The 284,926-nt window shown below is 55.0% G+C and overlaps 1 protein-coding gene across 1 annotated transcript; it reads right to left on the bottom strand.

The window, feature by feature from the left end:
* Positions 1-52,718: 52,718 nt before the first annotated feature.
* Positions 52,719-260,541, bottom strand: IGSF21 (immunoglobin superfamily member 21). The gene is made up of 10 exons (XM_036350791.1): positions 260,098-260,541; positions 170,490-170,602; positions 122,038-122,159; positions 81,524-81,642; positions 61,097-61,212; positions 58,126-58,597; positions 55,287-55,372; positions 54,699-54,891; positions 54,297-54,335; positions 52,719-52,956 (listed from the first exon to the last, which is right to left on the bottom strand). The coding sequence occupies exons 1-10, from the start codon at positions 260,165-260,167 to the stop codon at positions 52,883-52,885; spliced, it is 1,404 nt and encodes a 467-aa protein (XP_036206684.1). The 5' UTR covers positions 260,168-260,541; the 3' UTR covers positions 52,719-52,882.
* Positions 260,542-284,926: the final 24,385 nt, after the last annotated feature.

Raw genomic sequence — 284,926 nt, 5'->3', positions numbered from 1 at the left:
TTCACACCAATCCTGCAGGGGAGGTAAGACCCATTCTACAGATGGGGAAACTGAGGCTTAGGCTCTTCCCCAAGGCCCAGTCCGTTTTACTCCCGAGCCATTCCCCAGAAACCCTTGCTACCTAAAGAAGTGTCACCCGGGGGTTTGTTAGCACGCAGGATCTCCCAGCCTCAACAAAGCAGAATCCCCGTGTTAAGCAGATGCCTACACAAAGCCCTATAAACACCTGGGTCAGGACCCCACCCACCCAAGAATCAATCTGCTGTGTGACCTTGAACATCGGCCGGAGCATGCATGTTCTCTCACCCTGGGTCAGAGAGAGGTCACGCTTTTGTCTCTGACCCTCTGGCATCTGACTTCCCGCGACAACCTCCCTGCTGATGCTGGTTCTGAAAACAGCCACTGTGCCTCGCTTCCTTATCTCTCCAATAGGCGTGATGCCATCCGCCTGTGGGGCTATTGTCAGAAAGCACATTAGGATGCCTCGGAGAGCCCTCGGCGCGGGTACATAACGGGGACTGGTAAGTGTTTACGGAATGAATTGGTGGTCCTGAGAGAAGCCATCATTGCCGAGGGCTGGCCGTGTGCTTCAGAGGCAGTTTCTCACTTAAGGGAATTTTCACGACTTTACCAAGCAGGCACGGTGATCCCTGTTTTAAGAGGAAGAAACGAGGAGGGTTAAATTATCCTCCCAAAGCCTCACAGCCAGGATATGGCAGGCCTGAGACTCAAACGAGGCACCTCTAGGTCTAAAGACCTTGCTCACAGCCGGCTGTCTCCTCCTCCTGCAGCCCTCAGCCCTGAGTGCCCTTCCAGGGGCAGCACCCCCCGCCCCCTACCATCCCCCATCCAGCTCCAGGATCCAGGGAGCCCCATCCAGGCCACTCCCCTCTCCCCTCCCCTCTCGCCTTCTCTTCCTTAAAGCGGTTCCCGAGCCCCACTGCGGGCTCCAGCCTGTGCTGGGGCTCCCCTCGGCCTCTCCCAGCCCATCTAAACGCCAGCCTGTTCTCCAAGGTCCCTTCCACACCCCGACCTCATTTGTCAGTGTTCCCAAACTCTCGTTCTGCTCCAGCCAAGCTCGTCCGTTTACTGTCCCCTCGTCCCCGCTGCTGCACGGGCTATTTCTCCCCTCATGCTGCTCTTCACCACGTCTCTGCTTGAAAAGCCCAGATTAAAACTGCGCCTTCTCTACGGGGACTCAAGCCAGGGGAGGGCTTCTTCACTCATTCTGGGTCCCGGGCTCCTCTGAGGATCTATTGGGAGTTACAAACCCTTTCTATCTAGAAAAATGCCCACACATCCCATTTCACATGCAAATTCTGGAAGGCCCCAAGCCCTTGGATCCTGGTTAAGAACTGGCTAGAGCAGTGGTCGGCAAACTGCGGCCCCTTGAGTGTGGCTCTTCCACAAAATACCACGTGCGGGCACGCACGTCCAGTGCGATTGAAACTTCGTGGCCACACTCAAGGGGCCAAAGAGCCGCATGTGGCTTGTGAGCCGCAGTTTGCCGACCACTGGGCTAGGGGAAGGCGCACACTGAGCTTTTGGAAGTGTGTGTCAGATCGGCCATGGGGTAAGAAATAGGCCAGCTGAGGGTGACATGCTTTGAAGTGTGTGCCTGGCTTACTCCATGCAAAAAAGGTTTCCTGGCAGTTAAGTTTAGAAAATACTGCTTTGTGACTTCCGAGCCTCAATTTCTTTTTTTTATTCCCCCCTCCAATTTCTTTTATTTATAAAATGGGGCCAATAAAACCTGCTTCTGTATAAGTTGTCATGGTGATAGGATGAGCTAAGGTGAGGACCATCCTGTCTTTGGGCCCCTCATCTTGTTCTCTTTTCAGGGGACTACCAGGAGGGAGACCCTCTCCCACGACCCTAATGGAGAGTGGGCAGGGCTGTGGCTCCCAGCTGCTCCCCAAACCAGCTGGGAAGGCTGTGTGAGGGAGTGAGCGTGGGCCTTGCTGGGAGAGGCCAGACCTGACTCTTGTTTCTCCCAGAGACTGGAGAGATGTCCGGCTCCAGGGGGGCAGGGCAGGTTTGCGTTCCACAGCCCTGCGCCTCTAATGGAGCAAACGCAGCGCAGCCCGCCTCACTGGCCCATTACAGCCGCTCTGGCCGAGAGCAAATCTGTGCTCTGAAGAGACAGGTGCCCAGGTGCAGACGGTGGAGGAAGAAAGCAGCCCCAGGTAAGCTGCAGAGAGAGGAGGAGGGAGGAGAGAGGAGGGAAGAAGGAGGAGACAGAAGGAAGGAGGGAGGAGGAAAGGGAGGCTGGAGGGAGAGCAGCCAGGGAAGCCTGGCTGGGGGCCCGAGGGTCTGCACCGAGCACTGAGCACCGAGCACTGGCGACCTCTGCTAGGAGCCTGACCCAGGCTGGTTCTGGGGAAACAATGGAGAATGAGCAGCTTCCTTGAGCACCTACTGTGTGCCAGAGACTGGGGTAGGAACTCCGCATTATTTGTCATTTAATCTTCATGACAACCCTGTGGCAGAGACAAGGCTGTGGTTCAACCAAATCCTGGTTCAGTTTCCTCTTCTGGGCACCCGGGAAAACGGCATTGCCCAGACGCCCTGCAGTGTGTGCACGTATGTGCGTGTGCATGTGTGTGTGTGTGTGCGGGCATGTGTGTGTGTGTGTGTGTGTGTGTGTGTGTGTGCGCGCGCGCGCGCATGTGTGTCCTAGGAAGGGCAAGCAGAAGTGACTCGAGTGGCACTTGGGATGAGGCGGTGAAGGGGCAGTGTGTGGCCTGCTCCCTCGCTCTCCACGCCGTGGTGACCCCAGAGGCCACATGTCCCAGATGGATGAGGGACCCTCCAGCCACATAAGACTGTGATAATACACTGGTGTTGGGTGAAGCCACTGAGAGTTCAGGGTTTGCGGGTTGCCAAAGCCGGCGTAATTTCCTGGGCTGTAACGGTTCATGGTGGAAGGGATTGCTCCCATTGTGCAGATGGGAGGCTCATGTCACCCAGCGAGCAGGGCAGCCCAGGCGTGGTGCCCTGTGAGACCCACCCCAGCCCTCCAGAAACTCATGGGCGGGACCGCATCAGACCCAATCATGATGACACATGACAGGGGCCCATGGGGTGCCATGGAAACAAGAAGGACACAGCCAGGGCTTTGGGGGGGCTTCCCAGAGCTGAGTCTTGAGGGATTTGGCAGGTGGACCAGGTAGGGAGAGGGCAGCTGAAGTAGAGGGCGCACTGGGTGCCAAGGCCCTCGGGCTTGGATAGGTCTCAGCAGTTGAAAGCATATAGGACGGTGGTTCTCAACCTTGGCTGCACATTAGAATCACCTGGGAATCTTTTTAAAATCCTGATTTCTGGGCCTCATTCTCCGGAAATTCTGTTTCTTTGTTGTGGGGTGGGGCCACAACATTAGTAACAAAGAAATAGAATTTCCGGAGGATGAGGCCCAGAAATCAGGATTTTGAAAAGATTCCCAGGTGATTCTAATGTGCAGCCAAGGTTGAGAACCACTGGTATAGGATGTCAAAGTGGCCAGAATGAGTCTCCACTGGGTGGAAATGACATGGAGACCAAATAAGCTCTAGGACTTAAAGCAAGACAGACTGAGATAAGAACTTCCCTTGATTGGAACATTCCAACTAATGCCAGGTGTGGGGCTCCCCCATCAGCAGTCACCCCAAGCTGGCAGGAGACAGGAGGGGTGACAGTTCCAAGTGGGAGAGGGGGCAGCTTAAACTGTGTCTGTGCCCCCCAGTGTGACCCCATTCTTCCTGTCCCCCACGCCCCAGGAGCACGGTTCTTTTCTGTGTTCTGTGTTCCGAGTTCTAATTTCCCGAGTTCCACCTGCTCAGGCCTGAGTCCGTCCTGTGCTCTGGGCCCGGTGATGTGAGGGGGTGGGGCGCTTTGCCTGATGGTTTTGGTTCACATCCCTTGCGCTGGCAAAGGCTGAATGCTGCTTATTTTGTCCTCCATCTTCAGAGGTGTTGTGTTTCCATCTTCATCGCTGTCTGAGAGCCTGAGGCAGGGGCCAGGGGTTGGGGGGGTGAGGGTCGGGGGGAGCAGGGCCCACGCAAAGGAAGCACACGCCTCTCAGGGCAGAGTCTCATGGCCTCTGTGTCCAGGCAGCCGGCTCGCTTTCCCAGTAATCTGAGCTGAAAGGCCTTGAGGGTCTCGCAGTCCAATCCTCTTGTACCGCAGGTGGAGACAAACGGAGGAGACCCCCCCCCCCAAATCCCTATGAAGGAGAGCAGCCTGCCAGTGCCTTTGCTTTGGGCACGAAAAGCTCAGCTCAGGGCCCCACAGCCTCCCACGGTCCTCACCCTCACCCCATGTGCTGGAGGCCGCTGCCCTGTCCCACAGCACGCCCCGGAGCTCTTTCACAAACGAGAAACAGAGGCCCAGAGGGAAGTGAGCTGCCAAGTCCCTGGCTCAGAGGGGGCAGAGCTGGGTGGCTGCCCACAGGAACCCTGAGGCCGCCAGGGGGATGCAGGCTGGTTCAGAAGCCTCCAGAGCCAACTCCAGGCAGCGTCTGAGAGCATGGGCGGGACCCTTGCCTACCCGGCCAGGTTCCTGACGGGACAGCTCCTGAGACAATGGCAGAGCCCCAGGGACACCCAGCACCCGACAGCTGCCATGGGGTGCCCTCCCCACAAGAAGGAGGGCTGTGTACTCGGTGAGTGTCTGCTCGGAGTTGGTGCTCAGAAAACATTTGTTGAAGAAACAAATGAATGAATGAGAACAGATGGATCCATGTTAACGAGAGTAAATGAATAGAGCACAGACAGAGCCTTCGACTCCTTTAAATGCCGAGGGGCAGGGCCAGTGACCCGGTGCTGGTGTCCGCAGGGCCAAGAACCATCAGGGCGGCTGGAAGGTGCTCGCATGGACGGGGGGTGTGGTTTGCAGAGGTCACTGGGAGAGCATTTGGGGGCAGGGACAGGTGTGCAGAGGCTCAAGGTGGGAGGAGCTGTGTTGGATGGAGATAAGTGATGGTGGCTGGAGCAGGGGACTGCGTCGCCCTGATTTGCGGTGACATGCGGGACACGGGAGTGGAGCTGGCTGCAGTCCCCGAGCTCAGCAATCCATTGCTAGTGGGGACGTGCAGAGGGCAGTGGGTGGAGAATTCAAGATTCTGTCAGCCTTGGGGCCCCACCAGAGGCCTCCCCGAGGTCCTGGAGGCCATGGCGGGGACCTCCAGTCAGGGCCCCGTCTCCCTGGCCTCGGCGCCTGCCCCTGTGCCATTCCCCCGAGGGGCTGGGCTGGTCCTTTGCCAGCCCGGCAGTTCCTCTTGCCTTTAGGATCCAGCTCAAGCACCGCTCCTCCAGGTACTGCCATTAAGTCTCATCGCATTATTAGAACAATGAGTATCGTAACATGTTCTGTGCTTTTTTCAACACGTGCCATGCACTGAGCTAAGCACCTCATTTAACCCCGAGCAACAAGCATCCTGAGGTACTATTGCGATTCTCAGGTGGGAAAGCTGAGGCTCAGGTGTCTGGGAGGGGGGCTGCCACGCCGTAGCTCCGAGCCTGACCCCAGGCTCACCCTGTGCCCCTCGCCTGGGCACCGACCCCTGCCTTCCCCGCGGAGTTAAAGCTGGGCAGGAAGGTGGCCTTGAGCGGCCGGCGGCCTCCTAGAACTGGTTTTTCTTGCTCTGACTCTGAGCTGGAGGCAGCACCGTGCCACGTCTGGACGCTGAGGATTTGGAAACTGCTTTTTCAGAACCTTACAGGCCCGCAACCTTATTTTACCTCCAGGCGCCGGGCAAGGGCAAAGGGATGCCGCTCAGCGGGCTGGCGCCTGATGTCTGTGATCAGCTGCAGAGCACACGTGTGGGTAAGCGGCAGCGGGCAGAGAGCCCAGGAGCGTGAGTCAGAGAACTGGGCTGGCATGCTGGCTCCTCTGGTAACTGCTGAATGGCTTTGGGTCTGGCACTTCCTGTTCCAGCCTCAGTTTTCCCATCTGTGAAATGAGTGCGTTGTGTAGATCCTAATCAGCTCAGACATAAGGAACAGTCAATGCAGTAGTGGCCAAGGTTTATATTGACATTGTATGCAGAAAGAGAAGGAGAGGCGTGTGTGTGTGTGTGTGTGTGTGTGTGTGTGTGTGTGTGTGCGTTGCACATGCATGTGTGCTGGGTGGGGAGGAGCTGGGTTCTTTCTCAGGTCAGAGGCGCTGGCACATGAAAGAAGGGGGTGGGAAAGAGTCCCAGATGGACAATCAGGACACAAGGTCCTCATCCGGGCGACAGCACTAACTTGCTGTGTGTCCCTGAGAATGCTGCACCCCCTCTCTGGGCACATGGGCCCCCATCCTACAAAACAAGAACCTGAGTCCAAATAATCTGTAGTGTCCGACGGCTCTGAGTCTGGTTCTGCAGAGAGTAGTTGGGTGGTAAGAGAGCGGCAGGGTGATGGCGGCCTGAGCATGTCCCAGAGTCCAGGGGTGCGGGGATGGCCCCTGGCTCTGCCTCTTGCTGGCTGTGTGACCCTGGGTGGGCCCTTTGCCGGTCCCCAGGGTCTACTTGTCAATCAGGCATAGGGGTCACAGGAGAGCCCGGGACACTTGGAGAGGCCCATGAAATGATTTCACTTCTTTTTAAAACCAGAAATAAAAAATGAATAGTATCCACCCAAGGAAGTCGTACAACATACTTTTAAATATTTGTTCATGAAAGAAGGCAAAGTGCCCCAGGCCCCGAAAGTCAGGTGTGGCCCAACTCTCCCAGGATTTCATCCACAGGAAGTGCCCCCCCCAAATAGTGAGGATCTGGGGTGAGTGCTGTGATAGCTGAGCAGTGACCCCCCCCAACAATGTCCACATCTTAACCCTTGGAACTTGTGACCATTAGGTCACTGAGCAAAAGGGAATAACGGTTGTTCAGCTGCCCTTAGAGTAGCGATGACCTGGGACGAGCAGGGTGGGCCCAAGGTGATCCCAAGGGTCCTTCCAAGTGGACGAGGGAGGCAGGAGTCAGTGCCAGAGTGAAGCAATGGGAGAAAGACCGACTGGCCACTGGGGCCGCTGAAGGAATGTGGCTGAGGATGGGGCCGCCAGCCAAGGAATGTGGGCAGCCTCGAAAATCTAGAAAAGTGGAAGGACATGGTTTCCCCCTCGGGCCTGCGCGAAGGAAGACAGCCCTGCTGACACTGGGCCTTCGCCCATGAGACCCGTGTCAGACCCCGGTCTCCAGGGCTGTGAGATCAGACATCTGTGTGGTTTAGAGCCACTTTGTCTTCGGTAACTGGGACAGCAGCAGGGGGAAACCAGCAGAGGAGGTGCAGAGAAACAGCCATGCTGGAAGGAGCTGGGCCCTAGCGAGGCCCCCGCCTCTCTGTGATCAGCTCCCACCTTGCAAAGGCACCCACTCCCCCCCGCCCCCCTAGGTCTGACACAGAAGGTAGAAGGAGGTCATGCAGGGTCTGAGGGTCAAGGGCAGGCCAGGCTGGGCTGCTCATGTTCTGTTCTCCTGGTTTGCTCTGTCCCTTCACCCCAGGCTCATTTCTTCTAGGAGAGCAGAGACTCCTGTTCTCATTTCGCTCCCCAAGCCAGATCCCAGCAGCAACCCCCTCCTCTGCCACCCATTCAACAGAAAAGGCAGATTCCCCTGAGGCTGACTAGACTCTGAAATCCAGCTCCAGGCCTCAGCCCTCCCTGGCTGGGCCTGTAGATCACCCAGGGCAGGTGCTGGCAGACTTGGCGCCCCCGGGAGGATAGAATGTGACCCGCAGCCTGGCTCCGCTGTGAGTACCTCTCCTGCCCTTTGGGCTCCAATTCCTTGCCTAAGAACAGGCTTCTCATCTGTATTACTCTCAACAATAACAACAACAACAATAAAAAACAGTAGGCTTCTCCCAGGAATGCTATTGCCACAAAGGCGGGCTTTGGTGCCAGCTACTGGGAGGAAACAGGCCTTCCTCAGATATTTATACACCCTAGAGGGGAGAAGAGAAGAGGGAGCCATGATATAGTGGTTTAGTGTTCCGTCTCTGGGGCCAGAGGGCCTGGGTTCGAACCTTAGCTCGACCCCTGGAAACCTCTTACTCTTGGACACAGAGTTTCTGACTTGGAGGGATGTGCAAAGGCCCTGAGGCAGGAGTCCAACTTATGTAGACCGAAAAGCCAGAGTGGCTGGGCAGTAGAAAGACACAGGATGTATGGTTAAAGCTGAGGCCCTAAAGCAAAACACACTTTAAATAGGTCCTGGGAAGCTTCATAGCAGAATGATGGCGACAGGCAGACATGAACACAAACTGGGAGGTTTTTTTGGTCTGGTTTGCATAGAGGTGGGGGGAGGTTTTGTCAGGATCAGCCATGGAAAGAGTTCATCAGGGTAACAGTGATAGGATCTAGCGCTCACAGCGTACGTGCCAGGCACCAATCCAAACATTTAATTCTCTCAAGAGTCCTTTGTACTAGGTGTTCCTACGGCCAGCAGTCTGCAGATGAAGAAATGGAGGCTTATGGCATTACCCTTCTTGCCCAATGGTACACAGCTAGTAAGTGGGTAAGCTGGGGTTTGAACTTGGGACTCCTGGTTCGAGGGCCCTTACCTAGCAGAGAGAACCACCAGGCAGAAGTGGGAGCCTGGGAAGGATTTATGCACACCGCCAACCACGTTTACTGTACATCTCCAGTGGCAAGGCACCCAACGAGGCGTGTGAGGAAGGGGTCCCCTGTGATCCCCAAAGCCCCACTGTTCCCCAGTGCTCGTGGAAACACTGCAGCCCCGCCAGGGGCTGGGAGAGGAGCTCTCACTGTGCAGAAGGCAGTGCTGATGGACAGTGCAGTGTCTTTGAAGACGGGAGAGCTGTGGTTATTTCAGCCTGACATGCCAACCCCCTGCTGTGCTCGCACATAATGTGAGATGAAGCAGCAGCGGAAGGAAGAGGCTGGGATGGTGTCTATGTGTGTGTGCCTGTGTGCAAGTGTGTGTGTGCAGGCATGTGGGTGTGTGACTGTGCATGCATATGCATGCACATCTGTATGCACGCACATGTATCTGTATGTGTGCATGTGTCGGTGTTGCATGTGTGTGCATGCATGTGTATGTGTGTGTAGCAGAGGCTGGAGGGACATGGGAAGACCGGAGCCAGAGCAGGCAGCAGCACAGTGATCTAATCAGTGCCTGCCCGGCCTGGCGGGGGACACGGGCCCCATGGAGCTTGGTTTAATAAGTAAGAGCTTTAGCCTTAGAATCAGCCCCACATCCTGCATCCACCACTCACAGGCTGTGCTGCTGTGGGCATCGCCTCCCAGGCGCTGGCTCAGTCTTTTCATCTAAAACATGAGGGAGCCGTGTCTACTTTATGAGATGGACCGAGGGCCTGGCACATCGTATGGGTTTTGTTCTACCAAATGGGAATGCATGTGAGTAGGTTTGGAGCAGAGAGGGGTGTGGTCTGACTTTTGAATTCTGTGGTGTTATCACTGTTGGTCAGTCAGACCTCTATGAGAATAAATGGTTGGTCAGAAAAATAAGAGTCGTCCCGGATTCCTCTTCTACCTGCATATTCCACACCCAGCCCGTCTCCACAAGTCCTGTCACCTTGTCAACTCTCCCTCCAAAGTATACCCCATGCTGACCCCGTTCGCCTTCACCAGAGTCCGAGCTCTCGCCCGAGTGATCTTTGTGAAATGAGATCATGCAGATGTGTCATTCCTGGACAAGGCGGTCAGCCACTGTAGATGTGATAGAGGAGGGAGGCCTGTGATCCAGAGAACACAGAGCCACAATGTGGAAGGAGTCTGGGTGCCTGGCTGACCCTGAAGAACAGAGCCACCAAACCAGGTGATGAGTGAGAACAACAGAACTTTTCCTTTGTTTAAGCCACTGTTATGCTGGACCATGGGTGTATTCAGACAAACCTGTATTCTAACTGATAACCTCCTTATCCAAGAAGGCTCCTGGCCATACTTTGTCTCTTCACCTTGCGTTATATTTCACTTATCACTCCCTGACGTGTACATTGGCTTTGTTGTTCATTGCCTGCTTTCTGTCTAGAATGTGAGCTCCATGAGGGCAAGACTTGCCTGTTTGCCTCGACCCCTGGTTGACCCCTGGTCCTAGCAACAGGGCTCAGCACAGAGTGGGGTTCAACAAATATTTGTGAGTAAACAGAAGATGAGCCCCTACGATGTGCTGCTGTTTCGTTTGCATTATTGCACCTGATGGTCACCTTTCAGATGCTTTTGAAAGTGGCAGAGCCAAGATTTAAACTCAGGACTGTTTTCCCACCAAATGAACTCCTCTCTTCTTCTCCCCGAAGCAATTGCTATACGAGAATGTGGCTTTAGGAGAACAAAACTGACTCTCACAACTCAACAAAAGACAAATAACCCAATTAAAATGGGCCCAACAGATTTTAATTAATATTTCACCAAAGAAGATACACAAATGGCCAATAAGCACATGAAAAGATGCTCAACATCATTAGTTATTCAAGACAAATTAAAACCACAGTGAGAAACCACATCATGCCCAGTGCATTGGCTAAAATCACAAAAAAATAGACACTAGCAAGTGTTGGTGAGGATGTGGAGGAATTGGAGTCCTCCCACCCTCGCCCCCCACTGCTGCTGGGAATGGAAAAAGGTTTGTCAGTTTTTTAGAAAGTTAAGCGTAACTTTACCATATAACCTAGAAATTTCATGAGAAATGAAAAGTAAGAATTTCACTCAAGGATCTCTATGTGGGTCACTCAGAGATTCATGGTCGCATCATTAGTCATAATAGCCCCAACCTGGAAACAGCCCAAGAGTCCATCAAGGGGTTAATGGGTTAGCGAAACATGGTATAGCCATAGGATGACAGCCTACTTGTCAATAAAAAGGCGCACAGGACTCATGCACACCACAGCGTGGAGGGACCTCAAACACACTACGTGAGAAGCCAGCTACAAAAGACTCGATGTTGTAGGATTCCATTTATACGAAATGTCCCAAAAAGCAAATCTATAGTCACAGGAAGCAGATGAGTGACTGCCTAGGGCTGGGCGTGGGAAGGATAGCGACTGCTAATGGGCATGCGGTTTCCTTTTAGAATGATGGGAATGTTCTAAAATTAGATTGTGGTGATCATTGAACAACTCTATCAAATTTACTAGAAATCACCGAATTCTACACTTAAAATGGGCGAGCTTTGTAATGTGCCACTTATACTTCAATAAAGTTGTTAAAAATAGATGTATTTTTAGCCTGTAGCATGTCTTCAAAGGGAAGTAGTTAAATTCCTGGATAGCGTCTCTAGCCTTCTGACAGGGAGGGGACCGAGAGGAGGGCTGCAGGCCCCAATCTCGGGACCACAGCCCCAGGCTGGGTCTTGCCACTTGCTTGGCGAGTCACTTAAGCTCTCCCAGCCTCAGCGTCCTCATCTGTAAAGTGGGAGCAACAACACCCACCTCCTAAGGTACTTTGGGGAATGCAAAGGGGGTAATGAAAGGTTTAGCAGGTGCCTAACACAGAGATTGGTTCTTGTTATACATCCTGGCCCCTTCTAGGGGTGCCACAGGCAGCCTCAGCCCCACTGGTGAGATCCTAGGGGGAGAGGGGACGATGTGATTAACGAATTCAATGAACTAATTCATCAATCATCTCTCCAGCACCTGCCCCGTGCCAGGTCCCACCAAGACGAACAAGATCCAGTCTGCGCCCCCCAGGGACTCGGGGTCTAAGAGGGTGACAGTCACTTGCAAAGCCCTTATACTACTGAGGATGCAGAATAGACTGAGGGAGAGGGCACCAGCCCCGTCTGAAGGAGAGCGGTGAGGGTTGGGGAGGCCTCAGAGGGGGTGCTGGGGGCGTGGAGCCTCAGAGGACAGCCAGGAGGGGGAGACGCAAAGGAGAGGTGTGGCCTACCCCCTCTACCCCCCACCCCACCCCCCGACTGTGGCACAGCGAGAGCTCACACCAGCCCAGCTCAGCCCACGTCAGCTCTCAGTGGACACGAAGAAAGTGCAGAAAAGAATCTCAGGCCCTCGGGTTGGAAGTGATCTCCAAGGTCAGCTCCTCCAACCCCCCTGCTTGCTGGGCCCTGGACTTCAAAGGCTTCCAGCAAAGGAAGCCGCTGCTCCTTAAGTCAGCCTCTCTTTGAAGACGAAGCTGGCAACAGCAACGCAAGGGCAACGGCAACGGCAACTCCGTGACTTGCAAAGAGAGCTGCAATCAAGTTGCAGGAGTCCAAGGGCCTTGGGGGAATCACTCAGGATGCAGGGACTGGGTCCATGTTGGCTGAAGTAAAGGAAATCCTGCCCATCTGTCCTGTGTCCTGGGCCAGGGCCTCCGCAGCAGTCGCCAGTGTCCAAATCCGGGTGGTGGGGAGCCTCCACACCCCAGAAATACCCACAGAGTATAAAGAAGGAAAAGCATTCGTCAATGACTTTGCTAGGGAGCTTCTGTAGGTCCCAGGGGAGGGGGAGCTCTGAGAATTTAAGTGACTCGCCCCAGGTCACACAACTAGAAAGGTCAAGTTCAGCTCTGCTTGCCCTGACTTGCTTGCAGCTTCCCACTCTGTGCCTTGCATGTCCTGCTCATATTCAACACCCAAGAGCCAGGTCCCTGACATACTGGCACCGATGGGAATTCCACATTTATTATACTTGGTTATATTTTAAAATATGACATTCAAGGCAAGAAAAATTAAAATTGCAACATAAACTAAACATGAAACGAAACACAATTTAAAGAAAAGAAAAAGCCTAAGGAATCATCCATCCGACGACCCATGCCGCATTTGGGGGGATCCCACCCTTCTAGACCTTTTCCTCGGACACAGAACTCCTTGTGCTTGCAGAGTTGGTACCATCTTGCATATACCATATTGTGCCCTATTTTTTTCCTTCTCAAAATTGGCTCATAAACACTCCCCGTGCTACTTCAAGTTCCTTGCAAACATTTGGCGGCGCCATCTTCATCAATCTGAATGAGAGTGTTTAACCAGTCTCCTGTACTTGGGTATTTAACTCGTTTCCACTTTATTTCTCAATACAGCGCTTTAAACACCCCGTGACAGGTGAAGGTGGGAGCAGCAGCTCCCTCTGGGTCTATAATGAGACACACTGGCACATCTGTCTGCCGCTACACATCCGTCAAGCAGGGAAGGGGAAGGCGGAGGCGACGGCCCAGCGCGTGCCAGGAGCTTCCTGGCCTTTTCCCACTTCGTCTCTTACAGATCTTGGGAGGTGGGCACGGCTCTCCCAGGTTCACGGTGGGGAAACCAAGGCTCAGGAGGTGCGTGGGCTGGAGCTCATCTCGGAGCTGAGGGAGCCAGGATTCTCACATCAGCCCGACCCCCGGTCCAGGCTCCTCTGAGCCCCGGGCTGCTCTCTCCCGAGTGTGGCCCGCGGACCGCGGTTCTATCCAATGAGGTGACTGTTGCCGCTTCCCTCAGATGGTGGCATAAAAACTCTGCCTCTCAGTAGGGGACAGTAGACTAGAAAACTCAGCTGCTAAAAGCAGTGGTTCCCAGCCTTTTGTCTGGGAGCGGGCAAATCATGGGTGTTTGCCCCTCCTGTTTGCACCCTCCCCGAGACTGTTGCCATTCTAGGGTAAACCTTGAACTTACTCTAATTCCGTGGTCGGCAAACTGTGGCTCAAGAGTCACATGTGGCTCTTTGGCCCCTTGAGTGTGGCTCTTCCTAAGCCTTAGGAGTACCCTAATTAAGTTAATAACAATGTACCTACCTATATAGTTTAAGTTTAAAAAATCTGGCTCTCAAAGGAAATTTCAATCATTGTACTGTTGATATTTGGCTCTGTTGACTAATGAGTTTGCCCACCACTGCTCTAATTCATATGTTTTTTGTAACAAAGCAAATAATTTGCAATTTTTTACACCCTACCCTTTGTGAAGAGACACCGTTTGGGGAACCCTCCTAGTATGTCGCAGTACCCAGATTGAGAACGGCTAGTCCAGAACACAGATGGGAACCAGGAGATTACAGAAGACCCTTGAAAATCCCGACACTACAGTGCCTGCCTGTGGCTCAAAGGAGAGGGCCTCAATCTCCTAATCTGTAGACCAGGCATATCTCTTGCGAGTATTGCTGTGAGGGTGAAGTATGGTATTAGGTAATAATAATAATAGGTTAAAATGGACCCTGATAGAGAGGACTAATGCTCTTGAAATAGTTCTCTTGTCCTTCCTGGGCATACAGAGACTACATTTCCCAGCACCCCTTGCAGCTAGGTAGGGTCATGTGACTAGTTCTAGCCAATTGAGTGTGAGGAGATATATAGCTCCTCATTTCCAGGCCAAGGCATTTAAAAATACATGTGAATTCTCCACAAGGTCACTTACCCTACCATGGAGACTCTGGAAGCCACATGTCGGGATAGCAGCATCAAAAAGTGGCGCCTCCATCCACCTGCCTCTCGGTGCGGTTCTAGAGCGCAGCCACCTGCTACCTGCATCGTGCGTATAACATCAGAGAGAAATAAACCTTTGTTATGTCGAGTCCCTGAGATTCCAGGGCTGTATTTGTCACTGCAGCATAACCTACACCATTCCTGACTGATGCAACTCCCAGCACGGGGCCTGGCCCAGGGCAGATGCTCCCTCCCTTAGGGACTCAGGTAGGCAGAAGCCACATGCCGATACAGAAAGGGCGGGCGTCAGGGAGAAAGAGTTCACTGACCTGGAAATGGTTTTGGCCCTGAGACAGAGCCTTCTGAAAATCCCAGAGGCTGTGCATTCCCAAGTTCTGGGTTAAACAAGAAGAAAGGTTTCTTGGTTGATAATCGATAACAGATTGTTGTAACAAAACATCCCCAGAGGGTTCTTTGCAGGTGATTGTCTAAATTGTCCTCTCAGAAATACTCCTTCCTGACTGCTCTGTAGAGACTTAACGGGAACTCTTTGATTGCTTAATCCACTGTCGGCTGAATGTGCTCTGCCGAGAACCGCACAGAATCAAAGCTTTGGGTCCTGGGCTGTCGGCTCTGAGTGTTTGCTTCGGGATTATTCCTCCCAGTGGGTTACAGGGTTTGTGATGGTTAATTTGATGAGTCAACCAGGCCAGGCCATGGTGCCGGCTGTTGGGTCAAACAGGAGTCTACGCATGACTGTGAAGGTATTTCATAGACGTGATTACCAGCTACAATCAGTTATCTTTAAGTACAAGAGATTGCCTTCAATAACGGGGTGATTGCATCATCCAATCAGAGGAAGCTTTAACAGCAAAACCTGACATTTCTTGGAGAAGTCATTCTGCCTCAAGATTATAACATGCACACCGCGCCCGAGTTCCCAGCCTGCCAGGTCCCCCCACAAGTTTCACCCTCGCCAGCCCCACAATTGCACAAGCCAATTCCTTAAAATAAACCCATATCACTAGCTATCTAGACATCTATATGTCTTACTGGTTCTGTTTTCCTGGGGAACCCTGCCTGACACAGAATCCATCTCTCATGCTAATCTGATCAGTTAGCGGCTGCTTTGAAAACTGTGTTAAGAAGGATTCTGAGACCCCAGCTAAGCTCAATGAGTGAGAGTAAAATGAGTGCAAGTTCCACAGAGCAGAGAACTTCTCTGTCTTGTAAATTATTGTACCGCCAGTATCTAGGACATCACCCACTTACTACGTAGGTGGTACCCTGTGAGCATAAGCACATTCGTTGAATGAATGAATGAATGAATGACCCTTTAGCAATGTCTTCCAAGGGCACAGCAACGGGAGAAGTATACCACTGCTGACCCATTTCACAGAAGAGGAAACCAAGGCCCTGCAAGGACTTGGCTCAATGTCACACAGCTAATGAACAGGTGGCGTATTCAAATGTGAAACACACCTTCTGGCTTTCTTGCCCCAAACTTTCCATTATCCCGCCTGACTAGGGAGTTGAAGAGGAACAGGGAGTTCTCAGGAGAGGAGACCCATCTGCTGACTTTGTGGGTAGAGTGTGGGCCTGCGGACTGAAGGGTCACAGGTTCGATTCCGGTCAAGGGCCCATATCTTGGTTTCAAGCTGCAATCCCCGGCCCTGGTTGGGGTGTGTGCCAGAAGCAACCAATGGATGTGTCTCTTTCACATCGATGTTCTCTCTCTCTGTCTCTCCCCCTCCCTTCCACCCTCTCTAAGAATCAATGGAAGAATTATCCTCTGCTGAGGATCAACAACAGCCAAAAAGAATGACTTTGAAGAGCGCCTTCTAGGGGTCCCAGGGAGACAGGCTTTTCTCCTCCTGCCTCTGCGCGGGGAACCCTCTGCATTCCAGGAGGGCTTCCTGGCTACGCCCTGCTGGTCAGTCTCACTCCCTCACCTGCTGCGAGTTCCTTCCTAGGAGGACACCACAGAGTGGCAGCAACGGTTACCCACTGAGGGTCACGATGCCTGTCCCCCCTACCTCCAGCTTTGCCCAAAGTGGGGCCTGGGTCAGGGAAACCCAGCAGGCCCCTTTGGGCGTATTGGTTACTGACGTGGGGGTTTTCTGGTTGCAGGATGGAGAGGGCACAGGTGATTTTCAGGGGAGGCTCACAGTGCCCAGGGCTCACCTTAGGGCCTGGCACACAGCCTGACTCTGATGGAGGTTTGTTCAATGACTGAAGCAAGGTCCAAGGCAGATGGAGGTAGAACCAAGGGGAGATAGAGCTGCCCAGTGCCCATCCAGTCAGCACGGTTCCTGCTCCTGTCCAGGCCTGGGCACCGGGGTCCCTGTGTTCATTCTGGATCTCACTGCCGGCCTGAGCATTCAGGCTGTTTTCATTCCCTAAGTGCAGGACTGGCTTCTTGCTAGCAGATGGCTCCTTGTCCTGCTCTTTTTATACCTGGGTTCCTGCTGCATTGTGGGCCCGAGAATGGCTGTGTCCAGGCCCTGACATGGGCTCAAATTCTGGCCCTGGGGGACCTGGGCATGCTCATACGTGTTTGAAGGCTCCATGTCTGCATGAAGGAGGGGGAGAGTAATAATACTTGCTTTGGAGGCTGCTTAAGGAGCCAGTGAGTTAGTGTACGCAAAGCTCTACAAATTATAGAGCTTTGTATAAAGCTGGTATATAGTAAGTGCTCAACTAACGTTCGCTACCATTATGGTGGTGGGGTGATGAAGACGATGCCCACAGGTAACTTCAGATCACCACCGCCATCTACGGTTTCCCCACAACCACCTGAGGAGGTAAGCAGACCAGGTACTGAAACCCAGTTTTCAGAAACATTGAGGCTCAGAGAGGTGAAGTGCCTTTCCCAGATAAGCCAACTAAAATGGATGAACTTTTGCCTCCGAATCCACATTTTCTACCCAGAAGGAGGGATTGTTCCTGTAGGCCTGGGAGAAGGGATGAGAGGTGAGGCTGGAAGCTCCCATTCCTTGGGAAGTGCTAGGAATTCTAGGGTCTGAGGAGTTCCTCCAGGGACATGAGAAGTGAATTCGCTTGTTGTTGTTTTTGAGAAAAGGTGGTCCTGCATGTGTGTGTGTGTGTTTGCATGTGCGTGTGCATGTGTGCACGTGTGCGATAGCAGAAGGAGCTGCTCTGTTTCTCTGGAGGCAGGGTACTCATCCGAGGGAGGGCTGGAGCGGCCGGCGGCAGGCAGGGGCCCTGCTGACCCGACCACCACTGCAGGCCTTTTCAGGGCCTGGCTGTGAGGTTGCTGCTCTGCTGGGGCCCCGGGAGCCTCAGGGCCAGGCTCTTTGCATTGGTCACTTCCAACCTGAAGCGGCTCCTTGTGACCCTTAGATGCGTCCTGGAGTCTCCCCCAGGGTGTGCACGCGGCAGGCCATCTCATTTCGATATCAGCTGCAGTACAAGAGGATTAAGGAATGAAACCTGTGGCGGGGAAAAGAATCAGCTCATCGAATGCGCGTCAAAGCCGAAGAGAAATGACTTGTGGGTCCTCCGCTGGTTTGGGATTGTCTTTGCCTGGATTCCCACCCGCCCACGTGGATTAACTACATCCCCGTGAATGAATGGTGCACGCGGTTCTGGAAGGACTGGGGTGGGGGCTGTGACGTCCAGGCTGGGCCCGGGGGTGAGGAAAGGTCAGGCCCCATTGGCAGCCAAAATGTGCCGGCTGGGTTTGAGCTGTGGGGGGGACATTAGAGTCCTTTGACGGGGCTCCAGGTGTGGCAGGGGAGGGGCTGATTGGGAGGGACAAGGCCACTGCTCTGAAAGGCAGGCGGGAGAGAAGAGACGGTGTAATCCCGCCACGAATGCTGAACTCCAGGCTGGGGTGCACCAGGAGGCGGTGGGGGGGGGGGAGGGTCCTAGTGGGGGAGGGGGAAGTTCTCAGAGCAGAAGAAAACCCTCCCCACCCCGCCGGGGACTCCACTGGCTTCTCAGTGACTCAGGTGGTGCGAAGAGCTAGAAGCGCTTTTTCTATCGTTTATTCACTCTCTTTCTCACAGGTGCCTATGTATTTGTGACAATGCGGCAGGCTGTGTGTTAGGCACTGAAGATACAAGAGTAAACAAGAGAGAAATTGTCATCTCTGTTGTCAGGGATGAGTAAATAGTTACTTAAGTGTTGTTACACTTGATGGGTTTTCACCCTAAACATGATGTGTGGGGGCACAGAACAGGGCAAGTAACTGATCTGGGCAGAGGTAGTCAGAGAGGGCTTCCTGGAGGAAGTGATGTGTAAACTCAGACCTAAAGGATGATATGGATAATAATCATCATATAGCAAATTTTCTATGAGCCCTTACTATATGTCCCCGTGTTCCTGCTGCACTGTGGGCCTGAGAATGGCTGTGTGCAGGCCCTGACACAGGCTCAAATTCTGGCTCTCAGGGACCTGGGCATGCTCAGTCCGTGTTCTAAGGCTCCATCCATGAATTTCCTCATTTCACTTCCACAAAAATTCTAATGTTGCCTTTGCTTCTCAGACAAGAAAATCAAAGCAGATGGAGGTAGCTTGCCAGGTTCACAAACTAGGAAGCGGGGAATGCAGAAGAAGTGAAGGTTGGGGAGAGAGGGAGGAAAAGCAGGGACATGGTGCTTCAAGTAGAGGGAATGGCTTGCGCAAAACCGGGGAGGTGACGGGAACAGGCTCCCGTTTCAAGGGTGGGAGGCCCACTCACTGCTGACCTATGCACATCACCCAGTGCTGCTGTGGGCTGTGTCCTGTCGCTGGAGAAACACAAAGAACTTGAATTGTTTAAAAATTGCTTTTCGGTTGCTGAGCTGGGGCCCTGTGGTCATGACATCGCTGAGCCTGGACCGCGGAGGCGTCTGTCTTATCAGGGTCATGTACCTCAGCCAGCAGCGCTGCCTTCCCAACTTCGGATTGGGAACACGCTGGAAACAAATTCCCTGGAGGCTGCCCACCCTGTCCCTGTGGTGGGTGGCGTTCTGACAGCTCCAGGGGGAGTCCTTATTGGTCTGCAACACCCTGATCCCCCCACACCCCCAAACACACACATGCAAAGCCTGGCCCCAGCTTTCCATGTGTACTAAGAGGCTGTCCCCAGGAGCCCATCCCTTCCTCTGAGGGTTGGTTAAGATGAGGACCCCAGGCCGATGTTGGGGGCAGGGCTGGGGGAGGTCGGAAACCTTGGTGAGCACGTTTGACGGGAGGGCTGGGACTCAGGTGAGGCCAGCAAGGCATCTCGGGCCTCACCTTGAAGCAGGCACCTGAGCCCGGGAGTGATGCCTCCCCACGTTTTGCACCCGGGGCATCTCCGCCTGACCCAGGCCCTGGCCCTGTCAGTGGAGAAGAGAGACGGTGAAACAGGCTTGCGCCCTGGCTCTGCGGCTCCTCTCCACCTGGGGAAGACGCGTGCCTCTCAGAGCTCCTCATCTGCAGAGCGGGGGTGCCGACGCCTGCCTAGCAGGGTCCTCATCAGAGGTTCTAGCCCAGGTTGCTTCCCTTCCTCCTTCCTCCTTCCTAAGGGACCCGCAGCAATGAGGAGAAATATGAGGTTGGGGTCATTTTCCCGATTCACAGACGGGGACACTGTGCTCAGCCTGCACGTGGCACAGCTAGGCCTGGAGCCCAAATTCTCAGCAAACTCTCTTGAGAAACTTCTCCCAGGAGTCAGAGACGAGGAGGGCCAAGTCGGAGGAGGTATACCAGGAAGAAGGGGGGCCTCGGAGGCAGTGGGGGAGGGCGCCCCTCGTGAGCAATCCCTGACATTGTAGGTGCCCTCTGACTAGGCCATCCGTTCCCTAAGACGGGCTGGTGATTTTAAGTGTCGGTTTTATTATTATTCAGGCCTGGCGAGGCCAGCAGACCAGGAAATGACTGCCATGGAAAGAAGACAGCTATTCACAGCTCCCCGGAGGAGGGAGGAGGGGCGCACCTGCAGGGCCAGCCGGGGTGCAGAAAGGACCAGGGGACACGTGGACAAGGAGAGAGCCTGTATTGTGGTTTTTGCAGGAAGGAGTGAGGCAGGAAGAACAGGCTAAGCAGGTTTAGGACTGGCTGCTTTGAATAATCTCCCAGGGCACTGGAGTCCAGGCAATGCCCCTGGTGGCCTGGCACCTGGCCCGGGGGCGGTCAGGGGAGGGTTGACATGGGACGGCTCCCTAGGGAGGGGCAGGGGGTAGGGCCCTGGGTTGGTCGGTCTGCATGTGAGAGGCGCCCTTGAAGAAGGGCAGCTGTTGGCTCTCTCTAGGAACCAGCTGGCCGTGGGAGGACCTCTCTCCCCTGCCAGCAAGGCTCCCGGATGTCAAAGCATCATGCACATAATAAACCGAAGAAAGTAGTAAACGTGGCTAGTGCACTTTCTGAGCCGGGCAGCGCTTGGCTTGTCTAGAGAGGCGGAGGAGGCAGAAATGTCTGTGCTCTAGAAACACCTGTCATGCAAGGCACTTAGCGGTCCCCAAGCACGCATTAGGCTGAGTGCCGCTGGCGGGGACGGAGGCAAGCGGCGGCCCCAGAGGGGAAACCGAGGCACCGAGTGGTCTCAGGCTGCTGTTTCCGGCTGGTTGCGGCTTGGCCGCCCCCTCACAGTGTGACCCTGGCTGACAGCCTGTGCTTCCTAAACCCGAGACTCAGGGCAGTTCCGGGGCCCTGGTTCTGGGGTCTGGACCAGACCACTCAGGTCCAATTTTTATCTCAGTCACTTGTTAGCTCAGGGACCTTGAGCAAGTCACTCACCCTCTCTGTGCAGCAGTTTCCTCATCTGTAAAGCGGGGTAATGACAGTGTCAAGCGAACAGGTAGCTGTAATGACCACATTACACCTCGGCATTTAATGCATATACAATTCTTAGCCACGCCAGTGATTACAACTGAACTGGCAGCCATGCCTGCACCGCCTGACCAGGGGTTGGTGAGAGTTCAGTGTGGTCACCAGGCGCAGAGCAAGCAGTCAGTGCGTGTTAACTAATGTGATTGTTATCACAGTTAGATTTTACAGTTATCGTTGCTGTAGCAACAATGGACATAGTCGGTTCCCCTCCCTCAGTCATCCACCATGCTGGAGACCATGGGTGCTGCCGTTTGCCCTCTAACGAGGAAGACAAAGTAGGTGGGGGACAAGCTCAGTGGGCAATGCCCTGGCCTTTTCCACAGCAGGAACCACCGCAAGATCAGCGCTTACCCCTTTGCTCGCCCCGCACCCCCTGGCCTGCCACACCCTCGGGGAGGAGGGAGGGAGACAGGTGGCGGTGGCAGGCAGAAAGGTCAGGCCGGGACACGTGCGCAGGTCCAGCCCTTCGTGAACAGACACAGGGCTGGCGGCCTTGGCCTTGGCACGTCGCCTCTCCCTTCTCTGTCCTCTTCCTCTTCCTTTCCAAAATGTCTCTTTTAAGTGTCTTTACTTTATCTGTTTGCAAAGTGTATATTTCTCAATTTTAAAATCCAAGTAAGATATAAGAAAGAAAAACAATTTTCTGGCGTCTCATCACCCAGAAAAAGGGACCAGTCCAGACTTTCTGCTTTGTCTGCAAACACACACACACACACACACACACACACACACACACACACACACACTTTCTCTTTTGCCTACACGTGCACACACACACATGCACACACACTTTACTTAGGTGTCAATTACATGCCCTTTTAAAGCTACCATTTACGGCATAGCGGGCTCTGATCTCTGCGAGGCAGGTGCTATGACGATCCCGGTTTTACAGATGAGGAAACCAAGGCCCAGGGCTGCATGGCCGGACGGTGCTGGGCAGGGACTGGAACCCAGGGCTCTCGGTCTCTGGAGTTTAAAGACCAAACCACTTGGTGAAGAACCTCTCCCCTCGCTGCACTGCTGCCTGCGCGTCCCTAGTTCTTTTCCAATCAACTGCTATGCATGCCCCTCATTTTCTTATTGATGTAGAACCTCCCGGGCCCTCCCAATTCTCATCAGTAAATGAGGATAACAGTGTCCACCTGGCCTGCGAACAAACGCGGGGTCTGGAGGGAGATGGCAGAGGGAACGCGCAGCCCAGCACCAGGCACGTAAGGGCCTCAACACATGTTCTTTGGAGAAAGAAAAAGACAGACAATGCATCGAAAGTGCTCCGTAAGCAAGTGTCTGTGCCCGCGGGGGGATTACCGCTCAGCCGGGGGAGAGGGGCCTCGGAGGCCTTCCTGGGAGGCAGGTGTGGAAGCTTTGGCTCGGGTTCTGCCCGTGGGCTGGGCTGCTGGAGTTGGGCCACCCATGGGGCAGAAACTGTTTCTTTGCTGATCCAACCTTGAAAGTCACATGGCATATCGGCCTCCTGAAGAGGCAAGGCCTCAGCCAGGTAGCTGAGAGGGCTCCGGGCGAAGATCCCAATGCCCAGGACCTAGGCGTCAGGGTAGCATTGGGGCCGAGGCAGTTCTGCATCTATAGATGGGGCACGGGAGAGCTAGGGGCTCCAGGAATGGGGACCGAGACCTCACCGTGACAGGGCTGCTGAGACAGGGACTCGGAGTGGGGACCAGAGCTGGGTGCAGCCACAGCTCCATGACTTACTTACAGGTGCCGGGAAGATGCCAGTGAACAGACAGATGGGGCCCGATTGCCCGAAGGCAGACCCTCTGCTTGCTCCCTCCATGGAGGATGAGCGGAGAGAGGAGAGACGAGGGGCTGGGAGACCAGCCAGAGAGCTAAGGCCCAGACGATGGGGAGAAGAGGCTGGAAGAGAGAGTTTCAAGGCGTAGAACCAATGGGAGTTGTGATGGAGGAGGAGAGGGAAGATGCCCAGGTTCAGGCCTTGGGCACAGAGGGAAGGTGAGGTAAGCTGAGGTAGGGGGCCCAGGGCATTGGGGAGGACAGGAGAGACTGTAGTGGGAGAAGCCACAGGGCTGTTGCTTGGATGTGGCCGTGAGGAAGTGAGGCCCAGAATGACTCTCAGCGGCTGGCCTTGCTAACTGGCTAGAGCAAAGCCATTTTACTGAGACAGGACCTGGCGAGGTGGGGTGGGAGGGAGGTGGGTGAGGCAGGTGGGGGTGGGAGGGGCTTCAGTGTTGGACTTTGAACCAGATGTGCCTAAGGGAACATCCAGGTGGAGATGTCAGCTTTTGAAAGCCAGTTTTCCTGGAATACTGGAGCGGTTCTGGGAAACTCCTGATATTAATCAGAGCTCCTGAAATGGTCAGAGAGGGCTGAGGGCTTTCTGCGATGGGGCCAGACAAAAATGACTCAAGCGGGAGATGGGAGCGTTGCCAGGCTGTGCCCAGTTCCCCTGATCACGCAGAGAACCCCACAACTGTTGGTCTGGAGCCCCCTGCACCCCTCTCCTGATGTGCAGAAGCTCTGTCCTGCTGGGAGGTAAGGGGTGGAGGACTGCAGTGGGGCTGCTGCTGAGAAAGCCACTGCTGGGGAGGAGAGAACTTCTCTGGGGGCGTCCAGCTGAGAAGTGGTCCAAGGGGGTTGATGGGAGAGGACTAGGGTTATTGATAAGGTTGGGGACGAACTTTTGGGTCACCTTGAATTACTACGAGAGACTTCGGTAAAGAATGCAATTACTTTAATGATCTCCGGCTGCTGATGTGAGGTTTTGGAGTGAAGATGGCTCTGAGGCTGGGCCAGGGAAGGAACACGAACAAGAGCCATTGGAAGTATAACCGCCTTCATTTATTGAGGGTTTTTGGCACAAGGACGCTGGGACCAGACTGCCTTTGGCTTCATCTTATTTCTATCACTTACCTGTTGTACCTTGCCGGGGTCCAACCCCAGCAGGTCCAGGGGTTCCCCATAGGTGAGGACGGAGTCGGCGAAGAAGGAATGACACAGAGACAGCGTTCAGTTGATCAGCAGCCTAGCCAGGATCTCTAGCCAGGATCTCCAGCCAAGTTCTGGTCTGGATCTCCAGCGAAGTTCTGCTTTGGATCTCCAGCCAGGTTCTGTGTCCATGTTCTCTTGCTAGGTTCTCCAGCCAGGTTCTGTCCAGGTTCTCCAGCCAGGTTCAGTCACGAAGTTCTAGTCAGGTTCTCTTGCCAATTTCTGTAGTCAGGTTCAGTCCAGGATCTTTTGCCATGTTCTCTCGCTAGGTTCTGTCTCTAGGTTCTGATGCCAGTTTCTGTCCAGGATCTTTTGCCATGTTCTCTCCAGCGAAGTTCTTCTGTCTCTAGAGAACGTTCTGTGTAGGTTCTGTGCCTAGGTTCCGTCTCTCTTGGTTCCGTATTCTAAGTTCTGTCTCTTGCTGTCTTATTACATCTGTATTTATACCAGTTGATTCAATCCTATCAATCTCTATTACAAAGGTTAGGGCGTTTCTTATCTCCATTCCAGGGAGTAAAGATTATGTAGCTTAAGCATGATTGTTCGTAGTTAAAGTGATTAATTACCCGCCTGGCACTTAGTTAAGGGATTTTATTCCCTCCCTAACTTCAGGGGAAAATCCCTACCTGGGGAAACAACCTTTCTCAGAGACCTTGGTTAAAACACATAGTGCCAAGAAGGTGAGCAAACATATTAAGAACAGTATGCCATATATGCCAGGTCCCTTGAAACAGCAAGGATGGACCGGCTCCCAGCAGTACCTCAGTTTCCTCAGCTGAGAAATGGAGGGGTAATAACTTCTGATTATCTACTGCTGTGCAGGAAGCATCCCCAAACTCTAAGGCAGTGGTTCTCAACCTTGGCTGCGCATTAGCATCACCTGGGAATCTTTTTAAAATCCTGATTCCTGGGCCTCATCCTCCGGAAATTCTCTTCCTTTGTTACTAATGTTGTGGCCCCACCCCATAACAAAGAAACAGAATTTCCGGAGGATGGGACCCAGAAATCAGGATTTTAAAAAGATTCCCAGGTGATTCTAATGTGCAGCCAAGGTTGGGAACCACTGCTCTAAGGCACGGAGCACCTGCTCTTTTATGATGCTCTGGATTCCTTAGGGCAGGAATTTGAGTGGGGCAGGAAGGGGACAGTTTGTCTCTGAGCTCTCAGCTGGGAAGAGGTGATGGGGCAGGGGCGGTGGGGAGAGGGGTGGTCTGGGCTCTTCTGGGACTGCCGCCTGCAGCACCCCATGAGGCTCCTCCATGTAGCTTGAGCTTCCTTGCAGCATGGCGGCCTCAGTATAGTTAGATTCACTCACGGAGCGTTAGGGTTCCAAGAGTGAGCGTTCCCACCAGCAAGGCAGAAACTGCTGCTTCTTCGCCGATCCAACCTTGAAAGCCACGTGGCCTCACTTCCCACTGCATCCTATTAGTTGACATACAGTCCACCCGTGGACAATGCAGGGTTAGGGGCACCAAACTACCGCGCCTTCACAGAGCCACGCGGTACAGTGGGCCCACCACCTGCTCGCATCCCAGTGGCAGAGATGGCCCTTGGACAACGTGGGTTTGAACTGCACAGGTCAATTGAAAGAATCGGCATCGAAGTAGACTCTCGCTGTTCAAACTTGTGTTGCTCAGGGGCCAGCTGTGGTTACAAGCCCACCCAGACCCAAGGGGGTGCGGGACATAGACCATGCCTCTTGGTGGGCTGAATGTCCAAGAATCTGGGGTCAAGTTTTATAGCAGCCGCTAGTACTTGCCTCCCAGAGTTGCTGTGCGGATGAAATGAATTAGTTAATACGTGGAAAGCACATAGGGTGGGGCCTGGCAGCAACTAAGTGCTCAGTGAATGGCCATGGTAATGACCGTCAGTGTTCCTATTGGTAGACGCCCTCGTCTGCACAGAGACGGGCAGGCCAGGTGCTGGGTGCTGAGCACCTGGCCTGCCCATCCCTGGACAGCTTCTTACGCCTTACCAGCCTCAGTTTCCCCAGCTGTGAAAGGGAGAGATCCCTGCCTGCCTGGGGTACTTGCTAAAAATGCAGATGGCTGGTTCTCACCTGGTACCCATGGAATTGGTTTCCTCTTGCCCTGAGGATGGGGTGGGAGTGCAGGAAGGGGCAGGGGGAGTAAAGAAGCAAAGTCACTCACCTAGACCAGCACCATGGGGTGCAGGCCCTGCTAGGGTGGCTCCAGAGATGGGGATGCCCTGGTCCTGCCCTCAGAGGGAGCTGAGAGTTGTGTGTGAATAATGACCAGAGCTAGGAATCAATATATGTCAGGTCAGGGTTTAAAAACACAGGCTTGATTGTTGAATCATTCACTTAGAGCAGGATAATTTTATGGAATGTAAATTATCCTATATAATACAGAGCTAATATACTAATTAGTCCAGACGGCAGAACAACCTTCCGGAACGACCAGTGGGTGGGGGGCAGGGCCGAGAGGCAACTGGGGCCAAGAGGCAGCCGGAGTTGAGAGGGCCGAGGCAGCCGGGGCCATGAAGGCCTACTCTTGCACGAGCATTGGGCCTCTAGTACCTCAATAAAGCTCTTAAAAATACAGCCCAAACCAAAGCCAATAAACAAAGGCTCTGGTGGCCTTTCAGAATAGGAAACGCTTGTTATAGCCAGGGGCATGGTGATCATGGAAGGCTTCCAGGAAGAGGTGGCATTTGCAATGGACCTGCAGGAGTGGGGAGAATTTGGACACTGGAGGTGATGGGAAGCAGGGACACTGGGCAATGGGCCCCGTGTGAAAAGCCTGGGTTTGACAGTCACATTCTGCTACTCTCAGGCTAGGCTGTGTGACCTTGGACAAATGGCGTTACATCTCTGAGTCCCAACGTCCATATCATCTGTAAAATAGAAAGGAAGGGTCTTTGGGAATGTCCAGCACAGCCCCACCGAGCACCTGGTACAACGCGGGTAGCTGTTCAGGGGCAAGCTAGGCAGAGCCAGGGCCCAGGTGAAGGGCCTTCATTTATTCAACGAACGCTCACGCGATTGCTGGGTGCATGAGCCGCCCTGGTTCACAGAGCTTGCGTCCTCATGGGCACTCACCAAAGAGGACCAAATGGAGGAGCGCTAGCGGCTCAGATGGGCGGGGGTTCAGGGGTTTGTGGGGCAGGGGTAGGGACTAATGTTGGGGAGAAGTTGGGGTTTAGTGGAGGCCTAAAAAGCTTTGATTTCTCTCAGCTTGTACAGGGAGCAGAGTTTGGAGTAAGGAACATTGTAATCAGCACAAGTGCGCACCCTCCCCCTTTCTTCCCTCCCTCCCTCCCTTTTCCCTTCCTCCCTTCTCCCTCCCTCCCTCCCGCCTCCTAAAATGTCCCTGTGCTGACCCTGGGGTTACCAGACACAGTCTGTCTTCATGACGCTCCCCAGGCAGACTTTAATCAAACGATTCCCTCAAAGACATGTGAAATTTGCGAAATTGCACTCTGATTAGCAGTGAGAGGAGAGGGGTCTGGCGCTATGAGAATTCATGAGAAAGGGCCAACCTCATCAAGGGGGTCGGGACAACCTCTGGCAGACATGGCCACTGGGCAGGGCAGGAAGGATGACATGAGTGCAGGGCAAAGGAGGCTGGAACACGGAGGCCAGTGTGGGCCTCAGCTCCAGGGGTGGGACCATCAAAGTGGACACGAGGGTCCAGAGGGCAGGTGCATGACAGGGGACAGGGTTGGAGGTGACAGGGGACAGGGCTGGAGGTGACAGGGGTCAGGGCTGGAGGGTGACGGGACAGGGTTGGAGGGTGACAGAGGTCAGGGTTGGAGGGTGACAGGGAATAGGGTTGGAGGTGACAGGGGTCAGGGCTGGAGGGTGACAGGGGACAGGGTTGGAGGTGACAGGGGTCAGGGTTGGAGGGTGACAGGGAATAGGGTTGGAGGTGACAGGGGACAGGGTTGGAGGTGACAGGGGTCAGGGTTGGAGGGTGACAGGGGTCAGGGTTGGAGGGTGACAGGGAATAGGGTTGGAGGTGACAGGGGACAGGGTTGGAGGTGACAGGGGACAGGGTTGGAGGGTGACAGGGAATAGGGTTGGAGGTGACAGGGGACAGGGTTGGAGGTGACAGGGGACAGGGTTGGAAGTGACAGGGAATAGGGTTGGAGGTGACAGGGACAGGGTTGGAGATGACAGGGGTCAGGGCTGGAGGGTGACAGGGAATAGGGTTGGAGGTGACAGGGGACAGGGTTGGAGGTGACAGGGAATAAATAGGGTTGGAGGTGTTGGAGGATCCCGCTGTGGAGGCCATGTGTGGACTTTGCTTTACCCTGAGAGCACAGGGAAATCTTGCGGGTCTTGGCGGGAGGAGGACGTGATCAGGTGTGTCAGTGAAGACCATTCATGTGGTGGGGAGAGCAGGGCTGAGGGGTCTGGAGGGAAGCGGATGTCTTAGCCTGGAGTCACTCAAACGCAGAGCAGAGACAAGGACATTGGGGCTGGAGGTTTATTGGGGGCATGTGTGATAAACTGGGAGCGTGGACTCAAGATCACTGGAATCTGCTCAAGGCAATGGGCCCCCATCCTGCTGGAACTCCCTGGGAATCGAGCACAGGACTCCCAGAATGGCTACCCGCCCCCAACAGGAGGCTGGGACCTCGTCCATCAGGGGGTCGGCCTTCCCAAACTCCAGTGCCGAGCGGGAGCGCAGGTCCCCCAACATCAGAGGAGCCTCAGGGCCAGCCGAGGAGACTATGAGGGCACAGGCTTGAGGCCAGACCGTGTCAGAATTCGGGGAATCAAGCCCCCGGGAACTGTCCACTCCGACCTCAGGTGAAGTCTGAGGAGGGGCTGTGAGGTGAGGCCGGGGCCCGGAAGTGTCTGATACCTGTGAGGAGGCGACTGACGTCATCCCGGTGAGAGAGGAAGAGGGTTGGGGCCAGGTGTGGGCTCAGGGAGATGAGGAAAGTGGGTGCCCAGGAGTTAACTCAGCAGGTCTTGGGGAGGATTTGGCTGAGGGCGATGCTCTTCAATTCTCTAAGACAGAATCTTGGGGCAGGACCAGGTATCCAGGTGGGGAGGGTGGGGGCGCCTGGGAGGTCACTTTGAGTTGGAGGTGCCTTTGCGACACCCCACAGAAGGTATTGAGAAAGCCCTGAATATGTGGAGGGGACACTCTGGGGAGAGGGCCAGACCGGAGCCATAAATGTGTGAGTCATCGACGTCCAGGGGGCGATTGGAGCCATGGGTGAGCATGAGATCACCTGGGGAGAGGAGCTGCAGAGTTAGGCCAGGCTCCCAGAGCCGCCCCACCCGCCCCACGGCCGGCCGGCCGGCCACCTGCAGCCCCTTCCCTTCGGGGCCACCTCCATGCCCGCGTCACAGGAGGCAGTGACATGTGGGCACTTGTGATTCTAATTGAGTTTAATTGTCTCCTCCGAGTTACGCTAAAACCTTTTCAAAGTCCCCTGAAATTAGGGAGCATCGATAACACCGCTCCTTGGGGCTTTAATCTGTGTCCTCCCCAAGAACAGTGATTAATTTTTTACGAGCTAATCATCTCTCTTAGGCGGGCTGTCAGCAGCGGCCCCATCATCTCTCATCAATAATGAAGTGATCCCAGCCCCTGCCTCTCCGGCAGCCTCCTCCATAATTCACCAGGAGGGCTTCAAACAAGAAAACCGGGGGCTGGTCCTCTTAATTGGTGTCCTTGTAATTATCCTCCAGGCTGGGCGGGGTGGAGAGGCGGGAGAGGCGGGCAGGGGGGTATAAGGACTGATTGATGAGCCCACCTCTGTCCCCCCCTCCTCCCCGATTCAACATGCTCTCCCCTGCCTCCTCCATCAGCCTGACTTCTCTGTACCTCTCCTTGGAACACCTCACCTATATGCTTCTCACTGTTCCCCTCCCTCCCTCCCTTTCCCCCTTCCTTCTTCCTGTCGGTCTTGACATTGACTTTTGGTCTCCACATCTAAGGTCCCATGTAAAGCTTTGGGCTCCATTTGACAGATGAGTAAACTAAGGCCCACAGAGGAAAAGCAGCTCATTCAAGGTCACAGAGCCCGTTGGTGGCGTTCAGAGCTAGACCCAGGTTGGGGTCTCCCAGACCGCAGGCCCGGTGAGTGGATGGGCCGCCCCATCGCTGCCCCAGGAGTGTCTTTGTACTTGGGGGCTGAAGAGGAATTTGTTATTTCCTCCATTAACTTTGGGATATACTGCCCCCTGTGCACAGCTGGCCCTGAGTCCTGTCACCCTTCGTGTCAGTCTCTGAGGCCAAAGGTCAAAAGCACACAGAGGCCAGAGAGGCAGTGAGCTGGAAGTGGAGAGATTGCAGAAACAGAAACAGAAGGAGAAACGGGACCGATTCCAGAAACACGGGAGCCTTGAGCCAAAGCCCTGTGAGGGTCAGTAGCTAAGACAACTTCGAGGGGAAGGGTCTTCCCGGACCCGCACTTACCGCCGGCCGCTGGAACCGGGTCAGGGCTCTCTGTGCCCTCTCTAGCCTGGGAGGGAAGCCCCCCTCCTCGGGATGGACCCCTCTCTCTAGGTCCCAGGGGCCCCTCAGTTCTCCGTGGGTGGGCCCCAAATCTGGGCCTCTGCCCTGACCTGGTGCTGAAGCAGTGGCCAGGCCTGCTCTCTGAGGGCCCAACTCCGCATGTCAAAAGCTTCATCCATCCCTTTCCCAGCACCCCACCCCCTGTCCCTTTGTCCCATTTATCTGTCATTGCTCAGGTGACCAATGGTCCTGGCTTGGAGTTTCCAGGGACACAAGACTTAATTCTAAAGCCGCAGAGTCCTGAGCTAACCAGGATGGGTTGGTCACCTGAGCGTCCCCCGTCCACCAGGCACTCAGGCTGGTGTCAGCATCAGAGAGCAGCGGTGCTGGGGGTGGGGGTGGGGTGGGGCCAGCTCCACCTTCCTTGTCTGTGACCTTGGGAATGGTCCCTAAGGCCTCTGAGCCACGGCTGGCTCATCTGAAACAGAGTAATAGTAATAAAGACCAACATGCTTGCTCGGAGGAGGGAGTGAGGGACCTACTAGGCACAGTATCTGGCACACACATAGTCACTCTCAGGACCATAGATCCCAGCTTCCCCTTCCCCACCCGCCACACTGTCTGTTGCCAAATGCTGCCAAATCCATCACTTTCCATCACGGGCAAAATACAGTCCCTGCTTCCCGGCGTGGAATTCAAGGCCCTCCAGCTGGCCACAGATGACCTTTGCACCCTCCTGCACCTTCTCCTGTGGGTGCCACCCAGGGTCAGCCTGGCAGGACAACTGCCCACTTCCTGACTCTGCCTTAGACTCTCCAGTTGTTCCCTCTCCTGCCCACCCCTGGAAGCCCAGTGCAAGGGCTGCCTACTGCCAGGAGCTGACCTTGATTTCATACCCGGCATGAAATCTGAGTCTCCTTGAGTCCCCCTCCCTCCCACAAAGTGTGTAGTCAGTACCTCTCTTAAGGCACCCCCACTTTCTGAGTGTAATGAATAGTAATTGTTGCTAATACTGCATTTGTTAAGTTCTTTCTATGCACCAGACACTGTTCCCAGTTTTTGGGCTTTATATTCACTCCCTTAGTCCCAGATCTAAGACCCTATGAGGTGGATGTGGTTACTGTGTCCATGTTAGACCCAGAAGCAGCAGCCAGAGAGATAACGTCACTTACCAGAGGTCACACAGGGGCTAGCTGGATGGCAGAGTCTGGAGTCGTGGTCAAGAGCTTACATTTGCGAGTCAGACAAACTTGGGTTCAAATCCAGACGCTGGTACCTTCTCCTTGAGTGACCTCTACAGGCTCCTTACCTCCCTGAGTCTCAGTTTTCCCTTTCAGCAATGAGGGTCCCAAAACTTACCTCCTAGGATGTGGCGAGGATGAAGTGGCATGTTCTCTGCCTGGCACGTAGTAGATGCTCAATAAAATGGCCCGGTTGCTAGTAGCTTAATTTATGTGATAGGTTTTTACTTGCTTTCAACTCAAGGACGATTTCCTGGGCCCCTATCCAATCCAACCCATTATCCCCCTTTTTTCTGCGGACTCAGGTGGTGCCACTCAACAGAGAGCGTGGCCTTCCTAAGGTTCCAGAGCTGTAGGAAGGCTCAGTCCTGGCTCCAGGATTTCCCAGCTGTGCGTGACCTTGACAAGGTCTTGCAGCCACAGACAGGGCTGGAGGTTAACACCTGCATACCAACCCCAGTCATGGGGGCAACTGCAGCTGAAGGGAGGCAGGGCACTGACTCAGAGTCCATTACCTGGGCCCCTGTCCCCTGCCCTCCCCAGGCCTGGCTCCAGCAGGTGCCTGCAGCACCCTAAGGATTAAGTGGGGGCCCAGAGATGGCCCAGATGAGCAGGAGATACGGGACCATGGTGACTTTAATGCTGTTGGGATCCGTATCTATGGTTCTGGGCGACAACGCTGCATTTGCATTTAAATGGAGGTTTGGAAGTCTGTAAATCTCCATTTCCCAACTGCAGAGGCCTAATGGTTAGATGAACCCCTGGGGCCCTGGGGGTTGGTGTGCAGCAGAGACAATCCAATGAGGGGCGTTCAGGCAGAGGGCTCTTCCCTCACCTCCTGGGCCAGCACCGCTTGGAGGCGGGGATGACTGTTGCTTGTTCTCCAGGGACCTGGGTAGGAGATACCCACCACCCTTTCCAGGATGGCATCCGGGATTGCTCAAAAGTAGCTGTCACCTGACACTCCTGCAGCCTTCCCTTCACTCTGCACTGCCAAGAGGACAAGCATGATCGAGAGGTGGATTGGAAACCTCCCCTGTGGCCGTGGGCAGGTAGGTCACTCAGCTGTTCTGGGCGGCACCATTCCTGTCTAGAACATATGCTTCCAGATCATGTATGTGAAGTCCCTGGCACACAGTAGGGGCTTTCTAAACAGTATTCAATACAGCTCCAAACTGCCCCAACTTGAGAAGGACTGGCTTTACGGTTTTCAGGTGAGTTACTGGGAAGCTTGTCTAAAATGCCACCTCAACCCCGTTCTGATTCCAATCCCAGGAGCATTAATCCTTTGCTGTCCAATGTTATTTTTGGAATTCAAACAATCTGGTCCAAATTAATTGATGGGATTGAATGTTGAACTTTTTAATGTTCTTATTGCTCGACGTTGGACCTGCTCCTAGCGCCTGGTCTGTCGAGTCAGCCTTGAGGTTGGACCGAAAAGGGTTAAGAAAGGGAGCCTTCTGCAGAGCACGTGCCACCTCAGCCTCCCCTGTGTACCTGTCTTTTCCTTGGGTGCCAGCTGCACCCACTTGTCCTACTGTGCGTACATGAATTCAAGCAGTGCCGTGTAGCCCAGCGTGAGGAACTGTGCTCTGTGTGCTCAAAATAATGTCTGACAGCCCTGGCCGGTTCGCCCAGTGGTTAGAGTGTCGGCCCAAGGACTGAAGGGTCTCGGGTTCCATTCTGGTCAAGGGCATGTACCTCGGCTGCAGGCTCATTCCCCGGCCCCGGGTCAGGGCACGTGTGGGAGGCAACCAATCGAGGCATCTCTCACATTGAAGTTTCTTTCTGTCTCTGCCCCTCTTCCACTCTGTCTAAAAATCAATGGAAAAATAATCCTCGGGTGAGGATTAACAAAACAAAAGATAACGCCTGATGGTTTTTTGTTTGTTTGTTTTCAGTTGTTTACTAAGATTCCACATAGGAATGTGATCATGTGATATCTGACTTCCTCTGACTGACTTATTTCACTTAGCATGATACTCTCCAGCTCCCTCCATGCTGTCTCAAAGGGTAAGAAATCCTTCCTCTTTACTGCTGCATAGCGTTCCATGGTGTAAATGTACCACAACTTTTTTATCCTCTCATCTACTGATGGGCACTTGGGCTGTTTCCAGATCTTAGCTATTGTAAATTGTGCTGCTATGAACAGAGGGCTGCATGCATTCTTTCTGATTGGTGCTTTGGGTTTCGTAGGATATATTCCTAGAAGTGGGATCACTGGGACAAATGGCAGTTCCATATTTAATTTTTTGAGGAAACTCCATACTGTTTTCCATAATGGCTGCACAGTCTGCATTCCCACCAGCAGTGCACGAGGGTTCCCTTTTTCTCCACATCCTCGCCAGTACTTATCATTTGTTGATTTGTTGATGGCAGCCATTCTGATGGGTGTGAGGTGATACCTCATTGTAGTTTTAATCTGCATCTTTCTGATGATCAGTGACTTTGAGCATTTTTTCATATGTCTCTTGGCCATCTGTGTATCCCCTTTGGAAAAGTGTCTATTTAGGTCCTCTTCCCATTTTTTAATTGGATTATTTGTCTTTCTTTTGTTAAGTTGTATGAGTCCCTTATATATTTTGTATATTAACCCTTTATCAGAAGTATCATTGCCAAATATGTTCTCCCATACAGTGGGCTCTCTTTTCATTTTGTTGGTGGTTACTTGTGCTGTGCTTGATGTTTTCGTGGCCCTTGACGATGTATCATTAGTATGACACAGCCGCACCCACTATCTGCTGAGATCCTTAGAAGAAGCTCATGATACATGTATCACTATCCCCTCATTGTGGGTGGAGATAAAGGCTCAGAGAGGGAGAGCCGCTTTCTTGAGGTCATACAGCTGGGAGTGGAACTCCGGCCATTGTGGATTTACCCCCCCAACCCCAGCCCCCCAGGACAGCTCCCCATGCCCTGTGCCACCTCACATGGGCTCCAGTGAACACTTCCTGGTCTGTGTTGATGGCTGTGACAGGGAGGGGCAAGGCGCCTTCCCAACCTGGCTGGATCCCAGGTTTTGGGCCGAGGCAGGGGACCTTTACAAGGTGGCATTTTCAACTTTCCTTTGTCCCTGGAATTCCAGGCTGGGCCCACCAGCCACAACCAGGTCATCCTTGAGCCAGCTAGGAAAGTCTCCAATTTCAGAGAAGTTACTCAAATGCTGGCCAGAAACAGCAGCAAGGCCTGGGGTCAGGGCCCTCACGACACACCTGAGTGACCTGGTGCTTGCACGCGGGCTTGGGAGACTGGGCTCCTTCACCCCGAAACTGAGAGGCCATAGGCAAGCTTCTGCTTCTCCGTGCCTCAGTTTCCCCGCCCGTAAAATGGGAACGCTAGTATGGAGACTCAGTGCGATGATATATATATAGCACTTATGGCCCAGCTCATGTTGAGTAAGGTAAATACCCAGTGAATGCCGCTGCTGATGTTACTATTATTGTCACCATCCTCTGGTTGAAGGCCTCTCGGGGGCTGAAGACATGAGAAGGAGTGAAGGGCGCAGAAGAACTATCCAAAAAGTAGGAGTTTTGACTTGGACATGGGCAACAGTATTCAGGGACATTGTCTAGTTAGTAGTTAAAGGCACCGTCACTGGCATCAGAAAGACCTGGATTTGAATCCTAGCCGTACCCTTTATTAATTACATGAACTTGTAACAGTTATGAGTTTCTCTAAACCCAGTTTCTTCATCTTTGAAATGAGGAGGAGAACTCTGCCCACGTACGTAATAGGGTTGCTAGGATCGGAAGCAGCCGACACAGAGCAAGGGCTTGATAAACTGGGGGCTTCCTGAATAAATCGGCTCTCAGGCTCCGGGTGGACGAATGAAGCATTTTCCCTGTGTCTTCGGCAAATGGAATATGCATTTCCATTCTCTCACTTGTAAACAGAGACGATACTCCTGTCCTAGGGTTGTTGTGAAGATGAAGTGGTCAGTTCAGGTAGTCCAGTGCCTGGTACGTAGCCAGCACTCTATAAACGACAGGCAGCATTTCCCCAGTGTTGTGAGGGCTCCAGGGGAGAGTCCCGACAAGCAGCTTCCCCCATCACAGTCATAAAGTGTCCTGGCCTTGACCAGACTGGCCTGAAGGTCAGAGTGCCCCCCACCTTTCCAGGGCACGCCTCAGGTCTCCAGCACCCCCTCTCCACCACCCGCCTCCTCCCTCCCCCCATGAGTCCACCGTTACCCGCCATCAGATCGGCGGCCCTGACACAGCTGATTGGGAATTTGCTTTATTTCGGTGCCTGTCCCCCGCCTCCTCTCCCCCCTGAAAAAGCAATTAAACTTGTGTTTACCAGAGTGGGTGGCTGTAATCTGTCGTTTGCCCATCTTATCCTGTTGAGCTGCCTTAGTCCCAGCCTGCTTTGCTTGGGATGGGAGATTTGCATAATCAGTACAACTCAGGAAAGGGCGGGGGCAGGAATGGTTTCAGGCCTGCAAATTGTCAGCACGACTCTGGGGACCCGATGAGCCTGAGGGTCTCCCCTACCTGGCAGGCCCTTGCCGGGTCTTGTCTTCCTGTCCCTCACCCAGCCTGGTCCATCCTGGAGGCCGGGCCAAGGCGTAGAGGGGCTGGAGCGTCTGCTGGCCATGCCCCTCTCTGTATACAGCTTGCAGTGCCTCCCCAGTGCCCTGGCTGCCATGTTTCCATCTCATCCTGTCCTCCGCCCTCACCGCAGTCCCTCCAAGGGGCCACGTGGGCAGAATTGGACACATGCTTCGGATTCCAACTCCTGGCTCTGCCATGGACTCTGTGTGCGTTTCCTCATAGTCGACCCTGGACCAGGATGTGGGTGCAGGTACATTATTCGGGCGGGGATTTCAGAAAGTGCGGGGGGAGGGGTGGAGCAGGGGAAAGTGAGTCAGGAAAGAGAGAAAAGTCCATGATCATGGGCGTGGTCGTGAGTGGGTTACAGCTGTGGGCAGCTGGACCCACATCCTCCGGAGACTCTCGGAGAGCCGACGCACAGCTAAGAACTGTCCCACTGGGGCTGGGGAGTGGGCACACGAGGCACCAGGGAGGTTGCTAATGAATAGCTCCCCCATGGGCCTCCCCTCCTTGTCTGCGCCCTGGCAGGGGCCCTTCCCACACGGATGCTGGGCTGGGCCACATGACTTGCTTTGGCCCATGGACATCAGCACATGTGACCCAAGCAGAGACTTGACCCAAGTGGGGCTGAGACCCTGGGCACTCCGCAGCCACCCTGTGAGAAGCCTGCTGTAGAGGTGACCCCGTCCTAGGGGGAGAGATGGGCTGGACCGGACAGGGAGGGCGGGACCCGGCCCCCTTTCCCTCTGCGTCCTGGTGGCTGGGTTTGGGAGGCAGTGGCACGGGGCCCCTTATTAAACCCGGGGCTAGAGCGATTAGGCTGCTCTCCGCGGCCTGGCTGGCGTCCCATTTCCAACTCTTTCATTTGTGAAGCCCGTTAGGAGGAGGCAGCCTTTTTCTTTCACTTTATTTAAATTAAATTGGAAAAGTTCTACGGAGATCTTTGAAATGTTCAGAGCGGCGGCCTTTTTAAATAAAAGGGAAGATAAAGGGGGCCGTCCCAGTCTCTGGGTCACACAGGAATTGTGTGGCCCCAAACGCTGTTTGAAATGACAACCCTCACCGTTATCCAGGGACCCACTTTGTGGTAGAGAAGATCCTGGGGTTCGTTATCAGGGGTTTGCCCGCCCCCATCCCCCAGTCCTCTCTGGGGAGCACTTCCAAGGAGCTGCGTTTCCTACCCATTAGCTTCAGGCATCAGGCGGGAGGCAATAAAACCAGCTTCACAGAGCGCGTTCGTTCGTGAGGCCCATTTGACAGCGCTAAGAGTGGTCTACAAATGTAGCGTACTTAGTGGGGCTGTGATGCCCCGGAGAGGAAGTGACCTTCCCAAGGTCACGGAGCGAGGTGGGGGAGGAGCCAGAAACAGGAGCAGAGCCTCTTGGTCCTGAGGGTCGGACCTCGACTCCTTTCACTCACATTGCCACCCGAACGCCGAGAACAAGGCGGGCACACAGCAAGGGCAGTCACCCGTTCACCGTGAATAACTTCAATGTTGTTCAGCGAATGAATGAATGAATGAATGATGCTGTAATGGCCCCGGAGCAGGAAGGACCACTGTGGCCCATCCCTGCGGGACCTTCCAGTCCCCTCACGGGCATCCTGGACTGGCTCCTCTGTCCTCCCACCCACAGAGCACCCCCCTCTCCTGTGCCCACCATCGGGAGATGGTGACTTAATCCCACTCCTCCAGGCCTCCCCAAACCCATGCCCTTGGCAATTTCTCCCGCTGAAAGGTGGAGGGTAGCTCCCACCCTCTGGCTTTGAGGTGTGGGAGCTGTGAGCTGGGTTGGCTGGTAAGATCCGGTGGCTCATGGTAAAACAAGGTGGTGGTGTGGGTGCCCCTCTCCGAAGGCACACGGACAAGACCACCTTGCTCATTAGGTTAGGGGACTGGGAAGAGTCGGCACGCACAGAGGTCAACTGCCATCTGAGCAAAAGGTGACAGTGACACGGCCGTCCCAGGAGGTTGTGTCTTCCCATCAGCTGCCATCGGCACCTCCACAACGATGGTCATCTTGCCAGAGATGACCTTCCGTGGCCCCCGCCCCTCCGGCCTGGCCCGCAGGCACGGGGCCTCCTCCTGCGGTCTGAGGGGCTTGAGGGGGAAGCACCAACTCAGACCCCCCACTTCCCTCTCATCAGACCTGTTTCCTGGGCAGCCAGTTGGACCCCTCCTCCCTCCCATCCCCATTCTCCTCTGAGCCTCTTCGGCCGACAGCATCCAGGGTGTGACGAGGGAGGCAATCTACCCTGGTCCCCGTGAAACGCTGCAGGGACACGAGGCAGCCAGTGAAACAGCTCCAGGCCCAGGCTCTGGACTCCCCTTGGAAGAGGAGCAAAGTGGGAAACTGGTGATGTGATGTCTCAGAAACACCTCCAGCGTTTCCTGGCCCATCCCCCTGCCCCCCGCCCCCGTCCTCCACAGGCGGCCTCGGGGCGGTTTCCAGAGAAGCCAGCTCCCCTGGCCACACTTGCCTCAGTGGTGCCCACCATCCAACCAGTCAGCGGTGTCTCAAGGATGGGAACCCCAAATCGCCCGTAGTGCCTCCCCTGGGGGACCCTTCACCAGAGCCCAAGCCTCCCTCCGCTGTGGGCACTGGACTGAGCAAGGCTATGTCCTGCCCTTGCGGGCAGGGCCTGGAGTCCTGCGTAGAAAGCGGCCAGGACTCAGGATCTTGGGACACCAGGGGCGATGTCCCTGCTCTGCCATCGATGGGACCTGAGACCTTGGCCAAATCGCATCGCCTCGTCCAGGCCTGGTTGCCTCCTCTTCAAAATGGGGCTTGAGTGCCGAAGAAGTAGAGAAAGTTTGTAGAAATGATAAAGGGCAATGACAATTGAAAAAAAAGAAAGAATAAGGAATAGTTTTGAAAGCGCTTTGTAAATGTCACAGGTGCAGATAAAATTATGTGTCTGCTGGTTCCTCCTTCCAGGCCCGGTAGAGAGTGCGGGTGCCAGTCTTGCCCACCACTGACCCCAGGAAACGGAGTGGTTTCCACCCACCTGACCTTTGCTGATTTAGGGCTGGCTCTCTCACTGATTTGCCTGCTGACCTGGCAAGTGTCTTCCCCTCTCCAGGCCTCACTTTTCCCATCTGCAAAATGGGAACAGGCCTCCTCCTGCCTATCACCTCACCAGCCCTGCAGGTTCTTTCCTCGTTCCAGAACTGCCCTCGGGACACGTGTGCTGAAGGCCTCGGACCAGCCTTTCTCTGAGGGACATTCCAAAGGAGGGTGGGAAACACTCTTAGATGGGCCCTCTTGGAGACTCGGGGGCACATTAGTGTAGGAAGGGCTCTGAGAAGTCCTGCAGTGAGGACACTGTCTGAAGCTCATGTGCTCACGGACCTCTGTTAGGCAGAACACCTGTCAGTCTCCTGCAGAACACTCCCTGGCTACCTGTCAGCCAGGAGGACCCAGAGAAGCTGAGGCCCAAGCACAGACCCACGGACTCTCCCAGGCCTCCGTCCACCTCTGGGGACAATCTCTCCCCCTCAGGTCTCAGTCCACCTTCGGAGATGATCTTTGAGGCTGAATCACAGCCATCAACGCCAGTTCCTCCAGCTGCTCTTGTTCCCAGATGCCGGGAAGTCCTTGAAATTGCTGCGTGAGCTAGAATTCAGAGGCTCTGATAAGCCAGGTTAATTTTAGTGCCCGTGGCCATGAACGGCAGTCCTCCCTAGTGGGTTGGCTGGATAAATGAGTTAATTTTGTCCAAGCGCCAAGTGTCTCGGGGACTTTGGTGCTGAGGGTGCACACGCGTGTTGGGGGGAGTGGGACTGGCTTGGCATGTGCTCCTGGGCCCCTGGGGACACTGGGAAGGGGAGCTGCGTGCTCAGCAGAGCAATTAAAGGTGCTGATAATGGCCTGGAGTCAACCCAGCGGGGGCTTGGCAGGTGGGTGGGTGTTCCTTGGGAAACCTCATGTCAGCAGCCTCACCTGTGGGACCAACCAGGGCAGGAGGCAGGGGGGCGATTGGGGAACCTCAGTGCCCCACCCTGAGGCTGGGCAAGGCAGGCTGAGGCAGCAGAGGTGGGAGGGGTGTCCTTCCAAACTGGGAAGCATGGTCAGGGACCAGTGCGGGGCCTCTGAGCAGACAGCACTGGGGCTGATGAGCTGGGTGGCCCTGGGCCAGTCCCCTGCCTCTCCCTCAGTTTTCTCATCTGCAAATGGCAACAGTGCTCCCCTCCCCGTTCCCTCCGAATAATGAATGAGGGGACCTAGAACTCAAGGCGTGTGATCTGTATTCTGCCGCTTCCCTCCTCTCTTTGCAGAAGCTCAGAGAGACTGGCAGAGCCTTTTTTCCCCACGTTTAATTGAAGTATAACATACACGCGGAAAAGGGCATAAATCTTTTTTATTCATTTTTTAATTTAAAATTCATTGCAACTCTTCCGGGGCTGAAAATGGTACGAAAACCTTAAGATAAAATGTCTCGCTTTCATTGTTTTTTTATTTTATTTTTTATAGCATTAACAAAGTTATTTTGAAATGATTTAAGACACAATGAGTTGCAAAAATAGTGCAGAGTTCCCAGTACCTTTTACCCAGCTTTTCAACATGACATTTGACACAGCCACGGAACCCCACCACAGCCAGACGGTGACATTGGTGTGATATTACTAACTAAGCTAAAAAGGGCATGTAGCTCAATGGATCTGCGCAAAATGATTCCGATTCTGCACCCAGGCCCAGATGAAGAGCGAGAATGACAGCACCCCCTCTAGTCAAGGCTCCCCTCCTCCCAGGGTGACTAGCCATGATGAGGTCTGGCTTCCGACGGCAGAGATTCACGCGGCCCATTGTTGAACTTGGTGCGCAGGTGGTCACATGACACATTCCTTCCAGTTTTGCATCTCCTGCTCACCCTCTTGTCTGGCTCCTCCGTGCTGTGGTGTGCGGTGGTCGCTGGCTCATGCTCACTGCTGTGTAGGCAGAGTTTGTAAAGGGCACAACCCTTTGGGATCATGGGACAGTGCGTGGAGCTCTATGACGGCAGCCCCAGCACATGACATGGCACCTTCTCCTCCGTCGTCTTCTATGTTTGGAAACCTGCTGGCTGGTGCCCTCAGGTGACCAGGACACGGGTCTGTCTCCTCCCAGATCTCGGCCTCCCTGCCTGTCCCAGGCCTGGTGCAAACTGAGCCCAGGGGAGGTTTAAGCTGTTCCTTTATTGGCAATTTCAGCTCAGCCCCGAGGCTGGAGCAGCGGGAGTTGCTCCAATGTTTCCTGCACCCACTGGTGGGTGGGGGCTTGGGGAGCAGAGCTGCCCTGTTAAGCCTTTGGAGGGTCCCTCAGTGGCATTTCAGAGCATTTATTTCTTAATTACGGTCCAGCTGGTCTAGGCTGGCCTTGACCCAGGCATCTCTCATCTTTGCACCTGGCACTCAGGCACGTCCCCATGGTTGGCAGAAGCGCCAGTGGGGAGCAAGCTCACAGTAATCACATTTAAAGGGCCCACTCGTGGTGGGTTCACTAACATCCCATCGGCCAAAGCAAGTGCCCTGGCCCTGTCCAACATCAACAGGACGCAGAAGGGGAGGTCCCATCACCTGGGAGGTTGGGGGGAGGGGCGGTGGAGAAAAGGTGCTGCACAACCATCTAATCTACTGCATTCAATATGCTTTGTACCCGAAAGAAGGATTCTTTTCCCCTAAAAAAATCCCCAGGACCACTGATTGGGATGCTTGCATCCAGCTTGTATCTCTGCAGCAGCATCTTGGGGCCGCAGTCCCCACCTGGAGTGTTCCCTAGGGACCTTGTAGGTCAACCCATTGGCCCACCCTGGCGGGCCCTGAGCTCCCTCCTTGCTCACCTCCGCCGCCTGCTGGCAGAGGAGAGCAGTGGTAAGGCCTGGCCTGGACCTGGACGAAGGACCTCATTCATCCCCAAACAGGTTGTAGGAGAGACAACTTTTCAGAAAAGCCATCAGGGTTCAAATACTGATTCTGCCATGTTAGTGGCCATGTGGCCTCGAGAAAGTTCCTTAACCTCTGTCAGCCTCAGGTTCATCGCGTATAAGGTGGGCATAAATCCAGAACTTTTGTCTTGGAGTTTTCGTAAGGATTAAGAATAAGAACATGTCCAGCCGGCATGGCTCAATGGTTGAGTGTTGACCTATGAACCAGGAGGTCACGATTCGATTCCTGATCAGGGCACGTGCCCAGATTCTGGGCTTGATCCCCAGTGTGGGGCCTGCAAGAGGCAGCCGATCAATGATTCTCTCTCATTGATGTTTCTCTCCCTCTCCCTTCTTCTCTGAATTCAATAAAAATAGATTAAAAAGAAGAATCATAAGAAAGTAGAGCCTGTAGCCCCCCTGTAAGAGCTCAATAAACATTTGCTGTTGTGCCAGGTGCTTGCTAGGTATGACGCCATAGCAGCCATGCCCTCACGTCAGTACCTGCCATGCCCTCAAGCCCAGGGAGGGATACATTCTGTGGCGCTGGCATCAGTCACCGAGGTAACTGGCTCCTGGGGACTGCCAAAATCAGTCCCTGTCCCCTTAGCCCGGAGCACCCGGACTGTGTGGACCACAACAATGCCTGTCCGTGGATCCTGGCCGCCCACCCAGGAGCCCAGCCTCGAACGTCATGTCCACTGTTGGCGCTGCCCCTCGGTAGGCATGGCCACCTGGTCCCAGTCTGGTGGGAGGAAAGCTGCCCAGAGGCAGCCTGGCACACATCTGGGCCCTGTGAACAGCGTGGCCCGCGTGCTGAAGTGGGCGGCAAACCCATGTGCCCGGCGTGGCTCAAACCCGCTGGCGCACTGCAGTGAAACCGCCTTCGACTTAATATATGCTAATTAGATTTTAATGGGATTCAGATTTCCAACAGTAGTGCAGTGTTAGCCAGGGTAAGTTATAATCATATCTAATTGGTAATTCTAACATAACAAATTTCTTGGATAAATTATTCTTAGTTAATAGTCCCCCAGGAACAACCTCAACACACACACACTCACTCATACACACACTGTCTCACACGCACACACATATATATATATTTGAGGAAAAACTGAGAAAAAAGAACACGGTGGAAGCAGGCAGGCTCACAGCAAGGCTAGCTGCTATTTAAAACCTGGGCTCTTCGGGACCTTGGCCAGAGCCCCCAGCGAAAGCCTTTGCGTTGCTAGAACCCAGAACAGAGTTCAGAGCGCCTGAAGGCAGGAGTGGTGATGCGGGTGGAATTTGTGACTGTCTTTGGGGGTGGGTACCTCCTCTGGCAGACTGTTTCCATCCCCAGGAGGTGGCACCAGGCTTAGGCCTCAGCCCCGACACTGGGCGTGGACCGGACCCTATCCCTGGGGAGGCCCTCCCCACCGAAGATGCCCCCCCCCATCTGTATTGGCATCCTTCCCCAGTGCAGATTGCATGACTCCAAAGGGGGTTCCGCCGGCTAAGTTAATGTTTTCTTGACCAGGCAGACAACTGAGTGCATTTCTAGAAAAAGGCTGGGTCAGCCATCCTGCCTTCTGGGCAGCTGCCCAGCCTCTGCTCTCCCAGGGCGGTACTGACCAAGATGCGGCAGCCCTTCCTGATTCAGCTGGAAGGAAAATGCCCGCCCTCTGGCGCTGGGGGGAGGCCGGGCCTCCTGCAGCCCACAGAGGCTCTGCAGAGCAGGCCTCCCTTTCCCTTCTGCCTTTTCTGTTGGGCCGCTCCCTGTCCCCCTCAAGGTCTGCTTTCGGGGGAACCACAGGTAAGCCCTGGATTACCTGTGGTTTGGTACAAGGGAGAGATGGCGAGCTCTTTACCCAGGCGGCTGTGGGCGCAGACCTCAGAGCTGTGGCTGTAAGCTGTATGATCGTCAACAAACAGCTTACCTCTCTGAGCCTCTACTTGCGCATCCATAATGTAAGGAACATCCGCTCCTAGAGCCAGTGAGATGGATGGAGTGCCTGGCAAGCGGTCGGTGCTTCATGAATGCTGGCCGTTCTCAAGGCAGAGGGTCCCAAATCAGCATCTCTCTTGCGCCCAGACCTGCTGGGCACCACCACTGGCACGTCCCTCCTCCTCCAAGGTCAGCTGGTCCAGCATCAGCTTCCCGGCCTCTGGATTCTCTTTCCTGAGTCTGCCTGTGCAGGCCAAGGTCCCCTGGCTTGCGTCACGGTGCCCCCTCCCTCATGTCTCACAGCCTCCATTCCCGGGGGGCCCGGCCTCCTCCAAACCTGTGCCCCTCCAGCCCCACGGCTGGCCCTGCTCCCTGTGGCCAGACCTGCTCCTGCCCTGCAATGCCTCACACGAGGGCTCGTCCCTGGGCAAGGAACGCAGCCCCTCTGAGCTTTATCTCCTCATTTGGAAAGTGGGGTGCAGGGTTGTTTTAAGGGCTGACGTATCCTGCACACTGTACAGTAAGTGAAGGGCTCGGCACACCTAGGGCCTCCCTCGCCAGCCAGGGCCGCTGCTCTTCACGGAAGCTCCCACCAGAACCAGTTCAGTGCGCCACTAACCGGCCTCCTCATGCCAAGAGCAGGCTCCTCAGACTTGACCTGGCACCCAGTGACCTGGGACCCTGCTACAACGCAGATTCTGACCTGGCAGCTTTGGGTGGAGCCTAAGGTTTGCAGGTCTAGCAAGTTCCCGGGGGATGCTGGGAGCACACTGAGCGAGGAGGCTTCCAAGCCTCTTCCGTGGTTCTCAGCCTCCCGCCAAAGCTGCCTCCCTGCCGCACAGCGAGCACACGGCAGCTGACACTGAGCACGTACCATGTCCCGGGGCCTGTTCTCCGAGCTTCCCATCTATTCATTCACTTAATTCTCCGATGAGCGCCGTGGCACCGGCCTGCCCATGTTTCAGGCCAGGGAGCAGAGGCACAGAGAGGCTGAGCAAAGCGCCCCAGTCACCAAGACACAGTGAATGGCGGAGCTGGATTCCGAGCCGGCCGGCCTGTGTGCTTGACCTTGGCCGTGCTGCTGGCTCCTCTTACAGCCTGGGATTTAAGGGACGTGGGGAGGGCCTGTCCCTGCGGTCAGAGGGGGAAGGTCCGGGGCGGGGGGTCGAGTTTGAGAAGGTGGGGTGGGGACCCCAGTTTAGAAAAGGACTCCTCCCGAGTGCCTTTTGTCTGTGCCCTTCCAGGATCAATGGAATGAGAGGCTGGAGAGAATGGCGGCCTGGGGCTGGGTGGGCGGCAGCCTGGGGCAGGGGAGGGAGGTGAGGGGAGAAGAGCAGGGGGAGGCAGGCCAGGCAGCTGCCAGGCAGCTCTGTCACAGGTCTGATGCAGCTGGCAGCCCGGGCTCTGCCGTGTGTGCTGACATTTCGGCCTGCCACTGGTGATGAGGCCCATTCTGGAAAAGTGCATGTATTTTGCACATCCGTTTCCTTCCACCCATCACTCAGGGCCGTCGTGCCCACAGGGGGCCAAGGGCGCAATCACTGACATAACAGCCTAAGTGCCGCTCTGGCCTGGTTTGGCCCCACCTCCCGTGGCTGCAGGCCCGTCTCTCCCGCTCCATCTGGGTCTCTCTCTCCTTTCCTCCTTGCTGTCTCTCTGCATCTCACCCTCTTTGTTTCTATGTCTAGACTGGCTCCCCCTTCCCCCCACCTCTCTGAATGGCCTGGAAAGTTCTCTTCCAGAATCTCTCTCCCAAGGGACCCCTTCTCTGTCTCCTCCATCCCCCATCTTCAAATCCCTCCAAGGACCCTCCTGTCTCCAGATGTCTGATCCCAGGGTGAGCCTGACCCTAGTGTGCAAACAGTTCTCCATGGCTAGGGGCCCCTTCCCCCTCTCCCTCCCCAATACCCCTCCCTCCCCACTTCCCCTCTCCAGGCCAGCTCCTCCCTAGTCCCCTCTCTGCTCCTTCCTGCCTCTTCCCCTCTCCGCTCCCTTGACTCACCTCTGCCCTCAGGACCACTGCCCTCTCCCTGCATCTCCCTTTCATTTTCCTGACCCTGGCCCACCCGCCACTGTCCTGGAAATGGACAAGGACAAGTGCGCATCCAGGTTGGGGCCCGCCCGTGGCTATCAGCTCCCCTGCGGGGCAGAGCCCAGGGTCTTGTTTTGGTTTTGTTTTCTCAGCTCCGTGTACACGCGTGCACTTCATAAAGGCGAGGGCCTTTCTGGTCAGCAGGGCTGGGCCCTTGACCCTGAGGCACCGGACGCTCTTGTAGAAGCCAGGACTCACTGCTCATGTCTCCCCACAGACAAGGTCATCGTGACCCTGGGCAGAGCTGGCTGCTGGCATCTGATGTAACTGTGGCCCCCAGATCCTCTCCTGCTTGGCTAATAGCTCGGCCAGGGTAGAAGTAGGAGGGGCGAATATCTCCATTCATGGAGGTGAGTGGGGCAGAAGAGCCACATGACGCCCCTTGGGGATGCTGTGTCACCCCAAGATTGAGGAGAAGATGGTGACCCCAGGCTTTGCTTCTCTTGAAGGTGCACAGGCCATGGGACCCCCAGCAGAGCCACCTCCAGCCCTCCTCCCCAGAAGGGGCAGCCCTGGAATGAATGCCATCTGCCTCCCATCCCTCACTTCCCATGACCTGTTCACAGCTCGAAAGCCCAGGCCGGACAAGGGTGGTCCAACTCGGAGCTGCCACCCATGAGACTGCTAAGAGCTCCACGGACCAGGGGTGGGCTGACACCTGGCCCATGTGCTGTGGGTAGTGGTTCTCTGCATCTGCCCAGTCACCTGAGCACAAGAGTCAGGGGCACCTGGCATAGTGGCCCAAGGGGCCATTGGCCAGCTCGAGGGGCCTCTGCAAAGCCAGAGCACCATGGAGGTGAGGTGTCAACCCAGGGTGGACAGGGACAGGCCTGGCTTGTGCTGGGAAGAGCAGTGGGCAGAGTTGGAGCTCCCATGGGACCAGGGCTGGGTGTCAGGCCCAGACCAACCACCAGGCATCTGGCTGGACTGCCTTTGAGCCAGGATGTGCCTCAGGGGACAATGCAAACTCGACCAGAACGCGAGACCCTCTTTCTCCCGTGACTGCAGTGTTTGGGCGGGTGCCCGAGAGACAGCTGAGGCATCTGAACTGACCTGGAGCCAAACTGTGAAGGTGGCAGCATCGACTCCGATGCCCCCTTTTAGCCTTCGAGTCTTGGCTGTGTGTCCCCACCTCCTGGGAGCCTGCCTTGGCCTCCCCAGGTAGAACAACCTTTCACCCATTCTGTGACCGCACTGAGCTCTCTCTCACTTTTCCTTCAATGCTTATTGCATAAGGTTTCAATCCTTTCCCCTCTGTCTGTCATTCCAGACGGATCTGGGGCTCTTCCGTGGCAGGTTCTGCCCAGCTTGTCTCTAGGCCTCCCTGCCTGGCCTAGAGCCAGGCCACGGGTGCTAAGAGTTCATCAGATGAGTGAATGAGCCAGTGGATGAATGAAGGAAGCATCCATCTCCCTTCTCAGGCTGGGCTCTGTTTTCGTCATTCCTCCCCTCCCTTCCATCCCAGGCTGAATGAAGCATGCTCTCCAGCCTGCTCAGGACACAGAATCCCCGCGTTCAGTGCCCTATCCACCGTGGCCCTCAGCTGGCTTTCTCCGGGTGTGCTCCCTGCCGCTTTGCGTGGTTCATCCACTCGCTGCTGAGATATTAATGCACCTTTGGGGTCAGTGGAGCCCAGTGACTATGATGTTAATAGGGCAAAGCAATTTCAATTTCATGCCTACACGGGCTTCCCTCTATTAAGGCAAAGAGAGGGAACAAATCCTTTTTTATTCCTTCCAGAAAACAGTCAAAATCCTTGTGTGAAAGAGGCTTAGGTAGGATTGCTGGCGGGCAGCAGAGGGGGCAGGAGGCTCACGTGAGACAGAGCAGGGGAAGCAGGAAGTAGGTTGAGGTGGCCAACGGTGCTCTGTGGTTGCCGCGCACTGATCTGGCCTGGGTGTTTATGCTGATGCATATCTGAGAGCCTTCACGGCTTGGAAATCATCTGCGTCCGAGTTGCTATCACCTTGCGAAATGTGGACAGGCAAATATTCATCGAATGAATGGATCATTGATTTGTTATATTTTTAGAAGAGAAATTGCTGTGAGGAGTCATTGGGCTTCTCCGTTTAAATGAGAGGATGTGAACATGGAGGGTGGGAGACCAAGATCCTAGAACATCAAGTTCAGAATGTGGGGCTGCTGTACCAGGTAGATTGCAAAAAAATGGCCCTAATTCTGCCTCCTGCTGTATCCACACATTATACCATGTGAGTTTGCAAGCTATTCTCATCAAAAAGTGCCATCTATTTCTTCACCCCTTGAATCTGGGCTGAACTTAAGACTTGCGCTGGGCTGGCCGAAACAATGCAGCGGAGGTGACAGAGTGCAGGTTCCCCGAGGCCACCAGGGAGTGTGTGCTCCAGCTCTCCCTGGCCCTGTCTTCACCAGGCTCGCCTGCTGGAGGACGAGAGACCGGATGGGGCTGGGCTGACCCATCTCAGCAAAGGCCGCTGTGGACCAGCCAGACCCCAGCTGGCTCAGCAGCTGACTTAGATGCAATGGGGGGTGGGGAGAGGTGGAGGGGGTGAGGGGGAGGTAGGGGGGGAGCCCAGCCTCCATAGGCCAAACCTGGCCCGGATCAGCCGCTGACCATAGCCCAACGAGAAATAATAAATAGCTGTTGTTTTAAATGACTGCATTTTGGGGATGTTCATTATACAGCGCCATTGTGGCAATAGATAACTGATACAAGAGCCATATGACAGTGTTCCTACTTAATGTGCAGCATCCATCACGCTGCAAGCGTGGCCCATGGTGAGTAGTTAATAAATATTTGTTGAGTAAATTTATGTGCTGTCAGAAGCACTGATGTAACAACTTGTCTTTCCCCTAAATGTATACTAAATTGTCCGGCCTCTAGGCTTTTGCTGGTGTTCTCTCTGTCTAGAATATTCTCCTCCCTCCTCTGCCTGGCCAGACTCCGTTTTCTTTCAAAGTTCTGCTCACATGTCACGTGTTCTCCGTGGTCTCCTCTGACCCCCTCGTTGCACCCCTACCCAGAGGAATGGATCCCTAGAGCACCGGGGAGGCTCTGTGCAGAGCGCCCGTGGCGGTTTGCAGTTCCTCGGTCGGTTGGGTAAATGTCCTCCCCTCACTGGGCTGTGAGCTCCTTCAGGGTGGAGCGCACCTACTCACCCTGCAGCCTGGATGCCTGGCACAGAGCCTGGCCCTTAGCATGTCGTTGGGAGGTGCCCACTCGCTCACTCATTCATTTAATAATTGGTTGTTGAGCACCTGCCATGTGCCTAAGAGCGAGGACACAAAAGTGGAGGATGCAGATGGGGTCCCCACACTCACAGGCTGACATGCTGGCCAAGGGGAAGGAAGAGACTGGCAATAAATTATAGGAAAAGCATCTGCTAGTGACGTGTTCTCTGCAGAGAATGGCCTTAGGATGGTGTGATGGGGAGAGGGGCGTGGTGGTCAGGCAGGTCCCTCTGAGGAGGTGATAGTTAAGCTGATACGTTAATAGGAAGGAGGAGTCAGCCCTGCAAAAGCCAAGGGGAAGAGAACAGAGAGAATAGAGAATTCTAAGCAGTGGAAACAGGCAGAGCAAAGGTCCTGAGGCAGGAAGAGTCTGAGGAATGGGAAGATGTGTGTGAATGAAATGGGGGAGTGGGGGAGAGAGACCAGGAGAATGTGAATAAGACAAAGCCAGCAGGCTTTGTAGGACTTATAAGGGGTTTGGATTTATTTCCGTGTCTTAGTTGGTTGGGCTGCTATACCAAAATACCACAGACTTGGTGGCTTCAAAACAACAGGAATTTATTTCTCATAGTTCTGGAGGCAGGAAGTCCCAGATCCGGGTGCCAACATGGTCCGGTTCTCCCAGGTTGCAGGTTGCCAACTTCTTGCTGTGTCCTCACGTGGTGGAAGGGGCAAGGAAGCTCTCTGGGGCCTCTTTTATAAGGGCACTAATCCCATTCATGAGGGCTCCACCCTCGTGACCTCCGCATCTTCTAATATCATGACATTGGGTTTAGGTTTCAGCGTGTGGATTTGGGGAGAACACAGACACTGAATCTATGGCAGGTGGGAAACCATTGGAGGGTTCAGTTCTGAGTTGGAGGGAACCGTGGGATGACTTATGTTGAGAAGGATCTCTTTGGCCGCCGTGGGGGACCAGATCATTGGGGGCGGGGGCAAGAAGGCAATCTGAAGACCAAACAGGAGGCAGAGGCAGTTTCCAGGGGACAGGTAGCTTTGTGTAGGGTGGTGGCAGTGGACAAGGAGAGAAGCCAGTGAATTCAGGATGAGCTTTGAGGGCAAAGTCAGCAAGCTATTTGATTGGCTGTGGAGGGGTGAAGGAAAGAGATGAATAGAAGAGAACAGCTAAATGTTGGACCTGGGCAGCTGGGTTGATGGTGGCACCATTTCCTGAAAAGGGGAAGCACCATGTTTTGCAAGGGAAAAATCAGAAGTTGGGTTTCACCAACATGAAGTTGGAAATGCAATGGGAGAGGGGAAAGCAGTAGGAAGTTGGACATCGAGTCTGGAATTCCGGGGGAAAGTTATGGAGTCAGAGATGTGGGCGTCAAGGTGGACGTTAATTGAATGGGTCATCCAGGTCCTGCCTTGGGCAGAGGCCAAGGGGCAGTGATGGCAACAAGAGGACAGAGCCACTGCTCAACTCCCAGCCTGGTGTGTTGGAGGCTTGGAGGTTCTGTAGGCAGGGGGTCTCAATTCCCCGGGACATCTGCATGGACTGGGAGAGGCACAAAGGGCTCAGTGAGGTCATGTGTCTCCTGGCTGGGAAGGGAGAGGCCTGGGGCACTCTGAGGCAGCAGAGGCAGGTGAGGGTCTTCCTCCCAGCACCTCCTCCTCTGGCTCCTCTGGCTCCTCGGGCCTGTGCCTCTCCTTGGCAGACCCGATGCACTGTGCTCACCCGGTACACAGGAAGACTGCATTTTCCAGCCTCCTTTGCAGCTAGGTTGGGGCCATGTGACTACTCTGGTCATGGGATGCAGGCAGAGGTGATCTATGTCACCACTCGGCTTGACACCTAAAAGCATCCTGTGAGTTTCCTATTGCTGCTGTAAGGAATTGCCACAAGCTCAGTGGCTGAAAACAATGCAAATGTATTTCCTTGGAGTCCTGCAGGTGACTATGGAGCAAGGCGTTGGCAGGGCCAGTTCCTTCTGGCGGCTCCTGGGGAGACTCATTTCCCTGCCTCTGTCAGCTTCTAGAGGCGCCCTGCCTGCCCTGGCTCCCAGCCCCCTCCTCCCACCACCCTGTCAATCTGTTGCTTCTGCTGTCACAGTTCCTTCTTGTGCCTTCTCTCTGCCCTTTTATAACGCCCCGGGTGACAACACTGGGCTCAATCGGATGACTCAGAGCAATCTCCCCATCTCCAAACCCTGAAATGAATCACAGCAGCCAAATCCATTTTGCCACATAAGGTAACATGCTCACAGATTCTGGGGATTAAGACGTGGACATCATTTTGGGGGAACCGTTATTCTGCACACTGCACTGACCCTGTAGCCCCCTTCTCCTCTGCCCTGGAGAAGATTCTAGAAGCCACATGTTCCAGCTGGTGTAGCCATAGGTAAAAGAGGACTCTCCAATCTGCCTTGGGCTTTCCATAGCCACAGATAACTTTTCCTTGTGCGGATGCAGTAAGACTCTGGGGTTGATGTGTTCTTGCAGGCTAGCCTCTCCCTTCCAGACATTAGTACAGTGTTCCATGGGTTCTCCTTGGTGACTCTCAAGTCTGGGCCACAGCTCCGAGAGGCCAACCCAGCCCTGCCAATGATGCATTCTTCCCCCCAGAGCTAATCACTGAATGGCATGGGGACTCTTCTGGTGATCGATTAGAAAGTTCCAGAACCTCTGCCCCTGACTTACATGTGACCTTGATTGATTGACGTTTGCCTTGGCCATGTGACTTGCTTTGGCTAAAGGAGTGGTCATGGACATGACAGGCAGATGCTTTCATGGTGGCTGCATGGTTTGTTTTTCCCTCCAGCATTGGTGATCTACCATGGAATGGCCAAATGTCAGATAGCCACTGCACCTTTAGCCTGAGCCCCAGAGCAAACACCCTTGCAGGAGACCTGAGCCCAACCCACAGCCTGGAGGCTAGCCAGGAGTTTAGGAACAACAGGAAGTGAGAATATTCTACTCATCACCTGAAGCAGAGGGGTCCACCGAGCCCAGACTGGATCAGCTTTACCACTTCATCCTGAATAGGAACATAATCATAAATGCTTGTTGTCGCAGGCCACTGAGATGTGGGTTGGTTTGTTATGCAGCATTATTGTGGCAACAGCTGACCATTACACCTGGCCCTGAGGAACCTTTAATTTCCTGAACGTCTCTGGCTACTCCCCACTCCTGGCTGTTAGGATATGCATGAGACAGAGCTGCATCTCCGCCCCTCATCCAGGGAGGAGCATGCTCCATCCCCTTCATCACCTCCCTCCACCCCGTGCCTGTCCCGATGCTGGGCGCCAGGAGGCACCCATTGCCGTGATAGAACGAATGAAGGACACAGAGCCACAGACCCAGGTGGGGAAAATCGTTCTGTTTGTTTTAATCAAACCGACTGAAGAAGCCAAGACACAGACAGAAAGAGACTAAGAACAAGACTGGAAATAGTTTAGAAAAGAAATGAAAAGCGATCGCAGAGGCGTCCGTGCCAGGTGGAGTGGCGGGAGCCGGGCCGAGCTTCACGTCAGCTCCAGGACCACTGTCAGGGCGAGCACCAGGGTGAGCCGGACACCAGCAGGGCCAGAGGCGGAACCTGTGCCGGCGCAGGGAGGAGGTCAGAGCCCGCGGACCCACCGCGGTGCTCTCTGATGGGGCCTGGGGACGCGGAGCCTCACAGGGGAGCAGCGTCAGGACTTCAGCCTCAGGAGGCACTGCATCTGAGCCCAGCTCGGCCACCTGTCCCACCTGATGTGACCCCTTCATTGCCCTGGGCCTGCTGGGCTGAGGGCAGGCTCCCTGGTGGCCATCAGGGCCCTCCAGTGAGGACCAGGGCTGGGGGCCTCCATTCTGAATTGTGAGATGGGCCCAGTGTGGGGACAGGAGGGCTGGTGGCCTGGGAGCAGTGCCTGGGTCCCTTGGGGTGGTGCCCAGATTGGGGGAATCCTGGGAGGGCAGTCTGAAGCGCCCCAGCAGAGCCAGCTGTCCGTGCTCCCAACTACCCTCCGGAGTGGTCCCGGGTCCCAGGCACAGCCCCATTGTCCAGGCTGGACATGTGTCCCTGGGATCAGGAAGTTGAGCTAAAAACACTGGAGGCGCTGACCTGGCCAGTTTTGCTCAGTGGTTAGAGTGTCAGCCAGTGGACCAAAGGGTCACTGGTTCGATTCCCGGCCCAGGACATGTATCTCAGTTGCAGGTTCGATCCCTGGCCCTGGTCGGGGAGTGAGCAGGAGGCAAACAATCGATGTCTCTCTCTCATGGCAATGTTTCTCTCTTTCTCTCCCCCTCTTCTCCCTCCCTCCCACTCTCTCTAGAGCAGCGGTTCTCAACCTGTGGGTCACGACCCTTTTGGGGGTCGAACAAACCTTTCACAGGGGTCACCTAAGACCATCGGAAAACACATATATAATTACATGTTGTTTTTGTGATTAATCACTATGCTTTAATTATGTTCAATTTGTAACAATGAAAATACATCCTGCATATCAGATATTTACATTACGATTCATAACAGTAGCAACATTACAGTTATGAAGTAGCAACAAAAATAATTTTATGGTTGGGATTCACCACAACATGAGGAACTGTATTAAAGGGTCGCGGCATTAGGAAGGTTGAGAACCACTGCTCTAGAGAATCAATGGGAAAAATGCCCTCAGGTGAGGATTTAAAAAAAACTGGAGTCTCTCGCTGTGGATGGTGTTGGGGACACACTAAGTCGCTGGAAATCCCTGCTGCTACTTTGGGATGCCGAGTCCCCTTTATTGCCTCAGGGCCCACTCCTGACCACCTCTGACCAGACTCTGTGAACTAGAAGCCAGTCTCCTGCCAAGGCTTGAGGCGGGCGGGGCAGGGGTAGGCAATGGGAGGTTTGGGGACCAGAGCTTCCAGCCTTGAAAATCACACTTTCCAGCAAGGAGCTGAGTGGAGACTTACCATTGGAGTCCTCCGTTCCTCTTGGAATATTTGGGTTTTCTGTGGGAATGGACAGAAAGAGAACCAGAGAGTGGATGGCTTCGGAGCGCAGTAAAGGAGCGCCCCTCTGTCCCACACCTGCCGTGTGGTTTCACGTGCTGTCTTGGTGCGGACACGCCCCTGTGGGCTGGAGGTGGCAGCCCCATTGTACAGATGGAGAAACTGAGGGAGGTGATGCCATTTGCCCCAGTTTGCCCAGCTGCTAAGTGGTGGACCTGGGGTTTGAACCCACAGACCTCTGGTTGGAACCCCAGTGCGTCCCTGTGGGGCACCCTCTCAGGCCCTTTCTGTCCCCCCCTCCTCGGGACAGTGTCAGCCAGAGCCCTGGGTGGTCCTCCCGCTCCCCAGCTGGGCGCAGCCTACCGAACACGATGAGCCGGATGTGCGTGTCGGTGGAGCCCAGCGGGTTCTGGGCTGTGCAGCGGTACATGGAGCCGTTGAGCTCGGCGGGAACCCGCTCCAGCACCAGCTCCCTCCCGTCGAACTCGGTGCTGCCGTCCAGGAGGCGGCTCCCGACCCGCGTCCATGTGAACAGGGGCTCTGGGAAGACCTCGTTCTGTTGGCCAGAGCAGGGGAAAGTCTGGTCACAGGAGGAGCCATTCTGCCAGAGCAGCGAGGGCTCAGAGCCACGGCCGGCCAGGCCTGGGGACACATGCTTATCGGGCGGGTTAGGAGGGGCTTCCTGCCACACCAGGCAGAAAAGGACTTAGGGCTGGAGAGAAGGTCAAGTGCATGAGGCATGTCTATGCCGGGTTCTAGATGGGTAAGCAAAAACGCAGGAACCTCATGTCCTTTCTCATCGAATTAGCAGACGGATTAGCAGATGGAGGCCCACCGGCTGGGCTGGAGGTGGTGGGGAGGGTCTCAGAGTCTGCTGTCAGGGAGCCCAGTGCCTGGCTGGGGGGTCCTCCCACCTCCCATACCCTCCCAGGGTCTCCGAGAGAGGCTGACCTGGAATCCATGGACCAGAATCCTCACTGTGTCCCCAACCCGGGCTCTGCTGGGCGTCATCACGATTTTGGGTCCTTTAGGGGCAACTGTAGGGAGAGGAAGACCAGGTCAGAGGTGTGTGTGTGTGGGGGGGTGAGGGTGGGGTGGGGGAGACTGGGCAAGGAAAGCAGGGGCAGGGAAATGGAGGAGAAAGAGCCAGTCCAGTTCTAGTCCAGTTCCAGGATGCTCATCATTCATTCATTCATTCATTCATCCATTCGAGCCTGCCTGCTTTCATTTGCATACATTCCCCGAGCCCTGCGACAACGAGTCAGACCCTGGCTGGGAGCTGGGGATTCAACGGTGCACAGAACACGGTCTCTGCCCCAGTGGACAAGGTGTGGGGGATCCTGGCTCTCTGTCCTCCCTGCCCCTCTTCCTTACGCCCTTGTGTCACTTCTCAAAAGCCCCCTTGCACCTCTGAGCGTGGGAGACAGATGCCCCAGGTCACTGCTGTCCTGTGGACAGACAACATCAGGATGGACGAGCCACTGGGATCTGTCCCCTCAGGTTTCAGATGGGGAAACCGAGGCCCATGGGTAACAAAGGGGTCACACAGCCAGCTTTCCACCTTTCCTCACTTTCAGGGCAGGACTCTGCCCCAGAGTCATTCACTTACTCACTCACTCACTCATTCTTTCAACAAGTGATTATCGAGCCAACCCTGTGCCAGGCTGTGGGGCAGGGCTAGGCACAGCGGTGATCAAACCAAGTGCCTGCTGACTTGAGCTTATGACTTAGTTGCAAACAAGTACACAGACAAGAAACTCCCAGGGTTTCTTGGTTAGCGTTATGCACAGAATCCTGCTAAGGGGGTGGGAAGTGGGGACGGGGCAGGTAGTAGTCAGTGTCTCTTCTAAGGAGGTGACATTTCCGCTGGAACGGGAAGGTCCTGAGGAGGGTTCCAGGTGGAGGAAATAGCCAGGGGGTGGCACTGAGGCAGAGGGTCAGGGGGTGAGGAGGGTGGGAGCTGGGGACAGATCCGGTAGCTTCCTGGGCCATAGTGTTCTGACCAGAGTGGCAGGCCAGGGCCACTCTCTGTGAACACCTCACTGAGTTATTGGAGGGGAAAGCTCTGTCCTGGGTCCGGGCTGGCCTGGGACCTCCCCCCCGCTGCCCCTGCCTGCTCGCCTACCCTCTCCTTCCCACTCAGATGCTCCGAGCGAAATCAGAGCAGCGGGCCATGTGGGTGGTCTCCCAGGCCCTGCCAACTTCCTTCTCTGAGAAGGAGACCAAAGGACTATTAATTAAATCACAAGCAAGACATCTGAGGTGCCCCAGGGGGCGGACGGAGCCTCATTGGGAAGAGCTGGGCCTGCTTTGAGGCGGGGAAGGGCAGATAAGGCCTGTGGTTGGTTTCTGAGGCGGCACCCACAGGAGCGAGGCGGGTCCTGGCCCGGGTGGGGGGGGAGGGGGGAGCAAGTTCTGCCCTATTCTGTGTGCCCTGGCCCAGTCACACCACCTGGCATTCCCCCAGTGCAACTGGGAACAATGATAACGACCAGTGTCCACCTCCCCCCCTCCCTGGATGTTGGGAAAATCAGGAAGCAGAGGTCTGGGGGCCGAGATCTGTCAGGGCACAGAAGCACCGGGCCCTGTGTTCACACCTTGTGCAAGATCTCATTGAACTTCACGACCTTTCGAGATCGTCCCAGGGAAACGCAAGCTTAGGGGGCTCAAGTCACTTTCCGCCTTCTTTGTTAACACCCTGTAGGTCGGTCCGCAGGTAGGAAGCGCTGCATGGGGCGGGCACTGGCCCTGGGCTACTCTGTCCGCTCTTTGTCCTGCGGGGGCCGCACTGTCGGCCTGCGGCCAGCAGAGGGCGGGGAAGGGTGCCCACGTCCAGGAGAGGCCTGAACCCCCCAAGGTCAGGGCAGACACCTTCCCCCTTCCAGGTCAGGTTCCTCAGGGCCCTGTTTCCTGAAGGCCCATCTCCTCCCCTCAGTCTTGGGCCTGGGCACACGGGCCCCCGAAGAAAGGGACCCCGATCCCCCCGGCCTCTGGCCTGCCATGTCCATGACCCTTACCTGGTAACTACCCCTGAGGTAATGGGCCTTCCATTCCAGCAGAAACCTCTGTCCCCTGAGCCAATGGGTCTTTCATTTCACACAGAAAACCTCAGTCGCCTCCTGTGTCCCCAGCTGTGATGGGAAAACCTTCCCTGACCTTCCTGTGACCCGACTCAGCCGCTGTCCCTGGGAAGTCCCAGCCCTGTGTTCACTCACCCAGCAAACCGCCCTCTGCTTCCCACGGTCCATTTTCAACCTTGAAAACCTCCCATGGTTTTAAAAAGTTTTTATTGATTTTAGAGAGAGAGGAAGAGAGAGGGAGAGAGAGAGAGAGAGACATCCATGTGGATCGGGTGCCTCTTGCACGAACCCCGACCGGGGACTGAAGTGGCAGTCGGGGCACATGCCCTGACTGGGAATCAAACCGGCGACCTCGGTGCAAGGGATGATGCTCAACCAACTAAGCCACACCGTCCGTCCAGGGCAAAAGCCTTCCGTGTTTTCTAACACTGATGCATATTCTTGGTCCTGATGGACCAAACTCCCGTGGCCTCTCGTGTCCTGACCTTACCCAGCGATCTCCGCGGGCGTCCCTGGGATCTCCCATGCTCTCCGATCCAGCTCAGCAAAGCTCCTTATGAACGCAGACCCTGCCCTCCGTGCCTGACCCCGAAGGCGGTTTGCTCCACCGCCTCCCTGTCTCCATGACGACCAGCCGCCCAGGGCCCTACTCCAAGGTTTCCCAACCCCCGCCCTGCAGGGGGCCTGCAGAAGGGCGCCCCACGCCTTACCCAGCGTGACCTCTGCCTGCATGGGCATCGACAGCGCTGGGTGCTTGACCTCACAGCTGAAGAGGGCTTCGTTGTCGATCTGCGGGTTGAGTGTCCAGGTGAGCAGGGCTCGCACCTCCACGGTGCCGTCGCTGCCCGGGGTGTGGCTGTGGCGCAGGAAGTAGATGGGCTCGGAGCTGTGGACCCAGCGGGGGAACTCGCGGCTCACCACCGTCTCGGGGATGTTCTCGGTGGTCGGCTGGAGGAGGATGCTGGGGTCTGGGGTCAGGCCGAGGGAGGGGCGCTCCGTGTAGGGACGCCCACCCCGGTTCTCAGTGTCCATCAGGGACAGTGACCTCTGCACCTTGGTGTCATCCAGGTCTCGGTGCAGGAGGCTGCGGAAGGGCCTGCTGTCCTGGAGGGGGCCAGAGCCCGCCAGCGGCTCTTCCAGCGGCACCGCGTCGATCACTTCCCCATCTCTTTTGAAATAAACCTGAAATGACAAGGAAGGTACAGGAAAAGGTTTTGTGCAGATGACCTCGACCTCCCACTGGGTTCTCAGAGGGTGTGGCTGCAGGAGGCAGGTCCTTCCGGAGCCTCCTCCTCCTGGTGGACCTCCTGGTTCATGTCCCTCCAGCATCCGAGACGGAGTCGGCTGGTTCAAGAGGATGGGCAGGTCCAGGGGGCAGGGGCTGTGCCCATCTTTACCACCTCCCAGCCACAGTTTCCCTACTTCATGGGGTGTGGGATGCCTAGAAGCAGGGAGTGGACAGAAGGGCCCTGGACAGTAGGGCAGCCACCAAGGGGTGGTCTGTGCCCAGCTGGCGAGAGCAAGTGGATGGGAGAGCAGGTGGAGGGTGCGGAGAGGAAACGAGACGTGGGCAGGATGAGGAAAGGAGCTCTGTGTGCGTGGTCCCTTTGCAGGTTTTGGAGGAGGAGAGAGCAGGTGTGTGGGGGGGAGGGAGCTACGTGAGGGGGAGGAGGCGAAAGGGACCGTCTCCTTGCTTTCTCTGCTAGCGAGGAATTTAAGTTTTGAGAGGCGGCATTTAATTTAATTTGCTGTCTTTTTATTTCGGTACAGGTGCCCAGGGGCCTGCAGGATTGGGTGTATTTTTAATAAATCAGATAAATAAATAGAGGGAGACAGGGAGTGCGGAGGGACGGAAGCAGCTTTCAGGATGCTGGTGCAGGTGAGGGGGAAGAGGAGGAGGATGGAGGGAGGGAGGAGGGGAGGGGAGGAGGATGCCTGAGGAGAGGCAGGGGGAGGTGGAGGAGGGGGAGGAAGTGGAATGTGCAGCGCAGAGAATCTGTCAGAGTTTATAGCTCCAACGAAGAATCTCCTATGCACATAATAGGCTGATTTGGGTTTTTTCTTTCTTTTTCTTTTTTTTGAAAAGTGCTTCAGAAGCACATTTGTTATTTATATCAAAGAATTCTTTCAAATTCTGACCTTCCAGGCAAACGTAAGATGAGGAATATGTATATATGTGCTTTTTACTATATATATTGGAATGTTTTAGTGCCGTGTCTTAAATGGCAGGAGCAGGCAAGCTGGGGGAGGGGTGTTCCCACAGCCGCAGTGCCGTGAGGAAACTTCCTTTCGGCCCTTTGGAAACATGAGTTTTTCTTTGGAGAAAAAGACCAACTTGCTTGATTTCAGGGAGGCCAGACCTCTTTATGGGCTCCACAGGGGACATGCGGGGCCATGTCCTGCTCCCACCAGTGCTGGCTTTGAAGGTGCCTATTTAGCTGTCCCCTCGGGATACAGGTGTGAGTGGAGAGCAATGGGCCTCACCAAAGGCTCATCTCTGCCCACCTATTTACTGCCTCACCTGTGCCTCTCTGCACCTGCCCACTGCCCCGCCCAGGCCTGCGTGCACCTGCCCGATGTCTTGGATCTTTCTGCACCTGTTTACTGCCCTGTCCTGGGCAGCTGGGTGAGGCTGGCCTGAGACCCCCGGTCACCCCACTGGACGATGCCTGTGAGACAGGCAGGGTCTGGAATGCCTAGCCTCCACCTTGAACTCTCACCCTTCCTTCCCACCCCTCACTGATCCTAGTGAAGCAAGAAACTCTCAGGGCTGAGCCCTAAGTCCTCCGCCAGTGTGCACTGGAGGGGCCTTGGGGCGGCGCAGCCCGCAGGTTCTCAGTGTGGCTGCGTGGAACCCTGAGGGCCACGGCGCTTCAGGGAGCAGTCCAGGCGCATGCCCCTTCACTGTTAAATGTTTTATACACAGAGCTTTGTGTATTTCATTCAGACCAAACGGTCCTACTGCTCCTTAAAAAGCTGAAAAATGTGCACATGGTCCAGCCTCTAAACCTCCTGGCAGGAATGAGCAGCGGAGGGGAGACCCTCCTGCTCAGGGCCATTTAGCGCATGCGCCAGGCTGGGCTGGAGCCAGCTCTCAGCAGTGGCTCCCCTCCACCCTGCCCCTGCATCGGCGTGGCAACAGCTCAGGTGCTGGACGGAGCCCTCAGCGCAGTTAGAGTGGCTGCAGGAGGAAGCTGGCCCACAGGGACTCCCTCTCTTACCTTCCCTCCTTCCTCCCTCCCTCCTTTGTCTTTCCTCCCGTCTCTGTCCTCCCTCCCTCCTCCCTCCCTCCATTCTCCTCCTTCCTCCCTCCACACTGGACCTGCGGCCGGAGGACATGAGCTGGGACCCAGCTCTGACATGACCACCTGCCTACTGCCCCGCTCTGAGGGGTGACTCTGAGATGTCCCTTCCCCTCTCTGGGCCTCATGTGCCTGCATCCTGCCCAATAACCGGGGTGAGCATGATGCTGGGGTCCCCTAAAAACTGCTCCCATTGTCTAGTTCGAGGATCCCAGGGTCCAGCAGAAGTGGGGTTCCCGGTGCTGAGAGACCGGGAGCAGGAGAGGCGGTTGGTGGAGTGGACAGGGCCAGACCAAGGCAGATGCGGCAGAGTTAACTTTGCGGGCCTCGCCCTCTCCCCGTCCCTAGGCAGCTGACCGAGCCAGGGAGGGGCACTCACCATGGGCGCTGGTTTCCCTCCGGACACGATGCAGACCAGCGTGAAGTTCTGGGCCTGGTAGCGGTTGAAGGGGGCTGGCGGGTCCGCAGCCACCACTTCGATGGAGGTAGGAGGAGCTGCCAGAAGGGAAGCACAAAAGCAAAAAGTCTTAGTGGAAGGTTCAGGAAGAATCCACCGCCTACCTAAGAGGGGCCAGGCCCCATGCTGAGTGCTGGGCAGGGGTGGGGGCACATGCTGCCCCACCAGAGGCTGCCACTCTCATCAACCGCAGTGAGAATGTTGTCCCTGCTGGGGTCCAGAGAGGCCCTGCCCCACGGTGGATAAGAGCCTGAACCAAAGGGTCACATCATTCATGTAAGTGCACCAAGTGCTGGGAGGCGAACAGAGCGTTAAAGGGGCACTGCCCAAGCCCGGGGAAGTGATGCTGCGCTGTGACCTGAGGAAGCAATGTGTGCGGGACAAGCATGACAGGTGGCGGGAAGAGCGCGTGCAGAAACCTGCGGCAGGTTGGTGGCGGGGGGGGGGGGCAGTAGGAGGGATGGGAGGCAGGCCGTGGTGATGGCAGGTCAAGGAACCAGGGGAATGTGCTGGAACTGGGGGCACGTGCTGGGCACTGACCGGGGCGGCTGACGGTGGGTCACGCTCCTTGGCTCAAGTTCCCACAGCCGCAGGAGAGCCCGCTGTGGCATTCTCAGGGATTCTGTGAGCCGGTTGTTACACGGCGGCTCGAAACGGGCTACCAGGGCGTCTCTACACCATGCAGATCAGCCACAGCTACGGATCAGGGCTTCTTTGCTGGTGTGTTCCTCCCCCTGCCCCAGCCGCTGGAGGGCGGGTTGACGAGTGCACCCTGGGCCGAGCTGTTCTTGGTTCTGAGGGCAGTGGGGAGCCACTGGGGGTTTTTGACAAGAGCAGTGACGTGGTCTGAGCTGCATTGTGAAGACTGAACTTAGGCCAGAGAGATAGCTGCACCCATGGCGGGCCGTAGGAGGAAGTGGCCGACTCTGACAGGCCCTGGGCGCCAGGAGGCTTTGTTCTGGGCGCGCTGGCTGGTTGTGCTTCGTCCTGCCTGCCACCAGCTCTCTTCACCATGGGCTCCAGGCCCCGTGGGGATGGGGACGAGGGCTTATGGAGCCATGAGGTACACCTGGGCCCAAGTCCCAGCCAAGTCAGCATTGCCTGCATGTCCTCGGGCAAGTGAGCCTCAGGCCCTCCCGGTGTGGCTCAATGGTTGAGCTTGGACCTATGAACCTGGAGGTCACAGTTCAATTCCTGGGCAGGGCATATGCCCTCACTGTGGGCTCGATCCCCAGTGTGGGGCATGCAGGAGGCAGCCGATCAATGATTCTCCCTCATCATTGAGGTTTCTATCTCCCTCTCCCTTCCTCTCTGAAATCAATAAAAAATGTACTAAAAACAAAACAAAAAACAACTGTGTGCCTCAGTTCCCCAGTTTATGAAATGGGACTCATCCTTGGCAGCCATATCTGAAGAACCAGCTAATTGATAAACTAGGGCTTACGTAGCACGTGGCAGGAATCCCCTATCCTGGGATTCCTCCTGTTACCTCCCCAACCCTTTGTAATCAGCCCCTAGGCCATCCTCTGAGAACTTCGCTTGGGAAAGCCTGTCCGTTCTGGCTTATCCGGCCTGGGTCCTGAGCTGCGGGGGGAGCCAAGGAAACGAAGAGGCCTTTCCTTCCGGCTGGGGGTTTCCACCCCAGTGAAGTTTAATTAAATTCGACAAACATTTCCGGACACCTACTAGGTGTGGGGCGTGGTGCCAGGTGCTCGCGGTAGGCGCCCAGCGATGAAGCAGACACCGCGAGGAGGAGCTCACCGGCAGGCGGGGGCGACAGCCGCCTGGCAACTCTATTTTAAGGTCTAGGGAAAGGGAGCCAGGTAGGAGCCATTCATTCATTGGGGCAGCCGCCGCGTGCTGTCAGCGGGGGAAGCAGAGGAACAGGAGACAATGGGAGAACAATAGGCGAAGAATTGTAATTAAGTGTAAGATGGGATGAAACAGATGGTAAGTGGGGTAGGAACTCCGAGGGGGAAGAACGCATCCGAACACTTCAATTACCCAGGAGTCGCAGATTCCACAATCTAATGTTTCTAGAACTACCCTGAAAACCTGGATCCGACAGCAAGCGCCCGCAGCGAGCTGCTCAGGCTTATGAGCCAGGAAGCCCTTCCGAGCCCTTGCCTGTGTTCATTCATTTAATCCTCACCATTAGTCTAGGTCACAGCGGTTCTCAACCTGCGGGTCGCGACCCCTTTGGCCGTCGAACGACCCTTTCACAGGGGTCGCCTAAGCCCATCCTGCATATCAGATATTTACATGACGATTCATAACAGTAGCAACATTACAGTTAGGGGGTAGCAACGAAAATAATTTTATGGTTGGGTCACAACATGAGGAACTGTATTTAAAGGGCCAGAAGGTTGAGAACCACTGGTCTAGGAGGTGAGGTTATGTATTCCCATTTACAGATGAGTAAACGAAAGAGCTGAAGCAACCTCCTGGGCTCAGGGAGTCAGGATTCGAACCCGAGGGCCCCAGCTCCAGAGCCTAAACTCGGACGTGAAGCTGTGCTGCCAGACCTTCGGGAAGAAGGGAGGAGCTCAGACCCACTGGCACCCGAGCCCCAAGTACGCCTGTTCGCCGTCGGGAACACGCATTCCCAGGGCACATCTCTGCTCCGTGGACGCCTTAAAACCGGCTCCCTTGAGAACTGCTCCTGAGGGTGGCTCTGCTTAACTCGTTTGCCCCAGAGATGAAGGGACCATGCCAGGTAGAGTCTGGCATAGAGCTCTGGCACCACTCATGATGGCATATGTGAGGTGTAAGTACACCCCCCAAGATTCCCAGAGGCCCAGAGCTAGGCGGCGGGCACCTTCAAAATCACCCATTCGTCCTTCCTCGCTTTATGGAGCCAACAGGAAGCAGGCGCCTAGAACCTTCCTTGTAGGATGGCTTTGAGGAGTACCTGAGATGATGCCGACAAGACGCCTGGCACACAGGAAGCCCGCCAGGCAGGTCAGCAATGCTAACTCATATTATCTGTAACACAGGGAGGTCGTCTGGGGCAACGGATAAGAGTGTGAGCTCTAAACTCACTACCCAGGGTTCAGAGACCAGGGTACCACTCCCCGGCTGCGTGACCCTGGGCATGTTACCTAACCTCTCTGAACCTCGACTTCCTTACCCACAGAATGAACTCATAGGGCACCTGCGAGGATTCAGTGAAGTAGTGCCTGCAAGCGTTTTCACGGTGCACCCAACCCATGGCAGCTGCGTTTATTCGCAATATTATTTATGAACATGCTTTCTCGGGGGCTCCTTGCTACCGGCTGGGAGAACAAACCTGGTCTCCCACTTTGGGGCACCCACAGTTCGATGAGGAGACTGGAGAATGCCCCGGCCTGGCCCTGTTCAATACAGTCATCACCCACCCCGTGTGGCTCCTGAGCACTCAGATGCGGCCTTTTCAAGTTCATATGAGCTGTAAGGGCAAAATACGCACAGAATTTTGAAGACAGTTTTAAAAAGAATGTTAAATACGTTATGAATATTTTATATTGGGTACCTGTTGAAATAACATCTGGGCTATGTTGAACTTAGTAAACAGATTACTAAAAATAATTTCACCTTTACAGCTTTTCTCAGTGCGGTTATTGGAAAGCTTACAACCACAGATGTGGCTGGCACTGTATTTCTAGTGCACAGCACTGGGTCAGACCTTCCATTTACAGGTCAGCAAACTGAGGTCAGAGAGAGGGAGAGATCCGCCTGTGGTCACACTGTAAGTCCATGGCCAAGCCTGGACTGGCTCCCTGGTGTGACAAATGCAGACCAGGGTTCTTTGCACAGCACTGGTGTGCCCCCCTCCCCCAAGACACACATGCACACACACACACACACACACACACCTGCGTGCACACACATCCCCATTCTGGAGATCTGCACCCAAGTCACGCACGCCACCCACACAGACCCTGATTGGGAGCCGTGTTCCCGTCCCTCGTTATATTTCTGAGCAGGTGTTAGCAATATGTACAGTTAATCAAGCTCATAAGACAATAACAGATTTCAGTTGTATGGACGATGACACAGCAGGGCTGCTAATATCAGCATGGACAGCCCGGGCTCCCCACACTCTGCCTGTCAATGTAGTCCTCAGGCACTGTGTCCTAGAAACATGTCACTCAGCATCTCGCCTGGCAGGGCTCTGAGGGCCGGCAGTCAGGGGCTGCTGACACTTGGGGCTCCCCGACTGCTGATGGATGCTCCCCCATCACTATCAGCCTCTCCCCTCCCTCCTTTCTTCCCCTTCCTTTGATTACGAACAGCACTCTTTCCCCCACAACCCACTGCTTTGTAGGATTGTCGTCTGCAGCCTTCCTTCACTCTTAGTCTTCCCAACTATATCCCATCCCCACCTTCATCCTCACCTCCATCCTCACCTCCATCCCATCTCCTCTATTTCCTTCTCCACCTCCATCCTCACCTCCATCCTCACCTCCATCCTCACCTCCATCCCCTCCCCCTTTCCAGCCCTATCTCCACTGCCATTCCCTTCCCCATCCCTATCTCTACCTCCAGCTCTATCCTCACCCCCAACTCAATCCTTATTTCTGTCTCCATCCCTTCCCCAATCCCATCTCCATTCTCATCTCCATCCCATCCCTGTTATAACCTCTGATCAAAGTCAAAATGAGCAGCCCCTTCACATGCCTGTCCTGGGATAGGTTCCATGGCCCCAGAGCTGCGTCCAGTCAAAGGCAGATGGCCAGCTGCAGGCACCGGCCACTTCTTGGGCAAGAATAATCCTGAGTTCCAAGCCGGGCTCTGGGATGAGCGTATAAAGCAGAGCTGCCTGGTGCTCTGGGCAAAGAGTCACCAACCAAGGCCCCCGGCTCACTAATGTCCCCCCAGCTCTTCTGCGACAGTGTCCAACACCCCACTGTGAGTGCCTCGTTCCTGGGGGCTCGAGCCTGCTCTCCGGACATGTCTGTGCTAGAACAAGGCTCTCCTGGGGGTGAGTCCTGTGCACCTGAGATGACCCTCCTCACGTGAAGAGACACCGAGCCGGCATATGTGGCTTGGGGTGGGGGAGGGTAAAGAACCTGGACATGGGCAGAGCTTCAGGTTTACCTACCATACCTGGGGGCATTCTCGCACTGTCAACCCCAGCCTCCCAATTCTACAAGTCCACCATCATGGTCAAACAGAGGCCACTGCCACAAACTCCCCTGACTCCACTGACTCCGAGTCAAGCCAGCGGCCTTCCCAGTTTATTTTTGTCTTCGCCTTAAGCAAAGAGGACTGACGGCTGCCAGACGTGTCTCTGATTTAATCTTGTATCGGGAAAGGTAACAGGCTTTGCATCCGACCGACCCAGCCACGTGTCACAGCTCGCCCCCGCGTGTCTGATCCTTGGCCACCACGGGAGGCAGGCGCTGATGTCTTAGAGCCCATGGTTGAGACAGACGCCGTGAGGTAATGGTCGGGTGATCAGGTTTATGAAATTAACGCTTGTCACAGCTCACCTCCATGTGTCTGATCCTTGGCCACCGCGGGAGGCAGGCGCTGATGTCTTAGAGTCCATGGTTGAGACAGACGCCGTGAGGTAATGGCCGGGTGATCAGGTTTATGAAATTAACGCTGAAATATCACCTGACTTTCTCCTGAAAGCGGACATTTGTGTGGGCCATCATAATTCACTTTGGGGATAAAGCGATGGCTCTCGGCTCTGTGAATCATCCCGTAGCCTTTGCAATTTGTGAAACGCAAACCTGGTCTCCCGTAGACCCTCGCATTCCTGGGAGGAGCAGCCTGCCCCATGCCTGTGTGTAACTGCATCCACTAGAGTTAAATTCTCTTCCCACCATGAGGTCCACCCCCACGCACTCCCGCTGGGGGCCTGGCTCTAAGGTTCCAGCCCAGGCTTTGCTACCAACCTCCCACTGAGAATTTGGGCAAATCAACTGAGCCCTTCCCCAGGTGTCAGTCTTCTCAGCTATCAAATGGGTTCAATAAAACATACCCTGCCGACCTTTCATCTCCGGGAATTGTTGAGAGGAGAAGCAAATGAGGAAATGAACAGAAGCCCCTGTAAGGACAGCAAAGTGCTGCGCAAACACAAAGAGACTATTTATGTTACCGCTTCGCGTGCCCCTACCCACCCCTGGGCTGAGAGGCACGTCTGGGGGAGTTTCGTCCCCTCCCTGGAACGGCCATTGTCTGGAGGAAGGGCTAATCCGTCCTGTTCCTTGGGTACCACTTTATGGTGGTGCTGAGCACACTTCTGCGCTGAGTGCCATTTATCATGGGGTGGTAATCAATTAGGTTTGGAGGAGGGGCGGGGAAGGGAAAAGACAAGTTCAAAATTATATTATTTGCAAAAATCCATTCTTTCCTCTCAGCATGCCTGCTCTATTGACTGCCTTCCTTTTCAATCAGCTCCTAGTCATTACACCATATTTCAAAGAAGAAAAAAGAACACCACCCTCTTAATATAAGTGTCCATGAATATAAATGTGCCTCCATGTTCCCTGGGTTCATTTCTTCCTGTTTTTTATTTCGGGTCCCGCATCTCAGTTTTGCTTTTCCACCCTCTCTTCCCGACTCTCTCTGCGTCTTTAAGATGCTGCTCAAAAGAACACCTCGTCCAGGAAGCCTTCCCTGCTGCAGCCACACTGAGCTGCGAAGGTTCCTTCCTCACCTGTTCGCCTCCCCCTGCACCTACCAGTCCTTCTGCTAGTAACTCTGCCACATCCTTTAGAGCCAGCATTTAGGTGTTGCCTCCTCCAGGCAGTCTTCCAGGACTTTGCCAGACTTATGTAGGGCTTATCTCCCAGGTTCTAGGAGCATCCTACTCTTGTCATACTCACAGGTGCTATCTGTCCTGGGTCCTGAAGGTTGGAGCTTTGTCCTTCCTCAATAGCTTCAGAGCTAGTGCAGGCCCGCCACACAGGAATTCAATTTCAGTTCCTGTTTGTTTCCCTTCTTCTTTCATTTTTCCAGCACGGGCACGTATGCAGCCTGTGTGTGGAAGGAATCCCACAAGACCCTGCATGCTGTGGGCCCCTTCCCCATATCTAGCCTTGTCTTGATCTTCCCCACATTACCATGCTCCAAACACAATGAGATTCTTTGACGGGTCCTTGAACATCCTAAGATTGTTCCAACCCCAGGGCCTTTGCGTCTGTTGCTTCCTCTGCCTGAAGTCCTTCATTCCGCTTTTTGCATGGCTGGGTCCTGTTTATCTTTCAAGTGTCACCCCACAACCTGAGTAAGCTAGGGTCCCTGTTATCGTCTGCCACAGCACTTTGTTATTTTTCATAGAGGCCGTCATAAAGGGTGTATAATTGCTTCATGCATTGGTCTGCACACTTGTCTTTTTCTCCGACGTCCCCGCACTAGGATGTAAGACCATGAGGGCAGAAGCTCTTTTTGTCTACGGTCGAATCCCAAGGCCTGAAACGCTGGAATTTACTCAGTAAATATTTGTCAGGTGAATAAGTGGAGGCATTGAGGGGAGGGACCCAGGGTCCTGCCCTCCAGTTCCCGCCCAGTTTGGAAGGACTGAAACCTCCGGCCCTCCAGGCCCCCGTCTCCGGCAGGAGCTGGAGGAGGCAGATCCCACAGTGGGGGTGCGACTCCAACAAGAAAGAGAGAGAAAAATCACAACTCCTTGGTTTATGGGAAAATTAAATATTGAACTGAGTAATAACAGCAGCCAAGGGGAAAAAAACCTGACAAAAAGCCCCCAAATGGAGCCGCCATCAGTGACAAGAGAGATAAACGCAGCGTCTGTGCTTATATGGCTGCAACGGGCCCTTTACTGTGGCAGCTGCTGAGCGGGCCCACCGCCCCCTCCGGCTTGACAGCAGTGGGTAACCTTGTGCTGATGCAACGGCGGGGTGGGGACCTGGGGTCTAGGTCATTGCCAGTGCGGGTGGCGGCTGCCCAGGACCCTCCCTGCTAGATGGGGGCCTTTCTGAGTGGAGGGAGGGGGGTCACGAGGGAGCCCTGTGTCTGCGGGCATGATCCATCCATTGCCTCCCACTCCACGGGGAGCTGGCTGCAAGCACCCACTCACCTGCCTTTCCCCTCCCCTGCCAGCTGTTGTGTGTTGGCAGCAGTGAAAGATAAAATTAACAGCCCAACCGAGGCTCTGGCTGACTGCTCTGGGGGAGCAGGGCGGGTGCTGGAGGGGGCGCAGCATGCTGTGCTAGGCAGGGAGTCAGTAAGGCTGGGCAGAGCGGGACTCCACTCAGGTTACTGCTGAAGAAATAAAACCCTGCACACACACACACACACACACACACACACACACACACTCTTAGGGGAGACCAGGCCACAGGTTCTGTGAGGATCTGGATGGGTGTTCTAGACCTATTTTCTAGACTGATCTGGTGGCTCTCAAAGTGTGGCCGTGGGCCAGCAGCACCAGCCTTCCTTGGGAGCTGGTTAGGAATGCAAATTCTGGAGCCCCATTCCAGACCTGATGAACCAGAAACCTCAACCTGGGGGTGAGGTGGGGTGGGGTCCAGCCACCCGGGTTTTAACAGGCCTTCCAGGAGATTAGTGCAAGTTCAGCATGTGAACCACTACCTTGACTTTGGAAAGATGCCATCTGCTCACCTCTGCATTGGAGATAGCAAGCCTCACTGGTGTTATGTGAACTAAGGGCTTGGTCCAGGGGAGGTGCTCAGTGAACAGTAGTGGACATTATTACTGACTGGGAGGAGAAGGCTCAGGGAAAACAGACCTCTCTGATTCTCCAGGCCCCACTAAAGGGGCATAGGAAGAGCTCTCCAGAGACTCTCTGCACTGATTGGGTCAAAGGACTTCAAATCCCCAAAGCCCCACCCCCCCAGCCGGGCAACTTTCTGCTCACGCCTTCACTGGCTGTTTGTCAATGGTCCCAGTTTTCTGATTGGTCTCCTAGGCTGCCAGTCCCATATGCATCTACCCTGCACCTGGGGTTTGCTGGCTAGAGACTGACTACCTGTCTGTGGCCACCGCGTGAGGCCGGCCATTGTCGTTTATGTGGCAATAGAGCAAGTGTGTTCAGGCCCAGATGGGTGCCATTTCTGCAGAAATGAAATCTATGGGGTGTGACATGAATCCGTTTTAAATAGCAGCAAGGTTGGCTATTTGGGGGATGTTTTCAGTGGATCCCAGAGGGATATGTTACACACATGGGTGATTTTACCAGGTGCTGTGCTTGTAGTTTTATGAAAGAAGCCTCCGGGAGCCTGCAGAAGCCTGGGAGGCCGGAGCAAGTGGAGTAGCATGTTCGAGACTTGGCAAGTGTCAGTGGCACCCAGGTCAAGTGCTCCCTGCTCAAGTTCAACTTCAGGGCTGCTATATGTACCCTGCCCAACCCTCCAGAAAGCTTAAAGGCTCTGGCTGGACCCCACCCTCTACCCCCAACCCCCCAACCCTGGTAAACTTCTGTCCTGTCCAGCAGAACGGTGACCCCCGAACACCGGGCCTTGGTGTTCTGGGCTCAGAGCAGGACTTACCCCGGACCTTCCCCACCCCGGGCACAAGACACCTGGCCCCAAGGTGCCCGTCTGCTCACAGGTGGTGTGAACCTTGGGCAGTTGCTAGCTTTCTGGGCCTCGCCCCTCGAGTGCCTGTCTCATGTGGGGCACTCATGAGGACTGAGTACATGGCAGGGGCCACCCCTGCCAACCTCACAGCAGAGCCCCAACCCCTGCCCCCCGCCCCCAGCTCAGAGCCTCCCTTCCAGCAGGAGATTTCCCAGAGGGCTCTGCGGCCGGAGTGTTTCCTGTCCTGTCAGCATTTCAAGATTGATTTCCGAGTCAGAGGGCAAGTAAATCTTTCTTGCTGCTTATGTCTCATAAAGCAATTTCCAGGGGCGAGGAAAGGGTAGAGGGGAGGGGCCGCGGAGAAAGGGCTTTTGGGGGAGGAGTTCCTCACGCCAGGGATACTGGTCACTCTGCTGATGGGCCCCAGCGCAGACTCCCCAGGTCCATCAGAATAGTGACCCCAACTCCTGAGGCTCCCCGTCAGGGAGAGCTGGGCCCTCCTCTGCTGACCAGCCTCACGGTCTCACAGCTGGTCAGGAGGTCTTCCTCCTCTCTAACCTTGAACCCTCGGCCCTCCCCGCACAGAGCAGTAGACTTGAGAACTGGAGAAGACCAGGAATCCCTCAGTCCAGCACCACAGAACCCTCCCCAGAGTGACCACCAGTAAGTTGAGAGGGTGATGAAGTCATCTCTCCACCCCTCACCCCCACCCTGACCCCTGCGTCCCTGGGGACCCCGTGGGTCCCACACTCAGGGTGCAGAGGACACTCACTGAGCAAATCCACCCCCCAATGACCCCTGCAAACATCAACTCAGCACCTTGCTTTCCTTCCCTGGAACCTGGAAACTTGTGCCCCTTTCTGTCTCCCCACCTTCCAGGGACACCTCCAGGCAGACACTGGTCTTACATCCCGCTCATCCCCGGGCTCTGCATTCAAAGAGAGCAGCGGAGGCTCTCCATTCAGTCACTCACTAACCATGTGATCCTGGCCAAGTGGCTGCATCTCTCTGAGCCTCAGTATCCTCCTCTGTGAAATGGGCATAACCACAGTCACTCTCCCACCGGCTGCCGTGAGCATTAAACACGAGAAGGCTCCCCAAGAACTTAGTACCGTGCCTGACACATGATGAGTGCCTGATCGGAACTAGCTTTTTGTTATTAAGAATGTCACTGTTATTAAAATTGTTATTAAGATCGTCATTCCTAGGGAGTGACACGGGGCTGCCTCCTCATGCACGGATGGGGAAACTGAGTCCAGGGGTGCACGACTGCTGGCAGCAGAGACAGGACTGCTGACTCCCAGGCCAAGCCAACTTGGAGTGTGCTCTTGGTCTCAATTTCCCCTTTTGCACGTGAGGCAGTGGGATCCCTTGCGTCCCCCCCTAGAGTGTCTACAGGCAGCAGGCATGGTTGCCCTGTCCCTGCTCCCGGCTCCTGACACAGCTCTGTTCACACCTGTAGCCTCCTCCTCATGCCTGCTCCTGAAATGGCTGGGCCTGAGGCACTGACGTTTCAACAGCCACATATCACTTGTAATTAAGGGCCCCATCCTGGGGAGGGGAGGCTCACCTTCTGCCGGAGACACTAAATCCAGCTCCCAGCGGTGGAGAGGATAAAGCATAGCACTGACCTAACACTTGTCAAGGTTTAACAAGGCACCTGCAGGCCTGCTCTGGTGGGGCCGGGAGACTGGAGTGGGAAGGAGGTGGGGGGAGGCAGCCCTGAACAGGAGGCAAGTCCTGGTCTCTGAGACACAGAAGGTCCAGGAGCTGGTGAGGGCCTTGGGGGCTGCCGACACCTGCCTAGACAATTCCAGGGAGCAGATGAACCTCCACAGCTCGGCTCAGCAGGGCACGACGGGCCATTCCACAAGGGGCAGTCTGGGTTTAAAAACCAGCTCTGCCACTCACTTGCTGTGTGACCTTGGGCAAGTGACTCAACCTTTCTGGGCCTCAGTTTTCTCACTAGTAAAAATAGAAATACGTACCTCCTAGAGGAGTGAGGACTAAATGAACATATTTAAAGTGCTTGGAGCAATGTTTGGTACCCAGTAACTACAAAACTCGCCACTATCATCCTGTGTCCTGGCTGTCCCATATTAAAGGAATCTCCCTCAGTCCTTCCCCCAGAGCAGGCACACAGTAGGTGCTGCTAAATATTGGTTGAATCAAGAACTTGTAAGCGTGATCAGATGGTTTTCCTCAGGAGGGGCTGGTCCACTCTGTGGCCCTGGGAACAATGCCTGTTGCTTATATGAACTGCCCGCTCCCTCCGGCCACAGCCTTGAGTCAGAGAGGTTCCAAATCATGCCCAAGTGCACATATGCTATGGAAGTCTGGTCTGCACCCCAACTCAGGGCCTCAGGTTCCCACGGATGGAGAGTGGCAACCAGAGAACAGTCAGGTTCATACTCTAGGCTTCTCTTTATTAGCAGACTCAGTTTTCTTTTCTGTAAAATGGGGCTACTGATCATGCTGATGGTCCTGGGAGGAGCAGCTGCTGGTGCAGCCCAAATATTCCCAGCTGTTGAGGGGATCCCTGTCTCTGGTTATGGTCCATCTGGCTGCCACATTTCCCCATGCCTGGAGAGGAACAGGGTCCCTCCCTCTTCCTGGCAGCCCCGTGCAGTGGGAGAATCGTGCAGTGGGAGAATCGAGGGCTCTGGCTCCCAGCAGACCTGAGCTCAAATTGCAGCCCACCCACTGCTGTGGGATGCCGGGCCTGCTCCCTGGCCTCTCTGAGCAGTCTGGAGTTTGCCCACTGTTGGTGCGGCAGCACAGGGAGGAGTGGTGGGCCTGTTGCTGAGGACACAGTGGGCATCTGTCAAGGGCATTCCTACTTTGCAGGGCCGTGTTCAGAGAGGGAAGGAAGGAGGATTCTAGAAGCTGTCCAGGAGGCAGTTAGCAGGCTCGGGCCTTTGGGGCTGAAGCTGGGAAGTGGCCGTCCTTGGTAGATGACCCAGTTAGTTCCAAAGTGTTCCTCTGAGCGCCCAACCCATCTGTCTGGCCCCTCTCTGAACTGGCTCTCAGCTGGTGACCTCTGCTAGCTGGGGACCTGTGGGCAGGCAGGCGGGCAGAGTGGGCAGCCTGTCCCCAGGTCCCTGGCCAGGCCAGGCCCAGGCACTCAGCATGGCCATGCCCAGTCTGTAAAGATGCTCTTATGTCCAATTGGGAAGACCCTGGCCACTCCGGCCTCGGTCACGGGGCCGCAGCCCCCCTCTGGCAGCCCAGCCCAGCCATCTGCCTCATGCCCCTCAGGAGCCCTGGCTGGTGAGGGGAGGCCTGCAGAGGTCCCCGGGACTGTACCCAATGGCCCCTCGTCAGTAGTCACCTCTGCCGAGTGAGATCACACCGTTTCATTGGCACCTTCTCAGGGGACTGTCTCCTGCCAGCTCCTGCCATGTCCTCCACATCTGCTCCCATCTTTTCAATTGGTCCCCATGTCCTCCGGCTTCTGTCTGGGAACACCTGGCATGTTCCGCCTCTATTGCCTGAGCCCCGGGCTGGCTCCTGTCTCTCTCTAACTGCCCGCCCCGCCCCGGGCCTTTCTCTCCGCACCATCTCTCTTACAACAGCTCTATGAGCACGAACCTTCATTCCCCCCCCCCCCCCCCCGGTTTCCAGATGAGGAAACTGAGGCTTGGGGAGGAAGAGGCACAGCAAGACTGTGGAGGAGGTGCGGGGGACTCAGGGCTGCTGCTCCATGGCCAGGGTGGGAGGACAGAGGGGTCTGCCTGGCGTAGAGGTCTCCCACTGGGCCCTTCCTGCAGCTTGGCACCCATTCTGAGGCTGGCCGTCCCTGACAGGGTGAAAGTTAGGGCAGAACGGGTGGGAAGGAGGAACAGCTACCCTTTTCGTGAGCTCACTGAGAGCTGGGGACACAGGCCTTCACCTCTCGTGCCCCAACAGGGGAGGGTTGACTGTAAACCCTCCCCCTCCCCACTTAGTAAATAGAGAAACTGAGGCTCGGGGGGCTTATCAACCTGCCAGTGTGCTCAATGGTCAGGTCCAGAGGCTCTGGAGCCCCCCTGCTGGGTTGGAACCCTGACCCTATCCTCACTGGGCCTGTGCCCTTGGGCACGTTTGTTAACATCCCTGTTTTCACACTGCAACAGGGAAGGTGGCAGCAGGCCCTACCTTAGAGGGCTGCTATGACCATTAAATGTGTTGACAGGTGCAAAATAGAACTGTGCCTGGTGGACAGTCAATGTGCAACAAACATTTGCCGCTTTTATTACTGGTCGTAGCAAATGGGGTTTAAAATTCATGGCTGAATGCAAGGTTCAGACCCTGAACCACTCCTCAACTCTCCAAGGAAGTGCTGTGTCCAGCCAACTGCCCTGGGTAGAGGGACAATTCTTCATGTGGCCACTACCGCCTGCCTTCCAGCGTGGGAGAGCCGGGGCATCTGCTGCCAGCACCCAGGGTGGGTGGGAAGGAGGGCAGGAGGGAAGAGGGCTTGAAGGTGGGCCTGCCCAGCCTGTTGCTGGGGGGTGGAGAGGGGTGGGGCAAGGGGGCCTGGTCCTCAGGACCCAGGGGCTCCTGGGTGGGAGGTGGCGCTTGCACCCTCTGCCCCTCAGTGCCCTGGGCTCCTCTGCAGCTGAGGCCTGGATCCTAACCCGCCCACTCCTCCTCTGACAGGCTCTCTGGAGCCTGTGGCCACTACAGTCGCCTGGGCCAGTTCATGTAATTAGTTGGAGCCCAGCAGGGGGCTCAAGTGCTCAGGCTCCCAGACAGGGGAGGGAGCTGATCATTTCCCACCCAGCAGGCGTCCTGGGCTCTGAGGACAGCTGGTGGTGGCTCTCAATCTTGCCTCCCAGCGACCCTGCCTGCGGACCCCCAGGGATTCTCATTCAAGCCGCCTCCCTCCAGGGACCCCACCTGCCCCCTGGATGGCCACGTGCACCTGCAACCGCTGGTTCTGCCTGGGAGACTCGCATCCCCCAAGCTGCCCTGCGCTCAGGCAGGCTCCTTGGAAGGGCGGCCTGCAATGGAAGCCCCTTTCCCACCGGCACCCTTCAGAGACTCAGAGTTGTGTCCCTTCCGCTTCGCTCAGGCCTGTGGGAGCACCGCCAGGCCTTGGAGGGGGCGCAGGGTCTACCCTGAGCCCTCAGCTCTCCCCACCCCACAGGAGCCATAGACATCTCGGCTTCCCCAGTCAAGAGGGGTCTTCAACCCTCCATTCACTGGTTCTGGGAATGGGCTCCTTTTTCTAGAGAGGAGCACTGGGCTGGGAGTCCAGAGACTCAAAGTCAAGAATCTGGTCTTCGAAAGCAGGTCTCTGGAAATCCTAGGTTTTGGCTTGGCCTCATGAAAGTGGGCTTAGCCTGCCAGCCCCCTCCCCTCTCCGCAGCCTGTAGTCTCCCTTTGGGAGCGCTCACCAGCCCCAGGGCGAGATTCTTGCAATGGGGGAGCTGGAGGGACTGCTGCAGGGGGACCTCTTGTTGACTCCTTGGCCACAGGCGCACCGCAGGGGAGCGACCGGGCCAGACTGGAGGAGGCCAGATGGCTTTAGAAAGCAGCAGAAGTGCATAAAGATGGACATGCAGATCAAGGGAATAGAACAGAGAGTCCAGAAATAAACCCTCACATTCACAGTCCATTGCTTCTCAGCAAGGATGCCAAGACATTCCAACAGGGGACCAAGAGCCTGTTCCCGTACTGGTGCTGGGACCATCGGATATCCACCTGCAGCTCAGAGAGGCCGGCTCCTCTCTCAGCCACGCACAGAAACGAGCTCGAGATAGGCCACCAACCTCAATGCACGAGTGCAGACTGCAAAGTCCGCTGGCAGGACATCAGGAGTAAATCGTGACCTTGGGTCCTAAAACGCCTCCTTAGATAGACCATCAGACGCACAAACAAAGGAATACATAAACTGGACTTCATCAAAGTGAAAACCGTTTTCCCTTAAAGGACACCATCAAGAAAGTGAGATGATAACTCGAGATGGGGTGAAATGTATGCAAATTATAATCTGATGAGGAGGCGCTTATATCTGGAATAAAAAACTCTTGCAGCTTAATGATAAAAAGACAAATAACTGAACCGAAAATGAGCAAAGGATCTGGAGACATTTCTCCAAAGCAGATATCCAAATGGCCAAGAAGCACATGAAAAGTCGCTCAGCGTCATTAGCCATCGGGGAAATGCAAATCAAAATGCCACTTTGCAAGGAAATTAAAAATATATGTTGACGCAAAATCTTGAACATGAATGCTCAGAGCACAACTATTCACAATAGCCCCAGAGTGGAAACAGCCCCCGGCCATCGGTTGGTGAATGGATAAATAGAAGGTCGTCTGACATACGTAGACTATTCCTCAGCCTCGGACAGGAATGAAGTGATACACGCTCCAGTATGGACGCACCTCGAGGACATTATATTAAGTGATAGAAGTCATAAAAGATCACACATTGTGTAACCCCATGAACATGAAATGTCCAGGCAAATCCGCAGAGGCCGAGAGCAGGTTAGTGTCTGCCTAGGACTGGGGGGAGGGGGAGGGGACATGGGGTGGAGGGCAACGGCTAATGGGTACAGGGCTTCTTTGGGGCAATGAAAACCTTCTAAAAGTGGTTGCTGGATATGCTGAATATGCTGAAAACCACTGGGTTGTATACTCCAAATGATTGGAGTATGTGAATTCTATCTCAATAAAACAAGTTATTTTTAAAAAGAAAACACGGTGCGGTTGGGGGTGGGGAAGCACCAGATAAAATTCCAGTTTTTTAAAAAAAATGCCCTAGCTCAGTGGTTCTCAACCCTCTGGCCCTTTAAATACAGCTCCTCATGTGGTGACCCAACCATAACATTATTTTTGTTGCTACTTCATCACTGTCATGTTGCTACTGTTATGAATCATCATGTAAATATCTGATATGCAGGATGGTCTTAGGCGACCCCTGTGAAAGGGTCGTTCGACCGCCAAAGGGGTCGCGACCCACAGGTTGAGAACCGCTGTGGGCCTAGCTGGTTTGGCTCAATGGATAAAACGTTGGCCTACGGACTGAAGGGTCCTGGATTCGATTCCAGTCAAGGGCACATGCCCGGGTTGCAGGCTCGATCCCCAATAGGGGTGTGCAGGAGGCAGCCGATCAATGATTCTCTCTTATCATTGATGTTTCTATCTCTCTCTCCCTCCCTTCCTCTCTGAGATCAATTTTTTAAAAAAATCAGTAAAATACCCTGGGAAAAATCCCAGCTGTGCAGAGTTCATAACAACTGTTTCCAGGGTGGACGCTGTGTCCCCTGGCCCCAGGGCTGGGAAGCATATGGTGTGCTTTGGTGCCACTGCAGCCTCAGGTTCCAAAATTCTACCTTCATGTGCCAACCTCACTTGGAAGCCTGCAGAAGAGAGGCAGGAATCCTGAGATGGGACATTTTACTAATGCCGATCAATACTTTGCGACTTCCGGTAGAGCAGAGAGGTGATGTGTGGTTGAGGCACTACCCTGCCCCGCCACCGGCGCCGGGGTGGCCTAGGCAGGCGGTAGCACCTCTGGGCTTCCTTATCTGGCAAAGGGGGAATGGTGTGCCCGCCTAATGGAGCTGTTGTGCAGGCTCATTAAGCTAACTTATGAGGAGCTTAGCACAGTGCCTGGCGTATTAGTAAATGCTCAATGGAGGGAGATCCCTGTGGCTGGGAGCAGCGAGTGTGGGATTCAGAGTCAGACAGCGGCGACTCCTGCTCGGCTCCCTCCTGGCCCAGTTCCTGGCGTTGGCTGAATTGTTTCCCCCAGAAAAGATTTGTCGAAGCCCTAACCCCCAGTGCCTGGCGCGTGACCTGACTTGGAACTAGGGTCTTTGGAGATGTCACCACACTCAGAGAGGCCTATTCTAATGTTTTCACAGAAAAGACATTCTGAGCTCGTCTTTCCTAGAAAGGACATTCAATACCAGACCGTCCTTGCCACAAGTGGAAACCTACCTGGATTTGGACTCAGGGCTGCTGGACTCCTGGTCCAGTGCTCCTTTCAGAGGGATTGAGAGGGGCCCTGGGTCGCAGAGGATGGGAGAATGGGCACACCTATGGGGACTGGGGCACGGCTCTTTGCCCTCCCAGACTCCTACAGGCCCGGCGGAAAAGGAGCCTCACCCGACTGTCTGAGTTTTGGAAAGCCAAGTGCTCCTAGGGAGGCCTCAGTCTTACCCAGGTGAGGTCCCCTCTCTCTCCATTCTGCACCCCACCTCCCACCGCCATTGCTTTCTGGCAGTTGAGTGACTAAAGGTAGGGATGGTTCCCTTGGGAGTTCAGAGTAGCTCGGCTCTCGGCAGACCTGGTGGGACTGTCACTCACGTGGGTGAGCCCCGGGAACTTCCAGAGCCTCTGTTCCCTCATGGGTAAAACGGGGGTGACCATGCCTGCCTCCAAGGGCTCTCGTGAAGGTCACACGGTTAACTGTGGGTTGACATTCAGCACCCAGTGCTGGGCACGCAGACCGTGTTTGGTGGGACGCGGCCTTGAGTGTCAGCTGTGGGTTGGAAGAGCCCCTTGGTGGTGACAGCTCGGCCCCGTGACGGTGGCCGAGAAGCCCTGTGCTTTGGTCTTCTGGTGGCACAGGGTGGGGCTGTCTGGGCCTCGCCACGTTTAATTGATTGTAACATCGCACCCTGAACATGCTCTCCCGCAAGCCCTGCACCCCAAGAAGAGCCTTGGCCATGCTCCTGTGACTGTGTGTAATGCGTTCCCGGGGCCCAGCATGCAGCTTTGAAATTGGCTTACGATTTATCTGCAGCTCGGATAAAAACATTTTAATGACAGCGTGCGGCACGAACCATCGGTGTCCCCCACGGGCTCCCAAATGTCTTTCCCCACCACATAGCAGGGCTGTTATAGCTGTGAAATTACAGCCACTCTCGAATTTTGATCTCTACCCAGAGGCCTCTGGAAACAGCGTGTTAGGATGTGCCGGATGCACGCTAGGCGAGGGCAGGCTGGGAAGCCCGGCTCTGCAGCAGAACTGCTCGGAGCTGACAATGCAGGTGGGGCCCTGGGCTGTGCCTGGCTCCCCATCTCCCCACTGCCCTGGGGAGCTTCCCTTTGACCCCAAATTAGCCAGGGGCGGGGCCATCTTGCCCCACTGTTGGCTGCCATGGTCCTTAGGATTCCCCGGGGCACAAAGGAGACCCCACTCGCTAGGAGGTAGGGGGTGTGTGTGTGTGTGTGTGTGTGTGCGTGTGTGTGTGTGACGCGATGTCACCGACAGGCCAAAACAATGAGGAGAGTTTAATGTTTGAAACCTGCCTTGACATATATTTAAAGGAACCATGAAGGTGGAGGAGAGGGTGGCACAACTTTTCTCCTAATTGTGCCTGATTTTTGCTGGCATGATTATGATTGGCTGATTCTATAAAGAGACACTATTTATTGAACGCTGGAAATTGGCCTGAGCTCAGAGCATTCTGTTCTGTGGATTATTTCATTTAATCCTCCCAACCTTGGCCAAGCCACTCCATTCTCTGAGCCCCGGTCTGTGCAATGGGCATAGTACAGTGCCTGCCTCGCAGCTGGCGTGGCCGCTGGATTATAGGAGGTCTGTACAGAAACCCCCTTATGTTGCACCCCCCTCCCCTCCCCCTCCCAGCCCTCCCCTCCCGCTCCCAGCTGGTGCTGAGCCAGGAGGCCATGCCTCCTCCTGCCCTGCTGGAGGCCAGAGCACTCCACCTGCTGCCATCATGGGAATCAATGTCCTCCTGGGGGTCTGGCCTTTGGAGGTTTTCAATTTCCCCTGAAGCCGCGGCTTTCCACGGCGCCTTTATGCTTCCATTGATTGCCCGCCCCGCAAGCTTTGTTTCCCTGATAAATACCATTTGATAAGAAAATGGGGGACACTGGAGCCCGGAGCTGAGACCACGACCCTAGCGTTCTGGAGGCAGGACAACCGTGCTGAAGGGGCTTTGGCCACCACTGGGCGCAAGGCCCTTGTTTTTACAGATGGGGATACTGAGTGTGGGGGGGCACAGGCAGCCAGAGACAGGCCTGAGCATTAGCACCCCCACTTCGCAAATTAGAAATGGAGGCACAGAGCCAGGCCCAGGACCAGGAGCCCCGACACGCAGTCCAGTGTGCTTTCTACTTCATCCCTTGATGCACAAAGGCTTGGGAGGTCCAGGGAGGGGCACGCGGCCGGGTCAGAATCGTTCTTTCTGCAGCAGGTGTGCGTCCCGCTGAGATGATGTCTCAGACCCCCTGGAGGCTCCTGGGTTGTCCTCCCCGAGGAGCGCCATCCACTGCACTCCCCACACCATCCACTACACTTCCCCACGGGTGTTTCTATGAACGTGGCTCTTGGCTTCGGCTTGGGAAAGGTGCCCTCGCAGCTGCTCCCACAGTGCCCTGTACCTCCTTCCCTGAGAACTCACTGGCTTACAGAGACCGCATCTGCGTGTCCATGAGGATCCATTCTTCCTGCATCCGGCCTCATCTAACAGAAGGGACAACTGAGACCCAGAGACCGCGACAGCCGCTGACCTGTGGGAGGCTCTGACTACTCCCCCAGCTCCATTTGTTCCCATCCACGTGTCAGAGCCCCTCCAAGGTGCCCGGCCCGTGAGGGCCCAGTGGTGAGGGCAGCTCTGTTTTCATGAGGTCAGGGTCTCAGTGCTGGTGGAGGAAGGGGGCCCAGAGAGGAAACCCTCAGGGCAAGGACACACCAGTCACACCTCAAGGTCAAGCGTGGGAAAGGAGAAGGCCTGCTGCCAGCACAACAGGCATTTTAGCAGGTGGTGCCCAGGACAGCCCCTCGGTGCATGTGCACGTGAGCACGCACACCCAGGCACATACACACACACACACACACACACACACACACGCAGCTCCTCACTGGGATGCCGGGGCCGAGGCCCTGCACTCACCCATGACGTTGAGGAAGATGTTGCCCGATGCCAGGACCACCTTCTCCCTCGTGGCGCGGTCGTAGATGCCCACGTGGCACTCGTAGGGACCGTTGTCTGAGACGCGGACCTCGGGCAGCCTGGGGGAGGCAGAGCAGCAGGGTGAGGGCCTGTGATCTGGGGCTGAAAGGCGCCACCCCCAAGCCCCATTGTTCAGCCTTCGCTGAGCAAATGCTTCTGGATCAAGCGCACGCCTGCTAGGCTGAGAGGAGGAGCCACATTTATGGAACGCCGACTGTATGCGGCCTGTGCTCAGTGCTTCCAAGGGCGGGGGTGAGGCTGTGTTCAGCCGAATTAAATCTGTGCTCCTTTCGGCTTCATGAACTGGACGGCGGCGGTGCCCACCCGAGGGGGCCTGAGGATGACATGGTCCGGAGGCACCTGGCGTGTGGTACAGGCTCAGAACTGCGACCTAGCGCATCCCCTCCATGGCCGCCCTGCGTGTACGGATTGTCATTCCCATTTCATAAGCATGGAAACTGAGGCTCTAAGGGGGACAAAGTGGCTAACACGAGCTAAGGTGGGAATTTGAACGCCGCCCTACTGTCACGTTATGCCCAGATCTGGGGATTTGAGAAGAAACGCAGTAAAATTCTTGTCTTCAAGGAGCCCCTGCCCCCATGGACGAGGAGGCAGGGCAGCCGGTCATCGCTCCCAATCGCGTGGGAAAGGGTGGGCCAATTGAGCACAGAGGGAGCAGTGGCTTCTGCCCCAGTTGTCAGGAGGGCCTCTCGGAGGAGGTGACCCGCGGGGACAGGAGGGACCCATTCAAACCTTACTCCTCTAACAGTCCAGAGAGTAAATATTTTAGGCTTTGTTGCTTTTACAGTCTCTGTCCGTGTAGAGTAAAAGCAGCTACAGGCAGGGCCTGGGCAAATCAGTGTGGCTGTGTTCCGATAAAACTTTATTTATTGCCATTGCCATTTGAATTTCAAATACTTTCTTGTGCCCTGAAATCTTCCGTTTTTGCTATTTCCCATCATTGGGAAAAAAAAAAAAGTAAAACACATTTTAGTTCACAGGCTGTTAAAAAACAACAACAGCTGGATTTGGCCCACAGGCTGTAGTTTGATGATCCTTGTTCTAGATCCTTCCTCAGGGTGTGCTAAGAAAGGGTTGCTACGCAGTTCTCTCTCCCTATGGAAAATGCCGACAGGGCGGCTCTCTCCTCACTCCTGCGTGGGAGACCCCTGCCTCTCTCTGAGCCTCCGTTCTCTCATCTAAAATATGGGGCTGATACTTCCGAGGACCTCAGTGAGGATTAAATTAGACGCAGTCCCGGCCAGACCCCTGTAGGCACGAAAGTGGCCTTGAGTGGAGAGGACTGTCCCCTGCCGCCCCTTCATCCTGCGATGCCCCAGAGCCTGACCTGGAGTTGGAGGCCGAGTCGCGGCTGCAGCAGGAAATCTGTGTGTCCTCCTGCCAATTCCAACCTTATCTGGGTGCAGTCACGCAGCCAAAAGGGGGTCTATTCTGGCCCCAGCTTAGAAGTGGGGCCACGCGATTGGCTCTTAGCGGTTCTCACGCTGCAGCAGGAAAGTGGAGGGAGAAGCTCAAACTTACAAACGCCTAGTAAATGCCGAGTGCATTAAACTGGCCCAACAGTCCCGTGGAGAGTCCCCCCTGGGAGGCAGTGGCTAAGAGCACAGGCTCGGGGTGTCCCTCCCAGCCCTGCCACCCGGAGAAGGGAGGCTCCTCAGTCCAGTTCTTCGCTCCCACCCGTCGCGGACACATTTTCCACGGTTCCGGCTAAGCCTCTCCGCCCCCCCCCCCCCCCATCTGCTTCTGCTGAGCAATCTAACCTCAGATTTACGCCTTCCTCCTCTTGTTTCTGCTGTACCCCCTGTTTTTGTCTTCCAGCTCCATTTCCTATGATTCACTACCCCCCCCTCTTCCCCCTCGCCACCCCACACCTGGGCCCCAGCCTGGATTTCCATGGCTGCTGTCTCATTGAGCGGATCCAACCCCCCTTCCTCCCACCACCCAGCCCGCATTAGCATAAGCAAACACCTTCATTTACATAGAATATACAGAGGTTGACATCTGGTCCACCGACTGTCATGAAAGACTTAAAGAACAGGGAGCTTTTCATCAGGGAAACGGGGTGGGGGATGCGGCCTCCCCCTCCTCCCTCCCTGGGCTCTCAGGGAGCACAGTGCCCTGGAAACAGCAGGGAGCTCTCTCTCCCCTCCGGGAAGTGTTTTCTTTGTTAGTAACTCTAGACTGAAAAAAAAAAATAGCCTCCCCAGGGGGCACTGCTGACAGTGACAGTCACCACAAGCGACATGTTTAGGTGACACTCGTAGGTGTCAGGGATCGAGGCTACCTGCCTAAGCGACGGCGTGGGCGACAGGTGTGCAGGCGACACGCTCTGGTGCCTGCTCTGCAAAGAAACCGGCTCGGGGGACCTGTGTGGCTGGAAGCCACCCGGCTGACGTAATCAGAGGATAATGACATGGTTGACACGCAGGTGGGCGTGTTCAGATAGCCGCTGCATTGGTGATCTGCGCAGATGTGCTTATGTGCTAGCGACACAGGTGACACGTTTAGGCAATCGCTACGCTGATGACATGCTCAGGCGACAGTAACATAAGCAATATGACTGGGTGACACGTATGGGTGACGTGACGCAGATGGTGCAGAAGACAGCTCAGGGGACACCTGGGTGGGTGCTGTACGAGGAAGGCAGCATCTCACGCAGCTGCTCTCCCGCCTCAGATGTTCCCTCTCCTGGTTTCCCTGGCCCCACAAATGGTCCAAGTCTCACGGCCGGGCTCCATCCTTCATCCCCCCCATTTCTCTCTCCCCAGGCACAGTCAGGGACCGCACCCTGGGGTTCGGCCTCCTAAACGGATCCTGCGCTATCCACTTGCCCCACCTGCACTGCACGCCGCTGCTCACCAGGACAGGGAGGAGGACAGGTAACCAGCTTTCTGCCCCTGCCCACCTCCCTCCTGATCGGCTCTCCAGGCAGCACCCAGAGGGTCTCAAATGCAAATTGCTTTCACGGTACCGCCCCACCCAACGCCCTTCAAAGGCTTCTCTCTGCTCCAGGATAAAGACCAGGATCCTGATCATGGATAAGAAGGGTCACACACGGTCTCCAGCCACACCTCAGCCCCCCCTTCGCCAGCTACAGGGGTGTTCTCTCCATCACTCCTGGGGGCCAAGTTCTTTTTCTAAAACGCACACTTTTTATTTCAGAGTTATTTTACAGAAAAACCGCACAGAAACCAGAGAGCGCCCCACACCCTCGCCAATTTCGCCCGCTGTTGGCACCTCACATGCCCACAGTGCCATCGTCCGCGTAAGAGACCCACGTCGACATGTCACTGTTAACTCCAGATTTTACCCGGATGCCACCAGTTTTTCCTTTTTCTGCCCCAGAATCGCATTGGGGTCCCTCAGAGGTGACACTCACAGGTGACTTCAGCCACGTTCCCTTTATGACTCAGCATGTTTGCTGACAACATTCTCCTTTCCTGAGAAGATGGCATTCTCTTCCCCTGGCACGGCCTTCAAGTTACAGAGCAGCGGTCAGTTCTCAGGGACCTCCTGGACTGGGAGGGCGGGCAGACTGCTGGCATCGATGGCCAGGATGGGCGGCCTCCCTTATCCCTGCCTCTTGCCATGTGCATTGCAGTTCCCCCTGTCTAGGGGTGGAGTCTCTTTCCCCTGCTTGGCCCTGTGACTTGTCTCAAAAGAACCCCCACCCCCCACTTTCTCCCTTTCTCTGCCCCAGAACAAGCCTCTGAAGCAGTGGTTCTCAACCTTCCTCATGCCACGACCCTTTAATACAGTTCCTCACGTTGTGGTGACCCCCAACCAGAAACTTATTTTCGTTGCTACTTCATCACTGTCATGTTGCTACTGTTACGAATTGCAATGTAAATATCTGATATGCAGGATGCATTTAGGTGACCCTGTGAAAGGGTCGTTCGACCCCCAAAGGGGTCGCGACCCACAGGTTGAGAACCGCTGCTCTGAAGGAAGACGAGGGCACATGGAGAGAGGCCCCATTGGCCCAGCCCTTCCAGTCAAGGCTGCGTTCAGGAATGCACCTAGCCAACAACCCCTAGCCTCATGAGCAATAATACATGGTTGTTGCTTTAAACCAGAGGTCAGCAAACTGTGGCTCGCGAGCCACATGCGGCTCTTTGGCCCCTTGAGTGTGGCTCTTCCATAAAATACCATGTGCGGGTGTGCATGTACAGTGCGAAGTTGACTTAAAACTTTAGGTAAAGTTGATTAAGTTAATTTTAGGGAACGTTGTGGAGTGAAAGAAGATGTAGTGTCGAGGATTGAGAAAGGTATGTTGAGATGGTTTGGACATATAGAGAGGATGAACGAAAGGAGATAGACGAAACAAGTATACAAGACGAGTGTGGATGGGAGAGTTGGAAGGGGTCGACCTCAGCGAATGTACCTCAATCAGATTGAGGACATTTTTAGCAAAGGCCAGCTTAGGAGTACCCTAATTAAGTTAATAACAATGTACCTACCTATATAGTTTAAGTTTAAAAAATTTGGCTCTCAAAAGAAACGTCAATCGTTGCACTGTTGATATTTGGCTCTGTTGACTAATGAGTTTGCCGACCACTGCTTTAAACCATCCAGGTTTGGGACCGCTTGTTATGCAGCAATAGCTAACTGATACAGGAGGTCTCCTCATAGCTCTCCTGAGTAGTATTTGTCTAAATGGTAACTTAACCAGATACATTGCGACTCTCAAATGCCCTCCCCTCCTGGCCACGCTCAGTAAGCTCCATGAAGGCAGGGTCTGCATCAGTCTGGTTTACCAGTGTATCGGGCCTTGCACAGAGCTCACCATCATAGTAGGTCCTTGATCAATATTTGTTACATGGATGGGTGGTGGCTGTAGTGTGAGCATGGAGAACCCTGCCTCCCCCTGTGCAGAAGCCAGGGCCAGCCCTCCCCACCCCAGGCAGAGTCTAGTTCTTATCTTCAGATCCGGCCGCCGCCAAGCCACAGCTTTGATTTGGACCAATCCACCTCAGTGCCTCATCTGAGCTGGTGCCTTCAGCGTTATCCTTCCAAAGTGGATTAAGCGGCCCAGAGACCCCTTTTCCGCAGACTTGAGTGGCATTGATCTGCATGCGGAATAGAGGGCCTTCGTAGATAGCAGGGCCCCGCGGGGGCTGGGGAGGAGGCCTACTCTCACCAGCTATGGGCTGCGGTCAATAAACTATTAATAACGGCAAAGGTTTCTGGTGAGATCAGTGTAATGCAGGTTAGTGGCTGGAGTTTACCAACACTGACAGCGGCTCTGAAGGGCGAGTGATTGTGGTTTTGAAAAGCTGGGCTCAGAGATGGCGGGGGCCCCATTGGCTCTCTTCGTGGCCCCTGTGGCTCAGCTGAGGCCATGCAAGGGCTGGTCACAGGGGCTTCTGCCAGGCCTGGGGCCAGGGCTGCGGGCTGCCCACCCTCGGCACAGCATGTATGCCTCCTGGGTGCTGTGCCCCATGCTGAGCCTTGGTGGAGGTGGATGCATAGCTACCGAGGATGTGACTCCTGCCTCCATGCCTTTGCCCAGGCTGTTACCTCTGCTTGGACCACTTTTCCTTTCTGTCTACATGGCATGCCTCTAGCCATCTTTTCAAAGCCTATCTCTGATCCCACCCCATCAGACAGTTGAGAAGATTCTATGGAATGATTCAAGGACTTAGCTCAGAGCTGGTGTGGCATGAGAGTCCAATGGGCTAGAATCACATAAGCCGTCTGTAAGCTCTACATTCAGATGCCACCCCAGCCAGGCAGGCTGCCCTGACTGCCCACCCCTGTGCAAACAGAGTTCCTCTCCACCTCCCCAGGGCTGCATCTCATTGCATCATTAACCCATCTGTCCCTCCTCCTAGGGATGCATATGAGCCCCTTGTCTGTGAGCCTGGTCACCTGGTAGGTGCTCAGCCACCCACTGTGTGAATGGCGGCAGTGGGAGCAGCCTAGGCCTGGTTAGGCTGTCAGGCACCCTGGGCCCTGGGCCCGACTAGCTGTGTGCGGTTGGATGGAGTCCTTTGGTTTCTCTGAGCTTTGGTTTCTCCACCTGATAAATGGGTATGACAATACTCGCCTTGTGGGTTGAGAGCTTTTGGGGGACTATTTATAATGGGAGGCAGTGTATAGTAAGCATGTTACCCTATCTCACTGGATCCTTGAAACCACCCTATTATATGACATGGTATATAAGGCATGCCCTAATAGGCATTCTGTAGTGATAATAATATTATTATGCTTATTGTATAGATGAGGAAACTGAGGCACCCAAAACAGAAGTAACATGACTGAGGTCACAGAGTGAGTAGGTGGAGGCCATGATTCAAAACCAAGCCTGGTGGAGGCCAGACCCACACACTGTCTTCAGAGGCCCTCTCCATCACTGTTCCTGCCACCCTCCTGCACCAGCCACCCTCCTGTACCAGCCACCCTCCTGCACCAGCCACCCTCCTGCACCAGCCCCCCTCCCGCACCTGCCACCCTCCCGCACCAGCCACCCTCCTGCACCAGCCACCCTCCCGCACCAGCCCCCCTCCCGCACCTACCACCCTCCCGCACCAGCCCCCCTCCCGCACCTACCACCCTCCCGCACCAGCCCCCCTCCCGCACCAGCCACCCTCCTGTACCAGCCACCCTCCCGTACCAGCCACCCTCCCGCACCTGCCACCCTCCCGCACCAGCCCCCCTCCCGCACCAGCCATTCATTTGAGCGCTCTGGTTCTGAGTTGGCCTCCACTGCTCTTGAGCACATTTCTATTTTGAGCCACACCACTCTCCAGGTAAGGAGAGCATCCGCTTCCTCCCGCTGGGGAAACAGGGCGGGCTTTTCTGTTCCTAAATTCCCTTTCTCTGCTTCCGTCCAGTGGGCCCCTTCGCTCTGATGCCTGGCGTTGGCTGAGCAAGTCCTGCTCACATTCTCCAGACCCACTCGAGCTAACAGCCACGGTGTGTTCCTCTCCCAGCTCTGTCTTCCCCGGGGAAGAGTCCTCACTTCTCGTGGGTCCCGGTGGAGGGCTTGGGCGCGGAGGGTGGGCTGGGAGGACACAGGGGGGATCTGTGAGTTACTCAGGTCCCGGTGGAGGGCTTGGGCGCAGAGGGTGGGCTGGGAGGACACAGGGGGGATCTGTGAGTTACTCGGGTCCCGGTGGAGGGCGTGGGCGCAGAGGGTGGGCTGGGAGGACACAGGGGGGATCTGTGAGTTACTCGTCTTGTGCTGATGGGGAATCAAGGACCAGTCGGCGACTTTGCTGGGCACTGAAGCCTGACGTGAGGAACATATGTAAACGCACCTCGAACAGCGCCTGGCGAGCTGCAGGCATTGTCAGTTTCCTCTCCCGACACTGTTAATGGATTAAAAATTTAAAACAAATGATTCAGTCCCTCCTCGTATCAGGCGCTGTTTGGGGTGTTGAGTATACAGCAGGGGAGAAGACAGGACAATACTTTTAAACAGCGAGAGGAAGCAGGCCGGACACTCATTCAGTGGCCTCAGATTCAAGGTCATAGCAAACACCACTCTCATCCTGCCCGTCCTAGGGGCCGTGCAATGTGGCAGGTTGGTTTGCCCCTCACTGTCCATCTCCCGGCATCCTTGCCTTCGAAAAAACGTGCTTATTGCTTTCTTGAGGCATAACTGACAAACAATAAACTGCATAAAGTTTACACATCCGTGGAGTTTGACGTATGTATACACCACTGAAACCACTGCCACAGTCAAGATAAGGAACATATCACCTCCCCAAGGTTTCCCTGTGTCCTTTTATAATCCCTCCCACCCAACCCCTGTAGATCACGTGTCCTAGGATTTCTATCAGTGAGTCATAGAATGGGTACTCTGTGGTTTGGTTTCGTTCACTTACAGTCATTACTGGGAGATTCGTTCATGCGTTGCCATGATCGATAGCTGGGCCCTCTCATGGCTGAGTAGCATCGCGTGTGTGCACCCACCCACTTCTGTCTACCTGGCCAGTGTCGACGGAGGCTTGGGCTGCCCTCTGTGTGGGGGGATGACAAATGGCAGTGCTCTGAGCCTGTGGGCACAGTCTGTGTGGGGGGCACATGCTTTCACTGTTCTTGGTAAATACCGAAGAGTGGGAGGCTGGGCGTAGGTTTAACTTTATAAGACGCCGTCCAACTGTTGCTAAAGGGATTGTACGAGGGCAGCCTTTTATGAGTTTTTGTCTCTCACACACAGGGCTCGGCCTCCCACCCACCCACTTCCTTCTCAGTCAAGTGCTGCCCCCCCCTTTTGCAGGGAGCTTTAACCCCAAATAACAAGTCCTGTTGGAGCTGTGTGTGCAGTAGGGATAAGGAAGCTCGGCAGGAGGGTGGGGCTACGGAATTTCTCTAAGACAGCGATTTTCAACCTGTTTTATCTCATGGCACACGTAAACCAATTACTAAAATTCTGCGGCACACCAAAAAACATATGCTTTTTTTTTTTTTTTTTTTTTTTTTTTGCCGACCTGACAAAAGAAATAGGTATAATTTTGATTCATTCACACCGATGGCTATTGCTGTGGCGGCTGTTGTCATTTTTTAATTTGACAGCCTAAGAGAAACGAGGTCAGTGCCCCTGATAAACAGTCAGATGTGGCACGTTTTAAACATTCTCGCGGCACGCCCACTGAAAATCGCTGCCCTGAGAGAAGAGTGCGCGTGGCAGTTGAGGGCAGGGATTGAGACCCTCTCTCCTTCCAATCCTCTCTGGTTGGGGGGCAGGGATTGTGGGACAAGTGACCCGTGGACATAGCCTTCGGCCCACTCCCCTGCCTCTGCTCTGCCTGAAGTTGCCACTGTGGTTTGCATTTGCCACCTCTCCTTGCCTGGGTCTCTCCAGCCTGTCCCCTCCCCACCCTGCTGCCAGTGTGACCTTATCACAGCGAGTCTGGCCTGTCTTTTCCAGCTTAAAACTTTCCCTTCCCCTGATGTCCATGCGCTGGAGAGTTAAGCCTAAACTCAGTGTGATTTCAAGACTTCCCAGATCTGGTCCTGACCCAAAAAGGCACAAGGGAGAGAGGGAGGGAGAAGAGGGGCAGGGAAGGGAGAGGGAGGGAGGGAGAGAGGGAGGGAGGGAGGCAAAAGGGGGTGGAGGAAGGGAAGGAGGGAGGGAGGGAGGGAGGGACAAAGCGAGGAAGGGAAGGGTGTGTGGCCACAGATCTCTTGTGAAAGAAATAAAGCTGTGGAATCAGAAGGCTTGTCAGGACCGAACTTTTATAATCCACCCTCTTTAAAAGGCATTTTGTAATTCAAACACCTTCATTTATATACATAGTATCTCATTCTGGGCTAATGGAGGAGATTCAGGTAGCGATTGGTCCTTTGAGGCACTGCTTTAATGAAGAGACTGGAGAGCCTTTTCATTTGTATAACCATTGTTTGCATGGAAACGGAGCTTCTAAGGGGCCAGGAAATGGTTCATTCTTGCAAGTAGGTTAAACACACCCCCTGCAATCTTATTAGCCCAGTGCCTGCTCAGCTCCGCTCCCCCTCATCCCCGCTGGAAAGAAAGCTCTCGAGTGGGAAATAATGAAGTTTTCCTGTTTGCCCTGCTTCCCTGATTGTCTGCACCCCCCCCACCCCCACCCCCCAGGCCTGGCCCTTGTTTCTCCCTCCCTCAGACACCTGCTCACACTCCAAGTTCAGGGTCACGCCCCTGGATGCTGGAGCCACACGTTCAGAGTGCCACAGGGCAAAGCTCATAAAAATGGCTGTAAAGTCAGGTGGTGACCGGCAAGAAAGGGCCTTGTCTAGACCTAGACTTGTCTTGGGATGGGATCCTCTATAGGAGACCCTGGGAGGGGACGGAGGAGCGAAGCCTGTCTTAAACCAAAGAGTGCCCATTCTTTGATCCATTGACATGAAATATTTGGGGATCTGGTTCAAATGCAGATGCTATAGGGCTGGGTGGGGCCCCAGAGTTCCTAACAAGCTCCCAGGTGGCCCGCTCTAAGTCTCAGGCCTCCAGCCCTTCTCCCTTCCCCCTGGGCCCAACCACCTGTTTAACCTCCCTTGTCCCCACCAGACACATTGGGTCGTCCCCTCCCACTGGCTTCCCCTAGAGCTTGGGAGGCCTGGACGCATGGTATGTCCCTGGTGAGAGCGGTGCAATGGAAATGACCTGAGAATAGAGTTTGCAGCTTTGAAGGAGCCCTCTGACCACCAGGGGCTGCCACCAAGCCGGCCGCACGCAAACCGTGCTTCCCCCATTCTCACTCTGCACCGACTTCATGTCCATCCTGCCCCCTGAGCCCCGCCCTGCACTGTCCTCCAGCTTCTGAAATCAACGATGCATTCTCCATCTTTCCTGGCCTCTGGAGGTGGGCCTATGCTCCCCCCACCACCCTCCGAGACAGGGGACCCTAGACTTAGATCAAGGGCAAATGGTCTCATTCTGCTTGGTGTGACCTGGGCTAAAGTCACCTGAAACGGGAAGACCTGAGCTACCCCGCGTCACTATATTCTCGCGGAAGCCACCTGTTCAACCCACTGGGACAGCGACAGAACAACCCAAAACCCAGAACCGAGTCCCTTGCCTCCTTCTGGCCACTCCCTGGATTTTATCCTCTGGCCAGGCCAGTCCTTTCCAGGAGCAGGCTGGGCCCCGCCCCGCCCAGACTCTTCCAGGAGCTTCTCTCTGCGCCCCCGCCCCCCGTCCCCCGCCCCAGAGGAGTGGAGCCAGGCGGACTGTGCCAGGCGGAGATGTTGGTGGAGAAAGGAGACTGCCCTGAGCTAAGGACAGTCCTATGGCACAGGGTGTATGGAGAGCAGGCCAGTTCTCCTTAATACCAATCTCCCAGCCTAACCTGGTTTACCCAGGACTTGCCTGGTTTGGGGGCTGAACGTTCCATGTCTCAGGGACTCTCCAGCTCCAGGCAGATCAGAAGGGTTGGCCACTTACATTTAACAAATGAGAAAACTAAAGAGAGAGGAGTGACTGGCCACGGGCCAGACAGCCGTCAGGAGCCCATCAGGGATAAAGAGTGCCAGGTGACCCAGCGAGGGCTCCGGGAAACGGGCCAAGGACGCCCCCCCACCTCCCGCCCCCCGGCCCAGGCAGGTGGTTTGAGGGCTGGTGATGGTGTTACAGAGCCCCTCACATGGGGAGGGGGCGCATAGTAGGTGCTCATTAAACTGCAACTGTGGTTGCCATGAGCCGGAAGACTTAATGAAGTGGAATCTCAACAAGCCAGGAATACCGGGTGCTCTTCCCACCGCACTACGCTGGAGAGTTTGGGCCCAGCTTTTTCTAAGGGTCAAGCAGAAGGGCAGGCCAGACCCGCTCCATGGGCCTGGGAGCCCACAACTGGGGCCCCACCATCTTCCAGGCACGCCCCCAGGCTGGGGAGCCAGCCAAGGCCCAGCTAGTCTAAATGTGGCAGGCTTGCCTGGCTGGTATGGCTCAGTGGTTGAGCTTTGACCCATGAATCAGGTCATGGTTTGATTCCTGGTCAGAGCACATGCCCGGGTTTTGGGCTCGATCCCCAGTGTGGGGCGTGTAGGAGGCAGCCAATCAATGATACTCTCTCATCATTGATGTTTCTCTCTCTTTCTCTCCCTCTCCCTACCTCTCTGAAATATAAAAAAAAACCCATCTATAATAATAAAAGCATAATATGCCAATTAGACCGAACATCCTTCCGGACGACCTTCCAGACGAAGCCGGGGCTGCGAGGGAAGCCAGTGCCAGCAGCCAGGGGAAGGAAGGCCTACTCTTGCACGAATTTTGTGCATTGGGCCTCTTGTATTAAATAAATAAATTAGTGAATAAAAAACTGTGAGAACTCTGAGCAGCACAATGAGAGGTGGACAGGCCATCTCCATCCGGGGGCAGGGGGCGCAGGGAGGGAGGGAGGGAGGGGAGCTCCCGGCAGGGGGGCCTGGGCAGCTAGAAAACCCACTTATTTAAGAAGCCCTCCCTAAGCACCAAGAGTTTTAGTGCCTTCTTCCCTCTGTGGTTTCACGGTTCTTTTCCAGAAACTGCCCCGAGTCCTTTTCTCAGGGGCCTTTAAGAAGCCATTAGCGTGGTTTTTATCCCCCTTTCAACCTGAAAACGGTTTCCATCATGAAACTGCTCAGTGGATGTAAAACACCAGTGGCTTCCAATCAGATTCAGGGCTGGGAGGGAGGGATAAGGAAGACGGGTGGCAGAGGGGGGAGAAATTGCAGAACATGCCACCCCTGAGCGTAGACATAATAATTAGGGTCCAACAGCTGCAGTCTCTGGCCGGCCCCTCCTTACAGGGACAGGGGAGGGTGAGGACCCCGGTGAGCCCCATTCTGTCCCTCTTACTTTTCCAAAGGACGGGGCTTGCCTCTTCCCCCCTCCCCCAAGCTCCGCTCTCCTGCATTCTAGCATTTCACACCCAGGGGACCTTCCTGCTGACCTGGAAGGTGTGGGGGCTCATTCAGCCCAGCCCGGCCTCTGAGGACTGGACGCAGGCAGGTCACCTGTGGCTCTGGACCTGGGCTTCTGCACCAGCGCTGTCGGGAGCCTTTTCTGAGGCTCAAAGGAGGTCACTGTGGAGGTCCTCTCACCCCCACCCAGAGGGCTGCTGCAGAGTGGCAGTCATGCTTGCCTGGGGGGGCAGGTGGGGTAACCTGTTTCCAGTGGGAAGACACCTCTCAGAAGTCAGATTTCTGTCTCCCAGTGATGACGTCCCAAAGAAAACACAGCTTCGCCTGGAGGTCCTAGATCACCCAGCCCAGGCAGGTAGCACCCAGACTCTGGGTGAGGACAGATTTGGGATCTCTGGCCCCCACCGCTCTGGCCTCCTCGATGCCCAGTCGCTGTGCCATCCATCCTGGCCCTTCCCACCCTGAGCCTCAGGCCGTGAATCCCACTCCCAGCCCATCCTCCGTCTCTCTCTGTTGACCCTGTTCCCCTGACTCTCCTTCTCCCTGCCCCCCACTCCCCTGCCCCTCCCATTCTGACCCCTTCCTCTCCTCTCTTCCTCCTGTTCCTCCCCAGGCATCTCTTCTCCAGTCTTTTACCGCTGCCATGGAAACCACTTTCTCTTCCACATCCTGATTGATCCATTAGCCCCTCATGGTCAGTCTGCTCAACTCAGAGTCTGGGTTGGAAGGCGGGCATGGGTGGGAGGGGCCAGGGGTTCAGGATGTTGCATCTACCTCATGCCATCCCAGGCCCAGCAAGCACAGGGAGGGATTAGGGCACATGACCCGTGACAGAGACTAGGGGGTGGGGGACTAGACACCAGGCAGTGGCTAAAGGAAACTCAGACCAGGAAGTGTGGCAGTGTGCCAACCAGAAGCAAGGCAGCAACGCTGAGGGCACGTGGCTTTGCCAGCTGCCTCCTTTCTATCCCTCGTGGTTGCTTCGCTCTTTAACCGGAATCTCTCTGTCTTTGCCTCTCTATGTGGCAATGGGTGAGAGTTGGCATCATGAAGACTGACAGCCCCTGGGAGCTAAGCCTGCTGTCAGCAGGAGAGGGAAGGCATGGCAGGTGGCTGACCCGGGGTTCCTGCACCTCCTGGCACTGCTGAGCACTCTGATCTTGTGCAAGGCCCCTGGACCAAGGGATTCTAGGGGACTGTGCGTGCTTCCTTCACCTCTGCATGTCAGCAGTTTACTGAGCACCTACCATGTGCAAGACCCTGTGTGAGTCATTATGGACACTGATCTCTTTCAAACACCACAAAGCCATCTGAAATAATAATAATAATGATAATCTATATATATAAAAGGCTAAGTGGCCAGCCATTCATCCATTCAGCCATCCGACCAACCGACTTGTACATATGACACACACTGGCAATTCAAAAAGAAATGTTGCCTCGCACATGCGCAATACATATAAAGCTCTCACTGGTGCCAATTGCATGTGTGTGTTTTGATCTGTCATTGTCGATTGTGAATTTGGTTGACACTTCTATTATAGAGAAAGGGCGAATAGCAATATTAAAATATTTCTTCTAATTAATTTCCTTTCAATGTGCACAAATCTGTGCACCAGGCCACTAGTTAATAATCCTATCTAATAATAGACAAACATGGTAATTGACCGTACCTTCGCTATGCTTCCCACTGGCTAATCAGGGCAATATGCAAATTAACTGCCAACAAAGATGGTGGTTAACAAAGATGGCGGTTAATTTGCATACGTAGGCGCAATGCTGGGAGGCAAAAGGGGAAGGACGGAAGAAGCTGCCTGCCACTGATGCTGATCGGAAACCCAGGTGGCAGGCAAGAGCTGGATGGCAGGGCAAAGGCAGCCCTGGGGATCGCCTTTGCCCTGCCCCCTGTCCCGTGATCAGAGAACCAGGGCTGCCTTTGCCCGCCCCCCGGCTGGTGATCAGAGAAGCTGGGCGGGGCAGGGAAGAGGCAGTCGCCGGCAGCTGCCTCTTCCCTGCCCTGCCCGGCCAGTGATTGGTGATCAGAGAAGCCAGGCAGGGCAGGGAAGAGGCGGCCGTCAGCAGCTGCCTCTTCCCTACCACCCGCCCCCCTCCCGGCCAGTGTTCAGAGAAGTACCTGCATTTTTTTTTCAAAGTATCTGTATTTTTAATAATTTCTTGACATGGTAAAAGAATTTTACATTACGATCCAAGGGTGGTGGGGTGAGGAGAAGGAGCAGCAGAACAATCCAACATACAAAAAGGGAAACAGAAATGCATGGTGGAAGGGATTTGAAGGGTGGGTAGGGGCATTGCCCAACTAAAATGCAATTGGTTTGTTACTGAGTACTATTCATGGGAAGACAGCATCCTGACTCCTTCTCTATACAGCATGTTGGGAGTAAAAATGATGCATCCAGGTGGAAATATGATGAGGGGTTGGAAGACAGACAGGGAAAGAAGAAGTCAGAAATAGACACTGAGAGAGTCACGGGCTGGCTGGCTGCAAATACTGACTCTCCAGTAGTGATAGAATAAAAAAGTGGGGGATATCTCTGGAAGATTCAAGAGATAGGGGGCAACTCTTCTATGGTTTTGACTTGCCCAGCAGATTTCCACATACACACGTGTACACGCCTATGTTTGCATGCACACACATATACACATAACTGACTGCCCTCCCTGGAAGCACAGAAGAAGAAGAAGCCGCCAGAAGAAGAAGCCGCCCACCTTTGGTCCAGGCGCCAGCGCCTGCAGCTGTCTGCAGTCCAGGAGACGGACAAGCCATCGGCCTGAGGTCCCAGGCTGCAGCCACCCAGAGAAGCTGCCAGCCCTGTGGTCCAGGGCGCCAGCGCCTGTGGCCAGGGAAATAGCTTCCCTCTTCTCCTACTGCAGTCATTACCTCAATATTCCCCTTCTGAATTTCTCTCCTGTGCTGCAACCCAACTCCACTTTTCATCGGAAGGATATGGAACAGAGAGAGCAGTGTTAAAAGCTTACATGTCTAAGCCGGTAAGGTTGGTACTTAAACATATAAATGGAAAACTAGCGTCCTCCTTAAGGTCACAATGGCTACAAAGGACAGGGACAGTGCATGACCTATTATATCCAGCAATCCATATGGGGACTGGAAACTTGGCAATGATGACAATTAGTGAAGATATGAATCAACTAAAATAGTTGACAGGGACAATTCTTCCATCTTTGAAAATATCTACATCAAATCTGTTTAAATAGATTTTCATCTTCATAATATAACACATTCTGACAAGACCACCACCACCACCGATGTGGTCAGTGTTGTGCCGATAAATGTTTAATAACTGAGGAGACCCCCTCCCCCCAAGTGCACAAATTTTTGTGCACCAGGCTACTAGGAATAATAATAAACAGCTTCCCGTGTATCAGACACTCTCAGCTAAAGCTATGGTTGAGTGACCTGGGACAAGTTATGTAGTACCCGAGCCTCAGTGTCCCCACCTTTAAACTCAATCTTTACAATAATCCCATGAGGTAGGTATTAGCATCATCACCCCAATTTCACAGATGAGGAAACTGAGGCACGGGATATGGTTTAGAACTTGACAGTCCCTCAGCCAGAGGATGTCAGAGCTGGGGTTTGTACTCTGGCAGCTGGCCCCAGAGTTGGTGCCCTGAACCCCATGCTCATTGCCTTTTGAGGTGGGAGTGGCCCCGGGCTTCTGCAAGGTCGCCAGTCAGGGGCAGGATGGAAACCAAGGCCCGCGGAGTAAGAAGAGTGGTAAAGGGGAAGCAGGAGGAGCGGGTGCTCTGAGGTCGGCCACGATCTCCACTCTGGGCCTCCTGCCAGCTGAAGGGACATGAGGCCCTGGGTGCCCAGCCTGGCTGTGCCTCGGGTGACCAAGAACAGATCTCTTCTATTGCAGTGACCACATGTTCCCTAGAAACAAATACCAGCGTGAATCCATCACCTGGATGCCTCTCGTGGGAGACTAGACCCGCCTGGGGCCACGCCCTTCCACCACGGTTTGACAAAGGAATCAGACAAGATAAAGAGAAGGCTCTTGACCCTTAGAAGAGCAGGCGGCGGGCCCGAGTGTTCCAATTCGGAGAAGCCTCCTCTGCCGGAGCCCCCTGGCCTCAGGTGTGCTGTCCATCAGCCCAGCTTGGTGCAGGGAGAGAATCGGGGGACATATCCTCAAAGTCTGAGCTGGCGTTCTATCATCTAGTACCACTGACACTGCAACCGCCCAGTGAGATCAAAATGCCGAACCTCGTTGACCAGATTAGGAAACTGAGGCCCAGAGAGGCCCCGAGAACTGCATGAGGCCCTGCAGCTAAAGTGTGCAGAGCTGGGGCGGGAGCCCAGGGCTGTCTGGCTCCAGCAGCCCATCAAGAGGAGGAAACATTGAGAGTGGCCCAGAGCTCACTCCCTCCTTTGGGATGGCCCAGGGGCCGAGTCAGGGAAGGACCAATTACCCAGCTGGAGTAAAGCCCCAACACTCCCCACCGCCTGCAGCTGGGCCCGGGCCCACAGGGGGCCTTTCCCAAGCAGGTCAGCTGATGGGTGACCCACGGCCGAAGCTGATTCCCGCTGTTTCATCAAAGCCGAGCTAAAAATGGCCCTGCTTTGGCAGTGGAAAATTGAAACTCCCAGCTCCCTCTTAAGGCTCTTAAACAGGTCAGTCCACCAAAAACCCAATCCTTCAATCTGGGTTCTCTTAAAAAGTAGGGCAGGCCAATTACGCGTTCCTGTCCTGAGCTCCGTGGGCTGAGAGCAGGGAAGGTCAGGCCAGGGCGCCGGGGACCGCGAGCAGATGTGAGGCAGAGAAGCCAGCCAGCCTCTCCCATCAGCCTCTTTGTCAAAACAAAATTAAAACGCCTGGACTCCTGCTGGCACCGAGATCCCATCCAAGGTAATAGGTATTTATCTTCGTGTGTTCGGCTTTGGGCTCGATGCCACGGGGATGTGAAAACTGGAAGATATCTAATTCTCTGCTCTGTCTCTCACACCTAGCACAGTGCCTAGCATGTGGATGACACTCAAGGAATATCTATCTGTTCATTCATTCATTCATTCATTCATTCATTCATTCATTCTATTTTTACTGAGTACCTGCTCTGTGTCAGGGCCTGTCCTCGGTGCTGGGGACACAGCTGTGAGCAGTACAGACAAAAATCACTGTCCTCGTGAAGCTGATGTTCTTGTTTATGGTCTGAGGAAGACAGACCATAAACAAAACAAATTAAAAAAGTAAATGAAGACAGGCCAGGGATAGAGAGCGATGGGGAGGGGTGGGGGTGGGGGTGGGGAGGAAGGAGGGGTTAAATTTTAAATTGCAGGGTGGTCAGTGGAGGGGACGTTTAGAAAAGACGGAAGGAGGGGAGTGAGCCATGTGGACATCTGGGGGAAGAATGGATGAAGCCAACAATCACTGAACTGACATTAAGTGCCACACAGTTGGCTATGCATGCTGACATCCATCATCTTTTTGTGAATTCCTAAGAACTTTATGAGATGAACAACAGTATGTAAATTGCCAATAAAGTAACAGAAGCTCAGAGACAAAGTCAAAGACAAGTTCTCCTCTTCATGGGCTTATGGCCTGTGTAAGGAAGTTAAATAATTCAATAGCTTTTCTCTCTGCAAAGTAATAGAACCCCTGACAGCTGGACATATGCCTGCCTGAAATAAAGACTACATTTCCCAGTCATCCTTGCAGCAAGGATGGCCATGTGACTATGTTCTGGCCAATGGAATGTAAGTAGAGATATTTCATACAACTTCCTAGAGGATCTTCAAGGGAGGAGGTGAGTCTCTCTTCTTCCCCTCCCCCTTTCCTTCTGGCTGGAATGTAGTCCTGATGGCTGGAGCTGGAGCAGCCTTCTTAGACTTTGAGGTAAACTTGAGAATGGAGGCTGTGCCCACTGGACATCAAGAGGGAAGGAGCCCGAGTCCCTGACACCAAGGAATACCCCACATGCTACATGGATTTTCAGGAGAAAGAAGAATACACTTTTATCTAGTTTAAGACATACTTATTTGTGTGTGTGTTTTGTTGTTGTTGTTGTTTTTGTTCCCACATAGCCCAAACTAATTCTGACTGATATAACTTAGACAGTAGTGAGTGGTGTGGGCTGTGGGGAATGGAGCGGGCATTCCCCGGTTTGAGTCCAGTCACTACTGATAGCAGCTGATTGCTATAATTTGGGGATAACTAGCAGAAAAGTCACATATTCCGTTTTTTAAAGAAAAGCAAAAAAGAAAGATTTGTATGTAAAAATCTCCTGATTTTCAAAACTTGTCATTAATTTGAGAACATTTTTTAATTAAAAACAGTTCTATGTCAATCATACAGAACTCGTTACTGGCCAGCTTTGACCGGTGAGTCCCTGATCTGTGAGTGAGGCCCCATGAGAGGAAGGACTTACAGGAGGCCTGAGTGAGGGCGGGGCAGAGATGGGACCACCAGGCGCTCAAAGTCGATCCTTCCATGGAAGAGTTGGGGTGGCAGCGCCTGTATGGGCGAGTCCCCACTCTGAGCCCCACTGGGTTCAAGCTCCTGGACTGAGCATCTTGGATTCTCACCAAGTCCAAAACAAAAATAGTCCTGTTTAACCAAACAGACACCACACACACACACACACACACACACACACACACACACCCCTTATCAGTGCAGACATGGCAGAAGTGAGCCGTGGCTTGGCAGACTGGAGCATTTTAGTGGACGCTCACTTACAGCGGAAACCTCCCACCAGCTGTTCCTTCTACTAATTGCCAATGTATGGAGATGTGGTGTCGGGAAGGTGAGAAAGGGGAAGGAGCGACTGTCCACCCACCTGTGAGTTTGGGAGGGACGGCCAGGGGGTCTCCCTCATGCGCACAGCCAAGTCATTTCACAGTTACGCTGAGCAGGAGTAGGACCCTCTGAGCAAGAGGCAGGAAAGGTTGGGCAACTGTGCTTCCTGAAATGCACGGGGAGATCATCCCCAGTGGCAGCAGACCCCACTCTGCAATGCTCAGCTTTGGAACTCACTCTCTGCGGCCCTGCAGGGGCCATGACCGTGCTGGGAGGGAGGGGACAGATGGCAGCTCTGTGATGACTGAGCCCAAGGTCTCCAGGGCCTCCTTCCCACCAGTGCCCTGCATCACTGCCTGGCAGAGCCCAGGCCCAGGGACTGGCACAGGCCGAGGACCGCCGTGGGCCTCTGCCATGCCTCTGTCTTGGCTGGCTCCGGGTTTTGGTTTCCCATCCAGAGCTCTGCCTTTCAGAACGTGAGCCTGAGGCGAAGTCAAAATCCCTGCACTGGAGCATGGCAGACCTTCGTGTTTCCACCCTAACAGACACGGGCTGACTTCTATGCCAGACCCCATGCTGGGAGCTTCCACAGAGGATCCCATAAAACTACCCAGTGCTTCCCTCCACCATCTATTCATCCACTCATCCATCCGTCCAACATCATTCACTTATCCATCTGTCTGTCCATCCATCCACCCATCCAGCTATCCATCCACTCATTTATCCATCCATCTACTCATCCATCAACCCATATATTCATCCACTCATCCATCCATCCAACATCATTCACTTACCCATCTGTCTGTCCATCCATCCATCCATCCATCTAGCTATCCATCCATCCATCCGTCATCCTTCCATTCATCCAACTATCCACCCACTCATTTATTCATCCTTCCATCTACTCATCCATCCACCCATCTATTCATCCACTCATCCATCCATCCATCCATCCATCCATCCATCCATCCATCCATCCAACATCATTCACTTATCCATCTGTCCATTCATCCACTCATTTATCCATCCATCCAACTACTCATCCATACATCCATCATCCTTCCATCCATCTAACTATCCATTTATTCATCTATCCACTCATTTATCCACCCAACTATCCATCCATTCAACTATCCATCTATCCATTCATCAGTCATCCATTCATCTAACAACTCTACATTGTGTGTCTGCTCTGTTGCACTCAATAGCACATGGGGTAAGTACTAGAGACAACAGTGAACAAGGCAGGCATCCCTGCTCTCATGGAGCTTACTTTCTGGTGCTCCAGTCAGGGATGAACTAACCACAGAAATACGTGTTTAATTAATAGTGTGATGAGTTCCGTGAGACACCCAGGGTCCTTCTAGAGTTGACAGCGGAGGATCTGAGCAAACCACCCTGGAAAGTCAGGAAAGCTTTCCTGGGAAGGGACATGAAAACAGAGGCCAGAAGGAGGAGCAGGACTGGGTTGGTGAGGCAGTGGGGGAGGGCAGGTGGCGAGGGTCCAGGCAGGGGGAACCAGATGTGTGAAACACCTGGGAGGGTGGTGAAGTGGTCATTGAAGAAGTGAAGGAAGGTTCGTGGAGTGAGGGGCAGTGGCACAGGATGCAGAGGTGAGGCAGGCAGGGGTCGGGCCTCCTGGGTCATGTTAGTGAGTTTGGTTTCTCTCCTAAGAAGAGTAGCTAGCAGTCACTGAAGAAATCTGAGGGGGAATGAGGGCATTGGCATGCACGGCTAGTCTGCATCTTAGCCCTGCCAGGTAGAGGGTGGGATGAGGAAGGACAGAGTGGGCGTGGCTAAGCAGCCAGGAGGCTTCTGCAATGGTGTGAATGAGAAATGCTGGTGGCTTGGTCTGGCAGGGGCAATCGAAACAAGCCACCCTGGAATGACTTCAGGAGGTATCAGGGGTGGGGCACAGTGACTGACTTGGCAGGGGGAGGGCGGGGGGAGGTAGAGAGGCGCCTGAACACATTCCTGAGTTCCTAGTGTGGGTAGCTGGCGGCTGGCCGGGCCCTTCCCTAAGATGAGCAGCAAGAGTGGCTGAGAGGGGCCCCTACGAGTTCAGTTTGAGTTAAGTTGCCTGAGACAGACAAAGGGAAATGTTGAACAAGGGGCTGGGCTTGTGGGTCCAGAGAGAACCGAGGCTGAGGATCAACGCCCCTTGATGGAGGTGTCCCCACCCATTTGACACAAGAGCAGCGGCTTTGGGTTTCGTAGGTGCCCAGGCGCTGGGTTAATCTCTGGGGGGAACAGCCCTGCCAAACCCGATTCCCGTGCGGCCAGGCTTCCCTCTTTTCTTGGTTCCGGTGGTTCCATGTGGGCCAGCTTATGGCAGCACAGAGACCGCTGTCAGCTGATAGCAGCATCGTCTCCACAGCGCGATTGGGAAAAGCCCTGAGACCGTGCTGGACCAGGGCAAAGGCTCCCACATGCCCCCCCCCCCCTTCATGCCAGCCACCGATCTCGATCTCTGGGTGCCCTGCCTGGCTTTTGCCCCTGCTGTGCCCTCCCCCTGGAATGCCTCCCCCCCCCCCCGCCCCCGTTTCTTTGTCTGGCCTTCCCCACCCCCACCCCTCCCACCAACCATGGCCTCTGATACACCACCCAAGCCCCTCAACCTCCTGCACCCCTGTCAGCCAGGCTGGGTAGGTGCCTCTGGACCCTGGGATCTCCCAGTAACCACTGTCTACACCAGGGGTGGGCAAACTTTTTGACTCGAGGGCCACAATGGGTTCTTAAACTGGACTCAGAAGAAGGAGCTGCGGCCGTGTTTCCCGACGTTGCCATGTTAACACTGCTGCTGGTGAAGGAGCGGAGGGGAGAGCAAGAGAACCCTCCGCTCTTTCGGCTCCGCGGGCCGGATAGAACAGCCAAACAGGCCGGATCCAGCTCACGGGTCGTAGTTTGCCCACGGCTGGTCTACACTGTCTAGGTGCCCAGATCTCCATTCCCCGCTCCCCCCACATACACACACCAGGTTGTAAGTGCCTCCCACAACTCAAGCAATGTGTTTCATTGGTGCCAGAATGCCTAGCTGCCCCCCAGCCTGAGGCATCATGGGGGCCAGTCCGCTGAGAGGTAGGAGTATCATGGTGAGGACCCAGGCTTTGGCCTCAGACCACCTGCCTGGGTCCCCGCCCAGCTCCGAGTCACTCTCTGTGTGGTCTCAGGCAAGTCCCTTCTCTGATCCCATTTCCTCCTCTGCAAAGTGGGGTCGCGAAGGAGGGCCCTGGCCGGCTTATCAGGAGGATTAAGCTAATCCATAACATACGCAGGAGGCTGCCTCGGAGAGCCCAGCCCACAGCACCAGTCACACACACTCACAGACGTTAGCGCCATTATTATCATTAATTAGGCACGAATCATCTTTATACAGAGAGGGTGACCTGCGCCAGCCTCCAGAGAGCCAGTCAGATCTCCAGCGCTGGAACCGTGCGTGGGAGCAGCAGCCAGGCCAGGCCGCGGGAGGGGGGGTGAACCAGACTAGATAGTGTCTGGGTTTAAAAAACCATCGCGGGGCTCAGCTCACCGGGAAGCAGAGGTGGGAGAACAGGTTTATCAAGGTGGTTTTCCGTTCTGCTGCCGTTTAAAATAAATAAGTCAATTTAATGTTTATAGAGTGAGTTATGCCTTATTAGGGACACGGTGAGCTGAGGAAACTTGGCCAAGGCGAAATTTGAGGAATTGGCCCCAGCCGAGAGAGTAATTACGGCAATGCGTTAGTGTGCAGTCTGGCCCAATGATATTTTCATTCTGTCTAATTTATTAGTTTATTAGCTTTATGGTGAATAGAGAAAGTTATGCCACAACAGGGGCCTGATCTGATCAGAGCCAGTGTTCACGTGCTCCCGAGATGGTCGTAATCAGGGAAGAGTCCCTGGCTTCCGAACTGTTTCCAAGTTTTCCAAAAAGACTCGGTCCTGGGGCCGCGAGTCAGAAAGGCGACAGCTGCCTGGTTTTAAACGGCAGCTCCCCTGCTTCCTAGTTATGAGCCCTCCAGCACGTAGCAGGTCTAGGTCTCGGTTTTCTCACCCATAAAATGGGAGCAATAATAATTCGCTCCCACCTGGTCATCAAGAACCTAAGAAAAGGGCCTGCGCCCAACTGCTCCCCAGCGTCTCCCCAGCCCAGCACCCTGCCTGGCTGCTCACAGGGACTCAGTACGCGGTGCTGGTGATTGTGGCCGAGGCCACCATTCCTGGGAGGTGCTGAGCACACAATCACCATTATCCTATGGCACGTGCATCATGCCAGTTCTAGGAGCTCTGCCAACTCATTGAAGCCTCACAAGCACTCTACCAAGGAGACACTATTATTAGCATCCCGTTTCAGAGATGGGGAAACCGAGGCACAGAGGGGCAGTGGCTTGCCTGGGGTCCCAATCCCAGTTAGTGGCAGAGGTGGGATTTACCAGTAGATGCCAGGAGCCAAGTTCCAGGGCGACTCCTATCTGCTACCTCCTGTCTCCAGCGTTCCTTATATTTCAGCTTTACTATTCCTAACTAAGGTCCAGTTCCATGACAGTGTGATGGTGTCAAATGAAACACCTTTCATCAGGCACCCACGCCCTCCCTGAGCTGGCCCCTCCTTCCTTTCTTTCACCGGCCTGGCCTCCCCAGGCCCTCCCTCCTCCGCCAGGTAGCCTCCTCCCTGGTCCCCACACAGCACCTAGTGCAGTGACGCGAACCTTTTGAGCTCGGCGGGTCAGCATTTTGAAAAACCCTAACTTAACTCTGGTGCCGTGTCACATATAGAAACTTTTTGATATTTGCAACCATAGTAAGAAAAAGATTTATATTTTTGATATTTATTTTATATATTTAAATGCAATTTAACAAAGAAAAATCAACAAAAAAAAAATGAGTTCACGTGTCACCTCTGACACGCGTGTCATAGGTTCGCCATCACTGACCTAGTGAGTCTGCTTAGTTCAACAAACGCCTTTGCATCCCCAGCCTGCCAGGCCCAGCCCCAGAGAGCTGGGGCACAGGATCGATTTGCCTTCAAGGTGCTCACACCGAATTCCTGAGCACCTACTGTGCGCCAGACCGTGAAGAGGGATCTGGAGATACAGAGGGAAGAGGGGAGTGGTAGCTTGCATATGACGAAAGGAACTTTGCGGGTGTGAGTAAGGATCCTGGGGCATGGAGATGACCCTGGACCATCCAGGTGACCCAGTGAAATCACAGGGTCCTCATGAGAGGGAGGCAGGAGGGGCAGAGTCAGAGAAGGAGATGCGGCGGCAGAAGCAGAGGTTGGGCGATGCCATTGCTGTAAGGAGCCCCAAGCCAAGGCGTGCGAGCACCTCTAGACGCTTCCAGAGGCCGAGAAGCAGATTCCCCCAGAGCCTCCGGAAGGAAGTCAGCCCTGCCCACACCCGGTTTTAGCCCAGGGAGCCCCATGTAGGACTGCTGGCCTCCAGCATTCTGAACCATTAAATTTGTATTGTGTTAAGCCCTAGGTTTATGGTGCTTTGCGGCAGAAGCAATAAGAAATTAATACAACAGCTAACGTTGATAGAGTTAGCGCCCGCTGCGCTGAAACCTAACTAAGCGTGATCTCATTTAATCTCCCAGGAACCACCCTGGCCCCGCACAGGCCGCTCCTATCCCCAGTCCGCTGGGTCAGTCCGTTCATTCACCCCTTCAACAAATAGCCATCGACTGCCTCAGGCGGCCTTCCCGGTGCCGGTGCTGGGGATGGGGCCCTGGGCGGGAGACAAGAGGAGACTAATTTCTAGCAGGAGCGACAGGGGCGAGCTGGACGGAGGGTGGCCCCGGGGTGTATGTGTGTGTACTGATTCCCTGAGCTGGACTTTTAGTCTAAGCACCTTCCTGCGTGCCTGCTATACCCTGATGCAGCAGGAAAGTAGTTGGCAGGGCAGCAGGAGTCGGTTCTGTGGCCTCCTGGGCTGGGGTGGGGCATGTTGAGCAGGGATGAGATGCGTGCAGCCATGGGCAGCACGGGGGCCTTTAGTGGCATCTAAAGAGATTGATAATGAGTCCAGGGGCCCCCTCGTCCCATCAGCAGCTAGAGCAGCTGGCAGGGCCTCCACATGGCCCTCCCCACCCCGATCTCACAGGCTGGCATCACCGCCTGGGCAAGCAGGGAGGAACAGAGCAGGGAAAGCTAATGGTGTAGAGACGCTGCCTCTCCTCATCAGCTCGCATGCTGGGCCCTCTCTGTTCTCATCAGCGCCGTCTCTCCCAGGGCACCCGGATGTACACGCCATCAGACCTCAGCACCTCCGCCCGCCTTCTCTCGGGCCCAGACCTCATCACTCGCCTCCTCTGTGGGCACATTGCAGAGGCAAAAAGGAGGCAGACCTTCAGCCGCAAGCTGACCGCAGCGGATGCAATGGCCACCGGAGTAGGTCTGAGCCCCCTGGTCCAGGAAGTGAGGTACGGGGCTCAGAGAGGCCAAGGGACTTGCCCAAAGTCCCACAGCTCTGAAGGGCAGATCTGGGCTCCCCACTCCTGTCTGCTTCACCCCAAAGCCCGGCCCCCTCCTCCATACTCCCTACCCTTCCCTCGGGCACCACCTGAACAGGTGAATGGACTTACAGGCCAGTGGTGACCAGGGGTGCTGTGGCCTAGTGGAGAAGCACAGGAACCTGGCTGCAGGCTGCTTGGGTTCAAATCTTGGCTCTGCCCTTTGCCACGTGCTTAACCTGGGGCAAGACACCGAACCTCCCAGGCCCTCATTTTTCCATCTGCAACAAGGACTCATAGTGGTTGTCTCCTCCCTGGTTATGAGGGCGGGTGCACACCTGCTCCCTCCCTCCCGCAGGGGTGGTCACACCTGGGAAAGGTGATGAGAGAGACGCCTGGGACCATGGGAGGACAGCCTCTGTGAGTCAACGACCTTTACACTCCATTATTGTCACTATTATTGTTATCATTTGACATCATGGCATAAAATGTGTCTCATACAGAAGAATATATGGAAGAGGTATACACATTAGAAGTATATTATAAACAAGCACCTGAGAGTCCGCTATTTTTTTTAAAATTCTCAATGTGTTTTACTGATTTTAGAGAGATGGGAGGGAGAAAGAGTGGGAGTGAGAGAAACATCAATGTATGAGTGAAGCATTGACCAGTTGCCTCCTGTATGCACCCCCACTGGGGATCGAACCGGAAACCTCGGTGTGTGCCCTGACCACAAATCGAACCCACAACCTTTCAGTGCAGGGAACGCCACCCAACCAGCCGGCCAGGGGGTTCAGCTATTGTTTTTACTTAACACCACTGTGTGCTAGACATGAGGGCTTTTGAAGCTAAGCATTCCTGCAACCCTCACCCAGCTTGGGGAGCTAAAATCATCATTCGTTTCTTACCAATGAAGTAGCCCGGGCTCCAAGTCCTGCCCAGCGTCACCACAAATAGCATCTGGCAGAGAAAAACCTTCGCGGCCCACCTGCTGCACCAGTGCCAAGGTGCTGGGGGTCCTGTACCCCGTACCCCAAGCCGCCCGAACACGCACAGAGCAGCAGCTGAGAGCCGGCGTCCCGCCTCTGACCTTGGGCCAGTCACTTAATCTCTCTGAACTTCCCTTCCCCCTACCAATGAGGACAGTAACAGCACCTGCAGCTCGAGGATTTACGAGTCAATGCGTGTAAAGTGCTTACAGCGGGCAGGGCACACAGTAGGAGCTTGTTAACACTGGCGTTGACATGGTTGCCAGGCCTCGGATCCCAGGGCCCTGGCTCTCTCATCACCCTCGTGGGGAGGCAAAGGTCCGGGGAAGTTCAATTAAAGTGCTCTGAAGCCCCCCAGGCAGGGTTGGTGAGCTGGGGGCAGAGTTCTGACGGGCTTTAGTCCCATGGTCCCCACAAAATACTCGACACGACCAGGAACACTAACTTCGCAGGGGACAAATAAAAGACACGACTGAACAAATGCCCTGTCGGGGAAGGAAATATGTAATCCATTAACCGAGCCTCCCCAAACCTTTCCAAACAATAATTAGAAGTGTCAGCCCAGCTCAGGAGTAAACTGCCGAAGCAAGAGCGAGCCGCTCCCCCGAGAGCCACACACAGAAGCGACTGGCACTCAGGACGGTTCCCAGCTTGTCTCGGACTCAAGGCCTCTGCCTCCAGGCCCCAGCCGGGTCCCCTGGGGGCCAGGTCCATGGCCTGTCCCCCTTGATAGTGTGTTGAGGAAGGGGCAGAGAGGGGTAGACCTGGGAGGGCTGTCCATCACCCGGGCCCCTCCTGTCAGTGCACTGGGAAAAAGCGAAACTGAGGCTCAGGGAAGTGGGTATCTGTCCACGTCTCACTGCAGCTTCACGGCAGACGTGGGACTAGACACTAGGCCAGCGATGGCGAACCTTTTGAGCTCAGCGTGTCAGCATTTTGAAAAACCCTAACTTAACTCTGGTGCCGTGTCACATATAGAAATTTTTTGATATTTGCAACCATAGTAAAACAGAGACTTATATTTTTGAAATTTATTTTGTATTTTAAATGCCATTTAACAAAGAAAAATCAACCAAAAAATGAGTTTGCGTGTCACCTCTGACACACGTGTCATAGCTTCGCCATTACTGGACTAGACTCTATCGGATCCTGAGACCCAGGGCTCTTGGCTCAGTCCCCGGCAGTGGTGTGATAACCCGGCCCTCTGACGGTGAGTTCACTTATCCACGTAAGAAATATTGACTGGCCACTGGCTCTGGACACAGGGGCGAACAGGAGAGGGCCAGAGGGACCAAGTCCTCATCCTCAGGGTGGCCTTTGAGAAGAAAAAGGGAAACCTATTCAGACGCACAAAGGAGAGAGCCCTACTGGATATTAACAAGCCCACAGGAGCAAAGGGTGAAGAGTGCCCGGGGTGGGCATGGGGACTCCTCCAGACCAGGGTCGGGGAGGCCTCTGTGCAGGTCACACATGCTTGGGGACCTGGGACGGAAGAGGGGTGTACCTAGCAGAGGAAGAGCATGTGCAAAGGTCCTGAGGTAGGAACAAGCTGCCAACAGAGTCAGGGGGACCTGAGGACAGTAAGGGAGAGGGCAGAATGGAGATTGAGACAGACGAGGCCTGCAGGCCTGATAGGAAATGGGATTCTCTCCCCCGGGAGCCAGGGCACCCTTGGAGGGCTTCAGATAGCAGGGGTGACAGTATAATGTCACCGGAGAACGCTCACCTGGCTGCTGGGTATGGGAGGAACCTGGAGGTGCCCAGACAGGATGCAAGCTGTGGGGACCTGGGAGGAAAGGTAGCCCCTGACTGGATACCAGGAAGCCTGGGGCCCGGCTCCCTCCATGGCCACTGAGCTGTGTGACCTCGGGCAAGTCGCTCCCCTTCTCCAGTTGCCCCTCTGCCTTTTGTAAAACGAGAAAGGCCTCGCCCTGCAGCCTGTGTGGCGTTGCTTCACCGGCTCAGCCGCCATCTCTGTGATGTGCACACAGAGGTGACAGGTGCCCTTTTGTACAAAAAGCCAGTGGCCCACCGACCCTCTCTCCTTTATCTCCATCAATGGCAAGTTTTAGGTGACTCCCTTTCCTTGACTAAGCTGAGCAACCACCTGGTGGTTCGGCTGGGAGCGCCTCCTCCATTCATCCATTCATCCCTCCCTCCATCCCTCCGTCCCTCCGTCAGTCCTCCCATCTGTCTGTCCATCCTCCACTGTGAGCTCAGCAGGGCACTCACGCTCCTGCCCTCTCCCCACTGTGTTTTCCAGGACCCTTGGGCTCCCCTGCCTCCCCACCTCCCTTCTCCATCAATCCCACCCAGCCCTCACCTCCTGAAACACAATTACCTTCCATGGCGAAGAAGATTCTCCCAGAACCTGGGAACTTTATTAAACTGCAATAATATAGTAAAGACGAGGTTTGAATCACCCGGAGCGAATTCTAATGTGAAGAAATACCACAGTGACAAATACTTTGTTCTGAACTGTTTACTAAATTAAGTCTTTCCCGGACATTTTTAGCCTTCAGTTTTTTTAAATACCAGCAATAAAGTAGTTGTGTAATTAGTAATAAAGCTGACAGCCGGCTACTGATTTTTTACTTAGAAGGAAAAGGATAATGTGTGTGCGCGTGCGCGTGTGCAGATAATTTCTAACAGCTCGTGTTTTCTGGCTGCGGAGACATACATTATTTGCCGTCTCAGCAACTCTGTCCCTGGAACTGTGCTTGGGGGCAGGGGGTGGGGTGGGGGCCGGGGGAGCTGCTCTGAGCTCTGCGGAGTGGAAGCCGCCCCATCTGGGAGTCAGAAGTTGAGTTTTAGTTCCGTAGCCGACTTGCTGTGTGACCTTGGGGAAGTCACCCCCAGTCTCTGGGCTTTGGTGTTCTGCGGAACGAGGGGAATGCTGGCTGCGCTTCCCAGGTCTGGGAGGGGACGGTGACTTTACCCGGCTCCCACCCTTGTATCTGTGACCACAACCCCTCCCTCACCCCGTGTTTCCATCGACCTACTCACCGTCTCTGTTCTGGTGTCTAAGAGACGTGCCTGAACTTAGTCCAAACAGAACTTGAGAATTCTACACGCTGTCTCCAGCCCTAGCTGGTCCTCATGAGTCTCCCCATTTCAGAAAGGAACGCCCCTCCACCTACATGCCATGACCCTCGCCCTAGAGGTCACTGTCAATTTGTCTTTTTCTGAGTCCCCCGCCCCCACCCCACATACACACACGCCCTGCCACTTCCAGTCCATTCATGAGTCTGGCCAGGCCAGCTCTGTTTTCAAAGTCTCCCACCCCACCCGCTATCCATCACCTCCTCCCCCCTCCTCCCCTCCCCTCCCCTCCCCTCTCCTCCACTCCCCAGCCTCCCCAATAGCTCAGGTGTGTTCTATTAACAACACGCAAACAGAAACGAACGCAACTGTGACGGCTCCTCACCTCTCCTAGACCACAATTCAGTGGGCTCTGACGGCCCAGAATGCTCTGCAACGGGGGCTCTTGCCTGCCCTGCAGAGTGGGATCACCTGGGAGGTCAACCGGCAACGTTCTCACTACCGGGCTGGGCTTGGCGGGCGTGTGCGGAGTGTGTAACGCTCCCTGGGGGTTTCTGACACCCGAACGGCAGCACTGGCCCCACCTGGGAGACGATCAGGCCCCGTGGCAGACCCATGGCATGAGGATCCGTTTTTGACAAGGTGAGTCCTATGCCCAGCCAAGTTCATTGCATGAGACCCTGCCTGTGCCGACTGCTCCCCCCACCCCCAAACTCCTCTCAGGGCTCATCTGCCCCCAGCCCCTCTGCTCCTGGTTGACACTCCAGCTCCCCTCCTCTCAGGCTCCGCTTTCTCCTCCTCCAGAATGCTCACTCCCGGTCTTTGCGTGGCTGCCTCATCTCGCCATCCAGGCTGCAGAGAGCCCCTCCACTGACTGTCCCTGGGCTGCCGGCAGCGCCCTGGGAAGGTCACCTTCGGCGGGGGGGGGGGGGGGGGGGGCAGGCAGGGACCTCACCGCCCTTGTTTACCCCTGTGCCTTTAAAACAATCTTTGTTGTTGAAATTATTACATCTCCCCCCCTTCCAGCCCCCCACTATCCCCTTCTAGCCCCTCCTGCCCCTTGCCCCAGGTACCCCTGTTGCTTGAGGTCTACAGCTAACAGAGAAACATGCTTTCAACAGCAAGTGAGGGATCAGGGCAAGCCCTTGTCTGAGGTGGCAGCACACGAGACATGCATCAGAACCACCTGCCCGGCCCTGCCACACTGCAGCCGGACACAGCGCCTGCAATTCCTGGGGTGATTCTGGGGGAAGACACTGTCTCCAGAAGGCCCCTGGTAAAAGGCAAACCGCCACCCAGAGGAGAAAAGGGGTCATCCCCGAGATGCCCCATTCCGTCAGCACGGGCTCAGCGCCTTCCCTGGGAAGGCCCCGGGGGGAAAAGTCCTGCCCAATGGGGACCCTCCCAGCTCATGGGCTCTCACTTGTCTCTGGGCTGAGCTTGAGGCCCGTGAATAAGGCCTGAGATCTGCACTCCATAAAATTGTCATTAGGGTTTAAGCAAATGATGGATGGGAAAGAGTTTTGCTGAACGTTTGAAATAATAATTCCACATTTGGATAACCTGTCAGCTCATTAATTTAACAAATCTCCACTGAGACCCTTGCTGGGCCCCGAGGCCCTAGAGATGAAGAAAGGAGGTCCCCACTTTTGAGGGACAAGACCCATCATTCTTGGTAATGGGTGGGGAGCGGCCAAGGCAGGGGACCACCCCTCTGGTTGCAATAGCCCAATACATCACCAGAGGGCAGCAGACAGCTTTGCAAGCGCTTCCCTCCCCAGGAGAGAAAGGCTAGTGAAGCGGGAGTCCTAGAGGCCGCCTGTATGTCTGGGGGCAAAGAGAGAATGGGGGGTGGGTGGAGGATGCTTGGTGACTGCTGTGGACTCAACAGCGTGCACCTTAGTCCCCTGCTTCAAAGGTCTCCACTAACCCAAGACCCAACCACAGAGAAGTACCCCGTCCCCCCTCCACACCCCCCACCCCCCCTATGTGGAACAGGGACCGCCTAGAACAGTGATGGCGAACCTTTTGAGCTCGGCGTGTCAGCATTTTGAAAAACCCTAACTTAACTCTGGTGCCGTGTCACATATAGAAATTTTTTGATATTTGCAACCATAGCAAAACAAAGACTTATATTTTTGATATTTATTTTATATATTTAAATGCCATTTAACAAAGAAAAATCAACCAAAAAAATGAGTTTGTGTGTCACCTCTGACACATGTGTCGTAGGTTCGCCATCACTGGCCTAGATGCTACTGGGGCCTTGAGATCCAGAGTCTGTGCTGCCAGGAGGTTCTGGGCCACAGAGGGGCTCCAAGCCAAGAGATGCCAGGCTGTGCCGGGGGGAGAGAGAGCCCCACGTGGGCAGGGTGAGGCCCGGAGTGGGAGAAATGAAGGAAAAAAGAGCATCACCTAAGGAAGGACCACACAGAAGCAGCGGAAAAGGCTGAAAGTCAAGGAACAAAAGGAGAAGAATCGACCTTGCCTGGTGGGGAGTAGGGGCTTGGGAGGAGGGGGGCAGTGCCCATCCCTCCGGAAAGTGCCGAGGGCCAGCGTGTGAGTGAGCCTGGGCCCTGCCCACTGGGTGCTCATGGCCTCCGTGGGGACAGCACTTGTGCGAGTGGGTACTGGCAACCAGCGTGAGAAGAGCGGAGGCACCGCGCAGGGTGCTCCCAGAGCAGGACTGACCTTCGGGAAGGGGGGCATTTGAGGGGGGGCTGTGCTGAGCAGGGCATTTGAGCTGGGCCTGGAAGCACGACTGGGCTCCAAAAAGGCAGGGAGGACAGGAGCCCCGGAGGAGAAAAGCGGGAAGCTGAGACGTGGATGAGGAGAAGGGGCGGCGGCGAGTCGGGGAGCCGGAGGGTGCCCTCCATGGGGAACCTGGGCAGAGCAGCAGAGGCTGGTCAGGTAACCGGACCTCTCGGCATCTCAAAGGAACGGGGGCTGCCAGCTGGGGTGGCAGAGGCTCCGAGAGCCCCACTCTGGAGCCAGGATTGGCATCATTGGTGGCCAGGCCAGAGCACCAAGGGGCCTGGGCTGCCAGGTGGTGGCGATTGTTAAGGTGGTGACTGACTGGCAGCTTCCTACCTGGAGGCACCAAGCATCTCAGGCCAGGTATCCAGTGTGCGTGTGTGTGTGTGTGTGTGTGTGCGTGTACGCATGTGCACGCACACACCCATGTGTACATATGTGCATACAGGGTGGAAACACAAGGTCACATGCCCTCACTAAGTCACGAGTCCTCAGTGCCTGGTACTGGTCCTGGCACAGGGTGGGCATTCAGTGACTGTTGAATGACTCTGCCCCAGCGACCCAGGGACCCAATGTGGCTCTAACGGCCCGAGGGGACGAACCCAGGCTTTACCGTGTGCAAACCGCGAGACCCTGGCAAGTGACTGCAGCTCTCTGCTCTCGGTGTCATCAGCTGTACAGCACGGCAGGACTCGATGAGCCTGAGACCCGCCTCCCCTGGATGCTGTGAGGGTTAAAGCGGATGATGGATGGGAGAGCGTTCTGCTGACTGTTTGAAATGGTAATTCCACATTTGGATAACCTGTCAGCCTATTGATTCAACAAACCTGCACTAAGGCCCCGGACTTCCATCTCAGGCCCTGTGCCAGGCATTGAGGACCTAGAGATGAAGGAGGGAGGGTCCTCGCCCTGGGAGACAGGCCCAGGGAGGAAGGCTGGGAGCAGATCTGGTGGTCTCTGCAGAGCGCCACCTGCAGGACTGACACAGAGCGGGTCTGGTGACTGCATTCCCTACCCAGTACTCGGGGTGGGAGGCTCAGGATTGGGTTCAGCAAGACTTTGGTTCAGGGAGCGTGGGCACACCCAGGGAGCGTTGGCACACCCAGGGGGCGTTGGCACACTCAGGGAGCGTGGGCACACCCGGGGAGCACGGGCACACTCAGGAAGTGTGGGCACACCCAGGGAGCGTGGGCACACTCGGGGCGTGGGCACACCCAGGGAGCGTGGGCACACTCGGGGCGTGGGCACACTCAGGGGGCGTGGGCACACTCAGGGGGCGTGGGCACACTCAGGGAGCGTGGGCACACCCGGGGAGCACGGGCACACTCAGGAAGTGTGGGCACACCCAGGGAGCGTGGGTACACCCAGGGGGCATTGGCACACTCAGGGAGCGTGGGCACACTCAGGGGGCGCGGGCACACTCAGGGGGCGTGGGCACACTCAGGGGGCACGGGCACACTCAGGGAGCATGGGCATACTCAGGGGGCAATGCCTTGGCAGGGGGCTGCAGAAAGAGCACCCTGCTCCAGGGCCCCGGCCTCCAGCCATGGCCTCACTTCCTGAGCAGCTCAGCACAGGACCTGGCACTCAGCTGTGTCGTTCTTCTGATTAATGGTGGCGGCCGGGCATGGGGGTGGCCTAGGCTGGGGGACTGGTCAGTACCTGGGAGGTCACTCTAGACTGGAGGTCGCTGGCTGGTCCACCTATCCCAGGGGTGGGCAAACTTTTTGACTCGAGGGCCACAACGGGTTCTTAATCTGGACCGGAGGGCCGGAACAAAAGCATGGATGGACTGTTTGTGTGAACTAATATAAATTCAAAGTAGACATCATTACATAAAAGGGTACGGTCTTTTATTTCAATAGTTTTATTCATTTCAAACTGGCCGGATCTGGCCCGCAGGCCGTAGTTTGCCCACGGCTGATATTCTGTTATCTTCAACCCAAGCGGGTCTGGCCCTGGGGGGCAGGTGGGGCTCAGGACAGTGGCCCATCGCTGGCTGCCAGCAGAACCAGAATTCTCTGTGCCTGCAGCTTCCTGCTGAGTTCTTTGGCCCAGATCTGCACACCGGAGCAGATGGAAGTGTTGTGTGAGCAGAGCTTTCCAGATCTCGCTGCCAACGTCTTCACCTGGAAGACTTTTTAAAAGACTATTTCCAGGCCCTGCTCCAGACCACTGGAATCGAATTCCACCCGGAATTGGCCTTTTAAAGCAACTTCCAAGGTGATCCTAATGCAGGTGGTCCGGGGACTGGCCTGCGGTGCAGAGGTGCAGACTCCGAGGGAGGGGGCGTTGGTTGCACAGGTAACTACCTTGCAGCCTGTCCTCCCTGGGGGGAGAATTGGACTGAAATTCCCCTGGTGGCGGGGAGGGGAACTGCAGCCCTCGCTCCTAAAGCGTCCCCTAGGGTTGAGATGGGGACCTGACTCCCACATGGAGTGGAAGACCCGGGGCGCTCAATTCTGATGCTACTGAGAGGCATTACCTGTTAGGAATAACGCCCTGAAAGGGGCTCACGGTTACCCTTACAGTCTCCCTCCGGCTCATTCCAGTTCCTGGGAGATTTCTGGGTGGGGGAGGGAAGAATGGGTTTATAGTAGATTAGGAATGTGGCGCAATCGCCGCAGTCATTTCCATGTGGACAGGGCTTGGGTTTGCCCTGTTTTCCCAGTGCCTAGCGCAAGCCCGGCGCACAGTAGGTATTCAATGTATGTGTGTGCCGAGTGTCCCCAGGCCCGGAGAAATGAATGGCGATTTCATGTGCGAGCGGCACGTGCTATGTGTATCTCGGAGAAAAGAGACGTATGGTTCAGGACAATAGGAAGAGGGAGTAGCGAGCTGTGGGATTCAGGCTTTGAAACCAACAAGGGTCAGGCTGCATATTTCTTTGTGCCCATTGTGAAGAAAGAGTTTGCCAGGTGCACTAATGGATGGGACTCAGAAGGGACATTTAACTTTTCAAAGGGAAACAAACCTCTCAGCTCTTTGGACCAGACAGTTAATGCGTCTGTTTAAAAAGCCAACTACATTTGTTTCCGTTTGAACGGATTCCAGAGGGCATCTGCTGTGGAACCTCTGTCCGCCCTCAGGACGTCAGCCTCCCGCCCCCAGCCCTTCAGGCGCACAGCGCCCCCCTCTCTGGCTAGACTCCCTGCCCCCCCCCCCACCTTTGTCCAAGACCTACTTCTGCTTCTAGGGCCACTTCAAATGCCACCGTCTCCATGATTTCCCCAGTCCCTCCATCTCTGACGCCTCACTGCTTATATCTGAATCTCTCCTGCGACAGCTATCACTTTATTACTTGAATTGTTAGCTATTTATCTCCCTGTTTTATCTCCCCTTTCTCTCCTTTCATCCCACAAATATTTATTGTTCCTCCCGAAATGTCAAGTCGGTTCTGGGGTTACTAAGATGAAGGAGCTTACAGGTGGGTGGGAGAGGGGGTGGGCTGTGTGCTCCATGGAGGCAGGGGCTGCGTTCTCACCCCTCGGGGTACCGTGCCCGCCCCCCTCACCGCCCCTCCCGCCGGCCCTGAGCCCCCAGCGCTGTGCCTCCCATGCCGCACATGCTCAATATGCCCTGTTGAGTGAATACGTGGACGGCTGCATCTCAAAGTAATAAAGGAAGTAGCGTTTCTTTCCACATCTTCGATCCTCAAGGCTCCCTTTTTCATTTACTTGATTTTTCCCACACCTCCCTCCCCTGATCAGTAAGAATTAGGAAGGCATCGAGGTGCTCCCACATTCTCCACAAACCCCCTCGGCTCCCCCCCCACCCAGCTGTTCTCAAGCTCAGTCAGCTTTGGGGGGACAGGCATGGAAATCAGACCCCGGTGAGCTGGTTCTCTGGCCCCCTCTTGGGTTTGCCTCCTGGCCCTGCCAGCCCAGGTGGGCTTCCAGCTCCCCTCGCCAGCTTCACTCAGAGTTGGAAACGGAGCCCTGAGGCCTGTGAAGAAACCTATCTCCCCCTCCCCGGGCTCCTCCGAGGAGGGCTTTGTCCTGCCCTCGCACCTCCAACCCACCCTCCACTCAGCAACCTGGGTGAACTTTACAAAACACGCATCATAGTGGCTTCTAGGACGCTGAGAATAAACGTCAATTTACTTCCTGAACTCTGGCCAAGTAGCTCCTAGATCCGGCCAGTTCTTTCTTACCTCAGGACCTTTGCACTTGCTGTGCCTTCTACCTGGAATGCCCTTCCTACCCCCAGCGCTGTCTGGATGGCTTCTTTTAAGCCCATAGATTTTTGTTTAAATGTCTCTTCTAGGAGAAGCCTTGTAGCCTTCCTCCCCATTATTCTTCATTCTCTATTACACGACCTCATGTCCTTCAACACACTCATCACCAATTGTAAATATTTTCCTTGTTGTTCTAAACATATTTCTATAGTCTGTCCCTCCTCACCTGCTACATCGTCAACCTCACGAGAGCAGGCCTGATTACATCTTGTTCCCTAGTTTATTTCCAGCACCATCCCTGACATATAGCAATTGCTCAATTCTGTGATGGAATGAATGATGCAAACGTTGGGGGAAGGCTCAGAGGCCTGGCTTGCTCCTTCCTAATTCATCCAACGCCACAGCTTCCACCACTAACTCATCCACCCCTCAAATATCTTCAAATCATTCACAACATGCATGTTGTATGTGTGTGTGTGTGTGTGGTGGGGGAGGGAGGTGTGCTAGGCTGAGGACTGGGGAGATAGTGGTGAAGACATCAGACCCAATCCTTGTCCTCATGGGACTTCTGGTCTTGTTGGGGAGGCAGTCTCTGAATCCCTAGTGTCTGGGCAGTAAGTGCGTGAAGGGGAAATACACTGAGGATCTGACCCAGTGTGGGCAATCAGGACTGGCTTCCTGGAGGAGGTGCCATGTAAGCTGAATCTAAAAGGATGAGTAGAGCCTTGGCAAAATAAAGGTGGGCGAGGAGTGCAAGGGGCAGGAGAACACTTAACTCCCAGAGTCTAGATTTTCCTACTGACAAATTAGAGCCAGAGAGACCTGCCCAGTGCTCCTCATGACACCCTGGGCAGATGGAATGGAACAAGGGCCTGCAAAGGGTTTTGGGAAATGGAAAGCACATCGTCTGTGTGTGGGGGGTCAGGGGGGAGGAGGGCCGAGGGGGGCACAAGGGTGGTTGAAGGCTCATGGGGATTCACCCTGACCTCTAGGGAGGTCTTGACTGCCATCTGGGGTAGCTGCATTCTGCAGGAACCAATGAATTTGCCCACATAACCATCTCCATAATCAGGTCCACCAGTCTGCTCATACCTGTGCCGGCCTGGTGTAACAGGTGAACGGAGGTGAAGACAGGGCATGAGAGGGTGGGTGTGCAGGCGGCCAGCTGGTGGGACTGTCGCCCACACCGTACCCCCCTCCCCACTTAGGAGGCCCCTGAGCAGCAGACCCCGAGACAAGGAGTCTGAGTGAGCGGCTTGTTTGTGAGGGTGTCCCGGGCAGCTGAGAGGGGATGGAGAACAAGCAGGAAGGGAAGGTGCCCGCAGGGGTGCATCCTGCAGGTCATCCTTGGTGGGATGTGTAGTGACGTATTATTCATGTCTCGCTTTCCTAGGTTACTGCCCGCCTCCCCGCCTTTCTTGCACCTCTGGGTCACGGCACCTCGCATCAGGCCAGGCTCCTAGAGGTGCTCAATTACAAACCCTCCGGAGGAATAAATTATTGCCAATTTCAAGCAGGGAGTTCTGGGTTCCGAGGCTCAGAACTAGAAAAGCCTTTGACAGGGACCTGCCCAAGGTGTGCCACACCTGCACGCCCCCCGCCCTCCCCCCCCCCGCTCCCGCCCCACAGGGACAGAAGCCCTGCCGCCCCGGGACGCCCATCCCCCCGGAACCCCACCAGCGGAGGAAAGCTCTGGGAGTCCCCGGCAGCCTCTCCTCTCCGCTGCCCAGGAAACAAGGGCTCTCTGCCAATTCCTGCTCATCTTCTCAGCCTCCTCTCCCCTCTCCCCAGCTGAAGAGGAAGTGGCTGAGACAGCTGTGGAGCTGGGACTCTCTCTAGTTGATATGCATTAATTTGTAAATATCTTCATTTATATGTAAATGTGGAGTCCCGGGCGCACCCCACCACCAGCCCTAATGGGGCCCTGCAGCCTCAAGAAGCTGCTCTTCCAGGGAGGCCGCCCCTGGGGCTGGTGGAATTGGATTAGACTCTGGAGGGTTGGAGGGTCTGCTCCTTTCTTCCTTTCTGCCCTGGCCTTACCTCCCCACCCCCACCCCCACCCCCACCCCCATGCTGTCCACTGGAGCCCAGGCTCAGGGACTGAGCACAGAGGGCGGGGCTCTGCTGTGCTGGTGTTCTGGCCACCCTGGAGACCATACCTGCGGCAGGCGTGGGGCACTAGGAATGATGGATAGGCTGGGGTCCTGGGTGGGGGTTGGGGGTCTCAGAGACCAGGGTCACCACGCAGGGGTGGGGCGGCAGGGGTGGGCTCTGGGAAGCTTGGGGGTGATTCAAATGTTCACTTGACGTAAACTCATCTGTGGGTCCCAGAATAGTTATTTTCTTCTCCAAAATGAGTGTCTGCCTCCGTTTTCATCTTGATGGCCACGGGCTGGTCTTGGGGGTGCTTTAATGTTTTAAGGCGCCCCAAATCCTCGTAGGAAGCGGGTGCAGGAGAAATTGTAAATATACGAGTGAGGGCATCTGTGTGGCCACGTGCCCCCAGGCCCTTCAGAGCCCCTTTGCACCCACATTCTCACCAGATTCCCCAGCAGGCGGCAGGGTCTGCCTCCCGGCACAAAGCCAGAGAGGAGGGGACCCAGCAAGGAGCACACCCACCTCCCAGTCGTACAGACATGGCCCGGGAGGGGCTGCCTGCTGGAGTCCCTGTGCCGGCTGGAGGTACCCTTTAAAAACCTCTCATCCCATTTTCTCATTTTACGCATGGGGAAACTGAGGCCCAAGGGGCCAAGGAGCAAACCCAGGATCATCCAGTGGATTTGCAAATTTCCTTGTGCACCTACTGTGCGTCAGGCCTCGTGTGGGAGCTGAGGGTACAAGGTTAAGGGGCGAAGGGCACCTGCTCCGTCTCCTGGTGCTCATGGTCACAGAAAGGACAAGCAACCCAGGTGTGGGGAGTGGAGGGTCAGGCATCAGGCACAGAGTGGGAGTGTAAGAGGCACCCCAGGAAGCACAGTGCACCCCGTGTGTGCGGCAGCATCTCCCTGTGCGCCCAGTGTGGCCCAGTCAGATTGAGATTGTGCTTTCTCCACCAGGCAAAGCAGCTGGCTGTGTGAAAGGGCATGCGTGTGTGTGTGTGTGTGTGTGTGAAGTTGTGCGCATTCAGTGCCCGTGTGAAGCTACTGTTCATCAAAGTGGTGAGGTCCCCTTCTTGTGGGGGGCAGGTCCTGGAGGGGTGGCAGCCATAGGCTTTGGGGGAGATCAGTTCTGCTGGGGTGAAGGGGGATCTAGAGAAGGCGTCCACAGAGGAACCTGGGTTGGGTTCTGAAGGCGGATGAGGAGTTGCCCAGGTGACCACAGGGACAGGCACTCTGGGAAGAGGGCCCAGTGTGTATGAAGGTCAGAGAGATAAAGGGGTCAGGGCCTTTTAGGGAGTGGGTGGGGGGGTGAGGCAGGGCCTGGCATGGAATCGGCGCCCTTAAAGTCTTCTGGAAAAGGGGGAGAAGAATTAAGTCTCTCCATCCCCGAGGCCTCTTCTCTGCCCATCCTGCCTCCGCTTCTGACCAGGGCCCTGTGTAGGATCTGTTTTCCTTGCCATGTTTGGGGCCCATGGGCTTCTGAGCCAGGCAGAGCTGGTTCCCACCGCAGCTCTGGCATTCCTGGCTGTGTGACCTTAGGCACACTGCTCACCCTCTCTGGACCTCAGTGTCCTTGCTTGGAAACAGGGCTTGGAACACCCGCCTTGCAGGACCTGGGAGGGGCTGGCTGTCAGGGGTCTGCTCCGTGTGGCAGGAATCGGACTTGACCCCTTCTTGCTTCTTCCCTCCAGAAATGGGTCCCCTTCTGAGCAGAGTCTTACTCCGCCTTCCAAGCCCATGGAGGGTGGTCCTGAGACCCCCTAAGAACCTTGTGTGAAGGATGTAAAAGGGGTGGAGAGGTGGCCCTCTGGTCCCCGACCCCTGCCCCTCACCTCACGGTGGACTGATACACCAGGTCCTCCCTCTTGCGGTAGTTTTCCATGTGCGAGTAGTTGGTGGAGAACATGGCGTCGAAGGTAAAGATCTTCTGCTTGATGGTGCCGCCATCCATCACCTGCAACGGAGCACAGAGGCAGCCACAGGTGAGCGTGCAGCCAGCACTGGCCACCCTTTCCTCCAGCAGCAGTGGGCTCCGGGCACTGGGGAGATGCAGAAGCCAGGGAGCCCACCGCCCTGGGTTCCCGTCGCAGCTGTCACTGGAACCGCCCAGATCATGCCCATTTTATTGATGTGCAGATTGAGGCTCTGCAGTGCAGCAGCTTCCGGAAGTCCTACAGCTGAGAAGCAGCAGAGCTGGCCCTTCTCTCGCCCTCTTTCCACCACGCCAGGGGCTCCACTTCTGCGCCCCCCGGTCAGCCTGGCACACAGAGCTGCACACCCAGCCAGCGCGTGCGGATGCGTTCTGCAGAGTCAGCCGCAGAGTCACGGCTTGATCCCAACGCCATCCCCGCCTGAGAAGAGACAGAACCGGGGGTGGGGAGTGGGGGGGTGGGGCAGGACAGAAGGAGAAGGGGGAACTGGGCGCCAAGGGCAGCCACTGGAGCAAAGATCTCATGGGGAACACAAACCAGCTACATTGCAATAGCTCCTGATGAATCCTGCCAGGGGTGGGCCCAGAATGGCAGGGGAGCCCAGAGGAGGGCAGCCCCCATCCTGGGAATAGGGTTGTCGGAGAGGGCTTCTTGGAGCAAGAGATTTAAGTTATCTTCTGAAGGAAGAGTGGGAGACAGCCTGGCAAATGGTGCGAGTGCTTCCAGGCAGAGTGGACAGCAGGAGCAAAGGTCCTGGGGCAGGAAATAACAGTGAAAGTAGACTATTCAGGGTGCCAGGGCAGCAAGTCGTGGCGTGAGGAGGCTCTGGGGAGAGAACCGTGTGCCCGGTCATGGAGGCAAAGGAGCCCAGCTTCCTGGGGTGGGGGCAGGGGCAACGGGGCTGCAGGGTTTCAGATTTGCCCTCTGGCCTGAGTGGCGGGTGAGGACAGGTTCAAGGGGCACGTTGGAGCCCGGGGACCCAGGAGAAGGCTGAGAACCCAGCCTACTGGCATGGGGGATGGAGAGAAGGGGCAGCGTGATGGACCCGCTCTCCCCTGGCTACCTTTGGGACAGGCCAGGAGGTCCCCCCATTTCACCTGGGAACGCGAAGCCCGGAGAAGCCAGGGGACCCAGGAGGTGATAGTAAAGCCTGAGCCGGAGGACGGAGCTGCTCAGGTGCCCAGCTGCTCACAGCTGATTAAAAGCAAGACCCTAGTGTCCCTGGCTCCCAGCTGCCGTCGCCGCATCCCCGCCGCCCGCGTGCCCGGCCTGCCTCCCGCTAATGAAAGTGTTACTCCACAAAGCAGCAAGGTATGTGTTGTCACTGTTTCAATTATTTATCTGTTTACTCGGCTGCAGTTTTCCGCTTGTCTCAGCAACTCTATTATAGGCTGAAAGCTTGCAGCCTCTCGCCACTCAGCTGGGCTCCGGGCTCACAGCCTGCGACAGAGGCCTCATGCCTGGGCCTGGAGAAGTGGAATTAGCTCCATGCGGCTCTGCGTGTGGAGGCCGGGGCCGGGGCTCTCCAAGGGGCTGGGGTGGGGGGCGCTGAAAGCTTCTCCCCCACCTGCTTTGGCTGGGCATTGAGCTTGGACCTGTCACCCTCCTGGGAGGGCTGGCCTGGGTGCAGCTGGGCCCCTCTGGGCACATCTGGGCCCAAGGTGACTTGAGCCACAGCTGTCAGGCCCAGGAGGCGCTGCTACTGGTTTAGACAGATGCAGTGCAGTCCAGCCGGCACTGACTGAGCACCAGCTGTGTTCCAGGCACGGCCACCTTCGTATGGATCTTCCTAAAGAATAAGGAGGCCCCAGCCGTAGCCAATGTGGCTCAATGGATAGAGCATCGGCCTGCGGACTGAAGAGTCCTGGGTTCGATTCCGGTCAAGGGTATGTACCGCGGTTGCAGGCTCGATTCCCAGCCCTGGTCAGGTCACATGCGGGAGGCAACCAATCAATGTGTCTCTCTCCCATGGATGTTTCTCTCAGTGTCTCTTCCCCTCCCTGCCACTCTCTCTAAAAATCTATGGGAAAAATATCCCCGGGTGAGGATTAACCAACCAACACACAAACAGAATAAGGAGGCCTCTCCACTCATGTAGTTGGGAAGCTGGCGCCACGGCCTCTCAGCCTCTCCCTTGCCTCTTCTGCATCACGAGGCCAGCTTCCCAAGTAGGGGACAAGGAGAAGAGGGAGGAAGAGGACAAAGGACCCTTAAACCCGGGTCCTTAGCTGGGGGCCATTGGCAATGTCTGGATCCGGTGCTGGTCGTCACAGCTGGGGAGGGGAGTAATTGGCATCTAGAGTAGAGGCCAGGGACGCTATAACCATCATACGATGTACAGACCCCCCCTCTCCCCCCAAAGAATGATCTGGCCTGAAACGTCAGCAGTGCCGAGGGCAAGAAACCTGCTCTAGGCCCACCCCTTCGTGTGGACCCACAATGCCCCTGAAAAGTGAGATTAGACAATAATGTTCCCATTTTGCAGATGAAGAAACTGAGGCTCAGAGAGGCAAAGGGATTCAGCTGAGGTCCACACTGGACTCGGCAAAGCTCTGCCTCCTAGAGCAGAGTTCACACCCCACCCACTAGGCTGAGAGCGGCTGTGGGTGGGCTCACTGCCTCCAGCCCCTCCTCGCTCCAGCGGCCGCTCCGTAAGCGGGGGACTCAGATGCGCAGAAGGGGAGGTTGGAGGATTTTCTCCTCCATGATAGTGGGGGCGTCCTGCCCGGTTGACTCACAGCCTCGCCTCCCTTCTATCTGCTCCTAAAATTGGGCAGCCCTTATCGTCTCAATTTCAAATTTCACTCCTATTTTTAAATTATTATTATTATACAAAGGAGAAAAAAGACTGTCGGTAAAACTGTCTGCTCGAATTTATTCTCCAGACTGAGGGTTTTATTACTAGGAAAATACACTGGCACGCCACACGCACACACACAGGCCCACGCACGCCAGGTAAAGCACCGGGAATTATCCGAGTCATAAATCCCTGTTTCGGGCCAAGGGACAGGGGAGTTTCAAGGACTCACCTCGTTTTCCTGTGGTTTTATTTACATCCTTTTCCCTGGGGCCGTGTCTGGGCTTCATTGTCAGCCTGAGGAGTCAATCCCTGCTTGTGTTAAACGGGTCTTGGGCAGTGGAGGCGAGCCATTTGTGGCGTGCCTGCTATGGGCTGCCCATTGTTTGCAAACACAAACTTGTGTAACTATAAGGGGATTGGCCGATGAGATTGAGCTAGTGTAGCAGTCCCCCCCTTATCTGCAGTTCTGTTTTCCATGGTTTCAGTTACTTACGGTCAACCATGGTCTGACAATAATAAATGGAAAATTCCAGAAATAAGCAATTCCTAAGTTTCAAATTGCACGGGTGTTCTGAGCAGCGCGATGGAATCTCTCACCGCCCCGCTCCGTCCCAGCTGGGCCGTGAATCACCCCTTTGTCCGGCACATCCGCATTATGCATCGAGTAGAATGAGGTATTTTGAGAGAGAGAAAGAACATTCACATAACTTATTACAGCATATTGGTATAATTGTTCCATTTTATTATTTGTTTTTCGCATTAGTCTCTTACTGTGCCTAATTTATAAATTGGACTTTATCGTGGGTGTGTGCACATAGAGAAAAACAGCCTGCATAGGGTTCAGGACTTGCCACGGTTTCAGGCGTCTACTGGGGGGTCTCGGTACATGTCCCTCGTGGATAAGGGGGGACTACTGTATTATTTAGGTCCAAAGTAGGAAGGTTGGTTAGGGTGGGCAGACTCTGATGAAGGCAGCAGGCGCATAGCAGGTGCTCAAGGATGGGTGGCTTTTCTCCCCCCACCCATGGGCGCGGAAGAATGGGTGGCTTTTCTCCCCCCACCCATGGGCGCGGAAGAATGGGTGGCTTTTCTCCCCCCACCCATGGGCGCGGAAGAATGGGTGGCTTTTCTCCCCCCACCCATGAGCGCGGAAGAATGGGTGGCTTTTCTCCCCCCACCCATGAGCGAGGAAGAATGGGTGGCTTTTCTCCCCCCACCCATGGGCGCGGAAGAATGGGTGGCTTTTCTCCCCCCACCCATGGGCGCGGAAGAATGGGTGGCTTTTCTCCCCCCACCCATGAGCGAGGAAGAATGGGTGGCTTTTCTCCCCCCACCCATGAGCGAGGAAGAATGGGTGGCTTTTCTCCCCCGCCCATGAGCGAGGAAGAATGGGTGGCTTTTCTCCCCCCACCCATGAGAGCAGAAGAATGGGTGACTTTTCTCCCCCCACCCATTAGTCATGTAGTGCGGAAGGATCACTACACTGTGTGGGAGGGCGTGAGGAAGCGGAGACCTGGCTTCTAAGTCCCACGGCTGTCTCTGCACTGCCCCCCTCTCTGGGCCTCAGTTTCCCTAAATGCTCAATGAGGGATATTTGGGGCAGAGCGACCTCAGAGAGCCCTTTCTTCCTACAAGTCCACAATGTTTTCATCCTAGAACAGCTGGCCCTAGAAACCACAGCTACTCCCGCCCTGGGCTGGCCCATTAGGGCTCAATCAGCTGCCCCCAGGCCCCTGAGGATCCCATCCCAGGGCCCCGGCTGCCCCCACCAGCAAATTTGCCTTTAGCGAGGCAAGGTTGATTTTCAAGTGGTGCCACCAAAGCGTGCGGACAGACTTGGTTGAGCCAGCAGTGCGAGAGCCCCCCGGCCAGCCGGGGGTATTTCATTTGAAAAGCAAATGTCTCCAACTCCAGCCTCCTCACCCACAATATCCCTGGGTGCCATCATCAGAAGAGGAAAAAAAAAACAAGGAAAGAAAGAGGGGGGGAATCACCTCTCCCACCCCTCAACCTCCTTTCCTTTGTGTTCCACAAAACCAATTACAGGTTGGAAATAGCTGTAATAAACTTGATATCCCACTTAGGGGCCAATTCCGCTGCGGCTGGAGAGTGTAATAGTGGCAGAGTGGAAAGTGCTGGTGTATTTTGCCGGAGCTGTTTAAATTGCCTGCCTACATTATCCCAGCACCTCTCCCGCCGGGAAGGAATCGGCCGTCCTGGAGATGGAGCAGCTGAGGTCTCCGGGGCTGGGCAGTGAGAGAGAGGGTCTGCCAAGAGGGTTTCAATGAATGGATTAGATGTAGGAGAGTGGCTGGCGCCTGGGCTCTGGGGCCAGGCAGACCCAGGTTCAAGGCCCAGCACTGGCAGGTCCTATAGGGTTGCCGCTGGGGGTACAGGGACAGCTAATTAGATAACACAAGTGACGAATGTGGGCTGGAAACCGCAGCGAGCATTCGGAGACTCCGTTCTGCTGGGGGTGCTGTCACATCCCGGCCCTGGGTTCTCAGGCAAGTCATCGATTGTTTCGGTGCCTCAGTTTCCCCTTCTCTTAAATGAGGGATGTTAATGGAACCGATATCCCAGTTGTTCAAAACACTAAAGGGAACAAATATATGTGAACGCATCTTGGAAAACGTGAATTTACTGCTGTGTTCCTAGTATGGTGTTAGTGATGAAAAGCTTATCTAGAACCTTCTGCCACGCCAGCCGAAGTCCCTTCCCCACCTCACTCAACCCCGTGTGCCAAGAATGCTGACTGGCACATCGTATGTCCTTAATGTATGCTTGTGGGATGCACAAATGAGTCGGAGGATGAGGAAATGGGCCAAGGCAGGCCTGTCTCTGTCCAGCCGTTCGGCCATGATGTGGAGGACGCTCCCTCCATGGCCCGGTGTGCAGATGGCACCAGATTAACTAGCGCTCATGGAGGGCGTACTCGGATCAGGTCAACCCCAGGGCCAGGGCTCCAGCCATTCGTGCCTTTGGGCTTCTGTGGGCGGATTGAGCTCCTTTCCCAAGCGCTGCTTCTTCCGGGAGCACAGCCGTGGGCCCCGGGGATGAGACAGCGAGGGAACACCATCACCTCCCCTGATTTCTGCAGCCCCAACCCCTCCGCTAGAACCTGACGCCCATGCTGTACCTCTGACGCCCAGAGCAGAGTTCCGCTAGGTAGGGGGCTCTCGGCCCACATTTTTACAGAAATGAGCCTCTTTTTTAATGGATGCACATATTGGCGGCTTGCGGGTAAGTGGAGGATGTGGGTAAGTGGAGGAGCAGAGATTTGAACCAGGGTCCGATTCTGAGGTCTGGATTGGAAGTGACTCAGGCAGTAGAGTTGGATGAAGTGTTGGGTAGGGGGCAAGGAAGGGAGAGGGATTCTATGCCAAGGGAAGCCTGGGCAGGGGTGCGGTGCATGAAGCCACCTGCTCAGGGAGGAGGGAGAGAAATGAGGGTAGAGAGGAAGTGGGGGACAGTGATGCGGCCTCTCCATGGCCTGCTGAGTAGGGGGAGGGGCAGGCCCAGGGTTCCCGTCTTTCTTGTTGCCATGGTGACCCTGGACCACTCTTCCCCCAGACCTCCTGCCCACCTGTTCTCCACCCTGGGTCTGGGAGCTGGGCCAGAGGAGCAGCCAGAGAGGGTAGAGCAGGCTCCCCTGGGGCCTGGGGCTGGGAGAAGCCAGATTTCCAAGGACAGAGAGAAGGGGAAACCCTCAAGCCAGGAGCCACCCACCTCTCCCGGCGGCCGGATGCCACCTCTGCTGTGTCTCCCTGGTGAGTCCCACCTTCTGGCAGGGCTGGGATCGGGGTAATTGGCTTCCCCCGTGAGTGCGAGATCCGGTTTTGACAGAGACAGCTGGTGTCATAAATTGCCTTGTCTCATCTGGTTACCGCGTGCTGGCAGACAGCAGCTCAGGGATGGGGTGTGGGGAGGGCCGGGGCCCCGGGGGCTGGAGAGAATGAAAGGCAGAGAGCGGCTGCCGTCTTTGTGGGTTCCACACACGTGTGCAGGTGCTTATGCAAGTGTGAGGAGGTGTGTGTGCGCCTGGTGTGAGCATAGGTCCCAGGAGCGGCCGGCATTAAGGGGTGTGAGTGCCTATGTGTGTTAGCAGGGGGGAGTATGCAAGCCTGCTCGCTTCTGGGCTGCATATGAGGGTGTGTGTGTGTGTGTGTGTGTGTGTGTGTGTGTGTGTAAAGCAAAGGAAGGGTGAGAATGCTTGGTGCTGTTCTAAATGTCTAGATGAGGGTTGGGGGGGGTGTAAAATACTATGTGTGTGCATGTTGAGGGTTGTGTGACAGTGTGTGGATTCCTGGTGTGTGTGCACGTGTGTGTATGTATGGTGCTTGCACCCACAGTGTAGGCCCAGTCCATACTCCCTGTCCCCTGCTCCAGGCCAGGGGGGAGGGGATGTCAGCTCGGGTGCCTGTGTGGTGTGGGGGTGATTTTCTGAGAAATGCCAGGTTGGGAGACAACATCATGTCAACCCTGCCCCCTTGGCATCTCCCGCCCCAGGCAGGCACCCATTGGTCAAATGCAAAGCCACAGTCAGCTCCTAGCCTCCTTACCCCACTAACTGCCAGTTTCAGGCCTGGATGCTCTGGGACCTCCCTGTCCATCTCTGTGCTTCCCCCCAAAATCCATGCTGCAGGGGCTACAGGCAGGGCCTGGGGAGATGCCGGACACTCCCACTTCCGTGCATACCTGGGCAGGTGGGCGCAGGTATGACAATGCTGATTTCCCTGGAAGCCCACCCATCGGTTCCATTTCGTGAGTCCCGGCTGGAGTCCCAATCCTGCGTGTGTAACAAGCCCCACTGAGTCGGCTGGGTGCAGGGGTTGGGGACCACAATTGGGAGAGGCTGTCCTGAACTCCCCACATCTCCCCCAGCCAGAGCCTCTGTGCAGCTTTCCCCTGGTGCCCTTGGCAGCCTGCCTCTCAGAGCAGGAGACCCCTCACTGCCCATCTAGACCTCTCCCTTGACAGATGGCCAAACCGAGAACCAAAGAGGAGAGGGACATGCCCGGGGCCACACAGGAAGGAGGCGGCAGGGCCAGGAGCCGAGCCCTCAGCTCCGAGGCCCCTCCTCTTTGCACCACACCCTCTGGATGCTTGGAATCCAGACCCTGGGAACCTAGGCTCACCACGGGTGCTGTGCAGCCGAGGCACCGGGGGCGCTGTTTCCCACTTTCAGGCCAGGCTGGGGGTACCCAGCTCCCTGTGCCTCTTCCCCGCCGCCTGACCATGGTCCCAGCACCAGAGGGGGCCCCGCCCCAACTGGAGGGCTCTTTCCCATGTGGCTACAGCTGCCCCGTCATGTTCTGGATGTGGTGGGGCTGATGGAGGAGGAAGGAATGGCTTTGTCACCCATCTTCTATCTCCCTGAAGGCCAGCCCTCATTACCTGCCCTGACTCTTCATTCCTCTAATCCAAGTGACCTCAGCTTCTCATTCATTCATTCATTCATTCATTCATTCATTCATTCCCTCCTGGGGCCAGGCTCATGGACAAAGGGTGGCATCAGACATGATCCCGGCCCTTACAGAAAGGGCAGGGCAGGGAGATCACAGAGAGAAACAGCAGCAGCACGTGCTCGCCCTGCCACAGCGGCCAGAGTGGCAAGGAAGTGGCACAGGGTAGGGAGGGGGCAAGGAGTCCTGCCAGGGTCCACTGCACTGTGCCTGGGGGGATGGAGAAGGGTCTGCAGGGCAGACAGAGAGGCAGGAGGGCCCTCCAGGCCTGGAGAACAGCAAGGCAGAGCTGAGGTTTGGGTAGCATGACTGGGAATTCAGGATGGGTTCTGTGGGATGCAGGGACTCGGAGCCTGGCCGTGGGAGCAGGGCCGGGTGTGAAGGGTCATGCTTCACACTTGATGGTGTCCAACTCCTAGGGAAGTGGTCCTCAGCCTTCTGGCCCTTTAAATACAGTTCCTCATGTTGTGACCCAACCATATAATTATTTTCGTTGCTACTTCATAACTGTAATGTTGCTATTGTTATGAATGGTAATGTAAATATCTGATATGCAGGATGGCCTTAGGCGACCCCTGTGAAAGGGTCGTTCGACCGCCAAAGGGGTCGCGACCCACAGGTTGAGAACCTCTGTCCTAGGGTGTCAGATCTAATTCAAGACCTCGGGCAAGTCACCTCACAGCTCCTGCCTTAGTTTACCCATCTGTAAACGGGGGCAACCAGAGGACCACCTCATACGTGGTGGAAGGATAGAGGTAGTTTTCCATGTAAAGTGCTCAGAAAAGTGCCAGTAAATGCTCTATAATTATGTGCTATTTGTAGTACCTGTAAGATGCTTAGCACAGTAGCTATTACATCGTGGATATTATTATTGCTCTTATTCTATGGGAGAGAGGTGGCAGCCACCGCAGGCTTCAAGAGCAGAGGAGTGACAGCTCCCGCTCAGGTCAGGAAGAGCTCCCTGGCTGCCGTATAGATAATGGTCTAAGGACAAGCGGGTCTGGACTCGGGAAGAGGCCGTAGGAATGAGGGAAGAGCCCCTTCCCCAGCCCCTCCATCCGAGCTTCAGCTTGACTTTTGGATCCTGCGAGCCTGCTGAGCAGGTGTGTGTGGGGATGGGGCCTGGCTGAGCCCCATCTGAGCCTGGTGTCTGAGTCTCCGTGTGCAAGGCCCTGGCCCCAACCCCCTGCCCATGCCACCTCCCATGACGCCCTGCGTGGCCACACTCAGCGCTCGGTCCCACTGCACCTCCTAGGCTGCCTGTCAGCGAGCACACCTGTGTGAACAGGTTGTGTCCAGCAAGGGCTCATCATGGGAACAGATGCCCAGCTTGTGCCAGTCTGGCTGACCGATGCAGCCAGGAGGGGCTGCCAGTCTGCGGGGAGGGACCTCACTGTGCCAATCTGCCGAGTCCTCCACACTCCGCAGGCTGTGCAGACAATTGGGCCCGTGTCAGCAGGATCGGCCGCCAGCAGACCCATGGACATGGCCCATGGGCGGCCTGTGCCAGCCTGTCCACCTGCGGACATTGCTAGGCTGGCACATCCTGCCCCCTGAAATTAGTTCACAGCCTCGCAGGCAGCCCAACCTGGTGGAGCCTGCGTGTCTGTCCATCTGCGGCCACCCCTGGGGATGAGCACTTTACCAAGCACCTAGCATCCTGCTGCAGAAACACAGCACTGAGCGGGAGCCAGGAGGCCTGGGCCCCATCTCCCCTCAGCCACTAACCAGCAGTGGATGCCGGGAAATTTGCATTTTCTCTCTGAGCCTCAGTTTCCTCATCTGTTAAGTGGGATGAGGATGACTGATCCCTAAATTCACTCCCTACTCTTCTGTGCAAGTGGTGCTAGCCATAGGCACACTCCGGGCGGCAGAATTCTGCACTTGAGGGGTTGCCCTGGAGCTTACCCAACCCTGTTCATTTATTCGTCTCTTCAACCAAGAGTCTCCGTGTCCCTCCACGGGCCAGAGGCTGTTACAACAGGTGCAGGGGATAAAGCCGCGAAGAAGGCAAAATCCCTCTTCTCCTGGGGTCTACATTCTAGTGGGAGGAGACAGATAATACATCATCTGAAGGAAGATCGAAGAAGCGCAGCAGCCTGGGAACACTGTCATGCAGACAATTAAAATAGTGTGATGGATGGAGCAGGTGGGGCCACGGCAGACTAGGTGGCCAGAGGAGGCCGGCCCGGAGCCCACATTCAAGCTGACATCCCAGTGCGGAGGGGGTCAGGCTTGGAAAGGACCAAGCTGCTTTCTGCTCAGTGCTCCTGGCTTCCCATTGAATCGGGCGGTGCTCTCTGCGAGTTGCAGACGGGGCCAGAGTCTCAGAGAGGTGAGGGGGTTTACCGACTGCCCACAGTCCAGATCCAGCCGGGCGAACACAGTCCCACATTCGCTTTCCCGGAAACGAGCCCCGGTGTTTGTGGCAGACTGTGCGACCTCACACAAGTCACCCCACCGCCCCGGTGTGGCCCTACAGCATCGAGTCTTCTTCCTCAACGCTTGTTGATCAACATTTTCAAACATACGGAAAAGTGTAAAGAATTTTAAGAGCAAACACCTGCAGCCTTACTACTTGGCATCTATCATGGACATTTGACCACGTCCGTTTTATCCCACGCCCCTCCCTCTAGCCACCCCTCTGCCCACCCACCCCCCTGTATTTTCTGGATGAACTGCAAAGTGAGCCGCAGACATCGGCACACTGCGCTCCTAGATGCTTCAACATGCGTATCATCGATTGGACGTCGATGTTTACGCACAAGTCTCTTTTTTGGGTGAAATTTCCGTACAATGGAAGGCGCAACTCTCAAATGGATTGCCCGTGAGTTCTGACAAATGCGTTTACCTGTGTAACCCGAATCCCTCTCGTGACGCAAACACCACCATCACTCCAGAAAGTTCCTTCTCCCCTTTCCCAGTCAAGTTTCTGCCCCCACGCACGCATTATGCCAATTTTTCTCACACCGTTTTTTTTTTCAGCTCTAGAATTTCACATACGTGGACTCGCACAGCAGGTTATTTTTTGTGGAGGCTCTTATCTCCCGGCGAAATATCTTTGGGATCCACCCATGGAGCTGTGTGTGCCCATTGCTCCTTCCTTCTTATAGCTGAGTAGTATTCCATTGGAGGAGATACCACCGTTGGTTAGCCGTCCTCTTGTCATCGATGCCTGGCCAGTTTCCTGTGTGGCTCGCCGCTGTATACGCTGCTATGAGCATTCTTGCACACAGTATATTAATGGACATACGTTTTTATTTCTGTTGCTACTGCTTGGTTTGATAAAGAGTCAGTTGAACTCAACAAGTGTTTCCTGAGTGCCTACTAAGTGTCAGGACCTGTGCTAGACATTGAGGTGAGTGGCTCGGCCTGGGTGGGGGGCCTGGGCTCCAGAGGCTCCGAGCTGGCACCGGAAGTCAGAATGCACAGGGACCAACGCTGTGTGCACGTCACCAACGCTTCATCCTCACGAGAGCCTGAGCGATGCTCACTGTGACCCCAGTTTTCAGAGGAGGCAACTGAGGCCAGAGTGAGGAAGTGACCTGTCTGAGACACGTGGCAGAGCTGGACTTCAAACCACGCTCTTTCCTTTGTTGTGTGCGATGCCAGGGAGGCCGGCGACCTGCTCAAGCTCACGCGGGCAGTGCCGTGACGAGGACACAGGCCGCCGGGCCTCCTGCCAGGGATTTTTCCTGATACCAGGATGGCTTCATCCTGAGGACCTTCAGAAGAGGTCTCCGCATTTGTCGGACCAGCGTGTCCCGCCAGAAGTAGGACTGGGAGAGCTGAGTTATAGAAAAGCCTTGACTATTTGGGGGTTTCTGTGTCCAGTGCACGAGACCATCAGACTACACTTGTCCCTGTGCCTCCTAATCCAGGCCTGTAAACTCAGGGGCCCCAGGAGCCAGGCAGGAGCTGAAGGTGGGCCCCTGGCAGACGGGGGGAAGTGGTGGGACCACTGTTGAGATGGAGAGGCTATGCAGGCCCAAAGTCATTTAATTACAAAACAAAACCCCAGTGTTTATCAGGGTAGCACAATCTGTGAACTTGGTCTCAGACAGCAGTTTGTGAGCACAACTCGAAGCAAATGAAGGGGGGGATGCTAACTGAACAGGAAGCGAATGAACAGGGGGATGCTAACTGGAGGAAGCAGTGTGTGATGGATCAAAGGTGGAACCACATTCTCTGACAAACTTCCACTCAGAGATGGGGGAGGGAGGTCCATACTCCCTCCCTCCCCTTTGAAACCAGGGACATCCTGTGACCACTCTGACCAATGGAATACGCATTAGTGGCGAAAGTGTACCAGTTGCCAGTCCAGGGCCTTAGCAGGTGGCCGCGTCCACTTCCTGTTGCTGACCATGGTGCTGGAGCGGCCACGGGGAGAGGGAAGGGCTCCTAGCGGGGCCCAGCCTTGCAGCCCTGCCTGCACACACATGAAGCTGCCTTGACCCCTGCAGATCAGACCAGCTGCCGACCGAATCAGACCCAGTGACCCCAGTTGACACCGTTTGAAGCATGAGAATCAGCCGGCTGAGCCCTGCTTGAATTCTGGCCACAAAATCGTGTGATGTAATAAAGTAGCTGTTGTTTTAAGCCACTGCATTTGGAGGGAGGGTGGCACACAGGGATAACTAGAGCTGTGTGCGCAACCTCTTCAGAGGAAGAGTGCAGTGTCAGCACCTGCACACACCGGAAGCACCTTGAAGTTCCTATCCGATCGCGAGAGCCTCTATTTGATGAAAGCCACACCTGGGTGGGGGGAGCTGGCTGTGTCAGGCAGGACCCAGCCAGAAACACGACCCACACATAGAAGGTAAAGGAAGAGACCTCAGTGTGAGGATTACTTACACAAGGGTGAGCATGGCATGTGTGGTACCTGGAGCAGGGACCAGTGGGAGCTGATCAGAAGACGTTCCTGGAGGGTATGAGAGCTGGGCCCATCTCTGCTTCTTCATCAGAGCCAGGCTCTGCGAAATGGGGGTGCAGGGGAGCTGGGAAAGGAAGGCCGGTCCGTCCCTGGCCTGGGGAGGAGGTCCCGAGACTGGTCCTCCCGGGAAGTTGGTGTGGGCCTTGGAGATGCTGAGCCCTGACACAGAGCCCAGGTGGAGCTTTCTCCCCACCATTTAGTTCCCAGAGCAGTTTTCTGGGGGAAAGCTTGACTCCCACCAGGCTGCTCCACCATCAGTGTCCTGTGCTTAGAGGGCCCCACACTTGGCTAACTGCTTTGCCATTGCCATCTTGAAATCTGAAATCTGTAATCAGTTCTGAAGGAAGGAGCCCACAGTTCCACCCACATGAATTTGGTATTGCCAAGGAGGTGAGAGGCCCCCGGGCCTTCCCTTGGTCTGATTCCTTTGTCTCCATCAGGATTCAGCGCACTTTCTGATAATAAATATTTCAGGATTTGCAGGCTCTCCAGACTCTCTCACAACCAATCAGCTCTGCTGTTACAGCGTGAGAGCAACCACAGACAATCTACAAACAAATGAATGAACATGGCTGTGTTCTAATAAAACTTTACTTGCAAAAACAAATGAAGGGCCAGATTGGGCCCCTGCTCTGGATTGTCAGCCCCTGCTCTCCTGAGTCTAATTCTTTATGACTCAGCTCAAGAGCTTTTCCTGAAATCTCCAGAGAGAGCTCAGCCGCACCCCTTTGCCCTCGCCTACACAAGCATCCGTGCATATTTATTTGTGGAGCCCGAGCTAAGAGGCAAGCCTTGTGCCCAGCACGGGGCTACAGTGGTGAGCAAGAAGGCGTGGTGGCAGCCTCCATGGAGCTTTGTGGTAAATGCTGGGGGAGCACCACGTACACACTGTACAGGAGCAGGGCTGAGACTGTTCTGTTCAATGCTGTACACCCCCAATCCCAGCACGGTAATGTGGCGATGGAATGAGCGGACCAACAACCAAATGCGTGGCCGTATACTTACAAGTCTTTCCTCCCAGTGGGCCTCTTGAGCCCCTGAATCATTTCTGAGGTGGACCTGGTAAATGCCTTTACCAGAGAGGTTGAGCAACTTGCCCTAGGACACACTGCTAGTGACAGAGCTGAGATTCTAATGCCCAGGTCAGGCTCATTTCAGCCATATCCAGGCGTTAGACTGACACACTGGTTTCCCGGTACAGCCACAGAGGTGGCACAGGCCCCCCCAAAAGAGTGTGTAGATGTTCCCACAGCCCACGGGGTCAGCAGGATGGTTTCATTCCTCTGGGAGAGAGAAAACGGAAGAGGCTGGTGTTGGTCCTATTATAAGAAAACTGTCCAATAAAAATCACCCAGCCTATTAAAAAAAAATCTTTACCTGGCTTTGAACAACACTTGGTGTTATTACAACAACAACAAAAAATATCCCATTTGCTTTTCATTATAGATCTGCCTGTATTTTGTTTCCTTGTCCCCAGAGAGCCATGACTTCCCCGGCAGGGTGATTACTGAAAGAGAGAGAGAAGGAAGTGGGCTTTGGAGTCAGACAATCTTGGATCCAAATCCCAGCTCAGCCACAGGCTCCCTGAGAGACTGAGATCCCTCATGAACTCTGTGGGCCTCAGTCTTCTCGCCTGTCAATGGGCACACTGCTGCCTCCTGCCCAAGGTTTCGGCAAAGATGAAATGAGGATGTAGTCAGTAGTTATGACTTTGTGCCAAGCACCCATTGCACTGAGAGACCAGTCACTCACACATAACTTAGAAAATCCATCAGCAAGGTGACCTCGAGGGACGACCATTGCTATGCAGCAAACACACCAGGGTGTGGGGGCCGGAAATCGGCCTGGGGATTCCGAGAAGGACCAGCGGCGGCCTCTGGAAACCGAATGGCTCTGGGGAGGCCGGAGGGAGAGAATGCCACACGGAGGTCAGAGCAATGGAAAGACGCTGAGAAGGAATGGAGCTGGTTACGTGAGCGAAGAAAAACATGGTCTGAGTGGCAGCCGTGGGCTGAGCGAGGTGGAGAGCGGTGGGCCCTCGGCTCAGAGGTGGCACAGGTGGGTATAAGCCGGGACTGAGCCTGGTCCTCTCACCAGGCCGCTCCCGCTGGAGACCCGACCAGCCACTGTGACTGGCTGGCCACTGCCCGCTGGGGTGCTGGGGGCACTCGGACTGCCTTCGAGCCTCAGAAAGGTGGTCAGGCAGAGAAGGAAAAGCAGACCCAGGCTTTTCTCTGTGAGCAACTGTCCAGATTTGCTGGGGACCGAGGGGGCTAGCAGACTGCAGGGCTTTTGGGTTTAATACCTGGTCAGTTGCAGGCAAACCAGAAGTTGGTCTTCCTCACTAGCTCAGTTCTGGGCATACTCAGATGAGTCAGTCACCCTAATTCTCTGTCACCCGGGAAACAGATAGTTAATAGGTTGAAGGTATGGGGTGGCAGATTCCATCAGTATCAACGGGGCGCTTTTTGACTGTCAGAGGTACTCAGCGATGGAACGATGGAACGGTGTGTCTGCGGGGGGTGGTGAGCTCCCCATCATCAGGGGCATGTAAGCAACAGTTAGATGCTTCTCGGTAGGGAGTCCCCAGAAGCCCACCCTCTGCGGTGAACTCTGTGAGCTGGAAAGAGGAGTGGTCTCTCTGAGCTCTTGGGCCTGCTGTCCCCAGTCGACTCCATCCCTGCTTCCCTCCACGCCTCACCAGTCCGCTCAGTGAGGCCTGAAAATGACTTGCACAGTCAGGTGACTATGACAGCAGTCAAAGGTGCGGCTTTGGTGGGGAGAATGATGTGTAATTTGCAGAAATGCTACCAGTGCATCAAATTACATACATGACCTGTGAGTGGGGAAGAGTGATGGACAGTTTCAATGGCTCTGGTTTGGGCAGGGTGTGTTGTTTTTTTCCTTTTGAAATCTTTGATAGACACTGATATGAAGGGGCCTGAAGATCTCCTCCTCTGGGGCTGAGGTCTGCCTGGAGGGCAGGAAGCCCGTTGCCTCTGAGCCTGGCCTGTTTCCAGGGCAGCGGACATTGTTACCTCCCTGATCGCGGTCAGAAACCTGGTCCCCCTCCAGTCAGTGGTGGGCTCCGGGGAGCCTGACAAAGGGGGGTTTAGGGTTCTGCCTCTGTGGACCCCGAGGATGCACCAGCTTGAGTTACCAAAGGCCCCCTCCAGCACCGCTCCCCCTGGAGTTACTCAGGGTGTCCCCCCTGCCCCATCAGTCCTCTGCCCATTCTTGTTAGACTGTCTGGGGCCGGGGAAGAAAACACTTCTGAGGGACAGAGCCCAGAGAGTGGGATGGATCGCTTGGAATTGTTTTCTCTTGTTTCAGTTGAGGTCTTCAAAGGAGCCACTTCCCTGAGCTCCGGGGGGTGAGGGGACAGACAGGGCTTGGAGTCTCTTAATTTGGGTTCCCTGCAGGGCTGGTAATTTAGCCACCTGTGCGCACAAAGAGGTGGGAAGGGAAGCTGCCAGGAGCCAGCGGGACACAAAGATGCTGCCAGGCTCAGCCTCAGCCCAAGTCCTTGAGGAGGAGGAGGCATGTGGTGGAGGGAGGGGCCGGTGCTGGAGACAGGTGCCTCCGGTGCCTCCGAGGGTGCAGGGCGGGAGTTCAGAGCTGCAAGTCTGTTTCCCAAATGCTGGCGAGCCTCTTGGGTTCTGAGTGCGAGGAACTAAGCTCCGCAGGAGGGAGGGGCTGGCCTGAGGCCGCTTGGCCAGTTCCAGGTGCTCACTGCGTGGCTGGAAGACTCTGCTCTTCGCAATGGGCCCCATGGCCCCCACGGAGGTGCAGGCCTAGAGTCACGAGTGGAGAGCAAGGCAGGCGTCCCCTTGTCGCTGGAGCAATGGGGGAGACATGCGCTCGGACCAGAGAGAGGCAGCTCCGCCCTCTGGGGGCTGCTGGCTGCTAACACCTACCTATTCCCTCATCTTGGGGCCTCGTCAGTCTGAGGGAGGAGATGCAGGCAGACGCTAATGGAGCGCCCAGTCTGACTGGGAGACTGAGCCCCACAAAAGAGGGGTGGCCGTGGGGCTCTGGGAAGCTTCCAGGCTAGGGACCTTCTGTCAGGCCACTCCCTGGCGGAGGGAAGCCCACAGGGAACTCTTCCAGTGAACTCAGCATTCATTCAGGGATGCTGACACTCCTCCTCCTCCAGGAAGTCCTCCCCAAGATGGCATCCCACCCCACAACACAGGAGCAAGGCGGTCTGGATCCTCCTTCACCCACTAGGAGGGGACTGAGAGTCACCCAAAGTCTCAGGCAAAGGCGCAAGCAGCCCCCCAGGGTGTTACACTTGCCCCAAGAACGCCCCAGGTCTGTCACCCCGAGTCCCATCAGAATCACACACCTTCTCTCGCCCACAAATGATATTGGAGGCCATCAGAGCTGCAGGCACCCCAGTTCGGCCCGACCCTGCTCCCCTGCCTCTCCTGTGCCTGAGGGAGCAGCTCCCCTCTCGTCCTGACACTTTCGTCTACAGCCATGGCTTCTGGGCTAAGAGGTCCGGTGCAGGAGCTGGGGCCCCGAGAACAGGCCATGAGCGCAGGAGAGAGATGGCCCTGAACTGACACAGGCGGAGGGCTCGCTGCACAGAAGACCCTGGAGCCACCGTGAAGACGGAGGGAACCTGTGAGCGTGTCCACCTGCCCAGTCCGCCGTCCACAGGGCTGAGGGGGATCCCTGCCTTGGGTGGCACATGTGTGACAAGTGACTGTCCCCCTGGATAAACCTCCGGGACAGTTGTCCAGCTGCTTCCCTTGCCCCCTCCCATGGAGCCCCCAGGATGGAGGCCAGCCACAGGTTTGGTGCCCCTGCATTTCCACCTGCGTAGAGTCCCGGGAGGAACGAATTGGTTTTTGTTGGGCAGGTTGGCAGCAGTAACTTCCTCCACTCCCAAGGCATGGGGGTGGCCGCCCTCAGCAGGGCTGGAGGACGGGGGAGGCAAAGCACAGCCACACCCGGGGCTCCCTCTTGGGTGAGGCTGGGTGCGCCTCTGGGCACGTCTCAGGGAAGCTCGGGCACCTGCCTTTGGGCCGTCTCTCCTTCAGCTTCCCTCCCCAGGGGCACAGGAGTCCCTAAGGCCCTGCCCACAGCCCCAAAGTCCTTCCACCACATGGGAACCCCCTACAAAGCACCGAAGCTTGAACCTCAGAGCAGATGGCTTAGGTGACTATGGGATGGGGCCGGAGGGGGGACTGTGGGGCATATGGAGTCAGGGGCCCTGGGTCCGAGTGCCGGCTCTGCTGACAATGAGCAGGAGGAGTAAGGCTGCTCACGCCGGCCTCTCCAAGTTCTGTTTTCTCACTGAAGTGATCCGCCAGGGAGAACAAATGGAGGAGCAGAGTGAGAGAGACACCCCCACAACCCCCCCCACCCCCCTCCCCCTCCGGCAGCAGCAGCGGGGAAGGAGGAGAGGCAGGGCCCTTCCTGCACTCGGCAGGCACCGAGAAGGCACCTGCCTGTGAGGCTCTGGGTGCCGGGTGACAGCCTGACTACAACAGAGACCCCGCCTCTCCGTGGCTCACCCTCTAGAGCAGGGTCGGCAAAGGTTTCCAGTGAAGAGCTGAACGAAGAGCTGAGCGTAACTATTTAAAGCTTCCCGGGTCACGTGGTTCCTGTTGCAAGTACTCAGCCCTACTGTTGATCGGCGCAGACAATGAGCAAATGAGTAAGCTCGGCTGTGTTTGAATAAACTCATTTGCAGAAACAGGTGGTGGCCGGGCTGGGCGTGTGGGCTGCAGTTGCGTCTGCTCAGGGGACCCAGGCTGGAGAATGAGCTGCTCTGTCTCTGTGGTGGAGCCAGTCCCGGCCCAAAGAATGGAGCCTCTCCCTCTGGGAGCTCAGGGTCTTGGAAAAGCAGCAGGTTGCAGCTCAGGGCTTGCTCTCTACCTTTCCCTCTCCTTTGCTCAATGCTTTCCTCCTTTCTACGATCTTCACAAAGGGGCCTGGGGCCTCCTTCTCCAAATCCCTTTGAGCCCAAGGCTTTCCTTCTCCACAGCAGCTGCTCAGCCCCCACAAAGGGCTAAGGAGCTGGAAAATCAGCTCCCCACATCCTCTTGCCCTGTGTTCTGTGGCCCCACCTTCTAATCCTTGCCTGGCAGGGAGCTTCCTCTGCCTTCCTAACTATGGCCAAGATTCACCTCCTCCAGGATGCCCACCCAGGTTGAGTCTCCTGGATTGGGTCTTTCCTGTATCTTTCTGAATCAGCTTACAGTGGCACTTGTTTTCTAATTATATGGATGCCCCATCTCACCTATTAGACAACTTGTTCTCATTAGGGTGAGGGCAATATCTAGGCAGGCCAACAGTCAGCCACCTGCAGACAGGCGAGCACAGCCAAGAAAACAGAATCACCTAGTTCGTCACTTCAGATATATGAGCAAAAAGTGCTTATTGTTGTAACCATGGAGACTTTGTTATCATTTGTTACACAGCATTACTGTGGCAATAGGTAACTGATACATGTTTGGTTAAGGATTTGGACAGTAGAGTTCAATGGCCTGGGGTCAGCTTCTGGCTCCACCATGTACCAGATGTGTGACCTGGAGCAAGTTACCTAGCCTCCCTGACCCTCAGTCTCTTCCTCTATTAAGTGGGGTAATAACAGACGTCATCCTATAGGATGTTGTGAAGATTAAATGAGATAGTGCATGTAAAAGTGCTTAGAACACATAGCAAGGGGTTGTTAAAAATATGATTGCTGTTCGAGGGCTGACCAGAGCCTGCAGGATAAATTCCTCGGTCATTCCCACCTCTGCACAGTCTGATTTTACAAAAACACAAACTCCCACCCCTGCCACTCCTGGCTCCATCACTGTTTCATTAAATCACTGACAACTCTTTCCTCGGGGACCACCTCCCAGCTCTTAATCTCTGTGGCTCCGAAGAAAAACCTGCAGAAGAAAATGCAGGGGAAGATCCAGGACCTTGGACAGAGCCCTCCACAGCGATTGGGAAAGGAGCCGGCTTGCCTGGGAAAGGCGCACTTCTCTTTGGACCTGGTGCCAGAAATCCTTGTGAGGAGCGGAGAATTCAGCTGGCGGCGCTGCGTGGGAGAAAGGCAGCCTGTGGCCGTCAGGCAGGGCAGAGGCCTTCCTTCCAGCTGCCTGGTGGGCACAGACATCCGCCTGGAAAGGGGCGATGAGGCGGCGGCGTATTAAAAGGAAGAGTCAGCAGCACCCGAAGAAGGGGCTGGCCAAGGGTGAGGGGATGCTGAGCGCGTGCACGTGTGTGTATGTGCGCGCGCGAGAGTGTGCATGTGTATGCACGTGTGCGTGTGTGGGCGTGCGTGCATGTGGCAAGGCAAGGATATGCACCTGGGTAAGTGGGTTTGGGCTGGATTTACGTGCACATGTGAGTGAGAGGGCAGCTGGGGACTCGGCGGTTTTCCAAGAGCGGAGTCTTGCAGGAGGCACACAGCAGACAGAGGAGAGAACCTAACAGGAACAGTCCCACCACGTCCACACCCGGGATCTGCAGCCCGAAGGCCCCCTTCTCCTCGGAAGGTGATGTGGAGCTCGCTCAGTGTACTCGAGACCCACCCGGGGGCCGAGGAATCACTCCGCAATCACCCACGTCGATATTTCTGCAGCGAAACGTCTGGATAGTAACACTAAGTGAGATCAATACAGACCATAAATAACCTCCTATTGGCTCAGGCTGGGTTTTGCCTCCAAGTCAGTTCAAGTCAGGTCCAGTGTGGCCAGAAAATAAATTATATAAAAAAAATTCCTTTCAATTTCCAGATCCCTTTGGGTTTCCGGGCTGCAGGTAGGGGCTGTGGGCCGGAGAAAATAGAGTAAGGATGATGACCGTCTGCAATGACCTCTGCGACCGCTGCCATGTGTGGGTGTCCACCATGCGGTCGGCCCTGCTCATAGGTCGGCCGGAATATCCACCAGGACCTTAAGAAGCGGGCACGGCCTTTTCCATTCTGTAGAGACGGAGAAAGGGCGGGTTGCCAAGGTTACAGGAATACCCAAGTCCCCACAACAGGTAAAAAGAAGCAGGAGCATAAAGGAGGCAAATTGCATTCAGAGAATCGTCTGGAATAAAGTGCTAAAGTGCTAGGAAGAGAGAGGCTTAGCTTAAACTCAATGGTCCGGAGCTGCATCTGCACCTGCCGGTCGGGATGTTTCCGTTTATATGTGGAATAAGGGAATGAGGGGGCCTTGATGACCACTGACCCTTTGCCCAGGGGTTTCCTCGGACCCCTGCTCTGGTCTCACTGTGTCCACACCCCCCACCCCATTCACAGCTGGAGAAACGGAGGCTCATGCACAGTGACTTGCCGGAGGGCACACGTTGTCTTGGCATGACAAGAATCACCGTGTTCAAATGCGCCCCACGTTCGATATTCTTAACAATAACTATCAGCAATATAGTTAACATAAGCTGGGCACTTACTCTTCCCCAGGCCTACTTCCGTGTCCTTACGTGTAGGATCCCATTTCATGGAAATGGTGGGTGCTGGGTTGGAAACAGGCTTGCTAAAAGGGTTCATGCCTGCTTGGCTTCCTGCTGCTGGGTTTGCACGGGAGGCTGGTGATGTGGGAGACACATCAGAGATAAGAGGCCCCCTGGGAGACAATAGGAGAGGGCAGAGCAGGACCCTCCCCTGGCCCCCGGGGAGGCAGGTGATGCAGCTTCCCGGGAATCTAAGACAATAAGCAAGGAAAACAATCACTTGATTGAAACGAATGGAAGAAGACTTGGCCTCCCTCTGTCAGAGGAAGCCGTTACGGGGTTTTATTTTATTTTGGGCCCTAATAATATTACCATCTCCAGGCTGGTTATTATCTGTCACTTTCCAGGGAAGATTGAAAAGAAAATAGTTTTATCCCAGGCAATTGCAAACCGCTCCATTTGATGAGTTGCTGTTCCCACTTAGAAATTACATGCACCAGTGTCAGGTGACCAGGCCCGGCTGGGTAGCTTTTGCTGGTTACAGCAGAGAGGGGAGCGGAGCTCTCAAAACGCAGTGTGTGTGAGAGTTACTGGGGGAGGGAGGTGGGCATGCAGCGAGGGCACACATCCCAGCCTGCACAGCAGAGCCCCCGCCCTGGCAGACCCGGGAGTCTGCCCTGAGTAAGCTCCCTCCTGCGGCTGTGGCCCGCAGCTGCAGGGTTGAGAAGGCTGCCCTGGCGTCTGCCAAGCCCGGTCGGCTGGGGAAGTGGATGGTTCTGAGGGACTCTGACAACACCAAGAAGCAGGCGTGTCGGAGCAGGAGAGGATCTCAGAAAGAACCCAGTAAATCCACATCGCAGACCGACACCGGAGCCCCAAGGCCCCACGGCAGCTTAGAGCTGGGCCCACACTGGTTCCCTGCCCCGTGATGTCTAATGGAGATGGGGGGGGGGGGGACAGGCAGACCCCCAGACCCTTCCCTCTCCTTCCTCAGGCTGGCTTCATGGGAACCTTCACAAAGGATGCCAGAAGGAAGACGGGGAAAGCGCAGCCTATATTCTAAGTCAATGATGGCGAACCTTTTGAGCTCGGCGTGTCAGCATTTTGAAAAACCCTAACTTAACTCTGGTGCTGAGTCACATATAGAAATTTTTGATATTTGCAACCATAGTAAAACAAAGAATTATATTTTTGATATTTACTTTATATATTTAAATGCCATTTAACAAAGAAAAATCAACCAAAAAAATGAGTTCGCGTGTCACCTCTGACATGCGTGTCATAGGTTCGCCATCACTGTTCTAAGTCAAGGGTGGGGAGCCGTTTTTCCTGGCCAGGGCCATTTGGATATTTATAACATCATTCGCGGGCCATACAAAATCATCAACTGAAACATGAGCCTGCTATATTTGGTCACACATTTAATTAACTCACCCTAGTGCCTTGGCAGGGCCAGACCCAATGATCCCTGGGCCTTATACGGCCCGTGGGCTGGATGTCCCCACCCCTGTTAAATGCTCCCATGTATCGTGCCGCCTAATTGTGACACGGTCCCCTGGAGTAGGTGCCGTGCCAGCTGCTTCCTATGGGGAAGGAGCCAGGTGGGCTGAGGTCAGCTTGCCCCGCTCACTCAGCCTGGCGCTCCGGCAGGCTCACCCCCGGGCGGACCAGCACGTGAGAACTACAGTCCACGTTAGGATGCCTCTGGCCTGAAGGCAAAGAGATGCCCCAATCTTTTCACCTTGGCTCCACCTGCTGACCCCTCATCCCCACACCTTCCCTCATGCAGGCGACCCCGGTCATTGCATGTGGCCAGGCCACGCTAGCCAAGACCAGGATGTGTTCCTGGGGCAATTGTATGACAGTTATCAGGATGAGGCAGGGTGCCTGCCAGCACCTCTCGGCCTCTTGGTTCTTGACTGTCACTGTGCCGCGGGGCCAGCCACCTGGCCCTTCTCTGACATGGACAGAGAGTCATTTAAGAAAGGACCTTGGGCTTTAACTCCCCTGGGCCACCCTCAACATCCCTCCTTCCTACCCTTTCTGCACCTTCCCTCCTCCTCTCCTCACTCCCCCAGCCCAGAGGAGAGGCAGCTGACATTGGTGAAGAATGTCCCAAATGCCATGAGCCATATTAGAGGCTCATCTTAACCACACCCCACGCCCCCTGCCACATCGATAAGGTGGAAGGCTCCTATCCATTTGCGAAGGGAGGAAACAGGCTGAGATGAAGGGACCAAGGCTGCCCATCTCGCCAGTGATGGAGCTGGCATCTGAACCCAGGGCTGTTTGTCGTCAGAGTCTCTACATTGTCCAGAGCACCATCCTGCCCTACCGTGGGAGACTCGCATGCCTTCCCACGTGAGCCCCTCCACGTGAGTGCTGAGCCTACCCTTGCCCACACCTGCCAGGGCCTTGGCCTTCAATTCCTTCCCACATGTCACCCCAAGCTCTTCCCATGCACTGGCTCCTTCTCTTCAGCCAATAAACATGTGTACAGCTCCCCACTCTAAAGACACACACACACACACACACACACACACACGCACACATGCACACCTTGGACCTGCTCCCTCACACTCCTGCCCTTTCTCTTCTTTATATGAACTGTCAAAAGAGAAGTCCCTATCCAGTGGCATAGCTGAAGGCGAGAGGTTCCAGGGAAGTGAAGATGGGATGAAGGCAGCTCAGGGATGGACTTCATGGCCCCAAACCCATTGGCCTTTTCCAGACCTCTTCTCTGCATTCTCAAGTCAACATGGATGATCATCTGATTTGTAAAACTCTCCTGGGCAGAGAGAAGAGGCATGCGGGAAAGACATGCCTTCCTCTGGATTATTTTCCCTCCCCTTTTCTGTGCCAAATCCCCCCAGGCTATCATGTGTGGACCCGCCGCACAGTAGGCACTCAATAAAAGGCTCCCTGGCTTGGCTTGGCGACTCTGCCACACAGTAGGTAGCTGGTGTTTATTGATTGGAATTGAGGTCAGTGAGTTGGGTGCTGGAGAAATTGGAACCAGGAGCTCTAGTTCCAGTCCCACCAACGACACCACATGTAACCTCTCTGAGTCTCATTCGCCTCCACTGTCCTAGGAAAGATGCCTGTTCTGGCTGCCTGGGGTGTTTCATGGGGAAAAGTTAGATGACATATGGAAATGTGCTTCACATACAAAGTGTAATGCATTGTGATTGCAAGGAGCTTTCATGCACGCTCTCTCCACTAACACAATCAGGAAGTTCTTCCTCAGGTCTGATTCCCATCCTGACTGCTGTGGCTTCCTGGCAGAGATCAGGAAACACAGGCGAATGCACCCCAAACTGGGATGGCACTATTGGTCAAAGAGAATGTGGAGATGAAAATAAAATGTGTGTCTTCTTGAGAAAATAGCTTCTTCTACTGTTAAGTGTAAAGAGTATAATTTGTTTGACTTGCCCCCATCCATCAGCTTATCACCGAGGGCCCAGTAACTCTAAGAGCAGAGGATTATGCAAATAAAAACCAGCTTTCAAGAAAGTGGGCTAATCCAATATTACCAAGAGGGATGAGTTTGAGAGGAAAAGGGGAAGCCACAGAGATGGGTGAGCTGTAGAGAGAGAGAGAGCCAGTTCTGGGCATGATATGAACAAAGAAGCTGGCTGGAGAGGGTGTCCTGGCTGGCACCTGGCCAGGTAGTAGGAAGGGGGATCTGGTCTCCATGTCCTTGATCGTCAGAGATGAAGGGAGAAGGAACAAAGCTGGTGGAGAGAGAAAATCTTTATTGAATTATTTGTTGCTGGAATGGCCCCTCCTCTTTCCTGGAAATCTGGCCCAGTGCTGAGAGGCAGGTGTGGTATCAGAAGCTTGAAGCTTTCCCACATAAAGGCAAACCCAAGTCCACCAGGTGGAGCTGATCACAGATTCAGAAAGTCAGACCAAGAAGGTTCCCCGCCCTTGGGAAATATGCAAGGAGCACAGGATGGAGTCTGAGTGAGGCGCCATGGACAATGCTCAGAGATGGCTCCTGGTTGCCATGCGCCCAAGGCAGGCTCAGTTTCTTACTCTACACTTCTCCATCCACTTCCCTACAGTAGAACAAGCTGGAGACTGAACAGCCAGGGGTCTGGGCAGGGCCAGGCCTGTCATTTGCCCTGGAGTCACTGAATTTCACTTTGTGTATTCAGAGTACCTATTACTTGACAAAGCATGAAGGTAGCATGGAGGAACTAACCTCTCAATTTCCCAGAAAGTCCAAGCCTCTAGTGGTTTTGAAAGCTCAGTGTAAGGAGAACAAGGCTACTGTCTCAAAATAAGTGCTAAGTGGATTTGTGGATGAATGGATGGATGGAGGGATGGAGGGATGGAGGGATGGAGGGATGGATGGATGGATGGATGAATAGATGAATAGATGAATAGATGTATGGATGGATAGATGAGTAGATGGATGGATAGATGAATGGATGAATAGATGAGTGGATGGATGGATGGATGGATGGATGGATGGATGGATGGATGGATAATTGATTAGTATATAGATGGATGGATGAATAGATGCATAGATGGATAGTTAAAAGAATGAACAAACACCTGAGTGATCATCATGCTCTAATGGATTCTAGGCATGGACAAAGCCTCTTTGGAAGATTCCAGAAGTTGGTCAGAGCCACCAGCCTGAATAGTCTATGTCCAGGAGTAGTGCAGGCATTAGCCTATTTGGTGGTTGATAAGGAATTCCAAGACTACCAGCCACAACCTGAGAAAGCCAACTGAAGACACTCCCTTGGGAGTAACAGCTTCCAAAGGCACCTGCTAGAATAGAAGGAAAGAAGACAGCTGATAAGAGGGAATGGGGCATAGACCAGGTCAGTTTAGGTGGTAGGTGGGGAGCTGGTGAGTGGGTAGACAGAGCTACATGTCCTTGGGAGGCTCAGAAAGAGGGAGATGGGGACCTGTGGGCCTCCAGTAAATATAAACCCCACCAACTTCACAACCCTGTACTCCTGACCTCCCCCCCACCCCCGACACGCAAACACACACACACACCTCTTCTCACACATTTCAGCCCAGGACTGCAAAGTGGACACACTGGAGTCACTGGCCTGGCTTCTAGTCCACACTCTAGTACTTACTAGAATCATGAACTGGACTAAAGTGCCTAAAGCTCACTTTCTATACCTACAAAATGGTGACAATAATAGAACCTGTATCATAGGGTTATTTGAAAGATTAGAGATCATTTATACAGTGCTTAGCACAGTTCCTGGGACACAGAAATACCCCCCAAACATTACTGGTTACTCCCCATTAATCCTGCCTTTGCTCCTGCAGAGCTCCTCACCCAAGATGGGCCCTCCTTTCTCTCCACTTTCCCCGAACTTGACGTACCTTTCAAAGCCCAGTTTAAAGTCTGTCCCTTTCAAGAAACCTTCTTTGACCAACCTCGCTCCACTGTCTCCTTTCTCTCCACTGCTTCGTGAGCTCCTAAGGGCAGGGGCAACGTCAAGGAGTCCTTCGTCAAGGAGTCCTTCGGCCTCTCCTTGGAGCCTTCAAGGCAGGAGGTGCCTCGTTACTGTAGACCACTGTCCGTGTCAGAGGAAGCTGAGATGGCTGTCTCAGGGCCTTCCCTGCCCGCACCTTCCCCATGTCTCCTCTTCCAGATAAGATGCTAGTAATAAAGTCAAGTTGAACTGGCCTGTCCCTTTAATTGGTGCTTTGGCAAAGAAAAGATTCCCTGCTAAGTATTAAAAGGCTTTAAAATTCTCTTTATTGAACTACCTCGGAGAGCCCATGCTGGATCCCAGGGATGGCAGGGTCCAGCCTGGAGGCTCCCTGGGCAGGACCACGAGAGATGAAGGGGCCCTGGCACCTCCTGAGAGGCCGATGGGCAGGAGCTAGAGACCTGGGTCTGACCCACCCCCACGACGCAAGGGAGTTGCTGATCTCTCCCCTACCCTCTCTGAACATGATCTGAGGCAAACAACAGAAGCCCATTTAAGGACTCGTGGGTGCCAGGAAAGAGTGCAGCCCCTCCGGTGACTCAGGAGAGTTTGGGTTTGCTGTGGCCCCTTTGATCTCTGGCCATGGTGGTAAGGGTGCTGAGTTCCGTCCTGTGACAGAGGAATGTCAAGTCGCATGGGCCCTACACGGTGAATGACAATGCCAGGAAAGGCCGCCTGCTTCTTGGGGAGAAGGGAAGCCTTCATTAGAGTGAGTTCTCAGACTTGTCCTGGTCCTGCAGGAGCTTTGACCACATGGTACAGAGTCAGCACCCAGGGGCATGGGAGGGGTGGGGTGGAAGGTGGCCTGGCAGTTCTTCCCAGTCATTACCCCCACGGGCTGAGACCCCCTAGGTGTCGGGCTCTGAGCTTGGGGCTTTTACCTACGCCATTCAGTACTCATAACAATTGCATGAGGCCAGCATCATTAGACCCCTTGTCTGAAAAAGAAGTCTAATGTTCAGAGAGGTTAAGTAGCTGACTCAAGATGTAACAGTGGAGAAATAGCGGAGGTGGGATTGGAACCCTGACCTTTCTCAGGCTGCATACATTCTTTCTCAAGAGCATGGAGACACGAAAGAGAGCAGCAGGTTGGGTGAGCAAGCCCAGTCACCCTCTTCTCTCTCCCACCCCGTCCACTCAGATCTCACCAGAGGTGACCAGGAGAGGAACTTTGCCTGAGGAACTTCCCCAGTGGTTTGTCATCTTGGACTTGCTGGGGAAGGAGAAAACCAGAAGGTATTTGAGGGCAGAGAGACCTGGGATATGCAGACCTGGGCCCAGGCTCTGGTGGCCTAGTGACCACCTCAATGACTGGGGCAAGTCCATAGCCTACTCTAGGCCACGCTTTCCACCTGGACTGGGATGTCTCAAAAAGCCATCCCAAGGCTAAAGCTCCAAGAACCTATGACCATGTCAGAGAACACAGTATGACCTTGGTCAGAGAACATCTCAGCCTGTTGACCTTATGGAATCAGAGCAAAGGCCTTTGGGGAATTTGACTTCATCCTGCAAAGGGAAATTTAAATGTTTAAATTGTAAGGGATTACAAGAGGGGTGATCACTTAATGGGGCCTCCTGGGAAGGCATAATACCAGGTGTTGTATGACTGTTACGACTCTGTCCACTTCTCTGTATCCCCATTGCCACCACCCATGGCTAGACCACCACATCCTGCATCTAGAAGACTGCAGGAGCCTCCTGTCTCTTTCCCTACTCTGCTCCTGTACTTCGCAGGGAGGGTGCTGGGTGATCACTAAATCTCATTTTGTTATCTTTTTCCTGGGCATCCAGTAAAACTACATTCCCAGCCTCCCTTGAAATTGCAGCCAGGTGGTGGCATTCTGGGTAACAGAATATGAACAGAATAACCTAAGTCACTCCCATAAAAGCTATCCCATGACTTTCTTGCTTTTGTACCCCTTTAGGTGGTAACCATGCATGTTGACGGGATAGAACCGTAAGATGAAATGAGCCTGGATCCCGGAGTCACCTCATGGAGGAGAGCTGTCCTGGATGACCCACATCCAACTTTTTGTGAGCAAGAAGCAAACCTTTCTTGCCTCAAGCCACTGGGCTTTGGGGGTTATTTTGTTAATGCAGCACAACCTAGGCTATCCTGACTCATACACTCACCCAAGTCCAGGTAGAAGAGGGTAAAGGGGGGATAAATGGTGATGGGGATAAAGGGAGGAGACTTGACTTGGGGTGTGAACACCACACTATATACAGATGATGTATTATAGAATTGTACTCCTGAAACCTATATAATTTTATTAACCAATTAAACTGAGAAAGGAGGAAGAGAGTGCAGGAGAGGGAGATAGGGAGAGAGTGAGAGCAAGAGCTGGAGAGCAAGAGAGGGAGAGAAAGAAAGAAAGAGAGACATGTTCAGAGCCAGCACCAGAGCGATGGTGCTGTGAGCAGGGGGCATCCACAGGTCCCTCTGCAGTGCGAGGAGGAGAGCAGACTGTCTCATGAACCAGCAGGCAGAGATGTGCCCAGGCTTCCCCGGTGACAGGAAAGGAGTCTGAGGGCACACATGTGTGTCGGTGAGTGTGGTCGGGAGCCAGGACCTGGGTGGATTCTGATGGTCCAGCTCCCGCACCAGTGGGTTTCCATCGCTGTGCCACCTGCCCAACCCCTTCTCTGGACCAGGGACCAGGGAGATTGAGGGGTACAGAATATGGAGAGATGCCACTAGCATAAAACTGGGCTTGGGTTTTGGAGTGGCAACCTAACTGTACCGGCCAAGTTCTCCAAGCTCGGAGAAGCTGCCCAGATACCCATGCTACTTGGCACCAAGGCCACCCCTGACTGGCCCACTCTTCCATCTCCCTCCCTTCTCCGTCTGGTAAAGGCGCCCACACCTCCAGGCCACCTCCTTTCTAAGACTTCTTCATATTCCCTCCCGCTGCCCTCAGTATTTTGATCCCTCTGCCGGGCATCTGGCAGGCCCCTGGCCACTAACCCACCCCCTGCACTCCATCCCCCACTGCCAGGTCCCGATCTCGGGCCACCTGGGTTGCTGCAGCAGCCTCCATCCTACATGCCCGTGGCCTCCCTAACCTCCACCCAATCTTGGTTCATTGACCTCACAGCAGCCAAGGACAAAACAGACTGTACCTGCTGCTCCTCTGCGTAAAAACGGGGTTCCCCTTTGCTCTCAGGGTTAAGTTCAAGCATTTTATCAAGATGGATACCGGATCGAGGCCCCACTCAACATCCACTGCTCTCTGCTTCTCCTCCTCTCCCTGTCTCGGCCCCAACAGACGGCCACTTGAGTTTCCGGGGCGCCACTTTCTCTCATTTTAGAAGGTCTGCCCAGGCTAGGCAGGCTCTTTTCATCTTCCGAACCTTGGTTCATACTTTCCCTCCTTGGGAAGCTGACCCTGACCACCCAGGTCTGGGTTGGGGTCCATGCCATGGACCCTCCCTATCGTTTGTCGGGTTCTGGTCCATGCCCTCGGCATGCCCAGTAGTATGTCAGCTCCCCAGGAGCAGAGAGGACCTGTCTGTCTAGCTTTTGCTGTATCCCCAGCATCTGGTGCGGAGCCTGGCACCCCGTAGCTGCCCAGGAAATATTGGTTAAGGAAATGAACGACTTGGGGATGGTGGGTAAATGAAGTTTCACTCGGAGCACCTGACACGGGAGAGCACGCCATGGAGCCTCTCCCAACCATGTCTGACCAATATCTGTGTCCCGAGGACCGTGGCAGGCGAGAGCGAGCAGACTGAATGCATCTCTCAAGGCCCCACGAGGAGCTGCCCGCCTGCGTTGGAGGCGTTTTGCAGCCCCTGCCCCTGCCCCTGACCCAGAAAGCCTCACAGCACGCTGCCCGGCCCTAATGGAAAATCCCAGCACTGCTCTCCCTCAGAGGCCGCTAGAAGTCACGCCGCAGAGCTGGGCAGCGCCACGGAAATCGGCCTCCGACCGGCTGCCGAAAGCCCCCACGTGGTGTGAAGCTTGGAGATGTACCGAGGGGTTAATCCCAGCAGCTTGATGTGAGTTGCAGTGTCTCCCTTCAAAAGCCCAGTCCGCCTGCACTGCGGGGCGCCCACGGTGGCGTGCACAGACCGGAGGGAAGGGACAAAGGAAGGAGGAGAGGCAGTTTCGGTCCCAGGGAATCTATAATCCCACCTGGCTGGCGCCTCTCCCCTGGCAACAATCATCCACTGTGCAGCCACTTCTGTTCCTGGGCCTTTTTCATCGGAGTGTTCACTCCTTTTAGCTCATGGCTCTATTTGCCTAAGAAGATGGGGGTGGGTAGGGGAGGCATGGGAAGGAGCTAACCTTTTGAAGTATTTACCAAAACAGGAGTGGAGACCCTGAAGCCCAGCAGCCGGGGTTGGAATCCCACTTCTTCAACTTACCAACTGTATGCTCTTGGCCATGTGACTGCCTGTCTGTGCCTCAGTCTCCTCATCTATAAAATGGGAACAACGACAGTAGCTACCCACAAGGCTGCCATGAGGAGTCAAAGAGCCGGTCTATGTGAAGTGCTTACACGGTGTCTGGCCTATCGTCGGTGCTCAGGATGAGCTTGTATTATTACTGTTATTGCTATTCTGTGGCTGACACCATGGGAAGCACTTGCTGGAATGAGCTCATTCTACCCCCACAAGGCCCCTGGGGAGGATGCTGTTTCCTTCATTTGCTGGATGAGAGAACAGAGGCTTTGAGCCCGGGACCTGCCAGGACCCACGGGCGCTCAGGCTGGAGGGCCCCTGTTCTTGCTCTCACCTCCAGTGCCCCTCCCTGCCAAGCGCTCAGGTAGCTCCCACTCGAAGGACAGTGCCCCTTCCCTGCCACCACCGGGATGACAGATAGGCAGGAGGTGAGGCTATGGTGGTGGGCCCCAGGGTGGGTGTGGGTGGCCCCTAGGAGGAAGAGGATGCACAACCCTGGGTCTGGAAGCCTGACCAGGGCCAGCTCCATCCTGGGGACCTCACAGCCGCAGCCCCTGGGAACTGGAAGATTCACGGACCATCTCAAGGGAGCAAGGAAACAGCCCGAGCAGGGCTCATGTCAGAAGGACCCGGCTTGGGACTCCAGCCCTGCACCTTGGGGAAGTCCTGTCACATACCTCAGTTTCCCTGTATGTACGATGGAGCTGCTCACAGTGCCTGGTGTGGCTCAGTGGTCAGGGAGGATTCCCTCTCTCCTCCTTGAGTCCCCAGCAGCTTCCCAACTCAGCCACAGCCTCTGCTGAGTTCCCCACAATCTCTGAGAGCCGGGGTGGGGGCAGAGCCGGGGCTGCCAGGGGCCCCAGGAGGCTCTCAGGCCTGGGTTTCTGTGGGCAGGGCAGCCTGGGGCGACCAGGACACGCTAGACAGGCTGCCGCAAACCCCCACAGCCGTTCGGTGTGAATCAGTAAAAGGCGTCCGAAGCCTGGGACGTGGAGATTAGAGCACCGCGAGTCAGCCCCCCTTCCCTCTGTGTCGAGCACCCAGGCGCTGCATCGCTGCAGGGACTCCGCAGCAAGACCGGCTGCCATCTTTGCAGGAGGCCTGAGGAAGCCCGAGGGGACCAGACCACAGAGGGCGGTGGTGGGAATGAGCCTGCAGCTCGGAGCCCTAAGCGCCACAGGATAATTAAGTTGACTGGTGTTAGGTGAAGGGAGATAACAAGGTACATGCTCCTCGGGGTGCGAGATGCTGGGAAGCGGGAAGGGGCTGCCTGCGCAATGAGGAGCTGGAGTAATTAGCGTGAGAAGCCAGAGCCAGATGCCAGGCAGGACGGTGTGGGGCCTGAGGCAGCCAGAGGCAAGCCAGGCAGCAGGGGAGGCCATGGGCCCCGAGATGCCAACAGTCAGGGAGCCGGAGAGCATCGTCCACAGGCTCCGGGGAAAGCCGGGGACCATGGCACCTGGCGAGACTACCTCAAGCCCTTCAGAGCTGAGATGCTGCTTGAAAAACCCCACAAAACTAGACCTGAAGCATTAGCTTCTTTTTTAGTCCAAACAAGTACCAGATTCAAGGGCAAAAAGGGGACAGAGAGCTGGACAGTTCAAGGTCAGCTGTTCGTGTCAGGGCGTTTTTAGCTTCACTTTCACTTCGACAAGTGACCGGTGCCTCTCAGGATGCATCTTTGATCCTGGCTTCCCCTTGGAGTCAAGGTTAATTGCTCCTGCCCCGCCCCCCCCAAAGGGAAGACCCATCAGCTGGGAGGTGGCCTGGCCCCAGGGTTAATGGTGTTTGAATCCCAATCAGAATCTAAGTGTCTTTGGGGCCTGGAGGGATTTCTTCCCCTTCTCAGGCCTCTGTTCTCAGTGTATCAGCTGAGGAGGGTACCCCGACTACCTCATCCTCCAAACAGCCACGGGAGTTCTCAGGAAGCAGAACCTGGCCAGTGCCTGGCATTTAGTAGGTACCCAGCCCAGGCTTGTTCATTACTCCTGCCCCTGCAATGCCGATCCAAAAGATGGATGAAAGAAAGAAGATGTTCTCCGAGGAAGACTGAACGCCCAGACAATACAAGGAAAGTCACCACGCGCTTATTAAATGAATCCATCTAATTTGTAGGATGCAAGATAAAGCCACCAAAAAAAAATCAATCGCATTGCATTCTTACATCCCAGAGACCCACAGAAAATCCAATGAAAAAGATTCCATTTATAAGAATAAAAAAATAAGTACTCGAGCATTCCTTTTATTTGGGACACAATATGTTTGCTGAAAGAAATTATAAAATCCCATTGGAGGATCAATATTAGGGAAATCATGAACATAATTCATTACTCTAGTAAATTAAAGGAGAAAAACCATATGATTACTTCAATAGATTCTTAAAAAGCACTTAATTAATTTTTATTTATAAAAACTCTCAGTGAAATTGGAATAGAAGTAAACTCCCTTTACATGAAAAATAGCTATCTATCAGAAACTGGCAATAAATAGCACAGGCCACGTTGAAATAAAAGCAATCCTAGACAAAAAGAAATAAGACAAGGAAACATTTTATAAGCATTACGGAAGTTTCAGGCAATGGAATAAGGCAAGAATTTATAGTAAGTTCAATAAGTAATAACGGCACCAACAGTGCCAGGCACTGTTCTAAGTTCTTTTGTAAGATCAGAAAACTGGGGTACAGAGAGGTTAAGTAACTTGCCCAAAGGCACACAGCTCCCAAGTGGCAAAGCTAGAACTTGAATCCAAGTGATCTGATCCTTTGCAGCATGAGCTTTTATACATTCTGAGATGCTCAGGTGTTAGATGAGAACAGTTATCATTATTTGCAGATACTATCACTGCATCACACGAAAAACCAAAAGACTGAAATTTTAAAAGCCTACTAGAACTGATGATTGTCAGTAAGACGTCTGCATAGAAGACAACATGAGACTATCACCAGTTTCTTTCCTCCACTAGGCAAGAACCTCGACCGCAGCCCCTAGCACCCTGCCTGGGACATGGCGGGATCCCGATAACTATTTGAATCAATAGAGAAGGCAGCATCCTTTGGCAAGACCCAAATAGTCCAGCAACACAGCTGGGTTTCTTTGAGGATCTCCTGAGGGACTTCCCTCCAGCTCCAGCTGGTCCCCCTCCAGCCCGCACCCCTGCTGCAGAGGAAGGAAGGCCCTGGGCATCCCTGCAACAACCCAGGCAAACCAGTGACCCTTCCCTGTCCCGACAGGAGCTATCTCCGTGCATGAAGGAGTGAGGGCATGACCCGGAGCCCTCGCCAAGCCCGAGCCCACTAACTCAGGCGGCTGCTCTTCTCTCTGCCTCCAAGAAGGCCTGTGTGATTTCATATTCATCAAGTAAACAGGGTGAAAGGGGGATGTTTAAACCACTTAAAGAAATAAACAGCTTTCCAACACCTTCAATTATTTTGGAAGCACCTGCTCACGTATAATTAATGTGCCAATTAAAATGATTATTATAACCGTTAAAGCAGGTCCCCTAAGGACCACTACTTGACAACACATGTTTAGACTCATTTGAGTTACTCCACCGCCATGCAAAATAATAATAATAATTTTTAAAAACTGCGTTTCTTAAAGAATAGTCTCCCATTCAGACTTCCCATGAATCCAGGCCACCTGTCTCCCTCATTAACAGATTCCTGGGGGCCAGGGGCCATGGTTTGAAAAAGGTTTCACTGAACATTGTGTAAAGCTCACCAAAGGGATTTGGGGTTTGGGCAGCTGCCATGTGTGTGTGTGTGTGTGTGTGTGTGTGTGTGTGTGGTGTGTGTGTGTGTGTGTGGTGTGTGTGTGTGTGTGTGTGTGTGGTGTGTGTGTGTGTGTGTGTGTGTGTGTGTGTGTGTGTGTGTGTGTGTGTGGTGTGTGTGTGGTGTGTGTGTGTGTGTGTTGTGTGTTGTGTGTGTGTGGTGTGTGTGTGTGTGTGTGTGTGGTGTGTGTAGCATGGGAGGGGAGGCCCTGTCCCCCCACACGTCTGCTCTGCGTGTTCCTGGGCTCGGTGAGCCCTGCCGCCCATGTCTTCTCTGCGGTGGAGCTGTTTTCCCTCTGGCCTCCCTTTGACGTGACAGCCTCTGGATCTGGAACACTGTCCCTGCCGACAGGTGGCCCCGGCCGTGTGATAATGAGGACAGCCCACTCTGGCGGCCCTCTCTCCCTCTCTCCCTCTCTCTTGTGGCAGAGGCTGCAGAGCCGCCCAAAGGGGGACCCAGAGGGCCCCTGTCGGTTCTGGGGACCAGGCTGGAGGCTGAGGTCGGGCTGTGAGGGGGAGTCAGACGGGCTGATGTACAAATCCGGCTCCACGTTACTGTCTGTGAGGCTTGGGGCCAGTTCCTTCACCCTCTGAGCCTCAGTGTGCCAAGCTCTAAAATGGACAAGAGTACCCGTATCAAATGGCCTCTGTGGGCATTCCGGGAGGTGATTTGTCACATCCTGACCCAGCCCCTGACCCCCACTACAGGGACAGCATTAACAATGATTACGAGGAAGAGACAGGCTCCCCAAGCCAGCCCTTCTGAGGGGTCGGCCCTGGGCTGCCTGTCACTCAGGGGAAATCCCGCCCACCCCTCAGTGACACTGACAGCCTTCAAAGGAGCCTCACATCTAGATCATTGGAGTCGGACAGCAGGGTGCAAAGTATGGCCTGACCATAGTCTAGAACAGCCATGGGCAAACTACAGCCCGCGGGCCGGATCCGGCCCGTTTGAAATGAATAAAACTATTGAAAAAAAAGACCGTACCCTTTTATGTAATGATGTTTACTTTGAATTTATGTTAGTTCACACAAACACTCCATCCATGCTTTTGTTCCGGCCCTCCGGTCCAGTTTAAGAACCCATTGTGGCCCTCGAGTCAAAAAGTTTGCCCACCCCTGCCCTAGAAGCAGAACTTACAGCAAGTAGCTTACCGCCCCCCCCCCCCCCCCCCCGCAACTCTGTTTCCCTGGCTCTAAAATGAGAAGAACGGTGTTCAGTTTGCAGGGCACTTTTGGGGTCCTGGTGCCCACGCTTGATATGGGGCTAGCCTAGTTGGCTGGATGCCCCGTCCCCACCTTGCCACAATGTCATCGCTGGGCAGCTGGGCGAGCTGCAGCATAGAATTCCAGACTTGACACGGACAGTCACCCTGCCCTGGGCTCCCTTGGGCTAGGACGCCACACGCCCTTTCTGTTGCATTTGTGACCTTGGCTTAGACACCCTCAGCAGTCCCCAAGACACCCCATCCATTGTTGAAAAGCTTTAGTTGTGAGAAAATTCTTTACCTCGTCAACTAAGAGTTTACTTCTACATCCCTCACAACCACGTAAGATACTCATTCATTCATTCATTCATTCATTCATTCATTCATTCATTCTCTAAGCGATGTGTTCAGACACAAAGACTAACAGGACTCCTGGTCCTTACCAACAAGAGGCTTGCATTCTGGGAGAGACATTCCACTGATACAATCTTGCCCTGGCGTGAGCTCTTGGCTAGCAGACACCTGTCCAAAATTTTAAGGAAGCAATTACTTAACAACCTTTCATGCCATACTTGTTCCCCTGCCTAACTACACGCTCCATAAAGGCAAGGCCAGGTTGTTCTTATTCAGTGCTCTCTTCCCAGCGGTTAGCACACAGTAGGTGCTCAAGAAATAGCTGCTGCATGCGTGGACCCACGAGCCCAGTGTGTGAAGGCATAGGGCAGAGTCCTGAGTGTTTTGAGAATGTTCTGAGGAGCTAAGTCAGCCTGGGTCATGGCAGTTGCCTGAGGGAGAAGGTGGAGGGGGGAAAGGATGGGAAAGGTCTCTGGGGGTGACACCACAGCTGACCTTGGAGGGCAAGTCAGAGTTCAACAGGTGGAGGGGGCAGGGGTGGGGCAGGCAGGGGCAGCAGCACCTGCATCTGCACGGAGGTGGGAAAGAGGGTTGGCAGTTCTGAGAACTGCAAATCGGCCATTCAAGTGGTGAGCCATTTGGGAATGTGGTCAAAAAACAAGATTGAAGCAATCCAGAGGGATCTCGTATGCTGGGCCAGTGACCTTGAACTTGGTCCTAAGGTGATGGGAGCTCTTGTGAAGGGCGGTGTGGTCTTGGTACGATAAGATGTGTGCTCTTTAGAAAAGCATCAGGCTGTGCCCGTCTGCAGCGGGGAGATGGTGTCTGCCCCATGGACATCGTCGAGTGTCCTGGAGAGGGGACACGGTCATGCTTCCTATGGGGACAACACACGCAAAGTAGAGATAGAAAGAGGAGGAAGGGCTTGGGAGGGAGGAGGATTCTGAGCCGGTCTTCAGGGAAACATCCCTCATTTCAGGCTTGTTATTTTATTTCGTCGGCGTGCTGGAGTGGAAGTTCACCTTAAATCCCCCTCTGACAAGTTAAGTCAGCCCCTTGTCATTTAAACCCGGCAGGGCTAAGGCAGGCAGTCGTCTGGAAATCACACCCTCGGCTTAATATAGCTCCGAGTCCACTGGCTCAGAGGCCCCCGCAGCAATTCAAGCACCTCCATCCCGATGAGCTGTCCAAGCTCCCCCTTGGGAATGCCCTGTCGGGGAAGCACCAGCCTCTTCCCCCAGCCCGGGGTCCTGGGGGGGAGGGGAGAGGAGGGGGAGGTGGGCCGCAAGGCGGGAAAGAGCATGTTCTATAGAGACCACCTCACGTCACCCTTTTACTGAACGGATGAAGATCCTGAGGCTCAGAGAGGGGCAGTGATGTGCTCAAGGTCACACAGCACGACCTTTGGCCCCCAGACCCCTGCTCTTCCTCCTCTGTGCACTTGGCAAGTGAGGACAAACTCCCTGGATGAGATAAGTCATTTACCTTCTCCAGCGGCAAGTCTACTATCCAATAGGGCCGCTTATTCCTGGCGGAGTCCACCTGTGGCCCAACAGAACCTCTGGTCACCTGGGTGTCCACGACAATGGCTGGCACCTTGACTCAACAATTTGGGAGCCGAGGGTTGGTATCAGGGCCATACGAAGGCCTCCGGGCAGAGAAACGGTGTCATTGCCAGTAGCAGAAACCTGATGCTAGTTCCCCCAAAAGGATGGGTTTCTCTGGTCAGAATGCCCCCCATGTGATGAGGGAGAGTGAAGGCGGGCTGCTAGAGAAAGCCTTTCCTTTCTTCCCATCTTATCTCCTTTTCCCGGCCCAGGCACATCCCTGTGGACTGTCCTATGGCATCTGGACTGAGTCTAATCATTCCCCCACACCCACTGCTCTCCCCACCTAAGGCTGACGGCGGCACCAGCTCCCTGGACAGCTCAGGTCCCACATGTTTTCTGATGGTGCCGCAGCCCTTGGTCTCCTAGGCAGTGGCCGGCAAACTCATTCGTCAACAGAGCCAAATATCAACAGTACAATGATTGACATTTCTCTTGAGAGCCAAATTTTTTAATCTTAAACTATATAGGTAGGTACATTGTTATTCACTTAATTAGGGTACTCCTAAGGCTTAGGAAGAGCCACACTCAAGGGGCTAAACTGCTGCGTGTGGCTCGCGAGCCGCAGTTTGCTGACCAAGGTCCTAGGTGCATCCTGAGTATGGACTGTGATGACCCAAAGGTGGAGATCATGACGCCCGCACACTCACAGACACCTGGGCACCTGCTGCTCTTGAACTTCTCAGGGGCTCACAGCTCCTCCCCACCCCCACCAAATGCACACAACATAATGGACTCATTTCCTGGGTTTCAAGTACCCCCAGAGCCTATCCACCTACGTCTTAGGCATCCAGAGACCCCACATAAGGACCGTGGCTGGGGCTTGCCAGCACCACGGCACTCACTGCAGAAGCAGATAAATAAGTCAGCCACAGACATAAAGACAAGATGGATAAGTGAATCCAGGTGATGGCTCTCTAATCGAAGGACGTACAACACGCTGGGGGAAGACAGCAGGAGGATCTCTTAATTCCGTCTCGGTGCCAGGTCAGGGGCCTCCGCAGAGGAGAGAATGAGTAAGACCGGGCCAGGCAGGAAAGAGGGTGAAGTAATGCAGGCGAAGGCTACCTCCCCTGCGCCCGTGGTGATGAAACGACTTGTCTGCCAAGCGCATCCTTTGTTTGACACAAACCCCTGTGAGATGCTTAGGGGAAGTCGATCAAGCCCACCGGCCTGATGAGGAAAAGGATCTTTACCGCTGAATGGCACCTGGCTGGACCGGAACCTCCGCCCTCGGGGGAGATGAGTCCACTGATCTTCACCTCCCTGGGTACCGTGCTCAGCACCGAGCAGGGCCTCAGGAAGGCTGGGTGAACGGCTGGGGTCCAGAGGCCACTGAGTGCATTGGACGGTAGAGCTGAGATCTCTATCTGCAAAGATTTGTCCAGAATTTCAATGTCAAATCCCCCTTAACAGTCAAAACCTCGAGGCCAGGCTTCCTTCAGTTCACTCCAGCTCCTGTCCCTCCAAAAAGGCTACTCTTGTCCAGGTCCCCAGAGGGCACCGTGTTGCCAAAGTCACGGTCATTTCTCCTTTCTTGTCTTGACTCGCTGCAGCACTGGGCAGGGCTGGCTCTTCTCCCCTGGGGTCTGGGACACCCCACTCCTAGATTTCTTCACGCTGGCTGCTGCTTCTCAGTCTCCTGGCGGGGCTACTTTTCTGTCTGTAAATCTTGGGTGCCCAGGGTCCCGCACTGGGTGCTCTTCTCTCACCCCCCTCCCTCGGTCACCTCACCCAGGCTCGTGGCTTTAAATCCATCCATACTCTGATGACCCCCCCCCCCCCAGCAGAAATCTCCAATCTTGACATCCCCCCAGAATTCCAGATTCGTAGCCCCCATAGCTCCCTCTCCATGGGTTAGAGCCACATGGACCCCAACACAGAGAATCCTTTCCAAGGTCTCCTCCCTCCTTTCCTTCGAGGCTCAGGGAATAGCACTGTCCCCCACACCTGGCTGCTCAGGCCTAAAAGCCAGGAGTCACCCTGAATCCTCCCTCCTCACCCCTCCCACACGTGAGCAAGCCCTTTCAACTCTCCCTGCAGGTCACAGCAGAAATTCTTTCCCCCATCGTCTCCGCCACCCGCGTCCTCACCCAAGCCACGGTTGCCTCTCGCCTGAACTGTGGTCTCTGCTCTAGTCGTGCCCCCCCTACAATCCCGTCTCCGCCAAGAAGTGGCCTATTAATTAAGTAAACTAGGCCCTGTTACTTTCCTGCTTAAATCCCTCCAAAGCTGCCCTTAGAAAAACCCCAGACCCAGGTCCCTGAGCGCAGGGCCTGGCACGAGCAGTCCTGCCCACCCGTCTTGCCTCACCTCTCCCTCTCCCTCTCCCCACTGGCTTCATTCCCAAGGCCACGGGGTGGGATTCCTTCTGCTCTTTGCTCCTAACATAGGTCCTTTGCATTCGCTCCTCCCTCTGCGTGCAATGCTCCATCTCCTGCCCTTGGCATTGCGGGTTCCTTGTGGCCTTTAAGATGCTTGTGGCGCACAAAGGGTTAAGATCGCGGCTTAAATGAGTCTTTTCCTGCCCACCCAATCCCTTCCCATCCCATCAGCCTATTTTCACTGTATGCACTGCCCTGGTTACTATCTGGCAGTTTTCTTGTTTGTTTATCTTTTAAACTCCTCCCCCCAGGTAGACTGCATGGCTTCGGGATCTTGTCGTCTTGTTTCTGGATGTGCCCCCAGAGTCTGGAACCATCTGGCTCAGGAACCATGTGCTGAATTAATGCGGAATGAACGGATGGAGCAGCTCCCTCTCTGAGTTTCCCAAACACCAGAACGTGGTCCCTGGCTGAGCCGAGGGCATTACCATCACCAGAGGGAGCTGGTTAAAAGCAAAAAAAGGCCCGAGGCTCCAATCCTGGAGGGTTCTGATTCCATAACTGTAGGAGGAGGCTCGGCCAATAGTGGATCTTTACAGGTTCCCTCTGAACATTCTAAAGAGCACCAGAGTGGGCAACCCCTTAACAAGCAAGCTTCCACTCGAGACTACGGATGGGGGCAGCAATAACTGCACTTCACACTCTGACCTCTAGGGGGAGCTGAAGGTTTCTCCCACCACTCCATCCCCAAGAAGGCGCTGTAAGGGTCTGGAATGGATACAGAGGACCGCTGAAGATGGAATAAAAGAACTGCAATGGAATTAGACTTACAAACATATTCTCACTTCTCCTTTATGTGTTATTATATTTATTTTACAGTTAACTTTCCTTTAGTGGGCTCTCTTCCTGGTACTCCCTCCTCTTATCTGACCAGTGTGACAAGATTGGGCGTGGAACGCTGCTCATCAGAGGAGTCTGCCCCTTTGGAAGGCTAGGGGCAGGGGGTGGACAAGGCAGCTTGGGCCTGCTTGGCTCTGACTCTGTGAGGAAGATCTCTTGTCTTCCTCATTCCCTTCCTTCTCCAGATCTTGGAGCTGTAAGATCTGAGAGCCAGGATCAGGCTGTGGGCCCAGGGGAGCAGCCAGGTTGAGCAGCTGCCGTGCTGGGCTCCAAGCCGAGAAGCCAGAGGGTTGGTCCAGCTCTGTGCTCCAGAACGTGGGTCCTGGTCTATAGCATCACCAAGAGTGTACCTGCCTTCTTGCTCTGATGAGGCCAGCGGACTGTAATGCCCTTTATGGTAATCATTTTCTACTTTGTTTCAGACAACAAAAGGACTGAGTCAAGGACTGAGATTCACAGAGAGGCAACGCCAATAAAGCCATTTTGAAATAACTCCTTACTTCAGGGAGAGCTAAGACCCATGGAAAAGGCTGAGCTGTGTAATGATATTTCCAAGAACTGAAATCCAATGAATTCACCAGCAGAACTACATAGGGACAAAGAGTTCCAGCATGAAGTGTGGTCTCTGCCCACCTGCCTTGGGAATGTGGGTGGTAGGATGGAATTCAAGGAATCTGATCTTGGTGATCCTCCCAAAACACCTTCCACTCTTGTTTCATAATTTTCCTCTCTGGATCCCTTAAGCTACCGGGAGACAGGATAGGACCACGGCCACCATTGATTGAATTGGTGCCATAATGAGCCAAGCACTGGGCTTGTTTGCTTGCAGACATTACCTCATTGAAGTCTACGATGCGGGTGTGTTCATGTGCAATTTCAGATGAGGTTTCTGAAATGCAGAAAGGTCAGGCCACTGCCCAAAGTCACACACCCTGAATTCATCTGCAGGCATCCTGATGCTTACATCCTCTCTCTGTCTACCTTACCCTTCCCAGGCTTCCGCCTTACCCTTTCTCTAATGCAGCAGTTCTCAACCTGTGGGTCGCGACCCCTTTGGCGGTTGAATGACCCTTTCACAGGGGTCGCCTAAGACCATCCTGCATATCAGGTATTTACATTACGATTCATAACAGTAGCGACATTACAGTTATGAAGTAGCAACGAAAATAATTGTATGGTTGGGTCACAACATGAGGAACTGTATTTAAAGGGCCAGGAGGTTGAGAACCACTGCTCTAATGGTTCAAAACAACCATGAGCTCTCACTACCAAGGCACCCAGCAGAGAACCCCAGAGTGGGCACTTGTGTGGCCAGGTAACATCACGGAGGAGGCATTTCCACCACGAAACAAACTCCCAGGCACACGATCCCCACAAGATGAAAGAGGCCAGATAAGGGGCTCCTGAAAGTGGGGGTGCCACTGTGTGTAGATCTTCTCGCTATCTCGCTCCGTGGCTCTCTTCACTGTGCCTTGTAATATGGGACCCGCGCAGCTCTTAGGAACAAATTGTGAAGGAAAGAGATAAAACAAAGGAGAGATAATAAAAAACTGCTGTGAACAGTTAAATTCCCATGATCCTCTATGGCTGATTAATGGATTTCTATGATCTAAACAGACCTTTGCATTGCCTGCTGGACCTCCAACTAAATGAGTTTAGCCAGTGTTCCCTGATAAGGAACGTTCCTTTTATCCACATTCCACAAAGCCCCGAGTATTCCAAGACTCACACTCAGCCCCAAGCAGAATGATGCTATCAGTTGTATACATATGGCCACCGGAAACAGAAGTGGGGACCTGGTGTTGTCAGTCAAACGTGCACATGCATTTATAGGTACAGCTCTACCATTTGTTCACCTAACAAAGACTTCCTGAGGCAACTACTAGGCATGCCTAGTAGGATGCAGCTGGCCCTTGTGCTCGAGATGCTCAGTGGGCCCACCGGTGTTTTGATGATGGAGTGTAGACCCACAGAGAAGAATTATGGAGTAGGGAGTATCTAGAACTTTCTGCAGAAGTCAGGGGCAGCAACATGAGCTGAGATAGTCTCTTTGAAAGGTCTCAGTTTCTTCATCTGAAAAATAGGCTTAACAATAATCCCTACCTCGCAATGCCAACAGTAAAATGAAATGTAGGTATGTATGCATGGCACATAGGAGAGGCTCAAATGCTAGCCACACATATTAGTATTAGCAGCATTCCCAAATAAACTCCAATTACAGGTGTAAGTGAGTAGGGATGATTAAGTAAAGGATGTTATTTATCATTCTTTTCCTAGAACCAAGTCCTGACTTTAACGCTAAGGTGGTTTGGTTGTTAACCGAGAGCCTCCTACTGGCCATAAATGGAATTGCACCTCTACTCTATCAGCCACTGTGTTGTTCTAGGGCAGTGGTTCTCAACCTTCCTAATGCTGCGACCCTTTAATACAGTTCCTCATGTTGTGGTGACCCCCAACCATAACATTATTTTCGTTGCTACTTCATAACTGTAATGTTGCAACTGTTACGAATTGTAATGTAAATATCTGATATGCAGGATGCATTTTCATTGTTACAAATTGAACATAATTAAAGCATAGTGATTAATCACAAAAACAATATGTAATTATGTATGTGTTTTCCGATGGTCTTAGGCGACCCCTGTGAAAGGGTCGTTCGACCCCCAAAGGGGTCGCGACCCACAGGTTGAGAACTGCTGTTCTAGGGAAAAAGGAGAGTTATGTGGCTAAGCTGTGAAGACAGAGCCCGGGAGAATCAAAACTCGGGAGGAACCCATGAACAGGGGAGAAAGCATCAGGAGATGGTGAGAAGGGCTGGGAAGCATCCTTCTGTTGAACAGGGCTTTGATAGACAACGAAGATACCCAGAACTTTAAGGGCCCGACAACTCTCTCAATATCTCTCTGATTTCAAAGAAGTCTTCTGAGAAGATGATCTGTCTTCCCACCCAGCCCCATGCCCCGCAATCTAATGATGGCAGGTTACAAAACACACGCAGTTCATTTCTCTGAGGTTCACTTTAGAGTGAGTTTTCCTGGGACGCTGGTTCAATGAACATCCACGGTTATTTCTTTAATAGGAAAGCACAGTATATACCGGAGACCACAGAAAAATATTTCAAATATCTACAGCAAGCTGCCCAGTAGAACTTTCTGTGTGGATGGAAATGTTCTACATGCAGCTGCTCTGTCCCATATGGGGGCCATTGATGACGCGTGGCTAGTGAGCTCTTGAAGTGTGGCTGGTCTGACCGAGGAAAAACACTTTAAACTTAATCTGACTTAATTCAATTTAAACTTAAATACCCACGTGTGACTAGTGAGCAGCACAGACCCAGGGGCTTTGATCATGTGCACGTCCTTGAGTCTAGTCCACAGCGTTGGCATCTTCTACAAATTGGCCAGGTTGTGGGTCAAAGTGTCCGAGGTGCGGACCCTGGCTACCTCCTCCTATTCTCCTTGCCCCCCACCCCACCCCACTCCCAAGGGGCCCACAAGGCAAGACCTTCCCAAATGTTCAGCCAGAGGTCTCGTTAACCCCAAGGTGGCGATCCCTTTTGCTCCAGACAATGTCATCAGCTCCCTCACTTTGCCCAAAGATTCCGCCCCACTCACTGCGTTTCTGAAAGCTCAGGAGGATCCCATTCCTAAATCAATGTCCTCAGGGCCAGAGGAGAGGCTGCTGGGCTTTACGCATGTTTTGGGCCATTCCATGCCCACGGGGCTGAGCGGGCAGGGGTGGCCTCACCACAATGCCCTGCTTTTGCCTTCTAAAGGGATTGGAGACTCAGCCCTGGCTGGGCCTGTGTAATCTATTCATTTCCTTCCAAGCCGGGCTCTGTAAGCTCATTCACGGAGGAGGAGGAGAGGAAGCTGGGGAGGCAAACACATGTACAGAAAACAAACAACACTGGCTCGGCAGCTCCTGGTTGGGTGGGGGCGCTGGGGGGTGAGGCGTGCTGGTGGGGGGGTCTGGCTGGGGAAGGAGGCTGGGGCTCCTGCTGATGCTTCTCCTACTCCCTCCAGAAGCCCTGCCCAGCCGTGGCTCCTGGTGCCCCCATCTTGGTAGCCTCTTATCTCTCTCCGTTCAGTCGGCTCCTCGGGAAAAGAGGCCATCTGCGAGGGAAGGCCAGAGTGGCAGCAGGCAGAGGGAGCTGGCAGCCTGGAGCCATTTCCCCCTGGCTACCTCCCATCCTCCACCTCCATCCTTACCGTCACAGACAGGGCATGCGGTGCTCGCCTGGTCCCAAGGAGAGTCCCAAGTCAGCTGAGCTGCTACTTCAGTCCAGCTACAGAATCAAAAGGACCCAAGCATTTTGATCCAGTGGGCAATTTGCATGCGATTTGCATACATCTGCACCCCCCCCACCCCACCTCCAAAGGCCCTCCGTCAAAGGATGTGAAATGAAATAAATTAATTAGTGCAGCCTACCATAGCCTGATATGCAGGGCTTGACACCGTAAGAGATTCTTAAAGCAGTCTACGTGATCACGGGCTAGGGTGGAGGGAGAGGAGGCTGCGGTGGGGATGGGGTGGGCCGGGGTGCCCCGTGTTGGGGGTGGAGAAGGGAAGGGAAAGTGTCTGCACTGGAAACTGGGCATTTTCCTCCTGCCCAGCCCCATCCCCCAGCCTCAGAGAACACAGAGTTGAGCCATGGGGAGGCCGGCTCCTGGTTTCCTATCCCTGGGCCTGGGCCTGGCACCGGCATCCTCCCTCCCTGGCAGCAACCTCCCTAGAGAGATGGTCACCACTGTGATGGTGACAGTGATTTCAAACAAGAGTGAGGACACTTGCTCCGAGGGCTGGGCAGGCAGCGAGGTGCCCGCTGGTATTTCCCTGTCTCCACGCTCCCTCCCACCTCCACCTCCCACTGGGTGTCCATAGTTCTCTCTGCCCCTCACTCAGATCCCACCTCCGGGTGGCGGAGGGAGAGACGGCCCCATCGTCAGCAGCGAGGAGCTGGTGTTAATTCATCCCAGTGCTTCTGCCAGGTGCTAATGAGATGCTCACAGCGTGTCAGCCAAGCAGTTCCTGTATCATGTAAACACGCCTCTGAGCCGTGCAGTTCGTGGCACTATCTAACATACACCTTGACTCTCTCTAGGCCCGCCGACCTATCTAGGGTGGCGCCCTCAGCTAACGCCGGGGCCCCCAGAAGTCAGCGTCACACCCGGGGGGCCCAGCTGCCGGGGTGGAGGGCCCTGGAGGTGAATCTACTGGTCAGGGGGACGGGCTACAATGTGAAGACGGAGAACAACAATTTTGGTTCAAAGGAACCCAGGTCACAGCCGACAAAATAACCGTCACCAGCCAGTGATGAATCAAAGACCAAAACATGCAAGAAGGAAGCGCAAGGGCAGGGTGCTTCAAAGCAAGACAGGACCGGGAGCAGGAAGGAAATGGAGGGGAGCGGCTCTGAGTCACGGCCACGAATGGTGAGTGTGGACAGAACTTGGAGGAACAAAGGAACCAGTTTCAGATGCCTGATCACCAAGATGTGCCCACCCCCATGCCCCACCCCCACTCTCTCCCCCGAGCTCCATCCACGCCATGGACAGCAGCTCCATGTGACTGTCATCCTTGGTCACATTGGAGGAGAGGGCGGCACAGCTTACGGAGGTTGGAGAAGTGTTATGTCACACCAGGGGCTGGCAAACGATGGCAAAACGGGACCAGTCCCCCTGCCACCTGTGGCCTTCCACCCAGAATGTCTTTGGAAATCGTTTTCAATGGCTGAAAAGGATAAAAAAGGGGAATGCTTTGCAACACATGAAAATGACGTGAAATTCAAGCTGCGGCCCCCACGAGTAACGTTTTATGGGAACCGGCCACAACCTTCCCTTGACACGCTGTCTGTCGCCGTCCTCACACCTGGCAGCAGGGCTCAGTCACAGTGACAGGGACCATATGGTCGCCGGAGAGGAAAATATTTGCTCTCTGGGACCCACTGAAAAAAAAACTGGCCAGCCTCTGTTTTAGATCAGGTCCTCCTCCGACCCTGTTCCCGAGACGGCGGGGCCTCACTCTGGGCAAACCCGACGTTCATTGCGAGAGGATGTCAACGCCTCCTGTCCGGGATGCCCTGTGCAGACACAGGAAGGTTCCATCCGTGCCCGAAAAGACCAACACGCGTGCCCAAGACCACAAGCTGGCCCTCCTGTTGCCATCACCAGGGCCCTGGCCGGTGGGCCTCTGCACATCTCTAGCGACACCCCTTCTCCGACCTAGACTTAGGGTGCCGGACACCAGGACTAGTCCTCTACGGGGTGGATTGGAAGGCAGCCCAGCTCTGTAGTTTGGTTTTTAGGAAGGCAGGAAGCTGTCCTGTTCGTCTCTCTCCCCCCCGCCAAAAACAGCACCCAAAGCCTCCTGCCCGAACTTCCACCCGTCAGCACCCCATGGTGGTCCCTCTGCACCAGGGCCCACGCACAGTGTCCTGGGTGCTTGTGCGGTTTCCCGAGCATAGCGGCATCAGAGGCACAAAGGGACCAGACAAGACAGATCTGAGAGCAGAAGAAAGACAGAGCGAAGCAGTCTTGGAGCAGGGTTTCGGCAGAGGGTCCCCACCTGGCAGAGGGCACAGGACAGCTCGGGGCTGCCTGAGGGCTGAGGGCATAGTCCAGCCTGGGAGGGTCTCCAGATGGGCTCTGGGGACCCCACCCTTAGCTCTGGCCAGAGGAGTAAAGGGGACAGTGGCGGCGACTTACCCGGTACCACACGATTTCACGCATGCGACCATCTGTCTTGAAGTTACACTTCAAGGTCACGGCATCACCAGCCACCACGGGGGGGAGAGGCTCAATGTTGACAGTCAAGTAGCCTATGGGGGGAAAAAAAGGAGAATGAGGAGTTAAGGGCACGAGCTGATCAGGAGGGCGGGCTGATCGGGGCGGGTGGTGGAGAAGGCCGGCACCTCTGTAGGGGGCGCTGTTCTCTGTGGTCTCTGTGATGGGTAACTGAGCCGGAATGAGCCATCACCCTCTTCCTTCTCATTGGCGTCCCCTTTCTGGGAATTTCCTTGGCTCTGGTGGCTCCCTCCAATCCTAACACTTCTTGGGATGAGTTCTCTGTGAAAGCAGTGCCAGCTAGCACCCTGGGAAACCCTACTGTGGTCAAACACTCACCCCCACCCCCTTTGAGAGAGCCACGGATGTGTGTCAGCCTGCTGGGCCGCACAGGAAGTGAGTGCGCTCAAACGCATTTCATCTCGAGTTGCCAAACCTATCTGACTACGGGTCCCGTAGCCATTCCCCGAACGCCATCAGCATCCCATGCAGCCAGGGTCCCGCGAAACCCACATCAGGAGATGGTGTCCTGGGTGCCAGATCCCCCCATTCCCAGCCTTGCGACCCAATTACCCCCGGTGAAAGGACAGACAGCCCCGGGGGACTGCTGTTTGCTTCCTGCACCCCGAATCTCGCATTGCACGCACCCTGCCCCCCAAGGGGAGAGGCGGTCCCAACCCTGGCCCTGGGGATGGTGACGTCGTGGGAGGTGACTATGGGCTGGGTGCCTGGGAAGAACTTTCAAACTTCTGTGAGCTCCAGATGTTACTTCTCGCCCACAGCTGTCCCGGGCGTCCCGGGGTCTCTCACCTGGTGCCGTGCCCAGGGGAACAGAGCTGCCTCCACACCAAGTCCAGCCTTGAGGCCTCTGACGCCCCCTGCCTCCCTGAGCCCCATCCATGAGGGCTGGGTGCCCCTCCAGCTCGGCGGGGAGCCTCCTTCTTGGGTTTATCATCCAGGCTCATCCGATTGGCTTCCCACCGGCTGATGTCCAGCCGTCGACCTAATGGATCGATCCAGTCCAATCGTCTTAATGAGAAAACCAGCTGGGATGGGCTCGGCGGTTTCAATTGTGCAGGCGACCTGAGCAGATCGAGCCCAGGGCCTGACCGCTCCCTGGAGCGTAATGGCTACAACACTCCAGGGTGAAACACAGACATCGACCTGGGAGGATCAATGTGGACGCTGAAGTCAGACTCGACCTCCAGGCCCAAGGCTTCAGGTGCCGAGGCCCAGGGGGAGGGGGGAGGATGCGGGGCTCATCACTGGGCAGCCTCTAACTTACGCCTAAGTCGGCGCACAGGGAGCCCCAGGGCCATGGGTCTGAAAGAACGGAGGTCAGAGGGGCCGGCCTTCCGCCTCCTCCTCTCCTCCTTCGTTCGGCCACAGTGTTTGCTCCCACCTGCTCCGCACAGGCGCTGGACCGGACCTGGGAAGCAGGAGGCTCAGGCATCTCCCGCCCTCCAGGAATGCAGTGGGGACACAGGTTCACACTGAGGGGGTGTGATGGTAGGGTGAAGGTGGGGGACTATGAGAGGGGAGAGGGGACCTGCCCAGCTTGAGCAATCAGGGAAGTCCCCAGGGCTCTGCCAAGATCCCAAACCCTGACCAAGAGCCTGCCCTCAGGGGGATGGACCCAGCGAGAGGGAGGGTTCTGGGGCAAGCCAAGTCCCAGGAAAGGCTTGCAAACCCACGGCACCCGCTCTGAGCCAGACCTTATGCTACGCACTTCATGCACACTCACTCATGCAATTGCCATGACCCCCCTAGGAGAGAGGTACAGGTATTATTCTCACTTTCCACCGGGAAAACAGAGAGGCCAAGGCACCTGCCCAGATCACACAGCCCTAGTGGCAGAGCTGGAACTCGAACCCGGACCTTCTCCTCCTTCATGACCACCATGCTATGCACAGGCTTGCTAACGATGGGGGAGGTGGGGGAAGGGGTGGCAAACATGTCACGCTCAACCCTGGGGAGGAGGGGTGTGCCACTGGGAGACCAGGACCTGATCCCATCCGGATTCCCGTCCTGGGGCTGACCCCCTGGCTCACCTGTCCAGTGGGGCTGCCCTCCCCTAGGGTCTCATCTGTGATGCTACAGCTAAGAGTTAGTTGAGCATCGTCAGTCCGGATGGCTGACTAGCTCAAGACCAGAGAAGGGCCCCTCCCACCGGAAGGAGGTGGGAACTCATGGGGCATGCCAGGCCAGGAGCAGAGAGCAGCCCCCTGCACAACGGAGACAGGGGTCGCTGAGCACCAGAGGGAGGATACGAAGTGGGTGCGTGAGTGTGGTGGCTCTGACGCCATAAGGCAGCATTTCCCAGAGTGTGTACAAAGGAAGGAACACCTGGTGGGTGTTTCAGCAATGAGACTCTCTGATCCACAACCAAGTGTGGGAGATGTGGGGTGATACAAAATTAGACATGCTCTTTCCCTTCAAGACGCTCAGAACTTTCTCTCTTTCCTCCTTCCTGTCTGGCCTTCATTCGTGAAAGAAACGTTATTGAGACTCTGTTCGTTATCAGGCATTGTGCTAGCCCCTGGGGACACAGCAGCGCGAACAGGCCCTCATGGAGCTGATGTTCCAGCAGAGGAGACAATGTGCAAACAGACAAACACCCGCAAGCATGCCAGGAGGGTACGTGCACATCAGGGTAGAGCTGCAGAGGGCCCGGGGGGAGGGGCTGCTCTGGACCAGGTGGCCTGAAGAGGCCAGAATAAAGGAAGGCGTGAGCACTTGGGGATCCAGGGGGAGAGCATTCCAGACAGAGCCCAGCACATGTGCAAAGGCCCTGAGGCTGCAGCGTGCTCAGCGTGCTCTGACTCCACACGTGGGCCCTGGTAGGAAAGCTCTTCGTGCCCTGGTACACTCTGGAGCCCATCTTTGACCGAGTATCTTTGTGGGACGACAACCAGGGCCGGGATGAGGGTGAGGCAAGTGAGATGCCCACGATGCAGAATTAAAGGAGGACCCTGAGTCCCGCTGGCCAGCCTCTCGACCCACCCGGTTCTGCTAGAGCCCTTTGGAACAAACATCAGGAAACACCTCTCTAAGCTGAGGCGGAAGTCACTGTGCCTCTGGCTCCCGAGGTCCCCTACTGAGAGCCTCAGAGGGCGGAGGACGGGGTGAGCCATTCCTGGCCGAGACTCCTCCTCCTCTCGGCCCCTGGGACTGAGGAGCGGCTCCAGGCTGCAGAGCAAGGAGGAGGCCTGGGCACTAAGGATGAGAGCCGCCTTCCTGGTGCACGGACGGAACCTTCCAGCTTTCCCAGCACTTTCACTCGAGCTTCTCATCGGCTCTCACAGCAGCCGTGCCCACCTTGCACGATGCTAGGATCGCTGTGCATGCCACACGGCAGTGTAACTGCCTGTTTGCACATCTGCCTCGCCTTCTGCAACGCGAGTTCCATTCCCAATAGTGTTGAAAGCGGAATTAGACAAGTGCTGCGTTTTGCGCCTTCTCCCGTGTGCATCCTCCATCCTCACGCCACCCTGGGGATATTCCTCGGTCGCAGGAGGAAGTGCGGTTCAGAGCCTCAGAGCGCCTTGCTCTACGGCTGCGATATAAGAGGCAAGCTCAGGATTTGAACCCAGATCTGCCCGACCCGGAAGCCAGTCTCATCCCACCACCGCCTGCGATTGCCGGGAGGAGAGTCACGCAACGGGCTGAGGTCACGGAGGACATGAGTTCTGGTCTCAGCTGCGACCAGCTCTGGGTCCTCGGGCAGGTCGTCCCTCTCTCTGGGCCTCAGTTTCCTCATCTGTGAAAGAGGGACGAGCTGGATTGTTGGGGCCTTCCCGCTCCAATCAGTCCCAGGTCCGCTGTTAACTGCGCCCAGATCTCGCCACCTTCGTGTCCGGTACGACTCCCGCCATTTCTCCGAGAAGCGTCTGCCAACTACTCAGCCACCAGCTAGAGACGGCTCTGTCCTTTCCAGCACTGGCTGTGCCACCAGCCAGCCTCGATGCGTAAGCCCCCCGCCCCCACCCGTGGTATCGCGGCGCGGCATCAGGAGTGGCACGGATTCATCCTAACTAAGGGGTTCATTATCCCGAAGGCGGCCATCACTCTCCCCTCTATCTCCAACAGCGTTTATATGGCTCCCGTTAAGACACATTTAGCAAAATCGCAGGCAATATTTAGGAACTGGCGCCCTCCCCATGAGGTGATGACAAATAGCTCCTCTGTCCGGAAACCGACTTGCAACATCCCAGCGCTGCCCCTCCCCTCTCCCGGCTCAGAGGGGATGCTTCCAGAGGTTGGACTCATGCCTGGCCCGTGGGTGGACAGGAGTCCGTGAGGGTTTCCATGGGGGGAGTATGCTGAAAAGAGACGTAAGTTATATTAAGTTGACCAGGTGTCTCAGTGTGCCCAGGACCAAGGGATTTTCTGAGACCAGGGTGGCAAACTGAAGCAGCTTGGTCACCCTAGTTCTAACCCCACCCCGGCCATGGGTGGTCCTGGTAACTCATTCACACCTCTCCGCCTACGTCAATCATGAGGGTAGGCACGCCTCCCTGGACCAGCCTTAGGGGCTGTGGGAGTGAGTGCTGACCTCCTCCTGGCGCCTGTGTGCTCAGGGGTAGTCAGCAGACGATGGCAGAGGTTAAGGAAGGACGTTGCGAGATCAGGATTTGTCTTGGATTTTCTACTTCCATCCGTGCCCGCCCCTCCTCCTCCTCCAGCAGCCACAGTGGCTTCTTTCTCTAAGATGCTCACTCCTGGCCTTCTCCGGCCCTCAGAGCCTCCGGGGGCTCCACAGAAAAAGTCGAGAATCCTCTCGGGGTGACCCAGCCACGTCCAGGGCTCTGGTGTCGCTGGCCCCTCTCAGCTCCTAGGCCCCATCCAAGTCCTGCCGTGTCCTCCCCTTCCTCCCCCGCACCCTCTCGCGGTCCCCTCTGCCCCAAGCCCTCACGCTGCTCGGGCAACTCTTGCTCATCCTTCAAGGACTCATGGAAGCCTCACTTCCTCAAGAAGCCCTCCCTCACTCCCTGGGGCAGTGGTTCTCAACCTTCTGGCCCTTTAATTACAGTTCCTCATGCTGTGACCCAACCATAACATTATTGTCGTTGCTACTTCATAACTGTCGTGTTGCTACTGTTATGAATCGTCATGTAAATATCTGATATGCAGGATGGTCTTAGGTGACCCCTGTGAAAGGGTCATTCGACCGCCAAAGGGGTCGTGACCCACAGGTTGAGAACCGCTGCCCTAGACTATCAGTCCCCCAAACCCTCCCTCCCTGCCCCGTAGGACACTGAGATTGCCTGCAGAGGTGTACTCCGTGCACACTCACTGCCGCCCGAGGCCGAGAACTGCTTCCATTTGCCATGTGACCCACGTGCCTGGGACAGCGCCTGGATCGGAGTAGGTGTTGAAACAGGAACAAATTAATCCCACCCCGTCCCTAGACCTCCCCGTTGTCAGAGTGGGTGGAGTTCCCCAGAGGCCCTCTCAGAAGCACCCCCTCCCTGTGGGCCTCGGCCCAGGTAGCTCCAGGGCCTCCCCTGACCCCAGGTGCCTTCTGATCCTCCTCTCTGACAACATCTGCTTCGACCAGTGTTGGTGCCACCGTGGAGTATCCAGGGGCCCCTCATGGGGGCCAGGCAGGAGACCCTGTCCAACAGAGGAAATTGGCCCTGCCCCACACCGATCCTGCTTGGGTTTGGGCCCTGACAATCCTCCCCCAGGACCCTGCACGGCCACCTCGCTGGTGTCCAGCCTCCGGCCTTGCCCCTCCTACGTGCCCACCACACCGGTGTCTCCACGATATTTCTCAAGTGTCAATACAATGACGCCCCCTCTCTGGTTCATGCCATTCATTTTCCCAGCCCATTGCCTTCCAATTCAGGATTGAGTTCAGACTCAGTCATGGCCAACTGGGCCCCAGTGATCTCACCAAAAGGCCTCTCCACCTCAGCCCATTTCATGGTGCGTTTGTGCCACCTTGGAATCCACCCACCAGCCCTGTCAGGCTCTGTGCCATTTCCTCTTCCCAGACTGTCTTCCTCCTCTGAGTTCACCTACAGAAATTTCCACACGTCCTTTCAGGTTCAAAGCCACAGTCACCCGGTCCTTGATTTATATGAGTCTGATGCTCCCTCTTCTGAGCTCACAGCCCCGTGTAAACGTCTCAATCACAGCCTGTCCACATCACATTGTAATATCACATATGCGTCTTTCTGTGTGTCTCCGCCCTTGGACTGGGGGCTTCTTAAAGTCAGGGACCTGGTGTGCATCTGTATGAATAAATGAGTGAATGAACCCACACCGGAACACTGCACGAGGCAGAGGCAGGGCTTCGTGAGCGGGAGCCCTGGACGAATGGGATCACGCTGCAGTCCAGGGCACTGATGCCCCCACCCCCCCCGGGCCAAATCCTTCTCCGTCTTCCCACTGCCTTTGGGACGAAGTCCAGACCCCTTCCTCTCACACTCATGCCTGCTCCTCCTCAGCTCCTCTCTTGTCTCTCTGCCTTTTGCATGGCGAGCCTCAGCCCCCCTGAGCTCTCCAAATATGCCTGGCTCATCTGGCTGCTGGGTCTGCGTACCTGCCTTCCTTCTGTCTGGAACACCTACCATCACTTGACTCGCCTGATGCCCACCCCCAGCTTTGATAAACCCTTCAAGTCTTAGCTTAGCCATCGTTTATCTAAGGGCCTCTTCTAATGCCTACTCCATACCCAGCACCCAATCCTGGGCTGTGTCCCTCCCCTGGCATCTGCCATAGCCCCACCCCATTGCCTGGTGACACCCTTTTTTGCTGTCACTGTGGACTGCGAGCTGCTAGAGGGCAAAAGCCTGTCTCAGTAACTGCTGTCAGTGCTTAGCCTGCTCTGGCCACACGGCTGGCATCGAAGGCATGTTGAATGAATGCGTGAATCTATGGGTCACTAACTTCTTCAGCTATCTGGCCTAACATTGGCCATAACATCCATTCAGATGTTATTGGGCTATGAATTTGCCACCCAATATCTGCGCCAGGAGAAATTATCTAGAGGGCGATGCCCCACCCTCACTTTGGTCCTCACCTCCCCCAGCAGCAGGCCAGCTCAGCTCTGGGCCACCAGGGACCTCAAACACTTTGCAGCGTTTGCCTGGAGACATGCCTGCCACTTTCGGAGGTCCCTCCCCTGCCCTGGTCTCCCAGCCCCTTCCGGAATATACCCCCTGTGTGATCTCCAGACAGCCAATCGGATCCTCCTCTGTCAGGGGCCATCGATGCTCAAAGGCCTTGTTGTATTAATGTATTATTCCTGACATATGTATTATTTATCATTAGTTTGCTTATTTATTATTAATTTGTGTTTCATTATTGATAATGATGTGGTTATACTATTAATAACAAGCTTTGAGAAGCTGTTCTATGGTCCTTTGTAGATACCTGATGCTCCCCAATTCCCTGGAGAGCCAGGGTGGGGCATTTTTACCCCATTTTATGGGTGGGAGACACTGAGGCCAGAGAAGGGGAGACTTGTTCAGGCAGTGTGTTCCCCTGAGGTGTCTGTAAGGGAAGAACTTCCTTAGGCAGCAGCATGTCCTGGGTTGACAACAGGGTAGAGGGCATAGATCCCTGCAGGAGACTGATGTGGCTGCCAATCACTTCTCCATCTAGACCCTCGTGTCTTCCTGCTTGTCCCAGTCCCTGCTCTGTGTGCACTAGGTTCTCGGTGAAAGAAAAAAAGTGAATGAACAGATGAATAAAAATAGTCAACAAAATACATCAATGGGTCAGGCTGAGAAGTCAGTCCCCGAGGCTTGGTTTCCTCTGGGGGCTTTTAAATCGGGGTGCACAGAGGGCCTGGCAGCCCCGAGTCCTTGGACATGACCCAGAATCATGAGGACAGACTCCTGAGCAACGGAAAGGCTTCTCTGACTTGGGATAACATTTAAAATATGGATGGTAGGTTATTAAGAAATATTTTAAAAGAAAAATAGTTATGACTCAAGGAACACAGTCTAAGTGAGGTTATAAACTGGCCTTCATCAGTAAAACGAGGCGGCTTAATGAAAAAAATGGCCATTTAAAATGGGCCTCCATGAAATAATAATGCCTCGTAAACACAGGGTCCGTTAGCATGGAGGAATTAATTGCCGAGCTCCGAGGCTCAAGGCACAATAAAGGAATCCTTAATTTTTTGGGTCTTTTATTTTTCTCTCCCCAAAAGGCAGCGCACACGAGACTGGATTTTCTCACGTTGGCACCAAAGGGCCTGGATATTTGCAAAGGGAATTTGCTCAGTGACAGTTATGTCTCCCTCCAGCTACTCATTTAAGAGATGGTCTGAAGGAAGCGTGGCTTCGCGCTCTGGATCTGCGTCAGTTTTAAATAAACTCGAGTGGCAGCGTGTCACCACCCCCCCGCCCCCCCCCCCCCCCCCGGCCCAAACGGATCAGGGAACGGGCTCATCTTGCAGAAGGAAATCTCTGAATCCAGACTCGTCAAGCCCACAGTTCAGTTACCAGCACAGCAGCCTCACTGGTCCAGCGCGCTCTGCATGCATCTGCATTCAAGCAGCCATTCCAAATAGTCCAATCAAGGCAGAGTGGGCCCAGCCGGGGGCGATCCCACCCCCCACCCCCACCATGGGGGCCTTTGGCAACATCTGGAGACATTTTTGGTGGTCACAACTGGTGGTGGGGGATGCTACTGGCATCTGTTGGGTTCAGACCAGGGTTGCTGCTAAACATCCTACTATGCAGAGGATGCCCCTAATAGCCAAGAAGCGTACAGCCCCGATAGCCAGCAGTGCCAAGGTTAAGAAACCCTGCAGCAGAGAGAGCAGAGGTGCAGGAGACAGAGAGGGTCCCCACTCATCAGGACCTCCGTCTGAAGCTGGGCGTGTAGGTGGCTGAAAGCTCTCCCTCTGTTACCCCAGGGATGCCTCGCACCTGACTTCCCCCCAAACCTCCCCATCGTCACAGGGGATCAGCTCTCTCCGCGGGAGCATCCTTCCTGCCCTCCGGGACCTGCTCTGCTCTAGGGATAGGCGAATCCTAGGAGGCAGTCCTTTTCCGGTCACCCCTGGCAGATGCATTTGTTCTGCAAAGCAAAGGAGTCCCAGCTCACAAAGGAGAGTCTTCCGGCTCCCTCCTCCCCGGGGAGGGCACGCGCCTCCCTCCTGGCTAATCTCGCTCTGCCTGCTTGGCAGGAAAAGCAATCTGGTCTTCATATTAATGCTTTATTAAACGCACCCATCCTGGAAGATAAACATCAGCCTATTACAGTTGTTCAGTTATAGAGTGCCTGCTTGTCACCCGGAGGCGATCGGGGCCTGATTCGCTCCCCATCTGACTTCTTCCTGCCGGAGGCCAAGGTAGAGATTGTAGACATCTCACTGAGTGGAGGGGTCAGGGGTTGGGGAGCAAGTGGGCTGGGGCGGGGTGAGCAGGGGGCATTGTGTTCCCATCCTCCAGGGCCCAAGGCAGAGAGGCAGCCTCGAGGCAAAGGTGGTACCAACCATGTCTGGGGCCAGCTTGTCACCAGGGCCTAGAGTGGACAACCCAACAACTGGATACGCCGAGCTCAACTTAGAAAACAATGGTGTACCTACTAAGTGCAAGCCCCACCCCAGACCAGCTGCCTCTCTGATAGGAAAGGGCTTGTGTCAGGCCATGAACCCAAGTTGGAATCTTGCCCTGCCTCTTCCTAATTCTGTGCTCTTGGAATATACTATATATATATATATATATATATATATATATATATATATATATATATATATACTGTAATAATTTATATATATATTTGATTTCAGAGAGGAAAGGAGAGGGAGAGAGAAACATCAGTGATGAGAGAGAATTATTGATCGGCTGCCTCCTGCACACCCCCTACTGGGGATTGAGCCTGAAAGCCAGGCATGTGCCCTTGATCAGAATCGAACCTTGGACCCTTCAGTCCGCAGGCCAACGCTCTATCCACTGAGCAAAACCAGCAAGGGCAAGCTTCTGTCTTTTTATCCATGAGGTAGAATCCAGATGCCTCCCTCCCAGGGCTGGAGAGAATAGATGCACAGGGCTAACGTGTCACTCAATACAGGGGGGATGCTATCATTGTCAGGACGATTTTGCTACTTTTGATAGGTCTGATTAACAGCAAGATGCACAAATCTCAAGTGAACACCTCAGTGGAATTTGACATGCTGCACACCCACATAACCTCCACCTACATCAAAATGCAGCACATGCCCAGGCTCCCAGGGAGTTCCCTGGCGCCCTTCGCCAGTGGCCGCCCCCACCCCCAGGATCACCTCTGTGCTGGCCTCTCTCATAGGTTGGCTTTGCTTCTTCTTGACCCTCCTATAAATAGAACCATGCAAGATGTGCCCTTTGGTGTCAGGCTACTTTTTGTCAACATGATGTTTTTGACATTCACCCATGTGCTGCATTTATCAGTAGTTTATGCTTAAAAAAACATGTTCCCAGGGAAGTATTCCATGATAAGAAATACCACAATGGGTTTATCCATCCTACCATGGAGGGACATTCAGGGGGCTCCTAGTTTGGAGATATTATGGATAAAGCCCATTGTTGTAGTGAAAATAACTTTCCTAGGCCCAAGGGGCAATGGACTTTCTTCAAGGGCAGAACAGAATGGATCCTGTCCTGAGCCAGCTCCGGGCAGGGAGGTCCTCTGTTGGATTTTTTTGGGGAAAAAAGCAAGTTGCCTTCATTATGTCCACCCAGCCCTGTGGACCTTGCCTGTCCTCCCAGGGGCACTGGGGGCTTCTCATAGGAATGCTGGCCATGTATTTGCCTTTGATGGGAATCCTCCTCCCCCATCTCTCTCCTAGGAGCATGTCAAAGCCAATCCCTGACACTCTCCAAAAAGATGACACAGATGCTTGAACCTGCTTTGCCTTTGGGCCAAGTGTACACGTCCTCCTGTTTCTGATCTGCCCACAAACCTGCGGGTAGGCCAACACCCTATTTTCCAGGTAAAAAAAACCTGAAGCACCTGGATTCATTCACTCGTTCACCTATTAGACAAATATTTACCAAGCACCTGCCAGTTGCTGGGCCATGAAAAGAGCTTTGCATCGGTCTGGTGGGAGATGCGCGGACATAGAATCACACCCCTGTCAGATCCTTCCCGCTTTGCAGCCTTAGCGCTGAGCTCTCTTGTATTTTACCGCATCCACTGCCTGCTCTCTGCATCATTAGTCCCAGCTCCCCAGTGAGACAAAATTGTCTGTTGTGGTTTTTTTTAATACTTCCATAATACACAACACTCAGTGCTTAATAAACGCTTCAGAAGAGTGCAATAGAGGCTGGTGTGGTCAACTCTATAACTCCGTATCTTCAAGGTCCACGTTAGAGACTTGCACAGACCCAAATAGCATTGCCACAGGCAGAGCTAAACCATATATCCCATTGTGTAGGTCAGCGGTTCTCAACCTGTGGGTCGCGACCCCTTCGGCGGTCGAACGACCCTTTCACAGGGGTCGCCTAAGACCATCCTGCATATCAGATATTTACATGACGATTCATAACAGTAGCAGCATTACAGTTATGAAGTAGCAACGAAAATAATTTTATGGTTGGGTCACAACATGAGGAACTGTATTTAAAGGGCCAGGAGCTTGAGAACCACTGGTGTAGGTGGAAGAGATTCAAGGTCCAAGAAGGCCTCCATGTACCCTTGCTGGCTTTGAAGAAAAAATATGAGCAGCTTATAGGAGCAGAAAGCTACCCAGTCGACAGCCAGTGAGCAAACATGGATCCTCAGTCCTACACCCACAAGGAAATGAATTCTGCAACAACCAGAATAAGTTTAGAAATGGATTCTCCCCCAGAGTTTCCAGATGAGAGTCCAGTCAGTCAGCACCTTGGTTTTGATCTTGTGAGACACAGAACAGAGACCTGAGCCTAGCTTATGCGGACTTTGGACCTTAAGAATTATGGGATTAAACAAACACGGGTTTCTTGTAAGCTTCTAAGTTAGGGATAACTTGTTATGCAGCAATAACAGACTAATACAAGGTGTTTTCTGAGATCCCAGCATCTAGGGGGTTCCTTTGAAGCTTCAATCAAATCACGCCATTCCTCTGCTCCAAACACTCAAATAGCTCCCATCGCAATGGACAGTGAAAGGCCAAGCCTTCCCATGGTCCTGAAAGCCGAGATGATCTAGCCCCTGGCCTCGCTCCAACCTCGCTTCTTACTCCTCCCCCTGGCTCACTCCATTCCAGCCACCCTGGCCTCTTTGCTCTTCCCTGAACACCCAAGCCCATCCCTACCCCAGGGCCTTTGCACTGACCGTTTCTCCTTCCTGGAACGCTTTCATCCAGCTATGCACATGGCTTGCCTATTCATTTCATTTTAATCTCTGCTCACTGTCACGTCACCACAGAAGCCTTCCTCGGCCACCTAGTCTAAAATTCTCTAAAACTCCCACCCAACATCTCTCCCTCTCCCCTTTAAATACCTTTATTACTTATGACACTACTTCTCTGCCTGATGCTGTATTTTACATTTATCCAGTTGCTTATTATCAATGCTACATACCCTTTTACTCACCCCGCCATCCCCGACTAGAATGTCAGCCCCATGAGGGAATGGACTTTGTTTTGTTCACTGTAGTGTCTCCAGCACCGGGGATGATACCTGGAAATCACTGGCATTTTTTAGCGCCCTCGATGCACTAGCCACGGCATCAGGTGCCTTCTAGTAGCTTTAACGAAAAGGACAAGTCAACACGACCATTCACCATCAAAGCAGATCCCCTGACCGAGCAAGGCCCACCGTCGGCAGGATTCCGTAGCTCTCTCACTAACCCTTGCCAGCCAGCACACAGGGTGTCCCCTGACTCTGATTCTGCATTTTGATCAGGATCCTGCATAGCGGTCACCTTCAGAGAGTTGTCCCCCAGCTCCAACGGGACTCGAGGGTTCCCGCGGAGCTCGGCCGGCCAGCATCCCCTGGCGAGCAGACCTGGCGTTGTATGTCATCCCCCACGCTGATCCCGAGATTGCCTCCCTCCACAGCGGCTGCTTGAGTCATGGCCCGTAGGCTGCACTCACTCAGGGCCCCTTCGCCATCCTTCTCGTTGTCAGCAAGATAAGGGGGAGTCGGGGAAAGGCCCGGCTGACAAACATCCCCTGTGCAAGCAAAGTGGTTTTTCCACCGAGAAGGTAACTTTCCCGTTGGTTCTGGAAGAAAGAGACACAGCCCTCCTCTTATCGACATTTTCGTCTTTAATGGCTGCTCCCTTGGGGGATTTCAAGATGAATATTTGTTTGTTTTAGAAAATAAAAAATGATACACGTAAGTGTACAGGAAGCCAAATTCCTTCCTGGAAACCATCTGACAGAGAGAGGCACTGTTGGTATTTTTGGAATTCTCATTCGTTCTCTGTCTCTCTCTTGCTTTTCATCGACTTTGTAGCGCATCTCTGTGACACTAGTTTCATCTGACATGTCAAGGCACACCCTCTCCTGTCCGGTGGTGGGGTTAATTTTATGTGTCACCTTGAATGGGTCGCAGGGGGCCCAGGTGGAACATTATTTTGGGGTGTGTCTGTGCGGGGGTTCCTGGATGGGACGAGCATTTGAATTGACGGACTCAGTCCACCAGGTTACCCTCGATGGTGGGTGGGCAACAGCCAATCCATGGAGGGCCTCAACAAAACAAAAGGCTCCACTGCTGAGCTGGGAGCACCCCCTCGCATCCTCTTCCTCCCTTGGGCTGGGACTTTCACCATCAGCTCCTTGGGCCTTTGACGTGGATTAAATCACACCCCTAGCTCTCCTGGGCCTCCAGCTTGCAGATAGCAGATCCTGGGGCCCCCCCGCCTCCCAGCAACAGGACATATGGACACTGTTTCTCTGGAGAACCCCGACTCATGCAGACTGTGGTGCCTCTTCCAAAAGAGGAGAATTCTCAGGATGGGTTTTCTGAATGGATGCTGCACTTTCTGGAACTGGCTCTCTCTAACTAGATTTAAAGATGCTAATGGCTCCATTTATTTCTGTCTTCGTTTGGACTGTGGAACACCATAGACTGAGTGGCTGATAAACAACAGAAACTGGCTCCTCACGGTTCTGCAGGCTGGGAAGTTCAAGATCCAGGTGCGACAGAGAGGGCCCGCTTCCTGCTGCATAGATGGATGTCCCCTCCCTGTGTCCCCACAGCGTGAAGGAGCTCTCTACGGTGCCTTCAAGGGCACCGATCCTGTTCAGGAGGCTTCCGGCCTCATGACCGAATCCCCGCCCCAAGGCCCTGCCTCCTGATGCCATCACATGGGGGTTAAGACTTCAGCACATGGATTGTGGGGGGACACAGACATTCAGTCCACAACACCAACACCAGAACACCCCAAACCTCTTCCAGGCACGTGCAGACAGAGGGAGCATTTGCAAACCCTCTCATACCCTGTTTCTCCAACCTCAGCCCATTTTAAACAGAATTGAAAAGGGGGGTGAGGGATGCCCGGCCAGTGTGGCTCAGTGGTTGAGTGTCGACCTATGAACCAGGAGGTCATGGCTCAATTTCCGATCAGGGCACATGCACGGGATTCAGGCTGGATCCCCAGTGCAGGAGGCAGCCGATCAATGAGTCTCTCTCCTCACTTCCTCTCCCTTCCTACTGAAATCAATAAAAATATTTTTTAAAAAAGGAGAGAAAAGAGGGTTGGAGCAGCGGCACGGGAAGGAGGACACTGGCCCCCATGAAGTAGTTTCTCTGCGGGACACACACTCCCCGGCTCCAAGGGGCAGCAGGCAGCCCTGAGAGGTCAGCTTGCCCCTCCCGCTGCCTCTGACCGTGATTGGCTGTGAGTTCCACCCTTTTCCAATTTCCCTCTAGTTCCTATCCTCCCCTGCCTGGTCTTTCTTTTCCGCATGAAGAGAATCCAGCGCTCCTGCTCCAAGGTCTGCAGGTGAGCTTGTGAACTGGATGACTCTCCAACCAGCTCAGCCACCCCGGACCTCCTCCCCTTCCTCTCCCCTCTGTCCCCAGGCCTGTGCTCGGAGATGGCAAAGCAACAGACCCAGCATTTGTAACTCAGGAGGTAAATCGGGGGCCAAAGAAAACTGACAAAGGCACGGCACACCCACAGAGGAGCGTGTTGTCACTGTGGTCTGGAGACCAGCTGTGACGCCTTTGGGTCATTGAAAATGAGAATGAGCAGCAGCAACAGGACGACGAGGAGAGAGAGGAGAGAGCTGAGCCTGGCGGGGAAGTGCACCGACTCTGGAGCCCGGCTGCCTGGTTTCACATCCCAGCTCTGCCTCAGGCAAGTGGCTGCACCACCCTGCGCCTGCTTCCTCTGCTTCCTCCTCAGTGGAACAGATCACATCAGTACCTGCTTCAGGGGCTTGGGAGCTGACGAATCCCTTCTCAGAGCAGTGCCTGGGCCCTGCGTGCCCTCCGTGCCCTCTGCTTTAGGACTGTGCTCTCACCACGTGCTAAACGCTGCTAAACCTCATCTGCGGCAGGGACTCCACAACCACCGACAAGACGAGGGTTGGTCACAACTTACAGGTCAAGGCCAAACTGCGGCCCCAGGGTCGAGTCCTGCCCGTCGCCTGTTTCTGTAGGGCCCACCAGCTAAGGATAATTTTTAATATTTTTAAATGATTACATTTTAAATGATACCCACATAACAGCTTCCATTTTACCTCTGGGCCTGCAAAGCCACTTGGCCCTTTATAGAAAAAGTTTGCCCACCCCAGGCTTAGAAAGAGTTAAAGGCTGGAGGCAGGATTCTGTCTCCAAATTGGTCCAATTCCATATAGACTCTGCTGCTTTCCTTCTAATGAATGTTTCTCCTTTAGACCAAACGGAAGGGTATTCAAACACCATTCATTCATTCATTCATTCATTCAACAACTATTTACCAAGGGCTGGAGGCAGAGCCAGCCATGTCCCTACACGGATGAGGCCTACAGTTGAGGAGACACAGGCCAGCTCATTGCTGGACCTAGAGCCCCCCCTTCCCCATCCCTCCCGTGAGGCTTGCACCCGCTGGGCTCTGCAGGGAGGAGCCGAGGTCTCTGGTAAAATGAAATAGATCAGGAAACCCCTTTGGGTGACTGACAGCTGATGGCCTCCAGGGAAAGCTCACCCACCCACCACCCAGAAGCCCAGGGACTTCAATCCCACTGTCACACCGCATCCTGTCCCTTCCCACGGTCCCCAGAGCCCTACAGAGCATCAGGGTGGTGTCCCTCTCCCAGAGCCCAGCCCAGCGTGGGGGTAGGGGGCCAGGGGGCCAGGCCAAGGCATCGCCCTGAGGTGACGAGGGTTTGGGGATGCGTGCTCTATGCGTGCCCTTTTGGGGGTTTGTCCATTCCCTTGACTTGGTAGCCTAACGGGTTTTAATGGCGCCCATCATAAACGGAGATGGTACTGATTTAGGCGTGGAAGAGAGGCCACCCAATTGTGGCCTGGTCGCCCAGCGAACCATAAAGGTGACATCTATGAGTTTCAGCTCCTAGTGTTCGCCTTGGGCTGGCTTCCCGGGCCCGTGCGCTCCGGGCCCCACCAGCTCCACCCAGCCCCGGGAGTTGGAGATGGCATCGCTTACCTACTCTGAATGTATGGAGAACCATAATAGGCTTATGAGAATATGGGTGTTTACAGCCTATTCTCATCATGGGGAAATTGACATTAGGAAAGTACATGATAGAAATCTTGTGTACTTTCCAGAATGTAAATAGAGTTAAAAGTGAAACTGTCAGGAGAGGCGGCGGGGCTCAGCGGTGGGAGTTCGCTGAGCGGGCCTGGAATAGAATGTTCCAGTCGCTGGGTGCTCTCCTAGACAAAATTGACCACTCTGGGGGTGACAAGAGGGAGCGAGGGTCGGGGAGGGAGGGAAGATTAAGGTCGTGGATTTAATATCGGGCTCATTTGCAGGTGGGTTTAATCAAGATTAGAGGACAGAAATAAATGATTGCACTTACAGGGCACAGAAATGGATGCCTGGGCCTCGTGGAGCCTCTCACTGCTGATTTCTGGGAGCTTCTACCTGGAGGGCTTCGTCTTGGATGCAAAAGTTGAAATCTTGGGAGTGGGGTGGGCGAGCGGTGCCAGGGAAGAAGGGCAGATCCTCGGGCCCTGATCAGGGGCACAGAGGGCCAGGTCCCAGCCCCTGGATATCCTGGGCCAAAGCTGGTGTCCAGCATCAACACGAAGAGGAAATCAGGGCCGGAAGTCTGGGTCACCGTGGCTGCTGTCTGCCCAGCTGGGCTGAGGGCCACACTGGGAAGTTTCTAGTGGACAGACTTCGCCAGCTCTTTAAAAGTCCAGCGATAACGTGTCTCTAGGTAGAAAAGTTGTCCCTTCACAAAGCCTTGCTGCTGGGTCAGCCCTCTGCGCCACAGATCTGAGCCCACCCTGTTCTCTGCTCTACAACCTTCATTGGCTCCCCAGTGCCAGGACCAATGTACTCCTTAGCCTGGCCCTTCCAGGTGTCAGTCCAGCTGCCCCTTAGAGCCTCATCTCCAGGGAGCACCCTCCTCCCCCAGCACACACACTCAGTCCCCGACCCAGCCTCCAGGGCTGCCCACCCACCTTCTTCCGGCCCTTTGCTTGGTCTGTTCCCTCCGCCCAGAATGCCCTTCTCATCTCGGCATCCTTCTGGGCTCAGTTCCACTGATCCCTCAAGAGCTTGCTGATTTAACTCTCCCTCCATGCAGAAGGGACATCAGTGCTCATCTCTCTGGCGTGGCCCTGTTTCATGCAAACACCATAATCTGCTCACACACCTATCCCTGCCTTAGGACAGGATGAGGCGGCCGAGGAGAGAAGGGGGACCCATCACAGCAGCTTTCGTGGGGCTGTGGCGGGGCAGACGACATAAGGCAGGTGACCCTCTGGGCAGGGTGAGATTAGCGACAGAGGCTGCATCCAAGGGCAACAAGGATCCCCGCTACCCGAATTGGAGGGCTTGGCCAAAGGGTGGAATTGTGGGGTGAACTGTGCCCCCCACCCCCCAAAAGATATGTGGAAGTCCTCACCCCCAGTCCCTGTGACCTTATTTGGAAATGGGGACTTCACAGAGGAAACCAAGTTAAGACGAGAAGGGGCCCTAGTGCAATACGACTGGTGCCCTTATACGCAGAGGGACATTGGGACAGGGACACAGGTGTGCAGAGGGAGCACCCCATGTGATGACAGAGGCGGGGTTCCAGCGATGCAGCCACAAGCCAAGGGCCGCCCGGACTGCCGCAGCCACGGGAAGCGGGGAGAGCAAGGCGGGGTTCCCCCGGGTCTGCAGAGGGAGCATGCCTTCGGACATCTAGCCTCCAGAACTGTGAGAGCATAGATGCTGCTGCTTTCAGCCACTTTGCTATGGCAGCTCCAGAAAACTAACGTAGGGAGGAAGGACAAAGGAACAGCTAGCTATGCACCAAGCTTGAGGCAACTGCACGTCCATAATCTCATGGGACCTCACTTTGTAGATGAGGCAGATGGCTTTTTCCTTATTTTCTTCCGAGCTGACGCAGACCCAGAGAAGGGAAGTGACTGTGCAGAGCCCACGGCTAGGAGGAGGCAGAGGTGGGACGTGAACTGAGCCTTCCCCTTCCCCTGCCTCACCGCTAACAGAGTCTCCGAGGGCCCCTAGCCGCCCAGGGAGCAGCAGAACCCAGGCATGGGCCTTCTTGCAGCTCCGGGAGCCCCGGAACTGCCCCCCTCACCTTGCCTGGTGTCCTGCTGCGGACAGTGCGCTGCCCGGGATCGATTCCCACGGGAGCAGCTGCCCAAGCGTGAGCCCAGAAAGCGGGAGCATCTTATCTGACAGAGCAGGGCGGGCGCCCGGCTCCCGATAAAACTTTGCCCATTTGTTAACACGTGTTCCGAGCCGAGATTAGCCTGCACGGAGCAGACAATGGAGGCGATTAAATAGAGCGTGAGGCTGGGACTGCCGCAGGTGAGATAGGGAAGGAGGGAGGCCTGGGGCGTGCAGGGGGCGGCAAGGGGCTGCTGAATGCCCCCCCACCCCACCTTATTCCCTGGGCTCTGTTACCATAGCCACAGGGAAGGTGGCACCAGGCCCAACCCCCATCACTGGAAGGCAGCAGTGCCAAATCAGAGACCCAGGGAGCCACGGGGCTGGGATGCTGAGAACTTTGAGGCAGATGGTGCTGGAAGCGACAGGCCATCTTGGAGATGTCTCCATAGGGCTGTGCCCAGCAGAGCTGAGGGATCTGAGGGTGGACGGGGCGTGAGGGAGTCCAATACAACCATGAATGGGGATGTTTGCGGCGGTTTCACCCTGGATCAGGCACATGTCTTGTTTCATTTTCACCGAGTGAGGTAAGTTCTAGCATTATTCCCATTTTACAGATGATGAAACAGAGGCTTAGGGAGGTCAACTAATTTAAACACATCATCCAGTCAGTAAGTGGCAGGGGCAGCATTTGAACTTGGGGCACCTCATAGGTGGGGCACAGGGCCGTCAACCCACCCTTTCACCAGGGCAGCTCCCCATTTATGTGTTTGACATTTTGGGGTGCTTCCCAAAGCTGTGTATTAGAACGGTCTAGTTCATTTGCCTCTTTTACAAGCACGGAGGCATGGTGCGTCCACACTGGGTCTGGGCCTCCTTCTCCCCGAGCTCAGGCCACAGGGGTCCCAGGAAACTGCTGCCGGGCCATCCTCCATGCCGGTCTGTCCAGTCTGCGTCTGTGCCCCGCATGCCACTGCCTCGCGCCCCACACTGGCTCCCTCTCCACTCAGCCCCACAGGACGCGCCCTGGGATCTTGCAACTGCCCTCTCCAGGGCGCTCCTGGCTGAGCCCTCCTTGGCTCCCCCTGCACAGGCCTCAGGCCCTGCACCGGGCCCCGCATCTGAGGTTCAGCATCCCAGCCTCGGTCCTGGACCCACCGGGGAGGGAGGCCAGGAAGAGAGAAGGGGAAAGGAACTGACCAAGAGCCTCATCCAACCACCCTCTCTGTCCCATAAAGCCTGTCCCTGCCACATGCTCCTGCTCTGGGTGGGCATCTGTGCTGAGGGGGAACGGCCTTCCCACCATCAGTTTATGCTAATCCTTTTAAACAGTAAAGCTTTTACCTCCATGATCTCATTAGATCCTCACCCACCCCAGGAGTTAAGTGGGGCCAGGAGGGAGGTGACGGGACCTGGGGTCACCCACCATCCAGTGACGCCCAGGCCTGTGTTCCGCCTGGCGCCAAGCCTGGGGCCCTTTCTTCCCTTCTCTGTTCTCTCTCTCTCTCTCTCTCTCTCTCTCTCTCTCTCTCTCTCTCTCTCCCATGCATTTTATGCACTGGCCTGCTCCCTAAATTTAGAACTTTCCCTGTCCGGGGAGCACCATGCGTTTGCTCTAGCAGGAGGCAAGCTCCTGGCAGGCCCTGTCTAACATCACAAGCTCATCTGGAGACCGTCTGTACTTTTAAAGGCCTGGCGATGTGGCTTCTCTCGCTTTACAGCCAGGAAGATAAAAATGGGGCGACAAGTGACAAATGTCCCTCCAGCAGCCCAGGAGCCTGGCTCGTAATCTCCCGCAGTTCTCTCTCTGGCGGCTGCTTTGCACAGGTGGGGGCCGGCTTCCGGGCCCACGGCCTTCCAGGAAGAAGTGCAGGTGGCACAGGAACTGCTACACCGGAGAGGGGGGCACGTGTGACCTGCTGAAGCCCAGACCTCCATCAGGCTCCTGCTCTGGTCAACAGACGCCCCCCTGTCACCCCCTCCCCCCCATCAGGGGACCTCCATGGCCACTCAGAAATGGGGCATTCCAGTCAATCGAGTGTTGATACTGAGATACATTCCATTAGACAGGTCTTTGTTATACATTTCCAAAGGATATGCAAGACATCGGCTACAGTTAAAAACCAGAGTTGTCTTTAAAAATATCCTCTGCAAAGAGCCACCCTGTCAATGAGTGATGAAGAGCCTACGATGTGTCGAGCACTTAAGAACTTTGATCTTTCGAATCCTCCTTCTCTTTTTACAGATGAAGTAACCAAGGCTTGGGGAGGTGAGGGACCTGCCCAGCCAGCACAGCTGAGGAGCAGTCACCAGACAGGACTGCTATTCGCTGAGGACAGACACACGTGCCAGGCCCTCTGCTTTCACCAGAGGCCCCACGAGATGGGCTTGCTGGTTTCCCCAGGTGACAGAGGAGGAAACTGAGGTTCAGAGTGGCTAGGCCACAAACCCAAGGTCACACAGCTGGAGTAGCAGAACCAGGTTTGGACCCGAGCAGGCTACTCAATCCAGAGCCCGGATCCAGGTGCACCCTCTTGCCCTACACGCAGTGGCATCTCAGTCAGTCCCACTGCCTGGGAACCCCTGAGCGCCAGTCGGTATGCGGCACACTCCGTTATTAGGACACTCAGCTGCATGAATGGCAGAGCTGACGTCCGAGTTTGTGGGCCTATCTCCATGGAAGGGTTTCCCAAGGTCCAGAAAAGTTAAGGAACTTGTCGAAGGTCACACAGCACATGGCGGGCTGATGGAGACCTGGGATCCCAGGCCAGACCTCCTCTGGGGTCTCACACCTCCTGCATCCCGGAGCCCCCTCCTGGGCCCAGAGCCCACTGGGCTTGCTGTCCGGGGTCACATCACCTCTCCCCTCTGGGCCTCGCTGCCCTCCAGGCCCCGCGGATGCTGGGTTGCCTGCCTGTGACCTTGGAAAGGGACGGGGGTGGTTTTAACAATCTAAACACACTCCTTCCTTGCGTCGAGATGCCCGGCGCTGAGTGATTTGTATGCTCCGAGCACGTCACCTCCTTTCAGGAGACGGAGAGGCTGCCTGAAAAGTCATTTTTCAGCATTTGACACAAAGTCTCTTTCGCTCTCTCGCGAAGCCAGATAACCATCAGCAGCCGGGCCGATTAGAAAAAATATATACTTGGTACCGGGAAGCCAGGAAAAGAAAGGAAGCCAGCCCATCAGTCTTCCTTCACGCATGGGGACGGGGGTAGGGGTGGGGGCGGCTTTCCCACCCCGCTCTGCGGCCCGGGGTGAAGGTGATCTTCCGGAGCCATCAGCCTCCTGGAAAAATGGCATCTTCCCTGAGTGGGGGCACAGGCCAGGCTCTGGAGTCATGAGGATAAGCGTTCAAGTCCCAGCTCTGCCGCTTCCAAGGGGTGTGATGTTGGGCAAATCCCTTCCCCTCCGGAAGCCTGTTTCTTCATCTGTCAAATGGGTATAATGAGTCCCTACCTGGTGGGGCTGCTTGGTGGCTCAGATGAGATAACGCATAGAGTGCTTGTGGCGGGGTCTGGTGAATAGTGAGCCATCAATAGGTGTCATCCCTGACATGGACTATTTCGGGGTGGCACCTTCAAGGCCCCTCAGAGGCCCACGCCAAGCTGTGGCTGTGAACACAGACCTGGGCTCTCTTGCTGGCATCTAAGTGTACTGGTTGTTAAGCTCTGGGCCATGCAGCGAGCACCTGGATTCTGCAGACACGCAGGCCCCGTGGGGGCTTGTGGGCAAGGGAGAGGGCCTGATCCCAGGAAATGGGCAGGCCTGCTCCATCATGAAGGTATGGCACAGACACCACTTTCCTGCCTTCCCTGTGCTCACCCCACACTCCCCTCCCCACCCAGCAGGGGCTCAGGAGGTGGGCATAAGACCCTTCCTCTCTGCACTGAGGTCAAATCAGGCCCTGCAGGTCAATACTGAGTCCAGTGCACTGAGCATTTAGTGATACCCAAGTCTCTCCCTCTTCAGCACCCTCCCCACTCCGAATCCATTCAGCCCACTGGCCTCTCTCTCCTGGATCACAGGATGGACTCCTTGCTGCCTCCCTGCCTCCAGCCTCCCTCACCCGCTACCAGGAAAAGCCTTCTGCCACGTCCAGTCCCTGCTTAAAAGTCCTCAGTGCCGCCTGCCTCCTGTCTGTCTCAAGGGAAGTGCTATTCCAGGAGAATGCCCCACCTCTTCATCTGGACTCCTCCAGCAACCCTTCCCTGCCACCTTCTCTCTGGACACGCCATCCCCCGCCCCTGCCGCCTGGCCTCAGCAAGCCACCTGCAGTTCTAGAAGCTCCGAGCCCCTCTCCTGCCTGAAGGGCTCTGCACCTGCTGCTCCTCCAGCTGCACTGACCTTCCCTCTCCTTTCTTATTGCCACCGTGTCACTGCACCGCCTCCCCCGCCACGCTCCACACTGCCTCCTCTGGGAAGCCTTCTCTGCCTCTCTCCCACTTCCCATTCTGGACCGGAATCCTCGCTGGGCTCCCATGATCCCCTGCCCTTCCCCCATGGCCAGTCTATTTGCGTGTCTGTCTCCCCACCATGCCGGTCCATGTTTCAAGTTTACAGCATGTAATTGTGCTAATAACTCTCTGTGGAATGAACGAGTGAACTGCAGGGCGCCCCAATGTGCCACTCTCTGGGTTAGCGCCGGGACCACAGAAGAATAAAGCAGAGTCCTTGCCCAGAGCACATCGAGGTGACTCCGAGTCAGGGAATATAAGTTGCAAAGAGCACTGATTCCTTCCAGAGAGACACCAGCCACAGAGCTGGGCAGCTGGAGCAAGGGCTGACACCCCGGCAGGGCGAGGGAACCTGGGAGGGGGCAGGTGGTCTCTGGCAGGTTCAGAAGCCTCCAGAAGGTGAAGGAGGAGAGAAAGAAGGGGTCCCTCTGCTCCTCCATGCCTGTTCTGATCCTCATTCCAACTCCATTTCAGCTCATCTCCCGCCAGTCAACCCCAGTGCTCCAGTCCATTTGGGGAGCCCTGAGCACCCCAGGGTGCCTTGCGCCATTCTGCTGGCACACATGCCAGTCCCTCCGGAGTCAGCTGGTGGCTGGCAAGAGAGTGAACCTTTGTCAAAGAGAGGCTCAAGTTCAGCTTTGTAGCTGTGTGACCTTGAGTGGGTTCTGTCACCTTCTGGAGGTTCTGTGAAATTGGGTGAAATCCTTACCCCGTCGAAAGAGTCGGTATACAGGGCTGATAGTGTGCCGGCCCTCACACCCACCCGCAGCGCCAGGACGTGATCTTGGAAGGAAGGTCTTTGCCGATGTAGTTGGTTAAGATGAGGTAATGTTGCTTTTGGGTGGGCCCCTAATCCCGTGGTCTGCAAACTGCGGCTCGAGAGCCACATGCAGCTCTTTGGCCCCATTGAGTGTGGCTCTTCCTAAGCCTTAGGAGCACCCTAATTAAGTTCATAACAATGTACCTACCTATACAGTTTAAGTTTAAAAAAGTTGGCTCTCAAAAGAAATTTCAATCATTGTACTGTTGATATTTGGCTCTGTTGACTGAGTTTGCCGACCACTGCCCTAATCCAATACGGCCGGGTCCGTATAAGAGGAGAGACAAAGACAGACACACAGAGAGACACGGAGAGACCACCACGTGGTGACGACAGGGGCGGAGACAGGAGCGGAGCGTCTACAAGCCAAGGAATGCCAGGACTGTTGACGGCCCCAGAAGCTGAGACAGGCCAGGACGGACGGAGCCTTCCCAGGCGGCCTGGGAGGGAGCGTGCCCTGCCGACACCTTGCTGTCAGACCCCGTGCTGCCCAGGTGCGAGAATGGATCTCTGTTGTCGTCAGCCACCAGGCCGCAGTCATCTGCCAGGGCCGCCCTGCCAGACCACCACCGTGGACGGAAGAGCCCAAGGATGGATTTCAGGTGGAGCGCGAGCACGGAGCCCGCACACAGTAAACGCCGAACACATTAGCTCCGGCCGCTTTTATTAATTCCGTCTCCGTGTCTCCCTTCTCTTCCCCCGCCCCCTCCCCCGGGGTTCTGAGACGTCGGCTCTGCAGAAGCAGGACTCCAGCAGCTTCCCCTGCTGACCCGTCCACGGAGCGCCTTTCACACCCAGCTTCACCCCACGGCCCGCCCGTCAGCCTAAATTCGCTCCCGGTCTGGGGACTCGGAAAACAAGCCACAGAGCCGTTTCTTCATAAAATCACGGAGTCTCTGAGTCAAAAGGCACCTCAAATGCTGACTCATCCAATTCTTTTCTGGTTCTTTTTTATTTATTTATTTTTTAGGGGAGAGTGAGAACACATTCCCCTCGTTACCCCTTGAACAGCCCCGCTTCTGTGCTGCACTTCCCTCTGCCCCACGCGTGTGTGAGCTTGTCCCCACTCACTCAGCTAGCATGTCGAATGTCACCTCCTCTCCCCGCCTCCCAGCCGCCCTGGCCACAGCCTTCAGCCCTCCATGCTGAGCGCTCATCTCAGCACCATGGAGAGTTCATTCCTGGCTGGGTGGGGTGCACTGCCCGCAGCCCCCTCTAGACAGGGGACTCTGTGGGGACTGGATCGGCCTGTCCCGTTCACCCAGGCCCCAGGGCCAGAGCAGTGCTTTTCCACGCAGAAGCTCGGTGGAGAAATGTTAAACACATGCGTGGAATCAGTCCACTGCGCTTCGGTTTTCAAAAAAATGTTAACATTTATTTTCTTGTTTAATTCTCACAAGTGCTTCAGGGGAGAGATGATCTTAATTTTCTGGGTGAAGAAAATAAAAACTGAACTTGGTAGGGAAGTAGCCAGATGGAGTCCACCCAGACGATAGCAAGGGGAGAGACTCGAACCCGAGTCTTCTGATTCTACCTGCATCCCCCCCACAACTACACACAGAGATCAGCCCAGGTGCTGAACCTGGTTGGTGCTCAAGGTGCCCTGTGCTGAGCGGGCCATGGCCTGTGCCCTCTCCTCGGCCCCAGGATAATGTTGCTGGGCAGGAATGATGCCAGTGGTGGTGATGACAAAGCATCAGGCACCGTTCTAGGCACCTGACAGATACATAAACTCACTGGCTGCTCCCATCCACTCTACAAGGCAGGTCTTGCTCCCATCCTGTGGACGAGGAAAACAGGCACAGAGAGGCGTTAGCTTACGTGCCCTGGCAGATGCAGGACGCAGGGTCTACCAGCCGGCCCAGCGCTCTGCTCCTCCCGCATGCTTATCCCAGGCTTCATGCCTTTGCGCCCTTGGGCGATCCTCAGGCAGGCAGAGCTATCCCCATTTCACAGAGGTGGGAAACAGGCTCCCAGAGATGGCGAAGGATGCTCAGCTGTTAAGTGACAGAGCCACGGGGCAAACTCAGGCTCGCTTGGCTCCAAAGCCAGTGTCGGAATACCAGGCTCTTCTGCTGCTCGAAGCCTGGTGTGGGAGAGACAGCTGCACCTGCTGGAGAAGGGGGAGCCCACAGCGGCCCCCCGAGATGCCGGGGCGGAAGGGAAGCTGCTGGCTCGACTCTCAGCAGAGTAGGTGCCTCATGCTTGGGGTCAGGCGGGGCCGGCGCGTGAACCAGAGCTTTCTGCCCTCGCCGCACCCATCCCTGGTTCCATCCCCAAGACCTGCTGAGGGTGCCGGAACCACCTTCTGCCCTCAGACCAGGGGCCCAGGTTGCAAACAGATCTGAGCATCAGAATGCAGAAGGCGGGGACCGGATGGAGCCCAAACAGATGCCAAGTTCAAAAGAGAATCGCAGGGAAACAGTGACAAATGGGGGATTCAGCAGAAAAGCATCCAAACAGCAGGAGAAAAACAAAGCCAGATGGGCCCGGCCTCCCTGACCAGCAAGGCGGCTGCTGGCCTGCACCGGGAGGGCCTGTCCGAGTGACCCTGCCCAGCTGCCTTTGTGGACGGCATGCCCTTTGCCTGGAATGCCCTCTCTCTATTACCCCCTCCCTCCCACCCTAGTGCACAATCTGTTCCCACTCAGGGAATCCCGCCCTGGCTCCTGGGACTACCGCACCCCACTCTCTTGGTGTGTAATCCACGCAAGCTCATCCTTGCTCTGGGCACAAGACTTCACAGTTGATCGGGCAGCTCCCTCACAGTCACTGCCTCAAGGCGCCCTGATGATAACCTGGTGAGATGAGTACCGTGATTCCCATTGGACACATGTGGCTCAGAGAGGGCAAGTGCCTGGCCCAAGGTCACACAGCTAGAAACCGTGAGAAGTAGAAATTTGAGACTAAGCCCAGCGCTCTGGGCAGCTAAGTGCTGGGCACACAGTAGATGCTTAACAAGGAATAGGCGGATGAAGGGGGTCACTGAGGTTAATGCCACTATTTCTTTTAACCCAGAATTTTCTCCTTCTGGGTTTCTGGAGTTCCTCGGGGTCATCCCACAGTCTGAAATCTCTGCAGGGAAGAGAAGGGGAGGGGACATGCACACTGCTTTGTCCACTCTGATGTCACACCAACCCCGGCAGGCAGGCCCGATGGCCTCTAGCTTCCCCACTGGACTTGGCTGCCACTCACCCCGGATAACCCGGCTTTCCCTCAATCACAGGCCAAGTTCACCTCTGATAAGGCCCAGCAGGGAACACCCTCGTCCCAGGGTGATGACGTGATAGCACCGTGTTTTACAAGCTCACAAATCCCCGATAAGAGCTGGCCAGTTGGCTGGCTCCAGAGAGATAAGGAACTGCCCACCCCCTCCCTGGCAGAGCACCCAGGCCCGGGGAAGAAAGACGGGGCCAGAACTGGCATAGGATGAGTCTCTTCTCTGGCCCCACGGCCCCTCAGGGACCCAGCAGGCAGACACCACCACGACCCACAGGATGGCCCATGGGCCCCACTGTGCAGATGAAAGGAGGTGAACAGAATTGCTTCCTTAGCTGGGGATCCCCCATCAGGGATTTGGGTAAATGTTTACTGAATACTTACTGTGTTCCAGGGGCTGGGCTGAGCACATCACACACACACACACACACACACACACACCCCTTCACACCTTTGCTCACAACACACCCGGGGGTAGCTGTGCTCATATCCCCAATTTGTGCACCAGAAACTAGAGTCTGAAGACACCAAGAAGTGTCTGCTGGGTGGGCTCTGAGAAACACACCACGAGACCAGAGCTGTGTACGGGTTTCTCGGGGTGTCGGGGCTGGCATCGGGAGGCATGCAGAAAGAGGAACAGGCGGAGGGGAGCTGGCTGCGTGTCTCTGCCTGTCCCACTGGGGCTCCTGGAGCTGAGAGGACCCTTCATAGCTGCCCTGACTTGAGGCAAGAAAGCAGGGCTCCTGTCCCCATCCAGCAGCACTGGGTGGGGCTGCCTCTGGGAAGGCACGGTGTTGGGTTAGGTGGCGGGCTTCAGGGCTGTTGCTGAAGAAATGCTCTGCCACGGGCAGCACCTGGGGAGAGGGGCCTGGGACCCCCAGGGTCAGCCCCCTGGTTACAAGTGACCCCATCTTCCCAAATAAACTTAGGATCTAAATTTAGTTAGAGAGAGAGAGAGAGATTGATTGACAGAGCAAGTGGGAGATACTTGCTTCAAAGGCAGGCCACTTGGGCTTCTAGGCCTGGCTCTGCCCCTGCCCAGCTCTGGCCTAAGCTTCTAGTTAAATTCGGGGATGGGCCCAGCTGGCCCCCCTGGTTCTCTGTCCTGTTCCTCACCCAGGGGAGCCCAGGGGACAGCGCCCATCATCTCTGACCCTTGCAGGGATCCCCACCCCCTCACCCTGCAGCAGCTGAGAGCCTGTGGGGGCCACATCACCCAGAGCCACAGGCCAGGCCAGGGGGTGCATCAGCTCAGCCAACCAAAGGGCAGTGGTTAGGGGTAAAGTCTCAAGGGGCAGCCGACCCAGGTTCAAATCCCAGCTCTGACACATTCCAGCTGTGTGTCCCCCAGCAAGTGACCTCACTTCTCTGTGCCTCAGTTCCCACCCGTAACTGAGAACCGTAACAACGTCACCTTCCTTTTGGGGAACCTGACCTGACACATAAAGCGGTCAGCACGGTGCCCGGCACATAGGAAGTCCCAGGACATCAGCCGTCACCACCACCACGGCCACCTGGCTGAGGGTGGCGCCCGCATGGCAGGTGAGAGGTCTGTCCCAGCCTCTCTCGTCCCCCTGAGAACTTAGAAGGAAGTCCAAGTTCCAAAATGTCACGGTTAATAATTCACCTTCTCTGCCTTCTCTCCCTCGCCATATATTTATACCGTGTTTTGTGAGGCTGTGGTAAAGAGCCCCGCTCCCAGCTAGCGACTCAGCCTCCCCTGCAGTGATCTAATCAAAAGCCATATTTTACCGGCATGTGCTAACCCAAAGGCCATATTTCATGGGGGGCGATCTAATCAGGAAACTGTATTTGCAAGTGGGGATCTAAATTCATGGTTATATTTCATGGCTGGAGATCTAATCGCGGGACAATATTTTATAGCAGGGATCCAATCCCAGGGGGAGATTTCACGGGTGGGAGATTGGAGCAGTCCAATGTGACTTTTTCCTCTTCTTCTTCTTTTTTTCTTTTTAAATGTATGTTTCAGGGAAAGCGAAATTATCCTAGCAAGCCAGAGCTTTGCCAGCAGTTAGGTCACTGCTAATGAAAAGCAGAGTCTTTGCTAAATGATGATTCTTCTAGCCTCTCTGGTATCACAAAAATCTCTTGAGGGGGACATATGTGGGTTTGCAGGGTTGGTCTCAAATCTAGGAAGGATCTCCAGATTCAATGTCCAAGCAGGACTGTAATCCTCATTCATTCATTTATTCACCCATCCATCCATCCATTCAACAAATATTCTGAATGCCTGCTTAGTGCCAAGAACTTGGAATCGGTGATCTAGAGGGGAACAAGAGATCTACTACTTGTTATAGACTGAATGCTTGTGTCTCCCCCCACCTTCCCCCCCCCGCCCGCCACCAATTCATATGAGGAAGTCCCAAGCCCCCCCCCCCAATGTGATAGTATTTGGAGGTGGGGCCTTTTGGAGTGATTAGGTCTGGATGAGGTTGGAGCATGGGGCCTCCAGGATGGGATTAGTGTCCTCATAAGAAGAGAAAGAGACACCAGAGCTCGCTCTCTCTCTCTCTCTCTCTCTCTCTCTCTCTCTCTCTCTCTTTCTCTCTCTCTCTCTCTCTCTCTCTCCCTGCCATGTGAGGACATAGCGAAAAGGTGGCCGAATGCAAGCCAGGAAGAGGGGTCTCACCGGGAACTGCACCAGCTGGAACCCTGGTCTTGAACTTCAAGCTTCCAGAACCATGAGAAATAAATGTCTGTGGCATTTGGTTATAGCAGCCGAGCTGACTGAGACACCACCCTTACCATCCAGAGAGTGTTCTGACAGGAGATGAAGGTCGTCAACAAGTAGTCACAGAGGGATGATGCAAGTAGGAGAAGTGCCCTGCAGAAACGGGGAGGGCTGTGGACATGTAGACCCCAGGCCGGCAGGGAGACCTCCCTGGCCAGTACCGTGGGGACAGGCACCTGGAGGAGGAGCAGGAGCTGCCCAAGTAACATTAGGTGGGGTCAGGGAGACAGTGAGAGAAGGGAAGCGAATTCTAGGTGATTCTAGGTAACAGGAAAGGCAGTGTAAGCCTCTGAGGTTCGATGGAGCCTGTTCAGTCAGAGGCCCAGAGAGAAGACCCCAGTGGCCTGAGAGGAGGCTGGAGAGGTGGACAAACCAAGGCTGCTGGGGCAAAGATCACGATCCTGACACTTGGGCGCTGTGGGACCGGGGGCCTGAGTGCATGAACTGGATTGGGCTGCGGTTGCCTCATCTGTAAAATGGGACCATAACAGTATCGACTTCAGAGGATTTTGAACTTGTTTTTGGTATAAACAAAAGGATGGCACCAAAGCCTTAGGGGAGGGCTGATTAGCATTTTTTAAAGACACTGCTAGCGGCTCCTTGGAGCATGGAGTCCAGGAGGATGAGAAAGGAAGCAGGGATCCAGCCAGGACGCTACTGAGGGCACTCAAGGGAGAGAGGCTGGGCTCTGCGGTCCAGGAGGAAGACAAGGGAGAGGGAGCATGGAGTGACTTCCAGGTCCTTGGCTTTGAGACGGACGGTATCCATCCCATTCCCCCAGAGTTCTAGGGGAGGGAGGAAGCAATGGAAAGAGAGAGCGAGAGGGGAGAGAGAGCGAGAGAGAGAGAGAGCCTGAGACTACAATCCACTTCCCAGTCACCCAGCAGCTCTCCGCTGGGGGGAGATTTACAAGCTCCCCTCCCTTCTGCCTTCCTCAAATAGCTTTGCCTTCCCCAGGCCGATTGTGAGTGAACCAGTCTCCCAGGTAGAGAACAGGAAGATGTTCCCGCACAATAAGTGTTTGGGGACGGGGAAATGAAGGCTTCTGGGGGCTTAGAATTCTCATTTAAATACCACAGCTCATCACTCCCCCCATTGCCCGCACACGTCCGCAGCCATCTCTCAGCTAATCTTCCGAAAGGCATGATGCTTTGTCATCCTGCAAAGCACTTTCACCCGCTTTGTTTCACCTGATTCTCATAAGAGCCCCCGACGGGCAAATAGCCGCAGACCTATTTTATGGAGGGAGAGACTGAGGCTCAGAGGCAGGGAATGACACGCCCGCTATGGAGACGCAGCCAAGTGGCCACAATGATGACAGCAGCAAATGCGTACTGAGCCCTTGTTCTGTGCCTGGCACTCTGAAGGAAGTTTTAGACACTTGGATTTACTCACCCTTACAGAAACTCTTTGATAGGTCTTATTAGCATCTCCATTTTCCAGAGGGGGAAACTGAGGCACGTGGGTACAAAGTTGCTTGCCAAGGTCACATAGCTGGTAAGTGGTAGGGCTGGGATCCTGACCCCGGAAGTCTCACTCCCAAATCTATGTTTAGCCACCGGATTATATGCTCTCACATTTAGGAAGAAGGAATTCTGCTCAGAACTGCCCAGTGTCCGTGTAACAATACTTCCGCTGTGTGGACTCTACAATGTGTGGTTTACGCGCCTGAGAAAAATGCCATAAGGAATTACAAATCTACATGGATCCCGCTGCCTGGAGGGCCAGGGGTCGGAATATGCTTGCTTCATGTTTCTCCGTGATTGCTGACTTTATATTTGGGAACCATTTCGAAGCTTGGCCAGGGGGTATATTTCTCAGAAGGTCATAGAAATAAGCTTCCAGCTTCCCAACCCACATCCCAGAGACGGACAGAGGATGGACTGGCGTGACCTGACATTCTGCTAGTCCCAGATCCTGGATGCAGCCCCCGGAGGGGCCTGTCGGTCCCACACACTGTCCAGTCTGTGGGGACACCTTTATCCCTTTCTGCAAGAGGGAGCCAGGAGCAAGAACCACCCTAGGCTCTGGAGATGTAAAGAGATGGGTTCTAATGTCTTAAAATTAACATAGAGGATCAGACGGTTAAACACATCTATCTATAGAAAACCCTAATATGCAAATAGACCGTACAGCAGACCAACCAAACAACCAGTTGCTATGATGTGCGCTGACCACCGGGGGGTGCGTGTGCAGGCTTGGTGGGTGTTGGCAGCAGGCGGCAGAGTGCAGAACATGGCGGGTGTCGGCCGTGGTGGAATGGTGGAGCAGGTGAGTGGGGGCGCCAGACCAAGGTGGAAGCGCTGGCCACTGTCATTGGGGTGAGCCTCTGGTGGCTACTGAAAATTCTTTGCTCCAGCCGCTGCAGTCCCACCGGCGCTCGCACCCACTGCCGGCGCCCAGTACCAGCCCTGATCACTCGGTGCCATCAGTAGGTGCGAGGGGTGGCTCAGGGCTTCTCCACCTCCCCCTGCTCCATCAGTGGCTGCAAGCTGGGGCCAGCGCTGTCATCGCGTGGTAGCGGTAGACAGCGGGAGTGGGGCTGCCAGCAGATAGGGGACCAGGGGCTGCGGCAGGGGGGGCCGCGACCCGCCCCTATGCCCACCACAGCCTCGCGGCCCACAGTTCCTTTCAAGGTGCACAAATTCATGCACTGGGCCCCTAGTTGTATATAAGACAGAACACACATCCCATATAAGGAGTATATGGTGGCCAACAGCCATGTGGGAGCTGGGTGAGGGAGCATGCGTGGGTCCAACAACCCATCCCCACTGCAGGAAATGCAGGTAAAGAAGGTCCTTCCACCTGTGGGCAGACACCAACCAAACTTGGTCTGGGGCCCACCCGGTGTGCCTCAGTGGATGAGCGTCGACCCATGAACCAGGAGGTCACAGTTCGATTCCCGGTTGGGGCACATGCCCTGGTTGCTGGCTTGATTCCCAGTAGGGGGCATGCAGGAGGCAGCTCATCAATGATTCTCTCTCATCATTAATGTTTCTATCCCTCTCTCCCTCTCCCTCCCTCTCTCCAAAATCAATAATAATAATAATAATAGTAATAATAATAAACATTTAAAAAACCACATTGGCCTGGCTTCTGCTAGAGGGTAAGGTTCCTGCCGCCCACATCTTCTCATCTCTGGGCAGCCCGGTGTGCCCTCCCTGCAGGACAAGAGCCGTGTGGCAGGACAGCCGGTCGCTGACTGCAGCCTGTGGCTGGTGGGAGCCCAGAGATGTGTCTCATTTAAATCTTGTTCAAGAAAAGTGATGGAAGGTTCAGAGGGATTAATTTACAGGGAAAGACTAGAGGAAGTAACTGTGTGCAGTCTGGCTTAACCATGACCAAGGCTGGGACTTTGGGGACATGTCCAAACACTGGAAGAGAGTGGAGACCCTGGGGAGGGGGGAGGGGAGGCCGGTTTGGTCCTGAAGAAAGAAAAGAGGGGGAAGGAGGCCAGGAATGACAGCAAAGATGAAACTGGGGCCTCTCCCATCCTCCCTGAAACTCTGGCCGACGTAGGTGCTCATCCGTGTGAAGACCGAGCCTGGAAAGCTGGATGGACATGATGCCATGGAATGGGCTCGGCCTGATGACATCTGCTTCTCAGGTGGGGAAACTGAGGCACAGACAGGGAGGGTTACCTGGCTGATGAGGATCAGAATGGGAACCTACGTTGGCCTGACCATTACGCCGAGTCACCCTGCGATCGCTTGGACTATTATTCAGCAAATCCCCCCCTTTCTTGGTGGGCAGAGCATGCTGCCCCACCCACAGATTTAGGGCCTGGTCACGTGACTTGCTCTAGCCAATGGGCTTGGGCCACGGGACTCACCCTCTTGCTCTCTGCCTTCTCCACGAGAAGAGCCTTCCTCAGGAGTTGCTTCTCCCTCAGCCAGGACCCCAGAATGAACACACATGCGGCCGGGTTGAGCTCCACCTGCAACCTGTCGCTACGCCTCCTGGAACTGCCCACCAGAGCCCAGCCCAGCCCGGATCCCTGACCCCCACCCAACCACAGATCCATGCTCAGGAGCACAAATGATGATGCTTTAAGCCACTGAGGTTGGCGCTGTCCGGGCTCATCTCTGACCTCATGCCCATTGGCACCAGATGCGTGTGATTCTCATTGCGTCTATGTTCTTTTGATTGCCACATACCTGGTTCATGTGCATTCACTTTTGTCAGCTCTGTTGAGGTATTCACAGATACGGCCTGTTCTCATGGCATCCGCACCTTCATGGCGAAGGCAGAGCCCCCAAATCTCAGAGATGGATGGTGCCTCAGTGAATGGGATGAAGCCATGGAAGGAAGCACCTTTTTATGCATTTATTTTTAAAATATGTTTCTATTGATTTTAGAGAGAGAGGAAGGAAGAGGGAGAGAGAAAGAGAGAGAGAGAGAGAAACATCGATGTGAGAGAGAAACATCGATCGCTTGCCTCCTGTACATGCCCGACCAGTGACTGAACCCACAACCTGGGCATGTGCCCTGACCAGGAATCAAACCGGAGACCTTTCGGTGCCCAGGACGATGCTCGACCAACCGAGCCACACCAGCCAGGGCTGCGGCACCTTTATTCTACTCTCAGTGGGGAAACTGAGTCTCAGAGAGGGTGTGTAGTAGAGCTAAGCGGCTTGACTCCTCACTTAGTGCTCTGTCCCCTGCCCCCGGCACCCTCAGACCTCGGGGAGGAAGCCTCTTCACCAGCCAGCGGGTCTGACCTCGAGCACAAGGCGAGATGATGCCTCGGCCAGGGAAGCACCGGCCGCCTCTCGGGCGCTCCCGGGGCTGCTGCTAGGACAGTACACAGGGGTCAGGTCTCGCTATTGGAAAGCAGCATTACGGAGGGGAGGGCAGCAGGCTGGGGAGGGCGGGCGGCTCCGTGTGATCTTGGGCCTGCGGTCAGCAGCAGGTGAAAGGGGTGAGGTCCCACCTGCTGGGTTAGGACAGTGGCGACAGCTACGTCCCTAGGACTCGTGTGACTCACCAGTGCTATGGAGAAATTATGCAGGGGGAGGGGACAGAGAGAAAAAGAGTAGGAAGGGCTATTTAATAGAAAGGTCAGGAAGGACCCCGCCGAGCTGCGACATTAGTGAAGGGACGCCCAGGAGGTGAGGGCGGGAGCCAGGCCTGTGGCCACCGGGATAGAGGGTTCCAGGCAGAGAGAGGAAGGCCCGGCCCCGAGTCCGCAGTGCGCTGCGGCTCTTGAATGCCAAGGAAGCCAGGGCAGCCAGTACAGTAAGTGCCTCATAATAATAATAATTATAACTATTATTATTAGTAGTAATTTATTACTATGCATTAACATAAAATGTAATCTGGGCCTGAAAGGTGAGATCTGAGTTTCCAACTCCTCACCACCTTTAGATGGTCCTGCCTTCTCAGGGACCCTCCCCCCCAGGAGGTCTCCTCACACCCCACCATTCCTGCCTCCCCAGGTTCAGCATCGGCCCTACGCTGGCCAGGGGCACCTACTCATCCACCCAGACACAGTGCCCAAGGCCGGGGACAATGTTCTCATTGTGGCTCCTTTTACAAGCAGCAGGGGGGGGGGGGGCCGCGGGAAATCTTATATAATAAAAGAGTAATATGCAAATTGACTGAATGGCAGACTGACCAGTTGGCAAGGGGCAGGGCCAGCGAGCAGGTGGCACCAGGCCAGCCAAGGCACAGGCACGTGCCAGTGGGCAGAGGGAGGGGACAGCGATGGTGGGGGCAGGGCTGGCTACTCACCAGCCTGTCCCCTGATCAGCCCACCAGTCGCCTCCCGCAGAGGGTGGCCAGACTGCAGCTCAGTCAGACATCCCTTGAAGGCTCCCGGACTGTGAGGGGGCGCAGGCTGGGCTGAGGGACCCCTTCAGCTCCCACCACAGTGCATGAATTTTTGTGCACTGGGCCTCTAGTAGTATAATAATAATGAATATATAACCATGAATCCAGCCTGGATCATGTTTGCTTTTAGACCGGTGTGGTCATTAAATATACATTGCAATGATTTTATAGAGAGGACGGGGCCCACGGAGAACAGTGCTGGGCTCCTGAGAGTCCACGGGCTCCTCTCTGCGGGGTGGGGGGCGGCTTTGGCTGCCCTCAGGCTGCCCCTGCCCTCCGGGACCTGGGAAGGCTGTCTGTTGAGCTGCCCTGAGCCTCTGCCCCCTGCCGCCCCTCTGACTGATGGAGCCCATCCAGCTAGGCCAGCGACCGGGACCAGCGGCCTGCTGCGTCCTCTCCCCACTCCCACATCTCATTCCTGCAAACCGCCCACACTAGCCGCGCCCAGGGAGCTGCGGCCTCCATTTCTCAGTGAGCCCCCCTTCCACCCCTTAAATCTGGGGAAGCAGCGATTTAATATTAATATTTATTCATGTACTCAATTCCTTCCCTGTTAAATAATTTCTCAGCTGTCGGAGGCTTCTGGAGGCTAATTTAAAACAGGTGTCACGGTTATCTAACTTACGCCCTCAAATTCTCAAAGAGAAGGGGTGGGGAGACCCGGGGTAACATCGGCAGACCTCCTTCACGGGCAACCCCAGGGCGGGAGGCAGGAGGTGCCCTGATGGCTGGCTGGAGAAACAGACACCAGGCTTAACTCTAAAAGGGAGGGGGGGGGGGCAGGAAGGGGGATTGGGGAGAAAGAGAGAGAAAAGGACTTTTGAGGTCTTGCTGAACAAACCACACACACAGAATAATAATAATAATAGAAGAATAGCTAATACTTGCACAGAATTTAACATGTGCCTGGCGCTCTTTCATGCATTTTACAGATATTCACTCACTTAATGCTTATTCATCCCCATTTCACAGGTGAGGAAACTGAGGCAGCACGAGGTCAGATGACTTCTCCGTATCACATGATAGGAAGGGGGATCAGGGATGTGAACCCAGGAAGCCCCACGTGTGGCTGGAACCTGAGTCTCCCTCTCGGGGGCCGAGGCCTCTCTGAGGTTCCACGCCCTCACGTGTAGACGGAGGAAATCAGGCTTAATCCTTCGCAAAGGGGCAGCAAGAGGGTAAGCCCTGGGCAGGCCTGGCTGTGTGCACCCTTGGCCTGGCTACAGCAGGGCAGCCAGAAATGGGTGGAGGTTTGCCACGTACCTGGTATTCAGGAGGCATCCCCACCTCCTCTCTCTTTCCGGGTTTCTTCTCTCTCCCCCGCTGTCTGCTCCCGCTCTTCCCTTCTCCTCCTTCCCAACAACCTCCCACTTCAAGGTTATGTTTGTTACAGCTGATTGAAATCTAGTGAGGGCCCCAGCCCGGGCCAATGAGAGCTGGCAAAACAAAGGAGACACGCGTCCCTCCGTGGCTGCCTTCACACCCCACCAACCAGCAATTCCAGGCTTGCTGACTCTCCCGGAGTCTCCCCCTACCTTCTGGCACTTTAGATAACTCACCCCCGCCCCCCGCGAGGTTCACATGCAGATGTTCCTGGTCTGCTTCACCCACCAAGAAGCCTGACTGGCTACGGGACACGCGCTGAAGACCACAGGCTTATTGAATGTTGCTTTTAAAGGTCACGTGCCACCTTCCTCTGCTCCCCCACACCCTGTCCCATCTCTAAGACACAGGCCTCCTCCCTGCGCAGGGTCGTGGCTGTAAAGGGGGGGAAATCCCAGCTCGTGTGATGGCGAGAGAGGAGTTGGGACCTTTGATCTTTGCTCGGGCACGGCGCGAACCCATGCAGACGGACAAAGTGCAGGCCACGCCAATAAGTGTGTTTGTGAAGAGAGATGAGGCCGGGGCAAGGCAGGAATCAGCTGGGGAAAAATTCATCCGGGAAAGCGTGTGAGTGGGCAGTGGCCTGTGTTTATGTGGTTTTTTTTTGCTCACGTGAGGTGAGTGCAGACAGATTCATGTGTATGCACCCATGTGTGTGCCCAGGCGCTTACACACACACACACACACACACACACACACACACACACACACACACGGCTCTGAGCTCTGTTGGGCTTTCCCAGGCAGAGGCAAAGCCCTGAGCCCTGCCCTCCTGCCCTGGGCCCTGTGCCCATCAGAAAAGGCCCACTGCCTTGATTACTGCTGGCTCTTGACCCTCCAGGCCCCCAGAGCCCCTGCAATCCTTAGTTCGTGGAAGGGTGTCTACCCCCAAGTTCACTTACGAGCTAGCTTCTTGGACCAAGCAATACATCTTCCCAGAGAAGCAGTGTCAGTAGATGCAATAAATAAAGGCCTGGTGGAAAGCACAGGCATCGAGAATGACAAACCTCAGCAAGTAATTGAACCACTCTGCTTCCTCCTCGGTAAAACGGGATAAAAATACCCGCCAACCTCAAATGGGTTGAAAAATTAAAGGACATAATGGACGTCAAGTGGCCAGCAGCACCCCATGAGCGCGCGGTGCACGCGGGTGTGGCTGTCGGTACCATCGCGGATGGAGCAGCTATTGCTATCGCTATTGATGGTAGTCGGAGCCCCAGGGTGGCTGCTGCCCAGAGCCCCTCAATGTCGGGGGGGGGGGGGGGTTGACAAAGTTTGATTTGTATTTGTGGCTGCTAATGATTGGAAACACTGTTTCCTTGGGAATTGCTCCATGTCCTCAATTCTCTGTGGGGACCCAGGACCTCATCCCACCTCACCCAGGAAGAGGCAGCAAGCTCTCCAGTGTCTGGGGGGTGGGGGGTGGGGGGAGGGAAGTGGGGAGGGTGAACACTCCTCAACTCGGGGACCTGTAAACTCTCCGCACGCAGCACCCACGGTTAGAGGGTTTCTCCTCGGGAAATGCGTTCCTGAGGGGCACCCACCATGTGCCAAGAGGTTCCCTAAGCTCACTGTGTCCTTCAGGCCTGACAATGGGTCTGGGAGGTGGGCGTCACTGCCCCATTTTTCATGGTACCAGTGGCCACACCCACGGTGTACTGAGCGCTTATGGGGTGCTGGCCACTTGGCATGCATTATGTCCTTTAACTTTTCACCCCATTGAGGCTGGCGGATATTTTGTCCCCCTTTTACAGAGGAGGAAGCGGGTGTCAGGGTGTTCGCCCGCCCCTCAGGTATTTGTAGCTGAGGATGCCCCCAGCCTCCTCCTGCAGTCGTCCGATCAAGCAAAGAGTTGTGCCCTTTCCAGAGTAGTTCGCCCACAGGTGGCCGACTCACAGCCCACCCTGTCCCCATCCTCTAGACCAGCTGTGGGCAAACTACGGCCCGTGGGCCGGATCCGGCCCATTTGAAATGAATAAAACAAAACAAAAAAAGACCGTACCCTTTTATGTAATGATGTTTACTTTGAATTTATATTAGTTCACACAAACACTCCATCCATGCTTTTGTTCCGGCCCTCTGGTCCAGTTTAAGAACCCATTGTGGCCCTCGAGTCAAAAAGTTTGCCCACCCCTGCCCTAGACCCAGCCCACGGCCCAAGGAGCAGGAGGTCTGGCTCCTCGCCAGGCTCTGAGCTGTGTGTCCATAGTTGAAGCCTCTGGCATCTCTGAACGTCCTTCTGCAGGTTCCTGAGTCCAAGCCAGTCACCAGTCCTTCCTCCTCCTCAGGGTGGGGTGAGGGGGGCACACAGCCAGGGGGGTGAGCCCCCACCCACGGGGTGCTCAGGGATCTGGCACCTGACAAAAGCACGGTCTGCCAGTCATGATCTAGCATCAGGAGCCAGGAGCGGGGAGCGGGGAGCGGGGAGCGGGCACTGGCCTCCACCAGGGGCCCCTGAGCCTCTCTGCCGAGAGGGCCGGGAGAATTAATATTAGCACAATCACTTTAATCAGGGGGTGATTAACAGGCGCATGCATAATTCACCCACGCTCCCGGCCGCTTTGCTCTCCACGCGCAGAGGTGGACAGAACATGGCACTGGCTCATTAGCTCTCCCTCCCCTCATCTGCCCTCCTTTGTGCTAGGGAGGCGACCTCCCGATGAGGGGGCCTCTAAGGAAGGAGGATGGGGAGCACCCTCTGCTCTGGGGGCACCATGTAAGGGACAGTGTGGGGGAGCCCTCTCTCCGGTCCTCCCAGAACACTCCAGCCAAGGGAAGACTTGGAGGAGTGGTTCCAGGCTGACACCCCTCCCCGGCCATTAACCTTGGACTTCTACACCCCACCCCAGTCTCCCAATGTCCTTGGGCTGCCTTTTCCCTCCAGGGCCAACTTGCCCTGAACCCTCCATGGCTCTTTCTCTTTTCCCTCCCTCCCGTCCACCAGGGCTAACGCTACACACGTACTCCCTGCTGGGTGAAATCGGGGGCCTAGCATTTGTTCTAAAACCACCTCTTCAACCTGAGAGTCTACCAAATGTCAGAGCTAAAAGGGCCTATTTCCATCATGCAATCCAATCCCCACAGACGTAATGAGGAAACGGAGCCCAGAAAGGGCAAGTGACTTGCCTGAGGCTGCAGAGCACACGTGGGGCAGAGTTGGGACAGAAGTCTGATTTTTGGACTCTCAAGACAGAGTGTTTTACTCAAACTCTAGATGAGGGGCACACAGGTATAAGAGAGAGAGAGGGAGAGAGAGAGCGCAGGGAGGCTGAAACCCAGTTTGGTCATTTACTGTGTGACTTCCAACAAGTTACTCATCCTCTCTGAGCCTTGGTCCTCTCACCTGCAACATGACAGGAATGGGCCAGGTCCCACGTCAGGGGACTGTGTGATAATAACGCAGAAAACACCTCACCCTGTGCCTCAGGAGGGAATCCCCCAGAAGCAGGCCCAAGACAAGCATTCAAGTGCAAGTGGTTTATTTGGGGGGCAGGTCCAGGACACACTACTAGGGCTCTGGGGAAGCCAGACGAAGCATGCTATCAGGCAGCTTAGGCCTGTGGGTGACTGGGGCTCAGCCCCCCGGCCACACCGGGAGCCAGGGTCCAGCGTAAGCCTCTGAGTCCTCCCGCTGAGGGGAGAAGGCCATGGGGTGTTGGTGGGCAGATGGGCTGTGCCAGGCCCAGCGAGGCCCAAGGCACATGCTGGTGCCGGCAGGTGGGGATGGGAAGTGTGCTCTGCACTGGGAGAGCAAGGGGATCTGCGGGTCCCGACAGCATCAGCTCCACCATTCAACAGCTTTTTGTATAACCAGGGACGTGGAGACGGGCTTGTGGGTCTCCTTATCGGTACTCCCTGTGCCTTCAGACCCATACATTTCCCTCACTTCAAAGCCTCCATTCCAGCAGCTGCAGGAAGGGTGGTAATGAAGCATGAAGGTTTGGGACGAGATAAAAGAGGAGCTGCCCATCTGTGAAGATGCTTAACATTGGCTAAGGGATTTGAGGAACACGTGGGGTTCCTTCCCCGAAGACGCTTAGATTCAGGGCCTCGGCTGCACAGACCCCATCATCCCAGACACCTCTGCCTTCAGCGTGCGCCCCCTGCAGGACCACGGCCGTGATGGGGCTCAAGGAGTCACAGACAAATGGGGCAGAGCTTCTGGGAGCATATTCGTATGATAGAGTACTACTCAGCAAGAAAGAGGAACAAGCGGGGAGACTCCCACCACAGGGCACCTAATAGGAAAAGCATTATGCTCAGCGAGAAAAGCCAGACCCAGAAGACACAGACTGTGCTTCCAGGTATATGAAACTAGAGGCCCGGTGCACAAATTCGTGCACGGTGGGGTCTGACCGGCCCACCCCAATGGGGCGGGGGGGGGGGCAACTGGGAAGGGGAACTGGCTGAGGGGGGGCATGGGTGGTTGGTGGGCTGGCCCCGCCCCCTGGTCAAACTCCCAATTAGCCTTTTATCATATAGGACTAGAGGGCTGGTGCATGAATTCGTGCACAGGTGGGGTTCAGCCGGCCCACCTCAATTAGGGCCAAACCGTCCACGGGGAGGGGCCATGGGCAGTTGGCTGGCGGGCCTCACCCCCTGGCTGAACTCCTGGTTGAACTCCCAGTCAAACTCCCAGTCCAGGGGACAACTTGCATATTAGCCTTTTATTATATAGGATTATTCTAGAAAAGGCCAAAGCACAGTGGCTGGGGAGTAGATCAGTGGTTGCCTGGGCCCAGGGATGGGAATGAGAGGGCAGGAAGAGACTTTGGGGGGTGATGGATTTGTGCCACACCTTGGTGGTGGTGGTTTTCACACGACTGCATACATCTGTCCAGTTTCTCTCATTAAAATTGGTTAAAATCGGTGACTTTTTGGTAGGGAAATTATATATACTTCAACTGAAGCTGATCTAAAAAATAAGAAATACCAGTTTATCTCAGAGTGGGATGATGTGTGGGTCAAAACACACACACACACACACACACACACACACACACACACACACACCCCAGAGGTGTTTGACCAGTAGAGTTCTTTGGAATTGGGGAAAATTTACGTTCATATCCTAGCTCTGTCCCCTTCTGAGTTATATAACTTTAGGCAAGTCTTTTCACCCCTATAAGCCTAAATATTCTTGTGTGCTATGGACTGAATGTGTTCCCCCCATATTCTATGTCAAAACCCTAATGTCCTAAGTGACTACAACTGGAGATAGGGCTTTTGGCAGGTAATTAAGGAATTATGTTGAAATGAGGTCATAAGGGTAGAATCCTAATCTGATAGGACTGGTTGCCTTATAAGAAGGATCTCTCTCTCTCTCTCTCTCTCTCTCTCTCTCTCTCTCTCTCTCTCCCTCCCTCCCTCTCTCTCTACCCCACCAAGCAAAGGGCATGTGAGCACACAGCAAGGTGGCCGTCTACAAGTCGTGAAGAGAGCCCTCACCAGAAACTGACCAAGATCTTCCAGCGTCCAGACTACGAGAAAATAAATGTCTGTGTTAAAGCCAGCCGCTCTGTGGTATCCTGTTAGGGGAGTCCCAGCGGACTAGGACAGCTGGGGGCACTCGTTCTGTTGTATGACTGTACGTGGTGTTATACATATCGTATAGACTGTGAGGATAACTGAGGTGACATACACATCCGTGCCTTGCTCCAGGACACCCAGGTGCTTAGTAAACTTTAATTATCTAAGACACCGTTTGGGGTCGATACTTTCCAGCTCAGGTAACAGGAAACCTCATCTCAACTTGGCTGAACACAATGTTGAAAATGTATGATCTCACGTAAGAAATCCTGAGCTCGGGGAATCCTAGGGCTGATTAATTCCACAGCCCAGGCCCTCCCGGAGGCCCCACGTCTCATTTCTCTTCCTGCCCCTGCCACCCTCAGCCTGGTAGTGCTCCTCATGGCTGCAGGTGGCTGCAGCAATTCCAGCCATATCTGCGGGCACAGCTCTGCCCTGGGAAGAAGAGGGACGTTTCTCCCTCTGTGCCTCTTTTCCCAGAAGCCCCCTTGCGGACTTCTTCTCATGGGCCAGAGCTGTGTTAGGTGCCGGTAACTCCACCAATCACTAAGCCAAGATTGGCTTAGCCTCAGACCAATCATGACTCAGTCCGTGGAGCTGGAGGAGGTGCCACCTCCCTTGTCCACATGGAGGCAGGTGAGTCCCTGAACAAAATTAAACTCCTGGTAGGAAGGAAAAACGAGCAAACACGGTTGGGAGGTGATGACCAAGAGCATCTGTGACAAGAAACAATGACGGGTTGTGTTTATTGAGTGTTTGTGGTGCCTGTTGGGAGTCATCTCATTTCTAGCGGGTTTTGTGAATCCCCATTTTACAGCAGAGGAAACTGAGGCTCAGGGAGGAAACGCCACTTGAACACATCACATGGCTGGTGAGTGGCAGAGCCAGAACAAGGACGCTCCATCTCTGAGGACGGGGCTCCTGGCCGCTCTGCTCTGCGCCACCTCTGCACTCAGCTGCCCTGACTTATCTGGTAGCATTGCTACCCTTGCCGGGAACTCGGCCCACCAGGTGCTTCCGGAGCAGAGCAGCGGGGAGAGCCACCCCCTCCAGGTTGCCGTGGGAAGCCTGGGCTCCTGCGTTCCGTCCCTCAGCCCCGGAATCAAGGGAGCTGGCGAGTCCTACCAAATCGCTTGCTCCCTTTCTGGACTGTTCTTTGTACCACGGACAGATTCTCACCAAGCCTGGGAAGGTTCTGGAAAAGAAGGAGTCTTGAGGGCCTATGACCCCCGATTCCTCCGCATGCCCCACATGACAGAATTCCCTCTGGAGCCTCCAAAGTCCTCTCTATGCGCCCACCTCCCCTCCCCAGGGGCTTCCCCGAGCAGCCTTTCCATGACACTGGCTGGGTGCCCACGGCAAGCCGGGGTGTGACAGAGGCTGGGATGGAACACAGAGCTACGTGACCCCAAGGCATGTGCCTTACCCACTAGGGGCGCGGCCTCCGGGGCAGGTCCACTCTGTTGACGCCACCTGGTCCCATCTCCCGCAGAGCAATGTCCCCCCCAGCCACCCTCAGAGACCCTGCTCCCCTCCTGGCTCACAGCGCCTCATTTTCAGGCTTGTCTGTCACTTCCACCCCTCAGGCTGCGTGTCTCCCAAGCACCCACACTGGGGGCCCCAAGCGCTTCAGCACTGGGACCCCACTGACTACCCCTCCCGCCCTTTGCAGGACTGAGATTTGTACCTCCTGGTACATCCCTTCCCCCCTTTGCAGGACTCCCCCAACCAAGTAAGCCACACACATTCCCGGCAATAAGCTCATTTTCCATCTTTGCTCATCAGGCGGAACTGACTGCCAGCGAGGAAGAGGAAGGGGTCCGCAACCCAGCTTGGGTGGGCGACACTGGCTAACGGGGCTACCCAGGCCACTGTCCTCAGGTAGGTGGAAGGAGCGAAGGAGGCAGATGATGTCCCCGAGGCCTTGAACCCTGGGGCGTCTTTGTGAATCGGAAAGAGCAGATGACCCCAGCACCCTGGCTGGCATCTCAGCCAGTGCCAGAAGGAGGGAAGGAGGCTTGAAAAAAGGAAGAAGGAAGAAATATCGTCTGGGCTTTGTCTTCAGTTGTTCCCAGGGCAAAAATCGAATTCCCCAGGCACAGGGATTCCGTAGTTCTCTGCTCTCCCCGCTTCTCCAGCACGAACATGGACCAGGCTCCCAAAGTTGCCTAAGAGGCGCTTGCAGACAGGCCTTAATGCAGGGCCTGCCACGGAGACCTGGCCTGGGTCCTGAGCCCTCTGCTGAGGGACAGAACCACTGAGTGAACAGCAACTCCCCCAGAGCCATCCTCGCTCATTAAATATTCACACTGTCCTTTTGCTTCTGCGCAAGTGCACCCGCCCTGGTGAGCCCCGCAGCCTTGTCTGCAAACCCACAGAAAAGCTCCCGGCATCCCCCTCCCCCCTCTCCTGCTGACGTGATTATAACCCCCGTGGGTCTCCCGGGTCCCCCTCAGAGCTGCCTACCTGTACCAGGACCTGCCCCCACCCCAGCCCAGAGCTTTGTGTTTCTTACAGGTGACGCTTACGCAAGGCACAGAGACAGGTTCAAAGCCCAGCTTTGTCACCTACCCGCTGGGTGACCTGGGGCTTATTGCTGCATTCGCTCAGCGGCAACGGGGCAGAACAGGTCAGTGCTGCAGAAGGGCCAGGGTCTGACGTGACAGTGCGTGCAGGTGCCTGGCACGTCATAGGTTAATTCCGATGACGTCCCTGCTCCTTCCCCTGTCCCTCACGCAACACGAGGGGTGACTGAGGAAAAGGGTCATTGAGTGAAAGAAAGAAGGCGGCGGGCACGTTAAGTAACAGGCCTCCTGGTGCATCCAGCTGTGGTGCGGTCACGGGGATGCGGTGGCCCCGCTCTGGGCCAGTCTCTCTGTCCTTGGGGCCCCTCCCCAAGTGGCGGTGACAGGGTGCAGGGAGGGTCTGTGCCGCCGAGAAGCCCGGGCACCGAGCGGAGCTGAGTGATGCTTTGATATCACAGCGGTTCTTATTTATGCACCGGTGTGCGTGTTCCGCGTGCTGCTAAGTCCTTAAGCTGCCCAGGACCAGCCATAAACGCCTCTATACATCACCCTGAAGTCCCTTCCTGGGTAGTTTAAAAGAATGAGAGGTGACTTAATGGCAGTGTTAAGGATTATTATGTAGAAGTTAATGGCCAGGTGCTCTTCCATGGCACGTGGGGGGATGGGGAGGGGGCTCTGGCCGCAGCAGAGACCCTCCTTGGAGTTCAGAAAGTTTACTGCGTCTCCACCCCGCCCCCCACCCAAGGGCAGCAGGGGACCCGCTGACCCTCAAGGCGTCCTGGGCCCACCGGAGACTTTTGGACCATGATGCTAAGCTGGCTGGCCCCTGCCATGTGTGCGGGACCTTGGGGAGGAGACCTGGCCTGGAATCCACGGCCAAACAAGAATATCCAGAGTGACACCCGGAGCCCCGGGGAAAATGAGCGTCCCCGACCCCTCTGGCCGAGGAGAAGGGGAGCGCATTCCCTGGAGGGGGTCCCCGCCTCTCCTCTGTGTCAGCAGGAGTGGGGAGCAAAGGTGAGGCTCAGTATATGCTCCTCCCGTCAGGGCACGAGGGTGAAGGTCCCAGCAACAGTTTAAAGAAAGGTGCCTTTATTCCTAGGAAAGGAGCCGGAAATGGAGCGGTGGGGAAGATGGGGATTGGGCAGAACACGTGGTTGGTGGGGGTCCCTGAACCCCGACGTGGGGGGCTGCTTTCAGTAGCGTCACCGAGCCTGAGACCTTTGCCACCCAGCACAGGGGCACGAAGGGCCTGGGCGCCAAGCCCAGCTGCCCTCCCGCGGTGACGTTGGGCAAACTCTTTCACCTTTTTGACTGCTTCCTCCCGGCACTATGGGGCCTGTCCTCCCCACGCTGCAGGCCTGAAGCAGGACTTGGATGCGATAAAGCGCCAGGCACTGACGTCCTTTCCTCGCCATCGTTTGTGGGGCCACTTCCATCCAATGTGCTCCCGGGGACCAGTCCCCACCATCAGGGATCAGGGATGTCCTTGGTCATTCTTCACTCCCGCTCGGGCCACGGCTCCCGGGCCCTGCCCCTGGCGTGCCCTGTGCTCCCGCAAGCTCAGCCCCAGCCTGGACGCCCGTGGTCAACTCAGCGGGTGCTGATGTGGAACCCGACCGCGTTTGCTCAACCATGTGGCTGCTGTTTGCTCGGGGAGCGCTCACAGTGTCACGGCCACGTCCCACCAAACACCTGTCTGTCTGCCTGTCTCCTGCGAAGGGGGTTCTGCTTGCCCCACGGGTCTGCCACAGCGCCTGCCAGTTCCAACCACTTCCGTTCTTGCCAGGTACCTCGCAGGATGGCCTGCTCTCCGGCTCCCTGCCCTCCTCCCCCCCATGCCCCCTCAGCCCCTCCTTTCTACGTGCAGGTCCTCCCCCACCGTCCAATCTCAGATACGGGCCAGCGCATCCTTGGACGCCTCCCTTCCCCCTTTCAGCTGGACAGCGGGGCCCATCTATCCCAGCTGTCCCTCCGGACCGTGAGCCCCCATGAGCAAAGATCCGAACACACACATCTCTGCATCCCCTCCCCTCGAGCCCTGTATGACCTGGATGCCTGATAAACGCCGTTATTCAGAAACTCACCACAGCCACAGAATACCGGGTCCCTGTCACCGGCCAGACAAGGGGTTCCAGGCTTGCTAGACATCAGCTCATTTGGTCCTCACAGCAGCCCTGCCAGCTCTCCGTGATTAGCCTCACTTATGGGAGGGGGACTCTGATGGAGCGACTTGCCCAGGGTCACCCTGTTCCCTGGGGAAGTGCCAGGACTCGGTGGTCCTGTGGCCACTCAGAGGGACTCCCAAGTCGGCCACGCCCTTCCCTCTGGACCACTCTGTCTATGAAGACAAGTTAGGGAACAGGGCAAAGAGGAATGCTGCATTTCCTGGATCAGACCAGAGTTCAGATATTTAAGGAAGCTTTATGACATAGTGAGAAAAATATACACGCAGGGATAAAAAAAGGTAACAGAAAAAAATATGTGGGACTCTGTGATGGGCTGAGCTTTGTCCCCCCCAAAATTCATATATTGAAGTCCTAACCCCCAGTACTTCATAATGTGACTGTATGTGGAGACAGGGTCTTCAAAGAGGTGACTACGTTAGACTACGGCCCTTAGAGTGGGCCCTAATCCCATCTGACTGGTGTGCTTATAAGAAGAGGAAATTTGGCCACAAGAGACACCAGGAATGTGCTCACACGTACAAAAGACCACGTAAGGTCACAGGGAGAAGGCAGGCGGCGCCCTGCCAGCCAAGCAGTGAGGCCTCAAGAGAAGCCACAGCTGCCAACACCTTGATCTTGGACTCCAGCCTCCGGACCCGTGAGAAAATTAAGTGTCTATTGCTAAGATACCCGGTCTTTAGTATTTTGTTATGACAGCCTGAGCAAACTAATACAGTCTCCTATTACCAGTAATACCCCTAATATATAAAATGTCCTAGAAACCAATAAGACCAAAAACTAATATAAAAAATGGGCAAAGAATATGATAGATATTCATCCGAAAAGAAAATACAAATGGCTCATAAATGTAGGAAAAGATGCTCTGCCTCCTCCGTGATAAATTTAAACTGCACATCTCTTACTTATCGGGGGAGCCAAATTCCCAAAGGTTTGCTGACACCATGTGGGGCAAGACTGAGGCGGGGGAAGGGGGGGCAAGGGAGGGGCTCCCCAGTGGTGCTAGTGGGAGTGTAAAGTGTGCAGCCCTAAAGATGGCAATTTGACAATATCCAATACAAGAAAGCAGGAAAGAAACAGAAGGAGAGGGACTGAGGGAGGGGAAAATGAAAGGGAAAATGTGTGCTCTGGGTTCAGCCGAATCAGGGTTCAAATCCCAGCTCTGCCACTTCTTCGTTGTACACCCTGGGGCAGGTATGTCCTCTGTCTGTGCCTCAGTTTCCCCCTCTAGGACCTTGAGTTCTGTCATAGTTCCTGAGGACCGGCCCCCTCCCATCAGCCTGCTCTGCAGGGCCAATACCGGTAAGTGTCATTAGCTTGCCAGAGCCTCTATAATAAGGCGAATGGAATGGACATATATTGAGTGCTCACTAAACGCCAGGACCTGCGCTACATCCCTAAGATCTATTAACAAACCCTGTAAATTGGGTATGATGATTTTTTTTTTTTTTTTTTGCAGCTGAGAAAACTGAGGCTCAGAGAGGTAACATGACATGCCCACGGTCACACAGCACTCCACGGGGAAGCTGGGGTTCCAACCCAGGCATGCTTCATCTGCTTGACGCCAAAGCCTTTGTGCCGTTGGCCCCGTCGCTTCGCCTCTGGCAGCAAACCCTTAACAAATATGTGGCCACTGCACATGGGCTAGAGCCTCATTCCATCACCCCATTCGATGGCTGCAGTGCGAACTGGGAGCACATCTGTCTGGCATCTGCTTCCCTTTTGAACAAATGTTCTTGTTTTGTTTTGTTAATGCTTGTTTCCTAGCTTTGCTATCCTCGAACACTCCGGCAGGGCTCTGGCCAGGGGATTCCTGAGGGCTCCGACGCCTGCTCTCCTGTCCCGGCGGGCGGGCACTCGGAACAGCACTCAGTGAGGGCAGCTGCCTCGATCTGCTGGTAGGTGTCAGGAAAGCGGCTGGGAGGAAGGTAAGAGGCTTTTGGCGGCTTGGGTACACTTTCCGGAATCTAGCAGGTTCCACAGGCCCAGAGGACACAGCATGACGTTGGACTCGGACGGGCCTGGGCTGATCCCAGCTCTGACTCCACTCGCTGCCTCAGTTTCCTCATCTGGGGCCCGGGTGGTTTCAAGGTGCCCGCTGCATACAGCAGGTGGTCAGTAAATGCTGGGTGTCCTTCCCCTTCGTCCCAGAGGGGTTGGGAGGCCTGAGGGCCTCTGGGTGAAGGACAGCAGTGCTGACAGGGGGCGGGGGGCCGCCGGGGGGGGGCGGGGGGGTCGAGGAGGACAGCGCCCTTTCCTTATCTCAACCCCTGAGTCCCAGGAGTTTGCAGGCCCAGGAGGCCAGACCCTGAGGCTGACAGAGCCAGAGGCCCAGGGCTTCGCAGCGGGTCCTGTGCCCAGGATTGCCCTGGGGGGAGGCGTGCTGAATGTGCTATGAAGAAGGGGGTGCACAGAGAGGCATCAAACCCTGGGCAGAGACCCTCAACCCTGGGCCTCAAGGGCAGGGCAATTCTGGGAGGCGGGGCTGCCCAGGCAGAGCCCTGAGGATGAGTGGGGGGACCCTCCTGAGCACCCCTAACCCTGGGTAGCTCCCATCTCCCATCTCTCCTGAACACCCACACTCCTCTCTCCCACGCTCTCTGCCTGGGCTCCCCTTCCAACTCCCTATTCTGGGAACCCCCTAACTGCACATTTCCCGCTGCCTCTCACCCATGCCCCTGAGCATCTGCAGAACACGAGGCAGCCTGCCCGCAGTCACACAGTAGGTGGCACAGTGGGGCTCTGTAAAAGGGAGAGAGAGAAGTGCGGGGGGGGGGGGGGGTGGAGTTTATAAATCTCCAAAGGTCAAGGTGGAGGGATGCTCAGCGTGACCCCTGAGCAGGGCGGGCTTGGTTAGCCTGAGCTGCCCTGGGGCGGGCGGGTCAGCAGACACCTGGGCCTGGGTGGGTGGTCAGTCCTGGCTCAGACATCCTGTCAGGGGGGTATTAACAAGCCATCCATCCAATTAGGAGCCAGTAATTAAAATTCCTCTTCCTTCCTACTGCACAGTATTAAACCACAAACACTTCATTATATGCCTCTTACCTCGCTGATTTGCATAAATGGGAAAAAGCACTTAACAGCAGCAACACTAATTAATGCCCGGGGTGTACTCTGGCTCTGCAGCCATGGGCAGCTTCCAGCTCAGGCCGAAGGAGAGCCCCGAGCAGGACACGGCCAGGGCCAGGGTCCCACAGACAAGGGAGCCTAAGAGTGGGGTGGGGTGGAGGGCACGGGCAGAGGCACGGGGGACTTCAGACTCACCCCTGTCCTCAGGGTGCTCCCAGGCCTAGGGAGATCCCAGTCTGATGGGGGAGACACAGGTCCTCCTGTTGGAAGGTCCCCGGGTGAGCGGAGATACAGCCTCCACCCTTGGGAAGCTCCCAGTCCAGTGGGAGAGACAGGGTGCCTGCTCTGAGCTAACGGGTACCTGCTGGAGGGGACCCAGCCCTTCCCTGAGGGGAGCCCTGTGTCTGATGGGGAAACAGCCCCTGCCCAGATCCGTCCGTCAGAGTGGCAATGTGATGAAGTGGAAAAATCATGATATCGGAGTCAGGCAAACCCAATATGTGACCCCCGGGAAAGTTACTTAACCCCCCTAATTGCAATTTCCTCATCTGCAAAATAGGCACTTAGCATCCCATTAGGGCCGCAGCCGGAGGAAGAGGGGCCGACTCGCGGCGCTGCTGACGTGGAGTCTTAATGTGTGTGCCAGACCAGGCCAGGAGGCAGGAAGCCAGCACAGACAGGCTGGGGAGACGGCCATGGAGGCCAGGGCCTGGGGAGTCGGGGCTGCAGGGCCGGTCTAGGGAGCGCTGGAAGGATGTGGAGACAGGACTTGGCTGGAATCACCATTCAGTGAGTCCCAGTGATGGGGTCCTGCTCCAGCCCAGGCTGGGGACACACAGTGGGGCAGCATGAAAGCTCCCGAGAATGTGCTTAACCCCCGCTCTTCCCTCAAAAAAGCCCTCCAGGGGCAGAGAAGAGTGGAAGGCTGGGGGGGAGGGTTCTGGGTTCGGGACTGGGAAGCACAGTGGGCAGCCAGGCTGTTGAAACTTATTTTAAATCTGAATGTCTTTTTGACTCCAGGTTTCCCCACCCCCACCCCACTCCTAGCCTCCCACCCACTGCCCCTCACGTTCATGTTCCCTCCTGATCACGCTGTTCCCTGGACTCTGCAGACTCAGAGACAAAAGCTGCAGCTGGCTGGTGGGGGCACTACAGTTGCTGGGGTCTTCCCCAAACTCTCTCTGTGAAACCAGGTTTCTAAAGGTTGCATTACATTCCAAGAGGGACCCAGGCGGCTCTACTCTGCCCTCAGGATCCTCCTTATAAGGGATAAGAGTGGAGGGTGGCCTTGGTCTTGCCTTTCCCAAGAAATGACACTTCGACTGGAAGCCAGGGGGACCTGGATGTGAACCCCAGTTCTGTAATTTGCTGTGCATCCTTCAGCAAGTTACTCACCTTCTCTGAACTATTTTTCCTCATCTGCAAAGAGGATGAGATGTAAATAGGAGCATGAGGTGGGTGGTGTGTGCACAGCGCACCCACCCGGGTCTCCTTCCTCTCCCTCTGCAGCCTCTTAAAGCTTAAAGGTCTCTGGTTCCTGAAGGCCCTGGAAAACCCCCCCACCCTCTCCACCCCATGGTGGGCAGGGCCTGCCGGAGCCCAGCCCCTCCCAACAGGATGGAAGCTGGCTGCTAGGTCTGAGAGGGGCCTGTAGGCTGCCCACTTACCCAGATTAGTTCCCAGCTGGGTAACTATTTACACAGGCTGCCGGCCGGTGGTACATCATAATTATATATTATATGTATTAATGCTTCACCTTTCACCAGCACTGCATCTGGGCCCGTCAAAACACATACCAACATTAATCAATTAGGGGCCCAGCCTCCCTACCCGACCACAGTTATTAGCTTCCCTCTCCTCGTCCCAGAGGGGGCGGGGAGCAGGGCTCACCAAGGTCACCGGCCAGGCCTCAGGGGAGGCTCAGCCGAGCGTCTGGGCCTTCAGCACTGAGGGAGGGACCCGGGGACATGGCTTCCCTCCTCTGGCCTGTCCCTGCCCCACTCAAGGCTGCACCAGAGCTCATCAGCCCCCAAGCCCAGGCCAGGTGCCAAGATGGCCTCTATGTCCCTATAACTTGTTTGGGGAGTGGGGCACCCCAGCTCTTTGGAAACCCTGGACACCATATGCCCAGTGCGCTGCCCTTCCCCTGGGGACTCAGCAGAACTGCCCCTGGAGAGGGCAGATGAGCTGGCCCCTTTCCCTTCTAGCTACCGTTTGATGGACCTTTAACAAGTGCCAAGCTTATCGTATACAGAGGCGGGATTCTTATTCCCACAGCAACCCTACAAAGCAGGTATTATTATCATCTCCATTTTACAGATGAAAGAGCCAGGGCTCAGAGGTCTAACCGCCCATCCAAGATCACAGGGCCCCGAAGTGGCAGAGTCGGGGATGAAACACAGATTATTCCCCAGTCAGCTTCCTGTGCTGGTCCTTCCCTCGGGGGCCAAAGGTACGGGATGGCGTCCAGGCGCATGCGACAACCCACAGGCCCCGGAGCAGAGGGGAGGGTAGCAGGGAGGCTACCACAAGGTGGGGGAGGCTGGGGTCCTCGAACCACTGTTTGGAGGCGCGTCGCCCAGGGGAGCCTCTGAATCAATTCAGAGGTAGATGCTCTTGACGCTGCCCAAGCAAGAAATCCACGTTTATCACTAAGAGTTTGGAGTTGCTCATTACAGCAGCTAGTGTTAATGACCTGGCTATTCCAAGTCGTCAGTGAAGGTCTCTCTGGGGAGGGGACACTAGAACACAACCTAACTCAGGTGAGATAACATAACAACATACAAAGGGCATGGCCCGTGCAAAGGCCCTGGGGATCCAGAAGTCTGACAAAGGCCCTGGTGGCCGAGCCGTATCCCTCACCACCTGGCCGCATTACTTGGGTCACATAACCCGCCTGAAACTTTCTTTTCTCTACTGCAGACTGGGACAGGCATGGCCCTGCTTTTCTTTCCTAAAGGCACTCAGGTGGGGCTGACATGGTAACAGACGTGAGAGAGCTTTAGGGACAGGGCTGCCTTGTCAGCTCAGAGCCCACTCTTGCCCTGTTAGCAGACCCGACACGCTCCACTTTGAACAGTCCAGATGCACTGGGCTGGTGACTCCACTTGCTGAGACCCTGGCGAGGTTGCAGCTGCCCTGCTGAACATGTGGGAGGCTCTGCCGGGGAGGCTAGCTTACAGGGGTGCCTGGCGGCCCTACTCGGAACTCGGGGATCTCAGCCCCCCGGGAGGTTCAGAGAAAGTGATTTAGACCCTCTTGAATCCAGGGGGACGGGAAGGGCAAATGTGTGTGGACTGCCTGGTCCTGAACGAGGTGTTTACGTACCTGTCCTCACCACCCACAAGCAATTCTCCCAGGAGGCCAGTGTTCCTGTCCCCGGCCACCCAGCCTCAGACACCCGGAGTTAAAACAGAATCCCTCGGGGTCAGGCATAGTGACTGGCACACAGTAGGAACTTAATTTTAAGCCACCTTAAGTATCGGGTGCCAGGTGTTATATAGGCACTGTCTCTACCCTTTCCAACTTCCTATAAGGCAGCTACTATCCCCATTTTCCAGATGAAGAAACTGAGGCTCAGAGAGGCCCAGGGTCAGAGTGGCAGCAGGGGGCTTCCACCCCAGGTGGACCAGGTTCCAAAGCCTGTTATCCTGCTACCAAATAAATGAACACGACTCACCATAACAATAACTGGCATATAGTGAAACCTGCCTTTGCGTTCATATTACCTCAAGATTCCTCGAAACTGCCTTTGATAGGAGGTATTACAGCACCCATTTTACAGATAAGGGACCGAGGGGGGCAAAGGACCCACCCAAGGTCACACAGCTGGAAAATGATGAAGCCCAGGTGGCAAGATGGATTTAAAAGCCAGGGTCCTACCTGGAGGGACCCTAGAAAGACACCCAAGATTTCCATGACCTGCCCATGTTACAAAGACCTTCTGGGGCAGGATGTGGGGCTGGCCTACAGCCCGGAGCCCATGGGCTGAGCGGTGCTGGGGAGTCAGGTCTGGCTGGCCGGCCGGGCACCCCGCCAGGGCGGCGGTGGAGTCAGGATATATCACCCTTATTATTAGCGACATTAGCTCTGTGATTCATAGTATTGACACTAATGATTAGCATAGCAATGAGTCGGAGCCTCTGAACCACGCCAGGATGCCCACTGTGCATATCATCCTCATCTTGCAAGGCTCTGTCAAGTCTGCCCCTCACCCCGAAGCCTTGGGGGTTGTCCCAGCCTCAGGACCACCCCTGATACCAAGCTCTTCCACTATAACACCGCCTCCACCCCCTCAACCCCCCGCCCCGCCCACTCCAGCTCTCTGGTCCTGAGCCGTGTTGCTGGTCCTGTTTCAGCGCTGACAGGCACAAGGATGCAGGCACGTGTGGGTGACACATACCTGGCCTGGCTGTTGGCTCAAGTTTAGAGAACACAGGCCCCTGAATGCTCTCTGTGCTCTTAGCCTGTCACGAGTCCCCGGACATCGCCAGACACACGCTAGTGAGCACGTCTTGCTGACGCTGGCAGAGCCCTAGACGCTTAGTTCAAGGGCTGGGTTTACGTTCTGGCTTTTTAAATGGGTGTAAACCATTAAGTTGTTTGTGTGGGGGTGGGGGCGGGCAGGCCACTCTGTTCTTGAACAGAATCAACCTCATTCATTCAAGGGTAAAACACGCATGCTTTACATCACACAGGCTTGTGGATTCCACTTCTTGTTCTTTTCCCATGTCTCCCGAGCATTGCAATAAGCTACACCACGCGACCTCTTGCTCACTGGAGTCCACACACCTTTACTCGGCAAACATATACTGCATACCCGCTCCATGCCTGACCTCGTCCCAGGCGCCGGAGCTGCACTGGGGGACAAGACAGACCTGGGCCTGTCCTGGTTCAGCTTACAGTCTGCGGTTGTGGTTGAGAGCCTGGACTCTGGAGCGAAACTGCCTGGGTTCAAACCCCAGTTTACCCACTCCCCAGCTGTGTGGCCTTGGACAAGTTACCTAACCTCTCTGGGCTTCAGTGTCCTCATCTGTAAGATGGATATAATAAGAGTAAGTTTCTCACAGAGTTGTGCATTTATTTTTTTTAATATATTTTTATTGATTTCAGAAAGGAAGAGAGAGAGAGAGAGACAGAAACATCAATGATGAGAGAGAACCATTAATTGGCTGCCTCCTGCACACCCCCTACTGGGGATTGAGCCGCACAACCTGAGCATGTGCCCTTGACCAGACTCGAACCTGAGACCCTTTAGTCCACAGGACGACATTCTATCCACTGAGCCAAACCAGCTAGGGCAGAATTGTGCATTTAAATGAGTCATGTGTACGAATACCTAGTAAGTCTTAGTATGTAGGCATAAGTGTTTCAATAATGACAACAATAACAATAGGATATTCTAGTGGGGCATCAGATAATGAACAAGCAAATGACCAAACAAAATGATGAATGATGGATAGGCCCTGAAGGATGGCTAGATGTGTTCCTAGAGAGAGAAGACATTTGGATGGATGACAGGGAAGACATCTCCTAGCCCTTTTTACTTAAATTGAGCCCTGCAGGAGGGGAAGGTGACGCTGTGGCAAGATCCAAGCAGAGGAAAGTTCAGGTTCAAAGTCACGCACGAGGGACTACTCCTAACAGGTAAGGGAGGAAGGTGAGGAAGCCAGAAGCAGCGAGAGTGGGGAAGCTGGTGGGACCAGGTGAGGTCAGAGAGGGTGGCCACTGCCAGGGTGAGGAGGCGGGGCAAGGAGTGGGATTTGACTTCAAGCACAAAGGCAAACCTTGGATGGTTTTAAGCCTGGAAGCAACCCGATCTGATTTACATTTTAATAACATCTCTCTGTGCGGGTGAGGGCAGCAGCTACGAAGGCCAGCTGGGAGGCTGGGCAGGCCCAGACCCATGGTGGCCTGGACTGGGGGTGGCAGTGGCAACAGAGAGAAGCAGCTAGATTTGGAATGTGTCGGGGGAAGAGCTGCCAGAACTTGTTCTTAAACTGGATACAGAGTGAGGGAAAGAGAGGAATCAAGGGTGACTCTTCTTTTGGCATCTGCTAGGGGGACATACAGTTTATTTCTGACCCTGCCATTAACTAGCTGTGTGACCTTGAATACGTCACCAAACCTCTCTGAGCCTTGCTTTTCTCATTTGTTAATCAGGGTAGTGTCATCTGGCTCCTTACAGAGTTTGCCATGAGGATCAATTAAGATAAGACGCAGAACATGAAAGTGTTGTGAGTAGGGAGGCAGGAAAGAGGGCTGGGAAGGAAGGGGGAAGTTGGACCAGATTCTGGTCCCACTTGGAACCACCACCCCCCAACCCCCCTCCCCCGCCCCCCCCTCCCATGGCTCTGACCTTGGCTGGAAACCAGTTCCAATTTCCTTACCATCAAATGAGGCAGAAGAAAATGGTTCTCTAGATCACCTCCTCCCACATCTGCCTGGACCCAAAACAGGGACTTCAACCCAAAAGAGTGTGGGCGGGCTGGAGGGAGGAGAGCCTATTCCTTCCGTTGCAGAACCTCTCCCTACTGAGCAGTGGTGTTCCCTGGAGGGCCAGGAGGAAGGACACTGGCTCAGGTCCAATGAGGTGCAATGCCTCAGCCAAGGTCACCTGCTGAGTCCATTAAGGGCCCAGAATAGATCAGAGTTGCCCCACCTCCCCACCTCCCCTCTACACCCCCAGACTCTGTCTGAAAGACAAGGGGACGGTCCCCAAACTGAATGAAACCTGCTAGGCCCTGGGCTTCCAACTTGGTTCTCTGAGACGCATGGCAAGGGTCTGTCCTCCCCTACGGTTTGCAACAAATGAGGAAACGGATGGAGGACGGGGAGAATCTGCCCTTTGCCATGCACGCCCTCTCTGCCTGGTTCCCCACAGCACGGCACTCAGCCTTGATCATGCCCTTGCTTTCTCTATTAGATGGATGTCCAAACGGGACCAGAGGGGGCAAGTGATTTGCCCAAGGTCACACAGCAGAGCCCGGTTCAGTGCCAAGCCCATGCTTTTTTCACTGCCCTGGCAGAAGCCATCCATTTCTCCCCTAAAAGACCAAGCCAGGCTCCTGTCCCTGTCTGCCTGGGAAGGGCTTGGGCAGGAAATGGAGCAAAGCCTGGCAGCATTGATGAAAGGGATGAAGAAAGGAGTGGCTGAAGGCCTTCCCAGTTCTGGGTGCCGGCCCCTGCCAGCGCCTTGACCTCCTCCGTAGGGGAGCCCAAGGACAGCGGTTGGATTGATCTAGCCTCCATCCTCAGGTTAGCAAGTGTCCCCACACGTGATGATCCTGCCATGTTCCCTGCTCCGAGGAGCCGACATGAGGGATGTCATTTCATTAGTCCCCCCCCCCACCCCACGCCCCGCGGTTTGGACTCCAAACATCTACATACATTACAGGCCTGATATTTATTGCCTCCGTGTTGTGCTGGCAAGGGCGTGTGCGCTCCGCGTCCCAGCGGAGGGAAGGTCATCCCTGGGACTCCATCCCTGGCTCCCCCCTGGTCCCCTGTCCCAGGTCCAGTGCCAGCTGGGACGGCAGGAAATGGGCGGCCTGGTCGGACCCAGGAGGGGCAGGGGCACCCGGGCACCGGGGAGGGAGGGAGGTGGGTTTTACGGCGCTTCTCACATGGTTGGTTTTGCCATTAACTTTGAATGCCTTTGTGGGTCTATAAAGTTCCCCAGGGTGGTTTATAGGGAGTATGAATCGAGGAAATTGGTGGCAAAAACAGGGTAATGGGCGGCTTTCAGACACCCACACAAGGGTCGGGGAACAAAAACAAGGAGGTGTCATCTCGCCACAAAAACTCCTCCAATGAGAACTTAAAAAAACAAGAAGCACACACTTTCCTTTGTCCACCCCGAAATGCCGCGTGTCCGTGCCCAGAAAGGCAGGGTAAGCGCCGCGGCGTGAACTGCGGCCTCTCTGAGCGCGATGTTCGCTTCTTTGTGCCTTTCGAAATGCTGCCGATCGCCTCCGGCTCTCCGATGGCTTTCTTAATGGAAAAAAGTGACTCTTAAAGTCAGATTGTTCAGAGCAGCAGGAAGGCACGTCTCCCCGGCCCCAATTCCCCCCAAAACCTGCCACCTCGCTGCCCGTTCTGGCATCTCGTTTTGTCCTCCGTGACCTTCCAGCTTGACAGATGGAGAAACTGAGGCACCAAATGTCTTACTCAAGGTGACCCAAGAAAGGGGCCTCGGCAGGAAGCGGCGTCAGCCCCTCCCAGTCTTGCCGGTCGCCTGCCACCCTCCCCTGCCCAGGCCCCTGCTGGCCCGGGGTTGGAGGTCAGGGCTGACAGCTCTCAGGTGGGGTGAGGGGCCCCACTTTGGAGGGTCCCCAGCATTCTTTCTGGTGGTCTCAGTTCTGAGGTTACTGGAGGCCACTCTGGTCAGGCTTAGAACATCAGGTGGTGTCTTCAGGGGGTAGGGGACTGGACCTAAATGCTTCCAGAAGGTTCCAGACACAGGCTAGGCTAGGTCAAGATGGAGCAGACACAGAAACCGGGTGTGGATGAAAAAGCGGACCAGGTTCCCTCGGGTTTGGGGGGTCGAGCCAAACCAGCTGCTTCGGTCCCAGGCCATGTGGGCAGGGAGGCAGTGGGGAGCAGCCCCCTCCGGCAGGACCTGGCTGGGTGGGGTGCAGGGGGTGTGAGGGCTCTGGGCTCCCCGCATGGACAGAGGAGGGGAGGCCTGCGTGTCACCATGGGCCCTGCTCCTTCCCACTCAGTTCAGATTTCCTCCCTGCCCCGGAGAGGGCTGTGCCCAGGCGGAGGTGACAGAGAGCTCCCTGTGTCCTGGCCTCCTGCCTCTGCAGTGTCTTCCTGGGACAACCGTGTGAAACATCGCGGACAGAAACAGACGCGGGGGACACGTTCTCCTTGGGCTGAAATGTGACGGTGTCTCAGCACACGGGCCCTCCCCGCAGGGGCTCCCACCCTGATGGCAGGAGACAGTGCCCCGCCATCATGAAGCCGTGGTCTGAGGGGGGAGACAGCCCCTCCCTGGGAAGGTCCGCTTTGTTGTGGGAGACGCAGCCCCCCCACCCTAGGGAGGTCCCAAGTCTGATGGGGGAGACGTACCCCTCCTCTATTCGAGAACTCCTCATCTAGCAGGGAAGACAAGATGCCCACCCAGAAAAGGAACCTGGGACCCTTTCAATAGAGACATAGAAATGAGGGCACCGCCCACAGGGTCGTCTGCATTAGCCGAGTTTGCGAGGGACTTGGAATCCAGCAAAAGGGGGTCCAGGGCGAGCATGCCCGGAAAGGGAGCGCTCTGGCCTCTGAAATTCCAACACAGCTCTGCCAGGCTCTGAAGATACGAGACTGAGTCCCCACCCTTCAAGCACTGGTGGTGTGTGTGGGGGAGAGGCGGGTGCTGGACCGGGAAGCAGGGATTGGAAACCCACGTGACAGGCCGGTTAGGAGTCTGGATGTTATGTCTGGACCCTGGGGAGCCATGGGAAGTGTCATGCAGAGGGGAGGATGAGCATATTTGTGATTTTTAAAAGCTGGAGGGGCTGCAGGGAGAAGGAGGGAGGGGGAAGAATTGGGGACAGGAGACCAGGGACGAGACCATCTGGGGGAAGGGACATGAATGGCCCAGCACGAGGACCTGCTGCAATGGAGGGCACAGCCCTGGCAGGAGGACCTCAGACAGAGGCCTTGAAGCTCTGTATTCTGAGCTCAGCCTGGCAGAGGGGCCGATGGGGTTCATGACGTGTGCACTCTGAGCAGCTGCCTGGCGGGGCTCAAGGACGCAGGTCCAGGGGCCTCCTCTGCAGATGCCCGCCCGCCTCCGGGAGCCCTCGCAGCTGGACGGCAGGCACCCGCTGTTACTAGGCATGTGTGGGGCCAAGGTCAGGTTCCTGAGTCCTGTTCCTGAGAGGAGAAGGCGTAAGTCAGGCCCTGTGACCAGGAGAGGCAGAGGAACACAGACCACGGTCTCCATTCCCCCTCCAAACAGGTCCCGATTGGACTCTTCAGCTGTCAAGCCATGGACCTTCCCTGCCTGTGAGTCCTCCATCTGCACGGGCATTTGGCCCACTGGCTAGTGAAGCCTTTAAACCAGGCAGCGCAGGGGGCAGGCTGAGGCCTGAACTTACCCATCTTGGAGGAGAACTAATAAGCCCCCAATTTGCATATATGCAAACAAGGTCCACTGTCCACAGAGCAATTAGCATCGCCTGCTGCCTGGCCAAGCCACCCGGATTGGCTGCAGTGCCCGAGGTCTGAGCTGCTGGGCTCAGAGCCCGGCTCCTGCCCAGCTGAAGTCTGGCTGGGTGAATGCTGACATCCCAGGTTGGGCCGATGCCCCCTTCCGGAGGGCGGGGGACCTGTGCAGGGCTTTCTGTGGCGGGACCCAGAGAGCCCAGGGGCCGGAGAGATTTCCTGCGTCTTGTCATGGGAGGAAGTGGGGAGAAGGGCCATCAGGTCCTCAGACGAGTGTGGGACATCTGACCGTCCCAGCTCTGACAATAAGGCAAAGAGGGACACACCAGGGTTTTGACTCAAAGAAGCCTGAGGGTCGCTGCTTTCACAGTGAGCAGGTGGCTCTCTGGTCAACACATATGCCGAGGGGCTGTGGTTGAGCACTGGCAGTATCTGTTAGCATATTAACCCCATCTTGCAGATGAGAAAACTGAGGCCCAGAGCATCCAGGTAACTAGGCCCAGGTCACACAGCCAGCACATCGTAGGGCTCAATCCCAGGGAGCCTGCGATGGTAAGCCTGGAGCCACACTGCCCGATGGGGTCCCCTTCTGAGAGGAGGGCGGGGGTGGGGGTGAAAGGTGAAGATGGAGAGGAAGGGGGGCAAGAAGTGAGGGAGGCCAAGACTTGCTGGGAGGAGAGTCAGGGGTGCATCCCCAGGGAACCCTGAGATGTTCTGGGGAGGGGGACCCCCACTGATCTCATCACCGATGTGGCCCAGGCAGTGCCTCCCAGAGCCCTGGGTTCTGAGCCTGAATGGGGTTCCCTGAGCCTGACTGGGACCCGTCCCTCAGTTCGATCTAGAATGCCTTGTCAGACACAGCCTTCCCCGTGGGCAGGGGAGCGTACATTTATTCATGCGAAAAGGCTTACAAGGGCTGGAACATTAGCGCGCATTTGGTTATATATGTCACAAATTGTCTTTATTGAAAAGGATAAAAATACTTGCAACTGGGACCATCCTGCAGAATCCGGAAAATATAGTCTCTGTACCCTGGGGGGACGAGCGCTTGTACAAGGAGAAGCGCCAGGTCAGTGATTCCGAATGTGGGTTTCCGAGTCCTCGCGAGGCCCTGCACAGGGTGGGTGCCTGTGAGTGCGTGGTGACCGAGCGACAGGTCTGAACCCCAGCTCCCCCACAGGCTCTGTGCATGGCCCTGTCTGTGCCTCCTCCCCTCATCCATAGGAAGAGGCCATCGTATCCACTGAAAGGGGATGTGGGTGAGAGAATCCAGGGAAGGCCCGGCTTATAGTAAATGCTCAGTTAACAGTGGTGGTGGCAGCGGGAACACAGTAACGGGAGTGAAAGAGCTGATGCGGGGCTGGTGTCCTGCGTTTCTCCACCCAACAGGAGACCCCACGATGGCGTGCTCGGCCCACATGTTCAGGCCAGGATAGTAGCACCCCAAGGAGGTGCTCCATCCATGAGGGACGGGGATTGGTGGATAAACACCCCAGCTTCCTCCCCGACAGGGGCCGATCCTGAGGCATGACCCGCCACCCCTGCCTCTGCTGGCGAGGTCCAGCTTCCTTCCTTCTCCTGGCTCCCTGACCCTTCCCCTGCTGGTGTTTCCTGGGAGGGCTCCCAAATAAGCTCCCTGCACCCAAATCTTGTCTTAGGCTCACATTGATGGGAACCCCAAAAGCAAGTAAGAACAATAAACCTATATAATAAAAGCCCAGCAACCATAACGGTGTAACGACCAGAATGACCGCTCGACCAGTCGCTATGAGGTGCATTGACCACCTCTCGGTCCCTCCTCCCCCCTGGCCCACAGGCTCTGATCTCCGGATGGCGAACGGGGAACCAGGGTGGGTGGCGGCAGGGCAGGACTGGGGACTGGCGAGCGGGCAGAAGATGGCCCTGATCGCAGGATAGGCCTAGGGATCCTACCCGCACACAATTTCGTGCACTGGGCCTCCAGTAGTAGTAGAACTGGCCCCCGGCCCTGAAGAGCTGAGAAGTAAGTAAGTGCCTGGATGGCCCTGGTTCCTGCCTCGGTCTTTCTCAGGCTGCGTAAGGATGGGTTGAGATAAACAGCAGATAAAAGGAGGAAAAGAAGAAAGTGAGGCCACGCGTCCTGTGAGGGATTATTATAGTCCAGCTGCGAGATAAGGATCTTAAAACTCGCCGGTTCTGTGGCCCGTGTGTGGGGCTCAGGCACAGATGGTCTCCAGTCCTGTTAATCCCCTCATCCCACCTGTCACTTAGGGCCGCCTTCTCTTCAGCCCCAGTCCCAGCCCCGTGGCAGATAAATGCTTCCCTGGAACAGATCCAACGTCATCAACCTAGTCCATGAGACAGAAAGCACCCTCCACGTTGGGGACCTGATGGGTCCAGGGGGAAGAGGGCGTGTCCCTCAGCTCCTGGCCCCAAGGCAAGCCCCATTCAAGGCTCAGCCCTGCCACTTACCCACTGCCCATCGGGAGCAGGTCACTCCCTGCCCTGAGCCTAACTTTTTCTCCTCTAACGTGGGAAAGACAAGACAGCAGCAGAACCAGAGATCAGAACCAGGAGCTGGGTTATTCCCAAGATGGAATCCCAGCTCTGTCACTGGCTGTGTGGCCTTGAGTCAGGTACTTAACCTCTCTGTGCTACTGTTTCCTCATTTATACAATGGGGGGAACTAATAGAGCCTGACTCATGGAGTGCTTAATTCAGGTTAAACACATTAATATTGATGATGCTCCGTGCACAGTAAGTACTACATAAATATTTGTTCAGTAAACATGAATATTGCTTACCTCAAAGGGCTGTGGTGGAACCACCAGATGGTAAATATCTGAAAACCCTTTGTATGTGGCAGAAATCATGCAAATGTATTAGCGTTATGAATTCTCTTTTTATCTCCATTTCCCCCAAGTGGCTTCTCTTGGTGGCTTTGCAGGGCAGTACACAGCGGGCGGACTTTGAAGTTTCCCAGAGCAGGTGTGGAGTACGCCACTGCCCCTCCCAGCCTTGGGACCTCGAGTCAGTGAGTTTCCACCTCAGAGCCTGTTTCCCCACCAGGGATAATAAGGGCAGCCATCTCTTAGGGTGAGGTGAGCGTTAGGGGAGGACAGGTAAGGGGGCACCTGGCCCTGGGTCTGCCCCCTGAGGTGCCCAGTCAATGTCAGATTCACTCCTCAGTGATGGGAAACAATCACTTTGCTTCTGTAAGGTTCGGGGCCCTCCCCCCGTAACAGGAGCTCGATATGCCAGGTCACTGGGCTGGGGAGGGTGCGTGGGCTGGTGCACATGGGAGCTGGAAGCACAGGTCTGGGGAGAACATATGTTCAGTGACAGTCTCCTCTTCCTCCAGAAAAATCTGTTGATCAACCTAAATCGCAGAGAATCCTCTAATCTCCCAGGCATGGCCATGGGACTCCGTGTAGGATTTCTCCGTCTCCCAGTGATTGACTGAGGCCCCTGTCGGAGTGCGTCTGCTCACAGAGCAAGCTGGCGGGGAGGCGGCCAGGCCAGAGCTCAAGCTCGCTGCCAGGGTCCCTGGGATAGAGGACCCGAAGGGAGGTGCCTGGGATATTCGGGACCTGCAGGTGGATCCTAAAGGCCGAACGGGCCTTAGAGGCAGGGGTCACTGGTGAGCACAGCGCAATGTCCGACTGCACCCACCATGGCCGAGAGAAGCCCAGAGATGTTTGTCAAAAGGCTCCGGGTCCCATGAGCCCGGCCTGTTTGGCCTAATCTGTTTGCCTAGATGCTTATGCCCCAGATAAGAGGTCTGGGAGATGAGCGGATAGCGCCGGCGAGTAATTAACCTTCGCCCTGAGAATTGAGCTGGCATCCGAGCTGGACCTAAAGGAGAACAGACCAGGAGGACAGGCATGGGGACAGGATTTCTGTCTCTGGAGCTCCTGACGCCCTGTCTACAGGAGGCAGCACATCCCTCCCAGCTGAAGGGAAGTTTGAGATGACAACCCCACCCCCTCTTACAGTTGGGGGGGGAAAAAAGGCCCAGAGAAGGCAAGGGACCCAGCAGGACAACACAGCCAGAGTTGAACCAAGTCTCTACACTGTCAGCACGAAAACAAACTCCCTCAGGCAATGTATAGCGGGAACCTTGCAGGTCAGCGTTAAGGGAAGTCCCAGATGGGAGGTGGTTTTCCATTCATTTATTCACTTGCTCACTCATTCATCACTCAACCCTCATCGGCAGGGCGCTCTCCAAGGTGCTAGAACAGACATGGCCTCCCACTGATTTGTAGCTCCTGGAAGGTATGGACCACACCTACGCTGCTCACCGCTATGTCCCCGAATACCAGCATGTAGTGAGAGCTTGGCAAACAGCTCCCCAATACGGGATTGATCACACTTAATTCTCACCTGCAGAGAAAAGAGTCTCATTCTCATTTCACAGTTAGAAAACTGAGGCTCCAGAGGTAAAGTGACTGGTGAGCGTGGCTGTCATAAATACGTCCGGTCAAGAGATAAATATTGTTTGTGCACGTACGACATGCCATCAGTGAACAAGCAGACAAGGCCCTCAGCTCTTCACCCAATGGAGGAGTCAGCTGTCGTTAAATAGCAAATGTGCTAATATGTATAATGGTAAGCCAAGGCAAGAGTCCTAGGCCAAGGGCCTATTTCATATTCTGAACTGTGTGAGTCCAAAGCCTGTGTTGTGGCTGGTCAGGTGGTCGAGGGAAGGTCTGCAAGTAAAAGGGTGGCATCTTCTGACATAGAAATTGGGGGCCCAGAGAGGTGAAGTGACTTGCCTAGGGCCACACAGCAGCTGTGCGGTGAAGCTGGAGTTCAGGCTCAGGCACTCTACAGGCCCATTTTTTTTCCAGTATATCAGGGCTGGGACTAGAAAAGGTGCTCTGATCACAGAGCCCAGATGGGGCTGGGGGCCCTCGCTCCCCTGACCTGGGGGCCCATCTGGGCAGAGGCCTGGCTTCACCCTCAGCCTCGGTGAATGGATGTCTTAAGGCCTAATCCAGCCTCCTCTCCGCACCCCCCTCCTCCTTTATGGAGACACTAATTTTAGCCAGCCAAAAAGTCAGCCTGAGCTTTTAAAAATGGACTGATTTATGCTTTTCCTTAATTGCTCCAAAAAGGAGTTTTACATCTAGTGGAAATGAGAACAAATATAACTCTATTTAGGTTAGAACATTAAAGCCAAATTCTCACTGGTCTGGCAAGAAGAGAAAGATGCACTTAACCCTGTCTCAAGTATCTCTCCCTCACCCACTCAGAGCCCGCCTGTCTGCCCACGGCCCAGACCTCCACAGAGGAGAAAGCAGGGAAACGCCAGGGGTCCCTATGGGGCACTCGAGTGAGGGTGGGGGACTTTTTAAGGCTGCCCTGGAGAGATTTGCAACTTCTCCTTCCTCGACGGCCCCTCGAGGTTGCCTAAGCCCAGAACCTACTGATGGGGCAAGAGCCTGCAGTCACTTCCCAGGTCTGGGCGTTGGCACATAGCCAGGGAATCTCAGTCATCCTTCTCCCTGAAGGCTGGGGCTGCCAGGGCTCAGCCCAGGTTCAGATACTGACCTTCCAAGGATCTCTGAGAAGTCCATTCAACAAACACTGAAAACCTGCCATTTGCCAGGTACAACAGTCACTGAGGCCAGAATGTCCACCAGACTGACCATAAAGGTATGAGTTCCCTTAGTCATAGGTCATTGTGGTTTCATTCACTTTCATTTTATCCATCCACCTATCCATCTACCACCTATCCATCCATCTTCCACCCATTCATTCATCTATCATTCATCCATCCTCCATCCATTATCTACCCATCCATCCTCCATCAATTCTCCATTGATTCTCCATCCATCCATCATTCATCCATCCATCCATCTTCTACCCATCCATCCTTCATCATCCATCTATTATCTATCTACCCATCCATCTTCCATTTGTCCACCATCCCTTATTTCCTCCTTCCTTCCATCCATCCATTCATTGTCCATCCATCTTCTACCTGTCCATCTATCCTTCATCCATCATCCATCCATCCATCCCCTATCCCCCCTTCCCTAACTCCCTCTCTCCATCCATCCATTATCCATCCATCTTATACCTATCCATCCTTCATGCACCAACCATCCATTATCTATCTACCTATTCATCTTACATCCATCCATCACCCACCCATCTTCTACTCACCCATCCATCCATCTTCTACTCAACCATCATTCATCCATATCTATCCATCTATCCATCCATCCTCCATCCATTCATCTATCCATCACCCATCCATCTTTTATTCATCCATCCATCTTCCACTCCCACCTACCCATCCATCTATCCATCCATCATCCATCCACAAATCTATCCTTCATTCATCCATCATCCATCCATCCTTCACCCATCCATCAACCCAAATATTCAGTAAATACATATTCTGTGCCCAGAATCGTGTTAGGTTCTAAAATTACAGAAATTAATAAGACAGGGCAAATAAAACAAAGAAGGACACTATCCTTATTGATTTCATAGAGTGGGTGAGGCAGGAAAGTAAATATGACACTTATTGAAGCAGAGACATCATCTGGATACCAAAAATCCATGCCCCAAAATACACCCCCCCCCCACTTCCACCCTGCTGCACACAATGGGGTTGTCTCTAAGAGGCAACTGCCAGCCTTCCCCTCTGTACCCCCCTCCCCCACAGATGGCATTTCCCAGATGTTTCTCTACTTCCTCTTTTCTCTTCCACTGGCTGCAAAGAAGGACCCTGAAGCCCCTAAGAGATAGCAGAGTCCCAGATAAAGGGAGCCTGGATGCCTGAGTCTCCACATGGAGCAAAGGCACCCACCTGCAAAGATGCCTGCCCGGTGAGCTTGTGTCCATTATATTTCAGGGTGGGTCTGTTACAGCAGCAATGCTGCCCTATCTAATCTCATTGAATTTTATATCCCATCATTCTGCAAAACATGCTCTGCCCATTATAATAAAGTACACAAAGGGATAGATTCATGTCATTTGATTCTTATAACAACCACATGGGGTAGCTACTTGTGGCCCTCATTTTTGGATGAGAAAACCATGGCTCAGAGAGGTAAATTAACTTGCCCAGGGTAACACAGCTGGAAAGCGGTGGTCCTGGGACTTATACCTGACTCCCACATCCGTTCACTTTATACGGCAACATGCTCCTAGGTGGGGGTACAGATAGGGAACCACAGCCTGGAACGGGAAGGCCCGATGTCCTCATCTGCCTCTGGCTGCAGAGGCTGAGGCTGGGCGATTATCCTCGGGCCACCAGTGTGGTTTCTGTTACCAAACACATGGAATAGAAAACCAAAAAATAAAAATAAAAAATAAAAAAATCCGACCCTGGTGTCCCCCTACCCCAAGCAGGGACAAAAGGGCCCCAGGCCGGACCCTCTTTCTCTGGTAGTTGCTATCTTACCGGAAGGGCTTTTCTCAACCCATCGGAACCCCCATCCCTCCCCCCAGGATGAAAGGAATCAAGATTGTGGAGACACTGGGTTTCACCCCTGGGAGGCAGCCGGCTCCCTTCAAAGGCCTGGCCCAGTCCCTGGCAGCCCAGGCAGACCTCCAAGACATCTTCATTGGCTGCCTAAGGCTGCCAGAGCTCAGAGGTGCTCCGGGCCCCCCGTGCAGGCTATCAGAGCCACACACAGGGAGGGCTGGCTCAGCCCTCAAAGCAGGTTGGCTGATAAGGGGCAGCCAAACACGGACAGACCCTAGAGGCAGGTGGGTGGCAAGAAACCCCACTGCACATTCACAGAAGGGCTGCTGCTCTCCGCTGACAGCCGGGAGTCAGATTCCTTCTTAGGCAACATTATTTTCTCCATGATTTTCTGGCTGTTGAACAAGGAGATGGTGCCATGTGATGAAGGGCGCTGAGCTTTTGAAAGCAGACTGATCTGGGTTTGAATCCAGACTCTGACACTCACTAGCTGTGCAACCTTGGTCAAGTCACTAATCCTTGTGGAGCCCCTCAGTTTACCTAGCTGTAAAATGGGGCTAATGATGCTTGCATCACAGGGGCTATGGAGAGGATTTAGTGCCAGAGTAGGCAACGGATCATTTAAGAAGAGAGAAACACGGAACGGGAGGGTGTTCTAGCTGGAAGGTCCTCTGGGATCTGGTAGGGAAAACGAGGCCCAGAGAGAGCCGGCGCTACCTCTGGGTGGAACAGACAGGCGGGTACTCATACTGCATCCTAGCGGCTGCCTCCTCCACCCTTTCCTCTGACTACCAGTCTCCTTCCCACGGCACGTCTTGTCCTGAGGCGCGGAGTGTGGAACTGAGGAGGGAGAGGCGGAAGGGGCGGGTGTGAGGCGCCCCCTTGCTAAACCCCTCGTCTCGCTGAAAGGCCGGCTCTCACGTGTTTTCCCTCGGCTTTTGCTGGAGGTGGCCCGGCACGTGAGCGGGAAGGACACAGGCTTTCGCCATTCAGAGACGGGTCAAAGCCTGGCACCACGGTACCTGAGCGGGTCCCTTCGCCACCTGCCCCTGCTCCCGCCGGGACTTGGGGACAAGGCACCTGTCATGATGCTGTTAGAAGATCTAAAGGCCGCGCTGCTCAAGGTGCGACCCACCACCTGCTGTCAGGCACTGACGGCTCCCCAGTCACCAGCTCGCTCTGTCCTCTTCTTCATGCCATACGGCCAAGCAGACTCCCACTCTCCACCCCCCACCAGCCTCCCAGCCTGCACTGTGGGTAGACGTGAGGCTCGGCCAGAACCCCATCCAGGCCCAGCAGTTGAACCAATGTCCACCCAGAGCCCCCCCGATCACAGGGAGGGGCGGAGGGGCACACAGCAGAACAAAGTCTGTGGCGAAGATCCCTGGGGAGACTGGAGGTTCCTCCTTCCGACCTCCCACCCTCGCTCCCCCCTCCTACACCCCCCCCCCCCCGCCTTTTCCCAACAGCGGTCAAAATTCTCCATCCTGATGCTCTCCCGATGGCCCAGGCCCCTGTCGATTTCTCTCCCCCTCCTGACCCAGGCCCAGCGAGTGAGGAATTCTCCCGCCCCGCTCCCGTAACGCTACACCACTAATAAGATTAAAACATATCTCCCTCTTACAGCATCGATTCAGAGCACTGATTTACTGTTGCTTCTCGGCTGCAACAAAACGGATGCGCGGGCCGCCACCCTAATCTCTATCCATCTCCTCACTGCCGGGGAATAACTGCTAATTAATACCTTTCTGCCTCCCAGCGCCTGCCAGCTCTGAGGGCCATCGATACTCTGTGGGCGCCCTGCCACCCAGCCCACTCACCCCACTCCCGCCAGCCCCAGCCCAGAGGCACCCCGAGGCTTCCAGGTGGAACCAGAAGAAGTGAGGGTGGGCTCTGCCCCTCTCCCCATCCTCTTGCTAGACACGCAGATACACCCAGCGAGCGAGCAAGAGGTGATGGCTAATTCAGAAGGGGCAGAGCAGACAGACCTCAGTCAAACCCCAGCTCCTCGTCCAACTCTGAGATTTTCCATTTCTGAGTCTCAGGCTGCTCGTCTGCTAAATGGAGAGAGAGGCACAGGACTCACTGCCTAAGAATTCAATGAGAACAGGCCCCCTGCTTCCCCGAGGAGGGTGCTGTCCTGGGCCAGCTGAGCTTGTAGCACTGGTGTCAGGGAGCGGCAGGGGACCCATCCCCAGGATGGAGCAGGGTCCAGAGGAGTCCCCATCCAGAGAAGGGGTCAGCTATAAGCATGCAGCCTGACCAGGAGATGTCAGTGTTAGAGCAGAGCCAGCCTTTTCCTGCTTCTCTTCTTCTCCCTTTTCAATGCAAAGGCGCCTCCTCCAAGAAGCCTTCCTGGACCACCCCATCTAGAGAAGCTGCTCTGCCCCCAAACCCCTCGCTATCCCACAGCCCTGCTTCATTGTCCTCACGGTATGGCACCATCTAAAGCAAGGTTATTAATGTTGGTTAATTTCTGCCTCGTCCACCAGAATATCAGCCGCAGGGGGCCAAGGCTCTTGACAGTCTTGTTGGCACCATCTTCTTGGGCACATAATAGGAGATCAATAAGTATTTGATAAACGAATAACAAGTTGTCTATTAGTGTCAGCAAGCGATGATGATAATAAGCAAGAGGATCACTTCCTTCTTCCCTCAAGTGAAGATCTGATTAAACGCCCTCTCTCCGTTAGTGGGGGAGCTCATTAAAAAACATCGCCACCGTGTATTAAACTTCCGCTCGGTATCAGATGCTTTAGGTGATGCCTTCAACATGATGGATACTGCTACTCCCATTTTACAGATGAGAAACTGAGGCTCAGAGCTTTCAGATCTGGGGAGCCACACTCTAAGGACTCTACCTGGCCCCCTGTTAGGGCACAGTACCTCCCATCAGGAATAAAGGGGGGGGCGCTTCTCCACCAGACATATCTGGGTGTAGGGGCTTTCCTCCTGGCTCCCGGATGGAAACCAAGAGCCTGTGAGAGCAAGGCACTGCCTGTGGTCACCGGCGGAGATAGCATGACAAGCTGAGGAGGGCCATCAGCCTGATCTTGGATTTGCATGGGTGCACGGGGAGGGCCAAGCCTGCAGGGCTGGGTACACCTAATGTGCTGTGCAACTTTGGACTTGCCCTCCACCTCTCTGAACCGGTCCCCTCCAGGGGGAGCTGCAGGACCAGATGAGGGTAGGGATGTGTGAGCACAGGGGTCATCATCCTGAATCTCTAGTTTGTCCTCACCTGCCGGATCCCTTTATCGCATGGACACCTGGCAGCCCGGCTGGGGCCCTGCGCTGTGAAGGAGGGGGTGGGGGTGGAGTGGCACCTGTCTGTCTCCCTGACAGTCAGAGGTTGGGGGTGGAGAAGGAGAGGAAGCCCTAGGGTTGAGGCTGGCAGATGAGACGGTGGAAGCCAGCACGGGTGCTTTTAATGAAACATAACGAAGCAGGGGATCATAAAGTATTTTCTCTAATTCCGGGCTCCCAGGAGGGTGGGGTGGCCCAGCAGGGCTGGTGAGGAGAAAGGTCCAGAGGGGTGCCCTGTGGCTGGGCTGTGGGTGGAGAGGGACCAGGTTAGAGACGGCAGCCCCAAGCCTCCTGCCCAAGGTCAGGGTGCTCTTCTCACAGGTCTCCATTCTAGCTCGAACAAGGGGAAAGTCAGAGGCTTTGTCCCAGATATGGTCCCCTCTTGCTGGTGGCCTGGGACAGGTCCCCGGCCTCTCTGTGCCTCAGTTTCCCTACACATAGAGTGAGAGGAGGGCTGGACCTAACCAGAAAGCTCCAGAACCTCCTCCAGCCCTGACGGTGGAGACATGTCCTCATCCAATCCACTCATCTTCCATTTCCTTCTGTGGCTGCAGGACTCTGTGTTCTAAGTAAAGCTTGAGAGAAGATTGTGTTTCAAATAGGCAAGAAGGGTTCTTGGCTTAATCGGGGATAAGGGCCCCCCTCAACCATCACCTTGACCCATATGCTGGCCTCTCAAAGTGGTATGTGTGTTTGTGGGGTACCTCCATGAAAAATTGGGGTCCAGAGGGGCACAGTTGAGAACCATGGGTCTGCCAAATCCTGCCTGAACCTTGTCATCCTCCGAGGCCCAGCTCATGTCTCAGGATCGTGCGTCTCTCCTAGTCACCACCAAACACCCTGGCCTTCTCCATCCCAACATGTACTGTAGTCGGTGAATATGCTTCTTGATCGTTTGCAGCCCAGGGCCTGCCAGCGCCTGGGACACAGACATTCAATAAACAGGACCTAACCCTATGCTTTGTAGACCACACCTCTACTATTCTGAGGCCTTATCCTCCTTCATAGCAGTTATCACTTCCCGCCGTATGTTATACTAGTGGCCCAGTGCACGGATTTGTGCACATTGAGAGAGAAATTACTAGAAGAAATATTTTAATATTGATATTTACCCTTTCTCCCTCAGCACCTAGGAGCTGGGCAGTGGCCCCACCCCCTGCCACCATCTGTGGGGCGATCGGGGCTCCCCGCTCACACCTGCCTTGGCCTGGCACCGCCTGCTCACCTGCTCCACTATCCCACCACGGTCCCACTCTCATGGGGGCCCATTGGGGCCAGCAGCGCCTCCACTGCTGCCCACTGCCAGTGCTGCATCGCTGACGCCCACATGTTCCGCACCGCCCCCTGGTGCTCAGCGTACATCATAGCGAGCAGTTGAACTCCTGGTCTCCCAGTCGAACTCCCGGTCAACTGCCCATACGAGGGGACAATTTACATAGTAAGCTTTATTATATAGGATACTCCTGTGTCCTATCTATCTAGTCACACAGTCTCAGAGGTAAGCTCCAGGAAGTCAGGCTTTAGCTTTACCTTTTACTACGTACCACTGTATCCCCAGTGCCTACCACGCTACCTGGAACCTAGTAGGTGTCCAATGTATTGGATAGATGGTTGAATGATGGATGATGGATGGATGGATGGATGGATGGATGGATGATGGATAGATGAATGGATGGATTGATAGATGGATGATGGATGGATTGATGGATGGATGATGGATGGATGGATGATGGATAGATGGATGGATGGATTGATGGATGGATGATGGCTAGATGAATGGATGGATTGATGGATGGATGATGGATGGCTGGATGGCTGGATTGATGGATGGATGATGGATGGATGGATGGCTGGATAGATTCATGGCTGGATGATGGATAGATGAATGGATGGATTGATGGATTGATGATGGATGGATTGATGGAAGGATAGATGGATGAATTGTTGATGAATGGTCAAAAGAAGGAAGGATGGAATTCTCCCTTCCTTCCCTGATGGATGGATGATGGATGCCTGGATGGCTGGATAGATTCATGGCTAGATGAATGGATGGATGATGGATAGATGAATGGATGGATTGATGGATGGATGATGGATGGCTGGATGGCTGGATGGCTAGATAGATTCATGGATGGATGATGGATAGATGATTGATGGATGGATTGATGGATGGATGATGGATAGATGAATGGATGGATTGATGGATGGATGATGGATGGATTGATGGAAGGATAGATGGATGAATTGTTGATGAATGGTCAAAAGAAGGAAGGATGGAATTCTCCCTTCCTTCCCTGAAAGGGTGTGACCCTATCAGGCCTGTCAGCTCACTCAGAGTTCCCAATATCTTCAGTATGACTCTCTAAGGAGTCTATAAGCTCCTGGCAGGCAACTGTGTCCTTCCTCCAGATCCCACAACATCTCCATGAGCTTTTATTAGTTTCATAAACACTTACTGATGTCTGCTCTCACCAGGACCTGTGCCAGGCACAGGGGACATACAGATGAGTCACAAATAGCTTCTGTGTCCATGGTGCTGTGAACCTAGTAGATGCAGGGAAATATTGCTCGAATGAATGAATCAAGTGATGTCTAAGGTGAGACCTGCATAATGCACAGGGCTTTGTCCAAAGAAGGAGGTGGCTTCCAGCAGAAGGGGTGGCATGTGCAAAGATCCTGGGGCAGCAGGAGCACAGTGTCATCAGTGCTAAGGTCCTGCACAGCAGGGGGATGGGGCTTTTGGTTCAGCTCTATGTCTTCCCAGCGATTCCCCTCACGTGGCACCCATCCTCCTCTTCCTAGGACACTGCACAATAGGTTTCCTCTGAGGCCACACTTTCTGGGGGATGAGAAGGAGGGGAGACCAGCTGCATACCCTCCTGGTAACCTCCACACCCACTGAGCCCCACACTCATCTGCTGAGACCCACACTGCACTAAATATAACCATCACATATGCCTCTTCTGTCGCCTTTCCAAGGGAACTAACATTGTTTAAGTAAAGCCCTTTAATTTTTAAAGAGCTGGGGTTGCGTGCTCTCTGCAGGAAGTTTTTAGCAGCATGTTGGAAAGAAATAATAATAATGATGAGTCTAGTCTAGAGGCAACAGAGCAGAACTGAGCAGGGAGGGGCCAGGACTGCAGTCTTCTACAGTGACTCAGCCCTGGGGCACACGGTCAACTGGGGCTGCCGCTGGAGCATCTGAGTCCCCGAGAACCATGCAGAATCAAGACGGAGAGTCCACAGAGCCCCAGAACCACGGAAGGTCAAGTTGGGCAGGATCTCTCTGGCACAGAAAAACAGTTAAAATGTGAGACCTCCTGAGTTCAAAACTCAGCACAGCCACTTACTAGCTGTGTGACCCTGAGGAAGTGGCTTACCCTCTCTGTGCTTCAGTTTCTTCTGCCATAAAATGAGGACACTAGAAGCACACGCGCTGTGGGGTTTTGTGAAGATGGTATAATGAGTAGCTAATACAAGCAGGAGCTATCTTATGGCTGACAAACTCCTATGCATCCTTCAAGACCCAGTCATGTATCACCCCTTCTAGTGACATATAACTTTCCCCAGTACCTCAGGCAGATCAGTAATCTCTTCTTCTGCCTTTGCACAAAGATTTGGTAAATGTTTTCAATTTTAGAATTCCCAATACTATCCTGTGATTTATTTGTTGGCCTACCTGACTGCCCTAGGAGACCATGAACGCCATGAAGACAGGCACTCGGTCTTATTGACCCCTGTAGTGCCAGCCCCAGCACAAGGCCCAGCCCAGAGCAGGTGCTCAGTAAATGGCTGCTGGATGGAATGGAAATGAGGCCAGTCTGTCCTGCAAGGAAATGAACGGCTATTGGAGTGTCTCTCGTCACGGTCACAGCTGCTCTTTAGCAAGGTCCCCTGGAGCAGGGTGCTTCATCCCAAAGCGGGGTGGGTCTAGGGGCACCGAGTGTGTCTCACAGGAACTATTTCGGAAGAGACAGGACTCTCCTTCCCACTGTTATTATACATCAAGGGCTCTCAGAACTGGAGCACCCAGAGCCACCTCTTTGTTGATGGGCCTGAGGCTCAGAGGAGGAGGTAAGCCAGGCACACAGCCCGTTAACGCCGGAGTGACCATCAGACCCTGGGGCTCATCACGCCGAGGCCGGCGTCCTGTCCACCAAAGGGTGCGTTCCACCACGGCTCAGGGGATGGTGTCGGGTGGTGTGGGAAGCTCTGCAGAAGCGAACATGATGCTGTTGAAAATACAGCAAGAGAAGGAGAAGGGGAAACTCCAGAAGAAGTCATGGAATATTCAGCTGTGCGCTGGGAAAGACGCGATGAGCTGCAGAACGTAGGAAAGAGTGTGGCTCAGGCTGAAAGGGGAGAGGCAAGAACTCAAAGCAGAGCTCGTATCGAAAAAGCGCTGGATCCAAAGATTGGACGGGACAAAGCACCTTTGCATCAGCGGAGACGATGGTGCTAACCAAGGGAAACAACTACAGCGAGGAAGAGGATCCTGTCCTCACCTGCCTGCGTCACAAATCGGATTCGACAGAGAAAACGTGTGTGATGAATGGCGACCGTATGCCATTCCCAATGCTCCTCTGCTCAGGTCAGACTGGTTTCCTAAGGCCAGAGCTCCCACAGAGCTCCGGGGGGGGGGGGGGGGACACCCAATGACCTCGATCGAGAGAGAAGACATGGGCCTAGAAGAGAAAGAGAAGGTGGGAAAGGGAAGAGGGGACCAACGCCTTCAACACAGAAGTGCCAGACGGGTGGAGCACCTGATGGTCGAAGGAGAAAGAAGAAGCTGGAACTGTGAATACCCGTTTGTGTCCTAATCAGGAACTTTCAGCCAGTCGCTCTCTCATTGACAGGTCTGCACGCGATGCTCAGTCGTCATGCCATTCAACGCCACCGGCTTCATCTGTTTCCTGAGCTAGAAAGAGAGCACGCGGCTTCGCGGCTCCCATGCCACAGCTGCGCCGGAATTCTTCATTATTAACACTTGCAATAATAAAACAGGCTTCGTTTATTAAGAAGGAAATTCAAATAGGCACATGTTTATTTTAATATGAATTAAGGAAACATAAACCCAGTCTAACAAACCTATACATGATGCCTTTGCACAAAACAAATAGAACGAAAGGGAATCCATTTAAATTTGATTTTTAAGAAAATGATGATGTAAATAATAGCACAGAGGGGATGCAGATGTGACAAAAGTCGTGAAGGGGTGACTGAAGTTTGGTGATCTCTGCCGTGTGCTGGGGCTCGGACCAGGGCATGGTTCAGAGCTGGCCAACCTGAGGGCAGCACCGCCCCCCGCCCCCCACAAGGAACTGAGACTCAGGAGTTACCCCTGAAGCCAGAGGTGGCAGCCTGTACTCCCATGGAGGCCATGCAGCCAGCACGGAGGGAGGGCCAGCCTGTGGGTATGGCCCCAGATTCAACCGGGAAATGAGTCAAGTTGAAAGCTGTGGTAGGTGGAAGGGGACTGAACAAAGGAATGTTGCCTCGGCCAACTTGGAAGCTGAGAACTAGTTGACTTTTCGTGGAGTTTTTCCTAAGGGATATTTACCCCCAGTGAGCAATCGACACCCCTCCCTCCCCCACAGAGGGTCCCGCTGCCACTGAGCCAGTGGGCAGGACGGAGACCAACCTGCACGGGGCAGGGCGAGTAGGAGAAGATGCGGAGCCGCCAGATGGCATGCTGGCGAGGGGCAGGGGCACTCCGTCTGTCTTGCCTGGAGCACTTTGGAGAATGACCCGGGGATGAGATTGCCGCTGGTATTTGTCACGGCAATTTCAGCAAAGCACGGAATGTGTGTCTCACGGATTTCAACTGGCAAAACGAGTGCTCATCAGAGCCCATTTGAACAGCCAAGGTGGATGGAAAAGGGCCAGACAAAGGGACAGAAGGGCGCAAGGCAAGTCACCTCGGCCAACGGGGAGCTGGGAGCCAAGGGAGCTACTGACGGACGTTCCCCCAGGAAACCATTTCCTCAGGTTAGAAGGCAGCAGCTCCCTGAACTCCAGTAACACCCTGCCGAGATCTCGATAAAAGTGCAGGCCAGCATGGCTCAATGGTTGAGCATTGACCTATGAACCAGGAGGTCAAGGTTCGATTCCCGGTCAGGGCACATGCCCAAGTTACGCGCTCGACCCCCAGTGTGGCAGCCAACAGGAGGCAGCCAATCAATGGTTCTCTTTCATCATTGATGTTTCTCTCTCCCTCTCTCTCTGAAGTCAATAAAAACATATTTAAAAAAATAAAATAAATAAATGAAAGTGGCAGTGGTACTCCTAGCTTCAGGTAAAGGACGAAGACCGGGTGGTCCCAGGAGTGAACTCACTGCGCCCTCCCTTCCCCACACCAGCACGGGTGGAAGCATCCTGTCCTGGGAAAAGCAGCTGAGACGGGACAGCACCTGCCTCTCCCCGTGGAAGGAGGAAGCGTGGAGCCCGATCCCTACGGATGTGGGCCAGGATGCACATGGTGAGAGCCAGGGGGCGGGCAGGCAAGATGACTAACTGGGTCTAAGGAGAAGGAACCTCTCCGTGGCCAATAGGGTGGAAAATAGACTCGGGAATGACGCAGAGGTGCGCCCTGGGGTGGACTCATCCATCAGCGAGGTGGCCTGGGGGACAGAGGAGGGGGAGGGACATTGATGAGTCTAGAGCAGAGACGACGCATCGCAAAGGTCAATGCCAGCAGTGGCAAGGGCAGGCGTTTCCTCTCTGCGGACTGCACTGCTCTCCCACATTCGTGGGCCCCTGGAGAGCCAGCCCCGTATTCATTTGCTACTGTTTGGCTCAGGAAAACCTAGCACCCAGCTCAGCACTGGGCATATGAATCGACTGCTGCTGTTAGGGACGTAAATGGCCAATTATTAGCACCGTGCCTCGCCTCGTGTCGCCATCACCCCCACTCTGTTGGGTGGTGAGTTACACAACCCCATTATACAGATGGGGAAACGGAGGCTTAGCAGGAGGATGCGAGCGCTCCGCTATTTGTTCCCCAGCTCACTCTCCTCCCCTCTCCACCAGCTCTGTGCCTGGCAGGCCAACCTGTAGGGGCACCCAATTGGGTTTGGTCAAGGAGCGACACCCAAGAGACTCAATGACAGAAAAAGCCTGAAGTTGGGGCCTTTCTCCCTCTGGTTCCCTGCCAGGTGCCCCAAAGTTGACTGTATCCCCATCCCCACAGCACCCCCCAGCCCGCTTCCCAGTCTAGGGCTATTAACAGCTCCCACTGTCCCTAGCCCCTGGGGCTGCACCTTCCCCTAAACCCCAGCACACAGCCCCTGCAATAAGCCACCTCAGACTCCCCAGCGGAGAGCCGTGTTTCCTCCTGGCACCGGGTTGGCACACAGAGGAGTAGAGGAGCTCACAGAGCTCGCCCACTGCCGTGCTGACCCTTGAACCCGACTCCCTCGGCCTCCAACGCCCGTGTGGGTCCCTCTGAAGTGGGGCTTCCCAACGGCCAGCATTCACGCTGGCAACGGTCACAGACCGGCCGCATCCACCAGCGACCTGCTCCGAGTTGTACTTAACATTTCTCGTTAACGCGACTCGTTTTTTACTTACATAAGCCGTGTTTTAAAAAGAGAGAGAATTGAAATCACTGCCCCCAATGGCAAACCCCAGTCTCACTTGCCTTAAACAGAGGGCGACTGAAAAAGAATGACCACAAAACCAAAACATGGTTATTAAGCCTCACTGCCGCTGGCTGGCTGAAGCCCGGGTGCCCTAGACCGATAGGGTTTGTTTTGGATTTATTTATTTATTTTTTTGGAAAGAGGTCAGCAAGTGATAGACGGTGTGAAGGAAATGAGAGCATCAACCCCAGGCTTTCTCCTGGGCACACCTACAAGGACAGGACAAGCAAGAAACAATCCCTCCCTGTGATTCCCTGCGGTTTGTTGACAATGGGCAGGCCCCGCCTACAGAGGTTCATTGCCCTGGGCCCCAGGTCCAAGTCCCACAGAACTTCCTGCAGTGGCAGGAATGCCCTGTCTACACCTGTGCCACCCAGCGCAGGAGCCGCTGGCCCCGGGGGCCTACGGAGCACCTGGAATGTGGCTGATGTGGCTGGAGAACTAAATTTTGTTGGATTCAGTTCAGTAAAAGCTGGGCTACTTTGCTTCGTTTTAATGCAAACGTCAGTCAGCACCCCTGGCCACGTACTGAACAGCACAGCCCTAGACTGTAAGCCCCAGGAGAGCGAGAACGTGCCTGTTCATTCTCTGAGTTTCTAGAACAACACAGTGCTGGGCCCCCGGAAAGCATTCCATTAATTTTTGCGGCACCAATGAATGAGGCAGGGAATGAATGAATGAATGAATGAATGACACTGCTTCCTGCAACAAGAAACTGCTCGCTCTGCAACTCAGATTGCCCTGGGAACCGACTCTTCCCCATTTCGGTTTGCCTGTCTCCTACCACCGCCCCTCGGGCAGCCACAGGCCTAGGAATCTCCCATCCAAGGATGTCTCTTCCCCTCTACGCTGAGCTCCGGCGCCTGCTCCACTGCCCGCTGCCCAAGTGAACAAAGACGCCTTTGTGCTGCGGCTGCCTTCCCAGCCCTCCACCCCGCTCTCTCCTCCCCCGCTCGGACACTAGGTGCCCAGCGACAACCAGCCACTTATCACCTGCTTCTGTGGAACCGGGCACCTGGCCTTGGGTTCCTGCACAACCTGAATCCCCACTGGACAAAACCTGCACGGCGCAGTGAGCGCTGGGCCTAGCTGCGGATGCCACCCACCCTCTGGCCGCACCAGCCTCTGTCTTCACTCTGAGCCCCCGCCCAGGCCAGCCCAGCCGATGCCAGGGCCGCCATGATGGACGCCTTCCACTGGGCAGCCTTGGGGAGAGGGGAGGAAGACAGAGCTGGGGAGATAAAGGAGGCGCCGGGATTGGTGACAAACAACCCCACCGGAGGAGCGCAAGTGCCTCTGCAGAACGAGAAACAAAAGGGCAAAGGGAACCGCTTGGCAAAGGAACAAAAGAGCCCAACGGCTCAGCTGCTTCTCTGCCTGGCGACTCCCGAGCTACTCCTATGATTTATGAGGCTGGGGGTCGCTCCCCGCGGGAGTGCTGCCAACATCCCCACCCGAGTCTGGGGAACTCTGATGGGGGTGTGCGAGGCTGAGCCCTGGGATGGGCCCCGGGGCCTGAAGGGAGAGGGCCCAGGGCGTGTGCCCACACAAGAGTCACTCCTCTCTCCGGCCTCAGTTGCCTCAGCTTTCAAATGGGGGCAAGGAGACAGTGCAGATCTCTCTCAGCTCCCTGCTGGCCCCGCTGCTCTGTAATTCGGAACCCGGAGGCTGAGTCATGCTCCATGTGGAAAATCTACAACGTACCCCCTCCTCCCGGGCACCGGGGTTTGTAAACACTTCTTCACACCAGCACATGCTGGGAACCAATCATCATTATAGCTGCGGCAGCCGCTTTCCACACACCCACTAAGGACTAGACACCGACACTGTGCATGCAAACCCCTCGGGTCATGTGACTCGCCCTCCCAGCAGCCCCACCCGGACAGTCAGTCCACCAAGACAAGCCGCACGTCCAATGAGAGAAACGGAAGCTGAAAGCGATGAAGAGGTTAGCTGAGCTCACATGCTGGACACGTGGTGGAGATGGGATCTGAACCCTGGTCAGACTCCAGAGCCATGTGGCCTGGAGATCTAGAAGCTTCTCCCCAGAGGCGCCCTCCTCTCATCACTCCTGGCTCAGACCCGAGGTACAAGTTCCATCGGGAGCAGCCCCCTCCCAGGCCCTGCGACTTGGATGGGGTGTGGGCAGGGGCCTGGCTTTCCCTCCTTGCAGGCCTGGACTCTCCGGGAGAGGTGGGCGGTCTCCAGATGACGGCTTCTCTTCCCTGAGGCTGTGTCTCTTTGGGAACCCAGAGCCATCATTTACAGCCCAGTGGCGGTTCCAAAGGCTTTCCAGCTTCAGGTGGCCCAGAAAAGCCAAATTAATCTTCCTGGAGCACTGCTCTGGGACGGTCTCGCCTCTCTCTTCAACTGCTCCCCAAAGCCCCAGGCTCCAATCCAGACCCCTCACCAGGAGCTCGGGCCTCTGCCAACAACGCCAACCTCATTCCCAGTTTCTCGTGAACACGATGCTCAGGTGGGGCTTGGCATGAATAGATGTTGAGTGCATACTTTTTCCCTCCTTTCTCCCCCACACCCGCCCCAGCACCAATCAAGGGCAGCTCCCTCCCCCGCCAAGGGGAGCTCAGAAGGAAGACAAAGCCCTTTGGTGTTCCCATCACCTTCTACTGTTGGCTCACCCCCAGATGCCAGCTGTGATGCCGGCGTGAGTGGTGGTGGGCAGAGTGGACAATGAACACCTTCTCACACTGGGAAGATTTCCAGTGGTAACTGAGCAGGGCCAAGCTCAGGGAGACCTCATTCATTCATTCATTCATTCATTCATTCATTCATTCAATAAACACATCTTGGAGATGTGCTCAGAACCAGAACCCATGCCCGGGATCTGACCCTCAAGAGCTCTCTGCTCAATAGGGAGACCAACCCACAACCACCTCCAGCCCAGAGGAGGTGGTTTTAGCAGAGTGTTGCCCAAGGTGGCGCTGCCAGCACACTTAGGGGACACCAGAGTCACCGGGGCCCAGGGAGCAGTGGAGGGTGGGAAGTGGGCGAGCAGAGGCTTGGAGAGAGGTTTGCTGGGGGTCAGGGGCTGTGCTGGCTGAGGGCAGACGTCTGCTCTCTGTGCCAATAAAGAGCAGAGTGGGGAGGAGGGGAGGAGGGGAGGAGAAGGCCAGGAACCTCCCAGGCAGATGCAGTCTGTGGGCTGGAGAGACGTGGGCTCTGGTCTCCATGCTGTGTGACCAGGGACATCAGTGTCCACGCCTTGGATCGGGGATGTAAACACCCATTCGGACGGCAGTGGAGGAGGGAGGAGGTCACATCAGCACAGTGACGACCACAGCACCCAGCTCACAGCGCATGCTTTTTGGTTGATATTTCTGGGCTGTGAGCTCATGGGGAGCTGGCCGGCCTCATTCCAGACCCCTGTGGACCAAATGAGGCAGTGCAATGAGTGGGGGAGGGAAGGAAAGCTGGGCTCGCAGCCACCAAACCCGGGTCCAGTCCAGCCCCTTCCTGCTACCATCTCTCATCTCCCTAAACCTCAGTTTCCCTGGGTGTTCAATAGGCTCAAGAATAGCGGCCTTCACATCTGATATGAGGACGACGTGGACTGATGGGTCTGCCAGCAGGTCATCAGCTCTCGATTGCTATCAGTGGGCAGAGAGTTGGGGTGTCCCTAGTCAGCGTCTCCACTACTTTGATTATTTGAGCATCTCCAAGAAAGATAGAAGCAGAACTTGGCTGACAGGAAGTTCACCTGTGAGACCAGTCTCAACTCCACATGCCATCGGTAAGCCCATTCACACACTTTTCTGTAGAAAGCCATGGACCCAGCCCTCATCTAAATGAAGGCACATGTGTCTAAAGGCCAAAGGCGGCTTATGCATCCAAACAACTTCCATTGTGCACCCACCATGTGTTTCATGGAGAAGATTCGATGGCAGGCCCGCACAGCGTCCCTGTCTTCAGGGAGCTTCTATTCCACGAAGGTGGGATGTGGGCGGTCCACAGGGAGACTGGCTCCATCCCCGAATTCCACTGGGAAAATGTTCATTGGCTCTTGAGCCGCACTGGGGGCAGGGGGAGCGTGCGGGACAGCAATGCCTCAGGCCTCCAGGGAAAGGCAGGGAGCAGACGATGGAGTCGGTCACCCCAGCCAGGGGGTCATGAACCTTCCTCCAGGGGTTACCCGGAGGGGCTAATCAGCGACTCTGAGGCTCATCCTGCCTTAGGGAGGCTGTCAAGTGGGGTCTTTGTTGCAAGGAGCAGAAATCGCTCCAGACAACTCAAGCCAAAGGAAGGGAACTAACGGAGCAGAACAAGCGGAAGTGCTGGGCCTGGGGAGGACTCTGGCCACACGAGCTGGACGGCTCTGGCATAACCGTCCGTGGTTAATGCCGGTCCCCTCATCAGAGCCGAGAGCTCCGCATGCAATGACTCGTTCCCTCCTGTCAGCTCCCTGCCAGGTAGGTCCCATCATTATTTCTTGGGAAACCAGCAAAGTACAGTTTATCGGGGGCCTCCACTGGCCAGGGGGACATGCCAGTGATTCTCAGTCTTCCTGACACTATGCTTAATATTCAGGTTCCAGGGCGAGTGCGTCTGATGGGCTCGGCTTGGGGGTGCGTTACCCGATTGTGCCATCTATGAAAGTGGTGTGCAGTTGGGGGTGGCGCTTGCCTAATTTTCCCAGAGCAAACCTGGCATGTTGCCAGGAGATGCAGGAATGGCCTAGGGCCAAGTCCAAGACCAGATTCCTTTCCTGGGTGCCCCAAAGTCCGTTTCCACCCCTGTGGGCAGCTACTCTGTACACCTCCAGCTCCGTGCACAAGGTATCTATTTGCCCCATGCATGGGACTGTGGACAGTAGATCTTGGTGATCATGGGCCCCTTCAGCTACTGGGCCCCCTGACTGTGTAAAGATGGGTTCCAGGAGCTCATCTCTCTGGTTCGTTCCCAAGAACCTCATCCCGAAGACGGACACCTCTTAGGAAGCGACGTCATGTGTTTTAACACCACCAACATCTATCACTCAAAACGGAAGGCTTTGCATCCCCTCACAAATGGTGGAGGCTGCTGCATCTTCCCTTGCAAATGATGAAAAATAACTAGTTTCTCCTCTCCAGCACCAGCTGTGTCGGATTGCCTTAGACCTGGGTCTGAAACTCCCAGATCTTCCACTTAATAAAGATCCCAAGCCTCATGCATTATTTAAGAAAGAAAAGAAAGAAGAAAGGAAGAGAGAGAAGGGGGAAAAGATCCTGGGTCTCTTGTTCTCATCTGCAAAACATGGCTAATAATCCTGCCTCGTGGACTGTTGGGGGCATTTAATGCCTAAAGAGCACCTCACAGGTGCATAATACACAGTAGATGTCAGGACCCTCACTCTTCTTTGTCCCAGTCCTCACTGAGACTCTAGGTCCCTAGAGTCTAGGGCAGGGGTGGGCAAACTTTTTGACTCGAGGGCCACAATGGGTTCTTAAACTGGACCGGAGGGCCGGAACAAAAGCATGGATGGAGTGTTTGTGTGAACTAATATAAATTCAAAGTAAACATCATTACATAAAAGGGTACGGTCTTTTTTATTCATTTTAAACGGTTTTAAATGGGCCGGATCTGGCCCGCGGGCCGTTGTTTGCCCACGGCTGGGCTAGGGAGACAGCCTTGAGTCGAGCTGGTCCACCGCGCATGGTCCTGCCTCTGGCTCTCTGCTCATACAGGCTTCTCTTTCTGGCACATTCCCCACCCCCACCCCTCACCCCCCACAGCCCTGGGCTTATGAACATCCTCCCTTTACTTCAAGGTCTAAATGTCTCCCTTCCCTCTGAGGCATCCCCCTCACACCCCGATTAATCACTCTCCCCCCAAGAACCTGCTGGAGGGGACATCAATTCACTTGGCATCTAAGCAGGTATCAATGCATTACCACCTGGACTGCCATGCATCTTCCCAGGAATATGCCCACCCTCTCACCCCACTGGGGTGAGGACCCCGGGTCTCAGGTCTCCCTCTTTCCCAAAGCGCCCTGCCCACAACAGATGCCCATTCATTCTCATGATGACGAGGGCTTTCAGGGACACCCGCTCTCCCATCTGTGCAGGCGAGCACACTGGTAATTCTATCTCAATGGGGATTTAGGCAGGAGAAAAACACCCAGAGAGGGAATTGGAGCCATTGCAACTGTCCATGTGGCTGGAGCCGGGCAGGGGACTGCAGGCCATTCTCACTAGGAGATAGCAGAGCACAGAGGGAAAGAATCCCATGTTGAAATCTCTGCTTGCCATGTACCGACTGGATGGCCTTGGAGAAGTCACTTAACCTCCCTGAGCCCCCATTTACTCATCTGCAAAATAAGGCTAATTTCACCTCTCAGGGTGGTGGTAAGCATGAAAGGGGACAAGAACGGCAACGCACATGGCACCGTCCCTGACATACAGTGAGAGCTCAGTTAGGGTCCAAGATCTAGCCCCTCGCTCCCTCTATGTGAAGAATCAATTTTCTGCTAAGCTGTTAGCAGAAAATCCCCCTACCGTGTTCAGGACTGTGTTTCCAATGCTTAGCACAGTGCCTCGCACACAATCAGTCTATACTAAACATGTGCGGGTGCATGAATCACTGAATTTCAAGGGGCCTGAGGATGTAGCAGAGGTGGGCAGGGTGATAAGCCAGGTCAGACACCTACATGAATGCCAGGAAAGCCAGTGAACAGAACTAACCAGCCTCCCCTTTGTTCAGCTCTTTGTTTGGCCTCTGCTTTTGAAGTCGCAGATTGCTTACCCAGAAACCGGGGCAAGCTGCTCAAACTCCTCCACCTCCATCCCCCACCACCCCGCCCCTGAACGGTAGCAGCAGTTAAGTGTGTAAGAGACAGCGGCTCTGAAAAGTCAGGTAGCCAGGCCAACCTAAGGCATCACTGCTCTCACAGGACTCCCTGCAGCCCGAGAGAGGGGTCATTGGAAGGGAAGAGCGAGCCTGGGGCTGGACCAGCTGGGAGCTGGAAGGAGCCAGTGCGCCTGCCATGAACATATCTTCAAACTCTGAGCCTCACTTTCCTGATCTGTGAAAAGAGAAGCTTAAACCCATCGCACAGCATGCATGAGGGCTGTGAAGCGGCCAGCACGTGCTGGACACGTGGCAGCTGATCCACATAATCGTGGCTATTGAAAACACAAAACCCCAGCTACGACGTAAGACGGGAGCGATCTGAGCTTGTTAGAGACTTGCTGTGGAAGGGCTGTGAGATGCTGGGTCTCGGCACCGCACGGACCAGGGCAGCTCTCCTTTCGAGCCCATCGTCTCGCCTAAGGCATTAGGGTTGGGTAGGGGATGATCAGTTCCTACTTTAACAAGGTTCTCCTGCTTAAAACATAATAGAACCTTCAGAACCACTGAAGTGATCTTGGAGGTTGCTTCCAGCTCTAACGTTTTCTGCACATAAAAAAGAAAACCTAGCTCAACATCTCAGGCAAAACTCCAGGTTGCATCGGGGCTGGCAAGGGAGCGGAGGTGCTGCCTGGGGGTCCCGGCATTCTGGGGGAGCAGGAGAGAAGCAGCCTGCACGGGGCAGGCCCTTTAACACGGCTGCCCAGGGCTCAGAAGGAGCCCTGTGGTGCGGAGCCCCAGCAGGTCAGGGCGTGGGGTGGGGGTGGAGAGGGAGGATAAATATGTAAAATCCTCACACCAGCTCCAGCAGCACAGCCCTGCAGTCTCAGTGTTGCGGTTGCCTCAGCCCAGCCAAGCTGGCTACCCCCCTCCAACCCACCTGCTGATGCTTGATTGTGAAGAGACAACTGTTAGGGCCTGTGGCTCCACCTAACTGGGCCTGACCACCCCTACTCTTCCTGGAGAATGTCCCAGAGCCCCACGTGGCAGGTCCAAGAACCATTCTCCAGCCCCCACTCCCAATCCCTGGTGCCCCCACCCCACCCCCACCCCCACGGGGCCACTGCAGAGGCCCAAGAGCAGAGCTTCCTTCCCAGAAGTGCCCAGTTGAAAACGCCATTTCGGCGCCCGGGGTGAGGGGGAGACCTGAGAAATGTGGGTTTCTCCTCGAGAGTCAGATTCTGGGCAATGGGGAGCCAGCGGCAGGCATTTCCCGCCACCCAGCCAGCCAGCCTGGGCAGCGGACACCTTTCTCCTTTCTAACCCACCTCTCCGAAGTGGAACCCCTTTGCTTTGCAACCCAAACGGGCAGAACAGGCCAGGGCTCATGGGCCGCGCCCCTCTTTAGTATGACAGCCCCGTCCCCCACGGAACAAGCATGTTTATGATACTTGCTCCAGATTCTACGCTCCTTGCCCTCGAGGCAGCCCCTGGCAGGTGGGCCGGCAGAGCCCAGTGCCAGGTGCTTGGTTCTTGGTCCGGGAAGGGCGCCCTCCTCCGGCAAGCCGGCCTCTTGCATCTCTTGCGGACCCTGCTGTATCCCCGCCCCCTCGTGGGCACTTGCTTGGAAGCGGGAAGGAGAGACCCCACCCACGCGCAGTCTTTCCTCCTCTGCGGAGAACAGACTGCTCCCCTGCAGATCGGGACCCGGTCCGCGCCCCAGGCTCGGAAAGTTTCCGGTGCGCCATGGGGTCTGCATCTTTCCTTCACCCTGAGCAGCGGAGCTCAAAGGCCAAGCCGGCTCCCCAAGCCCAGAGGCGCTCACCCCGGCTCCTGGGCCCCGCCTCCCGCAGCCTGCGGAGGAGGTGGGCAGGGGGGCTTCAGGACGCCCGCAGCTCTGGAGCCGGGAAACGCTGCTGGGGTTCCGGGGAGAGCTCGCAGGGTGGGGTCCTGATGGAGAGGGTTTCCCACCAAAGCCTTTCCCACCACTCGCCGCCATCCCCCTTTCCTGCCGGGTCTCTGGGTTCCAAGCATTGGGAGGCGGGGGACGGGGGGTGCTCCCGTCCTGCCTCCAACCCCTGCTCCCTGCAATGGCCAGGTGAGGGCTCCAGTGCCTCTCAGCAAAGCAGGGCGCCCTCTGCGTGGCGGTGGCGGAAGCGCTCAGGAACCCGGTCAACCCCTACCCCCACCCCTCCTCTCCATCTAACCCTCCCTCTAGGCTGGGGGCATCCGAGGGAGGGAGCCCTCGCCCCAGAGTTGGGGGTAGATTTTGATCCACTTTGAAAAGTCCATTGCTCCACAGATGGGGCACAAAGTACTGCATTCCTCTGGCTCACGCCTGCCTCTCCCCGCTTCTGCCAGCAGGACCACCACCGGGCTCCGTCTGCAGGGGCTCCCGTCTGCAGACCAGCGCTCTCCAAGGACCGCGGAGGAGAAGAGGGGGTGGGGGTTTCGGGGCGCCCCTTCCTGGCAGGCACTCTGGGAGCCTGTTAGACGCCACCCCTTAGGGCAAGGCACACACAGAGGGCAGCTGACTCCCCCACCTCCATCACCCCACTGAGCCAGGGGCTGAGCCCTACCGGTCATGGTCACAATGGCTACTTTTTGGCCACCCACGTCGCTTTCCCCCTCCATGGCGGAACCAGGCTGTTTCCAGAGGCGCTGGTTTGGGGCACCCAGGTCTGACAGAGGCTCAGGGAGGATCCAGGACCAGGACGCGGACCCTCGCCGGCTCCTCCCTGGTCCCACTTCCCTCCAGCTGGGCGGGCAGCCAGTGCCTGGGCCCCTGACGGAAGGTGCCTGAGTCGCAGGTTCCACTCCCGCAGCTTTTCAGACCCACCAGCCAGGGGCGCCGGGCGGGAGGCAGCGAGAACCCCGGGGCTGTGGAGCCTCTTATCTCCGATCGCTAGCGCTGCGGAGCCCATTCGGCTTCTTCCTCCTTCCAGCTGGGACCCAGTCCACACGGGACACACACATACCACAGCTCACACCTCCTCACCCCCACGCGCCCACACCTGCCCCCAACCACACGCTCGGTCCACCACACGCACGCACACTCGTGTCCATGAAGCAACACGACGACACCCCCGCCCCCCGCGCCCCGCAGGAGCACCTCCACGCCCTGCCAAGTGTCACATTCTCACCTGCGGTGCACGCACGCCCCCGCCCAGAAACACAGTCATCTGTTGTCACACGCCCCTCCGGGGACCCGCACACTTGGGGCACGCGTGAAACGCCACGCCTCGCACCTTCACTCTCCCTCCGCCACGCTCACACACAGCCCACTTCACACCCTCGCGGAGGAGCTGCCACCCACTCAGCCCCGAACACTCTCGCTCCCGCTCTCACACACACACCTTCCCCGCGTAACTGACACAGACACTCAACACCCTCCAGACACTCGCGCACTCACGCACCATCACGCACATTCGCATCCCTAAATGCGCTCCCGCGCCCTCTTCACACGCAGCTCCTTCCCGGGCACCGCACACACAGGCGCAACAAAGGCACGAGCGCACGCACACACACACACACACACACACACACACACACACGCACACACGGGCACAGACCCAGAGCCCAGAGCGCTCTCTCCACAGGAGACATCCCCCCCGGCCCCTCGCCAAGCCGACCAGCTCCACAGACCCCCACGCCAAGACCTTGCTCGGACCCGAGCCCCTCCGGAGCAACCCCGCCTGCGCCCCTCCCCGGCGGCCGGCCCCGCACACGCCCGCGGCCAGGGCTCCCGCCGGCGGCCGCGCACTCACCGCGCGCCAGGTCCAGCATCGCGGCGAGCAGCAGGCAGACGCAGCTGCGGAGGCTCCGGGCGGCCCGCATGTTGCCCGGGAGCGGGAGGCGCTGGCGGGGCGGCGGCGGCGGCGGCGGAGGCAGGTCCCCTCGCCATGGGCTCAGGCGCGCTCCTGCCTCGGGCCGCCGGCCGAGACAGCGGGGGACAGCGCGGGGCGCCGCGGGGGCGCCCCCATGCCGCCGCGGCCCGGCTGCCCAGGCGCCCGGCTGGACTGGGCTCGGGCTCCGCGGGGCGCCGCGACCCTCGGGCTCCGGGCGTCCTCCGGGCGCAGCTGCTGGCTCCCGGCTCCGCGGCTGCGAGCGGCACCCACCGCCACCGGGATTCGGATCCGCGGCGGCGCTGGAGTTTGGAGCCAAATTGCGCTCTCGCTGCCTCGCGCTCGCCTCTCTCGGCTGCGCGAGCGCCCCCCTCCCAGCGCCCTCCCTCCGTCCCTCCCCTCTCTCCCCGCCCCCCACCCTCCCCGCCCTCCCCTCGCCGCGCTCTCCGCTGTATTATACAGACTTTTCTTTAATCCTTTCTGGGCTGTTCGGTTCTCTCCGCTAAGCCGATTTATTGCAGGGAGAAGGAGAGCTCCCCCTCCCCCGTCCCCTCCCTCCCTGTCTCCTCCCCCCATCTCTATCCCGGGGGACCCCCCCTCACTCACACCTGGCTTGAAACCCTTATCTTCACAAACATCTCCCAGGTGACCTAGGTCTCCTGCCCTCCATGAGCCAAGCTCCAGCTGATCCCCCTCCACCTAATTCCATCCCTGGGATTCACCTCCCCCCCTACACACACACACACACACACACACACACACACACACACCGGTGGGGGAGGCAGCCTCATAGCCCCCTGAGAGGGATGCCTCCACAGCGCAGAGCCGGCAGGGTGTGGCCCCGTACTGGCCTTGCCACTTACTGGTAGTAATGCCCTTAGTGGGAAGGATTAGGGGCATAAGTGTCCTGAAACTTCCCAAATTAGGGGTGCCCACCCCCCAGGAACCCAGGGAAGTGGGGTGTTTGGTCCTTTCTTCCTAGAATAGCCACACTCGGATCCAGCCGGGAATGAGTAAGGAACTGGTTGTTTCCTCTTCGCAGAGGCTACGTTTTCACTTTTTTGGCAGATCTGACGTCTCTTTTACCCCAGGCCTGAGGAGTGGGGTTTGGGGTTTGTATCTTAGCATCTTCCTCCCACCAACACACACACACACACACACACTATGGAGCCTGTGGGCCTTGGGGTCTCCTAGGAGGGGAGAGGTACTCTGGCCCTCGGGGTGAGCTGGGGGCGAGGTTGGATTGGGCAACTCAGCGCACGTCATCCCTGAAGATGGCCAGCTGAGGCACTGCAAGGCCAGCACAGCCAGGGCTCAGAATGCAGTTCTCTGGTTCCGGACCCAGTGTTCTCTCTACAGCATTCCATGGAGAATCCCCAGCCCCCCAGCTCTGTCCCCTTGCTGCATAGACTTTTACACTACTTACCTAGCCAATGGGTACATAGCCAGCTCCATCCCAGCAGCCCTTTGAGGGAGGAGTGCAGTGGGCAGTGGGTGGCTGCTAAGCCATCTGTTGGGGAGCCCTGTGCAGAGATGCCCCGTGGCAGGGACCCGCCTCCAACATCTGCCCTCTCCCAGCCTCACCACCGGCTCCCCAAAGCAGCCCTGCTGCAGCTCCGCCCCGCCCCCCGCCCCCCCCCCCTCCCCCAGCCTGGGCCCCAGCCCCAGAGAAGGAGCGATTTGCATATATGAAGACCTGAAAGCAAAGGTTCACCTGACAGGCTTTAGAATGATCCTCTCAGTAAAATAATAATAATGATCATAATAAACCCTTATAAATAGGTGTTTGATTACAGTTTGTCCCTACTAGGGTTTATTTTTATTTATTTAATTTTTTTGAATCAGACTAATTGGCTGCCAGGCTGATTGGGCTGGTGATGGCTTGAATATCGGAGTCTTGGGTCCTTTCTTTTCACTTTGGCTGGCTCTTCTTCCCTCCCTCTCACCCCCTCCCGGTCTCTCCTTTTCCAAGTTGCTGAGGGCCAGCTTCAGTCACCTCTCCACCCCCACCCCCACCCTTTTGGGCTGATCCAAGTATGCCAAGTCTCTGATTGCCTCCTCCCCGCCCTGCCAAGGAAAAAGCCAACAGAACCCAACTCCATCCTGGTGCCAAGCTCTCTGCAGAAGCCTTTCCTGACTGGGAGCAGTGTCAGGACCCTCATGGTGGCAGGTTGGTCTAACTTCCAAGGTCAAAGCCAGGCATCACGGCGGAGACATTCCTGTGCTGTGGGCCTTGCTGCAGATCAGGCAGGTGGACCGGCAGTAAGGAGGTCATCAGGTGGACCCTGAACAGGTGGGTCTCCTGTCTGTACTCACTGCAGCCCAGCCATTAGAGAGGAGAGCCAGGGGTCAGGGGGGATTCCAGCTCCCCTCTCACCCTGGGTCCATGCAGCTGGGGGAACATCCCCAGGGAGCAGCAGGAAGGGGCTAGAGCAGCCGTGGGCCGGCCATTTGAAATGAATAAAACTATTGAAAAAAAAAGACCGTACCCTTTTATGTAATGATGTTTACTTTGAATTTATATTAGTTCACACAAACACTCCATCCATGCTTTTGTTCCGGCCCTCCGGTCCAGTTTAAGAACCCATTGTGGCCCTCGAGTCAAAAAGTTTGCCCACCCCTGGCTAGAGAGACCTCCATTGTGGCAGCTGTGAGCGACATCCAGCAAGAGGCTAACATGAAGGGAAGGAAACCTGACAGCCAAGCCAGGGCGGGGGGGGGGGGGGGGGGGGGGGCGGGGTGTGTGCTCTTAGGGCCAAGGGTTGCAACAGGAGGGGAGTGGTGGGCCCTCCAGCCCCAGGACTTCCGAATCATTCCCACTCTCTTGTAATCTCATCCTGCATGGTAATTATTGCTCCTCCTAGCCAGTTCCTGGCACACAGTAGGCCATTAATAAATATTTGTTGGATGGGTGGATGGATGAAGGCAGGGCACTGCATTCCTCAGCTCTTAGTGCAAGGCTGCCACTTGGCAGGGGTTGGCGGGCATCCTGTGGCAGGAACCTTCTTGGAGAACTGACTCCCTCCCCCTGGATTGCATGTTCAGGGAGAGGATGTCCTGCCCAGGTGCAGAGTTGGTCCCCCCCCGCCAAAAAAAAAGCTCAGCTGTGATGTGCGTGTTTATAGCACATGGTAATTGTTCATAGTAATACTGCCACCTTCGTACATCCTCTCTTGGGGGACCCCGTTCATCCAGCTCCTGTTTTTGAAACACAGCTTTCGAATCTTTTCTTCTGCCCCAGAGACAGGCATATTTGAAGCACTGAGAGGCACAGTTAGCAGAGGGCGCGGGGTGACTCAACCAAAAGAAAAGTCACCCAGGGCAGCCACAGGCTTTTAATTTGCTTAACGTCCCTTGGCTCCTGCCTCCTAATGGACGGGCTGCCAGCAGCATGGTCTCCACTTCGCAGTCCTGGCACTCAGATCCGTGAGTCAGGGTGGGGTATGCCTCCTCCTTATGCAATGGCTGAGCAGGTAGGTGCCCTGGGCCTCCCAGGGGCCAAAGTGGAGCTGTCTGTCCCCAGCCTCCCTCTGTCCATGGTGCTGAGCCAGGCTCTCCCAACAGAGGGCGCTACAGCACAAAACAAATTTTGTTCCTCCTGACCCTAGGAAACACCCCCAGGGGTCACAGGGGTCCCCTGTGACCTCTAGTTTGTTTGTTTCCAGGAGAGGGGAGGGATATGTTATGTTATTATCGCTCACAGTCTGGTTTCCAAAGGGATGGGCTCCCTTGGTTGGGGGAGAGACCCCCTGTGAAGTTTGATAATGGCGCTAAGAGTAGCAAGCATTTATGAAAGTGCTTCTCCTTCGCTGGGCACTCACTGAATCTTCACAGTAACGTATGAGGCTGGGGTTACCATTATTCTTATTTCACAGATGAGAAAACTGAAGCACAGAGAGGCTAAGCCACGTGCCCAGTACAACACAGCAACAGAGCCAGATTTGTAGCCAGGAGGAGTCCAGAGCCAGAGCTCTTGAGTGTTCATCCTGGCCAAGGTACACACACTCACACATGACATGTGTGCGTGCACACACGTGCACAGGCTCGTGGAGCCAATCTTTCTATGAGAAATAGGATTTTCAAAACTTTCATAAGCTCAGTGTGATCCCCCTCTCTCATCTCATTTCATCCTCACCAGAGCCCTCTGTGGCAGCTTTATTTGTGCCGAATTTACAGATAAGTAAACTGAGTCTCAGAGAAATGAAAAGAATTGTGCCAAGTGGCTAAGGTAGAGGAATGCTGGATTCTGGGCCTGCCTCAGAGATCCACACATGAGAATATGCTCATTCTCTTTCCACCATCACCACCCCCTGCCTCCTCCCACCACCCGCCCCGCCTCTCCCATGTACACACACTCACTCATGCAGTCCTCTGGCTCCTTGCTACCTTGCCCTCTGCCTCTCCGTGCTGGGAATTAAACATCCACCAGATCACATACCAGACGGGATGGAGTCTTTTACTATTTGTTTAAATTAAACACAAGTGAAAGTGATGCCTTAACACCAGTGACCCAAATCGATACAGACTCGCTCACTTGGAATTAAGTCCAAACGTGTCCTTAATGGACCTCAGTCCCATCTGGACTCTCAAACTCCAGCCCCGGTTCATCTTTCCGCAGAAGCACCCCGGCGGGTTTTCCAGGGGGAATCTGAGGCGGTGAGTGGCTGAATGGGCCTCAGCATCAAAGACACAGAGAAAGGAGCTGGACCATAGGAAGGAGTCGGGGTCAGGGAGCCAAGCCCTGGGGACCAGCTTAGCAGAGAAGAAGGCTGACACTGGAGAACAACAGTTCACAAACTGGGTTCCACCAACCATTTGCTTTGCAAGTTTTTAATAAACATTCCTTGAAAGAGGGTCCCCTGGTTAAATCCATTTGAGAAATGCTAGGCCATCTCACACTTCCTGGAGATTTATGATTTGCGTAAGCATATTAAAGGCTAGGAGAAATTCTACAGGTTTTCAGTTTTGTTTACTTGAAACCCAAACTGATTTGGCTTCAGACCCTCTTTGCATAGATACCTATTAACATCGCATGAGCAAGAGTTCTGTAGACCACAAGATGGGTGGGAGATGCTGCTCTTGCCTTGGACAAGTCTGATCGCTTCCTGGATGTCCATAGTAACAGTAGTAATAATAACAATAACAACCACTGCCAATTGCTGGTGTTTATTGAGCATTTACTATGGACCCGGCTCTGTTCTAAGTGCTTTGCTTTTATTAATTCCTTAAATTCCATTTATAACTCTATGAGGCAGGTTCTGTTTTTAACTTCCCCAAATAGACAAAGAAACAGAGGCACAGAGAGGCAAAGCCCCTTGCTTAGGGTCACTTCGCTTTTATGTATTTCTGAGTCTGAGCAATATGAGAATAAAGACCACAGCTGACTCATCTCTGCATTACTTGTGCCTGGAAGGTGGTAGGTGCTCAAGAAAGTGGATGGGTAGGTGGATGGATGGATGGATGGATGGATGGATGGATGGATGGATGGATGGAAGATGGGTGGAGGGAAAGATAAATGAGTGAAAGAATAACTAGATGGATGGATGAATGGATAGGTGGATGTGAGAGTTATTGGGTGAATACATAGATGAATGGATGGGTGGATGGTGAGGGGGTGGAAGGACAGCTGGAAAGAAGGGTGGTGGATGGATGAGTGGGTGATGCTGGCTGGGTGTCTAGACAGATGGATCAGAGAAAAGTTTGATGGTGGATAAGCACAGGGATGGAGGAGTGAATGGGTGAATGAAGATTAGAAAACAACAGCAAGCTTTGTGCTTTTTTCTGTATCATTGAATTTAGTAAGTATAAGAGACCTGAACTAACAGGTATTAGCCATGGTTAGAAAGTGCCAACAGAGGAAGTCGAGCGCAGTGTCTGAAAGCATGGGCGCTAACGTCGGCTGCCTAGACCAGAATCTCAGCTTCGACACTCCAGAAAAGGACTGTTGGATGGAAGGAAGGAAGAAAGGGAGGGGTGGAGGGAAGAAGGACTTGCTGTAAGAAGCTGAAACAATTACTTCATCTCCCTGCATTTGATTGCCTCACCTATGAAATGGGGATGGAGGGGAAAGTACCATCCTCATCTAATAGCTGCACTGATTAAGTAAGGCAATGCTTTCAACGATGTAAGCACTCAGTGAGCATTAGGTATAACAAACATCACCCACTGAGGCAGCCAGACAATGATATAGCTACCCCATGGGGTGGGCCCATCTCTTCACCCTCACCTTCTGCACTCTGCAGTGGAGAGGGGTGGGTGAACTCCGGGGTCAGGATCTCAAGGGACTCCACAGACGGTGGCCATGAACCAACGTAAAAGGTCAATGCAAATGGGATCAGAAACTCACTTACCTCTGTGGCACTTTACGGCATTAGTCAGTCTACTTCTGGCTTGGACTCTTGTCCCCACCATTGTCAAGTCAGACCCGGGATCTTCCCAGGCCAGCCTCGAGTCTCCCCTTTCCTCCCTTCCTTGCCAACCTGCAGTACCACCCGTAGACAACAGGTGGCGCCATCTAATGTGTGATTTGTTCCATTTTTACAACCTTCCCAGTTTGAGGGCCTGTATTCTGCAAAATGAATCTGTTTCCTGTTAAGCTTTCTTATATTCACAACGAGGCATGCTGTCACAGAACGTACGTACTAAAGCTCCCGAGTGAGCCGCGATTGTGTGATGGGTCCATGATACTATAGATGAGGGAAGTGAGGCCCAAAGCCAGACAGTCCGCTCCCTGGGTTCTCACTGTTTGAGGTGCACATTGTCCGCACTACACAGAGAAGGCGTATTCCCTTCAGCCGATTCGCCTTTGTGTCTGGTCTTCCCAGGTCGTAATGTGAGCTCTGGGAGGTCTAGGCCTATTTCAATTTGCCCCTCGGCACCTCCATTGCCACCCTGCTCAGGCCTGGGTCCCGTGGCTCAGAGAGGCCAGGAAGCAGAGAAGGAAGGTCCGGCTAGCCGGACTAGCTGTCCAGTTGGAAGTGTAAAGAGATTTGTAACTGAAGGGCTCTGGTTAATTGCAAACACCATCCGATGAAAGCTGGTAATCTCCTCTCTCCATCCGTGTGCTTTCTGTCTTGAGTTTCTAGGTCCTGAAACATTGGAGAAAATCCCAGTTTGATTTGTAGTACAGGGAGCCAATTCGTTTTTCTGGCCTTCAGAGTTTCCATGTGTAAGAGGCAAAAGGCTGGGCTCAATCCCCCAGGCCCCTGACGGATGAAGTCACCTGGGCGTGAATCCACCCCCACTTTCGCCTCCTTATCTCTCCCTTCTCGTGCCACTGAGCAAGCAGAAACCCTGCACCTGGTGCTAAGCGAGGACTTGGGGGACTGGCTTTCTGGAGAAAGCAAGACCTAGCACTTTGATGGATGCCTAAGGGTTAGAGAAGAACTTTTGGAGGTCAGCGTGTATGTGCAACGCCACCCAGGGAGCAGCAGGGGCCGGGAAGGCTGAGGCCAGGCGGTGTGCAGGGAGATGCAGCTGTGAGTTGAGGCAGGGTCTGTGGACCAAGGGAGGCCACAGATGCCGAGGATGGCAAAACAGCAAGAAAAACTGCTCTTAAAACCTGCGGTGAACAAAATGACCTGGCCACGTATGTCCATCCTGAGATTCTGTGACTCTTGACATTAGATCTCTCTGAACTGATGGGTCCCTTCCCAGCCCCAGAGGGAACTTGATCATCATTGGAGCCTGTATGTGTCTGTAGAGGTGCGATTTCTCTTCCACATCCTTCTTTCCCCAACCACTGATCACTGGAAACAACCCTGCTGACCCGCTCCCCTGCAGCTCCCTCTCCCCTCCCTGCCTCCCTGCCTCCCCTCTCTCCTGCCCAGCCCAGCCCCCCGTCTTTCTTTCCATTTACCCTGTGAAGAGGGTGACCCTGCAAAGAGGCGGCTGGTGAATCAGGGGGCTATTTCCCTGGAATTGAAGGACATTCGAGGCACAAAGGGACAGCCCCTCCACCCTCTAAGTTATCCATTCCTTAAAGGAGACTCAGTGGACCATGGGAAATACACAAGAGTCGTTAAAGCTTTGTATGATTCCAGGGAAGGCACCCAGCCATGGGGGGCATGACAGCTTACGGTAGCATAGGTGCCAGGGCTCCAAACCCTAACGGCCCCTAAATAAATGGTCCTAATGGGCGTTAGGGCTACACAGGTACATTGGTCTTCTCCTCTGCACAAGTCCTTGACCCTCACCTGTGAATAAAGCACAACCACGCCAATCCTCACCCCAGCTCACTAAGTCCTCTTGACTCTAGGCCTTTTTTAAAAAATATATATATATATATTTCTTTATTGATTTCAGAGAGGAAGGGAGAAGGAGTGAGAGATGGAAACATCAATGATGAGAGAGAATCATTGATCGGCTGCCTCCTGCATGCTCCCCACCGGGGATCAAGCCCGCAACCCAGGCATGTGCCCTTGGCCAGAATCGAACCCAGGACCCCTCAGTCCGCAGGCTGACACTCTATCCACTGAGCCAAGTCGGCTAGGGCAAGTGTTACCTTTTTTTAATTGACTCTAGGTCTTTATACATGCTGTTCCCTCTGCCCGAAACACCCTTCCCCTCTGACCTCCCCATCCTCCTCACTCCCACCTCCTTTACCCTGCCCCGTGCACACCCCTTAAGCTGGTTAGCCTCTACTTATGCCCTAGGGCTCATCTTTAGCTGTCACTAGGTCAGGAAGTCTCTGTTAGATGGCTTTTCTGTGCTTGCCCAAGGAATGGAGTGTATGGTGGTAAGATGGGTGAAGCACAGTGAGAACGAGTAAGGGAAGAAGGGAGGGAGGGCAGGAGAGAGGGAGAGAAAAAGGGAGGGGTCGATCCAGAAGTCTGAATCTAGAGTTGGCTCAGAACCAGCCATTAGAACAGAGTCCAGGTACCATCGCAAGGTTTGAATGGCCAGAAAAGACACTCAACTTCTCCAAAACAATATCTTTCCTAACCAGGGCTGCCTTAAATGGGCCCCAGCAACGATGCTCATCCTAGTCCTTGCTCCAAGACATGTTCAATCACTACGACCTCCTGACTCCTTCCTTCAACAGTGAGCTCATGGTCCTTTACAGGAGGGAGTGGCACCTGGTGAGACATTGGGTTTAGGAGAGCAAAGGGTGGGAGTCCCCAGGACCTGCAGGCCGGCTCTCAGGGAATGAGGTTCAAGGGTACATATGAGGGGGTGTATGTTGAGGGGCCCACACTCCTCTGTAGACAGACGGTACTGTCTCCTCCGGCAGGACCAGCTCTCTGTCCTAGGCATCCTCGGGACCCGGGGACCAGCTGTGCTCCTGGCTTCTGCGTCCAAGTCGACACTTACTTATCGAGGTAATTCAATTCCACCTCCTCCCAGCTGCCCCCCTGCAATGTCACTGGGACAGGAGCCGCTCCCAGAGAGCCATGCCTCGTGGTTGTTCGCTAAGCCCCATATTTCACACCCTGCGTGGCTGCGTTTCAGCGGTGGGTGAAGTGGGTTTATTTTTATCGTGCAGCAGGCATATAAATATGCACGCAGAGCTCAGAAGCACTTTAGGGTCTCTCTGGAAGGCAGGCTCAGTGTGAGTGTGAGGGAGCATGACAATTAGTTCAACCAGGGAGCCGCTCTGCTGGGTCCGAAGGTGCCACCCCGCCAGGATCGCTGGCCTCGTTCCATTCAGAATGGAGTCTTCCCCCAGGAGCTCCCAGGAACAGGGTGGTGCCTTGGCAAACTTTCTGGAACTAAAGTAAACACACACACACACACACACACACACACACACACACACACAGAACTGGGTTCCCACCTAAACTCTGCCACCTGCCAGCTGTGTGACCCTGGGTGAGGGCCTTTTCTCCTCTGGGTCTCGCACCTCCATCTATAAAACGGGGTTAATCGTGCCTCGCCTGTCAGCCTCCCAGGGCTTCTCAAAAGAACAAATTGGACGAAGAATCTGCCATGGGCTCTGAGAACTGTAATATACAACCGTGAGAGGCTGGTCGTCGTTCCTCCCCAGCCATTCACTGGGAGCAGGTGAGTGAACGCACAGGCCCCGCTGGCCATCTCGGCAATGGATGCTCGAGGCGTTCCAGGCTTCCTTGCCCGTCCATCCTGGATGGGAGGCGGGCAAACAGCGTGGGTTGACTTCCTGCCCCCGGGCTGGGTGCTGGACAGGTATTATCGCACTTGACAGAGTGGCTTCGGGGAGGCGGGACTCCTATGGGGTGATGCTGTCCAGCAGGTGAAGGAAGGAGGGAGGTGGAGGCCGCCGGAGCGCAGGCCAGTGCTCCCCCTCCCCTGGCGGCCGCGGGAATGAGAGTCTCCAGCACTCGGGCCAGGAGACGTGTGGTCCTGTCCTGCGGTGTGGCCCTCAAAGCAGCCGCACACGGTCAGGCCGGCTGCCCGGTGAGCTCATGGGCCTAAAGGAAGTTCATGGGGCCGCTGCCACCTCTGGAACCTGGGTCCGGCTTTTATCACGCAGCGCAGAAGCGGAGAGAACAGTTTTCATCTGCCAGGCCCCGGAGTCCGACAGAGACGGACCCGGCTTTGGTGGGGACGTGTCAGGTGGCAGTGGATTGTAGAGCAATTACAGCTCTCTGATGGCCAAGGTCAGGGGGTCAAGGATGCTGAGCTCTGGCCTCTCATCTCTGGAGCTCACATCTCAGCGTGTGAGGATCAGGAAGGGAAGCCGGCTGCTCTTCCCAGGGGCTCAGTCAGCAGAGGTTGAGGGACCAGGGGCTCAGTCACCGGAGGTTGAGGGTCCAGGGGCTGGTGTCTGCTGCCTCTCTTTCCCAAAAGGGCTCTCTGGGCCCCAGGGCCCTGGGTAGAGATTCAGCAGCTAATGCAGAAATGCCCCCAACCCCTAACTGTACCTTGAAGGTCTAGTGGAGGAGCAACCCATGAGGGCAAAGGCCAAGTTTAAGGGCCCAGAGGCCAGGCTGGGCTGGACAAGGGAGTTACCCAGGGTCACACATCCGTGTGCCAGAAGGGTGAACCCAAGCTTAGTGAAGGTGGGGGGCAGGCGGGCAGAGGCAGGCTCTGGGGCAGGCAGTGGTCTGCAAGCGAGGTGAGCCTCGGCAGTGAGAACAAGAAGGACTCCGTAACAACCAAGCTCGCTTGACTGACAGGAAACGCCATCTCGACTGTAAGTGAAGCATTAGGCGAGGCGGTCAGAGGGTGGCCCCTGTGGGACGGAGCAGGGCTCCGAATCTGGAGAAGCAGGTTGGTGGCTGTTGGATCAGAAACCTGTTCTCTCCAGTTTGATGTTTCTCTCTTTGTTTCCTTTCTAATTCATTTCCGCTTTCAGGAGAGCAGCAGCCTTCGCCAGCCCCATGAAGGAGTGCCAACAGGAAAGGAGCACACCCCGACTCCGGCTACTGAGAGGGCGGGCCCGTTTGGGAGGGCAGAAGTGAGAGCTGGGGGGCTCTCGGGAGGAGGTGAGGCTCAGAGGCCAAGGTCGGGTCCCACAGGGCCATTCCTACCTGCCCAGGTGTCACCTCCCAGGAGGGCCTCTCTGCTCAACCTCTCTCTCTCTCTCTCTCTCTCACACACACACACACACACACACCTCTCACTTAAGGTCAGTGGTTCTCAACCTCCTGGCCCTTTAAATACAGTGCCTCATGTTGTGACCCAACCATAACATTATTTTCGTTGCTACTTCATAACTGTCATGTTGCTACTGTTATGAATCGTAATGTAAATCTCTGATATGCAGGATGGTCCTAGGCGACCCCTGTGAAAGGGTCGTTCGACCCCCAAAGGGTCGGGACCCACAGGTTGAGAACCGCTGGTTAAGGTACAGTAAGCTGGAATAAGATGTACTATCTTAACCATTGTTAAGGGTACAGTTCGGTAGCACTATGTGTATCCACGCTGTTGTGCAACTGACCTCCAGACCTTTCTCATCTCGCCATGCCACACCTCCAACCAACAGCTTCCCCTTCTCCCTCCCCCAGCCACTGGCGACCACCGTCTGCTTTCTGTCTCTATGGGCGGAACGACCCTCAGTAACTCACATAAGTGGACTCCGCAGCCGTTGTCTGTTGGTGGCTGCCTCATTTCCCTTGGCATAAGGTCCTCAAGGCCCACCCATTGTGTAGGATGCGTCACCATTTTCTTTCTTTCTTAAGCTGAATAATATTTCCTTGGAAGGATGGACCCCATGAGTTTTTACTCATTCATCCTTTGATGGGCGCTTGGGGCTGCATCCACCTGTTGGCTGTCGTGAACGGTGCTGCCGTGAACCTGGCTGTGCACATATCCCCACAAGACTCCATTTCCGATGCTTGGGGGGGTTGACCCAGCAGTGGGATTGCTGGATCACACGGCCTCTCCTCTTTAAGAAAGGAGGCCCTGTGGGACCCTTTGCAAGCCCCCCGGCTACCTCTGAAGGCGGCAAGCCTGGCTGGTCACAGGCTGGGATGCACACGGGAGACGGGCGGCAGGGACTCCCGACACCCTCACTGGTGGCCGCGGGCCGTGGCGGGTGTCCCGGTTCTCTGCCTGCGTGGGTCCTGTGTCTCGTGGGCTCACGGTAGGTGCAGAGTGGAAAGTGGAGGAACAACGCCCAGAAAACCTGGAGCTACAGGAAAAGGGACTGGTGCCCATGGAAACGGCTAACAACTGCTGGAAGACTGGGGATGTTAACGAGGTGACCAGCGCACACAGAGCAGTAACAGGCACATGTTTGCTGACCCAGTGACTGGTGGCCGTTTCAAAATCCTAGAAAGCAGGTCCCACTGCGGCATGAGCTGTGGCTCTCTTGTTGGCATGATGGAAGCTCAGTGACTGAATGAATGGGCATCACACTGGGTCAAGTCGCTGTTTTCTATAAAGAACGACTATCCAGAGAGGACAAAAGGTCAAGCACATTTCACGAACTCTCTGTGGACCAGGGATGGGCAAACTTTTTGACTCGAGGGCCACAATGGGTTCTTAAACTGGACCGGAGGGCCAGAACAAAAGCATGGATGGAGTGTTTGTGTGAACTACTATAAATTCAAAGTAAACATCATTACATAAAAGGGTGCGGTCTTTTTTTTTTTTTTTTAGTTTTATTCATTTCAAACGGGCCGGATCCAGCCCGCAGGCCGTAGTTTGCCCACGGCTGCTGTGGACCCTACTTGGTGCAAGGCAAGTGTCTTGGTAGGCAGGGCAAGGGAATGGAGAGGGCTTGGTCCTGTCCAGGTGTGGGTCATAGATCAGAGGGGACAGAAGAAGACAAGTCCACTGCCAGGTGCATTGCGGGGAGAATTAAGCACGAGGGGGAACAGGAGTCCCCGGGAAGCCCGGAAAAGGCCTCGCATCCATTCCACAGCCACCTGGGCCTGGCACTCCCTTCTCACGTTTCCACGCAGCAGCTCTGACAGCCAGGACTGTTCTCACTGATCAAGTTCAGACACACGAGGTAACTGGCCCAAGGTCACACACGGGCAAATGGCAGAACAGGGACATGAATCCAGGTCCGACTCCAAATCCCAAGTTCTTCCCTCTTGACCTACAACAGCGGTGGCCAGGGTTGACCTCCGGGGGGAGGTCACCCGAGCTAAGCCAAGTGTGCACATCTGCTTCCTGAGGAGAAAGAGGCTCGCTAGGTGTGTGTGGGGGGAGGGGGGAGGGGGAAAACCAGCCTAAGTGCAGAGGTAGGAAAGGTCAGGGCGTGTCCAGGAGACGAGCACGTGTTCCGGTGGTACAGAGCACTGAAGACGTGGAAGGGGACATCGGGAAATGCTTGGCTGGGCCCAGCTTTGGACCTGAGCCCATTGTCCTTGACCCTGTTGGGCGGTCGGGGCTCCTGAGATGGGGGAGCAGTGCTCAGCGCCCTGCTTTCACCTCGATGCATCGGCGGCTGTGTGCAGCGTAGACCGGAGGAGGTGAGCCTGCAGGCAGAAAGGGAGGTTGGGATGGCCGCAGCCATCCTCCGAAAGGGGGACTTTATTTGTCCCATCTCATGCTGGCACCGGGGGATAAAGCTGTGAGCAGTCGTACATCTGCCTGGCCCTCCTGGGCCTGATTGTCATGGGCAAAACAGACAATAACGAGGTAACAACTAAACCAAGATGATTAGCAGCTGCAATCTGTAGCAGAGCATAAACAAACAAGATGATGTGAACAGTAATAATGAGAGCGTAGTGCAATCAGGGAAGGCTTCCCTGAAGAGGTGGCAATTAAGCTGGGGAAGGATCAGAGGGAGCCTGCACTGCAGAGAGCGGAGGGAAGAACAGAGAAAGCCTTGAGGGAGGAAGAGCTTGGTGTTCCAGGCACCCGCAGACAGAGCCTGGGGCGAATTTTAGGAATTAAGCTTTGAGAATCGGCCGGGGCCGGGAGTTGGAGTTTTTTCCCTAGACTGACAGGAAGCCATTGGAAGGCTCTCAGCAGAATGATGTGATCTGATTTGTGTTTGAGAAAGACTCCCTGGCTGCTGTGTGAGAAATGGAGAGGAGGGTCCGGGTGGAGAGATGACACCAGTCAAGAGGCTACGGGGGCCAAGAAAGAGATGAAAGTGGCCCGGGCCAGGGTGGTGGCCGCGGAAATGGCCGGGAAGGGACCGGCGGAGGCTGGCGGCTCGGATTGCAATGGGGAGGGCCAGGAGTGAGAGGCATCATTTGGAGAAGCCTCTGTTTCAAAGGCAGGTGACAGCTGGGATGAAGCTCTGACCCTGCCAGCAAATCCAATTTTCACACATCTCCTTCTGGGTGGAATTGGCCTTCCCCGGGAGCAGAGGTCAGAGCAGAGCACGGCGATGCAGCCTGAGGCTGCTCTGGGGGGAGAGGCTCTACGGGGGGATTATTCTGGACTCTAGGCTGCAAAACCTTGTCTGGGTGCTCGAGAAAGAGAGAGGGCAGAGGAGGCCCTTCCCATCCAGCCCCTGCCCCAGGGCCCCCATCTGACCCCCGGGACAAGTGTCCTGCTGGCATTTTTCCTAGGTGTTGGGGATGCAGCAGTGAAGGAAGACAAAGCCCCCCTCTCCCAGCCCTTTCCCAGAGGCAGCACTCAGTCTAGGTGTGGGAGGCAATTTCTCACATGGTCCCCCGTGAGGATTGGGGTTCGCACCTGTGCCATCTCACCTGGAGTGTGGGCTGGACCTAGGGACTGGCTTCGAGTGAACAGATTAGGCAAAAGCAATGGGACATCACTGCTGAGATGAGATTCCAAGAGGCTGAGACTTCCGTGGTGCTGGCACGCCCTCTGGCCCTCCCCTCTCGCTTGAATGAAGCCAGCTGCCAGACGGTGAGCTGCTCCGTGGAGAAGTCCACATGGCACGGACCTGAGGGAGGACAGCAGCAGATGACAGCTCGCGGGGGGTTGAGGTCTCAGTCCAACAGCCCATGAGGGACAGGACCTTCCGGCCACTGCAGGAGTGAGTTTCGGGGAGGTCCCGGGCTCCCCTTCCAGCTGAGTTTGACACGACTGCAGGCTTGGCCACTGGCAACCTGGGAGACAGCCTCAGCCAGAGGACCCAGCCAAGCCACACCGGGAATCCTGATCCCAATTCTTTCTTTTTAAAGGTTTTTATTGATTTTTACAGAGAGAGGAAGGGAGAGGGAGAGAGAGAGAAACATCGATGTGAGCATGAAACATCAATTGCCTGCCTCCTGCATGCTCCCTACAGGGGATCAAGCCCGAAACCCTGGGCATGTGCCCTGACCTGGTATCCAGCCAGCAGCTTTCAGTGCCTGGGATGATGCCCAACCAACTGAGTCACACCAGCCAGGGCCTAACCCCAATGCATTTGAGACAGTAAATGCTATTGTTTAAGCTACGACGTCTTGGGGCTTATTTATGCAGCCATCGAGGACTAATGCATTAGTGAACACTTATTAAACACCTAACGTGGGCTGTTCATGCAGACATTTTATGGTGTGGGTGCCATTATTATCCCCATTTTATGGATGTGGAAACTGAGGCTCGAAGAGGCGAAGGAACTTGCCCAAGGCCACATAGCTAAGAAGCGGCAGAGAAAGAATTCAAGCAGAAGCAGTTGGCTCCAGAGTCTGTGCTGCTAACACCACACGGAGGAGGGAGGCACGACCTCTTCCCTGCAGAGGGCCTGTCTGATGGAGGAGGCTCGCTCTCCACATCGAGGGCGCTGCCATCCAGCGGGAAGATGGCTCTTTCGACTTGCTTGGCACCCAGCTTTGAGTCAACCAGCGCCCCTGCCCCGTGTCCTCCAACCTGAAGGATCTTCCAGAACTGTCTTACCTCCTCCTGTCTTGGACGGGGCGTCCTAGTCTTTTACTGTTTCCTCCTTGAAACCTGATCTTCCCCATTGTTTCCTGATTCAGCCTCAAATGATTCATTGGACCTAATTCTGGATCCTGCAACCCTGCACGTCCGGGGCACCCACTATGTGCCAGGCCTTTGCTATACACGTCATCCTATCTAATCATTAACAAAAGCCAAGGCCCAGGGACGCAAACTGCCGTCTCGTGTGACCAGCAGTCATTCCCTGTCTGACCGCTGGGCCGGGCTGCCTTCCTGGGCCTGTAATGTAAAATTGTCCTCGATGTCGCAACCCCAAACTACAGGTCTCTCCCCACCCCTGTGACCAGTGTGCCCTCCAGAGTGGGCCACGCCTGGGAGACTCCTGGGGGTCTCTCTGATCTCCCCACTTGGGCATTCATTCCTGAAGTACAGCCCAAGGCGCCAGCATCTAGTGGGCACCGGATACATCTTTGTTGAATAAAAGAGGAAACTGGCTTGTGAAGGAACCAGAGGGCATTGCCCCCGGTCTGCCCAGAGTACCTTCCCCCTTCCTAGCAGGGCCATTCCCTTTGGAGGAATGAATCCCTCTGTAATATGTCACTCTACGAGACTGTCCTGTTAGCTTCACTGAGGGGCAGGCAGGCAACCAGCTCCCTCTTTAGAAGCAGAACAAATGGCCTAGGCCAGTGGTCGGCAAACTGCGGCTCGCGAGCCACATGTGGCTCTTTGGCCCCTTGAGTGTGGCTCTTCCACAAAATACCGACTTCTGCGCATGGGCCACAAAGTTTCAATTGCACTGTATGTGCGCGCCCACACGTGGTATTTTGTGGAAGAGCCACACTCAAGGGGCCAAAGAGCCGCATGTGGCTCGCGAGCTGCAGTTTGCCGACCACTGACCTAGGCAATGCTGCAGCAAGAGCCCTGCCTCTGCTCTGGCTCCTTAGCCCCCCGCCTGGCCTGGTCCTCCCCCTGCCTGGCCCCCCCGCCTGGCCTGGTCCTCCCCCTGCCTGGTCCCCCTGCTGGCCTGGCCCCTCCGCCTGGCCTTGATGACCTTCCTGCTTACAGCCTGCAGCCCTCCTGTCACCCTGGGCCCTTGGAGCTGCCCCGCTAGCCTCTGCCTTTCTCACCAGGAGATCGGTCCATAAGCCAGAAGCTCTCACCACCAGCACAGGGTGGGGTGGGTTCTGTGTAGTCACTGGGCTCTGGGTATGGACACCCTGAGGCCCAGCCTGAATTCGGGGGAGGTCAGGGGAAGGAGAAACCGGGGCCTGATGCTGCCCCCACTGCCTGTGAGATCACTACCCACACCCAATCCTCTGGGAAACTCTCTTCCTTTCTCTCTATATCTCCCCGGACCTTCCCCCGAATAGGAACCTGTGTACTAATTAGCTAAGAAATAACATGGCAACATCATGATTCCTCATTAGCTTGAGAGAGTCCCAGCTACATGACTGATAGGCATCTACAAGGAAATCAACTCCAGCGCTTGGATTCTCTAATCAAGATTAATGAGGGGGGGGGGGCAGAGGAACTTGGGGCTCAGAGCCTTCCGCAGGTCTCCAGGGAGCGACTTACCACGTGGGGGTGGAAGGAATGGAAATGGGGAGATCAAAGTCCACAGGGCTAGTCTCAGAGTCTCAGACTCTGTTCTGTCCCCTTAGGCAAATGGCCCACTAAGTGAATCAGGATATACAGCCTACTGTGCGCCAGGAGACAGGACGCTGAAAGGAGCAAGTTGAAGCCCGTGCCCTTGTGGGGTTCACGGTCTGATTAAGGAGGTAGTTACAAAGCAGGGTGAGACGTGAGCTGCTGCAGGGAATGGCCAGGATTTATTGAGCATTTACTATGTGCTTGGCATCGTCTTAAGTGCTTAGCATGGAGTGATGTCTTTAATCTTTACAACACAGCTATTATTGGCCCCAATTTACAGATAAGGAAACTGAGCTCTGAATAAGTTAAGCAAATTGGCCAAGGTCACAGAGTTAATGAGACGGAGCGAGGATGTAGACGCCAGCAGAACAACGCTGGAACCCAAATCCCTTAGGCACCATCCTATAGATTCCGACAGGCACCGGTGGTGGTGGTGGTTGGGGTGGGAGGGGGACGGGGTGTGATGAGAACCCAAGAGGTGGCCCGGACAGGGTTTCTGCAGCAGGTCAGCCTTTGAGCCGGGTCATGACCGATGAACAGAATCTCACCCAGTGGAGAGTTTATTGATTGATTTAGTGACTTATTCATTTATGCATCCCACAAACAAGTGCCTGGCCCCATCGGGAGCACCGCACACACAGCGGTGAACAACAGCTGACACGGAGTTCCCGTGCGGACGGGGAGGCTGGCGTTGGACAAAGAGCCACAGGACCGACTCGTCCACCCCAGGCATGGGTCTGGGTCATCTGCCCTTCTGACAGGGAGGGGGCCCCCCAGATGCCTCCCACAGCCCCAGCCCTGGCCTACCCTTGCCCACCCCGGGGGCTGCAGAGCGACGAAGCTCTGTTCAAGAAGCCAAAGCATGCGGCTGGACTTGACCTGTAACGAAATGTTTGCCTTTGTCCCGTAGCTCTCAGGCCCTTCAGCTGCATCTCGCTTCCTGCCCTCCACCTTCCCAGCTGCTTCATGCACTTGGCCAAGGCAAGGCCACTGAAATGTGAGCCGTTTTCCCCACCCACATCCCGCAAACCGTTTAGCTGCTCCTTAACTCCCCACAACAAGAAAGTGACATTCCTATGGCGCGGGGACCACTCTCCATTAACCTTCTAAAGGGCCTTTGGCTTTCTGTTGTTTCTCTTCCTGAAGGTGCTCATAGCCACTGAGCTCGAGGGACCAGATTAAGTGCAATGCTTCGCTCCAGTGATCATGCCACACACACACACACAGACACCCCACTCCTCAACTGTGGAGCTGGAGACAGGGGTCAAGAGGTCTCAGGGAGCAGGAGAAAGACTGGAATTGAATGTGCCACAGACACCTCCTTTTCTCCCAAGTTCTCTGTATTGTTAAGATGTGGCCCCAGGGTAACTGGCTGAAGCAACTCCCAGGAATGGTAATAGGGCTTCATCTGTTATCACTTCCCTTCTCATCATTCTCTGGGTACAGCTACCCCATCGGGGTTTCCTAGGCCGACCCGCCTCCTATCACCCCTTCTCACTTCTCAACCCCTTTTTATTGGGGATCTTCTAAAAATCCAAGAGGGAGAACTGGTCTCTAGTAACCTAGTGAGGCCAAGAGAATGGTAGAGAAGGACATATGGTTGGCTGCTTCTAAATGGTTCCCAACGGTCCTCATCTCCTGCCTTCAAAACCTCATGTAAGTCCCTCCCATTGAATGTGACCTGGAGTTAGTGAGATCCGTCCCCGGCTGAGCCTTAAGATGACACTGCAGCCCCAGCTGACACCCTGAGCCAGAGGACCCAGCTAAGCTCACCTGGATTCCTGACCCACCGAAACTGTGCTGAATTAAGCCTCTAAGTTCGGGGATAAATTGTTAGATAGCAGTCAATAACTTTAATACAGAGAATGAACAGAAAAAGGAGCCAGTCATGTACCAGAAGATATTCCACAGGCCTGCAGACTTTAAAGAACCTTCTCCAGGCATTGGACAAATGAGCACATCTCTAGGTAAGATACGCCTCCAACATCGCTGATCTGTTGCTGAGCTGGGCCTGAACAGATAAATGGAACTTGGCTCTCCCGTCCCTGTGTGCAGACTCTGTCGTCTGGCATGGGAATTGTTGAAGGTTACCATTCGATCTCTGATCTTTTAAATGTGGATTTAGAAAACGTTCACATCTCTCCCTGAGGGTGGGTTCCATGTGCTTAATGTCTGCACCCGAACCTGGATTGTGTTGGACAATCCTGGGGTTTGGGCCAGGTGTGGTGGGTCTGCGATCTTTCTGTACCACCGGGATTTTCAAAGGCCTGTTTGTAGCTCCCTGAGGGACCACGGGGGTCACTTGAATGAGTTTATAATGTGGTCTTTTCTTCCATTCTTCCAGGCAAGTGGCTCAGGAGTCCACGAGTTTTTGTTTTGACAGCAGACTAAGGCTTACTTATTACTAACCCACTCGGTGAGTCACCAACAATAACCAGCAACTCGGAGCCGAGAGGTCTTTCTTTGGAAAGAGATGGCTGCCTCCACACGTGGGCATCACACACTCCCCCTGTGCACGGGCTCATGCAGAGCCTGTCAATTCCCTTATTTTGACGGGAAATATGTCCTGTTATTTTTCAGCGAATCAGCAGGCTGATCTTGAGTAAGCTGCGGTTTTCAATTGCTTCTCTCCTTGCTTTGTGATTAGCAATGCCTCCTAGTTTACTTCACCATTTATCAGTTTAGTTTGTGGGGGTGGTTTGGTTAATCTTACTGGGCTTCAGTTAGCCTACTGGGCTTTCATATGCGCACGCGTTACAGTTGAAAACGAATCATCCGTGCATCCCTGGCCAAAGCAAATGTGTGCAATGGCTTTGGTGGTGATGTTTGGCTGTTATCACCAACTTTATTTTTTCAGCTGCAAAGTGAGCACCCATAGGACCCTTTTATCCCACTGAATTAATCTGTGTGCAGGAGTGTGAGAGTGTCTGTTGCAAGCTAGTCATCCTGCTTAGGCTCTCACCTGGGCCTCCAGATGTAGGCCAGATGTGCCCCATCCATGCATAGACCCAGCAGGATTTGAGCCCTGAGCATCCCACTAACTTCATCTCCCACCTATCCCCCGAACCCCCTTATTATGGGCCAAATTGTGTCCCCACCAAATTTGTATGTTGAAATCCTAAACCCTTGTGCCTTAGAACATGATTATATTTGGAGATAGGGTCTTCGAAGAGTTAAAATGAGACTATTAGGGCGGGCTCTAATCCGTAGAGCTGGTGTCCTTACAGGAGGTGGAGATGGGGACACAGACACACGCAGGGGAAGACGGTATGAAGACACAGGGAAGAGAAGGCCATCCACAAGCCAAGGAGACTGGCCTCAGAAGAAACCAACCCTGCGGACACCTTGATCTCAGACTTCAAACCTACAAAAAAATGAGAAAAAATTTCAGTCATTTAAGCAACTCAGTCTGTGATAATTGGTTATGGCAGCTTGAGCGAACTATTAATAGAGTCCTGTGTGTGGTTCCTGCACACAGTAGGCTGCTCAGCAGCAGGGGAGCGTAGTAGGACCACACCCTAGCAGAGTGATTCAGAGGGTGGGCTTCGCAGCCAAGGTTCTGTGGTTTGAATCCCAGCTCTGCCGTTTACTAACCTATTCAAGCCACCTGACCTTGAGCAAGTTACTTAGTCTCTCTGTGCTCTCTTCCCCACCTATGAAATGACGGAAGTAAGAATGTCTGTCTCAGAGGGTGGCTGCCTGGGTTAAATTAACAAGTAGGGTGTAGCATTAGATTTATTATTCATTCAACAAATGTGTATTGAATGCCTATGATTGCCAGGCATTGTGACAAGCGCTAGAGTATCGTGGTGAATGCCATACATGGTAGACCATGCTCTTTGCTCTCTCTTCTCCGCTCTACAAGGAATGCCTTGCTCATCTCTCTCCACCATCACTCGCTCTAATTTTTCATCCACTGGAACTGTCTCAGGTCATCTCCTCCAGGCTGGCCCCTCCTCTGACTCCCATAGTATCTTCCTTTGGCTTAGCCTTACCACCGCGAACTTCCAAAAATGTGTCCCCTGCTGGCCCATGGCAAGGATGCCACACACCCATCTCGGGGCCCTGCCCTGGCCCAGTGCTGGGGTGTGGCATGAGTTCACCACATCACTCTCACACTCACCTGGAAGAATTGCTTCCTATTACCGTCCGTTCTTCACAGCCCATTCTGGGTTGTTCTGCCCCTCTTTTCTCATCGTCACTATTCAAAGTCTTCGCTGAGCCCTGCTGTGGACACAATTACATCACAAGGCCCCAGTCCTCAAATGATCCAAGTCATCTGAGCAGACATTGACATTCCGAGGCTGCTTTTCCGCATGTGTATCTAAGAGTCGGGGTGAACAGACGGGATTCAAAGGGGACAGAGCTGTAAAGATAGAATGGGGTTTCAGGAGTCATCAGTTCACCTCCCTACCAGGTGGTCAGCCAGCCTCTGCCCACTGACTGCCAACTGCTCACAACCCCCAAGACAGTCCATCCCATTGTTGATGGCGCCAATGTCCACCCCTGGTTCCTGGTCCTCTTCTCCAGCGATGTAATGAGGAGTTGCAGGAGGCGGTGTCGGGGCCCAGCTTGAACCCAATTCTCATCTATATTAGTGAACATCACGGCACGTCTGTGCTGTACCAGGCATGTCGGACCTTTGCAATATCTGTGGAGCAGTCTTATTTTCCTCATTTTACAGATGGGAGAACTCAGGCCTCAAGTGGGCCCACAATGGGGAAACTCCTTGCCAAAACCACACCACTGATATCTACTAGGACAGGGGCTGGACTCCTGTCCGGCTGATTCCCAAGTATAGATGCTTGGTGGTCTCCCGGGCAACATCCCGTGGTTGTCCCTCAACCTCCAGACTTGGATGAAGTAGGTTGTGGATTCTACATGTGGCTGGTGGATGAAAGGCTGCCCACTCTCAAGCCATAGGCTGGTAGCTGGTCTTCGAGGGGCTTACCCACTTCTTTGCGCCCATGTGATGGGTCTTCCCGCCCCAGGCCTTAAACATCCAGGATGAGGCCCTGTCCTTCTTTCACCCCCAGACCCCAGAAGTCCCCTGGGCTGGTATCTCAATGAGCAGCCAGCTGAGCTCATAGAGCCACAGGCAGTGTCCCTGGCCCCACAGACCCAGAGGTCCCTCTCTCTGGGGCCTGCTGAAACAGGGCATCACCACTGTTGCCCATCTTCCCGTGCCCCACAGGAAGACATTCCAGAACCTGTGGGAAGTGGCGTCAGGGCAAGTGACAGTAAGTCCAAGGACACTTGGAGGTCACAAGGCTGGTGCAAGACTGGAGAGAGGTGGCCATAGGAGGGTCTGCATGGGAGGATGGGGGAGGGGGCTGTCAGGAGAGGGTGGTGCTTCCCAGGCCCCAGATCACGGGAGAGGACACGAAAGTGTGTGGCTGGGAGTCAGGTAGCTGGGACTCCGTTCCACCATCTGTAAAAGGAAGATCGTAATGCCTGCCTTATAGGGTCCTGCGTAAACTAAATAATCCTTCTATGCAAACCACTGACCCCCACGCCTGGCCTGGACTACGTGCTCAATAAAGTAGCTCTAGTCTCCGCAGTGGCTGTGATGCGCATCTGAAAGCCTTCTCTCCTGGTGGTAATTTTAAAAGCCCATGTGTGTGTGGCCCCCTCTGCAGTTTGCAAGCCTGTCCCTGGCCATTGTCTCACGTCCTTTGTCTGAGACCTGCCGGGCTTGGTTAGGGATGCGGATCAGAGCCCTGGGCCATCATGGGGGGGCCCTGGGCTGTGCCTCAGAGTCACTCCTTATCATTCCTGGCTCCAGCCTCCGAGGGGGGCTGCTCCACCTGCGAAACCTAGAGGGGGGATGAGGAGCTGGGAAAGTAGGTCAGTGTGAAGCCACAGGGGCTGAGGCAGGGGCACCTGAGGCCAGTGTGGACAACCGCAGTGTGATGCCGCCACAGACCACCTGAGGGCTGGCCCTGGGCCCCCCCCACTGTCCCCAGCGCCACCTTCCCTGTCCAAGCCCTTGCCCTGCATCAGCTCCACAAACAGTCCCTTTAATGTTGAAGTCCGGCCTGGCCGGCAGGAGCCTCTGACCTTTCAGAGGACCAGCGGGTACCCGGCCAACTCTGAACGGGCCCGGGAAAGCGGCGAGCTTGCAGGAGGCCAGGGCGAGGAGTCCAGGGACCTGGGCCTTTGTCTGGGCCCGGCTGCCCAGTGCCACGCCGACTGCAGCTATTAAAATGTCAATCGCTCCCCATCGGCCCGTGGCCTCCTCCCAGCCCCAGCGAAGGTGGGGGGATTCACCATTGTTTTGTCTTTCCCGGGCCTATCGATGTCTCCTTTAGGGAGCCTGTTCGATGCCGGCTCCAGAAAGCCCTGTGGAGCGGAGAGGCCAGCATTAAACCGGCTGCACGGAGGGACCCCCACAGACCCTCAATTTCCAGAGGCTTAGGGATCAGAAGGCAAAAGAAAACGCCGCGTCTGGTCTTTTGCAAACGTCGATGGTTTCATTCATCGCCCTCCCTCTGCCTCTCCCCCTGGCCTGCTCCCCCTCTTTATTCTTGCTCACCAGGGCTCTGCAAAGCGCTCCTCTCATCTCTTCCGCTCACAGGCCTGGGGATGAGAAGGCTGACAGGTGTCTCATTACCAGTCGCCCGCGCGGGGACTTTGTAAGGAAGATGCTGACCCCGTTGTTCTCCGGCTCTGCCAACAAAAGAGCGAGGGGGAGTGGCCTGTGTCCAGAAGGCGTGTGGTCACACTGTGGGTGGAGCCCCCATGCGCGTGTCCACCGGAGGCAGCCGGCCTGGCTGGGACACCGCTCTGCCTGTCACTGGGGGCACACTTCACAGCCTCCAGGCCTCAGGTGTGAGGATGCAGCTCCGACCCCTCTTTCCCTCCCTCCCGCCCTCGGTCGACGTGATGACCGGGTGTGTGATCATCGGGAGCTCTCTGCCAGCGT

Source organism: Myotis myotis, unplaced genomic scaffold, assembly GCF_014108235.1.
Source record: "Myotis myotis isolate mMyoMyo1 unplaced genomic scaffold, mMyoMyo1.p scaffold_m19_p_2, whole genome shotgun sequence".
NCBI classification, from domain to species: Eukaryota; Metazoa; Chordata; class Mammalia; order Chiroptera; family Vespertilionidae; genus Myotis; species Myotis myotis.
This window is presented reverse-complemented; position numbering and strand designations above follow the sequence as displayed.

Bases quoted from the DNA above. Each gene is read 5' to 3' on its own strand.
- IGSF21 (XM_036350791.1), bottom strand. From the start codon at position 260,167: ATGCGGGCCGCCCGGAGCCTCCGCAGCTGCGTCTGCCTGCTGCTCGCC. The intron at 54,892-55,286 runs GTCAGCCTCTCT...TCTGGCCAACAG, and splicing joins TTCTGGTCCATGGATTCCAG to AACGAGGTCTTCCCAGAGCC. The intron at 54,336-54,698 runs GTAGGCTGCGCC...CCATTCCCACAG, and splicing joins CATCCGGCTCATCGTGTTCG to AAAACCCAAATATTCCAAGA.